The sequence below is a fragment of the Melozone crissalis genome, unplaced genomic scaffold, assembly GCF_028551555.1.
Source record: "Melozone crissalis strain CALT ecotype California unplaced genomic scaffold, PUWL_Pcris_2 ptg000081l_1, whole genome shotgun sequence".
Lineage (NCBI taxonomy): Eukaryota > Metazoa > Chordata > Aves > Passeriformes > Passerellidae > Melozone > Melozone crissalis.
Window position 1 is genome coordinate 15,411,288 of NW_026535858.1, and position 282,918 is coordinate 15,694,205.

The following is a 282,918-nucleotide window of genomic DNA, read 5'->3' on the forward strand; positions in this document are numbered from 1 at the left end:
GTCACAGCCACAACAAGGGATTCATAAAAAAAAGAAAAATAAATAGAAGTCAATTTATTGGCACGTGGTACAGCAGAAAATAACATTTGGTCTTTGAAACTTCCTGTACCTCAGGGTGTTCACTGCGGCATGCAAAAGGCTTACACCTCTTTTACTGAAGGAGGAAACAAAAAGCATTTTTTGTCCATGGCCAGGGAAGAGCAGGCCAAGAATATTTATGATTGCTTGGCTGACCCACTTTTTGTAATGCAGGTGACTGCTTGCTGCTCATAAACTTCACCTGTCTTGAAGAGAAGTTACCAGAATAGAGCTTATGAGGTTGGAGGAACTTGGGAGATGCCTGCTTGACTGGGTGAGAAAGACAGGTAGATTAACTTACAAATTAGAAATACAGGTAAAATAGCTTACATGTTAACCCTAGAGTTAACCAGGAACCTGAGTCAACAATCAGTTCTCTGTGATAGCTCAGTGGAAACTCTGAAAGGCATTAGCCCTGCAGTTACCACTGCTTGGAGATAGCAATGGCCGGGAGGGGTATTTCAGTTTAAGTGGAACTGACCCTTCAGAGGGAGCTCTGCTGCTTTGAGTGATTGCCTTTGACGTGGCAGAACACGAAACACACAATGTCTTTTTATGTGGGCCTGAGGGCCTGAAAACTTTGACAAATTTGGAGGGACTATAATACTCTTCATCTGATCAACTAACACAGATGGAAAAATCAATGAGCTTTAGAGTAACCAAGCTATTTTCTTTTTCCAAGGTAAGCAAGGATTTTCCCAGAAGTATGCTAACCCTGCTGTGGCCTTGGTAGGAATCAGGATGGATAACAGAGCTTTTAATGTCTTTTGCCTCTGCAGCTGAGCTGCACTCTCAGTGCTGCACTGTGGTGTGCACACAAAGGACACAGCTCTAGGTGAAGGCATGATGATCACACAAAAAGTGACTTGAGAATGCCAGGTGTCTTACATTTTATGGGATAGTGGACTGGTGAAAAAGCCTTTCTTACAGCCTTCCTCTGCTTTTTGCTGCTTGCAGTGCTGTCAGCAAGCCTCACTGGCTTGGAAGGAGTGGAGATGAGCTGCCAGTTGCTGTTTCTCATCTCATGGGTTTGAAGAACTGTTTCTCACTGACACTGGCCTGAACACTCATTCCTAGGGTAACCACAACAGGATTTTCCAGAGCAAAGGCCACTAAAACACTGTCTGCAGTGCTTGGGGAAAGCTACAGAATGGAAACTGGGATGGAGCCTGATACTCCATCTGTTTTAGTAACAGTGTCTTGAGCTGAGAAGGAAATGCATGCAATTAATACATTTAAATTTACTGGTATTTTTTTCTTGCTTTTAGTTCTGAGAACAACGGGCTAGTTCATGGTGAGGAGTGAACCCAAAACACTGAAGTATAGACTACAAACTTTGGTTAAATCATTTCTGTTAATCAACAGAATAATCTTTGTACATTCAATTGTGTAAGGATCAACCTTGTTCACATCTCCTTAGCATCTCTTCAGCCCACTTCCTGGATTAGCTTCTATTAATTCAGCTGTTACTCTGCTTTGAGGCACTAAATTAACTCTGAGCTCTCATATAAGAAAGAAGGAAGTAGGCAGGCTCCCCTGTGGTGTGACAGTGGGAAAGAACTGAAAAGACATGAATGTGCAAGTTCTGCTGTTTGTGAAGACAGACTCTTTTTCTTCATGTTATGTATTAAGTATTTAAGATGGTAAGTTGGCAGGTACACATTATCTTCAATGATATGGAACTGCACAGCTTGTACCATCTGGCCCTGAGACTGTCAGCACTGAAAAATCTGATTGTGACAGAGCTGCAATAGTCAGAAAACACATTTCCTTTTCCCCAGCTGACTCTCAGTAGTCTGATCTTTGCTAAATGTCAAGTGTGGGGTTTAATTCTGAGTTTCCTGGCTCTCATGTACCTTCTATTTTAACCAGCTTCAGACACGACTGCTGGTGGAGTTTTATCATGTGCTAACAACAAGAGGCTGATAAAGGGGAGCGTAGTACACACTTAGAGACTTGCCCTAAATACTACAGGCAAACTTTATCTTCTTGCTGATAACACAGTTCATAAGGAATCAAGATTTCAATGTGTAGACTATGACGGTGGCGGTGCCAGCACTGCAGGAGCTCCTCATTCTGGTGAGGGAGAGGAGGGAAATGAAGTTCAAAGATTTGGCTGCCCACCCAGTATGACAAAGAGAAACTGGTAAGCTGTGTAGGTTTGTTAATGAGTACTACAGCTTCCTTGGCAGTTCTGTTTGCTGGAGCTCCTTGCTTTTCCAGGAGCCAGTGGTGTTCCCCACTGCCAGAGCTTTTCTAGTGGCAGAGACCTGGCATGATCCAATGGGGTGAAATCACAGAGATGGCTGTTTTCTGCATGCTGTAATATTGCATGTGCTCCCAGAGCTACATAAAGCAGATCTGCTGATGTTTTGAATTCCTCAGCTCAGCTCCAGCTCTAATCCCTGCAAGGAAATGAAGGGCTGGGGTGCTGCCTTCCAGGTCACAGAATGCCCCCACAGAGGGAGGGGTAGTTCCTGGGGACAGATACAACTGGCAAGAGGTAGCCTAGCACTAGAGCAGGGCCCAGGGTCAGCTACAGCCCAGGGTGTAGCCAGGTTTGCATCTCCACTTGAGCAGTGACCCCAAACGCCCAGGCCTGGGCAGAGAGGCACTGTAAGGGCAGGCAGAGTCACTGCTGTGCCTGAAACACAGATCCAAAGGCTCTCCCTGTGGAGACCTTTCCCAGCTCAAGCCTGCAAGGAAAACAAAGCCCTCTTGGCAGCCGTGGATTTCCCCTCCTTTTAGTGACTTCCTCCTAAACACATCAGTTTGCTCTCAGTAACTCTGAAGTCCAAAGGCTCTTGGAAAAAACTCACAGGTCCTTCCCAGTCTCTGTCACAGCAGGCGTGCCAAGAGCCCAGGCAGCTCTCCCCTGGCAGCACTCGTTGCCGGCAGGTGGGCCGGCAGCTTTCCTTCCCGCCTGCCTGCCCGGACGGTGGCAGGGTGGATCCCTGACCTCCGCCCCGGCATGTCCGGCTGTGCCCTGCGCCGTGTGCTCTGTGCTGGAGGAGGATCCAGCGCTTGTCCGCGATGCTCCCTGCAGCCCTGCTAGAGACTCAGGAAATCTGTGTCGGTGCCCCGTAAATGTCCTTGTCACCACGCCTGCTGTGGCAGTGGCAGCACACACCGACCGTGCCAGGTGCCGAAGCCATGGGATGCCCCAAACTGAGCGTGGTTTGTGTCCCGCTGCCCAGCGGGGTTTGCGAAGCTTCTGCTCCGCCGCCTGCTGAAACTCCCAGTGGGAGCACATGGAGTCCTCGGTGCACATCTCCTCCGTGAGCTCCGCAGGCCTTCGGAGGAAGGCTGGCAGCTTGTGTTCCGCGTGGGAATTGTGCTGGTTTTTTCTCAGCCCAGGCTATGATATCTGCACCCTGCAGCGCCGCGCTCATCGCTGCTCAGGGCCCGGCCAGGCTGCGTCTCTGCAGGGCGGCGGTGCACAGCGACCAAGCGCTGAGCATCCGGTGTACCAGGAACGGGACAGCGCCACTGCCTGAGCCCGCCAAAACCCCTCCCGTCTGAATGCAGAGAGATAAACCCGAGGTAAACGCCTAGCGAGGAAAACCCGGCTGGGAACATTTTGAAATCCACCCGCCCCCTTCCCACCCGCAGCCCCGCGGGGGCGGGCCGGGCCTGCGCAGCCGCTCTGGGCGCCTTACGGAGGGGCCGCTGCCGCCGCTGCTCGGCTTCCTTATAGCGCTGGCCCTCCTAGCCCAGTAACGCTGAGCTCAGGGCTCTCCGGTCATACCTACCCCCAGCCGTGAGGCTTCTGCCCGCTTCCCCTCGGCCTTCGGCGGCCTCGGGGCGGGAGGGCCCTCGCTGGCCCGGCAGCAGCGTGTGGAGGGCCCGAGGCGCGGCTGTGCGAGTGCGGCCCGGCCCGGGCAGCCCTGCCGCGCTTTTGGCTTTCCCCGTGTTTCCACTCCCTCCTCCCCCGAGCTGTGGCTGCCCTCGGGCTGCTGCGGTGGCATTTCCCCTCAGGAGGTGGCGCAGCAGCCGTGGCCGGGCCGCGGGGTGCTCGGGTTTTGGCCCGCGCCATTCTCCGGGCTCGCACCATGCCCTGTGTCACTCCTGATGCGCTTCACTGCCAGGGGAGGGGGTTTTGAAATAACTCCTGAATATTGCCTGAAGGAAAAGGGAAAGAAACGAGGCCGGGAGGAAGAGAACACCCTCACCTGCTGAGCAGGGCAGCTGGTAAGGCCGGTGCTTAACGTCCTGCTGTATCCATCACATTGTGCAGCAATGCTGCCAGCCGGGCAAGCCTGTGCAGGACGGGCCTTTGGGACATTCCTGGTGTCTGTGCGGTGCCATTGGTGAGGGTGGCCCAGAAAAACATCCAGTTCCTGCCTGGAGGTATGCCTGTCCTGGTTGCTCACTGAAAATAACCCAGGTAATGGCAAAGGAAACAGGATTTGCGTCTTGTGACGCTGTGTTGGGTGGGTTTTGTGGCCCTCTTAAAACACATTTCCTGGTTGAGGTTTGACAAAACAGGCTGCTGACTTCAAGACACCCCTAGATAAACCTGTTGGGGAAATACCTGCTCTCCACAGGAGGCAGGGAAGGTTGCCAGCTATTCCTTGCTTCTCTGCTTGATGGGTTTTGAACAAACAGCCCATCTGGCAGCTTCTTGTAAAGTAAATCTTGTCTTTACTTCTAGGATGTGCCAGTCCCTTTCCTGGAGGTTTCCACTGTTGTTGAGACGTTCAAGGGCATAACTAGATGTACTCTTTCTGATTCCTAGAAGAAACTTTTCCTCTGAACCAGACCCAAGAAACAGTGGCATATGTGATGACTGGCTGTTGACATTGGCTAGCATGTGCACTTTGAAAGGTCACCCTGTCCATCTGCCAGATCAGCTGGCCCAAAACATCTGACTGACCTGTTTGTTTTGTTCCAGCAGTCTGGGGCTGACAGACCATGAAGGAAGAATAAGGGAATCCTGAAGCAGCAACAGACTGTTTGCTCCTGGACTTTGTCCAGAGGGACTGTTTGCACATCAGTGCTCTCTCTTACCAGGTATGGCACAGAGGAATTAGTGAATCTCCTTCATTTGTCTGAAGGCCCAAGGCTGAGCCTTTTGTCACAAACACCATGAGTTGTGGTCTCACCATCAGCTTTGGGGGTAGGACTGCCTTGTACCTGCCTTAGAAGGACTAGAGAGAGCTAATCCAAAGGAAAACTATTATTTTTTAATATTGCTTTGTTCTGTCTAAGCCTGATCAAAGCATGGTTGCACATGTTGTTATTAGTCCTGTTGTTGCAAGCCAAGGAAAGGGAGCAGCACAGGCAGCTGGCAGAGACTTGCAGGGCTGCTGCAGCTGCCATCAGTGACAGCCTTAAGCTGCTGTGGTGTCACACCAGCAGCTCCTGTTGCTGTAATTTGCCATTTGCCATTCTGTCCCTTGGAGGGATAGAATTCATTGGGCTTGTGGTGTGTGTTTTTGGGGGTTTTCCAGACCAGTGAAGGGTATAGGTAGTTTAGTTCTTTAAAATACCATTCTACTTTAAAATAGCACACATCATAAACAGAATATTTGAGGAAAGTTTTTCCTTCTCTGTGTTCCTTATGCACAAATCATTTATATTTTGGTGCATGAAGAGCAGTAGAGGAGAAGTTTCCTTCTGGTGGGGGAAGATGGTTGTGTATTTGTTTGTTTGTGTGTTTGTTTTGTTTTTAACCTTCCACTGCCTTTTTCCTGGAATCTTTCTATGGGTGCACAGACCTTTTCCCTCCAAGGCAAGGCAGCTGGTCTTCTCTGGTATCACAGCCATCATCTCCCCTCTCTTCATCAGTGAGTTAGCCAGCATTTTGCAAAGGTCAGAGGTGTATCTTGGATACAAGTTTACTCAGCACAGAAGCACCTAAGGAATTCTGTTACTTTTTAAAAAATCTGCCTGGAGGTATTTATTTTTCAGTACTAATGCATTCTGGGGATTTCCTTGCCCACTGTGGCTGTCACATTCCTTACTGATGATACCCCCAAAACAAGAATTTGTCTTCATTTTAAAAAAAAGAAGATAAATGTAAGCCTGCAGGGCCACAGGCCATTGCCTGACCACCAGATCTGGATCCTGTGTCTTGTCACTCTTATCCCACCAAGTTTTCCTCACTTCACTGCTCTTCTGCCCCAGACTCTCATGTGACTTTAACATTTTAGATCCCTCCTCTCCAAAGGAGTTGCCCATCCACTGTAACTCTTGGTGTGGAGCTGGGTGGCACCTGCCCTGTCTTGCTGTGTGTTCTTCCCTGTGTGCTGGTGGACTGGTTGAGGAAGCTTGATAAAAAGGTGTTGGGATGAGGGGATGCTTCAACCAAAGCTTTCCAAAGTGCTGAGCACCAATTATCTAACACAGCTGCCCTGGTGTCTCCATGCCAGGAAGTCTTTGCCATCCCTGTGAGACTGAGGCTGCCAAGTTGTAAGATGCTTTTTCTTTCTGCTACTGAACATAAGCCAGGAGGGGTTGGTTTAACCTGAGAGTTGTAGCAGCATCAGTGGAAAGGGACCTTGTAGAATGTGTTTCCTTTTAAATGGCACACAGAGGACACCCTGAGGGGAATATGCCCCATGGCTTCCTAGTTTTGGGGCCTGAGGATGTACTTCTGGGAAGCCTCTAGGAAAGCCAGATTTATCATGGTCTCCTAGTTATCCTACTTAAGGCTGAGAGCTGTTATCTATGGGGCTTGCTGTTCCTTCTTTACATCTTTAAATTTGTTTTTATTTTCTTAATTGAAGTATGATTAGACTAGAGCAGCTCCTGTCAGCTCATAAAGCAGTACAAAAATGCCAAATTATTTGTGCTGACTTCTGCTTAGGTTTTCATGCTCTACAAACCCAGCTGAGTCTCATTTCTGTCTGCAGTGGGACCATGGAAGAGAAGGAGATGTCACCCAGTCACACCTCAGAGAGCAGCATGTTGGACCTCCCCTCTGTCTGTGACCTGGCAGAGCACTTTCTGCCTCCACACAGCTCTGAGAACAGCCAGGAGCTTTATCCTTCTGGGGATGTTTTTCCCTCTCCACCCACAGGTAACAGCTTCTGCCTCTCCACATGCTCTTTCTTTAGCCAGTGCTTCAGCTGTGTGGGCAGTGTGCTGCTTGACTGACTCACTGCAGTCTCATACTGGTGCACCTGCCTGTCATAAACCACAATTTTAGCAGAGCTCCAGCTGGACACAAACAGTGGGAACTGTGGGTTGGTGGGACACAGGAGAGGAGCTCAGAGGATGCTGTCAGCTGCTAATGTTCTGCAATATTCTACATGTTTAATGTGTTCTCAGAAGGACAGCTAACATGTCCTCCAGACATCAGGAGTAAACACTGTCACAAATTACCACAGTCAGTAGGAAGAGTTTTTCAGCTTTTCCCTGTGTTTTTCATGTGCTCACCACGTGCTTAGGATATGGCCTCATCACCCCATTACTTTAATAATAATCATAACTGAGTCTTTGCTTGTGCTAATGACAATAGTGTGGTGAGGACTGCTTCAGTTCTGCTCCTCACCTGAAAAAGGACTGGCTTCTGCAGAAGTAGCATTTTAGGTCAGCCACTACTCCAGATTCTTAGAAGTAATGGTATAAATTGTTTATCTGAGAAGGTAAGGGACAGCTGGCAAGAAATGTGAGATCAAAATGTGCTGGCCCAGTGGCACTTCTTGCCGTGCATGCATGCTGGCTGGAATGAAGGTTCTAGTGATTATGTTTAATATTGGGGGGAAAATAAGTTCTGGTCAACAAATGAGTGGAGAGGATTTGTCAAGACACCAGAGTGGTTGAAATGTCACCGACAACATTTCTTGTTGCTTTTTGAATCTTTAAGTAGTGTAAAAGTAGGATTTGGCTCCTCTTCTTACTCTGAAGTGGTTTTCTATGGCCTGTTTCCAAGAAATTAGCTTGAAATTCAACAGGGGAGTTTCTTGCAGTGGGAATGGCACATGTGCCAGGCAGGTGAGCAGTGGGATCTACCAACTGACCTTTCTCAGCTGATGCTGACTGGTTGTCTGTGCAGTTGCCTTCAGCTCTAGGTGTGAGACATCCAGAGCTGTAATGGAATCTGCCAACAGCAGAGACCAAGCCTTGCTTTGGTTTTTCACACAGACCAGGAGATCACATGTCTTATCTTAATAATGATGGGAATCTTCTGCTGTTAACCTCTGCTTTAAACCACAACACGTATCACATTCCATGATCCTTGTTGCACTGGAGCAATAGCATGTCTGTTTTGAGGTTTTGCTTTGTTTTTGTGTCTAAGAGTAGTGACCAGCACTGTAAGGAATGTCCTGAGCCAGCCTTTTCCACTGTCATGGGAGAGGAGCATGGAGAAGCTGCTCTGGTAGTGAGACAGGCTGGAAGGCATTTGTCTGCTCAGGTTTCACAAGGCCTGTGTGGAAGGTATGAGGCAATCCTGGGGGCTGTGAGGCAGTTCCTGGGATGTGTTGCTCAAACACCATTTGTTGTGGTTCAGGGCAGCTGGCCCTGATTGCTGTGTTGGATGGGACTCATGGAATAACTGCATGACCACTTGGCAGCCCCAGGAGTGTCTGAGGCTTGGTGGGAGCAGCACATGTGGAAATGACGGTGCTGGGGAGGTGTTTGTGGGGCTGTGTGGAGCAGGCAGCTGAAGCTCAGCACCAGGGTATGCTGAGGCCACATCCTGGCTGTCCCCAACACCCCCTGTGCCATGTGGATTCCAGGTGTGCTGAGGAGGGCAGATGAGCCCCATGAACCCTCCTCTTCATTGCTTGTTGTGGAGACTGCTCACAACTGAAACCCCTTAGCAATAACTGTGGGAGGCTCCCTGTGCTCCTGGAGTGAAATCATCCAAGTGTCACAGGATAACCATTCATGCTATGAACACCTTGGTTCTTTTCTCCTCACAAAACATCAAACCAATATACATACCCACCTCAACTCTCTCTGTTGATGCAACTTCAGTGTTCCAGCCCGTTGAGTTTGGTCACTGTGGCAGAAGAGACAGGAAGATGGTTTTAGAAACAGTCTGTCCATGTCAGATATTCTTGGAAAAACAAGTTCTGTCAAATGTATCCTGGGAAAGGAAGCTCCCATGTTTGTTTTGTCACGAGGCATTGAGAGCTGCTGCTGTGGCGTTGTGTAAGTGGGAAGAGTGGGAGTGGCTGTGGGTTGCACCCCCACAGGATGACCAAGGGATTGGGACTTGGGCAGGATGGATGAGGATCTTCCCTGGTGATTCAAAAGCATTTCCAAAAGGCCCATAGGCCTCTGGGAATGTGGCAGCTTCCTGAGGAATGAAACAGACTGACAGGACAGGCTGTGTTTTCTGCCATCTGCCACATGAACTGGACTGAGACTGACTGAAGCACCACACCATCCATGCCTCAGGGGGTGGAAATGGTCATGGGGTATTCCTACTGCCTGAGGCACCAGGAACAGGTTTTATTAGTCTAGAGAGGCTCCATCCCTTCTAATAGCAGAAGATAGGTACTCATTAGCCAGGAATACAGGGCCTTCTGAAAGCAGGCATCCCCAGGCAAGAAAACAGTAGTCCTGTAGGAAGATTACTAAATCTCTTAAATGGTTTATAAGTAAGTGGTTTTATGATTGGTGTGGAAGTGAGGGTTCTGCTCTTGCAACAGGCATTCATACCTTTAGCTTATTGTCACAGTGAGTTCAAGTGTCTAAGTGATAATGGAAAATTAAATGGGATCAGTAAACACTTCAGTATTCTTCAACTTTTTTATCCCATACTGGAAGATAGTTTTTAAAAATGTAATTGTTGATCATTTTTTTAATCTGCATCACTCAATTGCTCAATACACCAGGAAGACCTTACCACTTCCTCTGGATTAAGAAAAGTTGCCAGCAAAAGTTGTTACTTGGCAGGCAGCACTCAAGTGTGTGTGTGGGAAAGCCTTAAATCAGGGCACTGGACCAGAGAATACCAGGGACAGTGGAAAAATACTATTTACATGGAAAAATTGCAACCTAAGGAAGTGCTAGAGAATAATCAACAGGTGTGCTCTACAAATTGGTAGAGCACAGGGTTCTGGGCTCTGCCCATGCTCTGTGGTCAGGCAGAACTGGATTTGCCAGTGCAGCCCTGGAGAAATTCTCCTAAATTTGGAAGCAGCCTTTGAGAGTTCAGCTGTGGAATCATGCCTGGGAGACTGCCTGTCTGAGGCATGGGCAAAGCTCAGTCCCATCTCCTTTCCTGGCCCTTCCTAGGGCTTGTCATCTTGGGCAGATGGGCCTCCCTGTTTGTCCTGTAGCCTCTGCCTTCATTGCTTTTTCTCTGTGATGAAAAGCAGTGTTCTAAAATGGGTGGGTGGACAGGGTCACCCAGTGGAAGAAAATGGTGTGTCACAGGAGCAGAGAAAATAAAAGAGAGGTGATGTTAGGAGAGAAAGGATAACAGAATTTCCTGTAGGCTTGAAGAGACCTGCAAATATCTAAATGCTGACTGGCTTTTTTTTAAAAAAGCAAAATTAATTAAAGAGGTGTTCAACCTTTAGTTGCCTCTCCAAAGATACTTTTGTTCCTGCAGTTTGTTTCAAGTTTGAGCCCAGGCTTACCTTTAGTTATTTTCCATGGGCTTCCCTGACCTGTGTAGTGCAAGGAGAGTCCCAGGCTGCTCCTGGCTGTGCTCACTATTCCTGGTTGATCCTTAGTGCTGGTACACAGTGGGAAGTCAGCTCAGGGAACTGGCCCAGCTTTCTGGGCAGCCATGTGAGTATTTGTGTGGATGAAGTGGGGACAGCTCCTCTTCCTGGCAGCAGCACAGCTGCAGCCAAGATCCAGTGCTCTGCAACGTGTCCTGGCATTCACAGGGGTTCCAGGGGTTCCCAGTGAATTTACATGCCCAGTTTTGTGGTGGGTTGCTGTGTCTTTTATTAGCAACTGAGGAGTGGTGCTGATGTTGGTGCATGTGTTCTGACTTGTCCCTAAATGCTCTCTACCTTAAATACTCTCTGCCATGTCCTCTGGCCCGTCAGCTGTTACTTCATCTGTTTTGCAGAAGTGGGTTTGTGTTTGCTGAAGAAGTCCAGCATGGCTTCTGCTTTTCCTGCCTGGGAATTGTTCACAAGTGTTGATGTAGAGGCTGGAAATGAAAGGAGTGTGTTTGGTCACATCAGCAGCTCTTTTAGGGCTGGCTCTTGGTGGTGCTGGGAGGTTCAGTTCAGCCCAGAACTCATTGCTTGGTATAGAAGTTACAGCTTGGCTGTCTGAGCTGCCACTGCTGCCAGAAGTTGCCAAATTTCCAAAATTAATTTTTTGTTGGGCTAAACACTTTTATATATAGTCTCTTCAAGAGGTTTGTGTAACTTCATAAATCCAAAAGGTGTGTGATGTTTTAAATCGCTTTCAGACTGAGCCAAAGCTGAGCTGGAAAGGGCTCATAAGTGAACTCCAGGTCAGATACAGAAAGTATCTGAGAGTCTCCTTTGCCTAAAAAATATCGATCACCTGAGAATGTTTTAGGTTTTGGTTTGCTTAGAAGGTGAAGGGAGGGGTGCTGTTCACAGGTGCTTTGTGATGGGAAGTTTTCATTGACTGCAGAAGTTAGCAGGCTAACCCACTTCCGTTTGAGCTGTGGTCTCAAACAGAGCTAATTATTATTAACCGTGGAACAATAGAATTTGGGGTTTTTTTAAACCAATGTGTTGGTTTGAAATTGGTTAAGCACAGTGCTTGCCTGGCTGTGATGAAGAACATAGTCCCTGTTTTGGGAATTTGTGGATTTACCGGTTTTGGTTTGTTTTCTGCTGCCCTCTAGTGCTCAATGTTACCCATTTCTGATTTCACCAGCCTGGCAGGCTTACAACTTTCGAGGGTTTTTTAAGTGATGGTTTTTAATCAAGTGCACTCTCAAGTATGACCAAAATGCTAGATTTTTCTTAGACTCAAGTCTTACCAAGAGGAAAAAGAAAAGCAAAACATTTCAACACTTTTAATTTTGTATAGATGGTGTGGGGCAGTGGACTTGAAGTTCTGCAGCTCCACTGAAGTTATGGACAGGTTCTTCAGTGGGTGACTCCATGGCTCTGGTGAGTTTGGCATCACCAACCCTCCAAGCATCTCTTTGTGGCCCACTTGTGTTGAGTACTGGATGAAAAGGCAAGGTGGAATTTATGCCAGCTGACATAAAAGGAGTACAGGGAAACTGCCCAACACACAAAAGAAAGCACTGGGAACCACTGGGTCACTGTAGGTCTTAGATCTTGTGTAAATTAATTTGTCAGGGATGTGTTACATAAAACATCCAGCCAAAAGTAAATCCTAGAACAGAAAAAGGCAGAGTTTTATTCTACACAGTCTGAGGAAGAAAACTGGTCCTTTTTGAGGAGAATTAGAGCACTATGCATACATCAGGGAAAAAACTGAGACACATTCCTTGCCTTTTGGATTTTAATGCTTCAGAGTACCTCTGTGTTCTATGAAAGTGAACAGCTTGTATTAGACCCTTAATAATTAGAAATCAACTACAGAGAAAATGCTTCAGTAACAGAGACAGGGAGTTGTACTCCTGCACTGAAGTTGTCTGGTTGGATTCTGTATTTCTCTACATGAAGGGGAGCTTGGGAGTTTGTCTCTTGGGAAGGAGAATTTGTTTTGCTTCATGTTACCCTGCTCTGGATGTGATTGGTAATAATTAATCTAATTTCCCCAAGCTGAATCTGCCACGATGGTATTCAGTGAGTGATCTCTCCCTGTCCTTATTTCAACTCAGGAATCTTTTGCTGTATTTCTTCACCTCTGTCCACTTGTGGAGGGGAGTGTGGCTTTGGGGGCATCCAGCCAGGGTCACACCACCACACCCTCAGTGACAGACAGTGGGACCTGTGAGGGGTGTAGAGCTCTGTCTGCCCTCTGGTGGGACTGGGAGCTTTTAATATCACCTTGTTCTGCCAAGCTGTCAGAGTCCCAGTGGGGCATTTCTTCCTTACCTTTATCTAAATTGTCATTCCAGCCTGGACTTTTATTTCTCTCATCACAGCTGTCAGTGTTTGTCCTTTGCTGTGACCTAATCCAATTCAGACTGCAGTAATGTCATTATGGTAATTGTTCCTAAGGTAGCTGTGAGGCAGCTTTGTACATGTTTGTGCAAATGTTGTTTTATCTTACCAGGCCAGTGCTGTTTTATCTTACCTGTGAGCATTAATCATTTAAATGAAAAAGAATTAAATCCTGTAAATAAATGTCAGGAGTTTGTACAATGGGCAAGAATGGACAAGAGTTTGTTAAATTCTTTATTAATCATTTTTCATCCTCTGAAGTGCAGATGTGGAGTCCTTTGAGATGGAAAATTATAATTGGGAACAGAAGCTGTTTAAATAAGGGTTTTACAGGAGAATAAAAAAAAATGCAGCCATCATTTGCAACCACTATAATGCCATTAAATATTATGGGAACAGTGAACAATTTCCAAGCTAGTAAAAGACAACCTGAGGAATTCTTCCTGACCAAGACACAGACTGGTATCAGGCTGGGATAGGGGTGTCTTTGGGAAGCCAGATGTCACTGGCTCTGTGAAGCTGCAAAATACAGTGCAGATGTGTCTGAAAAGCTTGGTTTCCTCCTGTATGGGTGCTTCCCTTGCCTTCCCCATTCTGCAAATACTTGCTTATCACATATGTAGTGCAAAGTTTCTCCTGTGCTTGAAGCTGCTTTTGCAGCCGTGCTCAGGCTTTTCAAAGCAATGATCTCTGTTCCTTGCCCTGGAAGTCAGCAGTGGAGGGGGGTCTATCCTGGAGCAGCTGGATGCTGGATGTTGGCACTCAGCTGAGGCTGCTGGAGGCAGCAGAGTGGTTACTGAATCCTCACCCTGTAAAACAAGGATTCACTCAGGATGGCTGTCTCCACCACATGAGCTCCTATCTGAGACACACTTGCCTGTAAATCATCTCTGGTTGGGCCCCAGAATTTCCAAGGACAGACTGTGTTAACAGGGCTGTGTGGCACTGGGTGGCCAGCATGGGAGCCATGGCACAGGACTCCATTTCAGCAAATGGATAACATTCCTTGTCAGTCCCTCAGGAGCATGACTCCAGAGTGCACTAATGGCTGTGCTTGCAGTTTCACACACTGGGTTTGCTGCTCTTCCATTTTTCTGTGCATGGCTGCAGGGGATCCACTGAGTGCTGCAAGCCAGGGGGTCTGGCTTATTGCAGGCAGGCAGATCAGAGATTCTTATTTCATGGCACAGTTATTTTAGTGCAAAGCTGTAGTGGAAATTCTTCAAGTTCCATTCTTTTCTGAAACAGATAAATGCCTTGTTTAGACTCATCTGTGCAATCTTGCTCAGGGACTGCTTTTACCACCTGCTTCTGCTCAGGTGCTGGCCTTGAGCCATTTCCTTGTCACAATCAGATCTGGAAGCCCAGGCTGATCTCGTAGAGATGCTCATCTGCTTCACTGCCCAGCTCAGCTCCCTTTAGCATCATTGTGGCTCTGTGCAGAGGTGCTGAAGTGCCAATAGAAAAGATATGGGTTGAATAAAAGTACAAGATGCAGCAAAGGGAAGGAGGAAATTAGAGTGTCAGGTTGAGGGAGAGATCAGAAATCCTGTGCAGAAGGGGTTGTGCTGTTTAATCACTAAGTTTTTGTTACCTCTGTCATTATCTTGAAGCTCAGGAACAATCCCTGATGTAACTGTGGGGCTGGAAGGGTATGGGAGGATGGAGAGCAATGACATCTCCATTGATGCACAGAATATCCTGCATGTGTGTGTGAGCTCATTACCCATCACCTTGGGTTACCATGTTAACTTCAATTCCAAGATAACCTTCCATAGATGCTTCTTACCATTGAGAAGTGACTATTGATATTTGTGTTGTGTTGGGTCCAGGTGTACATAAAGCATTTCACCAAGCAGTGTGCAGAGTGCTGGGAGAATGTCCCCTGCTTTCCTGCTGCAGTGGAGAATTTGTGTCTAAACAAGGATAATATGAACCAGATTTCAGTGTATCTATGAACAGTCAGTGCTCAGTGTTTGAAGTGTTGGAAGGCAGAGAAGTTCACGTTACTACTGTGGAAAAAAATGGTTGGTTTCCTTTAAAAAAACCCAAAAAACTAATACCTTTATGTTGTGTTTTTAGCTTTAAAACCATGCAAGAAGTTTTCGCTACAAGATTGATGGACATGAGAGTTACACAAGGGACAAGGACCAGAGAGGAGAATGAGAGGGAACTCATGGGAATGAGAATTGGTGTTCACAGAGGGAATACAAAGGGGTTGGACTGTGGCTCCTGCAGACCCTCCTGTAGAGTGTCCAGTCAGACTTGTTCTGTTTTTCTTTCTGCTTTTAGAAAAAGAAGCATCTTTTGTAGGAAACAATTTCAATGAAACTCCAAATTTTTCTTAACAGCTGGAGAAGAGAAGCTACAAAGCAAATCCTAAGGCCTGTGAGCCAGGGTAGTCATTTTTCTAACAAAGTGCTTCAATAATGCAGTAATACAGTTGTGAAACATTCTCATGTGTGCATGAATTGTTCTGTTTACTTTGGAGGGCAAGAACTTCTGTACAGCTGAAACACCTCCACAAAATTCCTTATTTTTTCCCAGGGAGAAAGGAAAGTACATGCCATGAATCCTTAGTAATTGAAATCACTGTGGAAAGCTGCAAAGGGCTGTAGCTGTTCCTGTTACCTGGACTTGTGTTCATGGCATCTTTTTGTCAATGTTAAATTTTGTGAGGGGCTCCCCAGATGTTGGCTCCTTTCCTGTAGAACAGAGTTGCTCTTTGCAGCTTGGTATTATGGTTTTATTGTAGTGCAGGTGATGCAAGGATGACCCAGGATCATTGGGTGTCAGTGCTGAGTGCTGAGCAGCCAGCAAGTGGCAAAAGATGGAATGCCTGTGCCAACATCGTTGTGTAAAACCAGCAGTGCCCTTCCCTGCTGTCTGCAGAACCTGCCTTGGTGTCTCAGCTCTGTCACTTATCTGTGGGTGGTAAAGATCTGTGAAAATGCTTCAAAAACGGCAATTTAAATAATGGGGGATGTCAGGCTGGGGCAGAAGAAAAGGGCAAATTGGCTTGGAATGCCACGTTGAGGCCAGCCTGTGCCAGCCCTCTGGGATATTCTTTGGCACACAGTGCTGTGGGGTCCCCCATTAGCATCAGTACCTGGGGAACAGAAGAACGGTGTCATTGGCCTGAAATGCAGCTGTGCTGAGGCAGAGAGCCCAGGTAAATGGGGTACAGAGCTTCCAACAAACTCTGAGCTTGGCCTGAAATGCAGCAGCTGTGTTGGGGCAGAGAGCCCAGGTAAATGGGGGTACAGAGCTTCCAACAAACTCTGAGCTTCACACATTTGTTCACATGTTCTGGGACATCTCACCTGCAGTCCAGCTGTGAGTGGTGTTTGTGGTTTAGAGGGCACTGTGATGTTCTGCTTATACACAATGCATTAATAAGAAATATCACTCCTCAAGTCTCTCTAAAACCTCTTGTTTTCTTAACTCTATTAGTAAGATTTCTACTTTTTTTTTTTTTTTTTTCTGGTCTGATTCTAAACACAGGGGTTTTGTCTGCTAATTTATCAGATTTACCTGTCCTGATACACAAAACACCCTGGTGGACCCTAATTTTGGGCACCAGTGGTCAAATATGCATGGTCTGACTTTTTCATTTTCACTGGCAAGCTTTCCTTACATTTAGCTCTCAGTTATTCAGATGTTTTTTCAGATGTAGCCTGTGACTGTGTGGTAGAAGAATCAGCTGGAGTTTATTGGACCCAAAAGGCCCTGTACTGGCAGTGGTTAAAATGCAGCAACAGAAAACAAGATACATCTGCCCTGATTGCTGTGGTCCCTTATTGCCTCTGAGTTTATTCCCAGAATTTGAAGCTTCTGTAGGAGCTGCTGTGAACTGGCAACAGAAAAAACACATTTCAGGGAATCTTCTGTGCCTAGTGGCAGGGAGGAGAACAGAAAAGTTGTACTGCTGTTGTTTAAATGAGAAGCTGTGCTCCCAGGATGCTGCTTAGTGTGGAGGGCAGGCTTGCTGCTGAAAGGATGCAGATTGCTCCTACCCAATTTTGCCATGGCAGGTTTGAGTGAGCTGAGCAGGAGGCTGTGGGCAGGATGCCTCTGTTCCATGTGCTCAGGGTGGATGCAGTGCCTGCAGTGCTGCAGGGGATGCTCCATAGCTGGGTTGAGGATGAAGGACTGAGCAGCGCTGCCTGCCATTTCCCTCTTGTGGCTGCAGGGCCTTTCTGTCTGCAGTGACGTGGCTTGGATTAATGCCAGGATTGTGGGGGTCACTGTGGTCCATTTTCCCTGGATTTGTGTGCAGTTTTTTGGTCCCTGCCTTTACATTCACATGCTGCTCTCAATGTTTCCTTTCTTCCCCTCTGTAGCATCTGGCTTGTGCCACACCACATGGATTGAGCCCAGATGAAGTGTTCCTAAAGCCTCACAGCTCAGACTCCTATCACCACTTACCTGTGGGGCATCTGGCACTGATTTTAAATTAGATCTCTGTCTTAATTCAGGCCTCATTTTTCTTCTCTTTCTCTGGTTTACTTCACTGAGCTCACTGGTGTGCAACTGATGAGGTTGCAGCATAAAAAATAGTGAGTCATACCCCCTTAGTAGCAGACTGCAAGCATAAAATACAGCACACATCATCATCCACAATATTTTTTGAAACAAAACAACAACACAGCCTAGTGATTCAGCATCAGTGTGGGTTGCAGGACATGAAGGTTTGTCCTGGAGCCCTCCTGCATCTGATTTCTTCCTTCTTTTCATGAGTTTAATAACCCCCCACCCCACTGCCCTTCCTTCTTAGATTCCATAGGAGCTGGGCCTCATATGCATGGACATCTCTGTGCCTGTGAAATCTCCTCCCAGACAGATGGAATGCTGTCAGTCTGAGCAGTGCTGCTGCTTTTCCAGCAAGCCTCCATGCTAAGGGTTTCTCTGTGAAGGGTGGCAGGCAGCTGGTTATTTATTGCTGCAATAAGCACTGGCAAGCAAATGATAATATTTTGTGCTGTGTGCTGCTTGCTGTTCCTTTCAGCCTGCCCAGGGATTTCTGGCTGTGCTCTGTGCTCACTGTGGGTACAGGTGGACGCAAGGGAGGGCTTGAGTTTTACAAGTTCACTGTGTTTTATAAATGTAGCACTGCCTGTGTCAGACAGGCTATCTTACCCCAGAAGTTATTTGGGTTTGTTTTATCTTTAGGTAAAGAAGGTAAACCCTTTGCATTCCTGCCTTCCATAAGTGCCTACAGACTGTTTTATACAGCTCTGAGTAATGAAATTATGTATGTCAGTACTAAAGGAGGTCCCAGCTTTGTGCAGGCTGCAGTGTCTGACAGGAATCGTTTTGGGGTCTTGTGTTTGTGTTATTTGTGGCTGTTGTTGTTGGGGTTTTTTTTAGTTAGTTTGTTTGTTAGGTGTTTTGGTTTCTTAATCTGCAAATAGGAGACAAAAACAACCAGAAAGACTAAGCCTGGGAAAACAGACAGGTATACTGTTATGCCTTCTAGATCAATGGAGGCTTTGGTACTCTCAGTGGTCTGTTTTTATGTGTATTTTAGTCTCAATGATGCAAACATTTTCTTTTTTCTATTTTTAAAATTAAATTTAAACCAGTAATGATCTCAGCAGGAATCTGTACGTTGGTTCTGTGTCTGTTGGATGAAAAGGAAAGGCAGTAGAATCAGAATCAGTCACTTCTTACACAGCAGGTAATTAGATTTTAAAACTCAATGCAATAGGAAATCATTGAGGCAAAGAGTTTAGCAGTGAAATAAAGGTGACTTTGCACTGATGTTGGTGATAAGAGCAAGCTCACTCAGTAGTTCTTGCTGATACAAATGTTGCTGAGCTATTGAAAACATCTGATGGTGTTTCAAGGGTTTTGTTAATCTCTGTGTAATTTCAAGTGTCAGGTCACACCCACACATTCCCACCACGAGGTTGCCACCTAGAACAGACCACAAGTGGAGGGGACATACCAGACTTGAAGCTGATCTAATCCTGCCTGGTACCTCCTTCCATTCTCCTTTTTCTAGAATATTCCTCTTCTGCAGGTGGAAAAGCTGAAAATGCTGTCATAGGTACAGCTCTTCCCTTCACTAGACTGTATCTCTTAAGAACTGTTAATTGAAAAGAAATCCTTGGACAAAATGCTCAGAATCAGGAGCAGAAGGGGATTGTTGGACTAGAGAAGCAGGTAAGGCAGAGTTGAAGGAGGGGAGAAATTTTTTGGGGGTCCACAGTGTAGGTTGTATTTGTGTATGTGTAAATTTTACAGTGATGTTTTACCTTATTAATTAATAACCCATAGATAGATAAATCAAAACTACAGTAATTTGTACAGACCTAAGGAATACTCATCCTTAATATGCTGACCCAAAGCCTAGCCCAAGTCCTTCTGTACTATTCATAATACAAACTTATTTTGAATTCAATTATTTAGGCAGTTATTGCCTATTAAGATTGCAAAGAAATGCATCATCTCTACTTCTGGTCATGGTGCAGCACAGGTGGGATCTGTTTCATGATGTCTTACCATTCAGTTGCAGTTTCTTGAAAGGATGAACATTGTGCTGAAGAGCTGAATTGAAGCAGAATCTGATTTACAGAGCTACCATCTGCAATCCCAGCTGAATTTAACATTGTTCTACATTGCTGCTTCTCTAGATGTCTAATGAGGTTATTTCTAGGTTAATTTTTCTCCTGATGCAGTCTCAATTAAAATATAAAGAAAGTAGCAGAAGTTGCAAAATAAAATAACTTGAGAAGATCCATTTTGTGCTGCACCAGTGCTTTGTGGTAGGGTGTTTGTTACAGCTGCTAATTATTATTTTGTATGAGGCACTTGCCTGATAGCATCTGTGTGTGTGTGAATCATCTGCAGAGCCTGTGACAGCATTCCAGAAGTGGAGTTAGCTCCAGTGGCTGAGACACTGAGTTTGTGCCAGTGAGTTTCATGCCTGGCTTGGATGGAATGGAAGGAAATATTAGGATTCTTAAGCCCAGAAATCTTGGAATATAAATGGAAATATATTTGCATTGTTAAGAAATCACCTATTGCTATTAGCTTTCAGCAACCTGCTGACAGTTAATGGACACAGGGATTTATTTCTGATGTCACTCTAGCTGGGATTTTTTTTATTTTGAAGAACCATTTTTTTGCAGAAGATTAAAGCAAAAATGAGATTGATAGTTGGGTGTGATATTCAGAATGAAAGCATCATGCTCCATAATTATCAACTGTGAGCTGCAAACCTCCCAGGGTGAGTTAGACCATGTGGTGGAAGAGGGTGATGGTGTGCTCTTGGCAAATGAGATTCTTCATGCACAAAACAAAATGCTGGGTTTGCCTGTGCTATTCCTACATACTGCACAAAACAGTCAAACAGTCAATCATGTAAATTCTTCAGGACTTCTCTTTTATTAACAGTACCTGGCAATGAAATATTTGTAGATGGACCTTTGATTATGGATTGACTGCTTTCTCTACAGCTGCTGAAGAGTTGGACTGAGGGGATAGAAAACCTAGTGGTATCTCTCAGGCAATAATTTGTCTTTAAAAAGTGCATGTGGCTGGTTTAAATACTTCAGTCAAACAACCTGCTTTGTTACATCCTGTGTTTGCCAAAATCTTCTCCTCCATCACAGAACAAAGCCAGTGTGCTGTTTCTAAATGCCAGTACCTAAATGTGTGTTGAAGTGTGGAAGCCTGTGCTTTCTGGGGTTATACTGATGGTTTCCCCTCTCTTGATCCTCCTCTTTGTCAAGTAAACAAACAAACCAGTTTAAGCACTTCATATGATTTCAGAAGGAAATCCTTCAGAGAGGATCTGCCAGGAGTCTCTCACCTATTGACTACAACCCCAGTTTGCCTTTCCAAAGTGGTGCTAAATGAGTGTGTAGGGATCAAACTGAGCCAGATGCTCTTGCAGCAAAGCCATGAAAATAAACACATTATTTCAGGCTGTACTATTGGAACTAGAGCCAAATTTGACCTCCTTAGAAATACTTTAATTCTATGTGCCTCAAGATCCTGCTCATCTCAGTTCCTGCGGGATCCTGGAGCAGGTATTAAGGCAAGAGTGATCCCAAAACAGTGGGGTGGTCAAATTTGAGGGAAGACAGGAGGGTTTCTTTGGTTTGGCAGCCTCAGTGAAGGCATTTACTTGAACCTTCCAAGCTGTTTGAAGCCCTGCCAGGCAATAGCTGGGCCCTCCTTTCTCCTCACCACTCAAGCAGACCTCTGTAGCTTTTCTCAGCCAGTAAGTTATTAGCTGCTGCAGCAATCTGGTTGCCTCACTTGATTATTGCATGAGAAAACAATCAGGCTTCACTGCTGTTTTGGAAGCTGTTACATCTGGTAATGTGTCTGGGGCTTTCCATTTGCAAAACACTGTTGATTGCCAATTTGAAAACAGTTATTTCTGGGACCAGTGTGTTCCTGTGGATTTTACTTGTCTTCAGGACACCACAGTATCTCTGATTGCTCTTGCTGTAGTGACAAATGAAGTGACAGAAGTGACTATGCTGATTTAACTCTTGGTTTGTCTTTTTCTATAACACTTTGCCCAAAACCATCCTTGTCCTCCCTCTGTGAGTGTTTGTGTGAGCATCTCTGGTCTCATTAACATTCATGTGAGTATTCCCAAAGCTCAGTGCAGTCTTTAAAACATGTCACTGTTCAAAATGTGCTCTGGTGCACGTTAAGTCCTGCTTAAAGGCAAAAAGCTAAGCCAAAGGCAGTGCAGTAAATCACCTGGAACACCTTAGCTATACCTTGGTACAAAGAGCTCTCTTGGGGAGAGCATGTGCATCCAAAGGAGCTGCAGTTTGTATGGCTTCATACCCTGGATAGCTCCTGAAATCCTACTGCTCAGGGCCCATCCACTTGATGTAGGGGATAAAGTTCATTCAGGGGATTCATTAGAATAAATAAAACCTGAGGCATTTTTTCTGTCTCCACATGTTATGAATAAGAAGCTTGACTAGGCCAATATTCAAGCAGCAATCAATTTATTAATTAATATGGTAAAGTATGAACAATGCACGTTGGGTACAGTGGGGGAAGTTTTCCCTCCAACTGCACACCGATAGTTGAGGGTTACAGGTATTTATAGGGGTACTCATCAGCTTTCTCAGCAGTTTCTATTCCCAATTTTTACTCATCAGCACTTTCTATTCCCAATTTTTACTCATCAGCACTTTCTATTCCCAATTTTTACGTCACAGTTCTATACACTATTGTGATTTACTTTTTCTCAGGATGTATCCCAAAAGGAGTATCCTCAGGTGGTGGTGGTCCAGTTTCTGAAAGAAGAAAGACGAATCCCATCTGGTGAAGTCCAGCTCCCCAGATGTCTGTCCACCTTTTAATTGCAAAGACTATAAATCTCATTACAGTGATGTCCAGCTTCCCTTGGTCGAAACTATTCATCCTTGAGCTGATGTTCATCTTCCTTTCTCAAGCTGTTTTTCTCTGCTTCAATAAGGCATGAGATAAGCATGTTTCCTTTATATATATTCCAAAGCTATAGTTTCAATGATACAAGCAATATTCTAAAATTATACTTCAAAAGGTTATTATTGCAGAGGTTTTTATGGACTAAATGCAAGCAAAAAGCAACATCTTTAACAGCTTAATTCCAATGCTCCTAAATCAACTAAGGTTAATTGCAAACAAAAGAAAGGTTCAAAGGCCTTTTTCCATGCTTTATTTTCCTCAGTTATTATTAGAATTCACAGCTCTGCCATTGTCAGGGTCCACACATTTCCCATTCACAACTACACACGTCGCCTGTTTGTACCTGACACGAAACACAGCTTTGCATCTCACACACAGAGCTCCAGACTCTAAATACCCTGCAGATGAGGGGTGTGGGGATGGATGCTTGAAAGAGTTGATGCCTTGCTCTAGTCAGCAGTGATCTAAGAAATTACATTGGGAAAGTTAATATGGAGATGTTGGCATCTCTTGCTGAACACTCTTTCAAGTCTGTGGGTTTAGAGTCTTTCAGATTATTGTTACCTAGATGTTCTGCTCTTGTGTTAATATTGCAGAATGAAATAGCACATTAGCTGTAAGAGAATATTTTATTAAAATACTTCTTAGCTTCTTTCCTGAAACTTTTCAAATATCCTCCCTTTCATATGTGCTCAGTAATCTGTTAATCTTTTTTCATAATATTTTTACAAAACTGGGGAGTGTTTGTGGTTTTTTTTAAAGGAAATTAAATTCTGTTTTCAGCTAGGGGCTTTTCATTAGACTCAGTCTGCAGCATGTGTCTCTAGCATCAGTATCAGCCTGGTGCTGGGCTATAATTGACTTTTTTATTCTGTCTGAGCAGAGTTCACCTCAAAACCTAAGATCTGAGGGAAAAAGTAATTTGTGCAGATGCTGTTCATAAAACAAAGACAGATTAAATCTGGAGCTGTCACAGAATTGCTCTTACAGATGCATCTGCTGCAAAATAATTACCTCTCTTGAGCCCAGTAAGTTAATCAGTGTCTCTTGTTTGTGTCTGCAGTGAAAACAATTAAAAGCTCATTTCCTGGTTTTTAGGTAAACCTACAGATTCTCTGATTTTTAGGGGTAATTAGATTTATTTTGATGTGTATCACAGTCCAAAGTGTTCCTGTTGAACAGCTAGCTGTCTGTAATACAATTTACTGTCATTTCTTTTCAGTCACTTTTTTTCCTTGTGATGGTTTTTGCTAAAGAGTTCAAAATCCTTTTGTCTCCTCTCATGTAAATTGCATTTTAAAAGCTTAGGGCTCTTTGTACAATCATGAGAAACGCCATTATTTATATTTATTTCAAGCTTTCTTTAATTTAATTTTTTTGCAAGATCAGGAAAATTTCTCTGCTATAGCTGAGAAAATAACCACTGATCACTCACAGGCAGTGAGATGTGTGCACCAGGTGCAGGTAGGTGGAGAGGGACCCCAGTGAGATGGGCAGTGAGAAAGCAGCACTGACACTGGCACCTAATGCAAGGCAGCAAATGATGCCTTTCTCCCTGCTTTGCACAGCCCCTGCTCCACCAGGACAGATCCTTTGCTGCCTGCAGATTGACTCTGCTGCCTGTAATGTCTGTTTTGTTGGCTATGAGCAGATTTAAACAACTTTGCCTTCTTTTCCTCAGGGCTTGGCAGGAGCACGAAGTGTTGAGGCAAAGTTTGGGAGGGAAAAAAGCTCCAAACCTCAAATAAACCCCAGAGTGTTTTAAACTCTGTTGGACATGGTGGTGATGGTAGACTTAAAAAAGAAGTGACAGGACCACACCCAACGATTAACCTTGCATGCCTTCTTTAGGATGGCTTCACTTTGCTCTTTGTGCTCTGCTTGAGACTTAGCACTTGTGATCTAATGCCAAAATCTGTGTCTAAAATATATCTTTGGTCTCCACCTCTGTGGGAATACCTTAATCTCTGAACTGTGTCAAAGCTGTGCTGCAGCAGACTGGTCTCTAATTTTTTTGTTATAAAGAAAGAGTGACAGTATCTGCAGAGAGGGCACTAAGCCCCTGTGCAGGCAGGCAGATATTTGTTTTATTTTAATTCTCAGTGGACCTTTATTTTATCCTGATTCAATTGCTTACTCAAGGGCACGATTTTTTTTTTTTTTTTTGTGTGCCCTTAATGCATTAAACATTTTTCCAGGTCAAGGAAGCATCAGATATATTTTCCATTGTCTTAAGAGTCACAACTAAACTTCAGTGGTGACCGTGGCCAAGGGGAAGTGGAAGAATGTGGAATTGGGAAGTGGATTTGTGTGTAGAGTGGAGGGAATAAAAAATTCCTGTGCTGTAAACATAGAGGTTTTAAAACCTCAAAGGTGAGGGATCTTCTGAATGTAAATTTTATTTTCTGACAGCTGTTTTATTACTGGGAAATGCACATAGACACCTTTTTTGTAATTCAAAAATGTTCAAGTCCAAATCACTTTTGAACATGAGCATTTTCTGGCACGGTCTTGTATTGCAGCTACACCTTCTTTAAGAGGCTCAGGTGTCTATATTCTGTGCAGAAGTGTCCTCTTGCAAAAGTGCTGAGGCTTTCAGCTGGCTTGTGAGGAAATGAAAGAGATTAAGGTAGCAGGTTGTCAAGGCAATGGAACACAGATTAACTACTTATGTCCTCACGTTGCCCACATGTGATCTAAAAAAAATTCTTTTAAGTAGCCTTTGAAGATAAATCCCAAAACTTGAGCTGAAAATGTTCACTGAAGCCTTTCTTTCAGAATTCCATTTTATTTAGAAATAAACCAGATGTATTTGCTGCAATCACAGAATCCAATCTGTTTGAATTACATACTCTTTAGGCCTTTTAAAACAAAATACTTGAGCTGATCCTGAACTTGTTGGGATTTAAAAGAAGTTAAAAGAAAATTATCCCAAGGTGTGATCTGCTAAATTATGTGGGCTGTCAAATCCCACCCAACAGTGTCAAATGTGTGACAGCAACCAGTGTCAAATATGAACAAGGAGACTTGAGCTTGTGCTGGAACACAGCTGTCAGGAGTGTCAGTGGTAAATTGCTAAACTTTCCTTTTTATTTGAAAAATGGAATCTACCTTCACTGTTAAGGATCTGTTTTATATCATAAACATATCATACTTACACAATTTTATCATTCAATAAGAATGTAAATTTTCAGGAATTCATCATGTTAGATATTTGCTTTTTCATTTGAATAGGTGAATGGCCATATTAATATGGTTAATACTATTAATTATGGTTATATTAATGTTTACCAGGAGTGCTAATCACTATCATTAATTCACTGACATTTTTAAATGTAGTTGCACCTGTGTTCTCATCCAGATGCCAGGAGAGCAATGGGAATTGCTAAATGCCCCAATTACATTGGTTGCTTCACATTAAAAAAAAGGAGCTGTGCAGTTTTGGGAGTCTGATCAATAAACTGCAAATTCTGAACTTGCTGGTGTTTCCTCATATCTGCTTTTGTAGTCTCTCTAGTCCCTACTCCGAACAATTTCTAAACAAACACGAGCATCATTCATCTCCCTGCTCTGTGAAAGTCATACAAAGACTCCCACATCACCTTGAAAAATAGTTGGAGAGTAGTTCTTTACTATTTGTAAATGATCAACATATTTATACCTGCAAATATCAGATGGGTTAAGTTCTTAAACGTTTCCTCTCTTTCCCTACCTTGCTACTTGTATGATTATTTTTGAATGAGGTGGGTATTTTCAGTTAGGCAATCTTAGGGTGTAAGGTGGATGAAAAATGTTTCATTTAATTAAGGATCAGTGGAGTTGCCCTAACTTGCTCTGGTGTATCTGTCCTTTTACTCGCCTTATTTTGCAGGAATTAATTAGTTTTTCTGTTCACAAGTATTTGGTTGCAGTAACTATCACTAACCACAGTTCGTCAGTAGTTCAAGGAGTTGCTAAAAAGCTCTAAGCAATTGTTTCCCACACAGCCCCAGGCTCTTTCCTGACGTGTGCAGCCCCCTAGGAGAGCCATCCTGGTGCTGTGTGACAATAATATGGGATGGACCATGGAAGTTTTGGTTTATTTTGTTTGCTTTGTAAACAGGATTTTGGCTTTCACTTGCCTTCATAGTTTACCGAGAGTTGTATCCACAATTAATTCAGGTGAAATGTTTGATTTGGGGCAGAACTGGGAGGTTTGGGTGCCCCCAGATCTGCTCATGGCTAAGAAGTTTTCATAAAAAGCAGGACTAACAGGCTGCAGAGCCAGGTAAAAGGATGTAAACAAGTGTGGAGTGACTGAAACCTTTTGCTGTTTCCCTTTGAGGGCCAAGCTGGGAGATGCCTGCATTGCCAAGCCTTCCTCGTGACTGGCTGAGAGGACAGAGTGAGAAGATGGGGATGGAGACTTGCATGCTCAGTGTTTTTTCTTCTTTTAGCTTCTAAAGTCATACTCCCTGTCAAGGACCTTCTGCTCTGTGCTTGAGGTTTTCTCAGTCCCTTCAGAAGCACAGAGTATCACAGCCATGGCACCACCTAGAAAAAGCTGGGTAGGAGTGTGCAGCCCTGGGGCCTGAGGAATCACTCCCAATATCCTTCTTAACTGAAATTGGAAATGGTTATAACTTTTCAGGTACTAGGTTTATTAGCCACAGACAATTCCTGCAGGAAGCTGGTTGATTAAATGGCAAAACAATTCTGTTCAAAGCCCAGTTTTGTCTCAAGCTAGTTCTGATGGAAGAGATTGTCTGTGATTCCCTAAACAGCATGTAGATAATTAAACAAAAGCCCTTGTGTGGTTCTCAAGCCTCCAGCATTTGTGAATGGTCTATAAATGTGCCTATTGCTGTAGTCCAATTTCTGTTCATTACTTGATCTTTAGTAATGCTGCAGCAAAACCAGATGGCTCAAATATTTATTTAATATATACCTTAAAAGTAGCAGGCCAAAATGTCACAGACTAGTGATGAGAAAATGTCTCCCAGGTTATTAAACTTGTATATCTTGTTTGCTTTTCATTGTAGTCTGTACAGTTTGTGTTTTGTCTCTTGAAAATTTCCTTGATGACTGTTTGATGTATCTGACACTGATTTTTTCAGTGTCAGGCTATTTAATTTATTAGCCTGTGGAAAGCTGATAGATGGAGATTGGTATCTTGCTTCCATTCTCATTTTTGAGTCTGTTTTTTGATTTTTAATCAATGTCTGGTGCACAAGGCCCCACTGGCAATGCAGAAGAAGAAAGATGTCACAGTTTGGGGCTTACAGCCCCCATGGCTGGAGAGGATGTGGGTCTGCTCTTTTCTGTGCCAAGGCACTGGAGGCTGGCACATCTCTGCACAGCCTGTTCAGTGCTCACAGCCACATCAGGCCTGCGGGGAGACTGGGAAAATGGCTTATTCTGCCTTCAGATTTCCACCAGTATATCAGTAGTTGTATTTGCCTTTGTACCTGCTATTTGCTTGTGCTTTTTGAGATAATTTGTTGGTTTTATTTTTCTATCCCTGCTTCTAAAAGAAGAGCAAGCCTTTCTATGTTTGTGTGATGTGCAGCATATTTTCAGGAGCATGACACAGACTAGAAGCATGGTTTCAAAGCCATCTTATTGCAAGTAAATTCAGGAAACCATCTCTGCAAATGTTCCTCTGTTGTTCTTTCTGAAAGATCAATCCTGACTGGAAGTAAGGACCTTTGATCTGAAGAGGTACAGAGTGCACACATTGAGCTGTTCCACTCCCATCTAGAGGGAATCAGTCCATCTGTAACCATTTCTTGCAGTATTCCCACCCTCATGCTTCTAGCCTTAGACAAAAATGAAAGATCTTGAAATTTGATAACTGCAAGGTACCCTCTTGTTCTTCTGCTGTAGAACTTGCAGTGATTCTGCTTCTGAAGAATTAAAGCTTAGATGGCAATGTTTTCCACAGAGCTAAAATATCTATGGCTTCTTTTAAATTTGGTAAGAGCATCTGTGTATTCAGCACTCCTGGAAATCAGTGCACCTGTCTGAGATCTGAACCTAATTGTAAGCTGGTACAAAGTTGAACAGATTCACACAAATGCACCTACAAGTCTATAGGTAGGAGGGGTAAAAAGTTGAGAGGAAGCTATATTTAACTGAGTTTCACCTTCCTCTGCCTTATTTCACTCAGTTTTGTACCTCTTTTCAATTTTGGAGTGTTCTCCCTTCCCCACAGCAGCTGTTTTACAATAGATCATACCCAGGCATCAACTCCACCTCAGGATTCAGGTCTCCAAGTGCAGGACTTCCCATGAAGATGAGCAATGACATTATTACAGGTCATAACTCTTTTGTTTTCAAAAGTATTTACAAGTAGTATAATTTCACCTACAAGTCAAGAGGGATGCTTGAAAAATACTTTGCTTTGCAGGATTTTCTTGGTCAAGAAACTGCATTTCTGCTTGTGATTCCCAAGTCACTGGTGTCCACACGTGTGCAGGGCTGAAATGCCTGTGAATCTCTTCAGTGTAACCTCTGTGTGTGTTTGTGGGTGTTGAGATTAATGAGTTGGACTTTCAAGTGCTGTAACAGCAAGGGAAGGCAGAGTGCACTGAACAACCCCTCACCCCATCTCCTTTTCCAAGTTCACACAATCTGTGAACAAAGCAAATATTTTGCTAAGTTTTATATAAGATGTCAGTCTTCTAGTCTGTTCTTCTTATTAAAGATCACTGCCATGGCAGGCTCTTCCCCTTGTGTTTTAGCTGTATGAGCAGCATCATTTCCTGTTTTTCCAGGCAAACTGTCATAAACATCACTCTCCAAGGAGATGCAGAAGGTAGAATTTTTGTAAACTGATGGTGGGACTTGAGCAGTTTATCTCCAGTGAGAGCTGTCTGCTTATTCTTGCCAAAGGCATTAGCTGGAGATTATTGGTGCTCTTGATTGCTGAAAATGTGTAACTGAATGAGAGACAAAATATTTCATATATAAAGAAAGGATATTGCTTTGGGTTTTCTTCTCAATGATTGCAAATAGAGCCATGCTTCCTCAATAACACTTGTAGTCTAGGGCTGTTTCCTGTCATTGCCACTGGCCATTACTGAATATTTCACAATAAGTGGCAGTTTTCCTCTTTTTATGTCAGCCCCATCCTCAAAATGGTGCTTACAGCATTCACTGTCCTGCCTGTTGGGTCCCATTCTTGCCTCTATGAAAGGGTTTGTTAAAGCCTAGAAAAATGGGATTTAATAACTCTCCCACACGTTGGTAGGTTTGGATTTTTGGTGGTGTTTTTTTTTCTTTTTTTTTGCTACTCTTGTCTATGATCACTAATTCTCATCCAGACAGATTTTCAAGTCCACTTTTAATATCAGCTCACAACTTCATCAGTTCTGAATGACCACATCAGCAAAATGTCTAAAAGTTCAGTATCTTTCCTTTGTGAGCCTTGCCAGACAGGAAGGATTTCTCCCTGCTTGTCTTTTACCTTAAGAAACCATGGAAAATGTTGTCTTCAGACCCTCTTCCTCTCTAGGATGGGTATCCTTGGATGACTCAGGGTCCCAAGGGTCTTTCTTAGTTTTTGGCTGAAGAGGTGGGCATAGAAAATCCTTTTCTGAGTTCTGGAGTTTCACTGCTCTCAGTAAAATAGTGTTCCTTAGGAAATGCTTCTTGGGTCAGAAAGCTAACAGATCAGAAAGAGCTAACTACAGAATCAGCTGGGGGAAAAAAAGAGAATTGATAATTCTAAGCTGGAAAAAATACAAATAGAAATAACTATCATTTGCTTCACCTGTGCAATGTAACTAAAGTGAGAAAGCTTCTTCAGTCACCATAGAACAAGATTTTCTCCATAAAATTTTTATAAATCTTAAGCAGTGAAAATGGGGTAGCAGGATTGTTTCTCATTTGCTTCAAGCACCATACTTTTATTCTGAAATAGGATGAGCTTAAAGACAAATACAATCTGGGGCTAAATTAGAGCCTTTCATGTATTAAAAAACCAGTACTGCAAGTCACAGATCAAAAGAAGAAAAAATCCATCATTTTACTAAAAAATCCTCCTGCTTGCAGGAAGACAGAAGTCAAATCTGATTCAAGTGGTGAGTCTTCCCTGTGGGCAGAGCAGTGCTGTGGGTGTGGTGATAAAGGACTTGACATGGATGGACAGCAGAGAAGGCAGAGGCTTGGCTTGGGGATGCTTGTGTTGGATCCTGTCAGAGCTGGAATGCCCACTGAGGTGTTTGGGTCAGGAGAGGCTGCTCCAGCACAGCATTGTCTGTGCACCTGAGCTGCACTCTGCTGTTCTCACACTCACTTCCTGACCTCTCCTAGTGCCTGGTTAGAAGCTGAGCAGTTAGCTCAAGGAGCCTTATCAGGATTTCCTCTGGGAAATTGGTGCCTGCAGTGTTACACAGACATGGTGAGTCAGGCTGAGTTCCCAAGACTTTGTGTGTAACAGGAAAGCAGCAGATAATTGCAGTTTAATAAAGCCCCTTGGTGCCCTCATCTGCTGGATAATAACTCCAATTGACAGTTCATGTTTTCAGCCATGTAAATTTTAAAAAATTATTATTTATGTTTCAAAGAAGGTTTACCCTAAATAATAGACTCTTTAACCTTAGGTCTTAAGCAGTGTTTGAGACAAATAGGAGGCTTTAGGGTTTTTTACTGGCCCGGGAATCATGTAAATTAAACCACTCTAAGTACACCTATTTGAAGAGTGCTTAAATTTGCTGTTTGTATTTTTAGAATGATTTTGAGCTCCAAGGGAAGGAGCTTCCTTGTGAAAATCAAATCTCAGGCACCCCAGTGTTATGTTGCAAAGACACCTGTGATCTTTGCAGTGACCAAGTCCCTGTGTGCTGTTGCACTTAGAGCAGCTGTTCACAGGCAGTTACATCCAAAGCCTGGATGTGAAGTTACATCCAGAGCCCATTGCTCTGAGGCCTGGCTGAGGATGTGTCATCCTCCTCAGGCTCTGGGGGCACAGCTGGAAGCGATGGTGTTTATGAGCTGCTTCTGCCCATACCTCCTGCCCTGGCCTGTGGGGTCTGGTTGCTTAGGAACAGATCTGTGAGGTGGCAGTGGTGTTTATCTCTTGGCCTTCAGCAGATAAGGAGTGTTAATTTGTAGTTCATATTGTAGCTGACTTTCCCTGTGGTTTATTAAATCCAGGGTGTTTAAGCAGTGAAAGCTTTCATTGAGCTGAGTTTCCCAGCTGTATTAAAAGCTGAGCGCAGCGGGCGTCGGATGTGAGCTCTCAGAGCAGGGCAGGGTTTAATACCACTGTGACATTTCCAAGAGTGTCTAGGGGAATGCACTGTGCCTGCATATTGCATTTCAAGAGCACTTTACTATTTGCTAGCCTTTTTATTTTTCTTGAATTTCAGATTCCTAAGGGGGTTAGACTGAAAGGGAAGAGTTTTTGTGCTTCCCTAAAATAACCGCTTACGTCTCGTTCCACGCAAATTGAATCCCCCCCCAACTTTTCACACCACAAATGTGCAGCAGAAAGAAGAAAAAAAGCAGAGAGCCTGCCTCAGTACTGGGCCATAGCCACTGCTATTCCTCTGTCACTGTCTCCCTTTTCTGCCCCAATCCCCAAATTCCTCCCATTTTCCTGCCTTTTGTCCACCTTCACTTTCTCCAAGTCTCCTGTCAGAGCAGCTGGCATTAGCAGAGCTCTTGGCCAGCACTCAGAGTCAGACACAGCCACATGTGCCACTCTTGTGGGCTGGAAGATGAAGAATATAGCTGGTTATGTCATGTGTAAAGCAGAGTCTCACAGATCCCATCTTGTGAGCTGCAGCCTACTGTAGATGACAAAGGGAGAAAGCTGGTTTGTGTGGCACCAGGGAGACAGCAAAGTAGCAAGGCTTATTATATTCTTATTTTCACTTTCAGTTCACAATTTAAATACCCACAAGGAACAAATTTACTTTGCTTTTAACAGTCTTTTTGAATGATAATGTCATCAGAAATGTCATTTTCCCTTTGCCCAAGAAGTCAACAGCTGTTTTCTGCAAGGCAGAGATATTGTAATCTCTACAATTATTCAGTACTGTACACCAAAAGGCTTTAGGATCTGTCATTTACTCAATGTGATAAGTGTTTATGCAGTATTTATACTTATTTCCTTGGTACTTGTCTTTTTGGTGCTATTCCGATTTAAATGTGGTAATAAAAATCCTATAGTGCAAATATATTTCAGCTCATGTAAAGGAATGGGATCAGCAGCTCACACATTTAACTGTTGTAATCAGAGGAAATGTTCTTAATGCAAGCAAGAGCAATAGAATTTGGTCCTCAAATGTCTAGATTTGCAATTTCTGAGTACTCAGGTGTGTGATTACTGGCAGGCTAAAGTGCTTTGTGAGATTGGGGTAGAAAGAGCTCCTGCCAAATTCTCCTAAAATTTCTTCTTTCTTCCCTGAGCAGAGAGGAATTGCACTCCCATGGTGATACATGCACTCCCACTGGAAAGGAGCCAGGTGGAAAGAAAAAAAAAGCAAAAAGATGCTTTTCTATGCATCAGGTGTCAAGTGCTCCATACCTGTAGGGAGCTCAGCTGCAGCATGGGACCTGTTCTCAGCCCCTGTGCAGATGGATGCAGCGCTGAACAGGCACAGGTTTGGGTCAGCTGGCAGCTCTGCTCTAGTCCAAGTAGGATCACCTCTCCTTGAGCTTTCCCATGCCATGTGGACATGTCTGATGGAGGGACAAGGAGGGATTTTCTAAGAGCAGGGTGAGAGCTGGAGAAACTCTCAGGGACGGCATCTGTGTTTACTTTTCTGTTGTTACTGCACTTCATGGCAACCACAGACCCTTTCCTGTGCATGATTGCAGTCACCCCAGGTAGATCCTGCCAGGCTGGTGGGATAAGAGAAATAAAGCAATCTGTGAGAGCTTCACTGTGCTTGAACAGAGTTATACAGAAACTCAAACAGCTACATTTTCTGTAAGTGCAACTAATTATTGCTGCATTGTTGCCTCAATGAAAGTGGCCCAGGTTCAAAGCAGGATTTGGTTTTGTGCTTCAGGCAGTAGGGTTATGTGCTTGTACCAGATGGAGCTTTTAAATTTTCATCAGCAGGTTTATAAACACAAGAATATCTATCCTTTTATCTGCCCCCAGCTCTTTTACTAATTAGTTGCAAATGCTGAACTTCAATTAGCATGGAGTGGAGGAACAGATGAAATAATATACATTTTTACTCATGATTATCCATCATGTGAGAATGAAATAGACATTAATAATGACTGTTTCAGTTTTTTGGGCTTTTCTATTGGTGCTTTTTTTCCCCCTTTAATACTTGGTAGTAAAAATGAGTGAAAATAGCTAAAAATAATGAGCCAGATTCTCTGATGATGAAATCCTATTGCAGGCAGAGAAGTGAGAGTTTTCAGCCTTGCTCATCTTTGCCTTGACCCCTGTAGGTGTTGGGTCAAGCCAACACAAGGGTGTGTGACAGCTGTGTTGTTAAGTTTACCATGGAAGGATTTTACAAAGGCATTTATAAAACTACATTTTCCTGCTGCTGAGAGGTGACCAGAAAGGTCTGGGCTTTGAAGCAGCACTGCTGTGTGTTATGAGAGAATCTCAGATTTTCTGAGGGATGCACGTGCATGGAGAGGCAAAGGGATTGATGAGTTGAATGCTGTCTTTGCCTTTAGCAGCACGTTTGCTGGCCTACAACCTGTGCTTGGGTGCTCTGTGTGTGCTCCAGCTGAGAAACTCTTTCTGGACCCTGCAGGCATCCTGCTGCTGTGCTTGTTGCCTGTGGTTTATAAATCATTCAGGAGATTTGCACCTTTCAACAGCAGCACCAGCTCTTTAGAGGTTATCAAGGAAGGATCTCTACCTTAACTGGTAACTTATAGGCAGGAAAAGGTTGGGGTGTATTCTCAAACATCAGTCTTGGCACACAGTTTGAGAATGTATTGGGAAATTGTCAGGAAAGCTGAGGAAAGGCAGCACTTTGTGAGGTATAGATTGGTTCTGGGAATTCTGCATCCAACTTCTCATGTCATAGAATCATAGAATGCTGAGGGGTTGGAATGGACCTTAAAAACCATATAGTCCCAACCCCTGCCATGGACAGGGACACCTCCCCCTAGGTCAGGCTGCTCAAGGCCTTATCCAGCCTGGCTTTGAACACTCCAGGGCTGGGACATCCAGCCCTGTTGGCTATCTTGCCTTAAGAAGGCTTTGCTGGAAAAGTAATCCACTAGGAGGATAGGGCCTGCTGTTGGGAAATAGAGATGCATAAATCTGAAGGAGTAACTGAAAGAAAACTGTTCTCACAATAATAATAATAATGATGAAATATGTTCTGACTAATCACACCCCAGGATATACCCCTGAGACACTTGCTGGTCACTTCTGTGGTGGGTTGTGCTTCAGCATAAGGATGTCAGCTTTGTGGGCCATACTGAGTGTGAAATAAAAAGCAGTAAATCTCTGAAGTTGGAAAAGACCTTTAAAATCATTGAGTCTAACCATAAACCTCACACTGCCAAGTCCACCACTGAACCATGTCCCCAAGTGCCACATCTGCATGTTGTTTAAACACCTCCAGAGTTGGTGACTCAGCCCCTTCCCTGGGCAGCCTGTTCCAGTGCCTGGCAACCCTTTCTGTGAAGTTATCTTTCCTAATACCCAAACTTAGATGGTAGGAGAAAGGCAAAGCAGCATTGCTGAAGTCTCCCCTGACAAGATGAAACCAACAGAATTTTGCTTTTCCCGAGTCAGGCAGGCTCTGTGTGTGTAGTGGAGGCAGCTGCTGCTCTGTCACAAAATGTGGCTGTGAGCAGGATGTAGCAAAAGGCCAGCACAGCCCAGGGGTCTGCAATTGCCACAGTCCAGTGGCACTGGAGTCCAGTTCCCTCTTGATTGAATTATCAGAGATGCAAGAGGCTTCATTTCTAAGCTAGCATGGGCTGAGGGGTTACTGAGGAAAAATGGACCCATTCTCTGCTCTGCTATGCTGATGCCAGAGCTCACTGCTAAAAGAAGGCCACCAAGCTTTTCTTTGTACTGCATTGGAAGTGACACTGCAAGGGGAGGGAAAGTTCTATTTAAAATTGCATAATCAGAGATGAAGTGCAATTGGGAAGAAAGATCAAAGATGGGAAGTAGGGACAGGAAGAAAGAGATGAGGTACAGTGTGTCTGCACAGACAGCTTAATTTCACGTTAATGAACCCCTGCTTAGGAAGGGAAGGGTGGCTCTCTGTACCAGGAGAGAAAAACAGCCTTCTGCCACCACACTGAGACTCCCTTTGAACATGGTCTCCTACCAGAATGAAGGACTGCACTCTGCTTCACATCTCACAGAATTAGAAAAGACCAAGCTATTTTCTGACTGCCTGCATCCTGCTTATGTAACTTGCAGATGACGGCTGTGCAACCTCTGGCTGAGCCCTGGAAAATTTCCTTGTCGGTGACTCAGGTGCTTGGCAAACGGTCTGGTGCAGTGGGCTTGGAGATGAGATTGCAGTCAGAGGCACTGCCTGGCTACCAGAGCCCAATTCAAGGTCTCTTTGTGGAATTTCTTCCTCCTAGAAGCTGGCTGATTGTCCTGGTCTTGTCACTGCCGAGTGTCCCTGTTGTGCTGTGTTAATTAGTGCAAGGCATCCCCCTTGATTGCTGTGAAGCAAGAGAAAACCACAGCCCGGTAATCCAGAGATGTGGGTCAGCAAGGAAGGAGGAGAAGAGCGAGGCAAGAACAAGTCCTTGGCCTTTGCATTGATTTTATCCATAAAAATTCCATCAGAGTGCAGGGAGAGCATTTAGTGCAGCGGGGCTGTAAAAGTGGGATTTCATGGGGAAGCACAGAGTCTCCCTTTGCAGTCCTCATTGTGAAACTCCATGCAGTCACCAGAACAGTGTTGGTTTGGAGGCTGTGAATCTGGCTGAAAGCTGGAGGTCAGGACTGCACATTGTGCTGGAGTAAAGTTGAGAGCTATTAAAAGTAAGGATTAGACCCAGGGACGAGGGAAAAAACTGAAACAGATGCAGAAGTGTCTCAGCTGCAAACCAGACTTCCTTGTGGGTCAGCTGTCATCTCCAGGAGCAGCAGAGCCCAATTTCCACCTCTTTGGAAGTGTAACTGAGAGGAGCCAGGAGATCTGTACCACCAAGTAGGTCCAGTCACTGCAGTGTCAAGGCTGGGACAACTGTGAGGTGCCCAGATCAGCCCATCTTACACCAACCTGTGCAGGAAGGCCCTGGGGCAGCCCAGCTGTGTTCAGAGCAGCACTTGCTTTGCTCATGCAAAGAGCCTGTGTGCCAGACTGCAGTGGGAGGGGGACAGAAAAAGACTTTGCCACAGGGATGACCTGGTGACTAATGAGTTTCATTGATCCTCTGCTTGCAGGAGAGAGCAGTCCATCATCTGCAGCTCCTGCAGCCTGTTCTGCTGAAGGCCCTCAGGAAGCAAACGTGAGCTGTTACCTAAAAGCAGGGCTGTGTGAGCCCTCTGAACCTAATGATGTGCTCTCATGGATTCATGAGCATGGTGGTGCAGAAGATCCCAGCATCAGGGACTCTCTGGATGGCTTCTACAAAATGTATTGCAGACAGCAGCCAGAGAGAGAGGACCCGACCTACGAGGCTGCCTCACGGTGTCTGTCACAGAAGATGTCAGAGCTGGAGCAAAAAGATGGGACAAAATATGTGTCACGTTGCCTGCAAATGGCACAGCTGGTCTTGAACAGAGATGGATGTAAGATCTTTCCAAACCACCCCTCTTCTGCTTGCTTCTCAAAGCCAGCTGAAGGAGAAGTCTTGTTGGAAAACAGGAGGAGGACACCCGGACTCTCAGATGATGTCTTGCAGTTCCTCTTGGAACAAACACAGGCAGAACGTAGCCCTGATGTGTCACACGAGAAGTGAGCAAGACACTGCTTTGTTTGTGTCATGGAGGCTTTGCTTTCACTCCAGAGAGAGGTGAAATTTCTTGGACAGACATTGTTCTCCAAGCACCACCTTCAGCACCAGCTGCTCCATGGAGGGGTTCACTCACACCTTGGTCTCTGAGGGCATCACTGCTTTAGGAGCACCTGTGCAACTGCCTGGGATGTGTTGACTGATGCAGTGTTTGTTGCTGGGACATCAAACATGATAATTTATACCTACCAGGCTTTTAAACTGGCCTGCATCCTTACCCCAGGGTAACAGTGGTCCAGCCCAAATTAAGCCCCTGGGTGGGCATTGCTGTCCAGTGCTGTTGGCTAGAACAGAATGTTTGAATGACCTTGGCATGGCGTGCTCCAGCCCTGCAGAGGGAAAGTTAAGATTTTGTTTGAATATTTGTCTCCACAGGGTGCCTGTTAGCTCTGTGTTTTTACCTACAGACATATAACCCCACAGTTCATTACTGCAATGCCAAGTGAGTTTTTCTGACAGAAAAAGTGTGTGTGTGCATGAGAAAGAGCAAATACAGCTCTGGGTATGCTCTCTGACAGTGCTTCTGTCCTATTTACCTCCTCACCATTACCTCCCCCAACAACCTTCAGTTCCTTTCTGTGTTTCATGGTGGTGCTAATGAGATCCCTGGGGGAAAGTTCCCTTTAAAATGAAATGGATCTCTCTGAGCCCAAAGAGGCTGATGTCAGTCAGCAATAGAGCAATGAGCCCACACAGACACTTAAGGTTTCTCTCTCAGAAGCCTCCCAGCTCGGTGGCTTCTTTGTTGCTTTACTACCTCTGCCAGGCAGATAAATGTCTTTGTGCATGTTTTCCACCCACTGGCCTGTGGACTGAAGAGCAGTTTGCTGTAGTGATGTTGTTGGCTGGCTGGGGAGGCCATTCTGCAGCGTGGGTGTGAGCAAGGAAGCACAGAGTGCCAGAGGAAGGGATGTGTTAAAGATGACAGCAGATGGGCAAGGGAGAAGGAAAGAAAGGGTGGTTGGGGTCTCAAAGGTCACCATCAGTGTGGTTGCTCCAGTACAGCCACAGGGCTCACACCAGTTTTGGTATTTGGTGTCCTGTGTTTGCCAGCCCAGCTGCAAACCTCTCACCCACTCCCTGTCCACAGTGGCCAGATCTCAGAGTGGGTGTTTGTGTTCCTGCATGTCACATTCCCTGCTGCAGTCCCACATGGGGCTGCTATTCCTGCCTTGCTGCCCCTGGCAGATTGGCACAGCTGCTGTGCTCTGCAGGTGTTTCCAGCAAAGGCAATGGAAATTTGGCTGCTGCCTTCAGTCAGAGCAGGAGGGGGCCCAGCTGGCTGCAAGTTATGGCCAAAGTCTTAGGACTGGGTTTAATTTCTCTTTGCAAATAGATTTATATTGGAAGTGCCTGGGTTTAGTTTCCTGTCCCTGAGTCATCATGGAACCAACACATTTAGCTTTGTGGTGGTCCTGCTCTGTGTGTTACTTGCTTGCTTTATGGCAGAGGTTTTGTATATGTGCTGGAGGGCACACAGAATATTGGAGCAGACCTTCAGCAGCTCCCCCAGCATTACTCAAGTTAATGGTGCTAAGGGGAAAAAAAGAGGTGGGGATGCAGCATCATTTCTGTAGCAGCAAACAAACCCACAGGTGCTTGTGTATCAAAATCCAGATGAAAGCATCCTGCTGGCAAAAACTATAGAGAATGGTAATATCAGCTAGTTTAGCCACAGATACAGCTGGAAAAAGCAAGCATGCTCCTGAGTGTGCTGTCAGTAATGACAGTAACATCATGGCCCCTCTGCCAGCTCACTCTGCTTAACCCCACAGATCTGCCACAGCCACAAGGGCACAGGTTTGACAGATGTAGGGAGATACTGCTGAGGATGTACAGGGAACAAGGAAAGTCTTCATTGTGAATCACATGTTGTTGCTTTTAATCTTTGCCAGTGTTTATGCTGTTCCACACAGTTAAATTAGCTGCTGTGCAAAACCTCTTAACTGCCATTTTAAGGGAAGTAAACTCCCATGAAGAGAGAGATGGAGAAATCAGAGGCCTGCATCTGAATCCCTTCAATTGCTGTGATTGGTTTGTTGATGAATCGGTCAGTGCTTGAAAACCATCTGGTTTCTTATTCAAACTTTAAAAAAAATAATTAAAAAAAAAAAGCCAAAGACAATCAATTTCCACAAAGAAAGCTTGCAGAAAAATAGGAAGTTCCTGCTCTTCAAGAGAGACCTGCTGCTACTGATGTTTGAGACATCCCTACTGGGTTGTGATGGAAGGGCAAAGAAGCTCAGAGTGACAAAATAGAGAAAAGGTGGCTGCTGGAAGAGCATGAAGAGAGATACTGGCAAAGGAGAGCATGCAACTGTTCAATTTTAAGGAGCAACGTAGGCAGAACAGACTGGATGCAGCTGAAAAATTTGGATTATGACTCATATCTACAAATCTTGTCTGGCATCTTGCAGAGGGCATGGTAATCTCTGTGCTGCTGAAACATGCAGTCTTTTGAGAAGTTTGCACCCCTCAGAATCAGGAATGCTGCAGCTCTGTGCACTGCTCACTTCCAGTGGGCCGTGGCTATGACTATCCATGGCTTCCTCAAGATAAAAAACCATTCTTTTTTATGGCAAGTACCAGGAGTGGTATGAAGCCCTCAGAGAAATGTCCCATGTTCTGCCCATTTCCCCCCAGCCTGTGCACTAATCTGAGAAACTGAGTTTATTCCTGGGAGGTGAAGTGCCTTCCTCTCTCCCTGGATTGCACTTGACTTAGTTTTGACGCTTGTGTGGTTTCAGCTTTCCCTCTCTCCCCAGCTTGGTGGCCTCCCCAGCACTGGAGTTCTCACCTGTGCTGGCAAAGTCAGCTGCTGGCACCTCTGTTCATCCCCCTGTGTGTGTGTGGAGGCTGCTTTAGCAAAGGCATTTGGGGGCTCACACTGCAGAACAAATCCGAGGGATTTTTTTCCTTCTGTTTGTTCAAGGCTCACAGCCAAGGAGCAGCTCTCTGAGCCTGACTTAGAGCAACCCCTGAAAACCTACACCAGCTTTCAGGGCTCTGGATATGCCAGATCCCACAAGACCCTAAGCAAAGTGTGTAAGTGAAGTAAAAGATGGGGAATCAGTCCTATATGGTAGGACAAGCAAGGACAAAACTGATCCCCCATTGCCAAGTAGGAGGAGCACAGGGCATGGTGAGGATTTGCCTTGGCCCAAGGGTTTCCCTGCTGCCCAGCCCAGATCCACATCCCAGCCAGGGTCTGTTAGAGGTGTGTGTGCTTTGGGGTGGGTGTTGGGGCACTGAGCTCTGCCCATGCCCTGCAGCCACTGGAGTGGCCCCAGCCAGGGGGGGCTCAGCCAGGACCAGCTCTGGCAGGCTGAGTTTGCCTCTACTCCCTGCCGTGAATGCCTGATCCAAGCTCTTGTGCCATCCTTGCTGGGTGCTGCTGCTGTTCAGGCATTCCCTGCCTGGGAGCTGCTCCAGGACGTTTGGTATCAATGGCCTCTCTGCTGCTCACTCCGACTGCGTTTTTATTTTCCCTCCCACTCGGCTGCTGGTGCGAGGTGCTGATTCATGCCAGCGACCTACCCAGTCCTGCAGCCCAAAGCAGCCAGGGAGAGCTGAGCTCCTGCCACAGGTGCTGCAGCAAGCCCTGAGCTGGCTCAGTGAAGTGAATGGAGCCAGGGCTGTTTACACCACGGGGGATTTTCCCCCAGGAGTTTAAGGTGCTTTGGTGTGCTGGATGTATCAGGACACATGTTGTTAAAACTGCTATAAGACAGGCAGTGTGCATCCTGTGTAAATGTGGCTATTCCATTACTGAGCATTGGTGATTTTGTGTGGGGCATGTGTTTTCCCACAACACAGAAGTTCATGTTAAAAATACCCTGTTCTGTAGGCTTTCCCTAATGACTGCTTTCCCCCACACATCGATTAGGCAACAGCATATGCCAGCATTTCTTCCTTAAAAGTAAAATCTGGCACATAGCACACAGAGCATGAAATAATAAGATGTGATTAAAGCAATAGCTGCAGCTAACCAAAGCCAGAAAACTTGTGGCTGAAAGGTCAAACCTTTTTTAAGGTTTTATGCCTTTGCCTGTTTGTTTGCAGATGCTGGGACTCGGGAGGGAAAGTCTTGTAATGAAAGAACAACTGTCATAGAAAATTTCACCCTCAGTACAAGCCAAACAAACTTTCACTTGCATTGGAAGGTAGGTTCTTGTAATGGGAAATGTCAGTCAGCCTTAGGCAGGCATCACTTTCCAGTGTTACCTGCACTGCTGTGAGGGATGAGCCAGGAATGGTGCTAAATGGGTGCTAAAATCAGCACCTCCTGGCCAGAGAAGCAGAGTGATTCTGTAATTAAGGATACTGAGGTGGGGATGCTGTGCCCTGCAACATATTTTCAGTGTGACTTCCACCAATTAGTTTTTTCTAAGTTGCCAGCAGCTTGTTTTGGATATCTGAGAGCTTCAAAGAAAGAGTGGAAGGGCAGAGGGCATTTACACCATGTCTCTAACAGCAATTCCCCTCAAAACCCTGCAATTAGAAGTTCAAACAATGATAGAGATTTTGCATCTGTGGTCCACATCCCCCTGTTTAAGAAGCAGCTCAGCACGTGTTCTGTGAGGCCAGCTTGGTTTTGGTCCTGGTTTTTGCATCTTCCCTGGGTCTGGCTGGTCCCTGGGACAGGCTGAGCACCACATGATAAAGGTGTGAGTGCAGGCAAGTGCCGAGGCTGGGTTCTGTCTCTGGGACTGTTTATTCTGCTTGTCTGGTGTTCCAGAATAGCCTGGTTGAACGTGAATTAGTAGGAAAAAAAGTCCTTCTGGCATGAGGAGACAGACTGCTGTTTTGAGGGCTGGGAGAGGCTTTCCAAAGGCAGCAGTGCATTAGGCTGAAAATGCAAGGTGTGCTGGACAAGCATCAGACTGATTCCTGTGCCCTTCCTCCTGTTCCCATTCCCATGGGGTGATTCTGCAGCTGATTTTTCCCAAAAAATATCAGGCTCAGTGTGCCTCATCTGAGTGCTGGCAAAGCCACCCACTGTGGCTTGGTCTTTCTTACATCCAGGGTAGCAGAGTCTCTTTTCCTGTTTGGATCACATTCCCACCATCAGGGTTACTAGACAAATTTACACAGATGGAGCATCTTCCTGCTATTTTCATTTCCCAAGGCTGCCTTTAAGCTTAAGCCTTTTAAGGTTTTTTGATAAGCACACAACATTTCACACAAAGGGCCTAAAAGTCTTAAAATCGGGGTATGCAAAAGGAAAAGGATATTCTAAGGGGAAAAGATGCTAGCAAAATATCCTCCTGCATTTTGTAGGTTGTGCTCTCTCTTTCCTAGGCTTTTTTTGCAATTGGGTTTTGTTCTTTGTGCCAGTGGCGATTCAGACAAAGGTGATGGAAAATTTCTTGGGGGATTCCTTTTCCTTTTGCTGTGTGAATACTGCTGTCATAAAATAGATCTCTCAACACTGTATTTTCAGTCTGCAATTATCTGCAAGGGCATAATTGGATTATTTTTTTCACTACATACATTGTTCAGTAATAAAAACTGTATTCTGAAATCATTAGTCTGTTGCAGAAATCTATGTGTTTTTATGCTACAAAATGGAAATTTGCCTCTGAAGTTTCCATGACACTATCAAGCACAGAACAGTATTGTTCTTACCAAACAGAACCCTTGCTGAGAGTCAAAGTGCTATAAATATTTAAAGAAATTAATTACTAAATAAGCCAAAGTAGTGCCCCAGTCTTTAAATATTAAATGGAACATGCACAGTTGACAAAAAGCAGGCAGAAACACTGAATGGGGCAATTTAATGGCCTAAATGTAATTATTTGCAGTGCAAAGGCAACTAATAAAGTAATTTTTGCTTAATGACAAGCAGTACTCAAAATACAAGGGCTTAAGTGTCCACATTTTGCTTGCTGAAAGAAATTTCTATCCTGTTTTTTATTCTCCTACAAAAGCCTCAAAGTTTACCAAGGAGGTTAATTAGCCAGTGTGAGTGGAAAAAGGGCAGGGGGCATTGGCAGGGGTGTTTCATGAAGGGTTTTCCTTGGGGCAGCACCTGGGTGTGCAGCTCAGCCGTGCCCAGCCTGCAGGGAGAGATGCTTCAGCAACTTCCAGCTGCTCTCTGGGCTTCAACTGCCTGAGAACTGCTGTCCTGCAGTGATGCTAATCCTCCAAAAGGCAGCCCAGAGAGATGTGGGGCAGCTTTTGGGCACTGTTATTGTCCAGGACTCCTGTCTGGTCAGGGAGTGTTGGGTGCCCTCACTTCCCCCCTGGCAGAGGAGGAGGCACTCAGGGCTGCAGAGGTTGCTTCTGTTGTCAGCAAGGCAATTTGGTGACAGCTGAGGCTGGGAGAAGGTTTAGTCATAGCCCAGTTTATAAAGCCATGAGTAATCGTGTCAGGGCTGCTTGTGCCCCTGCTCAGATCCAAAAGCTGCATCTTATCTTGATGGCCAGTTCCTCTGGAGTGGTCACTTTGGACTGGAGTCCAGCACATCATTTTTGGACAGACAATCAGGTGAGGAGTGGCAGCTCAGAAAAAAGGAAGTCTTGTGACTAAAAATGCCAATGGTGCTCACATTATTAGGCAAATTCCAACTTTCTCTTCTAGGAGGAGATGTGCCTGTTGGTTCCCATCAGTGTCATCTGTCCCATGGAGACATTTACCTGTGGAATTGCAGGAGCTCACTTGCATTTCCTGCCTGGAGCAAGCAATGCCAGCAAGTTGCTACTAGGGAAGGAGCTAGGAAGTGGCACTTTATGCTGACTGCAGTATGGAAAAATTGCCCCTAGGCTCCAGAGTTTCCTTTTCCCTTTCCCTTTCCTTTCCCTTTCCTTTCCCTTTCCTTCCCCTTTCCTTTCCTTTCCTTTCCTTTCCTTTCCTTTCCTTTCCTTTCCTTTCCTTTCCTTTCCTTTCCTTTCCTTCCCTTCCCTTCCCTTCCCTTCCCTTCCCTTCCCTTCCCTTTCCCTTTCCCTTTCCCTTTCCCTTTCCTTTCCCTTTCCTTTCCCTTTCCTCCCCTCCTTCCTTTCCTCCTATCTATCTATCTATCTATCTATCTATCTATCTATCTATCTATCTATCTATCTATCATTTTAAACTTATTTTTGTATTGCAGCACAGTCCAGTTTTCTGTCATCTGATCTAACAGAGAGGAGGCTGACTGGGGAGGAAGAGAGCTATGTGTGAGCAGTATACGGGAAAATGTTCTGTGGAAAACCTGGGATGTTGGATAAATGGTTGTGTTTATACTTGGTCTTCCCTCTCTCACCTCTGTTTTGGGCTTGGCTTTGTTTTGGGTTTGGTGGTTTCTTTTCTTTCATTCTGCAGCCTGTGAGTGTATCCAGAAGCCCTGAGGATTTCTATCAGGTAGCACAGGGCTTTTTCCAGAGGACCACAGCAGGGTCTGTGCATGTATTTTTCATACCACTCAATAGTTATGACATCCCTTGTAGGCTTCTTTTAAACCTCTTTTCAGTTAGGCCATACAATATTTGACCTCATTTCTGTGGAATAGATACATCACTGAAGAACAGGAGCTAGAAGGATCCTGCATGGAAGAGAAGAGGGTTACAAGTGAAGAAAATTTGTTTTTTTAAGAAGACTAAGAAAGACAATTCAGGAAGAGTTGGACTGAACTTTTAAGGTTCTCAAGCAAAAATACCCTGTAAATTCTTTGAATTTTTAATGAAGAAAGTCTTTTGACACTAAAGACTGGAAGTCAGTTTCTAGCAGCTTTTTCTGCACTGCCTAAGTGTATTGGCATGAATAAAACCCACAGTGTGAGGTGCTATATAAATACAGAAAACTAAAAAAAGATATTTGCCCATGCTACAGAAATCACCCATCTGTACCACACAGGGTCTCAGCTGCAGCTCAGCTTGCTGGGCTCTGGTGCCATGTGCTAAGGCCACAGGTGGTGACAGTCACTTTTATGCAAGAAGGACCCAAAAATGTGTCAGCTGTGCAGCTCCACATCCCTTATGTTACAAGGAGCATTGCATATGGCAAGGTTTCTGAAAGGATTTTGGTTCTGTTAGGGAAGTTGGATAGATGGTGGCCTTAAGGTGCAATTGTCTTTCTCCAGACCCATCCTCTCAGCACCTCCTGAATGAAAGAGATGAGTTTGTTCATGAAATGGGCTGCAGTATTTTAATGCCATGAAAACTAATTGGCATGTGAGAATGAAGATAATCCCCACTAGCACACCTAATTAGAAGAGCAGTCCTCATTTTCCTCATGCAGTCTCCTCTCAATTTAGAAGGAGCTCAGGCACAGAAATTGCTTGTCATCCTTTGAAGTTTCAGCTTCTAGCATGAGCCAAATGTGTAACTTTCTAAAGCATTTGTATTTGAGAGAATCCCACAGGATAAATAGTGTTTATTCATAGAGCAGTAGATTGTCACAACATTGCCAGGCGTGGATGTCACTGCAGTCAGAGTACTGACACATCTGAGAAAGGAGGTTGGGGTGTGCCACTCACAGTGATCAAATGAAATGTGCCTTTGCCTGCAGTAATCCTGATTTAGTGCAGTCACAGCTCTCTCCTGATCTGCAGAGAAACTCACCCCACCTGATACCTGGCTGTAAAAGTCCACGTGAAGTGACAGTGCCTTGAGAACAGAGGCTGACTTAATTAATTAACTGTGGGCAAGATGCTTGGATGCTCTGGTTTTCCAGTGCTGGCAGAAGAGTCTGTGGGATCCTGTTTTGGAATCCTACCCCGAAGACAGAGTTGGATATACTCCAACCACTTCTGTCCCTACTCCTGTCACAGGCCTCCTACAACATTTGCAAATCTTTGTCACCTCGAACCTCATCAAATCTGAAGGTGCTCCCATGCAGACCCTGATGTAACTGATGGCAAAACATGCTATTTATATGCCTGCAGAAGCAGAGAATACATAAAAGGCAAATGCTTCACTTAAAATTCTTTCTCATGAGCAGCTGAAGAGCTTGAGGCCAGGCTGAATCCTCACACTGACAGAGGAGGATGAGGGGGCCTTGGAGCCAGGGAAATTTGTCAGTCTTTTGAAACAGGCTCTTGACTTCCCAAAGCCAAGACTGGAGATTCCTAAAGAAGCAGCTGCCTGTGGAGATGGGGCTGGCATAGGCAGTACAGAACAGCATGAGGAGGGAGGTGGGAGATGTTGCTGGTGGTTTGTCTTCCATGGTGGCCAGGTGACTGCGTTGTGTTACTTTGCAGAAATGGCAAACTGAATGCAAGGTGAGCAAGGTGTCTGGCTTGGCTCCTGGTGTCTCCTCCAGGCTGTCTCCTGAAGCAGGCTTCAAATGGAGCTGGAATTCTGCTTCCTGCTGGTGAGTTGGATTGGAGCACTGTGCTTGTGTCCTGTTTTGTCTCTAAAGGCTGTGTGGCTGTAGCAGCCTGCCATTGTTAATGGACAATAGAATGGCACAGGAATGATAACAGAGGAAACTGCCAGCTTGATGTGCAGATCCATTGTCCTCCAGGAGCACTGGCAGTTAGAGGGCCATCTGCTTGGCTCTCAAACAAAAAAGAAAGCTGTAAATACACTTAAAATTAGAGATGGCCCTCTGAGGGTTAATGAAAACCAAAAGGAGTTCTGGTCTTTGCCTGGCTCTGAAGGGAACCGGGTGGAGCATTCAGATTTCCTCGTTTTAACTTGTCATTTAAGCTTTTTATTCCACTACGGACTAATTGGGACAGCAGGGGCTGTTAAAGGAAACCATGTTAAACTTGATCTCTGTATGCTTCCTCTGGCTCCCCAGAGCATCATCACAGTAAATAAGAGGTTTGCCTGTGGAGATGGATGCTGAGAGCAGTGATTTCCCTGGTAGAACTCTTGGGGAATACTGTGTGCCATTCCCTCCCCAGGTGCCATAAGCACTGGAATTGCTTCCCAGTCGGGGTCTGGGTGTGCTGGATAGGGGGTGGGGGAGGCTGTGAGAGGAGGGAGCAGTGAGGAGAGGGGAAGGGACAAAAACCGTGCAGGAGGAAAAGGCTGCAGCAGCACCTGAAGAGGCTTTGATCGGAAAAGGGTGTGGAAGCGTGGCAGTGATTCCTTGTGGAAGCTGTTTGAGGGATGGATTACCGCACCTCTCCTCCCTTCGGCATCCTCTGACGGTGGGAAAGACCTAAGGACGCTACCGCATCCTCCGAGCTGGAGAAGGAGGCAGGGAAGCCCCGCTTTCCCCTTTGGTGGGGCACGGCGGGGCGATGTAAGGGGGTCATGGAAGTGTTGGTCGGGGATCGGGCAGGGCGGCTGCGGTGCTTACCGGGGAAGGGAAAGCGAGCTGGGCTTGCCCAGCCTGTGAGAAAGTTGGAGAGGAGAGGAGAGGAGAGCGGGGGCGGCACTGCCGGGGGCTCGCAGTGACGCAGCTCCGGCGGGGCCCCCCGCCCGCTCCTCCGCCCCCGCTCCCCTTTTAAACCGCGCCGGAGCCGCCGAGCGCAGCCCAGCCCAGCCGAGCCGAGCCGTGCTGAGATGGGGCCGCCGGCGCTGCTCGCCCTCCTGGCGGCCGCCGCCCTGGCAGGTGAGCGGGAACGGGGAGAGCGCTGGGAACGGCGGGGAGCGGCGGAGGGATGGATGGACGGACGGACGGACGGGCGGGCTCGCTCCGGGGAGGCGGCGGTGGGTGCGGGACCCGCAGCCCGGGGTCGCCCCTCGGGAACGGGCGGCGGGGATGGCGCTGAGCGAGAGCTCCCCGCCTGCTCCGCCTTTATTTTTATCCCGGTCTTTGCACAAAGACTTCTCGGTGCCGCTTCGTTCCAGCGGTGCTGCTGGGCTTGTGCCAGCCGGTGCTGGATGCTGGGAGGTGATGGCAAAGTAGCGGCTCTGCGGGTTTAACTAACAGGGGTTTTAATTTTTTGCACGCGGCATTAAACACTAAAAACCCCTCGGTGAAATGAACCTTAAACACAATAGAATGAGGTGGTGGCTTGGCTCTGTAGTGTTTTATGCATACTTACATCATTGGTTGAAAGAGTCGGTGTCATTCTGGGTTGAGTATTTTTGGCTTTAGGTCTGTTAGAAGTCTCCACGCTTCTGGGACTTGCGCAGAGACTGTGAGGAAGTTGGGTGCCTTCAAGAGCCTTTATTGAAATCAAAGAGGGAGGGTGGGGTACGGAGGGGAAGAGACCCCAGCGCAGAGAAGCTCACACACTTATACCATAGATTCTATAGGGGTTTATTACCAAATGTTTTTTCCTGTTTATCAAAGGTTTATCCTGTTTATCAAAGTACCTGATCAAACAGATCAGGTTTTACATCCTTTGTGGCTGTTGTGCTTTCAAATGTTGAACTGGTTAGACATTAACTTCAAGAACTTTCTAGTACTCCTGCAAATCAATATGCCTAAATTTCAGTGATCCTGCCTAGGAAGACACTGTGACATTTTGGTGAGGAATGACACTGCACTGAGTCATCTGCGCTGATGAAACAAAGCCATGTGGGGATTTCATCAGGGACCCACCTGAAGATCTGTTCTAATCTTGGAGATGCAAGCAAAATCCTTGTGAATTTGTCCTGCATTTATCACTTCTCATGATATTCATCAACTCTCAGCACTTAGGCAAAAATCAAATAATCTGATCACAACTGCCTGGGCAGACCTGGTTCAGGAGGGTAAAGCAGAGCCGGGGCTCAGCTGTGCTCCGTGGGGCTGTGGTTTGTTTCTTGCTGTGTGTTCAGGTGCAAGGTTTCCATGCTGGCACATGCTCTGCTCTGGAGCCCTGCTGTGCTCCGTGTGCCTGCTGTGCCCCTGCAAGGCCATGGGTGGGTGTCCTGCTGCCTGAGCCCTGTCCCTGTCAGGGTGGTGGCCTCACCCCTCCTGGGCACACCTGGGGACGATGGCAGCCGTGTTGGCCAGCACCTTCGGGTGGCAGGTGGCCCCTAGGGAGCTCTTGCCAGCTGGCACTGCCAGCCCTGGGTAAAGTGGGGCACTGCTGGCTCCCCACTGCCTTCCTGGCCCAGCCCTGGCAGAGCAGCTGCCTCAGGGAGTTATTTCAGGCTCTGGCATGGATTGGAGCCTCATCCTGTTTCTCCAGACAGGTTAATATGAAGTTTGTCCAATACCATTTGGTTCTCCTGACATTGTTATGATGCTCCCTCTTTGTTCATGCTGCCTTTCACTGTTAACCAAGCTCTTGGGAGCTTTTGAATGACAGCAAAGGCAGTGGGTACAGCCTGATTTTTGTCTTCCTGTGCCACTGACAGCACTCAGGGGGTGGCCTGAGGTAGGAAAATATGTCCAGGAGTTTTTCTGCTCTGTGCTTTATCCCATCCTGGGTGTCACTCACAGGAGATGTGCTGTGGCTGCATCACTCAAAGGATAAAATCAATGCTTGCCCTGGAGCCTGTCAGGTTTTCACAGGGGCTGGAGGAGCAGAGGAGCCTCCCAAGAAGAGGCTCATACCTGTGAGTGGAGCCTGGGAGCAGCTCCTGCTGTAAGAGCAACATCCCCAACACCTGTGGGATTGAGAGATTGTCTTTTTAAGACTAACACTTGTTTTGGTGGGAGGGCTTTGTCTCCTGCCTGCAGCAGCCTGGCAGTCATTTGCATACTGGGTTAGTGAAGGAGCTGGAGCTGCCTCAGGCAGCTTGAGCCTGAGCTGGGGGAGAGGCTTGGCTCTGAGCAGCACCATCCCCTCACACACCACCTGCCACTCTGGAGGAGGCAGGCAGTGCTATTTTAGGGGAATCCCTGCTGTGCTCTCCTTGTGTGGGTTCCCTTCTCTGATGGCACTTGTATAGGCAGGGAAGGGCTGGGGGCTGGAGAAGCACATCCCTGCATGTGTGTTTGGGGGAGAGCACAGAAATATCAGAGTTATTAGTGTATGATGCTCAGCTATTACACTCTGAGTCAGTGCTCCAGAGGATGTCTGCTTCCTCTGCCAGCTCAGAGAATAAAAAGGTTGTGTTCTTTAAATAGTGCAGGGCTACGTGCTCCTGTCTTCCTTGGGACAGTGCTCCTTCTCCTGATGCTGAGAGGTAAAGCTGACCTCCTTTACCTCCATGATGTGCTGTGTGCTCATCTGTTTCAGGAGGTCTCTCACTGACCCAGCCAGAGAGAGGTCATGGTTGTATTTAGGACACTCTGACCCGTGTGAGGACTTTAGGACTGCACCTCAAGCTCTGTGTGTGTGCTGTGATTCTGCACCTTGGGAGGCCTGCACAGCCAGGATTCAACAGGCCCTGCTTGCACACACTGCTGTGGGGTGGCACAGGGGCTTAACCTCACTCCTGGAAATCTCCAGGTGCATGGGAATTGACACAGCTCATTAATAACACACAGCACATTTATAACACACAGTTCATTAATAACACACAGCAGCCAAGCTCATTAACCAGCTGGAGCCATTGCAGCAGTGATGGCAAAATCAGGCAGCACGGAGGTTTTATGGGCAGTAGCTTCTTTCCAAAAGCAAATTCCTTGGCCCAGGTACAGTAGAACTGGTGTAAGGGGGTGTGAGTTATCCCACATGTCCCCAGGGCACAGAGAGTGAGGGATGGGTTGTACTGCCTCCTTCCAGAGTGGTTTTCCACTGAGATTTGAGGGGGTTTTGCTTATTTCTTGGAATGATAATGGACCACTCAGAGAATGGAAATTTTCCTGTCTCTTCTGCCTGTCTCCATCCTTGCAGGAGCCACCTCCAAGTGAGACAACATTTCTCCAGCAGGACTGGGACAGTAGCTGCTTTAAAGTCTTAAAGAATGGTCTGCTATTGACAAGGGGTGCACCTAGAGCTTCTCCAAGAAGCCAAAAGATTCTTGGGGTGCAAACAGGCCTTGCTTGTTGGGTTTGATTTATTTTTTTTAACAGGTGCAGCTACATAAGGACCTGGTTTGAAATAAAGTTCAATTTTGGAATTTGAACATGGCTTTCTTTGGTGTTGCATTTTTTGTGGGTGGGATTATTCTTCGTGTATATTATTTTAGTGCTACAAGTGTTACCATGCCTCTTCTCTCGTGCTATGCCTCAATTTTAGGTGGCTTTTCCATCCAAATAAGGAAAGCTTTCATGTGGAATGTGCCTGGTTTAGTTGGCTGCCAACCCAAAACCCAAGCTGCCCCATCAGACCAATTTGACTGAGGACTCGTGTCAGTGATGCTTGTATTGATGAATCTCTAATAATTGGTTTTTCTTCCAGGTGCCAGCACAGTTCCAGTGGAGAAAGACCATACTGAAGAAATGGTGAGTTGCTGCTTGTCAAACCAACCCCAGAAAATACCAGTGATGTGTTCTCCATTTCTTTAAACTCTCAGGACAATGCTTCATTTTTTTTCTTAAGGGTAAATTTTTAAAAAGCAGATGGCTGGTGTGGGACTCAGAGTGCCTTTAGCTGCCAGGAGATGCCTGCCTGCACCTCGGTGTGTTTGGTGGAAATGGGAGCTGCCTCTTGTGTCAGTGTGGTACTTGTGAAGCTCTGCATTGTACAGCTGCTTGAAAAGCGATCTGAAATACTGCACAGTACATGTTATTGTACTGACAGCTTGGGGGAAAGATGAAATACCTACAGTTCCCTACTGTGTTACAGACTCACTGCTGTAGTCCTTCCTCTCCTTCTGTGGAAAGAGATCTCCCCCTGTGTGATTAAATAAATGCCATCAGCTGCTCCCAGAGCTGACACCAGACCCCCTGCACTGGTTGTTGCTGTGATCATTTAGATCAGCAAACACCTGGTAATAACCAGAAATTGTTAAAAGACAAATGGCTCTGTAAATGTTTCATTGTCTCCTCCCAGTCATCCCCACAGATTGTCAGCCTGAGGCTCTGGTACCCCCACAAACAGGAGCACTTGTTCTCACCATCAACTTCAGCACCTGAAAATCATTTTATACAGAGGACATTCTTTGGTAGTGCTTAGAATTAGAGCACATTGTGTGATTTTCCTAAATCAATCAATTTTCTCTGCTCCAGACAGCCCAGTTGAATGTTCAGTGCTAAAGACCAGGCAGGACTCAGAGCACACACAGGTGGAAAGGTGTGGAGTGTGTCCCTGACAGAGGACATGGAGGTGTTTTAGTGTATTGGCAGTCCAGACTGCCTGTGCAGCATCCTCATATGGGCAGATCCTACAGGATAATCCTCATCCTTTGAATGTGTGTTGGGCCTGTTTATTTTGTAGGGTGTGTTACCACATGTTGTTTGACTTTCCTTTGTACTGAGTAGGGTATTTAATATTTTAAAAGGTACAAAAGAAGCCCCTTAGCTCTGCAAACAAAAGGGGAGATAAAAAGACCTCTCTGTTCTCTTCCTGTTGGTACAGGGGTGAGGGGCAGAACCCAAATGTACAGGATTACTCAAAACTCATTAATAATGACAGCCTGAACTCTCATCTCCAACAGGCTTTTCTACCAGCTGGCTCAGAAGTAAAGTTTCCATTTTTGCCATGAGGATTTCTCTCCTGTTTTGTCTCCTCCAGGTGACGCGGTGCATTGTGGAGGTTCTGTCCAACGCTCTCTCTAAGCCCAATGCACCCCCCATTAATCCTGAGTGCAAAGAAATCCTGAAGAAGAGTAAGTACATCATCATCTGCACTGAGGAAAGGAGTTTGGTGCGTGGATTCTCTCTGGTGATGGAGCTGGTGAAACTGGTGCCTCCAAATTTCAGTGCCAGAATTCTGGTGTCCTTCTGTGTGTCTCTCTCAGGGAACAAACAGCCTGACCTGGGAATTCCTAGGGATTCTTGCCTGACACTTGTGGCTCCCTCCTTGAACCACCTGGAGAGTCTGAGAGGACTTGACAAACTCTTTAGGTAGCCTGAAAAGATGAAGCATAACTATTGCAAAGCATCAGATTTCTTTGATTTTTTTTTCAGTCAATTTTAAAAAAAAACTTTTAAATTTTGCTAAAAAGAATCCCTGGTGGTTTTGAGTTGCTTGAATAGATAGTTGTCTTTTTTTTGGGAATAAGCATCTGTGATGGGCCTGGTCTGGCATTCAAAGAACTGAACACAACTCCAGATCCCATTGTTTTTAATGGGAAGGAGAGCTAGCTTGACTCAGTACTAAAAATGTGATCACAAAAAAAGCCAAAGAAGGAAATTTATTCTGGAAATTCCAAAGGAACTTGTAAAATGCCTAATTAAGTGGAGTTAATTAGTTAGTTAATCCTTTTCCAGGCAAGCATACTAAATAGTGGCAAAGTAATGATTTTGAAAGCAGAATTAAGAAATCAGTTCTGTCCAAATTTCCTTGGTACTTTGAGAAGGCAGTCATGTCTTTGAAATAACACTTCAGTGGAGGGTTGGATTACTCCATGATGCTGCCTTTGTTCTTGTAGGTGATAAAAATGACAGAGAGAGAAGTGAAAACGAACAGCCTGAAGTGAGGCATCCCAAGAACCCAGCAGAGACTGAAAAACATCCTCCTGGGAGCATGGAGAAAGAACAAAGGCAGGCAGAAGAGGAATCTAAAAAGTACATGGAAGGAGGTGATGAGGAGAAACTTGCTCATGAGGAAGGTAAAAGCGAGGAGGAGGAGGCTGGACACCACACACCTGCTCAGGATGAGACACTTCACGTGGAAGAAAAGAAGCACTACCAGGAAATTGGGAGAGAGGAGGAGAGGAATTACCACAGTGAGGAGGAAAGCAAAGAGGGGAAATGTTGTGAGGATGTGGAGGCTGCTGTTGTCACCAAGAAGTCCCACTCTGAGGGCATGAGCGTGGATGAGTTCCGTGGTGGGAGTGATCAGAGCCCCAGGGGCCGCTGGCACCTGGAGGAGGGAATGCAGAGCCCTTCCAAACAAATTCGGGAGGGTGAAGAGGGAGAGGAAGGAAGGAGTGAGAAATACCACCATGAGTCTCAGGAACGTGGGTTCTCCCACCAGCAGCAGCGTGAAGAATCTGAGGAGAGCGAAGAAAGAGAGGAGGGAAAGGAGCCCTTCAAAGGCAAAGGTTATCATGGGAAGCACAGGGGGGGTGACTCCAGTGAAGAGAAGAGGGGCCATGGTGGTGAGAGGGGGGAACCAGCAGGGGGATCACACCCGGGGGAGGCCAATCTCTGGGAGCAGTGGAAGCACCGACAGAAACATGAGGAAGAGTCTGAGGAGAAGGGTGGCTCTCCTGGCAGGCGTGGGCCCGAGGGGCTGCAGCAGGAGGGGCCTGCAGAGCAGGGCAGTGAGGAGCTCAGCTGGCAGCACAGCCAGGAGAGCAGGGACGAGGAAAACAAGAGGCACCACCACAGTGAGGAGAGCAGTGAGAAGTGGCACGAGGAGAGGAGGCAGCACAGTGGATCCCACCATCCTGGGGGCAGGATGCACCTTGCTGAGGGAAGCCAGGAGGAGCTGGCCAGGTACCTCAGCCAGGAGAGGCAGCGCCATGTGGGAGGGAGAGCCCACGGAGGGAACAGGCAACAGGAGGGGGCGCAGAAGGCTCGAGAGCACAAGGGCCAGGCCAGCAGGCACTACAGCACTGAGGACAGCCTGGAGGAGGAGGAGGAGGTGGAAAAGAAGCATCACAGCAGTGACCAGGTGGAAAATGAAGAGGAGGAAAGGTTTGCAGAGAGAGAAGAGTACAGAGGCCATCTCCCTGCAGAGAAAGAGAAGAGAACCGCAGCATCCTACAGGCCGTTCTACCCACTGGTGTGGTGGAAAAGCCAGCACTTGGACAAGAGGGACAGTGCAGGGGAGCAGCTTCTGGAGGGCAGGGAGGAAGGCAGGCCTGGCCTGAGTGAGAAGAGCCTTTTCCCTGAGTACAATGACTACGAGTGGTGGTCAGAAAAGCAGATCCAGAGCGCTCTGAAGCACAGGCGCAGCAAGAAGAGGAATCCTGGCAAAGCGAACAGATACGATGTGGAAAGGCAGTACAACAAGATGGATCAACTTGCACAACTTCTGAACTACAGGAAGAAGTCAGCTGAACTCCCAGGGCTGTACAGCTCTGGAGAAGACCTGAAGAAGCGTCGGGTAGCTGGCAATGACAGAAGGAGCCTAAGCCAGAGGCCCCTGACAGAAGAGGAGGTAAGTGCACAGCAGTTTCCCTGAAAAGCTGGGGGAAACACACTCCCAAATCCATTCCCAAGGTAGCTGGGAAACTGCACAGAAAAACACAAACAAGATTAAGTCACCATTAAGGTGTGAGTAAATGTTCAGTGATTTAAAAATCTGCTTTCTTTGAACAGCGGAACTTTGAGTTTGCTGAACTACCCCAGGGCACAATTTGTGGGATAAAAGCACAGCTCCTGTCTGCTGCAAGGCAGGAAGGAAAAGATTTTGTTCCCCTTTGGGCCCTGCCTCTCCCTCGAGGCTCCACAGACTGAATAAACGTTGCAGCAGGAGCAGAGGGAAAACTGACAAGCACCACTTGTGCTGTCGGGTTGTTTAAAACACCGAGCTGCAAAGTGAGTTGGGTGTTTAGAGGGAAAGCAGCTGCCCGTGGACTTCCCAGCTGGAATTGCAGAGCAGAACCTGCACCTGTAAGTCCAGTTCCTATGTGCAGTTCACACGTAGTGAATCCTTTTTGTTGCACTTCCTGTTCTGCTCCAGCATCCAGGAAAACTGATCCTACAGCCATCAGTGAGCTCCCCTCAGGCACATCCTCCTGCTGTGTCAGTGTCTGTGCATTGCTCAAGCTGTGCTGGGAGCAGGGAGGCTGCACACTGATTTATTTAACCAGGTGTGCATTGGTGTTAACGAGTCGCCCTGGTAAAGGCTCGGTGCACAAAGCTTCTCCTGCTCCCTGTGCCTGAGGAGCTGTGCCCTCACTGCCCCTGTGCTGGCTGTGGGACCCGCAGGGACAGCAGCTGTGACATGGCAGGAGGCCACCTATGGATGGTAATGGTGAACTAAATCTACAAAGATGAGGCTGTAATTAGAGCCGGCTCTCACAATTAAAATGTTGATGCTTTCCCCAGCCCATGTTCAGTCCAAAGCAGGGAATTTCACCAATCTCCCAAGTCTTTGCTGCACTGCTGTTAACACCCGCTCTGCTCAGGGACTGGGACGGGGCAGGACAGAATCTGCCTTGGAAATGGCCTTTCCTCTCCTTTCCCTGGAACAAAACATTTCCCAGCGTTAACAACGATGTGTGAAACGCTCTGTTTTCCCAGGAGAAGCAGCTGGAAAACCTGGCCACCATGGATCTGGAGCTGCAGAACATAGCAGAGAAGATCAACAGCCTCAGGAGAGGCTGAAGGTGTCCCGTGTTCTGTGGTAAAGTCACTGCCGCTGGATTGTTGTTTGCCCCAAACCCAGGAAATTCTATTCCCTGTCCACTCTTGTGTAGTGATTTACACAGCTGAAAGTGTCTTTAATTTGCTGTTATGCTCCTGAGACCTGAATGGCATGAATTTTAGTAACATAACCTTTCATGTGGGCAGGTATTTTTAATATGCTTTTGGAGATAATTGTGTTAGTGTTCTTCAGGAATATATTTGTCTGAGTTTGCAATAATAAAAACCATTGATCTTGGACCAAACCTTCTCCTTGTTCATGTGGCTGCTGGGGTGATCTCAGTGAGCTGGTCAGGTGTGTGGATTGTGCACAGAACAGTGGTGCTCCAACACTCTTTAAAAGCTACACAGAGCCCATCTGTGCATTTTGTTTGCCCCTTTGTATGGGCATGAGAGGGAACAAGGAATCTGAAATCTCAATAGTGATTTATTTCTTGTTCCCTTCCTCATTTTCACTGCATTTTACAAGGATTATGGGACATTTGAAAACTGGGATTCAGTGTTGAGACTGTGTCAGTGTCACTACTGGTGAAATGGAGCCAGTTTGCCCTTGACCCAAATTAACTCCTCAACATTGTTTATTGCTCAGACTGCGCTATTATGCAAAAAATGACATTTTCCCATGTCATTGTTTTGTATTGTCACAGTATCTAGGATAAGCAGCTGTCTACAATGAAGAGATGGTGAAATCTACATCCTCTCCTTTTATGAGTTGTTCACATGAGGAGGAGAAGAAACAGGAAGAGAAACTTCCCAAAAAGTAGAAAAACAACACTGGGAAGTTTACAAAAAGCACAGGTAGATAAAACCTGAAGATGTAGTGTAGCTGTTCTCCCAAGGGGAACCCTAAACTGCTTCTTTCCATTAAATAGAACTCATTTTCAGCTGAGGCTGCCCTGAAAGAGCATTACTCTCCTCAAAATACTGAATTTTACAGCTTTAACAAGTCTCAGCACTTGATCCCAAAGCTCCAGGTTCTGCCCAGACACTGATGAGGGAGCTCCAGAATGGAGGCCAAGCCCTCCTGGCCCTACAAGCTCCCACTGGGGTGTAATGGGGTGCAGCCAGCAGAGTATTGTCTTCCTAAAGCCTATGCTGGACCTTTTTATTCCCAAAAAGAGGGAAAAGTAAGAGAAAACATAAATCTCTTTAGGGAAAAAGACCCTGTCGTTTAATTGAAATGGCAAATGCAAAGTTAAAAAAAATTAATTAAAAAAAAGCCCAACATCTGAAAGATCTAACAGTAGAATAAATAAATATACATACAGCAGTTTCCAAAATAGTCATATCTTAAAAACATACAGCAACTCTCAGAAAATGTCCTGGAAAGTGACAGACAATATTAATAGTGACATTGTTTAAATATTTAGTATTTTAATTTAAGAACATGCACTTTCTCCTTGTCTTTATTTCAGAAAAATGTGGAGTCATGCTGTAAGCATGGGGTCATCTCTACTATTAGATTCCTCTTTTTATTGTTCCTTTGGAAAAAAAAAAATTGTATGATTTTTCCTATTCATTCTACTTTCTTAAATCACAGAACAGAGCTGAGTTCTGTGTCCCATGTGGAGCAGATCACCATGTGCAATCCTGAGGGGAATCCTCTGCTGCCTTTCTGGGAGAATGGAAAGCTGAGCTGGATGTGTTGATTCCAGCTCAGCCTTTTAAAAAACTACCTCACATTCAGATTTGGCAACAACCAAACAGAATGTCTGCACTGAGGCTTTGTCTGCTCTTGATCTTCTCTCCCTCTTGAAGTTCCTATGAGTTCAGTGGGATGTTTGCTCCCAAGGGTTTTCCTTGACATTCAGATGATGGGAACTGCTAAGGAGCAGGTGAGTCCTCCCTCTCCTGCAGTTCTGCTGAGTCTCTGACAGATGCACGACAGGCACAGCCCTGTGCTGCCACCAGCACAGGAAGGACTTGTTATTTCATTAAACTCCTGAGATCTAAGCCATGAGTCATTCTCCAAATGTTAACAAGGAAGGTCTTGAAGTTTGCATCTTTTAGATGATGGCTCTTCCATCTTCAGTGCCTCTGAGTTACTGGAATCAGACTTGCCCTTCTCCAAGACAACAGTGATGCCAGACAGGAGGTACCCTCCCCCTCCACTCATGGTCAGCTTGGGATGGCTGCGATCTGGTAACACCTTTAAAACAAACAACAACACCACAGCACATCCAGAACACACCCCACAGGCAGCACCTGTGAAAATCCACTCTGTGTGTGCTCATCATCTTGAGTCATTTCAGCTTACAGGGTAGGATGTAATTTTTTTCCCAGCCACAACAACAAACAGCCCTTTGGGAAGTGTATTCATCTTTAAAGCAGCTGCAGAGGAGAATCCAGTTACAGAAATCCATAATAATACAGTTGCTGCCTCACTGGCTACTTCTTCATGGCATTGCCAGCAGAAAGATATATATATATATATATATATATATATATATATAATAAATATCTATAAAAATAAATTAAATTTATATTATAAAGCCAAGGTTTGAGACCCATGAAATGCCATGCTGTGCTCAGAAGTGAGGTACTCTGCAAGAAAGCACAGCTGCTGCACAAAGCAGCCTGAAGGATTCTGTGATTTCCAGTTCTGTCCCTGTCACCTTTCTGCAGGCACAGCACACCTCTGTGGAGGGACTGTCCCTCCAGCTGTTCCCCCTCCTTGCCCTGACTGACCCTGCAGGCCCCAGAGGTTTTACCTGTGTCCAGGACACTGCAGTGCTGCTCTCACTGTTGCACCTGCACACAGGACCCCTGGGCAGGCCCACCTTGTGTGGACATCTAGGAATTATTAACCCTGTCACTCTGCTACAAATATTTCAGCAAATGTTTAATGAAATGCAAGCAAGTAAAGCCTTTCCATGGGAACTGGTGACAGAGAAGCATTAAAGCTCTTCAGAACACCCAGTACTCCAGGGCAGAGCAAATGCCTGAGCTCAGACATTGTTTCAGCCAGTCCAACCTCCCCCCTATTTTCAGGGAAGGTTTTGCTCCCCAGAATTCCCTGGTTTTGGCAGCCCCCTGCTGCCATCCTTACCTGGTAGTTCCTCAGCCAGGTTTCAGACAGTTTCAGGTTGATGACTCCTCCTCTTTCTCTCAGCTTGGTGTAACATTCCAATAACGGCTTAGGAAAACCAAAGAGGAGGTTACACAGCAGAATGGCACCAAGCTTGAACTGTAACAGCTGAAGTAACATCCTGATTTACCTCTTTGTATTGGCAGTAGACAACAAAAGGCCTCGAAGGAGCAACAAATTCCAATAAAGAAAGTAACAAGGGTGTGGGATGAAACTTGCTGGCTACAATTAAGCTGCAAAAAGTTTCATGCGCGTTAGTTTTCTGCTTCTGGAACCTGCTCACCTAGTGACATTTCCTCCTACTTAGCACAGCAATCAATTACAGCTTGGAAGTGTCTCATCAGCATGTTTTCATTGCTCTGACAAGTCCCCAAATGTAAAAACAAATCATTATTTCCTACTGGTGTAATTAAAAGGCTGAAGCATTGCTCCCCAAAGTGCAGAATATTAAAAGCATTGCAGGAGCACTCACTTCAGCTGTGTCAGGCTCCACAATGATTCTTACAGTCTAAGAAATTTCATGTTCCTTGCTCTGCTCCAAGACCATTTTGCAAATACAATTTAAGTTTTATGGTTGCCAAATGTTGCTTAGAATGTAACCTCAGTCATGACTCTTTGGACTGAGTAGTCCTCATTAAAAAGAATATTTAAATAGAGAACAAATCCTTAAAAGGCATGACTAAAAACCTTTTAAAAAGAAACTATGTCCTTGACAACCTAAAGCCTTCATATTTTGTTCTCCATCCTCATTTTAACATCACACAATAACTTGGATCTACAGATGGTTGAGATTCTACCACCATCTCCAGTTTTAATCCAAAAAAGTCACTGCTGAACTGCACTGCAAGAAATGGTTGATAATTAGTTAATTAGCCATTAAGTTGTGCTTGTGCAGAAAGAAGGGGCCAATTAAACTCCTTCACAGTGTACAGAAACTACTGAGATGCCCCATCAATTCACATTTGTTCTCCAGGGGAATGTGCAGCACTGGAGCAGAGTTAAACTTGCCTGGCAAAAGGGAGATAAAAATTGAGGTTCAATTTTGTAAATAGAGCAGAGATAAGGAGGTGAGATAATTCTTTTTCAATTGTTCCCACTTTGGTTGTTTGCCAGCCATGGCCTTGCAGACCATTTATTTCCAATGCAAACCTCCAAGGAATTGTGCTCCATCATGACCCAAGCAGCCACAAAGGAAAGGCTCCTCCTGTGCCTGGGAATGCTGCACTGGCACTGCCAGGGGCTCTGCCAGACTCCAGGAAGGGAAGTGAGGGCTGACACTGGGAAAAGCAAGTGCTGCTCTTTCATATGGCACCACAGATTGCTGCCTGCAGGGAGCCTGGCCAGGCACAAGGGATGCACTGGGTGAGGGGGAACAGGAAGGGGCAGAGGGAGGGACATGGTCTAACTCCAAACATTTGGTGTGCCTATGAACAAATTTCTGCTTCCACACTGTCAGGAAAATGGCACAATCTATCTCTAGAGTCTTCTTTAAAAGAATAGCAAATACCCAATGAAAATCTTCCTTTTTCCCCTCAGTGGCCTAACATCAGACCTCAACTGTCACCAAAGGAATTGAACCAACAGATCCAGGACAAACAATGTTTTACCACACCACAGCACAGAAGGCAGAAATTTAACTGGAATGGTATTTTCTAAATTCAGTAATAAATACTGTTAAATTCAGGTGCCTAAAGCTGGTACCCACCTTTGCCTCATGAACAGCTTTGCTTTACTCTGCCAGTAAGTGCCACCTGTCTCCCCACCTCCCATGTTAAGCACCTTTTCCCCTATCCTTTCCCTCTTTCTCCCCTGCAAAAAATCCCCAAACCCTTATTTTCCCAGTCTGTTTCTAGTCCTTAATTTGAAGCATTTCTTATTCCATGCCAAGTTTTCTGTGGTGCCTGATCTCAAGGAGCAGTGCCTATAAAAGGCAGATGACTGAAAAAAGGGGATCAGCCCTCTGGACAGTGCTCTCAGGCACCATAAATGCTGTTTACCCCCATCCTGCTGGAGCCTCCCTAAAGCCAGGAATCACTCATCCCTTCAGGAATGTCATTTGTCACAGCTTTCTTGCATTACAGAGGACAAAAGGAGGATAAAAGTGATTGAAAACAAATAAAGAGACAAATACTAAACAGGCCTCCTTGAACTCAATCAACAACTGAATGTGCTATTTTACAGAGAAGGAAATGACAAGTGAAGTCAAACATTAATTTTGCCTTTGCCAGGTCACGCACAGACATTAATTACAGAGATGGTGCAGCAAACAGCAGAAACCAGAGCCAGACACTGCCACTGTTCAGGCAGCTCCATGGTCATAGGCACTGCCACACAGACCTGCAGAGCTTTTCACAAACCTCCTTGAGCTCTTCAGTGCTTCAGAGAACACAGAATTACCTGGTTCTGCATTTTATAAATTCTACCACTTAAATGTGCTACATGATGCATATCAATGAGCATGAGTTAAAACATTTCATAGTAGTAAAACCCAAAAATTATAAACAAGCATTTGAAAATAACCAGTAAATGTGCAGTAAAATTGATTCAAGCAGAACAGCTTCATTTCCAGTGAACCAATATTCTTTGGAGGAAAACAAATTAATATGTTATTAAATTAACTGAATTAATGTTACCTGGTTACCTTGAATCACTCCAGCATTTGCTAAGAGCACAGTGACAAAGTCACACCCACCAAATGCTCTTACACTAATTTGGAGTTCAATTTCTAGGAATACATTGATCGTGTTTGTTTTTAATTTATTATATTAAATCTTTGTGCTAAATTGTTCCTCAGGAATAACTGATCCTGGGTAAAATAAAGGTAAAATAAAGCTTGGAATTTTTTTTCCTTTGTAAAAAGGAAATTAGTTTCTAAAGACATCTAATTAAAAAAAACAGAACAAATTTAGTTTCACCTCAATGAAATGAAAACCTCAGGTTCTACTTTGCTAATTAGAATCCTGCTATTTTTTTGGGAGTCATTTTGAATTAGATTCTACCTGGGTTCTGGCTTTCTTTGGATAGATTTTTTGCATTTTTAATATTTGCTCATATTTAGTTGACTTTTAGATCATTTCAAGTCATTTAAATGAAAGAAAAAAATCTCAACCAGTGCCTTTTGTGCCCCCAGTTCTCTGCTCCATCCCATGGCCCCCATGGCCTGGGATGTTTCAGAGCACTCAATTGGGAACACCATTCCCAAAGTGTGACAGCTCTAAGCAGACTCACCCATCAGCATTCTTCTCTCTCAGCAAAGCTGCAGCTTCTTTCAGCTTTTTCCTTCTCTCCCACTGTTTCATTTGCTTTTCCCGAACCTTTGAACAGCAAAACAAACAGTTGGCACTTTAACTACTAATTATCTATCAAATCATTATTGCCTGGGCTGCATCATCAGTTTTTGAATCTTAATGTAAGACAAAAGACAATTTCCAGAGTTCCACTTAAACACCTGACTAAGCTGCATTTCAGCAGGGCTAGTTCAGACAGCAGAAATTTATGTCCACAGATGTTGTGAAACATGAATAGCCACAAGACATATTCTTACATTTTCTTTATTTTCTTTCTCTTTGTTCTCTTTAAACTCTACATCTTCAGCACTAATGTCCATTGTGTCTTGCTCCTCTGTTGGATTGATGTCCATGGGTGCTTCAGGGGCAGGCTCCTCCTCTGCTTCCTGCAGGGAACTCTGTTTCTCCTCACTCAGGCCATTGCTCTCCTCTTCCACCAGCGCATTCTCCTCAGGCTCTGCAGGCAGAGTCTCGGTACTGAATGCCCCAGACAGGAGACTCTGCACTTTGCTGAGAGGAAATTCATGAAGATTATCAAAAAAAGGTTTGGGGAATCCAAAACAACTGGTGGCAGCTCTAACAGGTCCCCCTCCTGGGTACATCTGAATGATGGATCCATAGCCTGTGGGAGGATAAGAATCAAAACACATTGGAAAGCCAGAATCCTTAAAAATGTAAAATTCTTTCTAAAATGCTTAAATGGAGGGTCCATTTTAAAAAAAGGAAGTAAACTGCTTCTCTTAATGAAACCATCAAATTTAACAAGCTGTGGAAATATGCCTCAAGGTAGGAAACCTCTATTGAAATGACAACAGTTACTGAAACACAGAAGGACAAGGTGACTCATGGAATATTTGTGTATTAAACATGTACTTAGGATTAGCTCAGAAGATAACATTAACTTCTTTCTTCTAATATATGAACTGTTAGCTCATAGAAGCAGTGACAAATTGCTAGAAAAAGCTAATTTAATAAATAATTAAAAGGCAAAATTGTAAAGTTTGTTACTTATTTATGGAGTTGCTTGGAAAAAACCCAAAAGTTAAATTAAAGAGCCTTATTTGGCAAAGAATTTCTTCAATATCCAGGCCCTAAAGGAAGAGCTGTGAGATGTTAAACACACAAAAAATAACTGGTTAACTAAAATTGTATCTTATTTACTTCAAGAAGTAACCCTATGGCCAAAAGCCAATCTGCAGTAGCACTGCCTGTGTGCTTCCCACAGCACATCTGTGTGCACATCATTTCCTGCCTTTCCAGGCTCCTGGAATATAACTGTCACCTCTACCTGGTGTCTTAAAATAATGAAACTGATAACTGAGTTTCAAAGACAAATCAGGAGCCAAACTTCTCCCAGAATAAGCTGAAGGAAGTGTCACATACTTTCAATACACACACTAAATCTGGTGCAGTGAACAAGAGGAACTGCAACATTTCCAGTGCTGTCAGAATTCCAGTGGCACTACTCCTGTTTTCTGCTATTCCCTTTCCTGGACTTCCAGGTGTCTGGGAAGAATCTCCATACAAGCTCTTCACAGCTTTTTCTCAACTGAATTTTTTTTAAGTACTGAAAAAAATCCAACTGATGCAAAAACTTTCCCCAGTGGAAAAACAATTTTTTCCTTGAATCCTGGAGGTGGCAAGAGCAGATTTGAAAAGCTGAGGAAGCATTTTGGAGTGCTGCTGTCAGCAGTGTCCCACAGGTGTGCATTTCCACCCCCCTGGGGTAGCTCACCCCCCATTCTCTCCATCACAGCCCCCAGCACCAGGCCTGCACACGTTTCCATGACAATCATCTTGTTGCCAGCGTGGATGTTTCCCAGAGTCAGCATCTGAGCCAGGGTGTCGTATCTGAGGTGGCTGCAAGACAAGAGGCATTGCACAAACATCAGTTTGCTTACAGACACTGCCCACCAGCCCAGGAGCCTGCCAAAAACAGTTGGATTGCAGGTAGATTTGGGAAAAGCAACAGCGACCTTCAGAGTCACCACACAGAAAATTATGATTACACATCTGATACTGAAGCACTAGAACTGGAGCCAACAAGAAATCAGCCAGGAAAAGCAAAAGCAGGATGTGCAGTAGGGTGCCCATGGCAAAGTGGGCATCTTGTGCTGTGCCAGTCAGAGAAAGTAGTTTTCCAACCTTTGTTTGTTTTTTCTCTGGCATGTCAGCTTTGTAAAGAACAAGTGGTATGGATGCATCTCCTACTCCAATAAGGAATCCCTTGTGGTTTTCACCTGATTTGCAGGAGCCAGCATCACCTGTAACCCAGGATCAAAACCCAGCACGTGCACTGAAGGGACTCAGTGAAAGCTACAGAAATTACAACTGATCTTCAACAGTAAAAAGCAGCCAAGGGCAGAGATGTTGGAAGGAGAAGGAAGAAGGTTTGAGAAGCCTTAAATAACATGTATTTAAAGATTTTAAATCCCAGCATCACAGATCTACTAGTCCTCCATTAAAAAAATGTATCAGTCCACTGTTACTGTCTGTAACAATGTATCTCTTAGGAGAGGTGGGTGAAAATCAAACAGAGCCAGATCCCTGGAGTCATGGCCCCATCTGACTCTGACTCCAATGTCACCCACAGGCTGTTAAACTCTGGAGATTTGAGGATTCTGAATCCCTGACAGGTTAAAGACAACAATTCCTGCCTGTGGTAAGTGGCTGTTATCTTGTTACTGAGCCAGAACCAAAGCAGGTAAGAGGTACCTTAGAAAATCAAAGAGCTTCTGTCTGTGTGGGCATTAGCAAGGTGGTGTTGACAGGGAAATGGTGAATTCTGGAGCTGCCTGCAGAAGAGCTCTCCTGTTTGCTGCCATATTAATTAACTGTCAGTATCACATTATCCTTCATTAAATCACAATCTTCACATTCAAGAGAAAGAGAAGAAAGGTGAGTACTGCATACTTTGGTAGAGTGCAGGTATTTAAAAAGTATTAAACTATCTTTCTGTTGTCATTTGAAAAAAGAAACCAGATGCAAACTCACTTAATTTTTCCAGGCTCCCTTGCATAGTACATGGTTGAAAGGATGCGAGTGGATGGTTTCACAATTGTAATAACTGCCTCATATCTGTAAAAAACATAGTCATGGTCTTACTTTAATCTCAGCAATTTAGGGAATTACCAAGTATTTTGCACATTTTAAAATTCACTTACTTTTTTTTCTTCTTCTTTATGTATTTATCTTGAGCAAATTCTGTTTTGTCTCTGAATGTTGTACTGTTCTCTATTAACTGTTGAACTATTTCCTTGGAAGAGACAATTCATTTTTGTTAGAGCTAGCATTTATTTCTCATTCATTTCACAGACAGCATTTTTTTTAAACAAGCACTGAAAATATTTCCTTTCAGTAGAGGCATGTATAGCATGAATTTATCCTGACACTGATGCAAAGTCACTCTCTGTTAACCAAAGTGAGGCATTACACTGGCTATGTGTAGGAATGTAATCACACAGTTTTGCATAAAAATCATAGAAATGAAAATGTTTATCCTGGAATATTCAGTAATATTTCATTTAATCCAACTCCCTCTTTGGGTGTCTCTGATTCCAGCATCTCTGAGGGTACCTTTTTTCCCTGTTCCATGCAGTTAATCACCAGACATCTCCCTCACTCCAGTATTTTTTTTTCAGTCTCACAAATTTTGGCACACTATTGTAGCAACTCCCTGCACAGTGTCCAACTCCTTAGCATTTATTACTTCCTGCAATATTCCTCCTGATTTTTTCCCTTTTCTAGCTCCCAGGTTTTCCCAGAAATCCAGTTTTGGTTTCTTGGTCTCCCTGTTCTCATCTCCCCCCTTTGCCAACCCAACTCTCCCTCATGCTTTGACATTCCAGCTGGAGGGATCATTGGGACCTCCAGCAGAACCAAACCAATCCAACAGGACTCTGCTTGCCTGGGGTTTATCTCCATGCCACCAACACAAGAACAAAAATGCTGCTGTTTTGGGTTCTGTGATCCAAGCAGTTTAACTGCTAAAATTATGGGTTCTATTAAACATGGAGGGGACAAATGAAAAAAAGGAGTATTTTCAATTTGGACACTGCAACTCCCCTTCTGCTTTAAAACCCTGCTCAAATAACAGAGGGGTGCAAATATTCCTCACTTCCTATTGTGCTTTTCAGGCCATTATTCCTTCAAACACTTAACATGTGTGATTAATGATTTCAAACAGGATCTCTCTCTTTTTTGTTTTATTCTAGGAAAAAAATAAATTCAGTGCCTGGGTTGTTTTGTAGGGGTTTTTTTTATGTTGCAGTAAAATTTACAGTGAGGAAAGAGGGAAGTGTCCTGCATCACCAAGACACACCATTCACAAACAGGAATTCAGATTTTAACAGACACAAAGGGAGGAGCTACTATTTAGCAGCTATTGCTGCTAAAGCAACTCAAAATGAATATTAGTTACAGTGCAGAAAGCAGAGTTAATAAAAGCACAGGAGATGCATGGCACAGGCTTGCTGAGGACACACAGGACAGTCACAGGGATCTTCTGCCATGGACAGTGAAAACAAAACCCATCAAAGCTGTCAGCCTGATGGGCACATTCTTCTCCAAGAGATCACACAACCAGCAGCACAACCATGGAAACAGAGGAACCATTCCAAACCCCTTGGACCCAGCAGGAAAAAGGAGAAAGCTGCTCCAAAGAGCAAGATGCAACCAGGAGCTGAACTTGAGGTAAGCATGAGCAATTTCCTGCTTTTCTTAGAAAGGGTAAAGCAAAGAGCAGAGAGGACTGTGCCTGACAGCATGTGCAGAACACAACTGGCTGCAATGCCTTAGGAACAACTTTAAATGGCTTAAAGATCCCTTACTTTATGAAAGGTGCAGGCTTAAATCCCAACCCCTTTTCTAACAGAACAGAACTGATCTCTTGGGAATACTCTGAGTTTTCCAGGTGCAGATAAGGAACCAGCATCACCCCTGTGTGGCAGGCACTGCCTGCAGGCACACTGCTGGTACATTTATTACTCAGTGTCATTTGATAAAACTTCACTGCTTGGCCATAATCTTTTCCTACACCTTTGACAGTTTAATTATTGCACAGTTTTAATACCTCTGTGATACAGAAATAGTATTTTGAACCTTATACACAAGCAAAACTAAATGGTGATTATGTGAGCTGTACTTTTTTATCTGTTATGATTTCTGATGTCTCCTCTGACAGAGTTGCCAACCTTACATAAAGTTTTCTCTGAAAACAGCTTTAGTAAAACAAAACAAAAAAAGACTTAGCCAGATGAACAAAGAAAAAGCACTGAAATCGATGCACAGATAAAAAGAATATCCTTTTTCAGAAACTAAAATATAACCATCAAGGTAGCACAGAAATGACACCAAAACCTTATTTTTACCTGTCCTTTAATACCCTTGTCCTTCAAAGCCTTTATGTCATCATGAGTCAGTTTTTGAGACTTCCCATCGTCAACTATGTTACGATTATCTGTCCCTGCTTCCTTTGTTTCTGAAGGAAAAGGATATAGATTTGTAAAGTCTACCTCCAACGAAGTGGGAGAAACACATGATTTTAGTGTCACAGAAAGCAGATTTCTCGTGGTTAAACACACATTTTTCATGGCCTTGCAAAGGACAGCCCAAGCAAGGAAATGTAATATGTGAGGTAGAACTGAATGTAAATAAAATCACCCAGACTGAGGTTCAAATCTTCTCCCACATTAAAAAGATTATTTGTTACAGGACAAGTGAAACCACTGACCAAGACAAAACCATGCACTTCTATGACAGACAGAATATAGGCAGCATGTAGTTAACAAATGATTATTAGAAAGCTTTCCCAATTCCTTTGGTATCATCAAAGAAACAAATGAATTTGAAATAGTTTTTCCAACTGCCAATCCTCTGGGATACCTGTGCTTGTCTCTTCCACCTCTTGCTTTGGCTGGAGGTTTCCACCACTGGTTACTTCAAAGGTAGTTCCATAGATATGTCCAATGGCATTATCCAGGTAGAACCACTGCTTCTCAAAAATTATTTTTCTGAAATAACAAAACAGTGAGTAATACTTAAAGCATTATTTTTAATGTATCTAAAACCCACTATACTTGAGTGTAAACTATAGCTTTATATATGACATTTTCATCTGTATCCCCAAAGAAAAGCAGGACAAGCACAAAGAATGAAATTAACCACAAAACCCACATTGAACTGAAACTGGTCAGGAAAAGAACAAAGAACTCAAACAGACCATATAGGAAGATTTTTTTTTTCTTCCAGTTCAAAAGAATTTTCAAATGACAGATAAAATCAAGCGATAGCACCTATCAGCATCATTTTATAGAAAGTCAGAAATACATTAAATCCAAGCTGGGTCATGCAGAGTAGTAGCAAAAAGATGAGCATGGTCCTGTATTTTGCAAAGCTCCTCTGAAATAACATTTGCCAATAGACTATGAAGAAAACAAGCAGCAATCCTTGAAATGTTTCATTAAAATAAATTTAATTTACCATCCCTTTCATTTTGATTGCACCAAGGCAGGTGTGCATTTTATCTTCCTTCACTAAAAACAGGAGCCACAAAGCCTTTAGCTTTCAGGCTGACCAACAAATGCTGCCTTGCTATGCCTGGAAATACCAATCTTGGCAAATCAAACAGAGCTATGTCACGCTCACGTTCAAGTCAAAACTTGCCAATATGAGCTGTAATTATGCAAATTACACTCAGCACTAATACTGAACAACATCATTTTCAAACCAGTGCCGTTCAAGCACAGCACCTTTCAATCTCCATCCTACTGAATAACTTGGCCACATTACCCAACACTGACTTACTGTCCTACACAAGTGCCAGGGGAGAGCCCGGGCTGTGCCCAGCGGTTTCAGCCCTCCCAGCCGGGCTGCAGGCTCTCTCCTGTTGTTATCGTGCTGTAGTTCATATTTCTAGAGTCCCATACTGTTACAATCACATTTCTAAAGTCCATACCTTCTAGCTGGTTTTCTACCAAGCAGCTTTTCCTCTGCTATGCAGTTCCTCATGGCTTCACAGGGGCTCCTCCAGGGCTCTCAGCCCACCCCCTTTTATCCCAGCTACCTTCATGAGCCACAGCTGCTGCCCAACTTAGGACTTCGCAGCTGCAGCTCGTTTAGAATAACTGGGACCCACTTATCCAATACATAGATTTTACAGGGACTCTCACTACACTCTCCTACTGTGCCAGCTGGCCCGGGAGAACGAAACGGGAGCGCTTTGCTGGCACTAAAGCAGCAGCAGCCAGAGCGGACCGCCGGCATCCCCCGCACAACACAGCGATGAACACGCTCGGGGCAATTACCGATCCCCGATAGCACCTCACACACACCGGCAATTACCGATCCCCGATAGCACCTCACACACACCGGCAATTACCGATCCCCAATAGCACCTCACAGACACCGAGGGCCGCGGCGGGCGCCCTGCTCGGCTCCGCTCCCACCGGCAGCGGTGTGACACCGGCACCGCCAAACCTCCGGAATCTCCTCCAAAGTCCTATCAGCAATGCGGCCAGCACATCTTCCGGGTTTAAGGGGTTTTTTTTGCCACAGGGACCGAGACAACATTAAAACCTTTCCCGCCGCCTGTCAGACGACTCTCGTGGGGCCGCAATTCCTGCCTGGCGCGGCGGGACCGGGACAGGGACAGGACCGGCACCGGGACCCCCTTCCCTCCGGCGGGGCCCGCCACAGCCACACCGAGAGCGGCGGGGGCGGAAGGCGCAAACCGCGGCCGAGGCACCGGGAGGCACGGAGCGGCATCGGGAGCCGCGGGCGCGGCGCTCACCTGCGGCGCAGCACCGACACCGCCTTGAAGACCTCGTCCCGCTTGAGCACGGCGCAGTCGCCCTCACGGATGCGCGCGCTCGGGCCGCCCTCCATGGCCGCCGCTCGCGCCGGGCCCCCGCGCAGGCGCCGGACCCTCGCGGGAGGGGCCGCGGCGGGCGCGCCTGCGCAGTGCGGCAGCGCGGGAGGCGGGAGCCGGCGCTGAGGGCAGCGAGCGCCCGCCCGGGCCCGGGGCTGTCCGAGCCTTCCCCGCGGTGCGCTAGGGGAGAAAGGGCCTGCCTGCCGCGGGGTGCCCTCTGGAAACAGCACTGGTTTCAATTAAGTGTCTCCTGGTGCAATTTGTTTCCTCAGCTCGGTTTGCTGTCGCGTCTGGCAGCGGGAGATGAGCAGGGAGCTCAGGGGCAGGGGATGCGCCCGGGGCAGAGGCTTCCAGGGATGGCGAGGAGGATGGCGAGGAGGAGGAGGAGGATGGCGAAGCAGAGCACAGAAGGGAGAGCCCAAAAGGATGCCCGAACCTGGTGAGCCAGCCCCTGTGCTTCTGCTTTCTGAAGCCATAATGCTTTTCTTCTAATGCACTGTGCCAGGCAATTACAACTGCTTGTCTCCCGTGGTCAAAAGAATCACTGAGAATAAAACTTGCAAAATTTCACTATGTATATTCTTTCAATTCACCTTATTTATTTTTTTTCTTCCCCCAGCAAAATCTCGCCTAGTCCAATCAACGATGGACCAGTTTATTCCCTATAAGGGCTGGAAGCTTTATTTCTCTGAAGGTATTTTAAAACCGATTTTTCTAGAATTTATTACACATAGCATTAGTAGAGTTACAAGTTCAAAAAAGAACAACTAAAATTTCATCTATGAAAACATAAATGCCATAAAGACTTCACTCTTGTGATATGCTGTAACCTTTGTGATCATTACTGGGATCTTGTGGAGATCTATCATCTTCTGTAGTTTTGCAGTGCAGAAAAACAATGGAAGAAAAAGTACCTGTTTATGTATTTTGTAAAGTGGAAAGAATTATTTCTGTGACTAACGTGGTGTGTTTCTAATTAGTTTACAATGACAAGTCTCCTTTTGTCCAGAAGACTCAAGCCTTTGAAAAGTTTTTCATGCAGCGCATTGAGCTTTATGACAAGGTAAAAAACAAAGCCAAAGTATCCCACTCCAACAACCTGTTGTTGTTACAAGAACATTACTGATTTTTAGTATTTTTTCCCCATCAAAAGTAACCTCCATCAGAGACCTGAAACATTTAGGACATAATTTGGGTGTTTCACTTCTAATTTGAAGTGTATTTTGTCATTTATGGTGTTTCCCAGGATGAAATAGAAAGAAAAGGAAGCATTCTCGTGGATTATAAGGAGCTGATCCAGGACAGAGAGCTGACTAAATCAATACCAAATCTGTCTGCTGAACTCAGGGACATGCCTCAGAAAATACTGCAGTGTATGGGTCTGGCAATTCATCAGGTAAACACTGATACATGGAAGCAGAACCCTGACAACAAAAAAGAACCAGTGACACTTAGAGGCCTTTATGTTATAAACCCCACATCTCTGTGGTTTTTTTTCTTAGGGCAAATTACTGTTTGTTTGAAACTCAGAGCCTTCAATCTCTCCTCTTCCTGTATGACCCACAAAATCACATTTTGAAGTTGCTTTGATCTTGGTGCATTTTTCTTATTCATCGCAGGAGCAGTTGACTAAAACTGAATGTAATTCTAACACCTGTGTCTCTCCCTGTTGGGAGTTCTGATTCCTGTGGGTGTCTGTGTCCCCTCCTGTCCCCTGCAGGTGCTCACCAAGGACCTGGAGAGGCACGCAGCGGAGCTGCAGGTGCAGGAGGGATTGCCCCTGCAGGGGGAGCCTGTCATAAACGTGCCTCTCATCCACGCCAGGTAAGAGGCGCTTCTTCTTTTCCAGGGAAAAGCTGTTTGCTTCCTGGCTAATCTTTGCCAGTGTCCATGCATGGCTTGCATGTTTAAGGGAAAACTGGGCTCTGGGAAGCTTTTTCCAGGAGAACACTCTACATTCTGCTTTTTCTCTTCACTGTGACCTCACGTCCTTGTGCAGAAAAAAGTGAAGTGAAACCTCCTTTTAAGCTGAACAAACAGCTTGAACTAGAAAAGCTTGTAAGTAGGAGAAGTGGCTTATAAGCAGAACAGTTATTCTATAAATAGAATTGTATTGATAAAAGCAGAATTATTTAAATTTCTGTTGACTGGAAAAGTTTTTAATGAAACAAGTCCTTACAACTTTTTTCTTTATCAGAAGTAATGACATCTCACACTTCAAGGGTCTGAGGGAACTGGGTGTGTTCTATTGGAGTTCAAATTACCTTTTAAAAGTATTTTCTTTTTTATTATTGTTTTTAATTCCCTGCTGGTGGTGGCAGAGCTGTAATAAAACTTTGGCCCTTCTGTGTCACAAGTCTAAATTCCAGGCTTTATCTGAAACTATGGAAAGAGACAGTTATGGATGATCTTCAAGTAATGTATTGCTAGGCCAGAGGTGTCACTGGATAAACAAACTGTACTGTTTGAGGCTGTTGAGGTCGATTCATGTGAGAATATTGAATATTCTGCTGCTTTCTAGAGCAAGAATCAAAAACTGTACTGTGGATTCACCAAAAAAATACTTCTAAGTGGTTTTTTTCTGGATTTTACCCTATTTAATTGGGAGTTGGATTTTTTTGTCTGTGTTTGGATGGGTTTGGGGGTTATTTTTGTCCTCATTTTCTGTGTGCTAATGCAGGGTGTACAACTATGAGCCCCTGACCCAGCTGAAAAACGTGAGGGCCAACTGCTACGGCAAGTACATCACCCTGCGTGGCACCGTGGTGAGGGTGAGCAACATCAAACCCCTGTGCACCAACCTGGCCTTCGTCTGTGCTGCCTGTGGGGATGTGCAGGCTGTTCCTCTCCCTGATGGCAAGTACACCCTTCCCACCAAGGTAAGCCAAAACCATGGAACTTCATGCTTTTTGGTGTGTTTTCACAAAAATCAGCACCGCAGGTGCTAAAAAAAAAAAGGAAAAAAAAAAAGTTTTTAAAGCTAGGTTAAATAACTGTCACATTGAGAATTAATTAATTGTACCTTGCAACTTTTCTTACTTCAGACCCTTGTTACTTGTAAAAAATGTATGCTGCTGGAACAGGATATGTGACAAAAAATACACAGAAATTCCCTGAAACCTGAAAAAATATTATCTCTCTTAATTTCCATTTTACCAGTTGTGTTTAAAAAGACTCACCTTGCTGTTGTTTTCTATGCTTACATTGTTTTTTTGTTTAAAACTTTGTTTTAATTTATTATTTTTATTATCTGGACTTAAGAAGTCATTAGACATAGGACAGTGCCTGGTTATTCTCAAACCAGTTCACTGAGGGGATCACACAATTCTGCTGTGTTTGCTCTAACAGCTGTGAGTCAGAGTTCAGGTGTCTGTGCTTGATGGATCCTCATAATTCTGTACATCCTAATTTGTAGCCCTAATTTAATTATCTTTTTTCCTGGAATGATGCTATGATGCTGAATTTTATTCCTTTGCGGATTTTTTTTTTTGTTGTTATTTTTGTTTAGTTTGGGGGTTTTTTGGTGGTTTGGTTTTTCTTGTTTGTTTGTTTTTGTTGGTTTGGTTTGGTTTGGTTTTGGGTTTTTTTGAATCAAATAAGACAATTTCACTGCAGGACTTTGAAAAAGGCTGGGAATGAGTCAGAATTCCTGTTGTTGCAGTGCCTTGTTCCCGAGTGCCGGGGCCGCTCCTTCACAGCTGACAGGAGCTCTCCTCTGACCACCACAGTGGACTGGCAGTCTGTCAAGTAAGCACAAAAATGTGATGTGACAGGACACTCAAAAAGTGACAGGATGGCTCCACCTGTGTTACAGTGTGTGATTTTAATAATCTTACTCTTTTGTAGCAAGCACTCTCCAACATTTGTATCACAAAGCAGTTGTTTTATCCAAGTGCTGGTATACTTTGTAACCTACCCTGTCATAGTTTCCTGGAAATTCCTTCTGTCCTTACCAAACTCTTGGAGAGATGCTCAGTTTTGCTTTTTGCTGCATTTCTCGATAATTTCTAATTGTATCTATGATTTCATGATTCCCTTTAATGAGCTGTAAGTCAGCTAGAAAAACCCTATTGGTCAGCTGTGCCACTTGACCTGAATGAGCTGGAAGTAAATTGGAGGGTTAAAAATCGTCGTTTGAAGTGACATTGATGTGAAAACTCGTGCTGCTCTTAGCAGCTCCAGAGGGCGCTGTTCATCACAGCTTCTTCGGTAAAGCCTGGCTTGGCTTCCAGGGAATCTGAGAACTCCAGGTGCAGAGCCAGAGCTGGAACTGTCACAGCCAGAGAGTCAACTGCTCTTCTTGTTGTGGTCTGAGAAATTCCTTGGGCTTTTCCAGGGTTGGAATACCTATTAAGAATTCATGGGGGCTATAATGTGTGAGCTCCTAATTTTTTATTTATATGGGTCTTTTTTATTTTATGTACTGTGTGTATTTCTACATGAACATGCTCATCAGTGATAGAAAATCTGCATTTCAACTCAGAGTTCACAGTTACTGCATTTCTGGGCTTTATGCATGGTTTATACCCATTTAGTGAAGCGTGACCTGAGGAATGCCCAGAGCTGCAGGTGCTGTGTGCTGCTGCTGCACTGGAGCTGTGTGCTGCTGCTGCTGCAGGGTGTGCAGCTGCACTGGAGCTGTGTGCTGCTGCTGTGTTGCAGGGTGTGCAGCTGCCCTGCTGTGTTGCAGGGTGTGCAGCTGCCCTGCTGTGTTGCAGGGTGCAGGAGCTCATGGAGGATGACCAGCGGGAGGCAGGACGGATCCCGCGCACCATCGAGTGTGAGCTGGTGCAGGATCTCGTGGACAGCTGTGTCCCTGGGGACATGGTCACTGTCACAGGCATAGTGAAGGTGGCAAGCACTGAGGAAGGTGAGTGCAGCATCTTTTTCCTACAGTGGGGTTTTGGTAGTGCTTACACAAGAACAACAGTCATTGCCCTTGATTGATGCCATAAGTCCATAAAGTGTAAATTTCTTTGGAAGTTACCAAACTTTTACAGTGAAGAGTTATTTTAGGACATTATTTGCTTAGCATTTTCTCTTTAGTATCTCCTTCAGACATTAGGAGAGCTGTCACACTGTTGTGAAGGAGAGTTATCTTACTTTAGTCTCCCTAGAAAAATTTTTCAACTGTTTTTTTCCTTTTCTTTCCCAAAGTGAAGAAATAGCTGTGCACTGCTCTGAAAGAATGCATTGCAGATAACTTCAAGACTGTTTTACTCTGAGACTTCAGGCTCTGCTCAGTAATCAATCTATATAGAAAATGATTAATTATTAATTGATAATTACTTAGTAATTACTGTGCTATATGTTTAATGCTTCCACACCATGCATCTTCTTTTTCCCCCAAAATATTGAGTGGAAACATTTTATATTCAACTTTGCTTTCACAACTATAATATAATAACTTAAAATCCCTGGAAAAATTTATTTATTCTGGGACAAAATTCTCTCTAGACATGTATCCTCAATTTCAGGAAAATATTTATTATGTACATAAGTGGAGGGAACTTAAAAGAACAAATTTAGCTAGAAACTTAGTTTGCATCAATTTTCCAAAGTGCAGATGTTCAGTACTTAAATATGAACATGACTGTACATGACATTTCTGAATTACTCTATGCCATTTGTAGATAATATGAGCACCTATTAATGGAAAAAATGCTCCATCATCCTTTCTCAATTTTTCTAACAGGAGCTTCTAAAAGCAAGAATGACAAGTGTATGTTCTTATTGTACATTGAGGCAAATTCTGTCAGCAACAGTAAAGGACAAAAACTGAAGAATTTCGATGATGAGACCTTTCAGAGATCGTTCATGGAGTTTTCCCTTAAAGATCTCTATGCCATCCAAGAAATTCAAGCTGAGGAAAATCTGTTCAAGCTGATTGTGAAGTAAGTTGTATCAGACCTAGACTGGGTCTAGGGTTAGACATGAATCAGTGTGACACCTTCAGAGAAATGTGACAGCTTATCCTAAAGCTGTGAAATGTCTGAGCCTCAGATCTCTGTGGTTTCTATTATATAAGAAACTGCAGTGGGCAAGGGACTTGGGAGGGAGGTATTGCAGTGGGAATGTTGGGACTTTGGGAGTGGTTTAGAGATTCAAGGATCAAGGATTGCCTGTGTTCTACTTTAACCTTAGACAGAAAGCTCTGGGTAGAAAAACAATTAGTTAATTTTGTTCCTCACCATGTAAATTCAACTTACAAGTACCGTTTTGTCCTCCAGTTTTCTACAGTAGAGGAAAGAGGTGCAAGAACTGAGCAGAGGGTGTGAAAGACCCTCAGTTCAGACTCAAAAGTACTCTTCTAGCTGGGATGGCCCTCAGGCCCTCCCACTGGAGTCAAAGAACACAAACCCAGCACTTTAAAAGGAGGGTTACAGGCGGTCACTTGATTAAGACAAGAACAGGTGCAGATAGCACTGGGAAGCTGGTTCTCCTTTGTGGGGACTCAAGTGAAAAGCTTTTCTTGTTTCAGTCATCTCTGGTTATCCAAAAATTTCAAGAAATTTCATGCTGCTGATTTCTGTTGGAAATTCAGCAACAGCTACCCAAAAAGTTTGATGTTTATTAAGGTGTTCTGTGATGAGAGAGAGGACAAGTGTTTATTTATAGCAATACATGATTTATCTTCCACTTATGTTACCCTGTGCTTTGCTTTCCAGCTCTCTTTGTCCTGCAATCTATGGCCATGAGGTAAATAATCTAAAACCTCTACTTTTAATTCCAGTTTGAAAAGTTTATGTCCCATCCAACTCCTAAAGGATTCACACAGCTTATCTGGGACAGGGGGAGGGGGCAGAGACTGTTTTTACAGGTGATGTTGTGGTGTTTGTGAGGGTCCCCAGGATGAGGTGAAAGATGAAAATTTGACTCCAAGTTCTTAGAAGGCTGATATATCATAGATAATATCATATAATATAATACTATATTATATATTATATATTATACGTTATATATTATATTATATTCTAGAATGCTATACTAAAACTATAATAAAGAAAGAGAAAAGATACATCAGAAGGCTTAACAAAAATGATTAATAAAAACCTGTGACTGACTCAGAGTCTGACACAGCTGGCTGTGATTGGCCATTAAGAAAAAACCAATTCCCATGGAACCAATCAAACATTCACCTGTTGGTAAAAAATGTCCAAGTCACATTCCAAAGCAGCAAACACAGGAGCAGCAATCAGATAATTGTTGTTTTCTTTCCTCTCTGAGGCTTCTCAGCTTCCCAGGAGAAAACCCTGGGCAAAGGGGATTTTTCAGAAAGTATCATGGTGACAGACTGTGGCTCACAGTCTGTTTTGTGCCAGGGAGTGGCAGCCTTGCACCCTTAAGTTCAGAGCTCCAGAAGGCAAGGTCATTGCAGGCAGTTCTGGGGAGCTGTCAGTGCTGGTCACCAGGATGGAATGGAATGGAATGGAATGGAATGGAATGGAATGGAATGCTTACCAGTGTTGGCCTCTACCACAACAGATTGTGAAGGCAGGGTTGGCCCTGGCCTTGTTTGGAGGATGTCAGAAGTTTGTGGATGACAAGAACAGAATCCCAGTGCGAGGGGATCCACATGTTCTGGTTGTTGGAGATCCAGGATTAGGAAAAAGTCAAATGTTGCAGGTATTGTTTCCTTTATTACTATTTTCTGTTTTCCTCTATTTCCTTGTTATCTTGACATGCAGCCATGGGAGGATAACTGTGCTGAGACCAAAGGGTTGACTGAGCCTGGCTGGAGCTGTCTTTTCATGTGGGATGCCTCAAGTACAGGAGAATATCCAGAGGGCTCTCCTGCCATTCAGGGAGCCGTTAAACACCAAAGCATGTGTCCTTGTCAGGCCCATGGGCTTTCAAGGACAGGCTTACAGGTTTGCTGTCCTGCTCTTACACAGTTCTTGTCACCAACCCTTTTCCCCAGTGAGGAGCTTCACTCCTTCCTGTCTTCATTTAGCTGGCCCATTGTGAAATGAAGTAATTCATCTTTGAACAAATGCAACTTCAGTGACCTGTGAGTCTCCTGTGAGGTTTACTTCCATTCCTTACCTTTTTTCCATGTTGCTAGCACAGATCTTTTTGGGAAAGGGACCTGATGCTGTGTTTGGGTTTTGATCTCAGGTATTTCTGCATGACTATGACAATTAGTAATAGATTTTTTTTTCCCTTAAACTGAGTGATTTTTAAATTCCATGTATTTTTCCATGGTTACTGTGAAGTCCAAGAGAGACAGAATTCACTTAGACCTTCTTTAAAAAAATCCTTCTAACATGGACCTGTTGCATTAGAATATGATTTGCACTTAGCCAAGGTGATGGATTTACATGCAAGCATCTTAACAAACAAAATTTTGAAATTATTCTTTTGTTCAATGAGGACTCTCCAGCATAGAGTAACTGATTTTTTTTTCACATTATTACTTAAAAAAATAATACCATCCAAGAATAGTTACTCCTACTGCTTTGCAAATTATGTGTCTTGGAGTTGCAAGGAGTTAGAGCTTTACTGTTGGGTCATATTCAGTGGAAAGAAACAAATTTGGGGTTACTTTGAATTGTTTCTCTAGGATGAGGCTTATGAAATTCTTCACTTTGGGGAGGGAAAAAGTATTTGTTTCTCTTCTAGGCTGTGTGTAACATCGCTCCTCGAGGTGTGTATGTTTGTGGTAATACCTCCACCAGCTCTGGCCTGACTGTTACACTCTCCAGAGATGGCACTTCTGGAGATTTTGCCTTGGAAGCTGGTGCCTTAGTGCTTGGAGATCAAGGTAATCCATGGAATGCCACAGGTTCTGTGTAACCATGTGTAAGGGGCAGGAGAGTGTGTGCTGCTGAGTCTCAGCTAAGCCAAAGTGCTCGCTTAACTGTGGACTAAAAATGTCTGTTTGAAGAGTGATACTGGGCTCCACACCATGGGAAGTCCTGAGCTTCTCCAGTGGCTTCTCTGGGGGCAGTTCCTGCTTTCCTAGAGTGTAGGGAATCTTCAGTTCTCCAGTTCATATACCAGACTTCTTACTGTGTCAAAGAGCTAGGATTTCTTTTTGTTCAGGGATCTGTCTTGATATCAGCTGCTGGACTTTTACTGGTTTTGAAAAAAGATTCACTTATGAGATATGGTGTCTATTTTAAAAAGCTTGTTTCATCATCTTAATGAATCACCAAAATGCTGCATTCACAAGTCAGGCTGAGTTCATTGTGTTTGGTTGCATTACCATGGAATGAAAACAAAGCTGGCAGAAATGGAGATTTTCCAATGTCTCCTGCAGTCCCTGGGGTTCTAAGTTGGATTTCTGATGTGTCACTAGATTGTAGGACACGCTTGTCCTTCAGTTAATGTGTTGTCTGATAAGTGTTTATCCTGTTTTAATTGCTTCCAGGCATTTGTGGAATAGATGAATTTGATAAGATGGGAAACCAGCACCAGGCTTTGTTGGAAGCCATGGAGCAGCAGAGCATCAGCCTGGCCAAGGCTGGCATTGTTTGCAGTCTGCCAGCTCGGACATCCATTGTTGCTGCAGCAAACCCCGTTGGAGGACATTATAACAAGGCCAAAACAGTGTCTGAGAACCTAAAGTGAGCCCTTTGTGAAATGCTGCTTTTGTAATTCACATTCAGGAGTAGATGCTTCTGGCAGTGCTGTAGCTCGTGTACAATTGCTTTCTAGAATTTTGGAGTGTGCACACAAACTTTAATAATCTTCAGTGGCTTTTGAGAGAGAAATTCCTGTTGTACTTTATTCCGAATGAGCAGGACAGGATCTCTTACCTGTGTTTGAAGTGGAACAGAGTTGCTGTCATTTTTCCACTACTCCCAAGTTCCTTGTGTTTCCTGCAGGATGGGGAGTGCTCTGCTGTCAAGGTTTGATCTGGTGTTCATCCTGCTGGACACGCCCAACGAGGACCACGACCACCTGCTGTCGGAGCACGTGATGGCCATGCGGGCCGGCCGGCGCGCCGCCGCCACCAGCGCCCTGGTGACACGGGCCAGCCCCCAGGAGCACTCTGTCCTCCAGGCCACCTCGGACCGACCCCTGCTCGAGAGGCTCAAGGTGAGACCTGGCCTGGGGCTGCTGCTCTAAGGCAAATTTGCTGTGTTGGGTTTCAGTAAGGAGCTACAGAAGTGGGCTGGGTGTAATCATTTGGTGTAACGTGATCTGAGATGGAGTGTTGAATCCAAGTAAAGCACTGTGGAAGCAAATCCTTGGGCTTCTGCAACACCATGGATTTGGGAAGTATAGGAGAGGAAGCATGTTTCTCATTAGACTTCGTGGCTTTGAGAACTGATATTGTCAAATGCCAGGTCTTGGGACAATTCTCCTACTGGAGGTAAACCCGTGCACTTTTTGAAACAGGATATCAGCAGTGATGGTTTTGTCTTCTGTCGCAGACATTTTTTCATAGAAATCCTTTCTTTGGGACTTGTGCATCTTCTGGGAAGCTGAGGCCCCAGAAAGAGAATGTAAACAATGATTATCAGCTGCTGTGGAATGCAATAGGATGCACCTGTGATTGGTTCATGTTCCATGTGTACAATTAAGGGCCAATCACAGGGCAAGCTCTCTGGAACACAGTGACAGAGAACTCTCTTGTTTTTAGATTCTTTTCTATTCTATTCTTAGCTTAGCAGCCTCTGCAACTTCTCTCCTTATTCTTTTTAGTATAGTCATAATGTATTATATATCATATATCAATAAATCCAGCCTTCTGATCATCAAACAAGATTCTCATCCTTCTCTCACCCCTGAGACCTCATCAGGTCACTGTAATAGTCTTCTCTGGAGCTGTGGGAATTGGGATTTTCTCTTTTTGAGAAGAGATTTAACTTTATAACAAATTCTATTTGGCACTTCCTACCATTGCAGATGAGAACCCTTGGCTGCTTTTCCTGAAATGGCCAAGTGTGTGTGTTTATGTCTGAGCATAGCGTGGGGACTTGAAGTACATTGTTCACATACACACACCAAAGCCCTTATAGTGATGACTTCACTAGATAAAGCATAAAGATGATGATTTGATATGAAAGTTTTTATTGTATATAATTCTGACAGAAATCTAAATCTTTGTAATGGTGCTAGATCTCAACGGGAGAAAACTTTGATGCCATTCCCCATCAGCTGCTGAGGAAGTACGTGGGGTACGCTCGGCAGTACGTGCACCCCAGCTTGTCTCCAGAGGCTGCACAAGTCCTCCAGGAATTCTACCTCGAGCTCAGGAAACAGAACCAAGGGGCAGACAGCAGCCCCATCACCACGAGGCAGCTGGAGTCCCTGATTCGCCTGACAGAGGTAAATGCAAGCTGGAATGCTTAAGGGATTGAGAGCAAAGAGATTATTCCTGAGGTACTACCCAAGTCCTACCATTTTTTACAGCTTACTCACCACTATGCTTTCTCTGTTTTGTTAAAAAAAAAAAAAAGTAAGAATGCATCAGATTTAGAAGGGTATTAGAATAAGATCCCAATATTACCAGGTAGATTGTGCCTGGGCTCATCTGACCCTTGCTGCTGGGCCAAAGGCGGCAACTGTGGTGTTTCACCTCAGAGACACCTTTGGCTGGCTGGATGTTGCAGCTGGGCACTGAAACAAGTCCAGGCTTGTAGAAACTCAGTTTACCTCAGGTGGGAAGGCTTCAGGCTAGGCTGAAGAGGAAAAGGAGACGGATTCTGTCGGAGGGTTGATATCCGGAGTTTTATTCCATGGTCACAGACGTCTGAATCTTGGCAACAGCTCCAACAGAATGGAGACCTCATGGTTCTGGCTCAATTTAAGCCCAGGGACAGGGGGAGGGAAGGGACAGCTGAGCACCAACCAGGTGGGAGGAGGAGGGTCTCAGGGGATGAGGGACACACAGACAGGCCAATGACCCCCAGGCCTGAATTGCATCCTTTGAACTTGACCAAGCACACGATGGCCTTGCTGGAATGTTAAACCTGATTGACAGCCCAGCAGTGGGTGAGGGGGAAAGGAGAGGGGTATTGCCCCACCTGGGAAGTTTAAAACAGGAAATTGCAACACACTGCAACAGAAGGGCTTAAGAGCTGCTGTTCCTTAACAGCTTAAGTTATAAAACTTCTTATAAAGCAAAACACCCTTGAGGAGATGGAAAGAGAGTCTATCACATTCCCCAAAAGGAGAAAAAGCAGGTGCAGGCAGGAGCAACTGCTGCCCACCTTGAACCTAGACTGCTTCTGTTTTCCCTAACACTGCCTTAACAGCACTGTCTGTGATCTGCTGCTTCACAAGGCTACACTGCTAAAAAGCAAATAAACTCCAAGCCACAGCCTAAAAGTGCAAGTATGCAGGAGCACACAGTGACACACTGACAAAAAATAGAAAAATCTTCCTCTAATCCTGTATGCTTAGGTTCTATCTCTGCTCCTAAAATTTGTGCTTGTAGCCCTTGCAGAGTGATTGTAGCCCTTTTTCACATCAGTTATGATATATCTTAAACCTTTGTGGGGTATATTTTTCTGTTTTAAGGCACGATCAAGGCTGGAATTAAGAGAGAAGTCTACCAAGGAAGATGCTGAGGATGTAATAGAGATAATGAAATACAGGTAATGGAAAACACTGCTTTAAAAATAACTAAAGCATCACAGTGTTATTCATTTGAAACTTGTTTTCTTTACATATTCAAACACAATGAAGGAATCACTTTATTAGGCTTAGAACCATGATGCTTCCTGAAGGGAGGTTGTGGACAGATGGGGGTTGGTCTCTTCCACGGGCAGCAGTGACAGAACCAGAGGACACAGTCTCAAGCTATGTCAGGGAAGGTATAGGTTGGATATTAGGAAACAGTTTTCACCAAAAGAATAATAAAGTACTGGAGTGCTCTTCCCAGGGAGGTGGTAGAATCATCATCTCTGGATGTGTTTAAAAAAAAGACTGGACATGGCACTTGGTGCTATAGTCTAGTTGAGGTGCTAGGGCATGGGTTGGACTCAATGATCTTAGAGGTCTCTCCCAACCTCATGATTCTGTGATATTACATTATTTTGTGTTTCTGTGATACTACTATTTGGATTTGTTAGCTGCTCCTTAAAAGCTGCCAGCAGCTCTAAGTCAAATGCAACTGCTTAGGCCTGTGAGTTGTGGGGTCACAGTGGTTCTGCCTGTCTGGGCACAGTAATGCACACGTGAGGCTCTGCTGAAGAGTTTTTGTCCCCTGTGAGTTCTCTCTGGTACAGGTGAACAATTAAAAGTTCAAAAGTGATTTGGATGAATGCTTAGTCTAAGTTCCCTAGAGAGTGACCTGACAGGGGATGGTTTTCTACGTGGTTTCTGAAAGTTCTCTCAAGCATCACATTTTAGGAATTAAATCAATGTATGTTTGTTTTTATGTCCCGCTGAGAGTTGGATCTCTTTTTGTAACCTGTTTGTAGCATGCTGGGCACCTACTCGGATGAGTTTGGGAAGCTGGACTTCGAGCGCTCCCAGCACGGCTCTGGGATGAGCAATCGCTCTCAGGCCAAGAGATTCGTGTCTGCCCTGAGCAGCGTGGCAGAGAGAACCTACAACAACCTCTTCGACCTGCAGCAGCTGCGCCACATCGCCGGCCAGCTGCAGCTGCGGGTGAGCGCCCCCTGCAGCAGCCACACGCTGCCAGGCCACCCTCAGTAGTGCTGCCAAAGGGGCAGCGGCAGAGGCGCCTCTGCTGCCTCTTTGCAATGGCAGAAATAACCAGTGTGCTGCTGTTGGGCTGAGCAGAGCTCATCAAGTGTCTGTGAGCTCCACTTACCCCACAGCTGTTTGCAACAGCAGCTCCTTGCACTGGTAAGGGCTGATCCCACTGATGGGCTGGCTCTGAGCAAGATCCTGGTTTGATCTGTGAAAGGCAATGATGGTTTCAGTGCTGCACTCCTTCTGCCTCCCCAGAGGACACATCTATTTTTGTTTAGACTTTTGGTGTCTGTGCTCCATTTCAGCAGTGCAATGATGTTTCTGCATCACCTCCTCTGGGTTAAATATGCCTTTAGGTTTTCATTTCATTCCTGCTCAGACAAACTGAAGTTGCACGTTGAAAGGATCATCTAGGACACATGGCCACAAATGTATTCTGCCCTGTAATTGATTTGCATTCTGTACTTGTGGGGGCTTCAGCAAACAGAACTATTGACAGCTAACTGTATATTTGCTCCACTTATTGAAGTTATTTTAACTAACTCTAATTCTCCCTTCATATATAGAATATTTTTGCCCACCCAGGGATGCCATTTCTTGCTGTTTGTTCGGGGGATCCATGGGGAGTCCCAGGGGCCCCCTAAGCTGTGTGTTGGCTGGCAGCAGCAGGCAGGCAAGGAGACTCCACACAGCTTCTGAGGGTGCTCATTAGATGAGGGTTTATTGGGGGTCCCAGCCCCAGGAGCAGCACGGTTTCTGAGGGAGAAGGGAGGGAGAGCCTAGGGAGAAAAGGGGCCAAGAGCTTCTCATCTCCCTTGCACAGCTTAACAGGGAGATTCAAAGTGGGTGCTGAATAAGACTTGGGCCAATTGGATTACAAATACATGAAACTTCAGGAGAGAATCCCAGGCTTGGAATAAACTGTACATTTTTGAGAGGTGAGACAGAGCATACCATTTAACTAAAATGTAACACCACACATCTGGGTTATTTATGCCTTTCAGGTTTTCATTCCTGCTCAGACACCCTGAAGTTGCACGTTGAAAGGATCATCTAGGACACATGGCCACAAATGTATTCTGCCCTGTAATTAATTTGCATTCTGTACTTGTGGGGGCTTCAGCAAACAGAACTATTGATAGCTAACTGTACTTTTTGCTCCATTGACTACTTATTGAAGTTAATTAAATTAACTCTAATTCTCCCTTCATATATAGAATATTTTTGCCCATTCAAAGTTTTATACCTGGAAGTCAGGGAGAGTTTTTGAAATCATACATTTCTGTGGTAGATACTTCTGTTTCAGAACTGGAATTTACACATATGTAGCTGCACCCTTTCTTCAAGTCATACAGGAGAGACTGCTGCTTCTGTGTAACACTGCAGTAAAACCAGTGTGTAACTAAAGCAGCAAACAGGGGGGCTGATGGTGTCAGACCTCTGGTAGGTGAAGAGTTTGCCAAGGAAATTCACCTATTCTTAGCCCACTTCATTTCACTGAGTTCCTTCAAATGGTTTATGTTGCTTTACATCAGGTAAGATGTCATTCTCCAATTTGGTATTTTTGTCTTTATTTTCCCAGGTATCTGATTTTGAAAGCTTTATTGGATCTCTGAATGATCAGGGTTATCTTTTGAAGAAAGGTTCAAGAGTTTATCAGCTCCAGACCATGTGAGAGGAGTCACTGTGATGGACTTCCTTGGGATGATTGTCCCCCTGCACTGCTGACCTGGAGCAGGGAGGCACACCCTGAGCTGAGCTGCACCTGCCACAGTGCTGAGGTTTGCTGGGCTGGAGATTCCCCTGCAGAAAATTAAACTGGAAAGCTGCAACAGGACAAACTGGCACGTGGTACTGCTGCCTGGCTCATCCTGCAGCTCTCTGTTCCAAATGGGACCTCACCATCCCCCAGGAGTGGGAGGTGTGTTTTATTCTGTTACAGTGCCATAAGGGACTTGACTTCTGAAAGAGATGCTGCACCCACAAATTCCAGCCCAGGAATCTTCCATGAGAGGATGGTATGAGGTGTACTTTCAGCATTGTGGTTCATTTAAAGTCTAGAAATGTTTCCAGTAGGTTCTGACAACACTGTTTGATGGCTGTTACCAAATGACACTTTACTGAAACTGACTTGATTTTCTGCTTTGAACCATGGTCTTTGAAGCCAAGGTTTTATTTGAAATCCAAGTCTGATTTAAGAAAATATCCTTATTACAATATTTAATTTGTAAAGCAGGGATTGGATTTTGACTTCCATTAAACTTCATATATGAGAAATATTATTTGTTCAAGGCTGTTTAATGGCCTTTACAGGATCTGTAACACCAACAGGTTCTGTTTGTTTCTGTGTAACTGTTCCTGACACAGAACCACGTGTGTTCAGCAGGGCTGAAGTGCTGAATGCTTCCTGACTTTGATGAAATCAGAACCATGGTCTGGTGCAATGGAACAGCAGCTGGGAGCTTTCAGTGTAAGAATTAAAAACCCACAAACACCAACACGCCCTCCCTAAAGAAAAATATACTTTAAAAAATCGGGACTGCAGCCCTGATTCTTGTTTTCCCTCTTTCATTTCTCAGGTAAGAAATGAGAGATGACAAAAAGCAGAAATACTGAAACTTAGTGCCTCACCCAGTTATTTAAGGGACATCAGGGACCAAATATACTTGAAACTGAGAACTGGTCAGCCAGATGAAATGCTTTAAGTACAAAATCATAGTTCTACATGGGAGCTCTGAAGGGGCAAAGTCCGCTCTGTCAGCTAAAGGGCAGTAGTGTTGGAGGCTGATTTTGGCTTAGTGCAGGGCTGGGACAGGAGCGCGCCCCAGGAGCCAACAAGCGACTGCACCTGGAGAAGCGAACTCCTCATTCCCTTTCCTCCTTGAGACAGCAAACGCGGGCAAGGCAGAGCCAGGAGCAAGGGCCGAGCTCCAGACACCACTCGCGCTCTCTGAGCAGTTTCTCAAGGCAAAGCCAACCTTCCCCTTCCTCCCTCAAGGGCTTTCCCAGAACGGCGCGGCCCCGCCGTGAGGGGGAGCGGGATGAGCCCGGGCAGCCGCCCACCGGGCCGCCATGGGCATCGCCGTCCGCGCCCGGGAGCCACCGGGGGAGAGCCTGAGGCGGGAAAGCACCGGGAAAGCGGTGGAAATGCACCGGGAGCGCTTTCCCGGCACCGGCCCTTCCACTCGGCCGCCTGCCGTAAAGCGCGCGGCCCGAGGAGGGGCGGGGCTGACGCAAAGCGCCGCAAAAGGTCGCGCGTCCCCGGCAGCGCTCGCGGCACACGCGCCGCGCGCGGCTGGCGCGCCGTGCTCAGTCCCGCGGCGCGGATGGCGCGAGGCCGCGCGCTCCCGCGGGTAGCGCGGCCGCGCGCGTAGGGGCCGCGGGCAGCGCCTCTCCCGCAGCGCTTCTCCCGCGCCGCTCCTGCCGCGCCATGCTGGCCGCCGCCTGGCTGGGCAGGGGCTCCTGGGGGCTCCTCCGCGGCGCGGCGCCGAGGCGGCCGGGCGGCGGAGCGAGGCCTCTGGGCGGCCGGCCCGGCTCGGCGGCGGCGGCGGGAAATGAGGCGCGGCGCGGCGGGGGCGTCTCGTGCGTGCCCGCCTGCGCGGGGCTCCCGCGGCTGCTGCGCGCGCCCGCCGCCGCCTGGCGCCTCCTGAGCGGCGGGGCCGCCCCGCCCGAGCCCCGGCGGGAGCGCGGCGCGGCGGGGCCCTACGCCGAGCTGGTACGTGGGGGACGGCGCGGACGGGCGGGGGAAGCCGGGCGGGCTAAGCCGTGTCATACCCGGCGCTCCGAGGCACAGACCCTGCCCCGGCGCTCTCCTGCCCGAGGCAAAGTTAATGTTTAGCAGGTCGAGGCCGTGCGCCTCGCCAAAGCAGCGCGCTGCTTCCCAGAACTTTGCCGGCTTTCTGGCTAGTTAAGCGGAAAAAGTATTTGTAGCGATTAAAACTCTGTTACGTGCCAAGGCGGGGTTTGAGTTCCTGCCCTGAAGTTTTTTCGTTTCTTGCTTTACAGTATGAAAACCCCTGGACCATCCCAAATATCCTGTCCATGGCGAGAATGGGTCTGGCGCCAGTTTTGGGCTATTTGATTGTTGAAGAGAATTTCAACGTTGCCCTCGGTGTGTTTGTCCTGGCTGGCGTGACAGACCTGGTATGTCGGCTTGGAAGGGCTTTGGGAGCGTTGGAACAGACTCCTGTGTAGAATGGAAACGGACAAAACAGATTTGTTTTGTTTTCTAGGATTTGTTTTTAGATTTGTTAGTTTCTAGGAATGCTTTGTATATCCTTTGTGGTGCTGCAAAGGGAATTTGCAGGCGCCTGTAGGCATTAATGCTAATGGAGGAAAGGGGAGTGACCAGCCCCGGGTGGGCATTGGCCACTCCGTGCTCGTGCACCTGCTGGTCTGTTAAATGATACAAGTATCAGCTAAGAGGTATCACATTTTATCCTAGTTAAACTCGCTGTTTTACCTGATGTCATTTACCTGATGTCATTAAATATCTCTCTAAAGCAGCGTGCAGGAGCTGTTGTGGTTCATACTCTTCTAACAGCTATTGAATTTTGGTTTTCCTAGTTGGATGGATTTATTGCACGGAACTGGGCTAATCAGAAATCAGCACTGGGAAGTGCTCTCGATCCCCTGGCAGATAAAATCCTCATCAGTGTGCTCTATGTGAGCCTAACTTGTGCAAATCTTATCCCAGGTGAGGAAATGTCAGTTGTGTGCTCTAGATAAGGTAAAGAAGGTCGGTTTGTGTGTAGCAACATTTCCTGTGTTTCTAGAAGGAAAACTGTGTATCTCTTGGAACTCTTGCTTTGTCCTTTGCTCCCATTAAGCACTTCCAAAGGGACCCCACAGTAAGCAAGTGCTGCCACATACAAAGTGGCATGTACTGCCATTTTTAGGTGCTCTTTCTTTAAAGCAATAATAGTAGTTCTATAACGTTTTTCATGGACTGGATTGTTTTAAGGCTTCAGATTAAACCCTTTCAGGAGCTCTGTTAAACATCCTCAGTAATGCACAGAACTTGTTCAAGAGAATTTGAGTGTGGTTATTTCATCTTGCTTCCAATTTCCTGCTCTTTTGGTTGTGTTTTACCTTTAATCATGGGCAGTTTTTCAGTGGCTGGTGTTGCCTTGCCTTGCAGTTCCCCTGACTTCCATGATCATCCTGCGGGATGCGGCGCTCATTGCCGCCGTCTTTTACGTGCGATACAAAACTCTTTCTCCACCGGTGAGTGCACAGCATCAAAAGTGTCTAATTGTAACAAAAGTACATACATTAATAAACTTAATTAACAGCAAAGCTGTGGCCAAGAGATTTGTCATCTTGAGGCTTGATGGTTACAAGATGTAATGGTTGTTCTTTTGCCAAATAGGTTTCAGAGCAGAGCAGTGTTTTAATAAAATATGGTTTGTAAAGATAAGTCAGAGCTACTGATAGCTTTTTTCCTGTGTGTGCTGTGTAATAATAAATCTTACAAAAGAGCAATGTAATTCTTTAGTGCTACAGTTGCCTTTTCTTTATCATGTGTACAGGTATATCAGATTGAACGTACAAGGGCTGCATTTTTTTCCCTCTTTTCTCCCCCAACAGAGAACCCTGAGTAGGTATTTTAACCCCTGTTATGCTACTGCACAATTAAAACCAACATTTATCAGCAAGGTAAGAGCAATAACTTGTTACCAAAGATAACTCCTGGGTGCTTGGAGCATTGTGTGGTTTGGAGGGTGGGGATAATTTACCACTACTGCTGAGTGCAGTTTCAAAATAGTGCCAACTATACCTAGATCCTGAAAGGTTTTCAGCTATGCTCTGTCAGAGCACGTGCTAATTGGGAGAGAGTAAGATGCTTTATTTTAAGAAGGTCTCTAAATAAATTTTCTTTATGTAAACTAATCCTTAAAACAGTAATAAAAGTGTGTGTAGGTATTCCTTGTACTCCTTCAAGTTGCTCACAGTTCCTGTTTTGCTTTTCTCAGATGAACACAGCAGTTCAGCTGATTTTGGTGGCGGCTTCTCTAGCAGCACCTGTTTTCAATTATGTGGACAGCGTATATCTGCAGACATTATGGTAACTGATATCTTACATCTTTTTTCCCCAGATAATTTAATGTGCTTCCAAGGAAACTGGTAATTGAGATTAATTTGTGTGGAACAAAAAAATTTTCTGTGCCCAGAAGATGCAATAGGCCCATATGCTTGAATTTTTACACCTGTAGTCTTAAATGACACCAGAGATAGATATTTATTGGTACTTAATAAAACTAGTTAAGATCCAGGCATATTAGCTTAGAAACAAGTCTTTGGGGTAGGCATGGGTGTACACAGGCAGAACATAAATTCAGATCAGTGGAGAAAAAAGGAGCAGGAAGAAAGGCTGCATGGATTCCTCATTTATTCGTGCCAGAAGTGTCCTTGAGCAAGCAACCTTGGGATCAGCAATAATAGCCATCCTTATTTTTGTTTTATACAGTACCTGCTATCTGGAAATCCAGGTTTCTGCAGCCTGTTTGAAAAGCACATGGAGAAATGGTGATTACTGCTAGACCTTAGGAAGGAAGGAGAGGGATGGGATAAGAATAGGCATAACGGAGCTTTCCTCCTCAAGAAGCGCTGTTCCCTCTGCTCTCACTGGAGCTCTGAACTGAAGCTGGCTGCAGCTGTTTGAGGGCAGTTATTTTTCCTGAGCTGTTTGGCAAAAGTTCAGAACAAAGAGTTCTGAAACAGCAGATGTCAGAATTACTTAGTAACTTAAAGTAGTACAAAATCCAGTGTTACTTTTCTTCTAGGGAAATAAAAAAACAACCAAACCAAAGAAACCAAAACCACCAACCCAAACCAAGAAGTGCTTAAGGAACTATGAATGAACCTTGATCTTAACAGTCTGTGGTTTTTTATCCTGGTGGTAAGACAAAATCTAGAGTTGCCTCTGGGTGTAATTTGCCCGGGTGTTCTGTGGATGCTCTCAGAAACTCCCTGGCAGTGCTCAGGGAGGAGCAGAGGGGCAGGCAGGGCTGTGGCAGTGACCTCAGGGTGGTGTCAGCCTTTCACAGAGGAGCACTGCTCATTTAGGGATACCTGTGGTCTGGGAGGGAAACAAAAGAGGCTGAAGCAGGAATTCATTCTTTAGCTTTGGGACTTGGTGAAAATGGTAAGTTCGAGTCTTGAGTGGTTTGAATGCTCCCTGCTCACACTGCCAAGGAATAGTTTCTCACATCTGTCAGTTCTCAAGCTGGTAAAAGTTATGTAGGCTGCAAATGCTGAATCTTTTGTTTTCCCTTCTCTAAAGCAAGTGCTGCTGTGGTGACAATTTGCCCTGGTATGCAGTTACAGTGAAGCACGCTGCTTACCCCTGGATGGCAGAGCCTTTGTGTATCTAATCCTCCCCATAGCCCTGAATTTCAGCTTATAAACTGTAAGCTGCATTTGTGTGGAGCATAGTTCCTGACTGTGTAGTTATAAACAGATGCTAAAAAAAAAAAAAAAGAAAAAGGAAAAAAAGAGGCACTTTTTCTATTGTCCATAGACCCCCATGACTTAGAGGAACTCTTTTCCCCAAAGGTGCATCACAGCTTTCACAACGGTGACATCTGGCTACAGCTATTACCACTATGGCAGGAAAACTGTCCAGGTGATCAAGAACAAGTGGAGTGGTCCAGGTGATCAAAGGTGAAGTGTTCCTGGAAAGGCAGGAAGGTGCTGTGCCCCCAGAGGCGGTGGTATTGCAGCTGAGTTTTGGATCAAAGCACTCTTTGTTTATCTGCTTAAACCATGGCATCACAATGAAGTGAAATTTGAACATGTACTGTGTATATATGTAGAGAGAGACTTTTTGATGTATTTTTAATTTCCTGAAAAAATGAGGTTGTTTACAAAACCAAATAAATAATTAGTAAAAACGCAGGTTACTTGCTGCTGCCATGTGCATTCTCAGTAATTTTATGCTGGTTTTGAAGTCAAGACACACACTTGGCACCAGATTTGTTTTGCCATCCTCATGCAAGGCACTGAGTACACTGGGATCTGAGAAGAAAAAGCAATCACAAGAACAAGTTTGTACCTCAGCCTGTCAGTAAACCAGCACTGCCCATTAGGACCTAATGACTCACCTCAGGCTGCAGCAGAAGGAAGCACCTCATCGAGGGACAGTGTCTTCAGAAATTCAAAGCAGAGAGAAATTTTGCTTTATGTTCCATGAGTGATACTGATAAACCATGAAGAGTTCCTACCCTGCTCCCTTTTCTTTTTAAAGATGAACAATGATGAACTGTACTCAGGGTTTTGAGAAAGGTCAGCGGTGCTGTGAGGAGCCTGTACCCAAATGGAGTTCAGTTTCTCATCCTATGTATTCATTGCTAGTGATTGAAAGAAGTTCCTGTATCTCCAGATGCTTTAAAGCTCCTAAAGATGCTGTTTAATCCCAATACCACTGGCTGAAGAGGACATTTAAAATACTGTCCAAATGAATGGAGACAGTGGAAGAAATTTTATATGTGTTTGCTGTTATTTCTTCCTGTACTTCCAGCTTCAAGATGTACTCTGTGCTCCCCCTCACGCAAGGACAACTTGTTCTTTGCCTGTTCTCTACTGAAGAAAGAGCAAGGCAGATCAAGTTGATCATAAACTCATATTTTCTCTTTGTGAACAACGTGATTTTTCTTTTATGTCATAAAAAAAGTACAACTATGAAGGGTTTCAATGACTGAAAATCAGGAGGTAAATAATACCACTGTATTATTGTTGTATTAGCAAAGAAAACTTTCTGTAGAAGAGCACACCGTCTCTTTTGTGACAGTGTGTTTATATAGATGAAGTATTTTAATGCTTTCTTTATATTGAAACTTGTATAAAATGGTGCACAGAGAAAACACTTGGTCTTTATTAGTACCTTTGTTTTCACCCCGTCTTTAATGGTTAGCCCTGCATCTTTCAGCAAAGAACAGAGGGTGGACGTTTCCTTAAACTACATGAGTAGTGGAGTATTTTCCGTGCCCAAAGCAGCTCAAAAAGCGAATATTTATTGTACCCGCCCTGCTGGCTGCTGTCAGGGTCTGGTTAATGGAACTGGAGCTGGCTCGGGGAGCATTTCTGGCCCCTCGCGGCCGCCGTACCGGGGACGCGCCCTGCCCGCGATGGCGGCGCCCGAGCCGCCGCCGCCGTCCGAGGGCTGCAGGCCGCTGAGCGCGCTGCTGGGCGGCATCGCCCAGGCCGCCTTCCACGGCACCGCCGGCATCACCGAGGAGCTGCTGCGCGCCCAGCTCTACCCCGAGGCGACGCCGGACGAGTTCCGCGCCCTGCGCGCCAAGATGGGCGGCCTGCTGCAGGTACCGGTGGCGGGGGAAAGGGGCTGCGGTGCGGGGGAAGCCGCACTCCCGCCGGTGTCCGGCATCTCCTCCTCCGGGCGGCTCGGGGTGCGGGGCTCGGAGCACTGCTCTGCCCTCTGCCCTGCCCTGCCCGCGGCGACAGCTTCGGCTCCATCCCTGAGCGGCCTGGAGCTGTGTCGGGGAGGGTTGGTTGGATCTCAGCGAAGGGTTCTGCACCCGGAGAGGGCTGGGCGCTGAACGGGCTCCCCGGGCAGCGGGCACAGCACAGCCTGGCAGGGCTCAAGGAGCGTTTGGACACTGCCCTCAGGCACGGGGTGTGGCTGCTGGGGATGGGGCTGTGCGGGGCTCCGTGGTTCCTTTATGGACCGCGTTTGGACACTGCCCTCAGGCACGGGGTGTGGCTGCTGGGGATGGGGCTGTGCGGGGCTCCGTGGTTCCTTTATGGACCGCGTTTGGACACTGCTCTCAGGCGCAGGGTGTGGCTGGGGGGAAGGGGCTGTGCGGGATCGGGAGCAGGGCTCCATGGTTCCTTTATGGACCGCGTTTGGACACTGCTCTCAGGTACGGGGTGTGGCTGCTGGGGATGGGGCTGTGCAGGCCTCCGTGGTTCCCTATGCTGGATCCCATAAAGCGCCGCTCCTTCCGCCGTCCTGTGCCTCGGCTCCCTGGGAGCCCCTCGGGAGCCGCAGCTCCTCAGGCCCGCGCTGTGCAGGGGGCGGCGGCACTCTCGGGTCTGTGCTCCCGGGAACGCGAACCTGTTCCTCTCTGAGGAGAACTGCAGCTTTCTTGTGAGGAAAACAAAAGGCACCACCAATCATGAGGCAAGCCAGTGTACTTAGTCAGCAGATTTTGCTTTTTGTGCAAGGGAAAAGGTCTTTTTCCCCATAATGGAGCCTTTTGGTCTCCGTTGGAAGCGTTGTGTAGTTCCCGAGAGCTGCATGGGCTCAGGGAGCCTCCAGGTGCTGAATCCTTGGATGGCCGCTGCCACCTTGTGGGTAAATGCACGCTTGGATTGGCCACATTTATAAACGTGGTCCGTAGTTTTAAATAGAATTGAGAGATTTGGAGTTTGATGAGGATGATGTCACTCACTTTGTGCCTTTATGAAGGTTCTGTCGTTTACTTAATGATCAGATTCATGTGGTGCCCCGAGAAGCCTGCAGTGGAATCCTAAAAACTGATTCCTTCAGGGCTCTGTAGGCTTTTTTCTAGTGGAAGTGACACCAAAGTTCTATGGATCCTTATAGAATCTGTGCTCTAGAGCATCCTAAAGGAGCCCCTTGGCCTTCTGGTCACTCTGAGGACTCTCTTTCCTTCACACCTGCCAGTTCTAGGGGGGAAGGTCGATATTGGGACTGTGCTTTGGGAGTAGGGAGGCTTAAACTGATCTTCCCCTTTTAGTATCTCCCTGACTTGAAACCTGGAGGGTTTTTGTGGCACACTGTATTTGCTGTTAGCAGCAAACTTCAAAAGTGATCCTCTGTGCTTACGACATCTTGGTGCATCTTTGGATGCCCCTCTTGTGTGCTGGTGTCTCCTCAGCACCCAAAGAAGCAAAACTTACTGCAAGATCTGCCTTTTCCCTTCCTTGTCAATTGCCATGTGAATTTCTGAGCTTATTTATTCCAGTTTTGATACTTGATTGTGAAAAATCTCTATGAATAAAATTACAAAAGCTGGGGGGAAAATGTTTTTGTTACCTTTTTATGATTTTATTTTTTCCTTCTTCATCTGGGTGGTGGAGGAAGGGGAGCAAACAGCAGGATGACAAAGTCTGGAAGCAGAGAGATTCATTGCCCCTGTGACTTAATTGGTGTTGGTGTCTTCTAGACAGTGAACATGGATCTGGGCCATAAATCACCTCTTGCTTTCACTGGATCTGAGCTTAAACAAGGTGAAGGACTTCCCAGTACCTTTCTGCATTCCACCTGTGCAAGGCATGTAGATTAATAAAAAGTCTGTCATTTTTACTGTAGCAATAAAAAATTTAAATTTTTGTCCCCCTGGATTATACAGAGAGTAGTGCTGGGTTTATGTTTATAAGAGATGTCATGATGATCTACTTCTTCCATCTGTTTCCTTTGCTGCCCATCCATCTGCTGAATGTGCATGAATCATCTGACCTCTTTCTAAAATGCCACATTTCTTTTGTAGTGAAATCGTGTTTCTTTATTAAATTGACTTTTAAAAAAATCTAATTTCTTGTGTGGAGAATCCTGGAAGGCAGGACAAAGCCCTAGGAAGGCTGGCCCTGGAGAACATATGATTTCAATGTTCTGTTAATTGTTTTTTGCCCTCTGCCTTCATCCTTCCCAGCCTCCTGTCCCTTAAGGCTGCAAAGCACTGAGAAACTGGGGGAGAGCAGCTTTTGTGAATTCTCACCCCCAGCTTTTTTGGGTTTTTCAAATTATTTCATCCTGATTAAAACACTAAATTTGTCTGCTTCTTACATAAGTTTAATTTACAGTATTAGTCCACCGGTCATTGTTCCTTTCCGTGTGGAGTAATCCCGCTGTTCTCCTTTTGGTGGCAGTAACCTCTTGCATTTATTGAACGGCATCCTTGGCTTCTGGGTTTAAAGTCTTCTCCTTTGGAACAAACTTTACATAGGCTAAATAATAATAAAAGTTTCAGCATGAGGAGTAGAACTTATATTTTATTTATAAGTTGGTTTGTTTGTTTGGGGGTTTTTTTTGACAAATACTGAGGAAGTTACCATCTATAATAAATATCCTGATATGTGAATGGTATATAGACTATATAAATAATATATTAAAATTATATAACATTATATTAATATTATTTTATTATATAATATTATATAATGCATATTATATTGTTAAATACATTTTTATAAATAACAGTAAGAGCATGATATCCAGCATATAAATGTGTTGTCCCTAAAGATTGTCACCCTCCTGCTAGGGACTGCAGCCCTTTCCCTATGAAGTTGCTGTTGTGACCTCAAGAGGGGTTTCCAAAGCATTTTTGTCCCTATTTGACAAGGAGGAGACAACTCCATCTTCATAACAGGGACCTGCCCTCTTGGGAAAAGTCAGAGCAGAAAAAACACTTAGAAGGTGGAGGATAAAGGCCTTTGCTTCTTCAGCAAGGATTTCTGCTAACAATTTCTGCTAACTGGGGGAAAATAAATAACTTCTTGCATTTTTTAATAAGGGGAAAGAGTTGCCAGTCTTCCCTCTCCTCAGATACCTTGTGATTCCTCAAATGTGTGGGCTGGGTCATGAGCTCCAGAGCACTTTGCAGTTGTCCCAGCTTCTGGAAGGCTGAGATGGAGAGCAGCTTCAGTCTGAGATAAAATAATTTTGGAAGAGCTAATAGGAGAGACTGCTTGCTTTCAGCCACTTAGATTTGCAGTTGTGCCTGCATCTACCAACTAAAAAGAAAACTTTTTAAAAATCTCATTCTTCTTGATTCAGGGAAAAGGAAAAAAGTACTTGTCCCCCTATTTTCTACCCAGAAATTGTCCCCCTATTTTCTGCCCATGTAGTGTTATACTTTTCTCTCCAGTGAATGACTGGGCTTATAATGGATAATTCTATTTGTTGTTGGGCCAAGTGAAAATGTATTTATAACTTTGCGCAGAATTTTGTGAGGGAGGGAATGTCTGTAGTGTTATAATAGGACATACATGAGAAAATCATTATTATCTGAATTAATGTTTGCCTGGAACAACTAAATAAAATCGCAGCTTTTTTTTTTTTTTTTTTTTTAATTTAGCAAAACACCACTATTATGTAGCTCACTAATATGAGCCCAGCTCAGTTGCCAGCTCACCAGTGTCTGGTGTTACAGCATACATTTTCTTGTATAAACTCTAATCCCACAGTTATTATTTCTTTTTTTTCCCTTTTTCAGCAGTGTCTTAGAAGGGTAGAAAATGTAATGTTTTCTGAAACTAGCACCTGTTGAATTGCAGTGATGAAAATGTGCATGGGCACTCTCCCAAATCACTCTCACTGCTTTTAATGTGAGTTATTTTGGCTTTTAGCTTGGTGTACGTGTGCTCACTTCAAAAGGGAACTGGCACAGCTGGCAGGGCACATAAACTGGAGGGGGAAAATGCTTGGAAACAGTGAAGTGGAGAGGAAGGCTGGGTGCAGAACGTGACAGGGCTGAAGAACATTGCCAGGAGTGATAAGATCAGTGCTCCACTGCCTGCAGCAGCAGTTTGTTCCTTAGGTATGTCACCTAAAAAGAACAGCGTGCCTGCATCATTAGGGATTTTTTCATGACTTTTTTGTGAATTCTCAAGTTGCAGAAGTTGGGATTTGTGTTGTCAGAGCCTCTCACATTTGCAGTGTTGTTTTCAGCGGTACTGTGATTCCTGAGGAGATGTGTAGGAGGTGGTGTTAATGCTGGTGGCTCTGGGATTTGGAGGTGATGCTGTTCTGCGCCATTGTTTTAAACAACAGGCTGTGAACAAGGAGCCTGTACATTACAAACCTCAGCTAACTACATCTGTAAATCCTCCAGGCAGACAGAAACAAAAGGGCTCCCACAATTACATTGTGCATTTAATGAGTGCTATTTCCTATAACTGAGACAACAAGGCTCCTTTCATCTGGGATTGTGACATGCTGATACTCTGTGACTGTGCCACCTCAGTGAAAATGGCTCACCTGAAGTTTAATGGTTTACCTGACCTTTTGCAGTGCTTTTTTTCTTCTTTCCTTTTTTTTAGCTTAGCTACGGCAAAGTGGCAGATTAAAGAAACGTCATCAGATCTGCGTCACTGGTCTGTAACAGGTGTGGTGGACTCTCTATTGCCCAAACAAGAAGCAAATCTCTCTCTCTGTCTCTCTCTCTGTCTCCTAATTACAGTGGTGATTACATCTCTGCAAGCAGAGATCTGGTTGCTGTGCCCCACTTGAGGAGGTTGGTGCTCCCTGTGTGTTTCTAGAGCAGGCAGGTCAGCGCTGGCTCTTCTCGTGTCTGATGCCTCTGTCTCGTGTCTGCACTACCTCTGAGCTTTAGAATGCCCTACTGGAACTTAGATCTGCCAATTGCCAGGTAATGGACTTCCAGAACAGCTGCTGAGGAGGTTGGACTCCCTGGTGGTGGCAGTGCTTCGTGTCCTGCTGATTGCCACTTTCCCATCCAAATATATTGTTTAGTTTGTTGCATTTGTAGGACTTCTGCAAGCATGTAGCACTTTCATAATTAATGACCTCATTTCTCAAAAAAAAAAAACCAAAAAAACCCTAAACCCTACAGGTGTGATTTCATAAGTTACACACACATGTGTGTGTGTCTGTGAGCAGGATATTCTGCGTATATAGAGGGGTCTGTGCACACAGACACTCCCATGCACAGAAAGGGAAATATATTGGTTATGCTGAAATTCATTATTCCAACCTGATCCCCACAGTGTTTCTCTTGACCTGAACAAGAGTCTACTCTGATTGAAGAACAGGGAGTCAGATCTTGCCTTTGAAGATCATTATTCCAAATTAAATGCTTTTACTATACTTAATTAGTATTCATCAAACACATGCTGTATGGAATATATTTGAAAAGGGAGAAGGACTCCCTTAGGCTTCACATGTGGTTTTGTGCCTTTATTTCAGTACCACTAAGGCTCCATTCCCTGCTCCCCAAAGTGTGTGGGAAATGATGGAGAGGGTAATGAAGCTCAGTGCCATCATCTCACTGCACTGGTGATTTTCTGGACTACTTTTGAGTTGTCTTTCCTATTTTAAATGTGGGACTCTGAAAAGGGGAGAACTTGAGTTGTCTTGTCTTCAGTTTTATGCATAAAGAAAGACTAGAAGAAAGGAAAGGCTCAGTGCTGAAATTTTATTCTTTATTAAATGCTACTCTAAAAATGGTGTCTCTTACAACTGGTGTGAAGGAAGATGAGTTCTTGCTTGCTCTAGGAGCCAGCTGATGGTGTCAAGGAAGTAAAAATACTCATTTCAACCTCCCTGCTCTCATGTGAGGCTGCCACACAGCTGAGCAGAAAACAGACCTTTCTTTCTTGCTCTCTTTCTTCAGAGAGTGTGGTTAACACATTGACTAGCACTCTGTCAGAGATGCAGGAGTGTGGTGTGCACTTGAGTGAAGTTCACAGCTAGTGCATGAAAAGGAAACTTGGATGACACAACTCAACCTTTTTACAAGCTGAACATCTGAAATTTTTAATTCCTTTTAACACTTAGCTACAATCTTGGCATGATGTAATTTAGATTTTTGATTGTGCTAGTGTGTAGCAACTGGGTGCAGTATATCCAACAACTTATTAGAAAGAAAAAAGTGAAGACAAGACTAAAAATTTTGTATGGTATGGCTAGAATCTGCTAGTATGGCTAGAATTATTGTAGTTTGAAGCTTGTACTCTGGATTTCTTCCAGTCTGGTGACCAAATATGATGGAGCCTGACTTCTTCAACATTTGGATGATATTTGTTTTTTCAATAGTTTATTTAATTAAAAAAGGAAAAGCTTTAGTGGCACAAAATACTAGGCACTGCAAATGTTACATGAAGTCCTTTTCCATTGATGTTTTAGTCCTCAAACCCAATGGGACAGAAGTTGTCAGGTGAGAACATCTGACAGCTTGAGCTGCTGAGTGCCTCCTGTGTTTCCCCAGGAGCTCTCTGGGCAGTCAGGATTAGCTGCAGCTTCCTGGAGGGCTCCAAGATCATCCCTGGGGGATGATTTATTTTATAACAAGGTGAATTGAGTCACTTTATTTAAAGGCAGGGCCTAAAATACCTCGTTTTTAATTCTATAATTATCATTATAAATGTATGCTTTTACACTGTGAATTTTAAGGAGAGGGTTCATTTATGGAGTAAGTAAGAATGAGTGGAACATTGATGGCCTGCATTGTGAAGGATCAAGGGTTCATTATTGGGAACACCAAACTGGCTTGGTTAGTTTGTGAGCTTTGGTTGGTTGGTTGGTTTTGTGTGGTTGTTTTTGTTGGGTTTGTTTTGTTTTGGCAGTTTGTTTGTTTGTTTGTTTGTTTGTTTTGAGGGGAAGGCATTTTTGGTTTGTATTCTTAACACCTGAAGCTTAAGCACAGTAGTTTTCCATATTTTTTTACCATTGGATTTACCAGTCATAAACAAGGAAACCAAATCTTCCTTTACTTATTTTAGCCACCCAACTATTTAAAAATGGGACTGTTTGAATGATGTAAGTTGGACTTGCCTTTTCCTTTGCTTACAGTGCATGAGCACCTGGTTCTGGTTGATAGCCAAGATATAACTCAGAGTATTCTATCTTTTATAAAATTGGTAGTTTTAGAATTGTACAGCAAGCCTGGGACTCCCTCCTCATTCTCAGTTCCCACTGGAGTTCAGTATCTGTTTTTCTGCTGTACTTGAGGAATGCAAATTGAATTTTTAAAGGTGACAGTGATCTTGGAATGCATTTCTTGATCCCTCTAATTCTTTGGCATATTCTGTATTTACCTCTTTACAATGCTGGTTTATATGTGATTTCATCTAAGTAAAAATAGACTGCAACAATCTCATGAAAACAAGACATAAAATATTCTATTCAGAGAAAATGTGACATAACAGCCAACTTGTCCAAACAGTTTATAGCCTTAAGTGTTTTTCTAACTATTTAAAAAATATTTTTGTCATTGTGTCATGTCATTGTGCATGTTAATACATTTCTGAAAGCATGTTTTTTCACATCTCTCTCTCTTCCCTAACAGTAAAAAGTGGCAATACAAATATAGTTTGAGCAAAATCTGTGGGTTTTTTTCCAAATAAGGTTAGATTTTTTTCTGGTTGAGATGTTTTGGGATCTTTGCCAGAAGAGTTCTACCTCAGCTTGGTGGGTAGTTTTTCCTTTCCTTTCCTTGCAGTCTCTCTGAACTGTGATGCCAGGATTATGAAATATGTTTTGAAGATACAGGCAGACACTGAAGTAGTATCTGTGTGAAAGGCAAGTAATCAACAGACATTTTTACTCCTTGTCTGACATTTACACATGGCTTTGTTGTCTCTCTTCAGACTGTCACATCAGATGTGCTGTTCTCTCAGACTCCTTTTGCCTTTTCTGGTTCAAGAGTGGTTTTTATTCTCTTCTGACAAGCTGTTTGTATAAGTACCTTTTAGTTTTACACAGTCACACATGGCAGAAATATTTTGTGTATTTGGATTAGTTGTGATCCCTTTTTTATTTTTTCATTTAGCTCAAACTTTTAACATTTTTGAAGTGCAAAAAACGCTTGTAACTCCCTTTTTCTGTCAAAGAAAAAAATGGTACATTTATGATTTACATTTGCTTGGCAAGGAAAGTGGGTTTGTTCATTTTATGATATGTCAGGAAATCTATAAAAAGTCTCATAATGAACAGAAAGCTCTAATGAAGTTGTCCAGTTCGTGTGGACAGATGGCAGGGAGTTTAGTGAATAGGAGTAGCCCCCAATTGACTAAAAGACAAAAGCCACAGGAAAAATTAATTGAATTAGTTTGATGCCAAGGGTTGCAGTGTCTTGCAGCAATTGATTGCTGAAGTTTCTAACAGCTGAGGCCTTAAAATGTGAAATCTAAAAGCAGATTTTCAGCAGCAAGCAGTTCCCACTGATGTTGTGTCTGCAAGCTCTGCCAGCTACAGCAGTGAGTGTGCAGCAAAGGACAGGGGGGGACAGGGCTGGGGGGACAGGGCTGGGCAGGACAGGATGGGGATGGACAGGGCTGGGAGGGACAGGGCTGGGCAGGACAGGACTGGGGTGGCACAGGGCTGGGCAGGGACAGGGCTGGGCAGGGACAGGGCAGGGAGGGACAGGGCTGGGAGGGACAGGGCTGGCAGGGACAGGATGGGGATGGACAGGGCTGGGCAGGGACAGGGCTGGGAGGGACAAGGCTGGGCAGGACAGGACTAGAATGGGACAGGGCTGAGGGGGACAGGGCTGGGCAGGGACAGGGCTGGCAGGACAGAATGGGGATGGACAGGGCTGGAGGGACAGGGCTGGGGTGACACAGGGCTGGGCAGGGACAGGGCTGGGGTGACACAGGGCTGGGCAGGGACAGGGCTGGAGAGGGACAGAACTGGGGAGGCACAGGGCTGGGGAAGGGTTCCTACAAGCTTGGGAAAACCTGATGGCTTGGCCAGCTCTACTGATGGATGATTGCAGCAGCCCAACCTGATAGAGACAGAGAACCACCCTCTCTGGGGTAATCCCATTAGTGTTTGATGGGATTCTCTTGGAGAGGGCTTTGGTTGATGTCTTAGCTGTTTGATCACATCATTAGCTTTTCCTCTCCCCAAATGTTAATTGTATTTAGTGCAGAGATAATTTTTGATACAGGAAATGGCAACTAGGTCTTTATGGGAAAGTGAGAGATGGTTTCTTCCAAGTTCCCTGCTTTGGCCTTTGCTCCTATCAGGTGATGTTTTCCAGCAACAGGGAGGGAGAGGAGGAATTACAGTTGGGAATCCTGTGCTGAGGAGTTTGACCTGCTGCTCCTTTCTCCTCATAAAGTCTTGGCTGTTTGCAGCCACCAGGCTGCTTCTGGTTTGGGGAACATGTTTTATGTTTCGCTGAGCTGACAGGAGGGAAAACAATTTTCCCTGCGCTGAAAGGAAGCCCTGGTGGCTGGGATCCTGAGAATGGAAGCTTCCCTCTCACCTGTCAGCTCTGTCAGCATGTAACATGAGTTGTCAAAATAGGTGCTGAAGGAGCAGCTAGCAGAGCACTGTGCTTGCTTCCTGTGAAGCAGTGTAGTCTGTAAGCTTGTCTCCTTTCCTGGCTGCTCTGTGTGCTGCTCTAAACACAGGGGTATGGCTAAGGCAGGGGTGTGTTCCCAGCCTGGGCTGGGAGTGCAGAAATCCTTCTTCTTCCAGGTAGGAAATGGAACTCCAGCTGCTGCTTAGAGTGGCAATAACAGGTAATGCACAATAGTGCTGGGAATTGGAGAGATTGGAGTCAGAATTTGCCACTAAAAGGAAGTATCTGGCAGCAGTGGAGGGATGAGACTCATAGAGCTCATGTTTTTCACTGCTAGAGCATCTCTGCTTTATGTCCAAATGCAAGCCAAGGGACAGATTAGCTGAGGTAACCATTAACTTGTAAGATGCAGACAATCAAGGTACTCTGAGTAAAGTGGAAATTTAATTCACGATACTGAGTCTGTTTCTGTGCTTGGTTCATAATAAAGCAAGTTTGTGCTGATTTCACTGACAGGATCACTGCTTGCAAAGCTCCAACAAGCTCTGCTAATGTCTGCACCATTACTGCACTCAGGGTAGGGCTGCAACTTTTTTTTTTTCCATGTCTTCAAAATGAAGAAGTGCTCCAACTTCTATTTTTAACTCCCCTAAGTGAAATGAGATTAGACATGAAGCAGTAGTCTGCAGCAGCAAGTAATTTTCCCAGAATGATTGTAGAAACCTGATAAACAGAGATCTCTTTTATTGTAAGAGAGTAGAGGGGAAGAAGAAAGGGCTGAGCACGTGGTCTCCCAAGGGAATAACAGGTCATGTCACCAGTTCCAGGACTGTCACTGTGTCTGTCTCTCTTTTCCTGCTTTTACTCCCTCTCGTGATTTTTTTTTTTTTTTTATTTACCATCTGCTATTTTCTGTCCTATCTGGATTTCTTCTGCCTTTTATTTACCTTTCTGTCTTTGGCAATAGTCCATTAAACAGCTTTCATCTGATGAGTGTTCTTGCTCCTGAATCCAACTCCTTCAGGGCTGGAGAAGAAACCATTTTAGACTGAGTAATGTAACCTCTAAAGATCTGTATGTCCTCCAAGAAAACAGCTCCCTTCTGCTGAAACCTTCAGGGAGCATGTGTGTGCACATACATTTTGAAAGAGGTTGAACCTCTCAAACTTCTCCGTAATACAGTTGCATCTTTAAGAATACTGGGAATATGACATTTCTTTCCCTCCACCCCAAGAAGCAAAATGCTTTCTAAACCACAGCAAAAAACTGAACTTGAGTGGGGAAAAAACTATTAACAAAGTCTGGGATTTTTTTTTCTTTGCTGTAATTCAGTAGAGTACAGGTCAGGTTAGACAATTTATATTTGTATCTTTAATTTCAATATGTTTATATTTTTAATCCTGCTATATCACCTTTATTGTTGCAAGTACATCTGCTATTAATAGAACTTTTGTTTTGTTCCATGTTTTATCTCCCTCCAGCCGGTCCAACCTATCTGTGCTCTCTGAGGAGCACTCGCCATTGCCTTTTTTCTTGTATAACTCTTCCTCTTCCTATTTTAAATAATACAAATGTTTTGAGAACTTACACAGGAAGGAAGGGCTGGTGCTTTTTTAATGTTTATTGCTTAAAATCCAAGCTTTTAGTATCTCCTCATAATCTGAGTCTGCAGGCATCGTTTGGATATCCATCTATGAGTGATGTTATCCGTGGGTGGGCTTGTTCTGTTTTTGTTATTAGTTTGTTTTATAAGTGCTGTAAGTGTCTCCTCTGTAGACAGAGTAGGTGCAGACTGAGTTATCCTGGTGACTCTCAGTTTTCCTTCAGCTGAAGATATTTTCTGGGGTGGGGGAGCCACCTGAGGTTTCCAGGAAGCGCGATGTGACCGCAGAACACGGCTCAGGTTGCGGCTCCTCTGGTGGCTGCCTGTTTTCATCAGCCCTTCATCCTCTTTTGTCATCAAATGCATCTTCACACCACAGTAAAATGACACCTTCTGCAAATAAATTTAGGAAGTGGTGTTTTATGGTGTTGTGGGTTCAAACAGGGCATTTCTAGCAGCTGCACAGACTCCTGGCAGGGGCAGGCTGGAGAAAAAATATTGTGGTCGCTTCACATGCTTTTAAAACTAATGCTAAGGTCTCTTTTGTGTTCAGTTATAAGCTAGATCAAAAATAGTATTTACTCCTCTGTGATTGAACTTTAAAGCAAAAAAAAAAAAATTTAACAAAGAACATAGTTTGGTGAGCTTGTATGCAAAAAAAAAGTTGGTGTTTAGGGGGTTTCTGCTTTGTGGGAGCGTGGGAATTGTGGGGGTGAAGATGGAGGAGTGAGTGAAGAAGCATGGAAGTGACCCATTGAGAGGAGTTTTTTCCTCTCATGTGCACAGTTGACAAGTCTGTGTGGAATCAAGCTTAATAAGATCAGGAACACAGGAAGGATGTAATTTTCAATTTGCCTGAAACTTGATCATCCACACACACGTTTTTCCCATCTGCAGTAGCAGTTCCATAATTTTTGTGTTGGTGTGTGTTGCGAGTTCTCCCATCCAAGAAGAAAGCTTCATGAAAATCAGAAGTCAAATTTAAAAATATTTACAAGTCTGCTGAACCTCTGTTGACCTGGTGAGTGCCTCCTTGGCAAGGAACCAAAAGGTTGGAATAAAAAAATAGTTGTTGCAGAAGACCTGTTACATACTGGAAAAAAAGTAAGCTACAGGGTTTAAATAAATGTATTTATTAACCTCTTAATGGTTCACAGGTTCAGTGGTTCTTTTCTCTTAGTAAACTGTTTTTGCTGCTTTCACTACAGCCCCATAAGAAGTAAATAAAAGTAATACTGGGACATGGTATGGAATGTAAATAAAAGAATTAGTGTGATCCCCCATGGATTTGATGAAGATTTAAGATGAGTTAAAATCTTTCTACTTTGTGGTAGAAATACTGAATGTACTAGGGTCACTTGTGATTTCTGACTTAGAAATTTCTGGGGGGTGTAGAAGCCTTTAGTTTTGGGGGGTTTTTTCCCAAAAGATGGATCACCATTTCCAAGTGCAGACAGGCTGCAGGCTGTTGTATCTAATTTTATCTTAATTCTGATTCTCAGGAGAGCTCTTGGACTGTAATAAACAGTGTTTGTGAGGCACAACCTACCAACTAGTTGCAAACCTCCGCTATCTCCAGAAACGTGGGAAAGTCTTCTGGACTTATATCCAGGGCCCATCTGTGGGAACAGCTCGTTTTTACAGGGCTGGACATCTCAGCAGCCCTTGGGAGAGTCAGGCTCCTGCATACAAAGGAAGGCCCAGAAACCACAGTGTTGGGAAGATGTTGGATTCCTCCTGTCACAAGCTGCTCTCTGCAGAGGAACACGCTGAGCTGACTCTGACTGATAGCACAGTGTCAGCAGCTCTCGTGTGCTGTTCTGAGCTGCTTCTCTTCCCTGCAGGCAGCTGCTGTTTGCCCCCAAATCCAGGAAATGTTTTCTCCCGAGGCTGATGAGTGAGAGATGCACGTTGGTGTTACCCAGAGTGGGCTCTGTGTGCTGGAGATGTTCAGCTGAGCAAGGTTCCCTGGCACATTCCTCCTGTGTGCAGCTGCTTCCACAGCTCCTGCATGCATTCCTGGCGGCTCAGAAATGGCTTGCAGGGCTCTGTTTCTCAAAGCACAGGAATGAGAGGGGCTGTGGTGCAGGAATAACCTCTTACCCCACCTCCCAAATGCCTGAGGAGGCGAGTTCAGCAGCACAGCCCATGGCACTGAGTTGTTTGTTTCCTTGAGCTTGGGACTGCTTTGTGCTGCAGGCTGGCACTTCTGGGGGTCAGCTGGAGGAAATGCCTCCACGTGCTGCTGTGCCCAGCTCTTAGAGCTCTTCTGTGATGCTTGACAAGTCATGTTTTTCTTCTGAAAATGAAATGTGTTCTTTTTTTTCCCAGTGGGTTTTACCAGTTGTTGCTTCTCACTAGTACTGCATGCTTGTCAGGCTTTATTTCTCAGAAGAGATAATGAATTTAAGTCTGTTTTCCTGTTCTGTGTACCAGGGCACATGTCTGATGGATCTAATTAGGCTAATACAAAACTCTCCAGATTACCAAATATTGTTTCATTAAGGAAATGGTATTTGAAGTCTTATTTTTATTGGTGAATTGTATTTGAAGACACAGTGGGTTTGTGTTGAAGGAGAACACAAGGAGAATTCAGTATGACTAAAACTGTTTCTTGCTGTTCAAAAGCATCTGCCCAGCCTCTGGAAAGGAAAGGATTTGTGTGCTTGTAATGACATACTGTCCATAAGCTGTGCTTTCTTGGGGGGGAAAAGAAAAATGTTTTATCAAATCACAAAATACATAATGTGAGGAATTTTTTAATATCTAATGGTGTTGTTTTACAGACTCTAGTTTTGAAATAGACATTTCTTACTTTTCTTACTTAGATATTTAAGTGAATAGTCACAGTAAAGTTAATTTACATTTGGCACTGGCATAGAACAGCTGTGATTCTGTACATTCTTAAGAGAGCTTTTCTGGTTTTTGTTAGTTGAAGATTTTTATGTTGAAATGCTAAATTACTTGTGATTACCAACAAAAACTGAAATTACCTGAGAGTATAAAGCCTCTATAACATAATTATGTGTCACTAACAGTACAGTGACTGAAGATATGGCAATTATTTTGCACTTTAAGGTCTGTCTGGGCTAAGAAATTGGCATTAATAAGATGTTTCACTCTTAGAACCAATGCTGACAGTGGTTCAGCTGTAGCAGCAGATGGATAAAACAGGTTTCAATACCTTTAAGTTCTGAGAATTTTCCAGTTAGGATGCTAAACTATGCATGTGTTGTTTATTCCAGCAGTGAAACAATCCTCACCCTGGCAGTTGGAGTTGAATAACAGCTGATAATTGTCATTGTCCTGGGGCTGATAAATGCTCATCTGAAGCTCCTGGGGTTTAATAGCATGAGAGGGAGACTTCTAATCAGATACATTTCATCTGTCTCCAGATATAAGCACAGAAGAACCACTCATATTCTAACTTAAATCAATCCTTAGAAATACCAATCAGATGTATCCTCTATAATTGGATATTCTATGTAATAAATGAGCATTGTTAAAAGTAATAGAAAGAACTGTTTGTAATGCTGTGCAGAATGTGATTTGAAATATAATTTTTTGCCAAGTTAAAATAAAACATTTCCCAAGCTTAAAAAAATTCTGAAGTGAGGCCCTTCATATAAGCAATGGAGTAGAACTACATTTGTTTGAAGAATAGATTGTGTAAATGTTCATGCAACAAGAGACCAGAAAGATCAGCAAAGACTTTAAATAGTCTTTCATTTTTGTCCACAGTGAAATGTTTCCAAGTTAAGATGAAAAAGAATACTAAAATGAGTTACTCCTCTTATGTGACTTGAAAACCATTATAGCCAGTGGGATTTGTTTAGGAATTTCAAAGAAAATATGTCTTCATTAATTAAAATCTTCATGCAGCTGTACCAAAATATAACTCTTTGTTTGTACCCACTTCCAGTTAATTTTTTTAAGGAATTTTTAAGTAGTAGTCATATTTCCAAGAAGGGAGAGATTCTAGTCTGAATGCTGGATTACAAGGCTGTGTTATTTAAGGTATGCATTATCTGATAAATACTGCATCAAAGTACAGTATGATTGCTACCTTTTGTGTTCTTGCCTGTGTGCAGTCAGTTTCTTTTATGTGTAGAGTATTAAACTGTCCCTGTTGTGTGCACCTGTGCACATGTGTATATAAGGGAGGTATAAATGATGGCTAATTATCACACATGATTCCTCTGGCTTTATGTGGGACTGTCTTGGTAGCAAACTATATTGGGGTGCTTATTATACATAAAGGTGCAGAGTTTTTAAATGTAGCTCACACCACACCTTAATTAATCAATCTCTTGATATTCTTTACCAAATAGCCAGGTTGAACTGTCCTGTATATGCTCTATTAATATTGTTTTGTGTTCCTTATGCTTAAAATTTCCAGTTTGGTCATAAGCTTCCTTGTCTGGATACACTTCAAAGTCAGATTTATATCACGTGTCAAGCACAATAAGAACTTTGTGTCTGCAGTTTTTTATCAGCTTAGAAGGGCACTGCCAGAAATCTTGCTGCATCTTGCAAAAAGGGTTGTTGTGAAGGGAGTGAGGTTAAAAAAAAATCCAGAGGATTGCAAATGTGAAATGCTCAAAGGTTATGAAGTCAAGCCTAGAAAAGGGGTGCCTGGTATCACCATGAATCTGCATTAGGTTAACATTTAACATAAATGAAGTGTTTTGCCATGACACCTTTGCTTCACTCAGTGCAGAGGACACAGTTTGTGTTCTTGGTTTCTGCACAGGAATAAAACAGAAGGCAATTTTCTGCACAGCTGAACTGGGGAGAAAGTCTGCATCTGAACTGGATCTTGCCAGGGCTTGCTGAAGGTGCTGGGGTCTGTGCTTGTTGATTCACCTGTCCTCCTCCCCCGTTCACATCAGCCAGCACAGGAGTACACGAGCAGAAGCAGTGTCACACTGCACACAAACACAGATGCAGTGATGTGAAAAATACTGAAGCAGAAAATACTCCACACTGCTGTTAGTAGACAGTGTAAGATGTGGCTGTAGGAAAGGACTGTAAGTCAGAATAGCTTTTCTTCTGGAAATAAAAAGTGCTGTTTTCACTTCCAGCATAATGAGTTAGTACAGGATAATTACCTCTTAAGTTAAATATTTCTGATATAAAGCAAGCAGTATGTACCAATATGTCAAATGCCCTATAGAAAAGCCAGAATGGTGCACTAGGCAGCTCAGAGTTTGTAATAAAATCACAGATGCTCCTGTTAAGCTGGAGCCTTAATACAGCCGGGGGTTTACTCCTAGTGTTGATTGCCATTTCTTTTCTCAATCACATAACAGATGGCAGCTGATCTATTGTGAAAGCAAGGCAAGGCAGCTCATCCCTTGTAAAAAAAACACTACAAACACCTCCATTTTTAGATCAGCACTGCCCAGTGTGCAGACAGGCAGTGTGAGGTGCACAGTGTGTGTGTGCAGCCCAAAGCCACACGATGTCACAGCCCTGGCTAAAGGAACGAGGCTGTGGTTCCTCATTGAGGAATGCAGCTGTAGCAGTACCACATCAGGGAAGATTAAACAGAGGCAAATCCAAGGACTGGCTGCACTTCACCTTGCTGTGCTCCATGTCAGCATGTGCTTGGAGGTGGTGTGCTCATTTTGGAGAAATTGCATCCATTTTGTGTGAAAATGAAGCAAAAGCATCTGCTTGAAATGACAATGAGGAAGTTTAACCACAGCTTCCTTTTTCTACCTCCCATTCTCCCTTTGTGGCCATGTATAGCAGCGGCTAGTCCCACTGAGGCAATGCAAATACAAGGCTGTGGGTTTATCAGTTTTGAAAAACTAGATGGAAAAAACTGGATATCTATATAAAAAGGGTTATTATCATTGTTTATTATTATTGTTGTTGTTGTAATTGTTACTACTACTACTACTACTACTACTACTGCTTCTGTTGCTGCACAGGGACAAGGAGTAAATGACCCCTTCCAGTCTGTTGCAAAATACAAATAAAGCCTGACAAAATCCACCAATGCTCTAAAAGAAGCTGCAGGTGCTTTGTTAAGGCTCTTTGGGCCTTATGGATAGAATAATACAGAGGAAAAAATGCAGTTGCATTTGGCATTTAGACTCTCCCTTGAAAGGCTCTTGCTGCTGCAGGCCCTGCTTTGCTGGTGCAGCACTTACCAGTTTTGTTCCTTGTTTGTGGTGTGGAGGTGGCAGATGAAGCTGTGGGTGTTGCAATGAGCTGGGCTGTCCCTTCATTGTTCCAGCCCATGAGCCCACCTTCTGTGTCCCAGCCTTCCTGTTTCCTGGCCCAGCAGGGTAGCAGTGCAGTGCCACACCTGACACAGTGTTTGTGGCACTGTCCATTTGGGAATGTCTGTGGCACAGTGAGGAAAGGGCCAGGAGACAGGGAGAAGCCTCCTTGCTACCCCATACAATGCTGAATTCCCAGAGGTGCTCCCAGCTCATTGCTGGAGCCAACCCACTCCCCTCCAGCTGCTGTGGGGCAGAATCTGGGATTAGTAGTAAACACTTGCAAACTGAGTTTTAATGAAAGGTGTCAGGTTATTTGCATAACCTGGTTTGTTTGTGCAACCATTTTAAAATCCCATATTTGTCAAACCCTAAAGATGTGTCCTTAAAGTCCTCAGTTAAGCAAGCTTTTCCCTTTTACTCCCTTTATTTTCCTACAGTCAATTGCTTCAGCAGACATGGATTTGAATCAGCTGGAAGCTTTCCTCACTGCCCAGACCAAAAAACAAGGTGGCATCACATCAGATCAGGCTGCAGTCATTGCAAAATTTTGGAAGAACCACCGGACTCAAATCCACGAGAGCCTGATCAATCAGAGCCGCTGGGATAATGTCCTGAAAAACATGAACTGGAGAGTGGACCTGAAGGCACAGTTGAGGCATGTTGATCAGATAAACACTCCTGTTGCAATAGTTGAAATGGAACTGGGGAAAAATGGACAGGTAAGCTTCCTTTTGCAAAATATATACACCTGATGTAGCTACACATCCACTGAGGTGTTTTACCTACTGCTGAATTCACTGCATCCAAATCAAGTCAGTTGATTCATCACCACTGGCCCTTTAATGGACTTGAAATTGAGGTCCATCTTTGGATACAAAAAAACATTCTGGATGGTGAATGCAATTTTTGCTTTTTTTTTTTCTATCTTCATATAAAGAAGATATGACATATACATTAACATATATATATGACATATATGTTGGCAGCTCTCTTTACATTAAGCTTGAAAAATCAGAGGATGTAGAAATCAAACTTGATCTTATAATTCTGTTTGTGTACCGTGCACTGCAAATTCAATTAGTCTTTTTTTAATTCAACACTAAAATTAGTTAAAAAGAGTAAAGCTCACAAATTACATTTTAGAACAAATGAAGGAAAAGACTCCTTTTTATTTTACATAACACCCATTCTTAAGTTACTTATTACCTGTCACATTATGCAACCTGGCCTTATCTGCCTGAAAGATATCTGTATATATATATATGGCTCTATCAGTGCTGAACATTCCTTTTTTTATCTTTATAGTCCATAGGATTGTGCTGAAGGCACAGATTCCCATCTTCACATTTGCTGTTCTTTTCTAACAGGAAATGTGTTTCAATTTGGTATCTTTTCTCTCTGTGATGTTTTAGTAAATTTCAAAACCTCATTTCTTAGCAGTAGCTACTGCAAATCATGCCATGAGCTGATTTGGGAATTTTGATGTTAATAGTTAACGTTTAGCAAGGTTCCTTGTATTTCATAGTATTGTAATAGCAAGAGTGCCTGAATTAGGAATACCTCAGTCCATACACCTGCAATATACATGTGCATAGGATGATTGAATTCCAGCTTGGCTAAGCCAAGCCAAGGATGAAGGTACATATTGTCTGAGATCCTACAGAGGCAGAAGGTATTGTTGGAGTCATTCTGTTGGTTCACTTTTCTTTGCAGTCAGTGGAAGCTGATCCTCCCTGAGCCTTCTTCACTTGTGGTTCTCTGCAGTGACCAGTACAATAATGGCTGTGCCTTCAGGTGTTTTCCTGACCTCAGAGAAGTGGAGTTTTCTGCTCAGTATTTTGAGATTGAAAACCATTGTGTTCTATTAGCAGCAAATGGAAAAAAGGTTGCTTTGAATAAAATGGTTACAAGGGAGCACATTATAATGAGTACACTGAGTACATTAGTGAGCAAATGGCAGAAAAACCTACGTTCATTAAAAAGTGCATCCTTGACTCAGAATCGCTGTTGTGTTTCACAAGGGGATTATGTAGTTAGTGACTCCTGTTTTGAAACTGTTTTTTCCCCCAGTAATGGCTTTTACAGTAACATCAAGCAATATTCCTTTCACCCTCTGCAGAGAGAGTCGGGGATGGAAGAATACACATTTCTGAGACACTGTACTGTCTCTTAGCAAAGAGCCCCACAACAAAATCAAAATGAGTTATTTTAGCAATGCCCCTTCATGCTGCAGAGGGAAATGGGTGTGCAAATGCATTTTTGGAACTGCCATCAAACACAATTTTGCCTCCTTCCCTGAGGGTACCAGTGAGCTGTGAGTTAAACTGGTCCTTACTGAAACAGCCATGGAGTAGTTAGCATTGTCACCTCTTGAGTCAATGTACATTTATTCTGAGGAGCTCTGCTTTCACATAGCCTTTGGCTGTGCATTAAATAAGTTCTCTGCTGTAAATCTTTGGGTTGAGGCACTCTGCATCAGGCTCTATACTCCTGTGATGGGATGAGGTTTGGGGTTTGGGGACCTCCTGGAAAGATCGGTCACAGAGACTCCTACTGGAGGTTGAACAGCTTGTTGTTACACACTGGATCCAGCCCACTAACTTGAAACTGTCATGTTTTATAGTCTTTATAAGTATTTTTACTTTATTGTTAGCATATCTCTTCTAAATATCAAGTTTTGTAGCACATCAAATACACACATACTGGTACCTTCCCTAAGTTTAGAAGAGAACATATTTTCTAAACAGTTGTCAGCCATAGATGAGATTTGATGAATAATGAAGATCTGGCTTTGAAGAAGAAAGCTGGCTGGTGATTCAGGAGTAAATTATTCACAACAGACTGTTTTCATTCGGACACATGATAACAGGGGAATATACAAATGCATTGATATGTAATGAATTGACATGAATATTTCATGGTTCAGCAGAAGCAAAGAAATGCTCTGTAGAAAATGTACCTTTCCAGAAGTCACTCTGATTCTTCCCAGTGCCTCAGGGCTGGGTTTAGGTCTCTGCCCAGCAGAAGAGCAGGCTGCTTGGTGGAGCATCTGCTGCTTCTACTTCAATAAATAACTTTGCTTCCTGCTTGCCTTCTCTGAAATTTAGTCAGCTCTTTCATGAGGGGAAGACTGTGTGAAACCTGATGTGATTGGGAATGGGGAATTAATTGGAAGTGACTGGTTCATAAATGCCACTAGCCTGAGTTTACTTGAATTTTGTCAAATTTTTAAATGTTTTCTGGCTGGAGAGAGATGTTTTTGGGTTTGAGAATCCATCACAACTTGCATGCATTAATTCTTGCTAGCCTTGCCATTACTGGTAAGAGAAAAAAATGAACCCTTTTTCCTAAGTGCTCTTGAAAACACTTCTGATGAGGAACATTTGAAAATACCACGCTCTGAACTTTGAAAAATTTGATTCAAGATCTGTAAATTGGAGTTTGAACTCTTCTTCAGTAAAGATTTTACAGCAACATTAAAAGTTCCCTTTATGGTGGTCTTGTAGTCTTTATAGATCCTAGCAGGTCTATATTAAGATTAAAGGCAGATGAACAGGCTAGCCATCACCTTTGAAAGCCCATTTTCTTTAACAGTATGACTAAAAATAAAATTATAAAGCAGTTGCACTTTAGCCTGCATTTGCCTTCATCTTGTGATATTCAGTGCTCATCACTGCTGGTCCATTTTTTCCATCTTTTCTTTGGCACAATGATTTTCTGCTCTTGGGTTTTTTATCTGCCTCGCTGGCTTTCTCTTAAAACATCTGTAGCTACCTGTCCCCTTCTTTATGTCCTTTTTTATCTTGTTCTCCCTCTCTGAGCATGTCTGTAAAGCTCTTTTGGCATGAAATTTCAGACATCTTTTCAGAGGGATGAAGAGTGGGCTGGAGCATCCTCCCTCTCATGCCCTTGCTGCCCCTCTGCAGCAGCCCTGCTCCACATGGTGGGAGCCACTGCTGTGCAGTGTTGGCTTACCTGCACATTTCAGTCCCAGATTTATACCTGACCTTGCCACTGACAGAAAGTTACTGCATTGGTTTTGTGCCATGGTTTGGCACAAATATTATATTTAAACTTGTTTTCTGGATTTTGTCATGTTGTTTTCCTTGTGAGATCTGCCTCTCCCCTGGGGCTGTTCTTCCTGTGGGCTGATTTGCTAATAAGTTTTACTTTCTTTATATAAAGAAAGTAAAATTATATATTTTGCATTATATATTTGGCAGTTTCATCAGTCTGAGACTGATCAGATATTACAGATCAGCTGAGAATTTGTTCTTGGCTTTTCTGCTTTGGCTTATTTACAGAATGGGTATTTCCACATACATTTCTTTTCAGTGTTTAAGTTACCAGTAATCCATGTAATATCACTTCTCTTGGGGCTTTGTTGGATCTTAAAGCATGTTTGATGATCAAAGAGTATTTTTTGCCCTGGTTTAACATGAAGCTGGGATTCTCCTGCAGGATTCTTCCTGGAAAGACCTGAGATAATCACAGAAGGATTATGGATTAAAGGGGTTTTTTCCCCAAATATTGTATCTCTCTTCTCTTTCCTTTTCTAAAAGCCTCTACCTGCCAGAGGGGTCAAACAGTTAATGATATACAGTAAGTAAATACCACAATGTGGCAAATACTAGAAGCTACATTCTAGGTAAGGAATGAGGATAGTTTCTTTAAGAGGAAGGGCAAACAGCAGCCTTTCATTCCATGTATTTTCTCTGGTCTGAAATCACCAGGGATGTGTATCTTCACAAAAACAAATGGTTTTCTTTAAAGAACAGGCAAGCATATTAACAACTTTTCAGTGAAAGTCTAATATTCAATACTTATGATTATATTTTGATTGTCACATTAAACTCTCCCCAGTGAGATAAAATACTTTCTGATGAAAGGACTTGCTAGGTGAAGTGCACCTTTGCCAGTGCAACAGCATACTTGATGCTGAAAAAGTAGGAGCTGTCAGCTGGCAGTTTACCTACTGTCTGCTGGTGGCTGGGTCCAGACCCTGGTAATTCAGAGAAAATAATACTACTACTAATAATAATTCAGGTAATAATTCTATTTGTTCATGTGTGGAAAGAGTTCATAAGGAGTATAGACAATTGTCATGTGCTGTATGTTGGAGATAAAATGCTTCCAGTATTTTGAAGGTCTGGAGCTTGATGTTTCATCAAGTTTTAGTTGCAATGATTATAAAGGTTTAATTAATGTTTTGAGGAGGAGTAAAGTAGGTCTCAAAGTAAACTTGTGGGAGATTAATTTTTTTTCTGACTTGTTAATTATGTCCATGCTACATGAATCTAGGCTGAATTTTCTATCATCTGTGCTATAAACAAATTATATTTATTTTTAGCATTCACACATGAGCACGCTTTCACGATGTAATAAAAAAATCCTAGAATTTATCTTCTATAAAACTCTATCCCTTGCTGGGAGTACACACTGAACACTGCTGAGGATGTGGTGGTGTTTTGTGCATTTTTCTGAGCCACTTTTCTCTTGGCTTTTGTCAGCTGCAGTTCTCCCCAGCCATAGCTGTCGCTGCTGCAGAGAGGTCAGACCAAGAGAACATCAGGAGTACACTCATGCCATAGGGAGGAAGGATTATGGCTGTGCCTGCTTTTGCCTCTGTGTGACTCCAGGTCAGGCTGCTTCAGAGATAGGGCTGAAAATAGCCCCAGATAATGGATCTCCAGGCTTTTTTATGTAGGAACTGTTTGAAAAGGCAGATTGCTTTTTGTAGGGTATGGTGTGGGCAAAGTGATGCGTGGGGAGATGAAAAGCAGCTCCAGGTACCCAAACCAAAATAACTCCAGCCAGGCCTGCAGAGGGGAAGGAAAAGCAACCACCAAACCATTTTTCCTTTCCAGCCATAATCTGTCTTAGTCTTTGTAGCTATTAACATCATCAGAAATGATGTTCCCATCAAAAATGGGAAAAGCATGAGCATTTATAAGCCAAATTAATCAACTTAACTCCAATGGGCTTAATATTTTTATTTTATTAAAATGATGGAATCTGGTAAGTAGAAGTCAGTTGGAAAAAAATCACCTTTGTGGCCAAGCTGAATGTAATCATTTGAGCTTTTGTTCACCTTGGAAATTTATGAGCTGGAGGGAACAGTTACATAAGGGCTGTACAGTGCAAAAGCAAATAAAAAACTGAGAGGGCAGCAGGTCACTCCACAGAGAGGAAACGAACACAGTTGACTGACTTAACTCAGTTATTTACTTAATCCTCTGCATGGCACTCTCTGTAGCCCTTTGCTTTGACAGGTCAGTTTTTGTCACCTTCTTGGAGTGGAGAGAAACTTGGGGAACAAGAAGAGAATTTTGTTATTTGTGGTTCTTGGGATGTGGAAGTGTAATAAGTATGTTAAGGAGATAAGAGCATTAAATGGAGGTATTAAATAACTGTCTGACTCAAAATGTCACTTTTCCACTGGGTATATTTGACAGTATTTTTTACCTCAGCTATATATCCTATACAAAGCAAGGATATTCTGTAATCAGTAGTGCTGACAATTTCCATGCTTGTTTATATGTGGATGTGCAAGTGCACACATACTCATATATTCCCTGTCTTTACTCTGGAACTGGATTTGCTGAAGTAATTAAGTAGAATGAGTTAACTGAGATAAAAGTATTGATTGTAGCTGAGCTCAAGAGTATTACAGGGGAAATTCTGCATTAATTGAAGGTAAGCTGTATGAAGCCAGCAGTGATGCCTGTTTACTGCCTTTCATCTGCCTAAATTCAGATTCAGTCCTGGACCCTTGAAATTTTTACCTTCTCAGGTCTTGCACATTCTGACAGAGGACTTGCAATCTGTTAAATATATAATATCAGTGATATCAACAAACATTTTGCAATCTAACATCAATCAGTTCACACAGAGCAATAAAGTGTGGGATAGCTTTGATGAAATGTCCTCCAGAACATCTCTTGCAGCCTTGAGAAACAGATTGCAACAAACCTGGGACAGGGGCAGCTGGAGTCAACAGACCTGGCTGTTGAAAATTGTCCCAGCAAAAGTGTTTCAGCACATACCTTTTCTTAGGGTTGACTCTGCAGAGTCAGAGAGCCTAAATTGCATCTCCCCCCTCTCCAGAGGAATTGTTCTGTTTGGGGCAGGGTGCAGAGCAGTTTCTGTGTGACACTTGCTCTGTTGTTGTGTAAATAATCAGAGGCAGTCCCACTGTGCAGTTCCCACCACCACGGATTTGGGGCTGTGTGGAGAGTGTCTGCAAACATGCAAATCAAAGCACTGCATTTGCACAGATTGCCAGGCTGGCACCATTTGCCTCCATGACCTTGCAGCAAAGCCAGTCTATAATTGAGGTCAAATGTAGTTGAAGGACCAAAAATTGTAATCTCCTTTAGCATCTTTTTAAAAGTTTTACATGATTCTTGAAAAGCATTTTAAAAAGGGGGAAATTTCTTTGCAGGAGAGCCTGCATATAGCAAATCAAAGCCTCTTTGCAACTTAGCTCTGGTGGTGGTGTCAATCTGTGTTCTTCAAAGGACTTGGATATCAACATAAGCAAGTAATTTGTTCTTAGGAAACTCAGGGAAAAAAGGAGTTGTTGTGAACATAAATGCCCACTGCATTGGCTAACAATGCATCTTGTTTTTACAGGCCTAGCCTGGCCAAATACATTTAAAATTGTTGTTTTGCCAGTTAGCCAGCCTTGCCTCTCTTGACACAATGCCATGTTGCTGCTGAGAAATGCTTTGGAGATCCTTTCAGGTGTGTCATGATCTCTTTTGAGATCTCTGAGCATTGGCATTCAGAGTGCAAGTAAGAGCAAACAGGTTCTTAATTTATTTTAATGAGGAAGAGCTACTGCAGGAGAAGGTATTAAAAGATACAAAGGAGAAAGCTACCACATAACTGGGGAGAAACGCTTGTAGAGCATGACAGTCTTTTTGCTGTTTAATCCTTTGTATTCTCTTTATCTTAAATATATGTGTGTATCTATGTATATATTTGTATGCTTTTCATAAAAGATGGACTCCAGTTTTTGCTGTGCAAGAATTGATGTAGCAGAAGAAACAACACAGTCCACAGTGACAAAGCAAAATCCCTTCAGTTCATGGCTAATTCTCAGTGTAATCTTTTCATGGATCAGGTATTTCCATTCTAGTTTCTGCAAACTAGGACTTTCCATCCCTCTAGAGCTTCTACTCATCCTAGTTAAAAATGAAAAAAGATAAGCATAATTTTTCTCTTTTCTCTTTTCTTTTCTTTTTTCTTTTCTTTTCTTTTCTTTTCTTTTCTTTTCTTTTCTTTTCTTTTCTTTTCTTTTCTTTTCTTTTCTTTTCTTTTCTTTTCTTTTCTTTTCTTTTCTTTTCTTTTCTTTTCTTTTCTTTTCTTCTTACCATTCTGTTTACAAAACCTCTGGCAGAGTGATTCCACAGGTGGCTGGCTGGAATCTGTTGGTGGGCAAAGCTGTCCTTGGCAGTTGGTAGCTGAGCATTAATGCTGAGGTGCTGTGAGCCCCTGCACTGAAATGCAGTCAATCAGCATGTGAAGGGCTTGGGATACTGGCCCCAGGTTTGGATAAAAGCAGGTTCTCACTCCTGCTGCAGTTGCTCTTGCTGTTACAAACCACCAGCAGTGCTGCTTAGGGACTTCCAGAGGCCAGCAGAGAATTTTGGGAGAGGCTCATGGCCCTTCCCAGGGGAGTGAATGAACACTGTAGGAAACAAAGCCTTTTTTATGCAGGTTCACTTGCCTCTATGTTAAATGGATTTGTCTGTTCCTTGGTGTGCTGGCTTCATCTTGTCAAAGTGTTGACTGAAAGACAGGCAGTAAACGGAGCTGCCACAGAAGATCACACGTGGGTTTGAGAGGGTGGTTTTGGTGTCAGGTCTTTTCCTTGCTGCCAGGTGGACTTGAAAAGTTGCTGACTTTTGCTGCAGCCTTGTGCTGCCCCAGCAGTGATGTGTTCATGGAGCTGAAAGTGGCTGAGTGAGTCCAAATGAAACTTTTTTTGTTCCCTCCCCACCCTTTTATTTTTTTTTCACCCACATTATTTTTAGTGTGGATCAATTTGTTGAAGGGACAGGTTGAGGGCAAAATTGAGCAAAAGAAATTGAGAGCTCTGTCTTGCCTTGAAAAAATGCTCATTTAAGCATACATGTTGAAAGAGCCACCATTTAAAATTCTAGCTAGTGATCTCTGGAACAGAAATGAAGCAGCTCTCCTTGAATGCTGAAGATAACTTTTCTGAAGTGCCAATTTTTCTTCCAAGAATGGAGGAGGAATAGAAAATGAGAGGAAGGGCTGTTGGATGAGTTTTGTATTGTGGAGTTCATCTGGAGAAGGGTGGGAAAGGTATCTGATATGGAGATGATCTAAAAGGGGATCTGGAGGTGGCAATCTGTGCAGATTGCAGGAATGGGGGAATCTTGATGCTTTAACAGCATTGGTAATTTTTGTTTCTAGAAAGTTTCTCAGCTACGTGGATTTGTGACAGCAGCAATGAGAAGCATGATTGAAATACTGGTCCTGTTCCTTGCCTGCTTATTTTGTCTAGAGTTAGTGGGAAATGTGGTGAGCTGAGCCACAGCTTGGCTGAGTTGCCTGAAGTGATCCTGTAAGTCTGGGAACAGCAACACTCCTACAGTCCTGACTTACTCACATCTTCAACAAATAAACTCATTTATTGTTCAGGGCTTTTTTTTTTTTTGGTTTTTTTTTTTTTTTTTATTCAGTAGTTACAAGAAGTTGGTTGGTGTTGACAGTTTCATCCTCAAAACAGCTTTCTCTGTTTCCTTGCATGCATCTGGTCCAGTTTTTTTTTTCTTTTTGCTTGTTTTGAAAATACCTTCAGAGGCACTGGGGTGAAGCATAAGTTTCCCTGCTTTTCTCTGAAAGGAGATGGTTGGGAGGAGATCACTGGCAAGTGCTTTTGGTTAAGACATCATTGTCCTATATACTACTTGAGGAAATGACTACTTTGAACATAATTCCTGGAGCAAATCCTCTTCATTTAAAAAGAGATTCTAACTTACAAAAGATACAAGACAATCCTTTGATTAAGAAACCTCTTGCAGCTGTAATTTTGCATAGACCTTGACACAAGGGGGTTTTTTCCTGTCCTCCTTTCAAATTATCAGTTGCAAAACTCTACAGAGATAATCAGACATGCAAATCTTCAATATATTTTTAGTTCAACTCACTGATGTAGATTCATTAATATGTTAATATGACAAGGAAAGCATAATTTAAATTGCATATGCCTAATTTGGTTAATAAATGCTTGAAATACAGTCCCAATTTTAGAAGTAGCCATACTTGATACCAATTTTTCAGGACTTTTTTCCCCTTCTAAATCACAAGGAGAGTAAAAAACTTCTTGTTTTATGTACAGAAATAACTTTGTAGTGGTTTTTACCCTGATGATGCATAACCAAAGGACCTTTAGGCTAGGAATCAGTGTTCCTTGTACACATTGTCACATTCCTAGTGGTTGAATTGTAATAAATTGCATCAGTGGAGACCTAGTGAGGATTGTGGTATTGTAATTTGAGTTCCCAGACTGCATTAGGTAGAGTTAGACAGGAGATAGAAGATGAAAAGAGAAAAGTTTCCTCGTGTTCAGATATGGCCAGGCTCCACCAATGCAAATCAGGTATGTGCTTGCCCTGTATTTAATTTGCAGTGGCCTAACTAAATGAGATACAAATTACTACTGGAATTAGAATTAGACAGCTTCTGAATCTTGGTTGAACATGCAAAGCTGCTATAATATCTAGATTTTTTAAAGCCCTGAAGTGGTATTTGAATGCTTACAGGCAATAAACTTTTCAGTCAATTGATTCCATTTCTGTTGAATCACCCTCAAAAATGAAGCTGTGCTTTAAGGACTATTAAAAAAAATCATTCCATTTAACCTGTAAATATGCCACAGGACTTGAGAAAATGAGTTTGATAATTGCTTTTTTTTGGAAGACTTCAGCCTGGAAGGCAGCATCTTAAAAGGGCTCAGCATTGAGAAGAGTCTCTAACGGAGCCAGTTAGAGCCAGTTACACTGGCCTGACCTCCTTGGGCTGAAGTAATGAGGTGTGACAGATCAGAAGTGCAGTGCATCATGGTCAGGACCAATAACCCCTTTCAGAAAATTACATTTCTGCTCTAAGGAGTTTTTTGAGTTGTCTGCAGCTAATTGTAAACCACCTGCTTTTACAGAAAGGGAACTCTCACGTTTCCCAGTAAATATCACCATGATGCTCTGAGACAGCTATGAAGTGCAGCTGTCTGGGAGAAAGCTCAAGTCTGATCAAATTTAATTAGACTGGAACCTGTTCCTGCCTACAAACATCTTGATTATACAAAGAGACATGCCACTTGACAGAATTGGCTTTTGTGATAGCTACTGCTGTGAGAAGGTGAAAGAGAGGTGTGGATTCACCTGCTCCTTCTTACTGAAGACTGAGCTGAGCAATGAGCTGTGTCTGCACCCTGGTGCTCCCCAGAGCTCACCAGAGAGGAGCTGGAGAAACCCAGGCTGCTTGAGGGAATGATAAATCTGTCTGCCTTGGACTATTCCCTCAAAGAGCATGGACTCCAAAGGAAAGCAAGCATTACTAGGGCAGCTCTGGGAGCCTCAGGTTTGGTGAGATGGAGTCCAGTCTGAACTGCCTGGTGATTAATGCAGCTTGACAACTCCTCTCAGATGAGTGGTATGGATAAAACCTTGTCACTTTGCTCAGCTTAGGGCAGTGGAGGCAAACTGCCTCAGCCTTCATTTTTGAGGAAGTAAAAGCAGAAAAGAAATGCAGCACCTCCCATTACACTGTGGGAAGTGTAGTTGAGTGAATGTCATTAAACTGTCAGCCAAAGTGCAGGCTGCTGGGTGAGAGACCTGTATTTGCATTAAATCAAAACTCTTGGGCTAAAAATTAATGCAAGTTATAAATGAAATTATAAAGAAAACCTCTCTAAATGTGAGTTTCTTTTTAAAAGCCATATTGAACAAGCACTGAGTTTACTGAGCAGAAGCACTTGCAGGTTTAAGCACACCAAATGCTTTGCATGACAATTAACAGCGTGGATAGGCTGTGATCCAGGAGCACTGAGATATGGCATGGGCTGGATAGGAGGTGTGACTGGGCCACTTTGTTACCCAACACTTTCCTCTGCAAGCACACCAAGTCAAGAAAAAAGACAATACCTGCAGCCGAGAGCAAGGGTTTGGAAGATGATGGAGAAATGGACCAGTTTGAGGGCCTTGGAGCTGCTCTGGGGAAGGAGGCAGTGAAGGAAAGGAAAGGAAAGGAAAGGAAAGGAAAGGAAAGGAAAGGAAAGGAAAGGAAAGGAGGGGAGAGGGGGGGAGAGGTGGGGAGAGGGGGGGAGAGGGGAAAGGGAAGGAAAAAGGAGAAAGCAAGGCTTGTTTTTCCAGGCACAGAGCTTGGAGATCAACAGGACTCGCTCACCTCTGAATCAGATTGTTCTCCAACGCTGCTGGAGGAGAACTCAGTTTGAGGGACGTGGGTGTTAGGTGGTGCTGTCACATCTCAGTGACCTTTGGCCTATCTGAAAGATTTTGGCTTGCCATGATCTTTGTGCAGAAGCTACCTGGTTAGAAAACTGTGTTCAGCAAAACTTGGTATTCTATCCTAAACCATAGGCTCTTGCTCTGAGCAGGCAAGTACTTTCTTTCAAAGAGATATTGCTGTTCTCTGGCATTGCTTTTTGGAAGAGGATTTTTGGAAGGGGCTGAGATGAGAGAGAACTGAGATGCTGTGCTCCAAGCCTGGTCCTTCCTTCTACCCCTTTTGGTGCATTTGCATGACACCGTGTAGAGCTCTCCAGGAACTCTTCTGGCTCCTAGGAGAGTTTCAGCTCCTGCCTTTCCCTGGGGCAGCAGGCAAAGCTCCTGGCCAGAGGGCTGAGGATGGCCAGAGGGCTGAGGATGGCCAGAGCTTCCATGTGCAAACAGGGAACATGAGGTTTGTGCCAGCCAGGAATTTGCGCTGACTTCAGATACATGTGCTCCGGGCCAGCCTGGCTCATCATGTCCCATCCTAGGAAGTGACAGCAGTGTCCAGCAGCCCTCCTGTGTCCTGTCAGAGGGCAGGGCTTTCTCCTGAAGACAGGGAGTTGTCACCAGGCTTCTCCCTTTGCTGCTCTCCCCATTTGGCAGCGTTCCCCGCCCGGGCGGCTCCTCCGTGCCCTCCTTTCTTCTGTGCCCTTTGCTTGGCTCTGCTTGTGTGTTTGTTTTCTCTCCCACACTGACTCTGTTTCATTCACTGCCCAGAATAATAAGAGGTTTGTTGAAAGGGTGCTGCTAAGTAATTTGTCTTCTTCATTCATTCTCTCTTTGTTTAATGTTTGTTTTCGCTGTGCTTTGAATACAAAACTCTTAATTTCATTGTAGTTTATTTCAATTGTATTTATTATTGTGGAGGCTCCCACACAACCCCTCTTACTGCTGTAAAAAACTCATAAATGAATACTTATAATAAGTTATGATGGTATTTTAATTCCCATTTCAAGGATACAATCAGAAGGTGGAGAACATAAACAAAAGGATTTCCATTAATTGTGGTGGCTGGTGTGAAAAACCCTCAACCCAAGTTCCCAGAGTGCAACCCCTTTGTGGTATTGCCAGGGTTCATCTCTGACAGTGCAGCCATGGCACTGATGGACATCTAGTCCCCAGGAGCCTCTGGCTAAATCTGGAAAAAATATGGAACATACAGTGACTTATCACCTGGAACAAATGTTGGCTTGGGCCTCCTGTATGCATACAAGAACATTTACCTGTGGGCAAAGAACTTGATTTAATGGCTTCATGCATTATAATGGCAGAACACTCAATATCTCTAAGCTACTGGAGAAAATATTAGTGGGATTTTTTTCAGCCAGAGATATGTGAAATGGAGGTATACTGGAGCAGATTGTTAATATCCTCCCCATCCAAAATCTGGGAAATGGCTTTTAGTGCTTCTCTTTCCTTTTCCCATTGTTAGAGTCTACGTCAAATGCTGCCTTTTGTCTGAAGTTGTTTCCCCAAAGACCTGTGCTCCATGCCAGTTCCAGGTATTATTCATCCTCTGTCCTTCTCTGAACATCTTCCTTTTCCCAGATTTTCAATTCTGAAGCAATAACTTTTTCTACCTAGTAAAATGTCGTAATTTGGTTATATTGCATGCACTCTAATCAATCAGATCAATCCCTCTCAGGCTTTGCTAAAGGAGAAAGCAGTCATGCAGTGGGCTCAGAGTCCAGCAGGTCCTGAGCTGGAGGTGTCACCCCTTGGCAGCAGCACAGCCTGCCTTGCTGTGTGTGAGGCCCCATTTCTCTCTTCTCTTTCTCTGCTGGTTCTGCTTTCATTTCTTCTGCCTCTCCTCTTTTCCCTCCTGTCTTTCTCTGCTGGGTTCTGCTTTCATTTCTTCTGCCTCTCCTCTTTTCCCTCCTGTCTTTCTCTGCTGGGTTCTGCTTTCATTTCTTCTGCCTCTCCTCTTTTCCTCCTGTCTTTCTCTGCTGGTTCTGCTTTCATTTCTTCTGCCTCTCCTCTTTTCCTCCTGTCTTTCTCTGCTGGTTCTGCTTTCATTTCTTCTGCTTCTCCTCTTTTCCCTTCTGTCCCTCAGGCTGCTGTTCTGCCTCTTTACTCCATCTTTTTGTTCCCTTGGCTTCATCCTCACTCCCAAACTTGGTTCCTTGTTTAGTATCAGCAGAGTTGCTGGTTTTTTCCTTTACTGGAGTTGTGCAACACAGCAAAAGACCACGAAGGGTCCCAGGTTAAAGCTGCCTATGGGCACAGGAAGGCACAGAGGTTGTCCTGGGAAAGGTTCAGGTTTGCAGGGTGTCTCCCTGTGCTGTTGCTTTACATCATCCCACTGAGCCCCAGTGCTGTTATGGAAACAGTGAGTGGTTCTTGCTCTGCAGCACAGCTGATTTTTCTGGGAAGCTGTGAACAGATTGTATTCTTACGGTTATGTGTGGTTTGGTGTTTGGTTTTTTTTAAAGCAGTGTGTGAAATCTTCACTTGGAATTTTTAGTGAAACTCCTTGTCTAAAATTCTGTGGATTTAGTGAACAGAGCTTTAAAAACAAGGGTGGAATACAGTAGAATTACTTGGCACCTGCCTCTTCTAATATGTCTGAAGTAATGAGCTTTATGTGGTACATTTGTGTAGCTAAGCTGTAAAATTTTGTTCATAATGATGATTATGCTGAGAACCAGCTTTGCTAGCTGAGGTGCATGTGAATTCAAGCAAGGCTTATTACCCTGGAGAGCTGATTAGAATTGGGCAGAGGGCAGTTGAAAGTAAGCAGCCTGTTTGCATTTAAGTGAGCTGTAGTTGCAGTGGAGATGTGCTCACCCTGTCAGTTAGAATTGTCCGTCAGTCTGGAGCAGCGGAACCTCACGCTGGTGACAGGACACGTGGCTGCAGGGTGCATGAGGACACTGCTCCTTCTTCCTGATGGCTTTTCCCCTTTGGAGCAGTGAATCATGTGGCAAACCCAGCTTCAGACAGGATGCTGTCAAGGGGTTTAATGGATTTACAGAGAGAATCGATTGTGCACGGGCTGGATGAAGTCTTCAGATGCCTCATTGAACATCAGCAAACCAAAGGGTCATTATCCCTTCCCCTGTCCCCCCCTCACCTCATCTGTCATCTGTTTGTAACCTGCACTAATCTCCCTCTTCAGACCTTTATTGTGAGTTGGCCTTGCTTGAAAATAGATTTTGAGAACTGAATATGTTCTGCATTTGCAGGGTGCCCCATGGCAGGAAGGAACAATGAATCTGACTCCATGTTCTCAGAAGGCTAATTTATTATTTTACGGTACTATATTATATTAAAGAATACTAAACTAAACTATACTAAAGAATACACAAAGGATACTTACAGAAGGCTGAAAAGATAATAATGAAAACTTGTGACTCCTTCCAGAGTCCCAACACAGCTTGGCCCTGATTGGCCAATAAGTCAAAACAATTCACATGAACCCAATGAAACAGCCACCTGTTGGTAAACAATCTCCAAACACATTCCACATGAGAGCACAACACAGGAGAAGCAAATGAGATAAGAATTTGTTTTCCTTTATCTCTGAGGCTTCTCAGCTTCCCGGGAGAAAAATCCTGGGCGAAGGGATTTTTCAGAAAATATGAATGTGACAAAGATGAATAAATGGGTCCATTGCACATGGAAATAAGTTTTTTTTTTTCTTTTCCTCTCCTCGGTGGTAAACATGCTTCACAGTATGAGCATTGTTAATGCAAATGCCAGCATCCTTTTGACACTCAACGGTATTTTTGATGAAGGCAGGGGTTGGGTCACCAAAGTGAATGGAACATGACTTTTTGTGCTGAAAATGAGAACATGGAGATCTCTTACACTTGAAATTATAAAGATGTGTTTTGTTCATGGTTCCACACTCCTCTGTACAAGCAAACCTTTATCTCTCAGGCTTGTGTTTAGTCTTTAGACTTGGCTGGTACTAATTAGAGACAAATCAGGTGAAAAACAATGAGTCAGATGTAGAGGGAAAGATGTGGGCTTTGTTCTGTCGAAGCAAAGTGCTTTACCCGTACACGCTGGATTTCTGGTTAAGCAGGAGGAGATTTTCATGTCCTGCCAGGATATCTTTTGAGTATTAAAGTAATAGCATAAGAACCTAAACCGAAAAAAAAAAAAAAAGGTTTTATGATCATGGGTATGTTACACCACTAAAGAAGTTGCATCTTACAGTTGCCACTGTAAGTTCTGTGCTGTGTTCATGGGCTAAAAATCTCACACTTTACAAAGCTAATGGCACATCTTCATGCCCCTAATAAATTCTCAGTGTATTTGGTTTCATGTGCAGCCTTCAACTTGCACAAACAGCTGGCTAAAACAAGCTGTTCTGGCTTTTTCTGCTCTTCACTTTGTCTCCTCTTCCTTCTTCCTTTTTATCTGATTTCCCCATTTGAGTCACTGCAATGTGTTAGGTACTCGTGTAGCTCACCCCCTCACAAACATACATGCCCATGGGCTTTTTTTGGAAACTTGTGTTCAAACCCACAAGGCTGCACCCCTGCCAACTTGCTGTGTGTGGGTGTGCCAGGAGTGAATTATCAATTACTGACAACGAGAGAAGGTGTCAGTAATTGAGGAGTGGAGGAGGCCCTGGAGATACCCTGAGCCTGTTTCTTCTGAGGTTCCTGCAAGGATAGAGGTCTGGTTATTTCAGTGGGTTACACTGCATGGGTGACATCAGGCTGGCAACCTGTGGGGTTTCACTCGGGCCCAGAGCTCTTCACGTCTCCATAAACACCTTGGACACAGATCTTCAGGGATACTAAGGAAGTTTGTTGGTGGAACTAAATTGGGAGGAGCTGTTGACTTCTTTCGGAGGAATTTTCTGGAATTTTTAGAAGGAATTTCTTCACAGAAGAGGTGGATAAGGCTCAGAATGGGCTGCCCAGGGAGGTGGTGGAGTCATGGTCCCTGGAGGTGTTCCAGGGAAGACTGGAGGTGGCACTTGGTGCCATGGTCTGACTGACACCATGGTGATGGGTCACAGGTTGGACTCAGTGATCCCAGAGGTCTTTCCCAACCTAATCCATTCTGCCATTCTATGGGTTAATTCCATATGTGATGCTTATGGATGGGCCTAATCCTAACCTTACAAAGATGCTTTTTTTTGCTTTTTTGTACTGTATTTTTGTGTTTTCAAAGATATTGCTTCTCCTCGAGCATTTAATTTCTAATGATTCTGATATTAAGAAAATGTTTTAAGGGGAAGAGAGGGAGAACATGCTGCTTTTACATCTCTGAATTGCTTATTAGTGTAAGCTGCATCACCCTGGAATTGTTTCAGCCCCCAGGAACTCAACATAATCATCATCATCACTTTTTTTTTTGTGCACTTGCCTCCCCTTTCTTTTTCCACCCAAGGAAATCAGAATCTAAAAGGGAGGCTTAGAGCTTGTGTTGTTTGAAAAACCTCCAGAATTCTGGCTTGCTGTCACTGTCATCATTGAACAGCATTGTATTCAGGTACCATGGTGATCTTAAACACTGTCACACTGCCTGCATGTACTTGTCAAATCATTTTTGTAAGGTGTTTTTTATTGCTTTGATTCCAAGGTGCTGAAAAAAGAGGCATATCTAATCCCCAACTACAATGTCAATGCTATTTACCTGAGAAGAAACTAATTTTTAGTGATTTGCTTAGTGCTTATCAGCACCTTGCTCCTTTGTACTGCTGTAGCTGCACAGGAGCAGCTTCTGACATGGGAATCTGCCTGTGTGAAAGTGCTGATCCCTGAAATGCAGATGGAGCTCTGCTTCTGGACATGGGCTGCAAATGGACACTGGTAAGGAACTCTCCGAAAGCAGAAATACAAAACAATATTCTCCTAAGTTCCCTGGCCTTCAACTTGTTCAGGAAGCAATTCTTATCAGTCTTGTTCTGGGCTTGAAATGATTTTCTAAACCATGGAGAATGCATTGCACACAGACCTCAAGGCCATGGCCACAGGTGGAAGAGCAGAACCAACTCAGAATTGTCTTTAGGGATCCCTTGTGGCACCAGGGCTATGTAATTTCCCTTCCCTGTGATCCCAGAACATGGCAAAGCCTCGTGTGCTTCCAGAACCATATTGGAGTCCCAGGTAGAGCAGGATCTTCCTCCTCCTTGGGGTGTGAGAGTGGTTAGTGCCATGATCCAGCTGATACTGTCCTGGGAGGGATGCTGCTGGCAAGGGTTTGTGCTGTCTCTAACCCAGTCAGGTTGGATTCCTAGTTCTTCCTAACCTGAAACATATCTTGTTTTTCAGCACTCAAAAAAAGCTTTCTTTTGAGGGGCTGTGGAGTTTGAGAAAGACAACAAACAAGTTCATGACAAACTATAAGCATGCCATAATTGTTTCTTTTTTCTCCTAATTCATGGCTCTCATAAGGATCAAGTGGCCAGAAGCACCAGAAACTAAACTTACTGGGAAACTGGGGCAGGGGCTGGAAATAAATCTTTGAGTGGGAGAGCTTTCTTCTGGGAGAACTTTTACAAATATAAATATCGAAACACAGGAAATCTGATTCTATGATATCTAAATAACTTGTGTTGTCTTGACAAAGGCTAATTTTCAGCATCTGAAGTAAAAGGGGACTTCTGCTGATTTTTGAGAGGATTATTCGTTATTAATCTCAGGATCTGAGATTCAAAATAGTTTATTTTTTATCTCCTACTTCAAAAAGAAGGCCACAGGCTCTTCCTGGGGCTGATCCCTGCAACATCTACCTGAGGTCAAGCTTCCTGGGCAAATCCCTGGGGTTTTGTGTTCATTCAGCTGGAGTCTGTCTCTAAGGCTAGCCTTGTTTTTTGTAAAGGAGTCCAGAGAGCAAGATAAGGCTGGAGGTGATGAATTACTGTTGTACTAATGGCTTGTGTTTCACTGAGGATGTAGCTGAAATGGGGCAACATCACTGCCTCAAAGAGGTGTTGTTACAGCAGGAATCATGAAAATATTGCAGGGCTTTATTTACTTCCATGAGGAATTGAATTCCAGCTTTTCTGTGTGATGCTCATCTTCCCCAGTGCAGCCTCCATACACTGGGCTGCCTGTTTCCCTGCTGCACAGGGGCTTGGGATGGTGTCAGAAAATATGAATTACAGGGAAAGGAGTGGAATTACTCAGGGTTTAGCTTGTTCTCCCTCCCTCCAGCAGCTGAAGGAGACGATTTGTTTCCCAAGTTCAGTGCCAGCACATCAGTGAAATTCCTGACAGATGCTGTTCTCCTGAGACATGGCAGAACTTCATCCTTTTCAGCTTGGCTGGACCCACAGAGTCTCCATCTGCAAGCAGGGTGGTTTTTCCCCTCTGCTATGGATCCTGATACACACCTCTGGGCTATTTCTTCAGGTTTGTTGGTAGTGGCAACAGTTCCTGGAGCTTGTATCCAAGGTGCCAGAGGTATTCTTGGAAGAGATCTTTTCCCTAGGAGGATACAAAATTAATGTGACCTGATGGGCAGTCGAAATAAAAACAGCAAAGAAAACCAAACAACCCAAAACACAGAATTCAGGCAGCTGCCTCCAAGAAGTACAGGGTGACATATGGGAAGATTTATTCCCCACCTAATTTTTGGCAGTCAGAATTGCTTCTGAATGGTGTGTGTTGAGTCTTGTCTCTGTAGGTTCCTTGTGTGGTCAGTGGAGGGAGAGGCTTCTCCAGGGAGTGGCTGGGGTGGGTTCGGAGGGCAGATCCAGCCTGACAAAAGCTGCCTTAAGCACTGCAGCTAACGGGGCTTGGGGTGAATGCTCCTCTGTGTGGTTTATTGCATCAATATTTGTAAAAAACCTGTTGGTTGCTCAGCCAGCACCTCCAAAAGCCACCTTCCAAGTTCAAGTGATGCAGCAAAGAGAAGTTTGTTTGTGGTACCCATGCTGTCCATCCTCGGTGAACATTTCTGTTCATCATCTTTTCCTGTCCTGCCCCTTGATCCCTCCAAAACCACACGCACCGATGCTTTGGGTGGCAGCCTTCTGCTGCCTCTTTTGGGAGGTCACACCATTTAATCTTTTTGTCGCCAGTGCTGAGAAGGGGTGAAAAGAAAGGGTTTGCTGTGAAAGGGATTTTTAGTGAGGTATTTGTGTCCTGTTAACTCGGTGACATTGTAACAGCTGTGCCTGTAACATTATCCTTAAGTAAAAGCTGAGAGTTTGCTGATTGTTCCCCTCCAGAGCTGGGGTGGTGTCATGTTCCCTCCTGTGTCTTTTACACTTTGACTTCTCAGTTTTTAAAACAAGAAGGAAATTCAAGGTGAGTGCAGTTTTTGGTGAGGATTGCACATATATAAAAGTTGTGATACAACTAATGGAAATTTTTTTTCTATAGATTAAAAAAGAGGGAATTTGTTTCTCTAATGCTCTAAATGAAGCAAAATCTTCATCCACCAACTGATCATCTGTTGCCCACAGAAATATTTCTGAGTGGCTCTGAGTAGTTTTCTAGACTTGCAACCAAAGATGTGAATATTTCTGCAAAAACAATTAAACCTCTTTAATTCTGCTTTCCTTTCTCTTTCTTTTGCTTGAGACTGTTTTGCCTTTGTTAGTCTTTAACAAGTGTATTTTTATATCTTAAAAATATGGAATAATTTAATATCATTAAATGGAATAAATTTAACATCATACCAATATTTTTGCAGTGAGTACCCGTTACAATATAAAAGATTCATCATAAGGTTAATAAAATTACCTAGATATTCTATCTTAAAAAACAGTAGGAAATTGTTATGTACCCAGTTACTGACTGTGTGGTCTTTGGAGCAGGAGGGACTGGATTTGATAGCATGACTGTGTAGACAGCTAAAATTAAACCCAGGTTATTTTATCTTTTCATTGGAAAATGTCAGTGTGTTCTAAAAACCAACCATTTATTCAATGTTGAAGCCTCACCTACAATGGTAACATGAATTCCTTTCTGTGTGAGCAGGAAGCAGCCAGCACTATCTATGGAGTTTTTTCACCAGGGATAAATCCACAGGAATGCCTGCTGACCTCTGTGTCTTGAACTTGTAGCTTAACTTAGCCTGCTTTCCCTGTATATCCTGTGCACTCCTTGGGTGAGGGAGTTCCGTGCCAGGGAGCAGCCCTGCTGATACTCAGAATTCTGAAACTGCCTGAAAAAATGTACCAGGAAATACACAGGTCAACAAGAGGGAAATTGTAGTCAAGGTTTTATTGGTAATATTTTTAATATTCCTTTACAAGAATATTTGTTGTAAACCAGCAACAGTTGTGTGCCTTTGCTTCTTAGGAAATTTGTAACTATTTATCTTTGAAATTACATATCAGATAGTTCATGGCTAAGGGAAAACCTCTGTATTTCATTGTGTGGCTTTCTGTGGAAGGAGCTGTCTGGCCAAATCCTGCTCTATGGCTGATACCAACTTAAAAAAACTTCCCAAATCCTCACATTTTGATGTTATCAGCTGTCTGTGTTATCATAATGTTGCATGTATTGACATGGACAAAAAAAAAGAGCAGAAGATGGTGTTGAAGTGCTGAGCTGTGGCTGTTGGGTGCAGCCTGGTGAGGATGAGCAAAGTGTTTGGCTTTGGAACAGGAGAGCTCAGCCCACAGCAGCCAGATTTTAAAGTTATGGTTTTGTTTCTGTTCTTCTCAGCATGAGGAAAACTTTGTTTTTGTAGCGTTTCTGGAGAACAAGGTTAAATTCTTTCAGGACAAGTTCATTGTACCTGACCTGGAAAGAGGAAAAAATGTCTTTTATGCTTATCTCTAAAGTGTGTTTGAAATGAAAATTAAAGAAAAACAGTAAACAATGATGGATACAGGGCTATTTCTGGCATGATATTCTGCCTTCTGTCCCCTGTGCACACAGTGTAATTTATCATAGCATTTGTGCCTGCATGAGGTGAGTTCCACACCAGGCTTAAAGCATTTATGAATTACCTCTGCAGAATGATGTTTTGCAGGGAGTGCAGGGAGGAGAAACCCTTTTGCCTGGTGTTGTGGCAGCTGAGGGTCAGAGGAGTCTCTCCTCATTCCAGCAGGAAGATGTTTCCCTACAAATTCAGCTTTCCTAGTGGCTGGCTCAGTGCCTGGTGAAAGAGTAGAGGGGGAGAGGAAGCACCACAGCATCTCCTTCATTTTCAGGGTTTCAGTTTAGCACCTTCAGGCTTTTCTCCATGAAACCATGGCTAAAGCTCAGCTTGCCTTATGCTTTATTTCTCCATGTTCATGTGGGAAGGATCAAGGCTCCTGTTGTTTTCTGGGCACTGGATTGCAGCCCTTGTTGCAGTGGCTGTGAAGTCCCATCTGCCAAGAAAGGCTGTTTGTCTGGTGGAGTGCTGCCGGCCCAGCTGGGCAGCACTTGGATTGCCTCAGCTTTGCTGCTGGGCTGGGCTGCCGTCTGATGGAGGGCATTAACTCTCGAGATGCTGATGCCTGACTGTTTACAATTGGGTCCTTGAGGAAGGTTTTGGGGCAGGCTGTGTTTTCCCAGGGACAGGGCTTGTTTTCCCAAGGCGTTGCCTGCTGTCCTATTGCTCCAGAGCTCTGGCAGCTGTCCCGGGAGCCACCCACGGCACATCCCGGTGTCAGAATGCCCTGTGGTTCCTCAGCCCCGGTCACCTGAAAAGCTTTAGGGGCATTTTGTGACCTGAAGCCAAGCTCAGGGTGTGAACTCAGCCCCTCACCCCGGTGAGCTGATGTAAACCTTCCACCCTCACCCCGTCAGGGCCCCAGGCACGTTCACCGCTGAGGGTGGAAGGTTTACATCAGCTGCTGTTCAAATAAACTTAATTGGTTTGGACTTTGTTTTTTGGACAATACACATCAATTGTGAGGCAAGGCTTTTATTGGCAGTTACATCTTTGCTTTTCCCTCATAAAGTTACTTATGCACCAGCAGTCCTTTGATTTAACACACCAGTTTATTGGGCAGACACGTACTGTGATCTCAGGTTACCCCTGTGAGATGTCCATCACCCATCCCTGAGCTGCTAAGCTTCATTTTCTAAGAGGGGATTTTAATGAATTTCTGTTTTATTCTAAATGGAGGTGCCTATTTCTTAGAATACTGTTTGTTACTTTAGTGCTATATCTTATAAAATACAGAAATAAATAATTATTACTGTTGTTCAGGAAATCTGGAATTCATTGCATATTTAGAAAAATACTCTGATATTTCATGCTTAGTTGATGACTAAGCTTTGCTTCAGAAATAAATGGTAATTCTTCAAATAATACTTGTTCTTAGAATTAGGTAAGAGTGGGTACTCTTTGTCCTAAAGGAGGGAGAAATTGATAGTGTTCAATATTTGTCCAGCTGTCTTCCCACTCCTCCCATAAGTTCTTAAACCATATGTAAATAATCACTTACAGTCCATTTTACATTGTTTTAATTTAAGCCATCTCTGCTTGCTCTGTAATTTCTCTTAGAAAAAACACCTATAACGAAAGTTTATGTGACATGTTTGGCATGAATAAACCATCAGGTTCTACTAACCTTTTAAACCTTTTTATTTAACTTTTAAAAACACTTGGGAGAAAAACAGATTATTCAAGAAAGGATGGATTAAGGAAAAGCCTCATTAAGGTCATGGTCTTTTCCTACATTCACTTTGTATTTTTCATAGTCATCTGTTACTTAAAATATCTCCAGGTTTGGGTTGTTCTGGAGTTTATTTGGAATGCCTAATGACAAGCTTCAGAGGGAATATTTGTAATCCTGTGCCTTGGGGGGAGTGTCAGCAGCTGATAATCCAGGAGCAGGAGTTCAGCATGAGCCTGGGGAGTTGCTGACTGTAATTCATCCTGCACTTTCACCTACCTGAAGAGATGAATAACCATTTTCTGTCCTTCCTTCCCCATACTGTACAGCTGAGGCTGCTGCACTCCTCTGCACTGCAGCTCTCTCAGAAGCCTGTAGGTTTGGTAGTTCTGAGGAAAATGGAGGATAAACCCACTAATTTTGTTTCTAGTTCCTTTGGCATGCCTAACGTTCAGAGGATAAGGAGGGAATGATGCCTTTTAAACTGGATCATTTGTTTTGGTCTTAAGGGCAAGAAGCTATTTTTAGAGCTTTATCTGTGGTGTGAGTTAACAGAGGTGTTTTGAAGTTCAGTCCAACAGGAATAGGGATTGTTTTACCAGCAAATGTGAACAACTTTGTTTTGTAAGTTGAAGTCAGTGTTTAGTTACTCTGTCCCCATTTTTTTGTGGATCACAGTTGTGAGAAGATTCAGGACATAGATAGTGAGTGAAGCTGCTGAAACAAATGCACCCAGGGAGCAAAATTGAAAGGGCTTTGGAGATGCATTTTGCTTTTTTTCACATGGATTGCTGAAAATAATTTTGCTTTTCATGTTGCAGAATATGGATTGTTTTACATAACTTGCTGATGAGCTCATCAGTGTTCAACAGCATAAATGAATAAACCCAACCCAGATGCAGCATCAGCCTCAATTAAAACTTCATTAGCAGATTCCATAGACCTCCATTTCCTGCATTTTTTAGGACAAACTTCTTAAGAGGTATCAATAAACAAAGTTATAAAAGGCAAATGCTGAAGCTTTCTGGTGACCCTAAGCTAATTTCTTATGTGCAGAGGGGTGAAGTCCTTGGCTGGGACCAGGAGTGGCCAGTGGGCTGCAGCCCAAGTGCTCTTCTCAGATGAAACCAGGAGATTTCTCTCCTCTCCTCTCCTCTCCTCTCCTCTCCTCTCCTCTCCTCTCCTCTCCTCTCCTCTCCTCTCCCTTCCCAGATGATACTTTAAGGATAAATGTACTACCAGCCTGTTGAAGGTTAGCACACTGAGTGCTGTATTGATTAGGGTATTAAGTGCTTTGCTCTGTCCAGCTTTAACCTGTTAGATTTTCCAAGATGTGCAAGTAAAGGCTTAAGAAAAACAAGTAATTATTGCTAATTAAAGCTCCAAACTGGAGTAACGTTCAGCAGGGCGAGGCACTTGGACATCAGCATAGGGCATCACACTCACCCTTGCTCTAGTGAGAATATTCAAGCTTTGAATTAATCAAGGATGTAATAGCAGAAGTTTGCAGTCTTGGTTTTGATTTGAATCAAAATTTGGGTTGTACTTTGGCCTTTGATGGTTGTGGAAGGAGCTCTGGTTAGAGCTCTCATTTCAGAAGACACAGTGTAAAAAACTGAAAACCAGGAGAAAAGCCTTTGTCAGGCAAGGTGCTTTCCTCTGTTCTTGATGGCTGCCTGAATGGCATCCCTTTAAAAAACCAAAAAATTGAAATACAGATGAAAAATTCCTTCGGACTCCAGGAATAATGTCTGGAGTTGCAGATGGGAGCCAGTCCCATTGCTTTAACTTCTGATGTTTCTTCTGGTCATTAATGATCAGCCCTCTCCCAGCACAGGGAGCTTCAAAGGTCTTCAAAAGACACTGACTTTTCCTTATTTTGGGTGGGAGGAGGGGTAGGTACGACTGCTTGCAGCCAGGACATCAGTTTCTAAGGTGGCAAGTCTCAAATGCAGTTTTTTTTTCTGTGAATTTGGGGATCTGAAAGATTCCTTGGTCCTAATCTTGGGTCTTTCACATCCTCTCACCTTCCTCTGAATTTTAGGACACCAAGGCTATCTTGCAGCTCTGAAAATTCATCCAAGCTTGAGTTAGGCTGTGAGCTGCCTGCTTGTATTGATCTCTTGCTCACCAATGACTTTAAAACAAGTCAATTTACTTAAAAACAAGTCCAGTTGTTGTCATCTGACAGAGGAAATTGATTTGTGTGGGAGGCAATTGATTTGTGAGCTTCTTCCCTGCTTCTTTAAAATGCTTTTTTTATTTCAAAGGAAAAAGTGTGGATTTATGGGTACTGTTATTAATGGAAGGTAAATACATCTAGAATTCATTTAAAGCTCACTTTGAAGGATAAAAAGCAAGTGTCACACGAGCATTTATGCAAACATTAAAGCATCACCAATATAAACATTCATAGGTAGCATCATCTCATCTCAAACCTTTTCAGGGTCTTTTTTCTTTCAAGAAGGAACTATAATGGTGTTTTTGGAAACTGGATTATAGACTAGACACGTTGAGCAAGATAAAATCCACATACAACCTGGTTCTCTGTAAAGCTTACGCAACAGGTTTGCAGCCTTACACAAACTGTTCCCATGCTGAATGTGATACAGCTTTGTATAACAGGAGTCTTATGTCATCTCTGCAATTTTATAGCAGAACTGGGTAATCCATGAACAGAACAGAAAGGGCATTAGAGCCTAAATGGGAGGCTAATGACTGCTGATGGATTACTGAATGTCAGGTTTTGAAGCTCTCAGCGTGGTCGCCTGCCCTGTGAACTGGAGTCTCTTTCAAATAACCAGCCCAGCTCAGGCATTAAAGGAAGAGCTTTGCAAGAACTTCCTTGCTGCAACGGGATTCACATTATTGAATTGGGCATGTTTGCTTTCTTGTGCAGACCACTCAGGTACTGCAGAACATAAAATTCTGGTAATAAACCCAGTCCTTGATTAGATATTTAAAGTGCATGGTTGTCTTACTGTTCTCCTCATAGGAGTGGGGTGCTTTGTACATTCTTCCTGACTGTGCTTTCCTAAGCACTTCAAGCCCATGACAGGTTAATTTGAACAACTTGTTGGGTTGAGGAAGAGGAAACTTCCAAGAAGCAGGTGAGAAGGATCTCAAGCAGAGCAATTAATTGTCGTGGCTCTCCTCATGCAGTCAGAAGTAGCAGCTTCCTGGTGACCCTTTCTCAGGAAGGGGAATCCAGGAGGAGCCCTCTGCTCCCCAGCCAGACATGGTGTTTTACCACAGGGAACCAAACTCCTGAAAAGTCTGATTGTGTTTCAGGCTTTTTCTGATAACAAACCTTCAAAATCATGCTAAGGTATTGAAGCATATTTCTGAGACAGATTTTCTTTAAAGGCTGCTTCAGATTTTACTTTCCCATCCTAAGTTTTGTTGCCCTTCACAGGAAGTGTCAGAGTGCTCAGTTATGTGCCTTGTCATATCTGATTGTTTGCTAAAAGGAAAGAGAAGAAAATACATGCTAATTTTGATTTCTTCAGCCAGAAGCCTTTGGTGTGTGTTGGGTAATTATGTCTGTTGTAAAGGTTGTGAAGGGCAAGAAACATCTCCCTCAGCAAGAAACATTTCTGTTTTCACTTCAAAGACTGCTGGCCTGTTGTGTCACCTGTGAAAGCATTTGTACTGATGGCAAGTTGTCTTCTCCCCAGAGTGAAACTGTACCTCCTTCCTTTACTGTGAGCTGCTGCACTTGGTATCTCCAAGGATGGACCATTCCTCCATTCTTCCACTTCTACACCATATTTTCCCCAACAACCCTTTTCCTACTATTGTTTTCTTTTTGCTACATCTGTTCCTCTTTCCCACTTCATGCAAAAGCACATTAATCATTAACATTTGTACCTGTGGCTGAAAAATGGCTTTGTCAAAGCTGCTTTTCGCTGAGCTGTAAATATTGAGCAGCATATCCACTCGTGCCTGTGGGACAGCACTTGTGTATTAGGTGCTCCAGGTTTGCATTTGTGGGGTAGTGGTGTGTTGCTGCATGCTCTGGGATGCTCAACCCATGGATAACAGGCCCAAGAAATGAACAGCAGAATTAGGGAGAGAGGGGACATGACCCAAAATGAGTGTAGCACATGCTGGTATTAAGCCCCCTCCTATTTAATACAGCCTTGGGACAGTGCCTGTAGCATGGGAGCATCTTTTTGGAGTTGTGAAACCTGAAATATTTTGCTGTAACCTTTGGCTGTGTCACACATGGCTGTCTCTAAAGCAAAAATTTTGGTTTGGGGGTTTGTTTGGGGTTTTGTTAAGGGAGAAAAACAACCAAACAACTCTGTTTTGCCCTTCATAGCTGAAAACTAAGAGGACAGTGATTAGAGCTTTTACCTACGACAAAAAAATTAGGAAAGCTGCTTTTCTGGCCATTTTATCTCATAGCAATAAATCTCATTGAGCTGAGTGCATCTGTCCATATGGATGTGGCTATTCTGAGACTAAAGAACTTTACACAGTGCCTCAGACCTAGGTGCCAGGCTCTCTTTGCTCCTGCAGTAGTTATGTTCTGGTGGGTGAATCTGTAGACATCAAATAAAACATCAAATGCCAGCCCCTCATTATTGTTAGATCAATGGGTGTTAGCTGGGGGAAAGTATGGTGATTCATTTTTTAATGAAAAGAAAATGTCTTCAAATGTTCTGTTTCTGGTCATACAGTCTCTATTCAATGTGTTGTCTTTTGAAAGTCTAAGTCCAATTCTAACCACTGTGGGTTTTGTTATTTGAACTTATTTCCAGCATCAGTATCTATCCCAGGCTATTATTTTTATATGCTTAAAACTTGTTTAAAAATAAAAAGTAGGTAGCTTGGAGTTTAATGCAGCCAGGTCAGTAAATATTAGTAATTTTTCAGCATTTCTAGCTCTCCATCCTCCCCATCCACAGCTCCTGAAAGGGATCTCTTATTTTTATTGTCCCTTACAGATGAGCTTATCTCAAGTTATTATACCCATTTTAAAGGGGTGAGGGGAAGGTCCAGACAGCTGTTACATCTTCATCCTGTTCATGAATGATCCAAAGAACAGTATCCAATTCCTGGAAGCTCTAGAGCTTCGTTTTTCATTTTGACTAATTGTTTTTTGGAAATAATGAGCAGCAGTGACTTCACAAATCACGGTCTCCTGGCACCCAGATCATTAATGACTCACTGTATCTTCAGTAGCAGTTAAAAATATGCTTTTCCACACTTTGAACAAGTCCTGGTAGTTTTGCTCACAAAGGAAGTGTAATGTGTGGTGGGAGTGAGTGGAGATGTATTTCCTTATCATTTTCTATTCATGACCATTTTGAGGCACAGAATCCAAGGCAACCAGAAACCAGCAAGAAAAGAGGGGATGCATTTGAGGTCTGGTCCAGATGAAAAATACTGTCAGGAGTGGGTTTTTTTGACATGGCCAGTGACCTTCTTGCCTCCCCCTTAATTCCTCTGCAGTGCAAGGACCACTTCATATTTTTGAGGCTCATCTGCAGTGGGAGCACTAAAATGAGTCCCCTGTTCTGGAAGATTTTGGCTTTTTTGGAGATTTCATGATGGAAATTTCCTCAGACACGTTCTTGAAGAGCAGTGCTGGGGGACAGGGGAGGGAGGGGAGTGCATTATCCACCTGGGATAACCTCTGGGAGAGGTTTCTAGCAGGGGAAATCCCTTATGGCTCCTCTCAAGTGCTTCACAGGCAGCTCCATTCTCATTCCTACTTGTTTTTTCTTGTGAGGGCAAGTGATGTAGGGCCCCTGGCTGTCTGAAGTGCAGGTGCATCCCTGAAGTTGCTGCTGGGGATTGGCCCCTGACTCTTTCCAGCCCAAGGTCTGTGACTGCACTCACCTTGGAGCTGCTCTTGGGAAGATGGTGTGATAGGAAAAACACAGAGAGGTTGAGAAACAGAAATCCAAATCTGGTGTTGTCTGTCCCTATCTTATTGTTTAAAATTCAGCCTGAAAATTGTAATAATCCCTTTGCAGTAGCACAGGATTCCGAGAGTGGATTCAGTGTTCCTTCTGGAAAGCACCTCTGGGATGTTTTTCAGCCAGGGTGTGTTGTTCTGGTTCTATAACACACCCAAAATGTGTTAGATTTCTTTGTGTGACTGCCTGGCTTTCTTTAAAAGTATAATGGAAGTTACTGTTTTGAAAGTTACTCTTTTTTTGTTGCTTTTTAAGTGCAGGGGATGCTCGTGGTGCCTCCCCTGCTTTGCTGCCACAAAACACAAAAATCCCAAACCACAACCAAACACTGCCTCTGCATTGGTTTGAAATGAGGAGTCTGTAATGTCAATTTAATGTATTTCATCAGCATTTAATTACAGTCCTTTGTCAAGTGGCTGCATACAGAAGTAGCACAAACCCATAAAATGGCAATGCTGAGTTCTCTTCAAGAACTTGTTTATTAGAGATCCAATCAAAGGAGGTCAGACATGCCAAATTCTCTCCCTGGTTATTTCAGGAGCACCATAGTACCAATACCTTTTTCATAACTCAGGCTGATATTTTAGAAATGTCTTTACATCTCTACAGCTTATTTCCAGAAATGTTAATTGGGCCTGTGGGATGAAAGGCCATTCCAAATGTGAAGCTGCTTCCCAGCACTCTTTATCTCAGCATAATCCTTTTCTCCAAGGAAATTAAGGCCCATTTTATAATATCCACTATATTACCAAGCCTACAGCAGAGCAGAGTGAATGCAGGGAACCCAGCATGCCACCTTTTTTCCTAGAACCTTAGAGCTGTTTATCAAACTTCGTTTTGAATTTCTGAGCAGGTTTGGCCCTTCTGAAAATGAAACTCCACTTCTGGCTTTCCCTCAGGCAGGGAGCAGGCAGGTCCCAGGGGTGCTGTGCCTGCACAGTGTCCTGGGCTCTGCTCTCCCTGCAGATGCCTTGGCAGGCTCTGGGAATTTAATCCCAACAGTTTTGGAGTGGATACAGACAACAGCTAGCATGACTTGAACCCAGCTTTGCTAATTAATGTATGATTTTTTTAAAAAAATCTCCAGAAGGGAGATGAAATGATGCTTTTGGAGAAGCAGTCATTTGGGTATTGTAAACACCCCTGAGCTCTGTGTGTGTTGTAGAGGCTTGAGAAGGAAGGGAAAACCAGGGGTGCAAGAGTTGGCTGGTCAGTGAAAATCCCTGCCAGGCATTCAGCAGGGGGTCAGATAAAAGCAAGCTTAAAGAATGGGAGGAAATAAACCTGAGAATTGAATTATTTATTGCTGCTGCAAAATATGTGCTAACTCCTGTCTCCTAACATTAAAGAAAGATGTAATAGGCATGGAAAGATGTAATAGGCATTAGCAGGGTCAGGAGAGACATGAAAATCCTGCAGGCAGGCAGGGAAGGCAGACAGACATTCCCTGTTCTCACTGGCATTTTTGCCTTTATATGCAGACCCCTTTTTTCCTACTAGCCCTCCAAATAATCCAAATCTTTCCACAGAGTTTCCACTGCCTCCCAGCCCTTTCACAGGGCTTAGCTTCCCAGGAGGCAGGGGTTTGAAAAGCAAGATATTTAAACCAAACCCAGCTATTTTTATCACAATGCTGTGCAGTTGTCCTGGCTTTGTTAGCACCTTTTGGTCACGAGGGCAGCAGGAAGAGCAGCCATTGGTACAAACCCCTAGGCGTGGCAGGATAAAAAAATCCTGTGCAGTGTTTTGATGCTCGAAAAGAGAAGAAGCACATGCATTTTAGAGACACAGGTCCATTCACAGATTTTACTGTAGTTCCACTTCAGGACAGCTGTCCAAAACCAGGCAAGAGCATTTGGCATTGCACATCATCCTCCCCTTGCCTGCTTCTTTAGGAGTTGTGTAATGCTCATTTTCTCCATCTCATCTCCCTGCCTGAAATCACAGCAGCATTCTGTTTTCTTTTATCTGAGAGCTGCTACGTGACTTCTTCTCCCACTCAGGAGCTGCAGAGAGCAGGCAGGGGTGGTGCTGGAGACAGGAGTCGTGTCCCTGTGCCCTCCTGGCCACGGTGTGCCAGGCCAGCATGAGACCCACCAGGTAATGTCCTTGTGCTTAGGTGGGTCTCCCAGGAGGAAACCTTTAGCCTGATCCCAGGAATGGGGAGGAGCTGAAATACATTTTATTTCTCACAGCCCTACAGCAGTGACCTTACATCTGCCAAGGGGAGCCAGTCACAAATGGGACATTTTCCTGCTCCAGGAGAAGCAGATTTACCACGAGGAGACACCTGCCCACTCTGCTGGAGGCTGGTCTCCAAACTCTGGGTGCAGGCCCAAAAAGACAGGTGGAGAGTAAAAAAATGCACAGAGAATAAAACTGCTGTTGTGGAGAATAACAAAACAAAGAGACTTCTCTGCTCCAAAGGCACAGAAAGCTAAATGAGCCTTTCACTCATCTCCATTTTCCTCAGGAGAAGTGGTTAAGGTCTTTTATTGCCTTCTTCTCCCCTCGTTCACCATGAGAAAAAGAGACAACTAATTAAGTATCTGATGTGGAAGAGCTGAAGCCTTTCTTTGCAGAGGTATCTTTGATTCTCATGTGTTTATTTTCCTATTCAGTTTTCCTATGCCGAGTGGATTGCTTATTAATTGTTAACTGACTGCTGTGCAACTCAGTTATGGAAATGATTTCTACTTCAGTACCACTTGCCCTTGATTGAGAATGGGAGGTCAACCAAAATTAGATAACTTCTCTTCAAACATTTTATCTTTCTGGAAAAAAATATAGTTCAAACATGATGCCTGTCAAGAGGACTATGAGGTTCCAACCTTAAAACAATCCTTGTGGCCAAGCTGGTTTGGGGATCAAATTGAGAATTGGTGTCCTGATTTGTCCTGATGAGACCTTTAAACAGATTAATCCAGGTGTGGGGTTGAGTGTAGGCTCTATTGCCCACATTCATTTCTAGAATGAATTGTGAAATCCCAGATTGAATAAAACAAAGTTGTAATTTTAACTGAGGCAAGGGGAGCTGTGTGGGCAGAGCAGGCAGTCCCTTGGCTGCAGTGAGATTCTGCTCAGGCAGAAATGTCCTCCCACGCTCGTCCCTTCAGGGTTGCACCTCCAGCTTCAGCTTTCACTGTGAGCCTTTGCTTTTCACCTTACACAAGAAAAGAGGCTGAAAAAAAAGAAAAAGAAAATGGAGTTGTGTATTATGCAGCAAATAATACCAAGGACATGTTCTGTGGTTTAAAAAAAAAAGGCAAAGAGAAATGCAAATCTGGAGCTTTTCCTGTATTTTCAGAAGAGAGCTGTATTCCTCTGGTGTCTCCCTGCTGGCACACAGTGCTGATATTTCTGTGCATTTGATCTGAAGGTCACTGAGGTCAGTGCAGAGATTCTCAGTACCTTCAGCAGACTTTGCACCACACTAAGCAGGAGCTGCTGTTGTGCTGATAAATCTGAGTGTGATGCCTGTCCCAGGCTGTGGAACAGCAAGAGCAGCAGTGCTGGAGGGGCTGTAAACCAGGCTGGACTCTGAACACGTGGCTGCCCCCTTTGCTGTGGGAGCTTTCCCATGCTGAATTGAAAGACAGCAGTTTGCATCTGAAAGTAATGAGGAAAAAATACCTAAAATTATTTAGACTGTTTTTTTTGTTTTAGTTTGGCTTTTTTGTCCCCTTGTAAGTTCACACACTCAAATGGCAGAAAAGAAACAAATACAGTTATTTTGGTCCCACTGAGGAGACGTGTTTGCAGTGGCCACAGAACTCTGAGTAGATCCTTTTGTCCTGGTAAGTTCTATTTTCAGATCATCAGAAAGGCTACGGATAAATGCCGTAAAAGCAGCAAAAATAAACAGCCTGTTTGGTCTGACTGCTTTGTCTTGTTAAATATTTTAAGAAGGAAAGCCCAGCTGAATGCATGCTGGACTGCAGGCATATTTTCAAGCCTTTGGTACCCTGTTTATGTATTTTTAGATGAGCAGTTCTGCCCAAATGCCAGTGACTTTTCCCCATCCATTTCAAGGTGTATTTGCCTGTAATTCCAGATGTGTGGGATCAGTGTGCCAGGAACAGAGGGATAATGTTTCTGGGAGGAGATGGGGATGCTGCTGGGGGTGTGTGTGCCTGTCTGTTGTGCCTTGTGTCTCCTTTCTCTGATGGTGAAATGCCCTGGAGCAAACGGGTGCCTGGCATTGCTGCTTGCTGTGAGCAGGGCCAGGAGAAAAGGGCTCAAACAGCTGCCCTTCAAAAATTATTTTTGAAAAATGCTATTTTGTGGACACAAAACATATTTGCTGTAGCTGGGTCATGCTGATCCCAGAGCTTAGGTGAAGAACATAGGGACTTTTTGAAATGGGGCTTTTTGAGGGCATTACCAGTTGCCATTAAGACACATAAATCAGCAGAGGGTTTGCATGGCCTTTACTCACTGTTTGCAAGACTTGCAGCAATCAGAATAAACACCTTTGTACTTTTAGTTCAGCTCTGGGTGTTGAAGCATTTCAGCAAGAGGAGCCACCTACCCCTCACGTGCTCTTGTTTCTGGCAATCCAGGTGCCACAGGGCAAATGTGCAGAGTTCAGGAAGGAGGGATTTAAACATATCTTATTCTAAAATGCTGTTTGAGAGTAATTCTAATATATTTGGTCTCTTCTCTGAGAAAATCAGTTATGGCTTGACTGATGGCTGATTGGAAAGGAAAAGCCAAGATCCTCTGGCCTTTGCCATCAACAAGAGCCAGCATTGTCTGCTCTCATGGGAAGTAAATTGTTTTGGGGTTGCAGTATCGGTGATGAAGAGAGAGACAGGGACTCAGTGTGGTGGTCAAATAATTCTAATTTATTGTGAAGTAAAAATGCTTATATAGTATTTTAGGAAGGCTAGTAATGTTTTACTACAATGGTTGAGTTAATCATCACTTAAACTTACACATTTTAAACATCTCTTGCTTGCAGAAGTCTTGATGCCATTTTCTTTTTCTGGTAAGTCAGTCTGGTTGAATCTTCTTGCAATCTTGATTTAATCCTCGAAGTTCTGTTTGCTATTGCCAAGGCATCCTGTTATCAAAGCTCTTGTGCTAACCACGTCCCAAGTCCATCATCTGTCTTGTGTCCCAATATCCCAGTGTTACAGAACTATAGAATTACTTGGGTTGGCAGAGGATGTTCATTTCTACTCAGCTTTTATATTTGAGCAGGATATTAATGGGTTCCTGAGTCATTTATGTAACACATAAACATGAGAGAGCTGTGGAGGAGCAAGAGTGATCTGCCTTGGGGCTGCTAACCAAATTATTCAGCCTGCAAGCCAGCAGTACTCTCAGCCAGAAAATGCCAGAATCCCAAGTCACAGCCTCCTAAAGGTCAGGAATTCTCTGCTCAGGTTTTTAGTGCATTCTTTAACTGTGGGATTATTTCTAAATGTAGATTACTTTAACTGTGTTGATGGTTTGGTATAAAAGTAATTTTTACCCCCCTGAATTCATTCTTGTTTTCCTGGTATTGTTTATTGCAGTAACAAAGAGGAATGTGGTTGACACTGATTTGATGAAATAAAAAGTTACATTCAAAGCACAGAAATTTCCATGTGTCCTTAGGAGTTAACCAAGTTCCTGGTCTTGGGGATACCCTGTTACAAAAACATGCCCCGGTGGCAGGGAGGGTTTGATGCTGTGATAGGGTACTTCCTGAAACATTTAAGAAAATGGTAAATAATAACATACAGTAGTTGAAACTTTGTTCTGAGAAAGTGTGGGGGGTTATGATAGAGTGATGTTTGATTTTAATTTTTTTGCCATGCTGAATGATTCCCATATTAGGTAATAGGTAAATGTAAATGTGATGAAAATCAATTCCAGATCTAAAGAATGTTCTCACTAGAAAAGGTCGATTTAGTGTAAAAACAGAAGATGCATCAGTAAGGACTCTTGTTCTTAGACTAATTTCACACTGCAATTAAGAGCTACAAGACTGAAAAAACAAAGGCTAGCCTAGTTATTGGGACATAAAACATGTATAAGGAAAGCTGTACACTGATATTTCAGCTCCATGAGCAGCCTTAAAAACACCAGCCAAACAAAACACTGCACAAGAAAACAAGGACAGCTGTCAAACAAGGTAGAAAAATGTAGAACATCAGTGAGGAAGGGCAGTTACCCTCTGAGGTCCCCTGCAGAGGACTCTGAGAGGAGAGCACCTCACCTTGCAGTGAGAGGCTCTGTCAGTGGAGAGCTGACACAGCAGGCAGGGCTTGAATAAGTGATGATGGAGCTTTCTCATCGCTGGTACCCTTGTGAGAGAGCCTGATGCCCTACCAGAAATGGAGGGTTTAAATAGTTTTTATGCAGTTTTCCATGTAATATATATAACTGTAGAAACTACATATGTATATATTCTTATATAGTTATATATAGTTTTTATTTTAAATTTAGTTTTTAATACATATTTTGTTTCAAATCTCACAGTGAACAAAGGTAATTTAATATGCTTTTTATGCTGGCTTTATGTGCTTCCGTGTACAGTTTGATGAAGCTTGCAGATAACACTGGTTTTGCTTGGTTTTGGTTTTTTTTTCCTTTTAAAATCTCTTCATGCATTTCTTAGTTAATGATTTTAGCTCTGCTTACACCTTTGTTTAAATAGCAGCTGGCTCAAGAGCCAGGCAGAGTTGCATACCGGGTCTCCAAGACAATGTCATTAGCCTAAGCAGGTTAATTGATTTATTTGGTATGCCATCACACCTACTTACCTCAGGCCAGCCAAGCAGCACAGGAAAAATGCTCCTGTTAAAGATTAAACATTCCACACTCACTGTTTTAGGGTTTGAAAGAGGTGGAGCTCAGCTGTGCTTTCAAAGATGCTGGAATTCAAATGGGAACATTTGGTGTGCTTGCTTTGACAAACCAGTGTCTGGAGGGGCACAGAGGGGTCAGAGGAGTGACTGCTTTTGCATTGTTTTTTAGAAACAGTTCAGATACAGAGAGGTTTCACTTTTCATTCCTGCAGCAGGAGTTAGATCACAACACTTTCTGTTCCCTGTCTCAATTCCATTCCTATCTCAGAACACACAAGTTCTGGCAGTGCCTTTGGCTGGGATTACCCAGCCCTGTGTTCAGTGGCCTTCAGCTATGACCTGCTTACATGGTCAGTATTTCCCAGGCCAGGCTGGATCCTTCCCCAAACTGCTTTGGGGGGAGTATGAGGGGAAAAAATACTTTTCAGGTTCTTCCTTAAATATAATTTTTTTTTCTTTTTTTTTTTTCTTTTTTTTTTAATTTTTTCATAGGAAGTGCTGTAACGCAGGGGGCAAGGGGGTTTTGAGGAAAAAAGCAAATGGTAAACAGTGGAAATAGTAAGCTCAAGGTGACTGCTAGGTTAGAAAGGTGCCTCTTGATGCCCTCATGAAAAAAGAATTGCCTTAAAAGTTTAGGATACTCTGAATACCCCAAGGTAGAGTTTTGTCCAGCAGCTCAATTCCAGGAGGATTTAGCCTAAGCTGAGCATGTTCCAGAGTGCAGGTGCAGCATTGTACAGAGTCAAACCTCCACCACTCCTCAGTGAGGGAGAGCCATGAAGGGTTTTCTGTTTTGAGAAGCCCCTGTGACTGCAGCAGGTTTTGTGGGGTACCCCGAGCCTCAGGTAGCTGGAGGTGTTGGAGGAATCAGGTGAGCAGGCTCAGCAAACAGCAAGTGATCAGGTGAGGCCACACAAAAAGTCACAGGCATGACCTTGCAAAGAGTCATCCATAGATGAGAATGAAATCTGCATTTTGTCAGCATAACCAGGTCCTTTTTTGTGCATTGTGTTGGTTCCAGCAGAACTGTGGCTTTTCTAACCTTTCCTTTCTGACCACAGCAAGCTGCCCTCAGCTCTGCAGGGTTTGCCTCCCCTGATCAGCCAAGGGTCTGAGGGACATCCCCAGGGATGGAGCAGTGTCCTCCCAGCATCTGTGTGAGCACTGGGTGAGCAGAAATCAGGGATCACTCATCCCAAACCTGGGCTGGACACCCTGCACTTGTGCTTGCACACTGTGGTGGGAGGGTTTTGGGGGGAACAGTGGGTAGGAAACCCCTGGAGTGATGAGTCTGTGCAGGGGCAGCACACAGGGCAGGGCACTCAGGGTGGGATGTGGGGAGTGCATAAGGTCAGAAACCTGAAACAGGTGTGAATCAGTGTGATTTTTTTTTTTCAACAAAAAAAGAAATTGGAAGGTTTACAGAAAGCAATGAAAGTTAATATCTCCAGTCTGAAAGCAACCGAGCCATATAGGAAGAGGCTTTCATAAAAGTATTGTCCTTTTTGTCCTTTTTTTCTTGTTAATTAATAAGAATCACGTTACTCTTGTTAGCTTTTTAATGTGAAAGGTATAAAAGCTACAGAGTATGCTACCTTCTAATTAGTTATACTGATTAAATTATGGTTTGGCTTTGTTTTTCTTCAACACTTGCTGAAAAGAGAGCTGCACCTCCAAAAGGCACAGGGAGCAGCAGGTTAAAGCTGCATCCAGAAATGCTCATTTTTCATGTAGGATATAAAATATGAGGTAGAATATTTTCAGGAGGCTGATAATGTAAAAGGAATGGCATTACATTTGCTATGCAGTATCAGGGATCTACTTTTATCCTTTGGAATTGTTCCATTTTCTGCAATCCTTAATCTGCTTAATCTATGATATTACAGGCTTGATGATACATTAAAAGTATTAAAAATCTGCAATGGAGTTAGCTTTTTTTTAAGGGGATGTAATAATAATTTGCTTAAGAGGTTCCTGGTTCATGTAATATCAAAGTAATGGAGAATTAAAAGGCTCTCACAGTTACAAATATTTGTGCTTTATTTTATACAGTATTATGGAAATGAATTGCACTTTACATTAGAGGTTTTGAAGGGCATGATTTTAGATATCTAGCAAAAATAGCTCTAAATTGAATTCAAAATAATGAACTTAGTATTGTCAGATATGTGGGAGTGTGAAATCAATGGATTGCAATTCGTTGCATTTTTTGTGGAATTATCAAGATTTTGCTGTCATTATCATATGCCCCAGCACATCTTGCAGAATATTAATGAATATAAAAATAACTTGAGAAGTTTGCAGTGGGATCACGATTGATGCAATGTGATGGAAGAATCAATGCAGCATCTCACACTTTCGTCATTCTGCATTGGTTTGGGGCAACTTTTTGTGGTTTTGTTTTCTTTTTACCACTTATCAGATGTGCCTAAGACAAGAATCTAAATGGCAAAAAATAAATTGCTCTCATAAACATGAAATATTTCCACCCAGTGGAACTACCCAGTTTAATATCCTATTACTGTGATTTTTGAAGAAGGAAATGCAAGCTAGAATCCAAGGTTTTTCTTCTTTTTGGACCATTCATGCAAGGTGGATGTTGTGTATTGTGACATTCCTGCAGCAGATGTTTGAGTGGGAGAGGGGATGGGAGAGAGCTCTGCACATGTGACAGGACAGGTCCCTCTGACCCAGGCAGCCCTGGGAATGGTGAGCACCAGGTGTCAGGGAGAGGCCACCCAGAGAAAGGTTTGGAAGCAAGTTTATAGGGCAGGGGTGAATTTATCAGGGTTTATTTTGTGCCACTGGGCAGCACAGTAACAAATTCCCACAGTAATGAGTAAGGAAATCTGCAGTGAAGGAAGGCTTCTGTGACAGAGCTTGGCAGCATCATTGCAAAAATGACTTCTGGATGTGCCTTTTCCAAGGAAAATGTGTCCTTGCACTGTTAAAAAGTGTCTAATTTCCATTTTGAATTTCTGGTTATGTTGAGATTTTGGGGGGCAGGGGGTGTGGTGTTTAATTTCTTTTCTCTTGCCTTTTTTGGTATTGGGGAGGGCATTTGGATTTTTTTTAACATCCCCTTCCCTCCCCCCACCCCGCCCCATTTTTCTTCGTTTTTCCTTTTTGTAAATCAAGATTTTCATTTGTGTGCCATGCAAGCCTGAGCAGGTACTGGCTCAGGCAAAACCTGCTGTGGTGCTGAGCCATGAGGATGGAGGCTCAGAGCTGACCATTACTGACCAGTGAACCTCATGGACCTGCTGGGATGAGTCCCAAGGACAGTGATGGAGATGTTGCCAGGGCTGGAGCTTTCCTGGTAACTCAAGCTGGGATAATTCCTTTACCTCAGCCAGGCTGAGACACTTTGGGTTGTTCAGCTTGGAGAAGACTCTGGAGAGAACTTAGAACCCCTTCCAGTACCTAAAGGAGGCTCCAAGAGAGCTGGAGAGGGACTCTGGACACAGTCATGGAGTGACAGGGCAAGGGGAACAGCTTTAAACTAAAAGAGAGTCAGTTTTGAATAAATGTTGGGAAGAAATTCTTGACTGAGGGTGGTGAGGCACAGTTTCCCCAGAGAAGTTGTGGATGCCCCATCCCTGGAAGTGTTCAAAGCTGGATTGGATGGGGCCTGGAACAACCTGGTCTAGTGGAAGGTGTCCCTGCCCAGGGATGGGCTTTAAGGTCCCTTCCAACCCAAGCCATCCTGTGATTCTGTGATTGATTTTCCTGCTGAAATACGATTACATTTATGACTTGGGATAATATTTACAGGACAGTCCCTGCAGGAGTTTTATTGGAATAGTATTTACATGGAATTAGCAAATTTGGAGGAAGTGGGAGAGTTGACACTACCAGATAAACCAGACTATTGGCAACAGCAGGTTACACCTAAGCCCCTGCAGGTGTTTTCTTTTACTCCAGAGAAGCGATCTCTTAACACTTCTTTGCAAAATTGGACAGAAAAATATCAGCAGTAGATTTATTCTGAAACAAGTAGTTTGTCTTTTGTGTTTAATTAATGCCTTGGAACCAAAATGACATTTGTTTGTGCCCGTGGGTGTTGCTGGGGGAGCTGATGTGCTGTGAATTCCCGGGCACGTTTTCTGTGTGCTGGCTCCGAGTCCCAGCTCGCTGATGCCTTGGGGACCAACTCCTTGTTTTGTGTCTTGGGGTTCAGCTCCTTGTTTTATATCTTGGGGACCAGCTCCGTGTTTTGTGTCTTGGGGACCAGCTCCTTGTTTTATGTCCTGGGGACCAACTTCTTGTTTTGTGTCTTGGGGTTCAGCTCCCTGTTTTGTGTCTTGGGGACCAGCTCCGTATTTTATGTCTTGGGGACCAGCTCCTTGTTTTATTTATCCCCCACTGGTGTTTTGGTGTTTCAGCCTATTTTGCTGGTAGTGGGAACGATCCGAGATTCATCTGTGCTAACACATCTCTGGTTTAACCCGAGCTCTGCGCTTGGGTACGAGCCAAGCCCAAAATGTCCAAAATGGCAGCACTTCTGAACTCTACTGCTTTTTGATTGGAATTCTCACTTTTCTTTTGGTTCTGTTCATAAAAAAAAAAAAAAAAAAAAAAAAAAAAAAAAAAAAAATAACAGAGGGGAGAGGCTGAAAATGAATGTGGGTTCTTAATCACAATGAAAGGTACCAGGCTGTTTTGAAGGCAAGTTTGGTGACATTACAGATTGGGGTTTTACATATGCAAGGAGAATCTTTAAATCTTTAAAATATCCTACTCTAAGGCAAAACGTGAAATAATAGAAGAGAATGAGATCTCTTCCGGAGCAGTGCGATTGCATTGCTGGCAGGCTCTGCAGAGCCCATGGCAGCGCTGCCTGCTCCGAAGGGATCGCACCCAAACCCCTCCAATCCTCCCACAGCCCCGGGAAGAGGCTCTGTGGGTGCCCAAATCCAGAGGCACTCGGCTGGCTGGCTGTGTTTGCACACAGGCACCCGGAGCTGATGCTTTCGCACCGTCTGAAGAGCTTTCCTGGTAATTCAAGCTGGGATAATTCCTTTACAAAGAACCCCTAATGATCTTACAAGCACCGCTGTCGAGTTGAGGCGGCTTCTAAGAGAGGGTCTGGCGCCTTGGCTGGTGGCTGTGAAATGCCCAGTGTTGTTGTAGGATCCTCCAGATCAAGGGGAAATGAATATGAATGCAGTGATATGCGAATTCTGAGGGGTTCCTTTCTCTTGTTCCAATGTAGTGGCTGAAACTTAGAAATACAACGTGTATCAAAGTTGCTAGAAAGCATTTTAAGTAGCTGGCCAAACTGATACAGTAGAGAACAATGGTAATTTTTTCAAGGTTTCAATTTGTGAGGGTTGGTTTTCTAAAAATACATGGGGTTTTTAAGTATAGTTACTGAGACAGAAAAAGTCGTGCTTCTTTTAGTCTCTCATATAAATATTTTTGCAGCACTCTGTTGTTGCAGCTCCTTGAAAACCCGGTTCAAGGCTGGGGCAGTTTGTGTTTCTTGGATGTTTTGTTTTGCAGCTCCTTTTTATAGCCCGGGAGTGAGAGGGGAGGAGGGGTGGGAAAGCGTGGGGGGACAAAGCCAAGGCGGCTGCAGGAAATGGGGATCCTTTCCCACACCTTCCTCTGGGCACCCAGCTCGGCTGAAACCCCGGCTCAGCCCAGGCAGCAGCAGTGCTGGGCTTCAGGACTTCTGGTCCATAACTGGTTTTGGTTTTGCTCTACTCCAGCGGGGCTGGATCATTTTTTAGCAGTAGGAAGGATCAGAAGGGATGCCTTGTTTCCTGCTGAGGATGAGCAGGGATACAATTTGTCCTGCTCCTGGAGGATGCCTTAGGGAAGGAATAAGGATTTCTGTATTTCATGGCTCCATCTTATTTTTTGTTCTGGTTTTCATGGGGGAGATAAACTAACAAAGCATTTGTATTTGTCCAGGCTTAGAGCAAATTGGGGAAGAATCCCCCAGAGGAGCTCCGGTGGGAAAAGCAGATCCAATCGGCCCCTCCCCCCAACTGGTCCGGGAGGGAAAAAATACCTCCTTGGAGAAAGGTGATAAAAAACTGTTTTTTAAACAATAAAACCAAAACAATATCAAACAATGAGACCCCTTGCCACTCTAAAAGAGATGACAAACTGAGGAAGCCCCGGGTTGTAGCTCAGCTCACTCAGTCTCTGATCAGTCCCTCCAGTGCTGGAAATGTCGAAGGCCAGGCCCGGCCCCGTGGGCGACAGGTGCAGCTGCCCGTGCTCCCCTGGGTGTTCAGTCCAGAGCAGGCTTCAAGAGGTCCAAAGAAAAGGGAATAAAACCACAGTCCAGGGAACTTCTCTGCCTCAGCTAGCTAAACTAAATAAAAGCAAAAGAGAGCTCTGTCCCGCTGTCTGTCCATCTGCAGACAGCACAGTCCGGAGCAGGAATATGTAGGTGGAGTGCAGTGCCTGAAAACAAAACTGTGTGCTTCTACTCTCCCCCCTTCACTCTCTGGAACAAGTCTTAAAGGTGCAAAACTAATTATTCAACATAAACAGAATGAGACGATTGGGGATAAAAGCATCATATAGTCAACCCAGAACAGCATTAAATAAAACTGAAGCTCAGTTCTGAGCAGCCTGATTTCCAGCCCTCTTGGGTCAGGTTTTAGGTTGGTGCACATGAGAGTGGATAACCAGACACCATCCAGCCCACATGGGAGAGGTTTAGCTGCTGTGTAGCTAAAAGAATGTTTCCTGAGTGCACTTACACTTGTACCAAGTGGCAGTGTCTTTGTGTAATCAAAGAGTTCTGTGTAATCAGTGTTTTGTTTTGATCAGCTTACATTCCTTTTGACTGACAAAACCTGAAGAGGGGAACAAAAAAAAAAAATTCCTCCTTATGCCTTAGGCCCAGGCAAAAACATCTCCTCCAGAAGTAGGTGCTCCCATCTCCTCCTGTGCACTCACATTCCCCTGTGATTAAGCCATGAAATCAGCTTTAGCAGGTCTCAAAGGTTGCATGGGCAGCCCTGGCCTGATTAAATCTGTGGATGGGCTCACATGGCTCGGGGTGCAGAGCTGTGGCTGGAGGCCTGAGGAGGCACCAGGAGCTTGGCCTTGGAGGCCATTCCATGGAGGAGCAGGTCCCTGCACGGCATGGCACTGCCACTCCTTCCCAAAGGTCAGGACAGGACCCAGCCCCTGGCTGGGGCACACGTGGAGCAATGAGAAGTCAGGTTACAGAGAGCTCTTGTCGGATGGTCTGTGAAAGGAGACTTGAAATGTGTTACAAATACTGGGATTATTTTGGGCTGGTGAGAAAAGCTGCTCCTCCTGCACGGGCTGTTGTGTGAAAGCCTGCTCTGGACTTTTCTAGTCAGGTCTGGGTAAGGTTGCTAAAACTGGGGAGATGCAGCAGGAGCTGAAGAGGCATTGGCTCTGCAGTCCCAGTTTGCAGCAGCTGCTCGGGGTAGGCTGATGCTGTCTGGGTCTGCTGTGTCCATGCAGAGTGGTTCTCTCGGCAAGGGTCTGGGTCTCCTCAAAGCCTCAGGGGTTAACTCATGGATTGCTTGAGATCTGACTTTTCCAGTGCTTCCTAATCAAGGAATGCTCTGAGACATACTCCAGGATTTTGTTCACACTTTTCTTATGCAGCCTCCTGCAAACCCATCTGCCTCAGGCAGGTCCCACCTGGATATTTATCACTGATACAAATTAGTGCTCCTAATCAGACAGGAAAATGCAAGAAAGTCCATGGACAAATGGAGTTAAGCTGTCAAATTCCTCAGCAAACTTCTGCACAGGGATCAAACATAATTGTTTTTCTCAAATATTGTTCTCTCTTCTTTTGTAGGAATCGGAGTTTCTCTGCCTGGAGTTTGATGAGGCCAAGGTGAGCCAGATGCTGAAGAAACTGTCAGAAATAGAGGAGAATATGACTTTGTTGACTCAGACTACTTAATCAAATAAAGAGATTGCAACTTACAAAAAAAATGACCCTTGGTACGTTTTCATAAATCCTATTTCAGCACATAAAATAGGGGGTGCTGGCTAAATCCAGATTATCACCCCAAGAATGGGCTACATCACACTGTGAAGCTTTCTCATCCTCTCCTCCCAACCTGTTTTCCAAGGCAGCAGCAACACTGTTCGCACAAAGCTTTGCATAATCGGGCCTTGGGGTGTAGCACAACTTTTCTCTTTATCTCCTCAGTCACTTCTGGAGTCTTCCAGATGCTGTGGGTGCTGAGCTGGATGAACAGCAAAGGTAAATTGGCTAGTTGTGGCAGAGGAGAAATGAGCAGAAGAAACAGGCAGATTAGGGGGAACTCATGCTTGTGCTTCCAAACCATGGATTTCATAGGACAAATCCACCTCTGTGAGCTGTGTCTGCTCAGAGTTGAAGCCCAGGGAAGCAGATGAAGTGCAGGGAGTTCAGGGAGCAGAGGCACAAACACACCTCTGCAGCTGCCAGGGATTCAGTGGTTCCCAAGGTTCCCAAGCTGGCTGCAGAAGCCAGGGGACAATCAGGGGAGCATCTCCTGGGCAATGGGTGGTGCTGGTGTTCCAAAAGGAACAGTCCTGCATGTGCAGAGCACCTGATCCAGCTCTTTGCTGGATGGTGCCTTCAAAGTGTGGGATCAGTGATCCTCATGGGTCCCTTCCAGCTGTGGATGATTCAAGAGGTCTCCAGGGAATGGTGACCAAAGCTGACAGAGCTCCAGGAGTGTTTGGACAATGCTCCCAGGCACGGGGTGGGATTTTGGGGTGTCTGTGCAGGGTCTGGATGATCCTCATGGGTCCCTTGCAGCTCTGGGTAGTCTGTAATTCAGGAGGTCAGGGAGGGTTTGGGCAATGCTCTGGGATTTGGGGGAAAAATTTGTGGTGACCTGTGCTGGGCCAGCAGCTGGACTTTGATCCTGATGGGCCCCTTCCTGCTCTGGATGATTCAAGAGGTCAGGGAGGTTGGACAACGCTCTCAGGTGTTGGGATTTAGGATTTTTGGGACTCAAAGATTGTTGTGGGTCCCTTCCCACCTCAAGGAGCATTTGGAGAAGCCTCTCAGGGACAGGGTGGGATTTTGGGGTGTCTGTACAGGGTCTGATCTGCTTCCCCAAAGACCATCCAGCCTCATCCCCTTCTGGCTCCTGGGCTGTAGTGGTGCAGCCCTGGCACGGAGCTACACGCTGTGTTTGAGGGGCCAGTGCTTTGTCAGAGCACAGCTGAACTTGGCTGCTCTCAGTCCTGCTTTTCATGCCTTGGTTTGACCTGAGAAAGCCTCAGATGGAACCCAAGGTTTCTTAGTGCCTACAGGTCAGCTCGAAATGTGGGTAAAGGAAAACGCCCTAAGGCAGCCTGAGGCCTTATCAGTAAAACACTTGTGTGAGTGAAGAAATCTGCCAGAGGCAGGTCAGGGGCACAGGCTCTGTACTGCCTGGATGGCTCCTGGCTGCTGCAGTGCCACATCTGTGCTGGAACACCCAGCTGCAGAGCAGCTGCTGCCCCTGCGCTGACAGAGGCTCCCAGAAGGGTTTCCAGTTCCCTGGGTTTCCCTTCAGGGCTGTGACCTTGCCAGCCTGGTCACAGCAGGAAGTGCCACCACACCAAGCTGGCTCAGCAGGAACTGAGCCTGGGCAGGCCAGCATTGGACAGAGCAGGATGGAAGGATCTCCTTGCAGCAGAGCTGCCTGGTGGTCCCTAAAAAGGTGACAATGCTGGCTCCTGGTTTGCTCTGTCGCTTGACTGGAGGGTGTGTACACACGTTTGGTTGGAGGCTATATTGCTTCTTGCCATTTTATATTTGCTTCATAAGCAACCTCCTCCTGAGCTAAAATTACATTGAGGGCTTGTACCAATATAGAGATGACAACACAAAATGTTCTCGTGCCATAGCTAAAGCTCCTCACTGCTTCTCCTTGAGAATTTATTGCTTGTGGAGTTGCCAGATTACACTTGGGCACGAAATCTCTTCAGAGCAAGGGAAGGGCACCTTTTCCCATCTGCCTGCTCAGGAGGGGAAACCTCCCTCCAGCCAATTTGTGTCCCTGCACAGGGAATTAACATTTCCTTTGCTGTGCCTGTCCCACTGCTGCCTTTTCTCTCACAGCCTCCTGGCTCTGCCCTCTCATCTCATGGGGCCCCCGGCACCTCTGTTACCCAGCTGCCTTCAGCTGATCCTTGTCAGAGGGGCTGGGCTCTAACCACAAACTGCTCCTCGTGCTGCTCCCTGAGTCTCTGGCTGCAGCACCGCTGTGAAACGAGTGCTTTGTGATTCTCTGAGCTCTCTGTTGCCTTTCTCAACTCACTTCATTCAAGTGCTTTCCCTGTTTTAGGACATATTTAAAAAAAAATCAGGGTCAGGGAAGGATCATGATCTTAAGTAGCTTGCACTGTGTCAAACATACTTATTGTTTTATTTTAACATGGTCAGAGGATAGGAAAATGTGCTATAAATGGAAATTAAAGAGAAACAAACTGGGAACAGATGTCAGGAAGTATTATTTCATGCAAAGAATAATAAATATGTGGAATGGCTAACAAGGCAAAGAGGCTGAGGCAGAAAGTCTAGGGGAAATTTAAGAAATAATTGGATACTTTCTTAGTTGAGGTCTGAAGTGGTATGTTTTTATGGGTGGATGCTTCTCTCTTTTCCTAATCTTCCCTCCCCTGGATACCTAACCATCCTCATTTCCTTCTTGGTGGATCTTTCTAAACTACTGTGCAAAACAAAAAAAAAGAAAAAAAAAAGAAAAAAGAAAAAAAAAAGCACTGAGGGTGTTGAGGACCACACTGCTCAGTCCTTGGTAGTCCCTGGGCAGCAGAATTGCTCCTCCTTCCCCAGGTTTGGTGTGGCAGGGGAGGGGACGCTGTGCTTCCCAGTGCTGTAATCCTCAGCTGCTGCTGGGACACGAGGGCAGGTTTGCTCCTTGGCAGGGCTGTGCCCTGCAGTGTTCCAGCCTGGTGGCCGCTTCTGGCTGAGCCTGGAGGGGACAGGGCCTCCAGTGCTGCTCTGCTTTGCTTCCTTGAGTGAAGGCACGAGCTCCCATGGCTTCTGTTGGGATGTCACTTGCTATCTGTGGTCCTGCTAAATATCTCTGTGCTGCTGGCACACGGCAGCTCCTGTTCAGGAGAGATTCCATAATTCCTCCCCCCAAGCCCAGATGTAAACCAGACTCATCCTGAATGCACGGCCAGGCAATTCCTGCACTGGCTGGGACCACGCGTGTCCGCTGGAATCCTGCATGGATCCAGCTGAGCCAACATCCCAGCGCAGCCCTCTTGGCCACTGGGGCTTCATCCAGTCTTGGAGACCACTGTGATTCCAGCTGCTGTGCCCATCTGCTGAGCCAGGCCAGCAGTGTGGCACCAGGGCCATCACCTCCTCCTCCTCTTCCTCCTTCCTCCAGGGAAGCGGGCAGGAGTCACTTCACAGCAAGGGAACGAGCGGCCCAGCACGGCCAGAGGGGGAAAGGGAGGCAGGGAGGGAGAAGCAGCGGGAGGAAGGGCCGAAGGAGGGAATCCCCCCTGAGGGAGGCTTTCCTGCCCGCTCCTCAAAGGCAGCCAGGGCAGGAGCAGGGACACAAGCACACAGCTCCTGCCGGGCTCCAGTGTCCCTAGGCTGAGGAAGCTGTCCCCGCTGCTCTGGGCTTGGCTGGGCCCCTGGGGCTGGGGCAGGCCGGGTTCCATCCCGCCTGTCCCACGCTGGCTGCTGAGCCGGGCCAGCCCCGGCGGCAGCGGCTCTTGGCGGCTGCCCCGCTGTGAAAAATGTGTATTTTATGGTTGGCTTTTTGCAAATACTAAAATGAATATTATATGTGTTGTGTTAGAAAGTAATGCTGTATTAATTCTCTTAAGTAGTGTGGTAGATATAGTTTTAGTTATAAAAAAAATGTTAAAATAGAAACTATGCTATGTAGGATACTTTTTTCCAAATAAAGGACTTGCACTGAGATAGCAGCCACAGGACACCTAAATCTTTCAGAGAAAAATTATTTATTGCCCTCTTATCAGAAGAAATGAACTTCTTCCTGCCTTGAAGGCACTGTTAGGATTCAGAGGAAGAAGTTGACACTGACCAGACAGAATCCTGTGTTTGAATGGAATTTATGCATCATGTATGAGGTGTATGAATATGCAACAGGTTATTGTTTTTAAGAGTTAAACCTTTGTTAGCATGTGTCCTTTTTCAGGCTCATGCTGCCCAGAAAAGGTACCCAGACGTCAGTGACTCTTTGTTTCTATTGTCTCATATTGTCCTAATCCAAATTGTCCAAATTATTATTACTCTAATTGTATTACTATTTTTAGAACCATTTTATTACTATTAAACTTTTAAAATTTTAAAAACAAGTGATTGGTGTTTTTCACAATGATATACTTATTTTATGTTGGTATTGATTTGCTTTTCAGTTATTCAGGTTGCTTAGTCTCTTTTTTTTTAATTTTTTTTTTCCTTACAGACCCTTTTGCAAGTGTAAATAATAGTGTGTATGCTCTCATTGTGTTTCACACAATGGGAAGGATTTCACAGGAGCCCATAATCTCCACATCTTACTGTGCCTGGACTTTTGAATAAACTGATTGATATTTTGAGAGATTTTCTTTTCTGTGTGTCAATTCTTTGATACCTATTGATAAAACAAATTGCTCACCATTTTTCAGAGGAAGTTTCCTGATTTAAGTATTTACTCACCATTTGTAGGTGTGCAAGTATCTGAGAAGTTTTACTCACAGTTGCCATAGATTGCTCACAGAAATATTTTCTTCTCCTTCTGGGCAGTTTCAACAGTTTATTCATTCATTCCAAATATTTATGAAGAGGTCTTCAGTGCCGGGGACAGAGGGAGCCCTTTGAATAAGGGGAATGCAGTGGTCCTGTAGCAGCAGCCACTGATGGCTTTTTAATGTGTTATGTTTCATGTGGCTTCAGATGAAAAACAGGCAAGGGCTCCTTGCCTTGAAGCTGGGCCTGTTAAAATCCTCCTCAAAAATTATTCCCAAATCCCAGGAAAGTGTGGCTGGGGGTGTCATTTAATCCAATGTAGAGGCTAGATCTGTGCTCCTGGGTCTCCCCCACTGTGCCTTGAGGGGTAAAGATGCCAGCACAGGGGGACAGGCAGCCATCACCATTAGTGCACCAAAATCTAGCTGTTCCCACCCATCCAGGTCACACTGGTCCAGCCAATCTTTGCCAAAGCTGTGGAAGAGGTCCCCTCTCCTCAAATAGCCCACACAACACCAAAGATGCCTTTTCCCAGTAGTGTGAACCCTGTGGGTGATTCCCCAGGGCCACAGAAGTCCCCGAGGACACGGTGTGTGTCACCTCCCATGGAAAGGTGGCAAGAGGGACACAGCTGCAGCCTCACCTCTGAACTGCCAGTGCCACTTGGGAAGTGTTATTTTGGGATATCACCTGAGCTGCTTGTCCAAGCACAGAATTGTGGCTGGTGCTGTGGAGCTTCCCTCCAGATGTGATGGGGCTGACCAACCCCAAGCTCAAGTCCCCAAATGCTTTGCCCTTCCTCCTTCCTTTTAGTGGTAGGAAGGCAGGTCTTGCAGTGCAAGAATTTGCAGGAAAACAGGTTTGAAGGCATGTCAGGGGTGGAGATCCCACCTGGGGGCTTTGACCCTGGGGCATTTGCAGGGTTATGGCAGCAATGGGAGGTCCCTGAAATGCAGAGCTGGCAGAGGGCATCTGTGAGCTGGAGGTACAAGAGAGATTTCCCCAAAGATGTTTTCCTGATTATTATTCTCTCTGCACACAGGTGACTTGGTACTTGCATTTTAATTGCCTTGGTGGCCAGCAGCACTGGAACTCCCCCTCTCAGCCATTAGCTCTTCTAATGGGATGGTATTGGAGAATACATAAAAACAGGTAATTGCATAAATGGCATTTTTGGATGCCAGCAAGTGCCTCAGACCCTCGAGGAGTGACATTTTACAGGAGTGGATGGGAGGAAAACAGCAATCACAGCACAAACCCGAAATCCATAGTGTTTCTGAGAGGAGCCTGGGACGCAGCATCATCTCCTGAGTTTTCTGGCCAGTTGGCAGCCCTGGCTGAGCACAGCACTGCTGGGAAACTGCATAGTGCATTTCAGTAATTAGTGGCACTTTTTCTGCCTGGCAAATCAAACCTCGCAGGGCATGAGAGTCTTCATGGCGTCTCTGCTCTTGGCAGCAAAAGGGGCAAATAAGCAAAGCCACCTCAGGAGTGGATGGGTGGCCCAGGCAGAGAGAGAGAGAGAAAGAGAGAGAGAGAGAGAGATAGAGAGAGAGAGATTATAGAGATAGAGAGATAGAGATAGAGACAGAGATAGAGATAGAGATAGAGATGATAGAGATAGAGAGAGGTGTCTGCTTGATCCCAGCCACCTGCATGTGGCTCAGGCTCTCCCTGCACTCACAGAACACAGCAGGCACCCCACCACCCTCTGAAAAACATGGTGGCCTCCTCCAGGCATCTCCCTAAAATAAACTCACTCTTGCAGAACCTCAGAACAGATCTGCATTTTTCTGTGGCTGAGGAAACAAGGTGTGTAGAGTTAAATCCCTGCTCCAAGATCCTGTGAGGCAATGGCATGCAGAAGTACAAGGTTAAAAAAATGCCTCTAGAACCAGTGGCTGGGAACTGCAAATACCTTCCAGGCAGTCCTTAGGCACATCAGGAGATGAGCAAGCAAGCAACTGGAATTTATAAACTTGCATAATTAATTATTCTTTGCAAGGAGAACAAACATTCCCATGTTCCAGCTCTCTTAGGGCCTTTGACAATTGGGCTCCTTTCTGTAAATAATGTTATGTAAGTTTATATTTCAGTTAGTGCTTGTTCTAGCCTCTTCACAGCCCAAGGATGTTTTCACTCCAGTTTATTATTTCAGCTGTGGACAGATCATTTTGCCCTGGTGCATCTATAATGGGATTTAAATTAAGATGCTTGCAAGCAGCGTAACAGTAGTGAAATAGTGTCTGGAAAACATTGGTACATACCAGGGAGAACGAAAGACAGAAATTAGCTTTACATTGCAGCACTGGGCTGGGTGTCTGCTGGGGGGCAGGACAGGATTCCTGCAGGGCTGTAGCCGGGCTGCATTGCAGGGCTGCTGGGGATGTGGTGTAATGGCCATGGATGTTTTATCCCAGAGCACGGGAGCACCTTTGAGTTATCCAACAGCCCTGTAACTGCAGCGTGCTGCAATCAGGGCTGCCTGAAATGCTCAACCCCGACGGCTTCATCTCCAGCCATTCCAAATTAGTACAGCTCCATTAACTCCAGAGGACTATTTACATGGGGGAGGCTAAATGTGTACGGGATCAGGCACAAAACCTGCAGAGACTCCGTACTTGGGGCAGTGGTTTATGATTTACAAGGCTAGATCTCATCTCTGCTGGTTTCTGAAGTTTCATTTATTTATAGTGAGCACATCCATGTCAGGGGGGTTTCTCCATCAAGCAGCATAGGGAAAATCCTTCATCTCCATCAAGCAGCACAGGGAAAACCCTTCATCTAATTCAATAATGTTGCTGATCCCAGTCCCTAATGCAGGATATATCTTCCCTCCATGTCATTCTTCAGTAACCTGTGGCTATGAGGCTAGATATTAAAACTTGATATGTGGATTATTTAATTTCCTTTTGTCCTGTTTTTTATTTCTGAATGATTATTTATTATATTATTTATTATCTGCAGATCCTACAATAACAGGAGAAAACCTTTGTGATCTCCTGCTTTGATCTGTTGTAACTCTGATGCACTGGGGGCCACATCCTGCATCCTGGATGGGCTGGGCAGTAAGGAGTGAGTGTGTCTAAGTCAGCACTGAGGCATGGCAAGCAGCCTGTGGCCTCTGGGGTGGCTTTTAGGAGCACAAATCCACCTGAAATGGTTACAGGAGAACAATGGCAGGTCTTGGGGGAAACCAGGTGAGTCAGGAGCGCCTGGCTGGCAGAAGAAGCCATCGGCAGCAGGGTGGTGCAGGACAGGGAGCTGGGAGTGAGGCCCCAGGCTGGGCTCCAGCGTGCTGGACAGGTCCCTGCACCCTGGGCTTGTAACTGCTCTCCTGACAGAGAGCCCACAGGGCTGGCACAAATCCCCTTCTGGATAGAGCCTCATGAGTGCCTTGGAGCGTGCTCCACAACAGCTCAGGTAGGTCCCACCCCAACGCTGCCAGCATATAAATGAGCCCAAGCACTCTCTCCACCCTGGTTTTGGTGACCCTTCTGCTCCTGCCACCCAGAGAAGGAGCCCTCAGCCAGGAGCAGCAGGCCCTGGTGGCACAGTGCCTCTGCCACTGGTGTGCAGCTCCCGTGGGCTGAGCAGATCTCACTGTGGGAGCAGCTGTGTCCAAGCTGAGAGCTTTGCCCAGGGCTGGGAGTGTCTTGGCAAACCTCCTGCACACGGTGTTGGCACAGCTTCCTTTGCCACCCAGAATCAGCCAGCCTGGAAGCCAGCACCCTCCCAGGGATGGTTTTAACTGGAGCTACCCAAGCTGGCACTGTGACAGTCCAAGGGAGTCTCATCCAGGAGGTGCTTGAAATCAAGATGCTTTGGAAAAATCTAAGTGACATGTGAGGACTGGCAGTTTTCCCTCATCTGGGATTTTGCTGTGCTTAAAACTGCATCTGCTAAAAAGTAAAAGCCAAGCAGAAGGGGTTTAGCTGAAGTGGGTCCAGTACAATTCTTCCTAGGTGTAAACAAAGGAGAAAAGTGACTTTGGCTCTTCACATTTGAAGAGTCTTGGCTGGAGCTTTTTCAGTTCTGTAGCTCTTCAGGTCTTGCTGCAAAATGCAGTGGGATGCCTCTGAACAGAGGTAAGGAGAAGTGCAAGGAGCTCATGTTTCCAGGAAAAAAAGATGGTTTGTATAGAGCAGGTGCCTTTTTTGTTTTTTGCAAAATAATTATTGTCCAGTTTCTGCTACAATAGAAATTGAATTTCAAGTGGATTCTTCTCCATCCTCTGGCATCCTGCCCTCTGCACTGCTGTGTCTGCCTTGTGTCTGCAAGGAAAAGGAGCCTCACATGGAGGCAAACAGCGCTAGTTACTGCAGCCTGTGTCTGAAAAGGGCAGGTACATCCTTCCAGAGCAGGGAAACTGATTTGAATCCAAGCAGCTCAGGAGTAATTATTCTTGGCCAATGTGAATCAATACCAGCACAGTGCAGCTCTGCCCACAGCTTGCAAATGGCAGCACACAGCACAACAGGGGCACCTTCCTTTCCACAGTCTCTGTCCTGTCCTGCTGTGCCTGCAAGAGCAAAGCTGCAATGCTCCAGAGGAGAAAAAGTGTTGGTCTGAAGCACATGTGACAATCTCTTTGACTTGAGTGGTTTTGCCAAAGCAGAACCTGCCAGCCACAGCTCCCCCACCTCACCAAGGGACAAAAGCAAGGGGAAGTGGAGCAGAAGGCCTCTGTAGCACCTTCTGTGCTGGCTGGCCTGTGTGGCATGGGCAGAAGGGGTGAGGAGATGACTGTGTGAGGACACCACTGAAATGTTGTGCTCATGCTGCTGGCAAGCCTTGCTGACAGCCCCTGCCTACCCTGGGAAAGGCTCTTTGCTTGTCTGAATTGCAGGCTCAAACTTATGGGTGGGAAAAACCAGGTTCATTCCTGGAGGAAAGGAGATGCTCCAGCTTGAATTGCATGTCACCTTTGCTTTTAATTTTTTTTTTTTTTTTTAACTGCTGCTGAAGTGCTTGCATGCCACAATCCTTAGTCTCAAGTCATTATTTAAATTTCAGCCTCTTATCTCCTGTTCTCATCCCCTTTGGTCACAGAAGCATGCTCTGGTTTGTCCATGTGTCCTCTAGCCTACCAATCTGTCCACAAAATCAGCCAGATCAGTATCCTGGATAGGCTTTGGTCCAGCTCAGAAAATGAATTCCAGCTGTCCTGGCCTTATGGAAGGGCTTTGACTCAGGAGAGCCAAGAGAGTGCTCACAGGTGGGGAGGAGATGTTTCAGTGTGTGCCTGCAGCATTTTCAGCACAGGGGTGGGAGCACATTTTGGAGCAAGGGCTGAGAGATGTGGGTGCACGTTCTGGGCACAGTGTGAGGGCTCTGGGACAAGCACTTCCATAACATCTGACACTGCCTGGACACGGTGTGAGGGCTCTGGGACAAGCACTTCCATAACCTGAGCCACTGCCTGGACACGGTGTGAGGGCTCTGGGACAAGCACTTCCATAACTCGGCCATTGCCCGCCATGCCAGACTCAGGGAAAGCAGCTGCCCCCGTGTTTCTGCCCAGCTGGGCGCTGGTCCCCCGCGCTGAGCTGCAGTGGGGGACGAGCCAGTTCCCAAGGGTGGCTGCAGGCAGGTACCGGGAATCCCGGCAGCAGACAGGGAAATTCCTGGGCCCGCAGCTCCGGGAGTGCTGGAATGTGGCTCCCCCGGGAATGCAGCACACGGCCCCTGGGGCGAGTGGCCCACGGCCCGTCCCCTTCTCTCAGCACCTCGGCTCCGTCCCGCCCCTCTCGCTCTTGCTTTGCTTGCAGGGACGGCGAGATAACCTTGAAGATTTTATAACCTGAATCTCATTCCTACTTCTCCTTTGCTCCTGGCAATGCACCAATTATTAATTAACAGGCAAATGTTAGAGAAAAGGCCAATGTACATAGCTCGCTTCCATTGATGTAAACGCAGCAGTCCCCAGGTCAGCTTTTATTACAGTGAACCCAAATACTGTGAATAAATAGCTTGGGGAAGAAAAAAAAAAAAAAGAAACCAACAAAACCCCCCTCAAAAACCGACAAAAATCCTCCAAACCAAAACCAAACTAAACAAGATCCCAGAAACTATTTTGAACTTGATTTAAAAAGTTGGATCTTTTAAAAGATTCTCTTTTCTGGCTGCCTGGGGCATGCTATGCTACCTATGGAAAAACTCGGGCGACAAGAATTTGTGTCACCAAGTGATGTGACACGGATGCCCTGAGACTTCCCAGTACCCAGCTCCTGGGAAATGTTTGCTGCTCTGGGCTGTACACTGCATCTCATCACTTGCATCATGATGCTGAATGAAGGTGCTGCTTTTGAATATGCAGTCAAAATGTTATTCCAGATTCAGACCAAATTAAAGCTGTGGCAGTCAAAAGGATTTGCTCTCTTTCTCAGGAGGGAAAAAACAAAAGTGCAATGATTTACTGCTGTGTCTGTCACAAAACTTGGATTTACAGACCTGAAACTTGAAAACCCTGCTTCTGCTTCCATGGAAGCAAACTGCACAACAGCTTTACCCACACATTTTCCAGGCCTCCCTTGGTTTCACCCCACACAAGCAGCCACCCAGGAGGGGTTGCAAATCTGTGCTGAGATGTGGTCCCTGCTGACCTGTAAATTGGCAGCACCAGGTGAGAACCATCCCGGGGCTTAGGACTTTGCATGGATTTGGATCCAGGGAAGGTTGAGTGGCCTGCTTGGGAGAGCAGGGCTGCAAAATGAGCCCCCACCTCACCTTCCCTGGGGTTTTTAGGGCACAGCTGCTCTGAGCACAGCAGGGCCATCCCAGCCAGGCAGTGGCTTGAAATGTGCTCTGGGCAATGCCAGCGTTGGTTCCAGGTATTTTCCTGCTTTCAGACAACTGTTGAGGCCTGGCTTCTGAGTGGATCAAGGAATACATTTGGATTAAAACACCTCCCCCCATGAAGGTCCCAAAGGCAGCCCTGTGACCAGCTCTGATTACAGAGGAGCAGGCAGGGCCTGGGTGTGGGACTGGGAGGAGGGAGAAATGCCTTTCCCCCAAAGGCAGCAGACCATTTCAGCATAGACCAGCCCTTTTAGCTTCAACGTGTTTTTCCAGGCTCCTCAGCACCCAGTGCCATGGGATACACTGCTCTAGTTGATTTTTGGATTTTTGTTTTTATTTTTTTTTTTTTTACAGTTGATCTCAAAACATATCATTATGAAATCTCCTGTGCAGTGGAGCCAAGCTCCTGGCTGCCAGACACTCAATTCTCCTCTCAAACCCTTGTGTTACTTTAATAGACAACGATGTTTGCCAATTTAGGGTAATTCCTCCCTTTGCTGTAATCTTCCCGCTCTGATGAAAAGGACAGCTTTACTCAAACGTGAAGCACATACATAAATATTTGAAGAGGGATGAAATATGCAACGTCCCTACCAATGCACTGTGAATGGGGACGTTCCTCCCAGACTCCTGAGTGAAGGTTTTAGAGCAGCTCCAAGAGACTTGCAGCAGCTTTCCTATTGGCATGCCATATTTGACACACAGAGTGTGGGGAGCTGGGGATGTGCAGTGGGTACTGATGCTGCTTCCCAAGCTGGTTGTGTTTAGGGCTGTGCACACCAGCTGCTGAATGCTGGTGAAAATGAGTGCTGTAAAATGGAAGTGAACAACCTGTGTTTTCATGGATCACAGGGACATACTTACCCCTCCCTTTGCAATGAAAACAATTTTTAAGTGGTTGTGCCAGGTGACATTGAGACAATTCCTTTGGTCGGGCCTCTCCTTATACTGGATTGAGAACGCAGGTGCTAAAAATAGGAGCAAATGGCATGTGTTCATTTTCGTCCAGGAAAGGAGGAAAAGCTGAGAGGTTCACAGTCTGTGGGAACTGTAAATCTGTCTGCTGGTTGCTATTGATCTGTCCACGATAAGATGTGCCCTCTTTGCTGCAGCAGCACACATTTCTATGTTTTATTCCACTAAGCACCCCGGGTTCTTGAGAGTTTCCTTTGGTTTGTTTCCACTGGGACGTCTGGCTAGCATTTGTAGGCTCATCAACCTAGCAAGTAAGCAAACAACAACAACAACGAAAGAGGTTACTAATGAATGAGTCATGCACGATCCAGTATCACTGCGAGGCGAATTTCCAAATTCGGAAATTCTCATGAACTTCTTTACTAAGGGAAGCCTTGACAGCCTAAAAACCCCCTTTGCTTCTCCTCCCTGGACTCTCCAGCAAAACCTTTGAAGACTTCCACGAAAAGCTGAGCCAGGTGCAAGGAACAATGTTTCTTTGAAGAAGAAACATTAAAAAGTGATGTAGCACGGCGTTTCTCAGCAGAGCTGAGGGGTTTTCCCCTTTCGCTTGAGGCCGCGCGGGAAAATCCACGAGGGGAAACCGTCCTGAGGGAATGGCCGGGGACCCGCGGCGCGCAGAGGGGACACAGCACCCGGGGCTGGCTCAGGAGCCGGTGTCATCGGGGCTGGCTCAGGAGCCGGGAGTCACCGGGGCTGGCTCAGGAGCCGGTGTCACCGGGGCCACCCTCAGGAGGAGGGTGCCCGGTGCGGGGCCGTTCCCACAGGGAGGGAGCAGCCCCTGGCCCGGCTGGAAGGCGGACAGGGCAAGGCAGCGGTGTCTGCCCCCTTCCCCTCGCTCCCCATGAACACAGACACCTTTCCTGTGGTAAATGCCTCCCAGTTCTACCGCCTGGGCTCGGAGGCGGCGGGCGAACGCCGTGTCCTGCCGGGTCGGGACCGCTCCAGTCCCGCCCGCCCGCGCGGTCCCCTCAGGGCGCGGCCGCCGCCAACCGCAGGGTCGGCCCCGGCGCGCGCGGGGACCCCCCGGCCGCTGCCCCTCCCGGCCCGCGGGTCGGCCCCTCCGCGCGCGGGGCGCGCGCCTCGCTCTCCGCCAACCCGCGGCGCCGGCGGCCGGGCGGGGGGGCGGGGCCGGCGCGCGCCGCTCAGCGCCTCGCCCCCGCCCCCTGCGGCGCGCGGCGGCGCCGGGCGGGGAGGCGGGCGGGGCGCGCGCGCGGGGCTTCGCCACAGGGCAACAAGTGAGCGGCGCTGCCCGGCCGCGCCCCCGCCCCGCCGCCGCTCCACCGCCCCCGCCGCCGCCGCCGCCGCCTCCTCTTCCTCGCCGCGGCCCCGGCTCCGCTCCGCCCGCCGCAGCCGCGCACCTCAGGCGCGGCCGGCCCTGAGGACGCAGCGGCGGTGTGCGCGCCGTCCCGCGGGGACGGGGGACGAGCCCTTCCGCCGCCGCCTCGGCGCCGCCCCGGCATCGCCCTCAGGTGCGGAGCCCCCGCCTGCTGCGGGGGCCGGCGGAGCGGGGCGGCGGCGCGGAGCCGCCAGGGCCGTGGTGGGGCGGCAGGCCGGGGCCGGGCGGTGGGAGCCCGCGGCGAGGGCAGCCCGCGGCCGGACAAAGCATGGTGGATGCGAAGGCGGCGGCAGCAAGAACCCCGGCGGAGCCCCGCGGCAGCCTGGCAAGGTACGGGCGGGGGGCTGGGCCGCCGCCCCCGCCAGCGCTGCCCCCGCGGGCCGGCGGGGATCGGCGCTGCCGGAGCGGCTGAGGAGGGACGGAGGGCGAAAAACCCCCGGTGTTTAACTTAATTTTTTCCTCCCGGGCTCGTCGTGCGGTAGTGAGGTTTTCCTTGCCCGTCGCCTCTCGGTTGTTTGCGTAGCGACCGCTGTGAGCTGGCGGAGCGGGGGCGAACGGCCGGAGGTGTGAATCGGCGGGGGTTTTGGGCCGGGTTTTCCCCTTTCCCCGGCTGGGAGGGGACGGGCGGCGGCAGGGTGGGGTCACAGCACATGGGCGCGGAGTCTCTGCCCGGCAGCGCGGGCAGCCGGCACATGTTGCAGCCCGAGCGGCGGGAGAGAGGCGCAGTCTGCTGGGCAGGGATGAAACTCAGGCCAGCTCAGCCCACCGTATGTTTGTCCTCGCTTTTTAAATTTTTTCTTGAGGTTTTATTTTAGTTTGTTCGTGTAACCGTGGGGAGGCGGCGTTGGGGCTGCCGGAGCCGTGCGGTTTTTCCGGAGCGAGCCCGAGCCGTGGGGCTGCGGCAGTGCCGGGGCTGCTGCAGTCGCTCCCGGCGGGAGGGGAGGGACAGAGCGGCGGTGGCGGAGCGGGGACACTCGCGGCGCTCCTGGGGTCACCTCGCAGCCCGCTGCCACCCAGCGGGTTAATGATCAACATCCGCCTCGGCATCCTAGAGCATGCAGTGCTGAGGAAGCGGCGCTAAACTATGGGCTTTGGTGCACCTGAAAGGGGAGAAAGCGGTGTTTTTGCTGGAGCTCGCCTCCTGAATATATGTGCTCCTTCTCGAGGTGATGCTTTTTCCGTCAAACTTCCTGACGCATCCTGTGCCCCGTCAGGAGGGGACTTCAGGTTACTTGCAGGGATTGTGGCTAAACTGCAGCTCGCGACTCATTCGTCATCCTGCAAAAATTTGTGGTGAAAGTTACTTGAGTAACCCTTTAATCCGCCTTCCCAAAATGCTCGGTGCTATTGGGGTTGATTATTAAATACTCATGGTTAGTTTTAACTATGCAAAATAAGAGCTTACGTGGTTTGGTTGTTGTTTTTCTTTTTCCTTGTGGGGTTTTCTACCTCCCCCCCTCCTTTTTTTTATTTTTAATTTTAATATCTTTTGGACAAAAAGACTCATTTTGGGCACAGAAGAAGTTTAGTCTAGCCGTGGAAAGATGCATGCACCAAATTACATGCTGGACATGGCATCTGCGAGTTATTGAGGAAACATGATTATAGCGTTGTCCTTTGAGGGAATTTCTGGTAAATTATTGTTCACCGTCTTACAGAGAGAGACAGCCCGGAATCCAGCTCCCTTCCCAAGCTGCTCGAAGCCGTTTCGTGTTCTTCTTGCAGTTCCGCTTTGGCGGCAGGCTCGGGTGCTGTCACCGAGGGTGGGGCTGCGGCGGCCGGTGGCACTCGGGTGAGTGGCACGCTCGGGGCTCGGTTCGGATGGGAGCCCACAGCACAGGCTGCCCTGCCGCCCGGGAACCAGCCGTGGTGCCTGAGAAACCACCCGAGGAGCTCAATGAGCACTGAGCTGTTACGAAATGCGTGGAGGAAACGGAACAGAGAATCAGCTTTTCTCATTCGGCAGATCTAATTTGTAATGGTTTGGTTGTTGGTTTTTTTTTTTCCTTCTCGGGGCTGTAAACAACTCGAGAAGATAGGTATCTTTATAAATACAACACTGCTGTGGAGGTGGATTAAAATACAGAATCTCTGTCTTGTACCTAAAAATGTAAAATTGTCAGACAGAGTCAAAAGTATTTTGGCTTAAAAGAAACCCTGGTTTTGCTGCTTGCTTTGAACGTGTGACTTTCTACAGGAGATGTTGTGCAGTACCGAGCTGTATGGCTGTAGGGAACCTATGGAGAGAGCATAAAAAAATAGAATGTATTTAAAGTAATTCTGTCACCTTGTCACCTGTAAAGGGGGTTTGCTTGGATTTGTGCTCATTTCTTTTCCCCACGATGAGGAAAATGCAGCAAGGTAGCATTGCTGAAGGGACTTGTTTTGAAGGTCATGCTTTAGATGGCTGGGAGTGCTAGCTGGCTGCCTGATGCCCTGTTTCATAATAGGTAAAGCTCACTAATCTCCCCAGAGCTTGTTCCTAACCAACACGCTGTCACTGGTAGTCAAAAAAATTATTATTATTGCCTGGAAGCTGATCCTGAATTTTTAAAAATACTTCTGAGTAATGAAGATGCTGCTGAGGAGATTGGTGGAGCAGTGGTGTTTGCTCAGAGAAAAAGCAGCGTTGGATGAGAAATGAGAGTGGATAAAGTGTGTGTTGTATTCTGTGCTGGCAAATCTGGGCAATTGTCTGTATGAATAAGTCACAGAGTATATAGATGAGGGTAAAAACAGGATTTGAGTCGTCATCTTCTTGCCAGCTTGGCAAAGATTCCTTGGAGAACCAAGGCTTTCGGAGGAGTGCTGCTCCATGGCGACTTGTGAGTGCCGAGACTCTGAGGAATTGTCATTTTACTGCCACCTGGCGCAGCTACATTCACAGTGGATCCGGCTTTGTTTTTCCTGTGATTTTTCCTGTTGGCTGTGTAATTCCACTTGAAAGAGGGAAGAATGGGAGTGACAAAAGGCTGTGTCAGTGCTGCTCGTGTTTGCAACATAGGATGTGATCCTGACTCCTGCCGCAGCCAATATTGTCATTGTCACAGCAGCCAGGAAGCAGGGCTGGCTTCTCATCAATGGGTGCACTTGACCAACACCTGGATGGTCGTATTGCTCCAAATTAACCAGGGGACAGGAAATAATTGAGCAATATCAATTCCAATCCTCAACCAAGCTCTTTGGTACCTTGTTCTTTCTCCGCAGATCACTGAATTTTTGACAAATGTGTCAGATGGTCTTGCAAAATCTTGACTTCAGGCGGGTTGTGAAACTTCTCAGAGCTGGTTACTTGGTGGACTTTTCCTGTGTGCTGTCAGACTTGTGCCTTGTGCTGCCAAGTGACTAAAGCAGCTCTGCTGGAAATGCACCGGGCTGACATTCCAGATCTTTATCTTTTACTGGATTTGGTTACACTTCCTGCAGTATCAAAACCATAAATTGCTTCTTTTTGAAGAATTTGCAGTCGGCATAGTAGAGGCTGGGAGGTTTCTTGTAGGTAGAGCTTAAAGTGTGTAATTCTCCAACTTGCCAAGAATAGGCCAAAGGCAGGGTGGATGGAAGATATTGGCAAGAGTGAACTTTTTCTGTAAAACGCACAGAACATAGAAAAGCCACATATTTCATCAAAATAATAACTTCTTGTTTTCATGTTCATGTTTCTTGAAGGCCTTCTCACAGGTTGTTGGTTTGGGATTCTTTCCTTAGTATATCTCTTTATTACATTTTCTACTACTCTATAGTAGAAATGCAGCAGTAATTTTGAAGCAAATAGGATGAATTTACTTTTTAAATTCAAACTTAAAAGTTTTGTTTTTTCAGGTATATGCAATATTAGTCCCTAATACATTTTTAACCAGAATGTTAACAGTTAATTTAGGAAGAAGGTTGGGTCATTGGGTGCATGTGCAGTCATGGGATTAGTGTTTGATGTTTCTGGTGTGTCATGGACTGTGTTCATGTGAGTGCTTATTATGGAATCATAGTTGGAGCAGGGATCCCCACAGGGATCATTGGAGTCCTGCACGGGACAGTGCTTCGTGTGGTTTGGAGAAGAATGTGTGCCTGTGAGTGCGGCTCACAAGAATTCCTAATGTGTTATCCCTGTTCTGCCATGTCCTGACCCCACAGAGATATATTTAGATGTTTTTATCAGTTCGCTGTTGTATCCCTTTATGTAAGCAAGCACCCTTCGTGTGCTTAAAAAACAGCAAAAAAAGAAAGAAAATATGATGGTGAAATACAGGCTCTTCCTGTCGTTTTAGCATAGAGTGAAGAAGTCACTGACCAAAAGTTGTGGAATAAATGTCAGACCTGTCCAGTCACATTTTGCTTTTCACAGGAAGCACCGACGGTACGTGGGACTGGATCCTGCTCTTTGCCTGCATCTTCCTCCTCATTTCCTTGAGCCTTTTAGGATTTCACAAGTGCCTAAGTATAAACCTCCCCCAGTTTCCAGCTCGTGTAAAACCCAGTGAAAGACTGGATCATTAAACTGTCTTGTGACGAACTGTGCAGAAGAATGATTGAATTGGAGCCTCGTGAGAGGCAATTAGCATTTAAGTAAGGAAAAGAATCCCCGTGTGTGATGGGTGCGGTGCTGAGAGTTTTCATGGGAGGATTGATGAAGCAGTTTCCATCAGCAGTTGGTTAAGAAAGCTTTGTTGTTTGGGAGAAATACAGCAGTAAGAATTGAAAAGCATTTAATTTGGAGACAGTTTTGTTCCTCTTTGTAAATAACTTCTGAAATTTAGCAGCTGCTTCATCTTAAGCACACTCAGAAGAGTTAGTCTTGAGAGTGAATTGACCAAATCCCTTCAACTGTAAGCCAGCTATCTGGATCAAATGAACAAGAAACCTTGACTTGTGGCTGGGAATGACTAATTCCCCCATCAAAGGGTAATTCCCCGAGGCTCAGTGAGCGGCAGACGACCTGCGTATGGCTATGGGATTTACAGGAGAGTTCACGGTGTGCTTGAAGGTTTGTGTGCCCCCCGAGGTGTGCGTGCTGTGTGCAGGACCCCCGGAGCATCCTGCTGGACCCCGGGAGCATGCATCTGTATGCCGGGGCACTTCAGGGCTGGAGCAGCGTCTGTGCTCCCAGCCGTGTGCTGGTGTAGCTGTTCGTGCAGCTGGGTGGTGAACTGAATTGAGGAAATAAGTGAGTTGAGAAATAACCTCTTCTGTTTGCTCGTCTTCAGGGTTATACGTAGTGTAACACAGTGAGCCACGCAAATATGGGAATTCATGGCCTGGGAAAGGGTGGAATCCTTTTAACTGAGTTTAAGGAGAGCTGCTGCTGAATGCCCGACTGAATCCTGAATATAGTGCTGGTTTATCTCACTTGAGCAATTATATTTTTCAGTCTGGTATTTGAAAGTTAGACACTGCTAATGGGAAGCTGTCTTTGGGATGGAAATTGTTGTTGCAAACTTACTGTTGATCTGCTTTTGAATAAAAACAATTCAAACCCGTGCAGAGCAGCCCTAAGTTGATTCTCAAACCACTCTCAAGCTTTGTGGATACTCACTTTGGTGTGCAGGTACCAGGTACAGAAGGTGCTACTCGGATGTAGAAGTTTCTAATCGGGTTAGATGCTTATCTGCTGTTAACAAAACCGGAGTTAGCTGCCTAGCCGGCTTAAAGATCCTTTACAAAATCCTCCTGATACTTATGAGCATCTTTAGCTGCCTAAAGCTGCCAGAGAAATTGTTCCCTTTTCCATAAACTTGGTAGGCTGGAACAAGATCTGTATCTTAGGTGTTACAGCTTTGAAGGAAGACAATGAACTTCTCTGATTACAACTCCACTGATTTTTCTGAACTTTAAATGAATTATTCAGAAAGATGAAGAACTTTTCCTGTAAATGTTAATTACACCTGAAACCAAACCCACTTGAAGGCAAAAGTATTTTTCACGTATTTGCATTTTAAAATAGTAGGTTTTGCATTCTTCAATGCGTGTTTAGCTCCACACAGTACTGTAGGTTCAGAGGCAGATCCCAAAATTCTGAGATGAATATTTTCAGTATGAATTTGGTTTGGATTTACTTCTGAGTAACCACATAGCACTGGCAGGGAATATGGCTGGGAATTTTACCCTCCCAGTTGTGTATCCCATCACACAAAGGCAGCAGTTTGGGGAAGTCAAATGGAAACCCAGCATTTATTTTTAACCCAAAGGGACGGTGGCAACCAGGGGTAGGGGTTGACTTCATCAGCTGTTCCAAGTTACACTGTTCCTGTTTTTGAAACAGTTTTTAGTAGCGTATTTTGTGTCTACGGTGGGCAGGAGACAGAGCAGAGGTAGGATTTTGATGGCCTGAGGTATGGTGCTTGAAGGATAGTTTTGTTAGTTGACTAAATAATGATTGCTCTCTGTGCAGACATAAAGGTGGTTGGAATATGGTTAAGGCAGGATTAATTACTGGTTTTAAGATAAAACTGGAAGAGATCAGGAGCAGATGAGTTGTCTCGTTTGTGGAAATTATGGTTATCTGCATTTTGTGTAGGTTTTCCTAAATCATTAGTTGTATTTCAAATACAGCACAAAAGTAAGAAATAAAAGAGTTGTCTGTCCTGCAGACTTCTCTCATTAATGCCTGCTGAAAGCATCAGTCAGGTTTGCACTGTGTTATATCCATTCTTTCTCACCAGAACTAGCACTGATCCAAGCACGGGGTGTCTGCCAGGAAGGTGCTTCCTTATCCACTTCCTTGGCTTTCTAGTAATTATGGGCTGATAAGGTGCAGCTGAAAGGAACCCCATGGCAAACAGCAGGTGTGGGTGGGTCACGCTGGGCCAGTCACTGCCCCTGACCTGGGTACAGAAGGTTCCAGAGAAATTTGGGCCCGGGGAGCACTCTGTAGTGGAATGGGTGAACCAGGCTCTCTGTGCTCTGGGGCAGCAGTGCTGGTTGTGTCGGGCCCTGCCCGAGGGAGCTCTGGATGAAGGTGGGAAGCAGCAGCAGTGTGCTGGTCCATGAAAGCTGAGGCTGGTGACAATGGGAATATGGCTGGATGAAGTTGGGAAGCAGCAGCAGTGTGCTGGTCCATGAAAGCTGAGGCAGGTGGGAATATGGCTGGATGAAGGTGGGAAGCAGCAGCAGTGTCCTGGTCCATGAAAGCTGAGGCTGGTGACAGTGGGAATATGGCTGGATGAAGGTGGGAAGCAGCAGCAGTGTGCTGTACATGAAAGCTGAGGCTGGTGACAGCTGGGCTCTGCTGTGGCCTGGCCTGTGCCAGCCTTCCCCGTTCTCCTGCCCCATTCCTGGTGTTTGTGCAGCACATCAGCGGGTGATGGGAGCTGGCTGAACCCTAATTGCTGCTTTGTTGTCAGCTCTTTATCGTCCTCCAGCTAGCTGAAATGATTCACCACAATCAAATCAGTGCAAAGGTAAATGGGACTATGCAGCTTATGTATGCAGGGGAAGGAATAAATTACAGGAATGAGTCAGCTATGACTGAAACTGTTTTAAACTGCTATGGAACTGTGCTCCCCAACTTCTAATTGATGTGATGAATGACAATTAATTTTGTTCCAAGAAATATTTCTCTGCTGACACTTGGTTAAACCCCTTCTCTTGATTCTTTATAATTTACTGTTCGTTCAAGCTGATGCCTGTCAAGTGAAAACTAAAATTCTTCTTAAAGCAGAAGCTGGCAGCTCTGGGTTGTTCATAACAAATTTACAATGTCGTCATTCTCAAGCTTGAACTGACCTTAGAATGACACAGGAATTTTCTGCATTAACCAATTGGGAAAACAAGTCATATCTGCTACCACAGGCCCTCAACTACTGGCATATTAAACTTTAATATTCATTTTTATAATGAGTTGAGATGTTACTTGGTTGTCAGTGTGAAATCTGAATTACTGGAAAAAAAAACAACTCAAGACCAACAACCCAAACTATTTTTACTGTTAAACAAAGAAACCAAACCTTTTTCATCGCAAGTCTTTTGTTAGTTAGGGTTTGGGTTTTTTTTATGAGCAGTTAGGAACACCTTCATAGCTGTCTAATGTGGCTGCAGGCATGCCAGTGCAGAATGGTGATGTTAGCATGATGCACTAATTTATTGAGACACTGCCATTGTTTAAATTGACTTATGGAGGTGTGGTGTACATGTGCAGCTACATTGCTTGTTCATCCCTGTGGAAAACCATGACCAAACTCAAGTAGTCTGTACCAGTAGAAAACTGGAATATCCATTAAACCCAGGATTAAGTTTACAGAATATTTTTCATAAGGCCTTTTTTTGCATATGCCTTGATCATTTATAGAAACACAAGTATTCAAATATGCAACTGAACATTCTTTAAGCCAATCCAAGGATTTGATTTTAACAGGTTAAAAGGAAATATTTAGATCTAACTTGCAGTGAATTCAGCAGGTGCATCATATTTAAATATTTTCTCAATCAAACTCCGAGCTTTTGTGAGGCATACCTGCAAATAACTTAAAATACAGGCAGGGTTGGGATAATCCGATGATTTACTGGTAGCTTACTTATTTAAAAATGACTGAAAAAATAGATTATATTGGTTGATGGTTTGGGGATTTCAGCAGTTTGGTTTGGGGTTGGAAGAGTTCAGTTAGAGACAGTGGTGAGCCAATGGTATCTCTTCCTTCTCTAAGTGTTCTGTCAAGCAGGAATTTCATGGAGGGTGATTTTAAAGAAGTTAAAAGTAAGTTTTTACTGTTGAATGACTTTGTAAAGATAACTTGATGCAAAGATGACCCTGCAGACTCTGTGGGTGTTGTTGCAGTATTTCTAAGCACCAATATAAAGCCAACAAAGCTTCTGTTTCATAGATGTTATTTTAAATAGCACACCTTAAAAGGCAATGTTCTGGTAGCTTCTCTTTTCTGCTGAAGGAACTAGGGGTAGGGGAAGACCTGAAATTAGTCCAGATGGTGTCAGGAAACAGTAAAACTTACTGTGAAGGTTCTGGAATTCTTTCCTCAGAACGTAGCATTCAGCAGTAAATGAAAGAACTCTTTAGTCTTTTAACAGCACAGTTGAAAGCTGACATCAGTAGTGTGGGGCACAAATCAAGTAGGTATTAGAGAGAGGGAGTTTGGGGTTCTTATGAAGCTTTCACAAACTTGAATACAGCTGGGATTTCCCCACCGGTTTGTAGCAGCTTTTGGCGAGTTAACTGCTGGAGTTTCACTGGAATGTGACTGCTCTGAGCAATGTGAGTTATCTGATCGCTTAGAGAAGCAAGACTGGGACAACAAAACCCTGCTGGTGCAGGTGGTGGCAGTGTGAGAGATGTCAGGGCAGTGCTCCCAGAGCCACAGATGGCTGCAGGGCTGTGTGCCCTGCTCCTGCAGCAGCTGCCCTCAGCCAGCACCTGGCAGGCTGGTGGGATGGTGCTCTCACCTAAGGAAGGCTGACTGGCTCGGGGAGCCGGTGCAGGAATGTGGTCACTCGTGGCTGGGGCTGGAGAGGAGCCCTGCTGGAACATGTTCCCTCTGCTCCGTTGTGGCTGTGACTTGGGTGAGCTCAGAGCCTGCAAGTGCAGTCTTGCCTTGAGAGCCGTCCCTTGTGTGGGGTACTCCATGACTTCACAGTCTTTGTGCAGAATGGCTTACACCTCGTACCAAAATCCACTGATCTATAACTCCAAAAAAAAATAAAAAATCTCCACTTAATTTTTAAAGAGCTAAATTAAAGTACTAAATTATTTCTTTTTGTTGCTGTTACTGTCGTATCAAAAATGACCAGCTAGGAGGGGAAGGGCTAACTGATGAAAGTTCATTGTGTAGCTTGTATGGCAAATGTATATAGAGAAAATAATGTCATACATTTAAAATTAATAATTAGTGCTTTCTGAGAGTTCCTCACTTGTGTGGTAATAGAATAGTGAGTCATTACAAGTTCTTGGTGTGGGGAAAAGTTGAGGAACCAGGATAATTCACAGAAGTTGAAAATAGAGAGCGATTCAAAAAAATGATTGGACAAAGTCAGACTAGGTTCAATTACATAAGTAAACATTGCTCAAATGCAAGTCTGGCCCTCTAAAACCTTATTACAGAAAACCAGAGGAGCACTACTAGAGAAATGCCTCACTACCATTGGTTCTCTTGCATGTGTATGTGGGGGTGTTGGTTTTTTTGGTGTTGCTTCTGAGGGGTTTTTAAACAAGAATGTGCTGAAGATAACTAGTGGGAGACAGAACGTGAAGTTACTTTGGCCTTTATTCAAACTCCTTTTAGTTCTTTATGCCTTGGGCTGTGTTTTAGGAAAGTATATGCATATCCTTCCCTAATCTTGCTATATTTACTTGGATCTTTAAATTCCATGCCCGAGTTTCACTGGTGTCCTTTGGTATTAAAATACTGGAAGATTAGAATTTCTCCCAAAGCTAAATATGCTTAAAGATGTCTCAAAGCAGGTATATGCAAATAATTAAAAGTAATGTTAAGGCAAACATCAGCTGCTCTGAATTTCAGTGCAGTTGCTCGTGCTCTGAGTGCGTGTTGCTATTGTGGTTACTTTGCTGCAGCTGGAACATTGTTTCAGGCTCTTGGTTTGAGAACGCAGAAAACATTGACTGTTTCCAGTGGTAACCTTCTGATTCTGCAGAAGGGCAACACGGATATCTGTTCAACATTCTCCTGTTCTTAAGGTTTTCTTAACTGCTGTCCTATGAAAGGGAATCTGTGTAATTCTGAGGGGGAAAAGAGCTTTGATGGTGTGCAGTTAGAAAATAAACAGCGTTCAAGTTCTTTACAGCTGGAAATAGCACGGGCTCGTTACAGCCCGGGGCTCTCAACATCATCTCACTCCAAAACTGCTCTTGCTCAGTCCAGAAATCTCTTGACTCACTGAACAGAGCTGAGCTCTTAGACAACTGATTCATCTCACAGGAGGTTTAGAAGGACTCCATATGGCTTGTGGTGTGTTAAGTAGCTAAACCAGTTCATTTCAGAAGCAGCAGTGTCACTACCTCACGTGCTGTTGCTGGCACTGTCAGAAGTGGTGCTGCAGGTGCAGCTGCTGCAGGGGATATCAGGCCCTAAATTGAAGTTATATGGGAACATCCAAGTCTGCCCAGTTACAGTCTCTGCAAAGAGAGAAGGGTGGTGATGTCTGATGGATACCTGAATTGCAGCTTGGCTTTGCCAGATTCCTGCTGGTTTAGTCCTGGACCAGTAGGGTGGTAGGTGTGATACCTGCAGGACATAGGGATTATCTAATCTTTTGTCAGCCCCAGTAAGTAAATGGGCTTGTAATGCTTGGGTTTGGCAGGCAGATAATGTAGATGTGGTACTCAGCCCACTTAGAAAATACAGCCTAACTCCTGCCCTCAGAAAGGTATTTACAGTGAAAGGCCATGGCTTCTGTCAGACTCCGAGGAGGTGGAAAAGTTGGGTGTTTTACCTTGGGCTTTTACATCAGATGATTAGATTGGTTCAGCTGCTTGTGGATCCACAGGCTGGAACAGGGTAGAGGGTGTGAGTATTTGCTTGTGGTGGTGATACATTTACTGTGCTTTGTGAGATGGAACCACTGTCACCATGTACTGTGCTGTGTGAGATGGAGCCACTGTCACCTCACCAGACTTGTACCTTTTCTACTGAAAAGCTCCACCAAGCCCAACAGTAAATGGAGATTTTTCTGCCCAGGATCCCTGTCTCATTTGCTGTAGGGGATTGCAGTCATAGTCGACTGAAGGATTTTCAAATAAATTCTTTGCAAATGGTGTTTCATTGTGTCAGAAGACTCTCAGGTCAAGTATCCAGATGCCTTAGAGGTGTTGAATACTCTCATCTTGGTAAGCTGGTGGCTGTGACAGCTGAGCTGTGTGGTGCTGCATGTCCTGGAGAATCAAGCTTTGACTGAGCTCTTGTTTGTTGGCTGTTCCTAGGAGGAAGCAGTCACCCTGCTGTCTCTGGGGTCCCAGGATCATAGGTCAGGTACCCCCTCATTTGTTGCTTAGTGGGAAATGCTGTTGAGGACAGGGCAGAGAAGCCCTGATGTTCATGCTGAGCTCTGTGGAACAGCACAAAACAGCTCCTTCTCCAGTATTTTTGTGTCTTGTGAAAGATAAATTTAGAAAACCAGTTTATTTATCTGGTTTTAGTGGCAGCTAAAGAGGAGGATAAAGTTTCTTTGAAGTCTATGTGACCAAACCCAGTGCTTTGTGAACAGTTCAGCTGTTTATCTTAAATGATGGCACTGACCACGAGTATGGTTTTGTCTTTGAGGTATAGAGGAAAACTACTTTAAAATTAGAACAGAAACTTCATAGCTGACTGAGAGTAGAATATGAAATAAAGTAGATCTGGCCTGAGCCTATACACAGATAAATATATAGATGGTACTTGAGGAAGCACAGGCGTTTTTCTGAGAGACTGTGTTTTCTAGGATTTGGATTTGGATTTCAGTTCCAGAAAAACACCCACACACCCCCTTTTGGATTTAATAATGGTTATGGGTAAATTAGAGAAAAAAAGATTACTGATTACTTACTTGCTGCTTTCTTCCTAAATTTTTATAAGTTTAGTGTTTAACTTGTTGAGGAGTAAAACAAAGTTAGACTGATGAAACCACAGGAGACCAAGGGTCAGTGTAGTTCAGGTGTCTGGGGATGGCTGGAAAAAGGAAAACAGCAGCAAGTACAAGGTGTACTTCTCAGTCTGCCTCCCTGTCTGCTGCTGCTCTGTGACCTCAGGGCCTGAGGCACTGCTCGCAGCTGGGCTTCCAGCAGTCAGTGCAAATTCTTTATTGCATTAGGTTTTTCTGATCTTCCAATAATCATTTATATTCCTGGCACATGAAAGTGTCTTTGGCAGTGGTTTCTGTATGTGACTTCAGCATAGTCTTTGTAACCTTCTTACTCATTCTGAATTATTTGTGGAGCTTGTACACTGCTGTACCCCAGGGCTAGTAAACAATTTGGTAGGCACTGCTCTAGAGGAACAGACTGGCGCTCCTTGTACTGTGTGCCTTGTACCTGCATTCTGTCAGCTGTGGAAGAAAGAGGGATTGATCCATTTTCTTCCCCAGTATAAACTGAAAGTGGATCACGGAACTTTTCATATGACAGATGTACACATACTGTTCCAAGTCTTGCATATATGGGAGACCTCACCTTTTTTATTTCTTTTCAGGTTTTTTTCCTTTCTAGTAATAATTACACTTCTGCTTTCATTTACTGTTTGAATTCCTTTTTTCCAGTTGGAAGGGGAAAAATATTCCAAGTTCTTGTTCTCTTCTGTCTGAATATCAGCAATGCAGCTGGCAAGTTTTGTCAGCCTTTCTTCCAAGGAGCAGCCAAATGAAATTGTCAGAAACTGATTGTGTGCTTTAAAACTTTGCTCTGCCCCTTAGGTAGTTGGAAGGTGTGAGAGTGCAAGTATAAAAGCTTGAAACCTAATTTAAAAATAACTGACCTTATCATATAGCAATTTATTCTATACCCTTCAGCTCACCTTACTAGCAAAAAAAAAAAAAAGTTTCTCAGTCTGCCAAGCTGAGGGCTCAGATTCTAATTATTATACAGTCAAATGTTTAAAGGGGATCTAAATGAGAAGCAGAAACTGCTGGCTAATTTAGACTCACCATGAAAAGCTGTGTAACTTTCCTAAGCTGCAAATGGAAACTTCACATTTGTACCAGCTTGGTGATGAAACCCCAAACCATATGTGTGTGTATTAGAGACAGATCAGCCTTTGCTTCTTCGGGGGTGTAGGTAACCTTGGTTTTTAGGCTACTAACTTGCATTTGGAAATAGTTTGCATTTTTAATGAGATCAAGAACTTGCTGTGAAGAAAGCTAAAAATCTTTTTTTGCATTTATTTCTAGATATGAGAAATGAGTGTTGGACGCAGAAGATTAAAGCTGCTGGGAATTCTGATGATGGTAAACATTTGTATTTATGTGATTGTGGAAGTCTCGAGGAGCGGCAGCCAAGACAAGAATGCAAAAGGCCGTGTTGTTATACCACGCAGCAAATTCTGGAGGAAATACACTCCTCACAAAGCTTATTGGAACAAACAGCAACAGAAGCTTGAGCTGCTCTACAACCCTATTCTGTCCTTGCTTTCCAATATGACTGTGGAAGAGAACTTGGTTTCTAACCTGAGTGTCCTCAATTCCTGCGACCCTGACCCCTTGGTGCACTCAGAGGTTAGTGACTTTGCAAACTTGCCAGACAGATTCAAAGACTTCCTCCTCTATCTGAGGTGTAGAAATTACTCATTGCTAATGGATCAGCCAAACAAGTGTGAACAGAAACCTTTCCTGCTGCTGGCTATTAAGTCACTTATACCCCATTTTGATAGAAGACAAGCAATTAGGGAATCCTGGGGCAAGGAAATAGAATCAGGGGATGTGATAGTCAGAAGGGTCTTCTTACTAGGGCAGACCCCACCAGAGGATCATTTTCCTGACCTTTCACACATGATTAAATTTGAGAGTGACACCCACCATGACATTCTCCTCTGGAACTACAGAGACACTTTCTTCAATCTGACTCTGAAAGAGGTGCTGTTTCTGAAGTGGGTCAGCAGTAGCTGCGCAAATGTCCAGTTTATTTTTAAGGGTGATGATGATGTTTTTGTGAATACCAATCAGATCCTGGATTACTTGAAGAGCTTAACAAAGGAAAAAGCCAAAGACTTATTTATAGGTGATGTGATCAAAGATGCTGGACCTCACAGAGAGAAAAAGTTGAAGTACTACATCCCAGAGAGCGTTTATGAAGGTTCGTACCCGCCGTACGCAGGAGGCGGCGGCTTCCTGTACTCTGGGGATCTGGCACTGAGACTGAATAATGCATCTGAGCAGGTACTCCTCTACCCCATCGATGATGTTTATACTGGAATGTGCCTTCAGAAGCTTGGGCTTGCTCCGGAGAAACACAAAGGCTTCAAAACATTTGATATCGAAGAGAAATACAGAAATAACATCTGTTCCTACACAAACTTAATGTTAGTGCATAGTAGAAAACCTCAAGAAATGATTAAGATTTGGACACGCTTGCAAGACCCACATTTACGTTGTTAATGTGCATAAGTGTCTTAAGTCCGAAAAACTTGGCAAGTTTGGATCACTGAAGCTCTGTTTAATAGTTGAATTTTTGCTGTAAACTTTTCCCTGTACTTCTGAAATGAGAGTAATACTAAAATTTGAAGGGATGCCTTGAAGACTTGGTCCTGACTTTTCCACTGGTGGGCCTGGTGGTCGTTATGTTTCAATATTGGTCTTAATTTTAAAAAAGACTTGGAGGCTATAACTAGCTGTCAGTGACTGGTTAGCTGTACTGGAAACAGGGATTGCCTACCACAATGCATCTTTCATCAATTGTGATGGTGGAAAATAATTTTCCCTTGAGTGGTGTTTGTGTGTGAAAACCACTGTAAATTGAAAATACTCAAATTGGGGGAATGCAGTTTTACTTTTAGATGTGTGACGGTTACAAGACTTCAAATTTTGGTTTTTTTAAATTTTATTTACAGCTTTCAGTTCTTTTGCACCCTGGAACAGTATTTTTTTTCCTTCGCTTATGATCCTTTGTGCAAAGTGTATGTGTGTCTGAAGGATTTACCCTTTTATTAGATGAAGCTTTTTTTTTTACAAAAACCCCATAATTCTGCTTGAAATGCCCCCAAGAGCTAAATGTGTAAGGAAAAAGATGAGGCTTTTTCAGGGCTGGGCAGGTAGGGCTGCCCTGCCTCAAGCCTACATACTGAAGCTGACTTGTTGCTCATGTTATCTGTGTGGAAAGCTACTCTGGTCAATCCTTGTTTTCTGTTTGGGCACTAAATGTGATCAGGTAGCTTGATTTGCTGGAAATGACTGAAATTGCACATTGCTTCTCGAGAGCGTGGCTCGGGTCTCCTGTAAAGCGACGGTGAATCCAGAATTGTGCACATCCCAAGGGTTTCGAACTCCAAACCAAACTGAAGTTTGCATGAAGCCTCATGTAGAGTTCCATGTGTCCTCGAAACTCAGATCTTCTCTATTTCCACATCTTGCTTAGGAGAATTACTCTAAATAGTGGTCGCTTTCTTTGTATATGTAGAAGTGCCTGTCTATTTATTGTTCAGATTGAAGACCAAAACATTTTCTTAAATATATTTTGTGTAACATTTTATTTGTATAGTGTTGTCACTCGGATATTTAAATAGAGCATGATATTTTAAATCTGAGATGTGTAACGTGGTAAATAAAGCTAATTGTTATTTTTGAACTTGAAAAATAAAATGTGATTTAAATATTTCTGGTAATGCTTCATGTTGACTTGTAGAGGAGTTGCACTCTACATTTCAAGAGTTCAGAAACAGAAGGTTTCATTTGACTGATTTCTCTAAGCTTGTTGTAGCAGACTATCAAGAAAATGTCACAGCTGTACCAATATTTATTAGGTGCTGGAATAGGTGGACAACTCTGGTGAAAGCAAGGGTGACATTAAGTGCCTTGGGACAAACAGTAAGTACAGAAATAATTGCCTGTACAATACCATTGCTGGTGCAATTGAAAGGAGTCAAGGAGTGGATTGAATAGCTGGCACTTAAATTTTTGATTGAAACAACTTGGCAGGAACAGCTCTTTTTTGCTTTTTCACCTGCTTTCTTTTTCCTTTGTTTACCTGGAAAAAATGGGGTGCTTTATTTGTCCAGGGAGAGGGGTGAGGTGTTCTGGTCTTCCACCTCTTTGTTCTGTAGATGCTCATGTTGACCCCAGCATGGATAAACGACAGGCTGTGCTCTGGTGTTGTGCTTGAGGTTTGACCCTTGTGCTTTGTCATTCCTCATGGGAAGTGACACCTTTCTGAAAGAGCTGCAGGTTTTACATGAATGACTTCCTACCCTGTTTCTTTAAATATTCATGATTTGGGCCAAGTGAGAGAAAATAAGTTATGCTGATGGTGAGAGATGCAAGGGTAGTGTTAAGTCTTGGTGTGGGGGAAGGAGGAAGGGGGAGAGAGAAAAGGTGAGGCAGAGATGAAGAGGAGAGTGCTAGGGGAGAGTGGAGGGGAAAGTGGCAGAGACAAGTGAGCACTGAATAAAACTGCTGAGGTCTGTGGGAGGATCAAACACAAACAGGAGGATTGCAGCAGAAAGAGGGATAGGGAAAGAGCCCAGGAATTAAATCGTGTGAGTAAGATAGGGTGGAGTGCACATGGGATGTTAAGTGAAACAGGTGTGATTGGTGGAGTGCCAGCATTAATTATTTAATTTATACCTTTCCTGGCAACCATGAGGTAAAAACCAGGTCTCTTGCGTGGGACATGCCTGATAATAAGGAAAAACAGGCTGAGTGGCACCTGGGGAGGAGAAATGCTGTGAGAAAGCATTTCCCAAATTTCCCCACCCTCAGAAGGGACAGGAGAAAGGGCAGAGGACAAGGCTGAGCAGGTGGTGCTGGGGGAGAAATCTGACAGACCACTTTTGTTTACTCCAAGTGTGGGGGAGCACTGGTGGCTGTGCCTGCTCCACTCCCACGGAGAAAGAGTTGTCTTGGCAAATAATTGGGAGTGTGTGGAGTGAGTGAAGAGTAAGGGGAATAAATAACAGAGATAAAGGAACAGAATGCATCCAAAAGCACGATGGGAATGGGATCTGGACACAGCTGGGACACAGAAGGTGAAAAGTCTTTATGTGCAACAACCTGTAACTGCTGTGTTCTACTGTATCTTTCTTAAATGCTGTTAAATACTTAAATTTCAGTTGTATTTTTTAATTAAAGGGAAGGTGTCTACTAAGATGAAGGCATGAGAAAATTTTACTACAATAGAAAGAATGGAATTTGGAAACTGAAATAAGATGTGTTTGGTTGAGACAGCTGAATGTGGATGGAGTCTTTGTTCTTCCCTGAATGCAGCAGGGAAAATGAAGTGCTGCTATGATTAAATAATGCTGCATCAGGGTGAGCCATTAGAATCCATTAGCTTGTTTGTATAAAGGCTCAGGCCTTTGCTTCAAAATCCAGTTGGGAGGAGAAAACACAGGATAAGGAAGGTAAATGAGCTATAATTAATGCACAAATTATAAGGTTTATCTTCCAGAGGATGGAGTCCCTGTTTTCTGCCAGCTGGTTCCTTGGCCTGACTGCATTTTACACTTGGATCCCTTCCTCCCCTACCAGTTTTGTTATGCAGGCTTGAGTGAAATGTAGCACTTGACAGAGCTGGTGATAAGAGAATTCCTGGCAGTCCTTTTCTTTTCAATGTTGGGAGCACAGAAAGCCAAACTTCCAAAAGGGTTTTGGCTGGAAAGTACAAGAAAGAGGCCCATGAGAATTCACTGGAAGGTTTGCATTGGGTATGCAAGTCAGCAAGGCTCCTCTTGCAGGTAATGCTGAATGTGGGGCTTTGTGATGCAGCAGTGAGCAATCCAGCCCTTATCTGGTGCTGCTGCTCTCATCTAGCCCACAGTCAGCATTCACCCCCTGAAATTCGGCCTCCTTTCCCTTCTGCCTTGCTGCACCTCATATGTGTAAGATTTCCACTCCAGTTGCGTTTGCTTGAGGGCACCAATCCAAATGAGTTCATGTCTGCGCTGAACTATTTCCTCCTCAGAATAGTCATGAAACCAACTTAGCAAGCAAATGGGGCAGGGAGAGGATCCCTTTGCTTAATGGATCCCTTTCATCGACAGAAAGCATGGAGGTGCTTCTGAATGGAGCAAGGGCTGTCAGTCAGCCCCAGCACAAAACACTCTTCAAATTCTCTCCTTTCTCTTCCTCTAACTTTTTAAAGCTGTTGCCCCCCTCCTTGCTGGATGAAGGTGAGACCAGGAGTGGGAGTGAGAATTAAAGTAAACTGCAGTTCTGGAAGCAAATTTTCAAAATGTCAGGAGTGATGAAATACTGAGCAGGTCAGTTTTTCTGTTGTGCTCAGACCAGGTATTTGATTGCTAATCACAATTTATATTTGTATTGGCTCAGCCTGCCCTAAGTAGTGTTTAAACAGCTCTGGCTGGATTCTGCTGAGGGGTGGCTGAGCAGCACCTTGTGGGCTTTGCAGGCCAGCCTTTTCAAAAGATAAAGAGTCCATTTCCATTTGTCAATGAAAACATTTGTTCCCTGTCTAATAACACCTGGCTCAACCAGGTGAGCTGGGCTTAAGTTGGTCAGTAATCATCTCAGGCTCTGTTAATGTCTGTGTAGGTATGGAACCTGTGACCTCAATTTTTGCTCAGTTTTCTGTATTTTCATGTTATTGCAGTTATATATATATTTTTTTTTTTTTAAGTTGCCTTCAAGCCTAAAGACTTCAGACATGAGCTATGTGCTTCAGATGAGTGCACAGTGAGTTTCCTGTCAGATAAATCAAGATAAATTTGACAATTTCAAATTTTATATGGAGACAATTCAAATCAGCCTCCTAATTTCTAAGCTCCTTGATTTACCTCTGTGTGTTCAACCTGTGTCATTTGCAGTCTTTCCTGCCAAGCTCTCCATCTAAATGAATCCATCTTTCCTGCCTTGTCATATGTTTTTGTTCCCTCTGTCCCCTCATCTCTCTCGCCTCTTGATGGACACTGTGCTTGCCTCTCCAGTAAACATCAAGGTTTGCTGAGAAAGTTACAAAAAATTTACAAAATCACTTCTATCAGAGCCTGATTTCAAACTGTTTCAAACAGGGGAGCAAATGGAGGGAAAATGCTGAGCTGCCAAACAAGCTGAGAACTTTCTGATTTTGGAGGTGGCTTTTCTACTGCCCCTGCCATTGCAATTTCTTTAAACAAAACTGCTCTGGACAGATTTGGAGAGAGTTTCTACAGGGATTAGAAATAATCCCCAGACATCTCCTGTTATATTTCTAAGACCAGAGATGCAGTTTAGGATTTGCTGTTGCTGTATTTTTGTGTCCTTTTCCCCTCTTCCTCCATCCCTCTGGGTAAATTTTGGCTGAATTCTGCAAAGATGATTCATTTGTTTTTCCTCACTTGTCTCAAATGTGTCATGTTTTTTTCCTCACTACTCCTATCACTGATACTCCCCCTCTTCCAGAAAAGTCAATGTCTCATGACAGCCCAAATTTTCCCTTTTTCTGGGGACATTACATCCCCACTGTGCTGGCAGATCAGCCAGGATGCCTGTGTGTGCTGAGCATTTGAAAGCCCTGCTGAAAGGAAGTCACAAGATTTAAGAACACAGACCTTTCATTTGCACAATAAATTTGAGTTGTGACTTCAGAAAACATCATCCTTCAAGCCACTTCTCTGTCTTCTTACCTGTAGGATCATTCTGGTTCTTAATATTTTGTGCTCTTGCTTTCCTGGAATCCTGTAACATTAGATTGTGGTAGAGCTGGAAATAGTTGTGTATTTAGGTTCAGTCTACAGAACTGCTTGGCCAGGTGGGGAGGCTCTCACCTGTCTTTGGCAGATCAGACCTGAAAGCTCACCTGTGAGCCTCCTATTAAAGCAAAACTTTAATTCAAACTGAGATTTGAATTATTCTTCAGCAATATTGAAGAAAGCAGAAGCATGTTTATGTCCCTAGAGACTCCTTGTGCTTTTCTTCTCTTCCAAAATTTGCATAACTGTTTGCATTTCCTATCGTCCCATATTCAAACACATACAAATTCTTTTTGAGAAACAAATGATGGGGGGAGAGCAGTGGGTGGGAAGAAATCCCCACTACAGATGTTACAAAATCTTGCCAGGGTAGGAAATACTATCCTGAGATTAACTAAAAAAATGAACCCTCACTTTGGTGGATATCTTATTTAGTCACAGTGGGAAGTGGGAGAAATTTTTTAAAGTTAAAAATCTAAAGGAAATTGTCTCATTTTCCTTTCCTTTCAATCTTTCTCATATGTTAGGAAACAGACTTCTGCTTCAGATGTAGCAGCTTTTGGCTGCTGCCCAAGCACCTAAAAGTTTCATCATCTTGTTACTTGTTGACCACTTTGTTTATGAGAACATAAATGCCACAGAGGCCAAGTGAATTGCTTTCCTTAGGCCTGTCCTGCATGATTTTGGTACAGTGCCAGCAGTGATGATGCTTAGCAGCAGATAATGAGGAGCATCACCCCTGTGAAGAAAGCTGAAACATGAGCCATGCTTTGTGATACTTGGAAAATGGATGGCTTTCAAGAGAGGTGAGCTTTGTTTGTGCCTTTCACTTTTCAGAGAGGCTCCTTGTTGGAGCTGGTCTGGGAATTTGTTCTTAGAGCTGTCATCTCTTCTCCATGAAAATACAACCTGGATTGTTCTAATGTGTGCTCAAGGAAGAGCTGGACCTACCCAGGGCTCCATCGGCCCCTCAGAGGAAGAACAAAACACTCCTGGTAGCTCATGAGAGCCTTTAATCATTAGAAGCTGCTCTAGACCACAGTGGTTGGTGAAAAGCAGCATTGTCTGCCAGAAATTTGTCTTTTTTGGGTTTTTTTTTACCTTCACTGGCAAAGAGCTCTAGAAAAAACCCTGTGCAGTATGAACATGAGCTTCCAGTGCTCCAAGAATGAGAATGTCAGTCAGCTGCCTCCTCCCTGGATACAGTTTGAGTGAACACTGGGAATACTTTCAGTAGATTTTTGGTCCATCCCAGGGGGTGTTACTGGTACAGCCATCAGTGATACAACTTAAACCTGATGCCCTGGTGGTCTTTTAGTAAAAAAGTATGACAGCAAAAACTGGAGATTTATAGTCAGTGGTTATATATGCATTGAACAGGGTTTTTATTTCCTCCATGAAGGGTATCTTCATGTGATACATGTCAGCAGTTCTTATTCAATGCTGATTATCCATTTATTCTTCTCCAGCTTTCTCATTTTTAATTCCTGTGCTTTCTTCCCCACTGGACAGCAAGACGATCCATTTTAACTATAAATGGAACAATATTAAATATGAAAAAATTGGGTTCAGAGCTGCCAGAAAGTGAATGCCACAGTAGGGGCATTATGGAGGGGTTGTCTTTGGACCTCTACTTGAAGCATCTCAAAACTTTTCAAGAGTATTCACGTTTGATCTAAGTTTGGAACAGACATCCTTCAATTTGCTACACTGAAATAGCATTTGCTTATGCCATAATTTGTTACATTTCCCAGCTCTCCTCTGTGTGGCCTGAGCCATCCTGTGTGATGGAGCTGCAGCTGCCTGCTGGAAAGTGAAGTGAAATATCTGCCTGTGTCTTGGGAGGAGGGACTGGCACAGACCCAATGCACTGAATCTCAGAGGATGCCTAGTCCTTATTCCACTTCCAGGCACTTCCAGCACATGTGAGGGTCCTTTCCTGCTTGCCTGTGCTTTTTCCATACTCTGAGTGTGTTTTAGGAGAGAACGTGGACCTCCTGCTCCGTGTGGGTGGTTAAGAGCCCACATCTTTCCTAGATTTATTTTTGCTTGTTCCCAGTTAGTCCATTCTGGATTTTCCCTCCTTGAGGATGTTTGTTGTATGTAGCTGGTGTTTAATGCTGGAGATACCTGAATCATTCTATCAGGGTAATTGATACTGACCTAATTACACAGATGAGTTTTGCACTGGAATTTTTAATGGCATGTAATAATAATGAGAGTCCTTCATTCCCCGTGTCTATGATTCAGCCCTTTGCTTCATGTGACTCCAAAGAACAAGGGCATTGGATGGAGCTATTTCCCTCTTTATTTTGTGTTGGGTAGCTCTCTGTGCCTCCTGCCTGGAGAAGCAAGGGGAGTTGCTGCAGTTCAGCCTCTCCATGGAGAAAGCTGTGCTTGAATCCAGTGACATTCTGTTGTCCCTCATCGAAACAGGACGTGGAAGTGCTCAGATCTCTGCAGGAGATTGCCAAGGTCAGATGAGGATAGGGACACTCTCAGCACAGCCCTGCTCAGGAAACCCTTAAGCCACATTTGCTGAGTGGGAAGCCTGCTCGAGGAGATCCATCTTTGTATTCTATCCTGCTGACATCCATCCTGTGAGGAGGCTCCTGCACAACCCAGGAGAGTCACTCCCCAACTTCCTGACAGGTGAATGTGCAGGGCAGTGTCCCAGGGCAGTGCAGCAGGCAGGAGAAGCCCAGGTGATGCAGTCACCACCTCTCCCAGTTTCACCAGGCTGGAGAAGCTGTTCCAGGGCTGTGGGATTCCAGACCCAGCTGTGCCCTTCCCCTGGCAATCCAGCCCAGCAGGAATGGTCAGGGCAGGAATGGTGCCAGGCCCAGCCTCACGAGGAGCAGCTGAAGGGGTAAATTATGCCATTCACCTGCCTGTACCTGGCACACAGAAATATTTTAGAGGCTTTTTCCCCCCTCTGTCTGTATCTTGTTCGTGATTTCAAGTGAAGCACAGTGGCTTTGAAAAACCCATGGATGGTTTATTTCCAGATGCATGTTTACACCTTGCATGTCTCTGGGGGCCCAAACAGACTCCAGATCACCCGTGTGGGTGTAGTTCCGTGAGAGTGAGCAGATAAACATGGTGCTCCAGAGCTGATGTTATTGTTCCTATCCCCAGAAGGGAGATCTGTGAAAGGAAAGGGCACAAATTGCAGAAGAAAACAACCAGCCTTTCATTTAGTCACCTGGCATCTGCTTGAATAACCTGGTGCTGCTTTAACATTACATTAAACATCCCTCCCACCTACTTCTTTTTAAATTCCTCTCGAGTTTCTTTCCCTTTTCTTCTGGTCTGTTCTGAATATCCCAGGATCTGGAATTTGTCTTTTACAGTGATATATAGCTCGGCATGATGCCAGCCTCAGCTCCAGGGGATTCTTGTTCATGTTAAGATCTGAAAATCTTTATAAACATACACTTGGAGGAAAAATAGTTTGGTACTCAAGAAGCAGGATAAAGAGTTAGAGGACCTCCAAGTGCTCTTAGCAGCTGTGTCATATCTTACTGGGCTGACACAGAGTAAATGCACAGCCCATCCATATTTTCACTATGCACACAGTTTGGGTTTGCTCACCCCAGAAGGACAGAGGTGAACTGCAGAAGGTGCAGAAGGAGACACAGGGACCCACACGTAGCAGCTTCAGTCTGTGCAAGGTGTGAGCCCTGGATTTGGGAAGGAATGGCTCAGGAAAGGCCTGAGAGAGGGCTACAGAATCAAGAGTTAGCCTGGAAAAGCAAATGAGAGTCTTCAACGGGAGTGAGCCAGGAGCACGGGAAAAACTTGTGGGCTTTTTCACACACAGCAGGCACTGGATTTTCCTGATACCAAACTAAACCTCCCCTGACTCAGCTTCATACCATTTCCTTGAGTCCTGTTGATAAATAACATAGAGAACATAAATTTTCAGCTCCCCTGAAGTTGCTGGGCAGAACCTAAAGACTAACTAGCAGACAAGATGAAAGGATGTAAAGGCATGCGCTCAGGATGATAAATGTAGCTGGAAATGTATGTGTGGAGAAACTAAAAATGAGGTCTGAAGTGGGTTTTTGGCAAATTATGTAACGAGAAGCAACACCGCATGCCCAAAAATATGTTGAAGGAAAGGCCACGTGTAATATTGAAAGATTCAGCGAGCACAACCACCAGAGGCCCCTCTAGATGACCCTCCAGCACCATAAAAGGCCTTCCAGTAGGAGACTGATTCATGCAAATTAGTTCTAGGAAAAGTGATGTTTGTGTATAAGCTAGGAGGCACATTGTAATGAATAATGAATATGTATGATTATGATGGAATAAAAACTCTGCTGCAAAGTCTCACCACACACCTCAGACTGAAGGAGACATCCTCCTGTGTGTCCTGTGCTGATAAAGGATGGTAGCTTTCTAATGCTTCAAACTGTGTTGGAAAGTTTATTTTCTGGTGGATTTTGGGATCACTGTCACTGCCCTTGAGAGTGCTGCCCCAGTGAGGATGCTGAAAAACCCCTCCAGGGTTTCCCCTCAGTCCCCTCTTGTCCAGCCTGGTCAGACGAAGAGGCCTCAGCTGCTCCTCACACGCTTCTCCTGCAGACCCTTCACCATCCTGGTGTCCCCCGGGTTCCACTCACTGCATGCCACAGACAGGCTGTCCCTTGGATCAGTGCCTGCTCGGGGGGGGAAAGCTGAGCTGGCTTTCTCTGTGGTCATTCAGCACAAACCAGCCAGAGCCTGGGGAGGCCAGCAAGGGCCTGGCAGAGGAACCAGCCTGGGAGAGCAAGGGGAGGTTGGAATTGGAGAGCTTTGTGTGATATAAATTCTGTCTTTTGCTAGAGGGTTTCACAGAGTGGCTGGGAGCAGGGGAGGGTATTAAAGCTGTTTGAGGTACCCTGACTTCTCTGTGCTGAGGTTTTTTTGGCTATCTCTAAACCCTCCTGCTCTAAGCAATGATGCTGCTCTGTCAGTAGAGCTTAGATTTGAGACTGCAACTCTTCTTCTATATAAAATTCCTATCTTCTGATTTTACTCTATTAGGACAAAGTGCTGCATAGACAATCCTATTTACAGGCATGAGACAGCTGCTTTTCATTAGGATCATTTGCCACGAGCCCAGCTGCCAAATTACTCCTGCGTTTACAGAATGCCTGTCTCAGCCCTGTGCTCCATGGCCAGCAGGCTGCCAGGGCAGGGCTGGCACCAGGTGAGCCACTGCCATCCAAACCAGGGCTGGAGACCTCAAAGCCAAGCACAAATCAGCCCAGCTGGGCACAAATGCCCCAACCAGGAGGGTTTTTGATGAGGGCTGGTGGCTAAGAGCCTCACCAGGGGATATTAAGGTCCCGTTCCACTGCAGGCTGACCTATTTGCTGAAAATCCCCATAAATGTGTTTCTAGATGAACTGAGCCCTGCAGAATTGTCCATGGCACGAGATCCTCCCTGGCTCAGCGTGGGTGGCACTCCCCTGTGGTGACCATTTTACAAATCCCCTTTCCAAGCACACCTCTTACTGCCTTTTTAAAATTTTGATGTTGATTTTCAGAGCCATGAAGGGCTGCAATATTTGCTCAGTCTATTTATTTTTAACCAACAATTATCCTGGCCTGCTCCAGGTGGGATTTTGCTTTCTGGCTGGGGAGCTGCTGTGGCTGCTGGCAGCTGTTCAGCCAATGCACTCTGTTGCTCAGCTGGGTTCTTGCTCCTTCCCAGCCCAGCCAGCCAGGACAGAGGGGAAGTGTCACACACGGACACGGGGCCAGCTTTTTGGCCTGACTGCTGTTTTCAACATCTGGATTCCTTCATGCGCAGTCATTAACAGGAGTAAAAGAGAGTTCAGGCTGCAGGGGGAGGAAATTCCCCTTTGACAGCTCATTCAGTCTGTGGTTTGGGGATGTTCACGTTTGTGGCACGGTCACTGGAGCGCCCTGCTGGAGGAGCTGGCTGTGTTTCTGATTATCTCTCCAAGAGCTGGTGCTGAGGGTGATGGCAGCTGCCAGCATGGCCCAGCCATCCTCCCTGCAGGCACTCACAGAGCAGCTGGGATTCAGACCTTCCAGGCTGAGCTCATCTCTGCCTTGAATCAGGCAGGGCTTTGCCTCTGGCTTGGTTGTACAGCCCCAGTATGTCACAGACATCTTTTCATTAAAATCCTTTCATTAGGATTTCTCCTGCTGAAGCTGAGAAGTTTCAGCAACAAAGTGTAAACGATGGTTATCTGCTGCTGTGGAATGCAACAGGTGGATCCATGATTGGTCTCCTGTGGATGTTTGGATTTACTGACCACTTATGGCAGAGCTGTTCTCACTTTCTGCCAGGACACAGACCTTTGTTATTCATTCTTTTCTATTCTTAGCTTAGCTAGCCTTCTGAGAACGTTTCCTTCTATTCCTTTTAGTATAGTTATAATGTAGTATATATATCATAAAATAATAAAGCAAGCCTTCTGAACATAGAATCAACATTCTTGCCTCTCTCTTCATCCTGAAACCCCTTGTGATCACTGTCACACCAGTACAACAGAATGTTTCTGAGCACCCATTCCCCAAGGGGTTTCCACCTGGCTTTTGCCTGGAGCTGGAGACACCCCAGCTCAGGTCTGGGTGGTTTTAAAGGCTGTGCACAATATTTGGGAGCCATTTGCTCCCTGCACAGAGCAGGAAGGAGAATCCTTCTCTTTTATTGCCTTTGCTACTGTAGTCCCCCAGCAGCTTCGTGGTATGGCTTTACAGAGCAGTGCATCCTGCAGCCTTCCAGAGCTGGGATCTGTCCTCATTTTCATTATTTGTTTGTTGGATTTTCAACATTTGCCTTCACTTCTGCTCTGTGTGAGAGTCTTTAGCAAGAGCAGGAAGTGGCAGCTCTGTACCAGGAATACATTGTCATGCTCCAGAACCACGTGTAAATAACAGCACTGGAGGAAAAACTGGTGCCATGTTCTCACTTTGAACTTCAACACTGTTTCTTAAACCACTTCCTGACAGCAGTATCATCCTGAAAGCACCAGTTCCTTTGGGTTCTTTTTTTCCCTTTTCACACCCCAGCAATCCCTGCTGCCTTCCTTCAGCACCTCCCAGTTTGGTGGCTGCCCAGTGAAGGCAGCAGCAGCACGTTGGAATTGAAACCTCTTCCTGAGCAGATAGTCCAAGGCTACGGCAGCTCCTGGAGCCTGTGGTGAACCTGCTCACTGTGGGAGGCCAAAGGATGGGCAGGGGGGGTTTATCAGCCTAGATAAGGAAAGTTGAGTGCCCCTGGTCTGGCTCAGTGCCTGCGTGTGGAGCAGTGAACATCCTGGGCAGAGCTCACCACCAGGGACAGCCCCAGCCTGGGGCACGCTCCTGGCCAAGGTTTGGGATCCCAGGCAAATCCAAGCAATGGGATGCCACCCCCGCCTGCCCACAGTGTGTGTGACAGCCCTGGCTGAGGGGAGTGGGGGGGGGTTACCCCAGGGAGCTCCTCTGGCCAGGGCTGTGCAGATCCACCCTGGCCTTTGGGAAAATCCCTCCTCTGGGGCCTTTGGCACCTTTGCCATGGCACCAGGCCGGCTCCAGGCCTGCTGGGTCAGTCCCTCTGCACACCCAGCCGTGCTGGGAACAGGGATAACCCGGGCCAAAGAGCAGCTCGCACTGGGCCTGTGACAGTGTCAGGACAGGATCCGTGCCACCCCTTGGCACCTCACTCCTGAGCAGGCAGGCAGTAAATCCCATCAATCTGGCCACAGCCAGCTATTTTATCTATTTTTTTTGCTTTTTCCCCCCAGATCTTTAAAAAATTTATTTATTTTTAAACAGGATCCCCCTGCCTCTCCCGCAGCTGTGCAGTGAGGAACCAGCACGGAGGGGAACAGCAAAGAAGCGTCGCGGCCGCCGCCCCCTCACGGCAGCGGTGGGCGGGGATGGCCCCGGTGACAAAGCGGTGACAAACCGCGCTCCTCGCACCCGGGCTCGCCGTGACGCTGACAGTGCGGGCGGTGCCGGCGCGTCCCTTTCCTGTGCACCGCAGGCCGGGCGGATTTGGGACAGAGGGGTGGAACAGAACCATTTTTTGGTCAGGCTGGGAAAGTCCCCAAGGCGCTCCGGAGCTTTTCCCGGGCAGTGCCAGCGCAGGGACACCGGGCTGGGTCTGTCCCGTCCCTGGAGCCAGGACAGCACCGAGCCAGGCGGGAAATTTGGGGTTTGTTGTCAGTTCCTGAAATGTGGTCGCCACAGAAGGAATGGTCGGTGAAATAGATAGGGCAGGAGATCTTTCTCCTCTAAGTGCCTTTATTAAAAATCAGCTCGGGTGGGGAGAACCGACGGATCGCACTCATGCCGCCGCTGCTCCCGGGAATAGCACGGAGGAGGAGGAAAAGCGCAGCTTTGTCCGCTGGTTTGTGGGCAATGCTGGGGCTTCCATCCTCACGAAAGCATCAGAAGATTCCCATTTTTTTGGTTTGACATTCGAGGTCCTCTGTCCAGCCGACACCTTTTAGGTTAGGGTGAGGGGTAAAAAGGGTCTCAGCGGACACTGGATTCTGTTCCTCACGTCTAGACATCACTTCGATCCCTCAATTCCGCGTTGGCTCGCTGTTTTTAGGGGTTTTTGCTAGGTTTGGTGAGGGGTTTCTTCGTTTGCATGCCCGCCCCGATGTCCCCTCCTCTTCACTGTCCCGAGTGCCATCCTCCAGGAAGCAGCAGGATGTTACTCCAAAAAAAAGGGGGAATTCTCAACCATCAACAACAGGTTGTTAACGAAAAACTATTAACAACAGGTGATCACAACAGCAAACAGAACTCCATCCTGGCAGCAATTGGCCGAACCTGTGAACCCTGCAACCTTTTAAAAAAATGGGCAACTCTTCTACTCATAACCAGTCATGAAAGAAATGGCAGATTTGTCTTTGCAAACAAGCTGTGTGTCTGCTGGTAGATAAAACTATCTCTGGAAGATAAAAGAAACAATGGGAAGGATTCAATTGATTGATGAATGGAAAAAGATATTTGCTTTTAAAAATAAACTTTAGGGTTGCTGATAAATGGAAATAGGCATTGAGAGATGAAAGAAACAATGGGGAAGAAAAACCCTCTAAATTCTGTAAGAATTAAAAATTAAAAAGGAGGGTTATACATTAGAGGGAAATCTTTGGTATCGGGTGTATCAGGAAGTCTGTACCTCTCAAGTACCTCAGCCAATGGGGAAAGAGAGAAGGGAAATGCCACTGGGAAATTGGGATAAAAGGGAGGCTGCGTCCTCCAAAAATTCAAGAGATTCCAGGGGAATGCCCCATGGCCTCTCCCTTTATTTGAATAAAGCCACAAGAACTCCTCTGTCTCCTTTTTGGACATAAACCTCTGGTGTTTGTAAATTAATTTCCCTAACAGTCAGACTGTTAGAATGGATTAGAATTTTTGAGTTTGTTTTGGTTTTGGCTCTCCCTCGGTGCCGCTGCTTTTCGAGGGGAAACAGCTGCGTGCAGATGTGCCCGAGAGAGGAGGGACCCACCCGAGCAGGGCGAGCGCCTGGGCAGGAGGCGGCACCTCCGGATGGGGATTGGGATGGAAAACTCCTCCGGCAGCATTGCCACCACCCCGGGCCATCCTGAGCAAGTCCCGGCGGTGCCGATGGCAGCCGAAAACAGCAATTAGCAGCAGAATAACAACCCTGCTGCTCCCGAGAGGCTCAATCAGCCCTCGCTCGCACAAGGCAGCGAGGATAATGCCACCCTCACCCTGGCTGCATTGCTCTCACTCCGACTGCCTCCCTCACTCTCACCCAGGCTCCATCACTCTCACCCTGGCTGCATCCCTCCCGTTTTCAGTCCTCACCAGCAGAGCTCCGCTGCAGGGGCACGGCAAAAGGAGGGATGCTGGAGCTCCGGCCGGGTGCCCACTGGTCCTGAGGTGATTTTCCACCTGTGCTGGCAAACACAGCCCCGTGGGGTTTTTGTGCCCAGCCAGCGTGTGAGTGAAGATGTGAGTCACGATCTCACAGCCTGTGAGGTTGCTTTGGTCTCCCTGTTTTGGACAGCCATTATTGATTATTTTTAGCTGTAGAAGGGGGAAGGGAGGAATGAGCTGGGACACGGCTCCCCGCCGCTATTTCAGAGGATTTGTTAGTTTTGCAGCTGACTGTTGAGAGATTAATAGACAAACCCCAAGCACTTGGGTATTGTGTGCTCTTTATTTTTAATATAAATCAGTTTTGCAGTGCTTTGCAGGACACAAAGCTGCCTGCAGCCTGGCTCTCCTCCCAGCAGCAGCAGTGGCCCAGCTGGGTGGGAGGGCCGGTGGCTGGGGCATTCCTGCTGCAGGGTTTGTGTTCTGGATTTTCCTCCTGCTGCAGGAGGTGGCAGCTGTTCCAGGAATGGGATGAGCCTACCCTGCCCGACTGAATGCCAGCCCTCCCATATCCCCTGGAGCGGGTCCTCCCAGGCCAGCCCTGGCTTTGGAATCTCCTGGTGTTGGAGAGATGGCCTCAGCCCTCCTGCCTGCCACTGTCCCTCTGGCCTGGGGCAGAAGGGCCACGTCCACCCCTGCCAGGACAGAGCACAGGGCCCACATCCCTGCCTGGAGTGACAGATGCTCTGTGCCTCTCATCACAAGCCACTTCACCAAACCCATCACTGTGAGCTTCATCTTCTTTTTTGGGTGCAAGCAGCTTTTCTTGGTGGCAGGAGTGGCTGCTCTGAGTCCTTATGTTGATGGACCAATAAAAGTCACCCTGCAAGGAAAAAAAGAAAAAGAAGGGGATGTTTTTCCTGCCTTGCTATTGAGCCAAAGTGGCACAGAAAGTTGTCAGGGAGATGGTCTCTCTGGCAGCAGCATTCTCCTGATGAAATTTCCTCTGCTCTGTGGGATAATCCCATGGGGAAAAGAATTCCTGTCAACAACTGAACATGTCCTTGTGGGCTAAACAAGATATTACAGCTTGGGTGTTGAACTTGGACTTCTTGGTGGGTTTTATTTTATTTTGTTTGAGCAATACTGGTTTTCAGCTAGATTTCTCCCAGCTGCCCTAGGAGCTGACTGTGGGTGTTGCTGCAATCAGTTTTGCTTCTCTGAGGAGCAGGAGCATCCTTCAAGGTGAGGTGGGAGGTACAACCAGCAGCTCTTGTTTGTGGATGTACCAGTGGGTCTAACTTCTCTCACTGAGGTTAAATAATAGTGCCTGAGGATGCCCAAGTTGGGATAAAGAAGAAATAGGTGCCTTGAAAGCCTAGGGAAAAATCACTACCAATATTTTTGCAAATCTTGCAGGTGTACAATCTGTGCTATAAGTCTATAAAAATCCCACAAATCCCACAGTTTAATCTATACATCAGTTATATTAACAGTATTGCAATCCACCATCAACACAGGTGAAAAACCATGATGAAGTGGAGCATGATGGCATCACTCATGTAAAACATCCCTGAGCACAGAGCAGAGGATTTGCAGCTGAATCCAGGAAGAGCAACTGGTGATCAAGGAGAGCCAGCTCCCTGTTTGAGGAAAACATCAGCTCCTGAGAAACCCTTTACCTTTGATTGTAGCTGAGAGTGCAATTGCCCCTTCAGCCCCAACAGAGCTAAAATCAATCTGGCTGAGGAGTGACACAAAGAAACGGGAATTTAATGAGTGACACAAAGAAATGGGACTTAAACTGATGCTTATCTCTGGTCACTGAATACAGGGATCTTGTTCTACATAGTGTACATATAAATAATAGAGCAGCCCCTGCAAGCAGAGCCCTCCCAGCTCACCTGGAGGGATGGAGCTGGTGAGATGAGCACCCTGCATCTGTCCCTGGAATTTCACTGGGCACATTGCTAAGCTCTAAAGAATAACACAGCTTTTGAAACCTATTAAAAAAGTCTACCAGGGATGTTACCATTTTTCCTAAAAATTAGTCTTGTCTTTGAGAAAAAAAAAAGTTTGTTTTGCAAACAGCTTTTAGCTGTCACCCTTTGTTTTGGACAGTAGTTATTTCTATTTAGTGGGGTGATGAGCAAAATCTTAATTTCTCATCCTACTTTGGCTCTTCCATCTTGCTTTTGCTGCAGGAGAGAATTATGAATGTTAGCCCAGTGTGGTTTTCACTTTCTCTTTATTCAGCAATGCAATCACTAGAGGGAGGCAGATGGTAAATTTATCTATCCTAAGCTCTCAGACATTCTGTGGTGCCTTATAAATGACAGCAGAGCAGTTGTCAGTAGCAGCTCCTGGTAGATCATGCTGCCTGGGGGGGAAACTTGAACACTTGCTGAAATCAGCTTAATTTTGTTGACTGTCCATGCTGGCAGCCCCAAGGCAGCTGTGCCCTCCTCAGCAGCTGTGGAGCTGCTCGGCTCCTGGAGGTCATGGTCATGGTCAGCTCATCCTGGGGTGATTCAATCCCCTCCTGAGAAATCAGGGGGGCAGGAGCTGGTGGAAAGGCTGTGACATTCCATTTGGGGATTTCGGCCCCATGGGGCAGAATTTGTGCAGCTTGGCCCAGGCCAGTGTGGATGTGCCCACGAGATCTCCAGAAATGCTCTCAGGCCAGGTGACCCCAAAATAAGTAAAGATCAGCAACTTCTGAACATGAAGATTTAGTCAAAAGGGCCAAACATCCTAATGGGTAATTTATGTTTTTATGGGGATTGGCTGAAAATCAAGACTTGCTACCAAACAAACAAACCAACCACATTAAGATTCCTCACTCAAATACTTACATATCAGCACATAAAAAATAAACTTGGCCTTATGATTTATTTCACCATCTCTACCACCTGCTAAGCCTAAATTAAGCAAATGCTCCTCATCTCTTCAGGAACCAGAAGATGCCTTAGGGACCTCCCTGCTTTGCAGCAGGGTTCCCTCCCAGGGTTTAGGTCCTGGTAGCACAACACTGTTCAGTGTTCAGAGGGGCAAACCTCACCTACATGGAGTTTACACCACTTGGGCACACAGGAGTCTATGGCCCAGGGATGTTGTCTACTTCAACTTTATTAAAGCCTTTGATACCATTTCCCAGAGCATTCCCTTGAAGGAGCTGGCTGCTCCTGCTGTGGACAGGTGTAGTCTCTTGGGTAAAAAACTGCATGGCCAGGCCCCAAACGAGGGGTGGGGTCACCATGGAATGTCCTGAGTTGGAAGGGACTTACAAGGATCATCAAAGTCCATCTCCTGCCCTGCACAGAGCAGCCCCAAGAATTCCACCAAGTGCCTGTGGGTGTTGGCCAAGCACTTAAACTCCATCAGCTCAGTGCTGTGACCACAACCCTGGAGAGCCTGTTCAGCACCCAACCATCCCCTGGGTGAAGAACCTTTTCCTGATCTCCAGCCTAAACTTCCCCTGACACAGCTTCAGAGCCATTCCCTCAGGTCCTGTCACTGGTCACAGAGAAGAGATCAGTGCCTGCCCCTCCTCTGCCCCTCCTGAGGGAGCTGTAACTGCAGTGAGGTCTCCCCCCAGTCTCCTTCTCTCCAGGCTGGACAGACCAAGTGATCTCAGACACTCCTCAGCTTTCTCTCCAGACCCTTCACCATCCTTGTGCCCTCCCTTGGACACTCTCTAACACCTTCATGTCTTTTTTACATCATGGCACCCAAAGCTGCCCCCAGCACTCGAGGTGAGGCTGCCCCAGTGCAGAGCAGAGCAGGACAATCCCCTCCCTTGCCTGGCTGGGGATGCTGTCCCTGATGTCCCCCAGGACACAGGTCACCCTCCTGGCTGCCAGGGCACTGCTGGCTCATGTTCACCTTGCCATGGACCAGGATCCCCAGGTCCCTTTCCATGGCACTGCTCTCCAGCCTCCCATTCCCCAGGCTGTACATCCAGGGCTGCCCCATCCCAGGTGCAGAATCCAGCACTTGCCCTTGTTAAACTTCACATGGTTGGTGATTTCCCAGTCCTCTCATTTGCTGAGGTCTCTCTGCAGCATCTCCCTGACTTGGAGGGAGCCAACAGCTCCTCTCCCTTGTGTATTGTCTGTGAACTGGCTCAGTGCCCCCCCAGTCCTGTGTCCAGGCCATTTATGGAGATGTTGAGGAGCACAGGGCCAAGGATGGAGCCCTGCAGAGCCCCAGTAGTGACAGGTCCCCAGTCTGGTGTCCCCATTCACTGTAACCCTTTGTGCCCCAGCTGTGAGCTCACCCATCCCAGGACATCCCAGGATGTGTTTATCCAGCTGAGGGATGAACATTTTGTCCAGAAGGATCCCATGACAGACAGTATCAGAAGCTTTACTGGAATCCAAAAGCACAACAACAACTGGCTTCCTTTGATCAGCTGGGTGGGTTACCCTGCCATAAAAGGAAATCAGGTTTGATAAAAGCAGCACTCTCCTGTCATGAAGTTGTGCTGGCTGGGACTGAGGAGTGCTTTGTCCTTCAGGTGCTTTTCAATACCTCCCAGAATAATCTTCTCCATAATTTACCAGTCACTGAAGTGAATGTGACAGGCCTGAAGTTTCTAGGGTCATCTTTCTTGTCCTTCTTGACAATGTTTGCCAGCTTCTGGTTAGCTGTGGCCTCTCCAGATTCCCAAGCCAATTCACAAATCATGGAGACAGGCCTCGCAATGACATCAGCCAGCTCCTGGAGTGTCCTCAGATGGATCCCAGCAGGCCCCACAGCCTCATGGGGGTGCAGCTGGAGCACTGGAATGGTCCTCAGGGCTCAGTTCAGGGCACTGGGAGCCCCTTACCCCATCAGTGGTGTTGGAGACAGAGACAAAGAAAGCATTAAACAGCTTTGCTTTATGGCCCTGTTTGTGAGGTGACCATCCTCATCCTGTAACAGGCTGATGTTATTTCTGCACTGTTTTTTTTATATTAATGTACTTTAAAACCCTGTTTTTATGGTCTCCCACAGCTCTGGGCAGCTTCAGCTCCAGCTGAGCTTTGGCCATATGAATTTTCTCCCTGCAGTGGTGAACAGCACCTGTGTATTCCTTCCATGTCACCTGACCTTGCTTCCTTTTTTGCCATATTTCCAGAAGAAGATCCCTGCTCAGCCAAGCCAGCTTTTTATCTTGTCTGCTTGACTCCTGACATTTGGGGAATTCCCTGTTCCTGTGCCCTTAGAAGGTGATGCTTAAAAAGTGACCAGCCCTGATGGACACCAGTGCCTGTAAAAACATTTTCCCAGGGAACCTTCCCCTGAGCAGCCAGAAGTCATGTCCAGGGTTGAAGTTTTGCTGGCACTTTTCCTCACTGTCAACAGAGATTTTTAAACTTGATGGTTTTGTGATCACTGTGGCCAAGACAGCCACCAGTACCCCTTTCCCTCATGGACCCCTCTCTGTGAGCAAGCAGCAAAGCAAGGAGGGCATCTCAGTCAGCTCTCTTAGTACCTGTACCAGGAAATCATCACCCAGGTGTTGTAGGAACCTTCTGAACCTGCTTGTGCCAGCTGTGTAGTGTTCCCAGCCAACATCTGGCAAGTGTAGTCCCCCATAAGGACAAAGGCTCCACACCTGGAAATAAAGATGGTAATTATTTCTTTGAAAGTAGAAATTGGGAAAAACTTGATTGATGCTTCTTGTCTTCTAGAGCTGGTGTCTCCTTGGTTATTGGCCTATGTGCCTATAAGAAGCTGCCACATCCAGTCCTGTGGATGTGGTGCTCAGGGGCATGGCTCCATGTTGGGCCAGGCAGTGTCTGGTTAATGGTTGGACTCCATCCTCTTAGAGTGATTTTCCAAGATTCTCTCTTTCTGTGGCAAGTGGGAAAGGGGTTTTGCAGCAGGACAGCAGGAGGGGGCCTGGGATCACTGTGAATGTGTGTAGTTATGGACAGGTGGCTGTGGAGGGGAAGGTTTGTCCTGCTGCAAGAGTTACAGGAACTCACTGGTCTTTTGGTCATTGGGACTACAGTGGGGTGGATAGAAAATCTTAAAAACTGTGAGCTGGGATGCAGTTGCTTGCTCCAACACAACTGAAAACCCAGGCAGCTGGGACAGTCTGATGAACTGCTTGATTTGACCCCCAAAAAACTCGTGGGGGTGTTTGTCCCTGAACATCCATCATCCTGTCAGGCTGTGATGAGCTGGAAGGAAAAAAAAAAAAGATTTTTTATTTTGCTAAATGACGATTGACACTTTAAAAGCAACATTGTCAAAGCTGCATGTCAAACAGCCTAATTGCCTAATCTGTGTGGCTCCTAATGACAAGCTAGACTCTTACAGCTGAAAGAGTTTGAAGCATCCTAATAATTTATACACCATCACCTGGGCTATTTGCTTTCCACACTCCAGTAAATGTAGATGAGGAGAGGAGCTGCTTGTGTTTGGAGGCAATTTCACCTGCTTCACTCAGTCCTGTCTCAGGATGGTGCAGCCCTGGGGGAAATCACAGCCTTCAGCAGAAGCTGGATAAAATGTTGTGATGAAAACACTCACTTTTACATTAGGACTCTTTTTTCCCCCACTCTAGTAGTTGAATATTTTTTTTTGTTTTATAAGACAACAAGCAGCTTGGGCTCTGTGTCACATAGGGGTATCAGCACCACTTTAATTTCAGGTTAGAGCATTATAAATGGAAAGATGTTTTTTACCCAAATACCCAGCACAGAAACAACACTTGGACAGCAAGCTGAAAGGACAAATCTGTCCCTAACAAGCTCTAGCTGGCCTCATTTCATTGATTAGCTAATTGCTAATAGCTAATTGCTTGCACTGGTGAAGCAGGGCCCTATATGAGTGAGTGGGCTGCCAGGCCAGGCCCTTTGCTGCAGGGATGTGTTTTGGAGAGGGTCTGGGAAAGGCGGTGACCACACATTTACTCTGCCTGAGGGTTTATTTTGGGGAGAGACAGGGAGGTTTTTTTTGTATGTTTTGTTGGTTTTTTTGTTTGTTTGGGGGTTTTGTTTGTCTTATTTAATGTTGTGCCCCTGGTAAACCCTTGCCATGAAGCCTTTACCCTCCCTGTTTATTCTGGCCCTGCTCTTGATGCCTTGGATGCTGGGGCCAGCCCCATGGCAAGGTCCTGGGGTGATGCTGGGGCCCTGCTGTGATGCTGCAGCTGCTGCAGGGGTGAGTGAGGGGCAGGGGGATTGGTTCCCTGTGGGAAACTCCCCTCTTGTCTGTGCTGTCCTGCCTGCTTGCAAATCCTTCTCTCTTCTGCATGGCCCTGAGAGATTAAAGCCTGACTGGCTTTGCCTGCTGTGTTTTGGGGCTGGTTTTTGTATTGGTTCTGGTCCAACAGCACAAGTCAGGCAGTGCTTCTGGATGTAGGGAGGGGAGAGGGTTTATAATCACATGGAGTGACCTTGGGACTCAGTCCAGGTGCAGGCAAAACCCCAACCCACCAGGCTGGATTTGGTTCTCCCTTCCCACTGGGCTGGTGCTGCCACTTCTCTGAGCAGTATTATAAACATTGGGAATTGGTATTTGGGCCTGCAATTGGACTCTTTTCTTTGTTTATAGGCAAGGGGATCTTCTCAGGAACATTGGGAGGTTAAACCAGGTAAGAATTAGTTCTCAGATCAGCCTCTGTTTTTTTATTTGCTTGCTTGTGTTTCTTTTCTTTTTTTTTTTTTGTTTGGGTTCTTTGTTTGTTGTTTTTGTTGTTGTTGTTTTTGGTGAATTTTTGTTGTTGTTTTTGGGGTTTATGTTTGTATATTTTGGGTTTTGTTTTGTTTCAGTTTTTTCTTTTTTTTTTTTTTTCCTGTTCCCTCAGAACTTGTTGGCTACTTTAAACCACCAATAACTAGTGTGGAAAATCAGAGTAACAATCTGGCTGCAGGGTGGTGTGGAGAGGGAGTGGGATGTGGTTGATCAGTACTCAGTGCTGGGGTAGGGAAAAACCAGTGCTGGTGTGGGAGATAACCTGTGCCACTGTCCTGTGGCTGCCAAGTCCCTGCCACAGAGCAGGTCCTGCAGGCAGGAGCAAAGCTCTGCTGCAATTAAAACAAGTGGCAAAAGTCCAACCCACACTTCAACCCTGCTCCTCTAGGGTAAATCTGTCCTGAACTTGCCACCCTTCTGGCTTTGAGAAAGTGGTTTTGGAAAACACTGCTTTTCCCTGCCTAAGGAAAGCTGCTTTCCACTTTGAATGCTGTGGGGAGATACCAATGTTGGGGTGATATTAATGTTGGGGCTCTAATGCCTTCTGGCTTGGCTGAGCCCTTTAAACCAAAGAGATTGGAGATGCCTTCAGGAGAGCTTTGTCTCCCAGCTCTGCAGGTGTATGAGCAACAAACCCAGCCCTCAGGCTGAACCCAAATGTAGCAGAGCTCTCTTTGCTTTCTGAACTCTCCCAGCTGAGACAGCTCCCTGAGCCTTTAGCCCTGCTCCATAAACAGCCTGACCCTGCAGAGGAGAAGCCTCCCTGGCACCCTCTGTGTGGCTGTCCTGGGGCCTCTGTGCTCCTGCATGGCCATGGGGGGCTCAAAGCATGGGTGTGCCCTGCTCTGGGACTGTGGGGGCACAGCCATGGAGCAGGAGGTGGTGGCAGCCAGGGCTTCTCCAGCTTTCCCAGGGCTTTGTCCCATGGTTTCCCACTCATGACTGTCCATGTTGGCAGGCAAATGTGAACAGGAGGTACTAAAATGGGGAGGAGAGGGATCCTGAAGATAATTTCTGGAAATAAAGATGGTAATTTCTTTGAAAGTGGAAATGGGGAAAAACTTGGTTGCTGCTTCTTGTCTTCCAGAGCTGGCATCTCCTTGGTTATTGGCTTATGTGCCTATAAGAAGCTGCCACAGAGTGCTGAAGGACAAATATGGGGAGTTTTCTCCTCCAGCATTCCATGCTGATTTCCCTGTAAGCTTTTGGTGCAACTGGACAATCTGGGCAGGCTCCAGGAAGCACATCATCATTTATATCCAAGGATTTATCACGAAGGATGCTTGCAACAAAAATGAGGACAAAATTCTGTTTGAAGGAGTCTCCTCCCTGGTGGAAAACAGTGTTGTTTATGCCTGCTGGAAAAAGGAGATGCATGTTTTTGCCACCTTTGCTCAGGCTGTCCACGTTGTGCTGCTGAAGAGGTACTTGCCAAACCAGAGAGATGCAAGATTTAAAGGGAAGTACTACATCTTCCAAGACCAGCAGGGTGCCTCTTCCTCCAAAGATGGTGCAATTTCTGGAACTTCTGCTCCAAAACTGCCAAAGAAAGGTGGTGGTTTTCAGTCTGGCTGGGTTGAAAACCTTAGGGGTGCACTGGGCTTTGCGGCCACACGTGGCACCAGCACTGTGCTGAGCAGCGAGCAGACACAGGGAAGAGGGATGGACACCATGGCTGTGGGAAGGCCTACAGAGCTTCTCCCCCGTGAATGTGCAAGGACACAGGCTCTGCAAACAAAAGCTCCTTCTGGGCTGGGGTCTGAGCTGCTGGAGGCTCCAGGCATAGGAGCACCTGAGGGAATAATCCCCACTGCAGCTCAGGACATCTGGGGGCAGAATCCCTCTGTGAGTGAGGGCAGTGCTGTGAGTTCTGCTCCTGTGCACAGTGTGCCTTTGGAAACTCCTGTGCTTGGTGCCTTCCAGGGAGCAGAACCTTTCTGGCAGCCAGCAGGGGCGAGTCTGGAGAGCAGCCAGCCTGTCCTGAGCCCTAACCTGAGGCCAGAAGGTCTGGACCACCTGCAGCTTACCATTAAACCAACAGGCATGGGTCACCTGGCCCTGGCTGCACACTCTGAGCCCCTGTCCCCTGGCACAGGACAAAGCCAGCAGGGCACAGGTTCCAGCAGGGACAGCCAGCTCAGCACAGCCAGCCCGGAGAAGGATGGAAGCCCTGCCCTGCTGAGTGTCCCAGCTGATGGCCTCACCAAGGGCCTGGTGCCCAGCCTGAGGAGCCCCTCTGATGTGGTCACCAGGGATCACTTGCAGTCCCTTCCTGAGAGAAGCCAAAGCAGTTTTGGGCGTTTGTCCATGCCTAAACCTGAGCTAGGCACAGCTGGTCTCCAGCATACCAAGCTCATGGATACTTTCCCACTGGGAAGTTTTGGGGGAGCTGTCAGGAGGAGAACAGCACTGCATCCCACAGCACCAGGGCACGCTGTACCTGCTTTGGCAACAGGGCTGGAGCATCCTCTGACACCTGTGCCTGCCCTGGGGACAGAAACCATCCCTGTGCCGGTGACCTCCTCCACAGTGCCTGTCCCTGCAGGCTTTGGCTCTCTGGATTTAGCTCCTGAAGCACCTCTTCCTCCACAAGTGCAGTCTCTGTCCACGGTGGTCTCTCCACCAGCTGCTCTGGCGTGGGACACCATCAGTCTCAGGCAAAGGGACATCTCCCCAGCCAGCCCAGGAGGACAGGAGATGGTCTCCCCTTCACCACCTTGCCATCCATCAGCAGCCTCTGAACTGGACACAGATGGGTCCTCCAGATGCCTTGGCCCTGGGAAGCAAAAGCAGAAGTTGGTGCTGGGACAGGGAAGTGAAACCACAGCCTCTGTGGGCCTGATGGCCAGGAGTTCCTCCTCAGTCTCTGTCACTGTCCCAGGGCCTGCTGTGAGGCTTGCTCAGCCTGAGGGCCATGTCACCAGAGGCTCTGGGCTGACACCAGCTTCCCTGTCAGACACCAGAGAGGTCCCTAAGGTGCCTGTGCAGCATCAGGACAGTGCTGCCAGTGACAAACCAGCTTCTGTCTCCAGATCCAGGGGGTCTGAAATGCAGGGAGCCACAGAAACTGTGCAAGTGGGTGCAGGGCAGAGGACAGCTGCCTCCTTCAGCACCACTCCTGCACACCCTGATCTGCCTGCAGCTCCGTGGGGAGAAGCACTGCCTAGAGACCAAAAGCCTTGGGAGCCCTCTGGGGTACCCAGGAACACCCAGATGGCAAAAGGACAGCAAGGGAAACATGCTGGTAGGTGTCCCAGCACTTTGTGTCTTGGCACAAGTCATCTTTACAAATCAAAGTACTTGGTGAGGCAAGGACAAGGCTGTGCCTTTCACCTGCAGTCTCCACCTGGCAATCCTAGCCTGTTGTTTGAGGAGAACTGAACTCTCTGAGACCCTGGCAGGACACTAGGTGCCCTCCAAAGCTGCTCCTCAGCAGGACAGGGGAGGGAAAATATGATTAAAGCCTTGTGAGGTGAGATAAGGGCAGGGAGAGATCCCTGACAGCCTACCATCATGGGCAAAACAGACTTGGGGAAACTGGTTTCATTTCTTACCAATCAAATTAGGGTAGGATAATGAGAAATCAACCTAAATCTTAAAACCATCTTCCCCCCCTACCCGTCCCATCTTCCCAGGCTCACTCCTGGCTTCTCTATCTCCTCCCCTGCCTCTGGAAGGGCAGGGGAATGGGACCTGCAGTCATTTCATCACACCTTGCCTCAGCCACTCCTTTCTTCTCAGGGGAGGACTCCTCACTGGCCTGCCCAGTGCTGGCTCCATCCTGGAGCTGGCCGGCACTGGCTCTGCTTCCTGCAGCCTTTCACAGAGGCTTAGCTCCAGCTGAAGTGTGGTTATGTGGCTCCAGGGGCTGAAACCACAGAAATCTTGTAGCAGGAGAGGGTCTGAAATGCTGCCTCTCCCGTGGAAGTTTGCAGGCTCCCAAAAGTCTGATATATAATATAAAATGTAATATGTGATATAATCTGTGAATACAATAGCCTTTGATAGAATGTTTCTGTTCTGTGTTGCAGATGTGTCAGAGCTGGGCCCTCCCTGGGTAACTGAGTACTTTCCCATCAGGAGCTGCCACCGCGTCCTCCGGGATGGCTCTGGCCTGTTCCACCTCCCGCTGCACATGGACATTAAAGCCAACATCTGGTGCAACTGGACCATCTGGGCAGGGCCCCAGAAGCACATTGTCATTTATGTCCAAGGGTTCCAGGGGAGCCATGGCTGTGGCAACAACCAGGACAGGATCATCTTCCAGGGGGTCTCGTCAAGCGTGGAAACCAAAGTGGTGTTTGCCTGCCACAACCAAGGCACTCTGGTCTTTGCTGCACAAGCCACCGAGGTGCAGGTGTTGTTTCTGTCAGGGAGTGGTTCCAGAAGCCATGAATACAGGTATTTTAGAGGACAGTACTATGTATTCAGAGACTCTGAAACTGTGGTCTCTTCAGATGATACCATAGCAGCCCACCAGGAGCCTGCCCAGGGGACCTCTAAAAATGAGAGCTGGAGGACAGTGGAGACCAAAGGTTTGCTGTCCATGCTCACAGCTCCTCCAGGCCCACCAGCTGCACCTGCTGGTGGCAGGATCCAGCCTGGTGTTGTGAGCCCAGAAGAGGTGGGCCAACATTCTCCTGATCTCATGGAAGATGGCCAGTCTGCTGTTAACCAGAGTGAGCGTGGGCAGGATGAAACCAGGCTGGAAAGGAACCTTGAGGACAGAGGCAGCAAGGGCAGAGAAGCTGAAGGTGACATGTTGATGGAGCTAGCTCCAGCTGGGCAGGACACTGGGGGCAAAGCTGAGCCACCTGCCTTGGAGCTGTCCCCTGGAACAGCTCTGGTCACTGTGGTCCCATGTCACCCAGCTGGCTCCCCTTGCTCAGAGACGCCCAGCAGCAGTGTAGGTGTCTCTGACACATCACCTACCCTGGCTCAGGCCAGTGGCAGCCCCTCAGAAGTGGCAGCTGCTGCACATCACACACAGACACCAGAGCTGGCAGAGCTACCACTGAGCACCAGCACAAAACCACCTCTCTACCCCTCTCCTGGTGTGACTGCTGCTGAGGTGGTGCCTCTGGGAGGAAGGACTGAAGAAATCTTAGGTAAGGTGATTTTTTTGGTTATTAGTGGCTGAACTGACGCCTGACAATGTGCAATATCCACCTCCAGTGATGCAGCGCTCTCTTAAGAGGTTTTATTTGCAGACATGGCTGTTACCTTCAGCTGGGCCATATGGTACCACTCTTGACTCCTGTATGCAGGGAGGGAGGGACTTGAGAAGACACAGGATTTTCAGTTCTAACATGGGCATCTAGGGGATTATGCTACTCATCATAGAGACAGGCTGGTAACTAATCCAAGTGTTTTGAGTCATCCATGGAGGAGCCAGCCTCCAGCTGTGACTTCACCCCCAAAGCAGACTCGGAGTGCTCGTCTTGGTTTTAAACAGCTCTGTCTTGCACTGATTCCTCTGTAACGTGTCACAGTGCTCCCAGGCATGTTCACTAAGTTTGAGCTCCAGAAGCTGGAGAAAGGTTAGAAAAATCCTTTGTGTCTTAAGAAAGTTTAGGAGTTGATGGTAGATCACTTACACAGGAAATATTTAGCTACTGATATGTTTTAATTTCTGCCTGAAAGCAGAAGATGTGTTCAATTGGCATTTCCTCACCTCCAAACTGTTCTACCTCCACTGTTGTAGATTTTACTCAGATTTTTTGGGTTTGCTGGCATGTAATGCCCAAGCTGTTTTGTTCCACAAAGATCCAAGGCAGCTCTGGTGGTTTTACCAGGAATAAGAGTTTGTCTGCTTCCAGAAATGGAAATGAGGTTTATTGAGGTAATGTCTTTCTAAAGAGAGCTTTCCACTGTAGAGGAGAAGAGATTGTTGTCTTCAGAGCCTGACATTTAATTTCAGAATGAAGAACAGAGGCAGGACCTGGCACATGGCACTCTTTTTGCAAAGTGACACAGACCTAGCATACTTTCCCTCCCCCTTACTGCTACATCAGTGATAGCAGCGTGATGCTTTCCCTTGCTTTGGCAGATCTGATATCATCTGTGGGGAACGACACAGGACTGCAGTCCCAGCACCATCCTGGAGGTGAGCCATGCAGAGTTTTTAAGTGCCTTAAAACAGTGCCCTGAGCCCAGGGAGCTGCCTGAGGCTGTGCTGGACACCACCTGCTCATTACATTTAGAAAGCAGTGGGTGTTGTTTCTGAGTAGTAACTACTCTGAAGATGCTATTTTTTTTAAGATGTCACTGCAATCCCACAGTTGTGCTTTGGCCACTTTGTGTCTCCCCTGGAGAAATCTGAGTTTAGGTGCCAACCCTGACATATATGCTGGCTTGTTTGAGTCCAAGCAATTCTTGTTGGCTATTTAAATAAGGTTTTGCTAAGATGAATGAGGGTGAATGAACTGAAATTCCTCCAGTGTGTTCCAATGGATGTGCCATGACTACCAGGATCAGAAATGTGCAGAAATCCTGCTCCTCAGGCCAGGGAGAGAAGGAAAACCCTCTTAAGGGAGAGCAACTAAACAATATAAATGCAGGGTTTGCATGGCCCAGCAAGCCACAGAAACAGCTTGCACAAAGGAGTCAATATAGAAGGATCCTCAGCTCTGAACAGGGAGAAATATTGATGAACAAATAGGTTTTAAACAGCCAAGTGGCAAATCTGTGCCAGTCTGGATTCCAAGAGAAACTGGCTTTTAGACTCCATCAGTAACTATGACAATCCCTTTGGGAAACAGAAGGGCTAAAGGCATGTGAATGTGATTGGATATGTATTGGATATGTTGCTTTGTGTCAGTTTTTCACTGAAAGATCAATTCCAGTGTTCATCAACAAGCATTAACTAAGGTTTGTGTTCACCTGTTATGCCACTTGTCCTACCTGATGCAGAGCCCCTGGAAATACCCTGTGGCACTGACCTGCACAGGCATGGTGCTGCTCTGGTGTTGATGTTTAAGGACTAACTCATTTAGGGAACCTGTTTGTATTATGTGCATTTGAACATGCCAGGATCTTATGTCTTCTGGCAGATGTGCTGTTTGAAGTCACTGCTGAAATCAAACCCAAGGACTGGATTCCTCACGGTGGAAGTGAGGTCCAAAAGGGTCTCTTTGAATCTCTGAAGGATCATGTAAGTGTGGGCATGGGGAGGTGGAGAAGAGCATATGGGATGTCCCAAATCTTCGTGTAGAAGAGAGCATTTTGTGCTTTTGTGTTTGGGGGAGATGACCTGGAGCTAAGCAAATGGGAGCAACTGGTATTGTTCTGAAGAAAGGGCTCAGAGCAGTGGGCTATGGGACATCTCTGCATCCCAGGGGGTTTGTGAAGGGGGGAGAGCAAGATGGGGCGCTACAGCGAGAAAAGAAGCTGTTTGCTGTCATGCTCCTCCTGGCTGAACATCAAATCACCACTGGTCACTCTGTTCCTTTGTAGATCCAGAAGAACCTGAAGCTTTCTGCCAATAGAGTCAGTGAAATAAAACTAAAGGATGTCAAAAGGTAGGGTTAATGCTGTGCTGGTGGCTTGGCAGGGGGCTGCTATAACCTGTAGTATTTCTTAGATTAGCAGTGTCTTGGCTTCTCACTCTCCTTCCCCAGGAAGAGACATGTGTCTGTTCTTCTTCCTTGATCTGTAACTTGTCCTGAAGGTAGAAAAAAAAAGTTTTCTTAGAGGAAAGATGGTGAAAATTGGTGTTTAGCATTATCTGGGGCCTATATAGGTATAAAATGGATTTAAAGTTTGGAGGAAAATGAGGATAATCTCACCTGCCACAGTACCTGCTGGAGAAAGCTGGGAGCTGTCAGCAGAGGCTGATCTGGGACAGCAGATTGCTACTACAATTCACTTTACACAAATATCTGGTCATCTCAGCCTAGCTCCCAATGAGGAGCCACTCCTGGGCTTTCCCTTTTCCCATGGTCCAAGTGCAAAGCTGCCTCTTGGCACAGATCATCCTTGCAAGAGCCTGCAGTACCACGATCCCATGCCAGGGGTGGAAGGAATCCCATGCCAAGGGTGGAAGGCCTAAATGGGCTGTCAGAGCTGGGCCTGCAGTGATGTTTTTTTTCCTCCTGCCTTACCCTGGGCTCTCCCCTGCCCACAGGAAAAGTGATGCCAACCTGCTGCTCACCTTCTGGCTGCACCTGGAGCCAGAGGACAGGAATGTGTCTCTGCTCCTGCACTCCCACCTGGAGGAGCTGCTTGGCACCTCGGTGGGTGTGGAGAAGCTGCAGCTTGTTTCACTCTTTGTCGAAGGTGGGTGCTTCACTTTATTTTTTTTTCCCCTGGGATAAACCCTTTAATGCCAAGCCTGACTTGACTTGGGGCATCTATTCCCCACGACAGATGTGAACGAGTGCCAGGCTGGGCTCGGCCTCTGCGGGGAGGAGGCGGAGTGCTTCAATGGCGTGGGCACCTACCTGTGCCGCTGCAAGCAGGGCTACGAGGACCATTCTCCCACCAAGTCGGGCACGCTCTGCATCCGAGCTCCCCGGGCAGGTAGGGGATGGAACTGCGGCTCTGCTCCCTCCCCGGGCTGCTGCTGTCCTGCCCTGAGTGGGGAGAGCCGCTGGAGGGAGTGAGCACACCAGGGCAAGGGGCTCTCTCCTAGCCAGGGGTCCTGCCCCTCTGCTGGTGTGTGCTGTGAGTGGTGGCTCTTGGTGTCCCTGCCAGGTGTGGAATGCCTTTGCAAGGGCTGGGGATAGAACCTCTCCATGAGCCTTAGGCTCCCTTCCCCCAGCCTGCTGCTTTTCTGCATCAGGGCTGCAACCTGGCACATGTCAGCCCTTAAGTTATAAGCAAAGTGTGGTCAGGGGTGATTTCTGAGCTAGCTATGCTGTAACTGATTAGATCAGCAAACCTGGTGGCTCCTGGGAGTGCCCTTAGATCTCCTGTCGCCCTGTGTAGATCTTGGTGAGAAGGGCAGTGATGTTCCTGGTGTTTACTCCAGCTTTGACACAAGGCTCAGCAGATGGCATGTGGTGCTTGACTATAATCAGAGGTGGCTAATCCAATCCAATTGCAGAGTGATGGAGCCTCACAGGCTGGAAAACAGCAATATTCTGTAATATGTGCTCCAAACACTGCAGCTGCTTTACCAAAACTACTTCAACACTACTGCAGTGGCTTAAACCTTAAAGTGAGCTCATAGCCAAATATAATTTCTCACCCATCCTACCAACTCCAAGTTAATTAACAATTTGAGTAGTCTAAGGCTGTACAGATCAGCTGGTTAATGTTATATTCTGACACAGGTAACTTTATCACTCCATCTTTATCTGTTGGGTCATGGGGAGAGTCTCTCCAGGCCTGGATGGGAACAGCAGCAGACCTTTTATTCTCCATGTAGCTGCACGTGCTTTGGCAATGGCTTTGCTCTGTCAGGGTTCTTCTGGGGTAGCACCATCCTTGTGCTGCTCTGGGCTCTTGGTCTATATATGTCCCTGGGATGGAGGTTTGGGAGATGTGCTCCGGCCTGGAGGCAGGTTGAGGGTCCCTGGAGGGGGGCAGGGGCCATGCTGAACTTCCCAGAGGAGATGTGGGGTACTTTGTGAGCCATGCTGAACTTCCCAGAGGAGATGTGGGGCACTTTGTGGGCACTGGGATGAGCCCATGGCTTTTCTCTTGCAGGGATCAGCACCTTCCTCCGCCACGCTGATATGCTGGGGTAGCACCATCCTTGTGCTGCTCTGGGCTCTTGGTCTATATATGTCCCTGGGATGGAGGTTTGGGAGATGTGCTCCGGCCTGGAGGCAGGTTGAGGGTCCCTGGAGGGGGGCAGGGGCCATGCTGAACTTCCCAGAGGAGATGTGGGGTACTTTGTGAGCCATGCTGAACTTCCCAGAGGAGATGTGGGGCACTTTGTGGGCACTGGGATGAGCCCATGGCTTTTCTCTTGCAGGGATCAGCACCTTCCTCCGCCACGCTGATATGCTGGTGGGGGCAGCCCTGGTGGCCGGCCTGGTGCTGCTGGTGGCCTTTGGGGGCCTCTGTGTCACGGCCCTGTGTGGACAGGCCCCTGGGAGGAGCCCAAGGCCCGAGGAGCCAGCGGTGAGGGCTGTGGAGGAACCAGCCATGGAGCTGCACAACCTGGGGCAGTGCCTGCAGCTCGACCCCTTGCAGCTGAAGCTGCGGGCCAGGGCCCCCGAGTGGCTCTGGAATGTCCGTGTCCCCCCTGGCCAGGCGGGACAGGGACAGCAATTCCCAGAGCAGCCTCCCCTACTCTGAGGGGGCCGGGCCTCCGTGAGCTGTGCAGGCACTCCTGCATTTCCCCAGGTTTCTGCCACAACCCCTGGCTGTACCAACCCTTCTGCTGTGTTTTATGGACCATGAATATCCCACAACAGTGTTTCTCATATTGTAATTTAATATTTTTAATGCTTGCTCAGCTTGGGGAACAAAATGTTTGCTTCACGCTGCTGTATGTCTGATTTACTCTACTCGAGATCTGCACAGGAAAATTAAAATCTTTATTTTCTTTTAAAGAAAAAAGGGAGTAAGACGTTTTGGTGCTTAATATGAAATTAAACATTATTCTGCATCCTGCTCAGTGCTGCCTGCTTTCTCCTGCCCCCCAGGCAGAGCTCTGTGGGGAGCCCTGGCATGGCCTGAGGATCTGTGGGGCATTTCTTCCAGCCTGGCTGAGAAACACCTCCAGAACTTGACTTAATTTTGGTGAGAAACCTGCTCAGCTTATGGCAGGTGGGCCCCACTCACTGAGTGACGGGAACAGCATTTTTGGTGCTTGCAGCATTTTTGGATGCTGGCTGCAAAAACCCCCAGCACCACCTCGTCCTGGCCGGCTGTAAAGCACAGCTGCCTTCCCAGCGTGTCCTGCAGCTGGAGCCTGGTAACTCCTCTGTTTGCCTTTTTTAAGGGGGTTTCAATGGGCATTCCCCCTTTCCCCGGGAAGAAGCGGCATGGAGCGTGGCAGATGTCCCACTGGAGGGAGCTCTCTGCCTCCGAAAGCCCAGGAAGGCAGGAAGGCCCGCCCGGGCTGGGCACGGCCGGGCTGCGGGTCCCTGCCTCAGGCAGCTCGGTCACCGCTCGGGGATGGTGTCCCGGCGTCTGTCGGGCAGCTTCGTGCCCTGGAGGTGTGCGCTGAAGGGAGCGGGATTGCACAGGGATATGCCCAGCTCAGGGTTTGCTCCTCACCGTCAGCTTAGAAGAGGCTGCGAATGGCCCTGCTGTGTTTGTCTGCAGGTGAGGATGCTGGCGAAGGAGTCAAAAGGGGTCCTGGGGTGTTTCTCTAGGATGACTCGCTTCCATACTCCTCCCCCACCCCCAAAACAAACAAACAAACAAAAAAAGAAACAAAAAACCAAACTAAAACAAAAACCAAACGAACAAAAAAACCCCCAAAAACAAAACAAACAAAAAACCCCTCAAAAGGACCCCTGAAACCACCAAACCACCAAAAAATCCCAACCAAAAACAAAACAAAAAACCACACCCCCCCACCACACCCCTCCCCAAAAAATACCAACTAAAACCAACCACCAACAACAAAAAGAAAATAAAAAAAGAAAAAAGCAAGTTGCACTTCCTTTATCTCAGCTGTTGAATTGCTGAAGAAGCAGCATTTGCAGTGTGGAGGGGGATGGATTTGCCAAAGCATTGATTCAGCACAGATTGGGGCACTGTAAATGGCAGTGTTGTCAGAGCCAGGTGAGGGCACGGTGTTTGCACTGAGGTGATAAAGGAACAAACACTCTCTGTGTCCCTCTGGCCAGGCGTGGCTGTGCTGCTCTCCCAGGCTCATCCCAATCAGCTGCCACTGACAGGGCTCTCGGCCTGCAGGGACAGGCGAGGCAGAGCTGGTGCCTCCCTGCACACACCCCCAAAAGCAGCTCACTTCAGCATCGATGCCATCCAGTTTTGGGGAGTGAAACAGAGAAAAATGCATCTCCTGAAGACACCCTGATCATTGTTTCCTTTGACATATGTGGAGCAATCACCTCTTACCAACCATTTTCTATGCATGGTTTTCAAAGTATTTTGTAAATAGCAGAGAATTAAATGCAAACATCCCCCTAGGAGGCAGGTAAGTGGGTGTAATTTTCCATTGTAAAGAGAAGGAAACCATTAATGTGTTTGCACAGAGTGTGCTTGTTTCCTCACTGAGATCAAAGACAAGCAGCAGGGGCTAAAATAATACAGTCATTACCTTGGCCTTGGATTTGGTCAGTCACCATCTTCCCTTTTCCCTTCTTGGATCCACAAAGGGGGCTTGGGGGCTCTTCAGGTTGCTAACTCTTGTCTCTCCCAGTCAGGTAAGGTTTGGATCCCAAAGCCAAGCAACTAATAAGAAAATGGATGCTTCTGTTTTCTTCCCAGCATTTCCAGGAGCAAGGTGAGCCTCACACTGTGCTCCCCTGTTGGAAGCCAGCTCCTTTAATGCAGCTGTAGTCTGCTCTGTAACCCAAGCATGAGGATCACCCATGGATGATCCTCCCATTGTTTCACCTTTCCCTGCAGCTTTCATCCAGACAGAATGTCCTGCTGCTGCTCATGCACAGGGCACAGAGGGATGTGCCTGGGCAGGGCTTTCTGCAGCCAAACCCAGGGCAGCAGCAGGTCCACCTGGGCTCTGGGTGCCTGCTGGAGGTGGTGATGGTGTGCTGCCCCCTCCTTTCCTGGTGTGCAGTGACAGCAGCTGCCCCTCAGGGCTGTACCAGGGAGAAATGTCAGGCTTTTACTGGGAGCACCTAAGGTATGTGTGTGATCTGTGTGTGAAACAGCAGGACAGAGCCAGGGACCAAGCCCATTGTGAGCAGTAGTTAGCAGGGGTTCTCCCTGTTATAAAAATCCACTATTTCAGTCCCAAATAGTGTTGCTTTTTATTTTCCAGTATGTCTAAAGAAACTGTTTTGCCTCATGAACTCTAGGCTGGGTTTAAGAACAGCCGATCCTTCCTTTCCTGCTCTCCCAGCTGAACTGAGAGGGGCTGACATCCCAGAATCCCAGGATGGGTCAGGCTGGCAGGGACCACTGTGGGTCATCTGCTCCAACCTCCCTGCTCCAGCAGGGCCATCCCAGAGCACAGGGCACAGGATGGTGCCCAGGTGGTTCTTGGCTATCCCCAGTGAGGGAGACTCCACAGCCTCTGGGCAATCTGTCCCAGTGCTCGGGCACTGCACAGGGAAGCTCTTCCTCATGTTCAGGTGGAACTTCCTGAGCCTCAGTTCCTGCCCCATTGTCCCACTGCCTCTGGACAGAGCCTGGTCCATGCTCTGGCCCCTCCCTGCAGGCACTGGCAGACATGGATGAGGTTCCTCTCAGTGTCTCTTCTCCAGCTGAGCAGGCCCAGCTCCCCCAGCCTCTCCTCAGAGCTGAGGTGCTCCAGTCCCTTCCCCATCTCTGTCCCCTCTGCTGGACCCTCTCCAGGAGCTCCAGGTCTCTCTTGTCCCGAGGATGCCAGAACTGGAGCCAGCATTCCAGACTGGCCTCCCCAGGGCTGAGCAGAGGGGCAGGATCACCTCCCTGCCCTGCTGGCACTGCAGCTCCTGGTGCAGCCCAGGGTCCCCTTGGCCTCTTGTGCCCAGGGCAGGGCTGGCCCATGGACAGCTCCTTGTCCAGCAGCACCCCCAGGTCCCTCTGTGCAGAGCTGCTGCCCAGCAGGGCACCCCAGCCTGTGCTGGTGCCTGGGGCTGTTCCTGCCCAGCTGCAGGACCCTGCCCTTGCCCTGTTCAGTTCCAGGAGGTTCTTCCCTGCCCATCTCTCCAGGCTGCCCAGGTCCCTCTGAGGGGCTCAGAGCCCTCTGGGGTATCAGCCACTGCTCCCAGCTTCCTGCACCAGTCGACTTGCTGAGCAGGCACTCTGTCTCAAACTCCCTTCCCTCTGCTGCAGGTCAGGGCACTGGCATCTGCTCTTCTCTCACAGCTGCTGTGGATTGAATTAATAGACAATAAAACAAGACAAATCTGCTGGATCTGTAAATCTGAATTTGCTCAGAGATTGACTGGAAGCTCTGCTGCTTCTGACGTGCAAAATGAATTTGTCACTTGCTGTGCAGTGCTCTGCTTGCTCACAGCCCTTGGCCATATGAAATGACATACTCTGGTGATTTATGGGCCACCACAAATGATTTTTTCCTTTTTAGTAGGAACTGTTCTCTCTTGCATTATTGCTCTGTGACTGAGCTGTGTGCAGAGGTTTCAGAGGGTCCAGGATTTACTTGGAGACTGGGACATACCCTAGGAACTGCAGGTGAAGAACAGTATTTGTACATCAGCCAATTTTTGTTTTTTTTTTTTTTTTTTAGAAAACATTTACTAAGCCTGGTTGAACATGTTCTTCCCAAATCCTTCAAGTTCATCTGGCTGCATCTGGCCCCAGAGCACTTGGACATGAACCATCAAGCTAAGGCAGAAGACATGGAGGCAGTTCCTTGTGGGAGACCCCTCATTCTATTTGCACCTACTTCATCAGAAAAGCCAAGAGAAATGGGAGACGTCTCATTCAGCCTGTGGTGGCTGTGGCTGGTACCTTAACCTGAGTAGTGAAAGCAACAAATAATGTGTGGTGAGAATCACTGTGAAGGGAAATGTTGGGCATAAATTGGGTTTTGTTTCCTACAACAAGCAGAGAGCTGGGAAAGGGATGTGGGTGCTCACAGCCCACTGGGACACCACTGGTGTGTCTTTGCTGCCCATCACTCTCTGCCACTTGGGGCATTGCTGAGGTCATTGTCATGCTGAGGGAGACCTCCAGAGGCTCTGATGTCCTTGTGTGAAGTGGTGCATGTAGGAGGACACTAGAGTGAAAATGTGGGAGTGTGGCTTCATGCTGAATGGTTTGAATGGCACTGAGCTGTAATATGACCACAAGCCAGGGACAATCACCCCTAGAGAAGGTGGGTTTTGTCTTATCAGCTCAAGTGCAGAAAACTGTAGCAGTATTTTGTTGACTGGCTGAGTGATACTCCCTCAAGTAAGTGACTGTGATTAAGTGAAGATATAGCTGCAACAGCTTCAAATTAGTGAGGCAGAGTAGAGAAATGAGGAATAGAGCTGTCACTTCTAGCCTGGTCTAAAAGCCTGTGGTCCATCCCAGAGCAGGCAGCTGCAGCTCCCTGCCTGCCCTGTGGATATCACCTGAGAGTTTGAGTTCTCTGCTGGAGCTGCTGCCACACACACAGTGATCACCTGCAGATGTCTGTGCCTGCAAGCAGGGTCTCTGCAGAGATGGAGCCTTCTGGGGAGTGAGGAGCACTCTCTGAATAGTCATATTTCCTGGAAGGAGGCAGCACAGACTGTGAATTGGGTCTGTTCCCAGAGCATCTTAACTCACAAGTGATTAGCTGTTAATTATTATGCAATAAATTACTTAATAAATGAGTATTCTTCACAGCACCTATTGTGCCACATGGCATCAGCTGAACTGTGTGAAATACATGTAATTACTGTCGCAGAAATGTAATTATAGCTCTCCCCACCCTCAAATTCTTGTGTGTCCATCAGCCATGGCATGGGCACTTAGACCAGGGCTCTGTGCAGACAGTGCCACCGTGCACCACCAGACACCTTTTCCCCTCTTCCAAGGCTGCTTTCAGTTTTCCAATGAATGTCAGGATTCAGTGTACAGGAGGCAAAAAAATCTGTCCTCAGTTGTGCATTAACTGTGTCTCAGTCTCAGTGTCAGGCTTAAAAGCAGCCTGAAGGCAACATTAAGCTCTCATAGTTAGCCTTGAAAGAGAATATTTAAAAAAAATCCTACTACACATGCTGAACTCATCTCAGTTTTGTTTATAAGTGTTTTTGCTTTATAAGGCTTTAACAGTTAAAACCCCAAGGAAGGGTGCATTCTCCTGCTGGAGTACTTCAGTCCAAAATGTTTTTGCAGTGACCTAACTTTGTTTGTGGCCCTGAAGAGGGAGAGGTGGAGTCTCTTAACTGAGATCATCAAAATATTTGTGCTGGTATGTGCATTTTAGATCTGCCCTTGAAATGATTCAACTTAGCCAAGCCTTAATTTGTTTTGGGCATTTGAACTTTAAATTTTCCCCCTAGTTCTTGTTTGTGTGACTTATGCCAGTTAGCTGTGGGGGTCTGTATTTGTGGATTTGGTGTTTATTGTGGATTTGGGTGTTTTCAGCTGCTTTTTGGGAAATGCAGTGGTCTGGCTTTGCTCAGACGTGGAAGGAGAAATAGGGATGGAGAAAAATATCTGCACGTGACTGAATAAGTGCAACAGTTTGAACTTAATCAGCCAAAATGGCTCTCTTAAGGGTGGGTTGCACATGTGAAAGATATATTGCAGTAAAGATGTGCTTGATTATACCAATAAATGTGGGATAGCAGGAAGCTATCATGGAAAATAAGCACTAGATATTACAATGGGGATTTCTCACATTGCTAGCAAGGGGAAAAGCTGCCCTGCCCCTCTGCTGGCTGAAAACACCAAAGAAGATATTTCCAATTGCTTTTTTCCCCTGAAAAGGATCCAGGCAACAGCATCCATGTGCATGCTGCTGTCAGCAAAGCTGGTGCCTCCATTTTTCTTAGTTTGCAGCTCCCACTGCTGCAGCAGCAGGCAAACCAAACTGTGAGCACTCCCTGAACACAGCCCCCAGAAAAGCATTATTTACATGTCTAACCCATCAAAGGCACACAGAAGGGAGAGCAGGAACGAGCTGCATGTCAGAAAGCTAAAGAGTGATAATGATGCACAGCAAATGGGTGGGAAATAACAGGGCTGTCACTGCAAGGCTGCTGGAGCACTGAGCCAGCCAGGGTGCCTGTTCTGCATACAAACAGCACCGGGGTTTCTGCAGGGCTGACTCACACGTGCCTGGAAAAGTGCCTGGTCCCCAGAACGTGTGGGAAGGTCTGTGCTCTGGATGTCCTTCATGTAGGAGGGAGATCTGATGGCACAGGATGGGCAGAGCCATGTCACCTATGGAGCACGCAGGACTGGATGGGGGCTGTCAGCTTTGGGGGAGAAGGGTCCTCAGCCTTCAGGCCCAGGACAAGGTCTGTTCATAGCTGATTTCAGCAGTGCTAAAACTGATGCCTTGTGAAGGCTGACCTAGAACAGAGCTAAAGAATAAAGTAGGGATTTATGAAAAGCTCTCAATTGATCCACCTTGGGCAGCACAACCCAAAATGGTGACAAAGTGGACCGGCGGTCACAGGGTCTCATACTTTTATAAGTTCTAGTCCATTAGCATATTGAAGTTAATTGTCCAATTACAGCTTTACCCCATGAAGTCCCATCTTTCTTGTATTTCTCTCTTCATTCCACCGTTGTTTATGCTCTTGGGCCTGAGATCTGGATCAGCTGTCCTTGGGTCCCCAGCTAGAGAAGGAATTGCTTTTTCTCCCTACTCTGTGAAGAGAGCTTACCATCCGCTAATATGAAACTTACATACAAAAGCAGAACATAATCTGAAAAATATAAAAGCTAAAACCAGAGGCATGACTTAAAGCACTGCAAAACTCCTCTGAACATCCTGACCTGCCCTCCCCCCAAAGTTGAAGAAGAGTAAGAAATTATTATTATTTTATTCTCCAAGCCCAGATGGTTTGTTCAGCAGGGAAATGGACAGAGATCCTAACTGAAGAAGTGGGGGTCAGTCCCTGTTACCTAGCAGGTAACAAGTGCTAGGACAAGAGGAAACAGCCTCAAGTTATGCCAGAGGAGGCTGAGATTGGATATTAGGGTGAATCTCTTCACCAAAAGGGAGGCCAGGCAGTGGGACAGGCTGCCCAGGACAGTGGTGGTGTCATTGTCCCAGGGAGTGTTCAAAAACTGTGCAGATGTAGTGCCCAGGGTCTTCAGAATCTCAGAGGTCTTTTCCAGTCTTCTCCTGTGATTTTGTCACTCTCTAATTGAAAGCTGTACTGAGAAATGCAAACACAGGCAAATGTGTCCCACCCTACTCACCCTGCTGGGTTGCTTTGTTGCAGGTGATGTTTAGAAACAAATTACTCTTTCAGTGCATCCTAAAAAAAACCCTCAGAGAATTTTCCTTGTTTGGGTTTTTATTCTCTTTATCCAATCTCTGTTATCACTGCAATATTTCATGCTTCTGCACAAAAAAATAAAAAAGTCCTATTCAAGAACAAAGAAACCCACAGCTTTTCTTCATTTCAGTCTTTTGTGTCCAAAGGGCTGTCCTTAACTCAATAACTGAGTTTTTATTGTGTCACATTTCACTGTCCCTGACTGCAGCCAGCCTGGCTAATCCTTTTGCTGCTGCCTTATCAGTATTTCGCCCCAAAAAAAGACATTGTCCTTTTTGTCCTTTTATTATTACCTTGACACCTGCTCCTGAGTGCCTGGCTGGGTTTGAGAACTTAAAATTATTTTTTAATGCAGTTTTATTTTGGAAAAAGGAGCAGCTTCAAATTATTTTCCCAACCCATGTTTTTATACATGCTTTGCTAACCATGATAGATCATTTGGAAATGGAAAAAAAAAAGAAAAAGAAAAAAGAAAAAAGAGTGAGATTTAGGTTCCTCCAGGATTTTGAAAATGAAGGTGTTCAAAGACTTGCTGTTCACCTACTCCCAGCTGCAATATAAAAGGAAGATTTGTTGCATTTCTGGTTGCAGTAAGAATTTGCTTCGAATTGAGGTGTTTTAAAAGCAAAAAACCAAAATCAAATACAGAGCCCTCTAGCTATATTTTAATTGTTGACTATTACATTGATGTTCTGCAGAAGATACTCAAGTATCTTGCTCTCGCAAGCTTTAATCTTGTGATAAATTTTGTATTTCTGTGCAAAAGACCAAACAAAGAGAGGAGAGATTCCCATGCTAAAATCCTTTCTGTAATTGAAACAGGAGCTCAAACACTGACTCACTGACTGGCAGGAATCTCTCTGGATTGGCACAGGCAGTGGCTGCATGGGCTGGGGGGCTCTGCTCAAAGCTCCAGCAGTACAAGTGATTATCAAGAGGTATCTCTGATATCCTTCTCACCTTCATGAATTCAGCTGATTGTTTTCAATACATGGAGAGTGTGGTAACTAAAGATGCTCAGGCATTTTTCCCTGATTATTTTACTTGAGCCTCCCAGTGTTAATATAGAAGGGTCTTTTCTATCCTTAAAGAACAACAGTGCCTTATTTCACAGACTGCAGGAACTCCTGCCCTAATACTGGATGTTCAAGGCAGCTCTCAAGGAAGTCATGAATACTTCCCAAATTCACCAGGGGAGCCACAGGCCTTGGCTGTTCTTGCAGCTACCTGCCAGATCTGTTCATCTCTGTCTACAGTTCCTGTGTTCTGCCCATGTCTCTTGGCCAGTAAATGCTTCCCAGGGACTATATTGCTTTCAAACCTTGGACCATCTGAAGAAGAAAAAGTGGTTTTTTTCCCCATAAGAAACTGCAAAAGTTGCATGTATTTAATGAATGTGGAACTGAGTGCTCTAGGCTGCTGCTTAGCTGGGGGAATAACATTTCTGCTGACTCCCTGAAGATTTCAAGCTGGTAAATTTTCACATTTATTTTCTTTTAATAAATTCTCTCCCTCATGTACCCAGGGGCAACTTTGGTGGCACCAATCATCAACATACACATTTTCTGTCTGTGTTACACTTCTTGAACCTATTTATTCCATTATAGTTTAAATTCTTCTTGCTCTTATCAGCTGACCTTTACATACAGCTTTGCCTGCCTCCTTTAGCAAACTCTATTATCCTTGCTTTATTTGAAGCACTCAACAAGGTTATTTTTAATTGTTGCTATTGTTGCTTTGTTCTAAAGAAACAAAATTTGTTTTTCAAAATAAATGATATCTGCAGCCTTTCCCAGCTATTGGCCACCTTATCAGACTATGTAATGATGCCAATTCTGCTTCATCAACTCTTTAAAGATTCACAGTAAGTCCAGTCCAGTTTATAAGAGACAAAGGCAAGAGTGAAATGTATGATCTCATTCCTCTGGGTGCAATTCTTTCAGCAAATGTAAAGAGTGAGCTGTTGATATGGAAAGGTTAATGCTGTACCCTCTTTTTTATCAATTGTCTGTTTTCGATCAAATCTATGCCTTATCTTATGTCTACTTTATCAGATCTGCTTAAGTAAGGTACACATTTGAAGCCTCTTCTAAATTTAATTTCTCCTTCATGAAAGTCCTGCAACTATTAAAAAAAGAGAAATCCTTTTACAAAGTCTATTTTAGACAAGGGACACAGGCCAAGTCCAGGTATTAGCCATTTGCCAACTATGCCCTTGATCACAAAATACTCCTCTCATCTTCAAATTGATCAGTAACCTAAAATAGAGCATTTTAAGATAATGCACCCATTCCTAATTTCTTTTATTCAGTTAAAGGAAATACATTGGTACAAATTTCCCTTAAAATTGGCTGTTGGCCTTTCCTGACAGTAAACTTCATGAAATAAAATAACTGATTTCTGTTCCCAGGCTCTAGCCACTCAAAGATCTTGATTGTGAAGGGAGAGCTGCTGGTAGCAATCAAGAGCACCAAAAAATACTTTTTGGGGTGTTCTTGGCACAAACTGCAGCATGGCAGATAGCCACTGTTGTACAGCTTGTGTTCAGAACTGTCTGGATGCTGCTCAGTGAACTCCCTTGTGTTTCCAGTGGTTTTGGGTTCCTTCCTTTCATTTTGGTTTTCATCTATTCTCTAGAGGTGAGGAAAATCACCAACCTCCCTAGCTGCCCAAATACTTGCTCTGCTGAATCTTAAATTCTCATGTTCTACTTGTGTATTTTTTTCTGCTTGCTTGATGCCTCACCAGCTCCCGTGAAATTTGGAAACTGAAGGGAAGTTTCATTGTGAAATTAAAACTGATAATTATGAAATTAAAAATAGACCAGCAGATCTGTTAGGAAGCCTGAGCAGAGTGTAGGTAGGGATCTTGTGTTTATCAAATATGTTGCTGAAGATTTACCTCACAGGCTGGTTTTTACCTTTGCCATTTCCAGACAACTCTACTTCTAACAGTGCTTTTCTTAATTCTATTTCCCCCTCCTCCTCCCCATCCCCAAAGAGCTGTGTGTCCTTGTGTCTTTGGCTCCAGACAGTTGTCTTGCATGGCAATCTGATCTTCCAAATGCATAATTTCTTTATTATTAAAATCAGGGATTTTGAGTTATACCTCATGGCCTTAGCCTGGAGGCCAGTTCCTTGTTGCCAGCATTGGTGTATGGTTGACTTTTTCAGCTTCATGTTGTATTTCATGTACTTAGTGTTAAAAACCTTCCTTCAGCCCTGTTTTTAGCATTCTCCTGCAGTGTGACTGTGGTTGACATTAAAAATATGCCCAATGTTCCCCTTGCATCAGTAAAGAATGTTTTGACAAGGATTTTCTAATGCTGGAAAAGTATTTTTGAAATGCTGTAACTTCTCCTTAAACCTCAGTGTGTCCCTCTCAGGCTCTGATTACAGGGCTCTAAATGTTTTATATTAACTGTTAAAAGAGACTCTTAGAGAAATCCTCTCTTTCTGTGCAAAACTCCAAGGTGGTAGTTTGCTTTAAAACAAAGGGGTATGTGCTTTGATAACACAAGCTTTATAATAATGAAATGAAGACGCAAACTTAGTCTAATTCCTTGTCCCATTCATTCATGGATTGAAAGGAAAATTAACCATTTTGGTAAAAACAAAAGCTAATGCCTTTTTCTTACTTGGGGTTCTGTAAGATTTAAATATTCAATAGCTTTAAGCATAATGTGCCTTTTTCATGTTGGACTCATCTTCCTTCCAACCCTTTGAGCAGTTTGCATGCTTGTGCCAGCTTTCAAAACTGACAACTCCTGCCCTGCTCAAAGGTCTCAAAGGATTCTGGTGAAAAATTTATTTTAACGTTTGATCTCCATAACTCCTTGACAGAAAAAAATGAACTTTCAGCCGTTACCAAAACTGCAGAAGATAGCCTAAAATTTAATACACATAACAGGAATGAGAGAACCTTGGTATTTGCCCTGGCTTGGGAAAAACAGGTTCTGCCTTTCAGTGACATAAAGCTACTTTCTTAATGACTATAATTTTGTTACTGTTCTGTCTGGGAAAATTGCACCACTCTGACTTGATAGTTAGAACTGTAGCTAAGCCAAAGGAGATGAGCATAAGAGTTTTGTGGAATGAATACCTTTGAAATTACATGCTTAGTATAGCAGTGAGGAATTTCTAAGAGCTGGAATTACCTGGAAGACCATCTCTGAAAGTGCAGTCTTTGTTCACTAACTTCTTTTTGAGCCTCAAGATCTCTTGGGGCTTTTGTTTCCAGTTTGGTTTTGGGTTGGGTTTTTTTCCTAACTGAGGTATCAGGCATGAAATTTGTGCAACATACCTGGAAAACAGACAAAATTGGTACCAACATGTTACATGACTTGTGAGGGTTCCTCAGGGTGAGAGAGATAGACAAAAATCTTGTTTCATGATCAGAAGACTGGATTTATTAATTTATGATATATAATACATTATGACTATACTAATAGGAATAGAGAGAAAAGTTCAGAAGCTGCTAAGCTAAGAACTGAATAGGAATCTCAAACAAGAGAGCTCTCTGTGAATCTGTCCCAGAGAGTTTTGTCCTGTGATTGGCCCTTAATTGTAAACATCGAACATGGGCCAATCACAGGTGCACCTGCTACATTCCACAGCAGCCGATAATAATTGTTTACATTTTTCTTCTGGGGCCTCAGCTTCCCAGAAGAGGAAAACTCCTAAAAGAAAGGATTTTTATGAAAGAATGTCTGTGACACCAACACAAAAAAGTGTAGAAAAGATTTATTGTAAACAAAAGAATTTTGTGCAAACAGTGAGGATAAAGGCTTCTGGTTTTTTTAAAATGCCACAACTTTGTAAAACCCTCTAAATCTACTCAGTCCACAAACAGTCCACTCAGGTCAGTTATGCAATTGGCTTTGATTTTCCTTGCAGAAAGGAGCTCCATCCTCTGAGGTTTAATGTTGGCTCTGGAGCGAGATCTATTTTTTTGATACCTCTGAGGCAAGAAGGCAAAGAATGACCCAGCAGAACGGAAACAGAACTGTGGGTGCACTGGGCTGGGCTTTGGTACCCCCTGAGGCCCTGGGGGCCCTACCAGCCCCGGGAGCTGCTCGGGGTGCGATCTCCGGCCCTACCGGCCCCGGGAGCTGCTCGGGGTGCGATCTCTGGCCCTACCAGCCCCGGGAGCTGCTCGGGATGCGATCTCCGGCCCTACCAGCCCCGGGAGCCGCCCAGGCTGCTCAGGCCGGGCGCGGGGCGCTGCTCCTCCAGGCGGTGGAACTCGGTGAGGCGGAAGCGGGTGGCCAGAGTGTTCACCATCCTCCTGAGGGCGAAAAACGCCGCCACCACTTGGAAGCAGAGGAAGGCGGCGAAGATGATGTGGACGGCACGCTCCAGAGAGTGGATTTTCAGCCCTTCATTAAATAGCAAGAAGAGAATTATAGGCAACTGCGGGAGGAGAGTCAGGAGCCAAAACCCAGCCAGCTCAGGGACCTACAACAGGGAGACATCACCTATTAAAAACCTGACAGCTGGGATGAAAAAATCCAAAATCTTGTAAAGAAAACACATTTATTTTTAATTTTCCAAAAGCCAGCACATAATGCAGAAAGGCAAAGTGGGGTGGCTTCCTATTTCCATATCCTGTGTTTTTAAGCATACTTGTATTTTCTGACAAAATAATTTTAGGGAGTGAGAGAGTTCTCTTCTGAGGGAAAACTACTTGAAATTCACAAAATTAAGTGGAAGCCAATGCCAAGGGAATAGAAGATGCAGAGTGCAACTGAAGAGAAATAACCATGTCTTCAACTTAAATCTCTCAAATAAAATGCCTGCCAGTTAATGCTCAACTCCCAAAAGCAAAAATTCTTGCAGAAATTAGTGTGTCCATCTGGTAACTTACTTTCTCCAAGAGATTGCCTACATATCCCAGGTAGAGTCGAATGAGCTCTGTCAGAGAGACCAGGATCATGATGGTGACCAGGATGAACTTGTAATAATCTGATAAGGCTGGATACTGCAGGGGAAGAAGAAAGTAGAAGTTTCTGCCGTGGTGTCTGTGATTAAATGAAAATACTCTGTGCTACTCTCAGTCAACAGTATTGGCATTCAAACACTCCTGAACCTTCAGTTTCCATGAATTCCCAAAACAATGTAAAAACCTCTAACTCCACTGAGCTGTATCCCACACCAGGATGTGTTTGATGTAACACAGATTTACAAACCAACACTTTCCTTCCTTCTCACCTTCATGTAGAGGATGGCAACTGTGATGAGCCACCAGAATGGGAAGAAATAAACATTGAAATAGAGGGACATCTGCAGTGGCAAACTGGAAAGGATTTCACAATCTGTACAGAGAGAAAGAAGATTTTATCACTCCAGCTGTAAATATCACAGAAGGATACTGCTCCATCTTAGCTTCACGCAGGGCAGGAATTTGACTCTTCCCACTCAAATAAAATGTTAAGAAAAATATTTTTGTTTATCCAGAGGAAATCTTCACACCCTATCTTCACATCATATCCTATTCCATTTCCTGGAATCCAACACACCTTTTGGCTCCTGGGATAGAGCATTTTTATAATTCAGTCATGTAATCAAGCTGAGTGTCCAACTGTTGATTACCTGGTGGGTCTTAGCTTACTCCACCATCTCTGACTAAGGCTTAAGAGAGCTGCTAGAGAGCAGACTTGCATGGCCCACTCTCCATTTTCAACCTTTTATTTAAACAGACACTTGGAAGATAATTTGTCTGATTCCTGAGAGATAACAGTTTCAAATATGTGTCAAACTAAAGTTCATCCTTTCAGGCCAGTACAGGACAAGCTGTATCACATAACTCAATGTAGAGAAAGGCAAGTCTCCAACTCCCAACATGTGGGCAGTAAATTCTGTACTTATGACTTTATAACAGACCTACAAGGTCAGACTTAAGGAAAAAAATTACTTAAAAACAAAGAAGCCAAGATGATGACAATTCAAATTTCAATTGTCATCACAATGTTTAGGTATGTTAAAGCTTTCCTAGACATGGCATTGCTATTTATAAATTCTGTGCAAGTTCTAAAACTGTGTTTGGATGAATGTTTAAGCAACATAATCCAATTCTAATTAATTTTTCTATCCCTAAATTAAATTACTGCTTATTTGCTGGGATTGCTAAAATTAATGCAAAAGCCAGACAGTATTGCAATGGCTGTTGCTACAGCAACTCCCCGAGATATATATGTGTAAAACGGAATTTTCGAAATCCCGATGTCCAATAATTTGCAATTGGATATTAACACAGGAGTATTCCATACACAGCAAGCCAAAGAAAAAAAGACTAGAGATAGAAGATACTGGTGAAATGTTTGATAAACGAAATGAAGAACTCGTAAGCGTTAGCAGTGTTACTACACAAAGGAAGCGGGAACTCCTCTCTTGAAACAAGAACCTCTTGTTGATTAATTCGATCGGCTTAGAACGGATTTATGGGGTGAAATCACGGCAGCCTCTCTGTGCAGGCTGCACTGTGAGCACTGCCATGGCTACTCTCGCGGTAGAGGTTTGAACAGGGCGCGGGTTGTGCCGCAGCCACGGCTCTCCCCGCCAGGCCGGGTGCACACAGAGAGAGGCGCCGGCCCCAGCAGCTCCTGCGGGCGCTGCCTCCGGCGGGTCCCGGCGGGCCCGGCCCGGCTCCGCAGCAGAGCCCCGGGCCCGGTGCTGCCCGCCCGGCCGGCCCGAGGCCGCGCTGTACCTGCGCGGTAGCCCGGGAAGCCCGGGGGGGCGCGGGGGCCGTCGCCGAGCGCGGTGCGGTGGCTGTCGCTGAACACGGAGCTGCTGAAGGACACCAGCCGCCGCCGCAGCGGCTCGGGCAGCGTCGGGGGCCCCTCCGGCCGCGCCATCGCGCCCAGGCCGCGGCGGAGCCGCGCAGGCGCCGTGGGGCCCGCAGGGCTGAGGGGCCGGGACGAGGCTGGGGCGATGCCGGCGCTGGGGCGGGAGCGATGCCGGGGTTGGGGAGGGAACGATGCCGGCGCTGGGGCGGGAGCGATGCCGGGGTTGGGCCAGGAGCTATGCCGGGCTTGGGGCGGGGGGAGCGGAGCCCCCGCCGCAGGGACGGACCCCCCGAGCCCCCCGGGGCGCGGCTGTGGCGGGACGGAGCTGCGGCCGTGCCCTGGCCCTGGGAGCTGCCGGGGCCAGCGGCTCCCCTCAGTTCCCGCATCGCTTCGCTTCGTTTCGCACCAGTCCGAGGGGATTTTTTTTTCTTCCACTCTGTGGTTTTCTGAGAGGGTAACGGGAATGCTGGCCCGAGAAAAGGTGCTGTAGAAGCGCTCTCCTCCCATCTAGATGAACCCGGGAGAATGATGGCCCTGGATGAGAGTCAGAGAGGGAATGGGGATTGGAAGAATGGTGTGAACATTCTGTGTTGCCACTTAAAATTACTCATTTTACCAGAGATGCAGGTGTAACTGAGCCAGGAAATACCTTTTCCTCAAGGAAATCTCTGTGTGCTACTCTGAAGTTAAAAGCTGTGGTTTTACCAAGACAGCTGAAGCCCAGTCAGCTTTGTCCCTTACTGGGGGTTTCATGGAATCACAATAAATTAATAATATAAACCCGATTTCTTGTGCTTCTTTTACTTGGAAAATACAGGCCCTCTAGAAATGAGGTAATTTGCTCTCCTGGTTTTTCAATAACTTTAGGGCCTGATTTTTTCCTTCAAGAAAAAAAAAAGAATGCCGTTCTTAAGTGTGCAGGAAGTTATTTTCTGCACAACCAAAATGAAAGAGTAGCTTGTGCCTTTTACTATGAGAGATTTTCTGCACCTAATATGACATAGAATTACAGGATGGTTTGGGTGGGAAGGGAACTTAAAGATCACAATGTTCCAAGCCCCCTGCCATGGGCAGGGACACCTTCACTGGGCAGGGCATGCCAGCTCTCCTCTCCTGCTCCCCCACCCCAAATCATGTTCAGCTTCTTCCTGGGGTGATCATGCTCCAGTATGACTTTCCAAACTCAATTATCTCCGACTAAATAATTTAAAGCCTAGTTCAAATTGAATTTCATTTTATCCCACTGGGAGGACTACAGAGAAAGATGGCTAAACAAGGAGGAGTTCTGACAAATCCATTTGGCTTTTGAGCTGGTGAATGGTGTGGTATTGACAATAAATACTTTTCTAAGGACTTCTCCAAACATGGGTATGCCAGCAGGAATCTGCATTAAAAAACAACTGAAATGATAGAAGAGTTTAAGAATCACTTTTATATTTGAGGAAACTTTATGAAATCCAGAATTAATGTTCAAATTGGTTTCTGAACTTTAAAAAGTGCAGTCTGTATCAGTTATCTTGCCAATTGCCAGTAGGTGCTGGAAATTATTTCCTTTCAGGCTCAACAACTGTAGTGGTGACTTTTGCACTGTTTAGCCAGTATGTTCATAAAGTTCTCTGCTATAGAAAGGGACAAGGTGAGGAATCTCAATGAGATTGCCAGACATTTTGTTCTACTGTTGTTACCTTGGTTCTGACCTGATTAACCACTCTATAAGTTATGGAGACTCTCATCCCATACTCTCAACTACTTGGACACAAGAAACAGGCTTATATGAATCAAAATATGGCAGAGTTTTGATTAAGTCAGATATTCATGGAAGTCTCAAGGTTTTTTCCATGGTATAAGTTGGTGGCATGTAAAAGTTCAGCCTTTAATGATTTTCCTTTTGATTACTTTTTCTGAATGGATGATGGAAGAAATGTTCCTGAACATTCCTGAACAATGTTATTGTGCCTTTTCCTGATGCCAGTGGCTTTGAGTGAGGACCCTGATCATCCTAATGCTGCTTATGTTTTATGTTCCCCAGTTCTGAAAACCTTCAAGCATGCAGCCAGGTGTCCTGCCAGCAGCTCTGCAGCAGCCAGGGGTGTTTTTTTTCAGAATTGGGCTCTGCCCTTGTAAAAACTGAAGCAATCCAGTTTAGCAGCCAGGGAAGTGGGTAAAGGAAAGGCTGATGGCATGCAGACACCACAAGAAATGTATGGATTTGCCATGCAGGCTCAGCTTCCAGACTCAAGGTGTGACTGTGATATTTGGCAGCCTTCCATTTTCAACAGATGGCCCAGCATTCTGCATGCCCCCACAAAATAAAGTTGTGCACAATTTGTTTAATATTTTTGTCTGTGCACACACTTCAAATATTCCCTGAAGAGAAACTCTTTGTTTTTACTAATTCTGTTTGATTTTTGTTAGTCTACAGCCTCCTATTTTAAAATTTTTATCTCTCAGCAATTTAATGATCAGAATTCTTTTGATTTTCTGTAGGGAGGGATGAAGAGCATCCTTTCAAGTGGAGGAAAACCTTAAAACTTGAAGGATCAGAATACCTGGGGCATCTCCATTGACACATCAGAGCGTTCTGTAACAGAAGGGCAAGAATCTGTGCCATAAGGAGTGGGAGAAGGAAAAACACTGAACTGTTACGTGGCTGATGTAACAGAGACCATGACCATCTGCATAAATAGTGTCACATTTCCAGCTTTTCTGACAAAACTCTGTCTGGCCTTTTCCTTTCTTCATGAAGAGGCATTCCCCGACTGAACCTCTGCCTAACATCCACAAATGGGTGTTTATGTAGAAATAAGCAGATTTCCAGTTCTTTGTGCTTCAAAATAAGATATTGAAATGTGAGGCTGGAAGAAATAGGCTCACAGTGGCACAGCATTTAAAATTACTGCTTTATTTCTCTCCACACGTGCTAGCTATAAAAAAAAACAAAAGTCTCTGAAAAATCTGCCTGAAAGCTTTGAATCAGAGCAATATTGGATCTTTGTGTATCCACAGCAGTCCAGCTGACTTGGTAGACACTGGCCTGGCTCCCAGACCAAAGCTCCTGGGGCTCTCTGGCAACAACACAGAGCCATAAACACCAGATGCAATATATCTATTGAAATGAAATATCAGCAGTTTTGCACAATTGGTATTTCAGCAATGCAGGGTTCATTTAACCAGTTCCAGTGGTTTACCTTTGCACCTGAATCACAATTTCTGCATTTCTGAAGGTGTTGTTGTGGAATCTCACAAAAGCTGTTTTCCCTGGTGTGCCTTTGCTGCTGTCCCCTGATGTGTGTGAGCAACAGAAATTACTGTCCTCCTTGCTTGCTTCCTAATACCTGCCTGGTATTTTAGCAGAAATGGTGGAAAAGATGTGAGAAATACTGCTGAGCCAAGGCAGAGTGCAGCCTTGCTTCCTCCTCGTGTCCTAAGAATGAAGTGGCAGATTGGGAGTTTTAACAAATCACAGATGCCACGAAGACTCTAATGTGTGTGATTGAAAGGATCATGTTATGAGCTGTGCCAGTGTCTGCCAGAGTAATTTCACAGCTGTGCTTCTGCCTCGTGAACCCCAGGACAGTGGTTTTTTTTTCTCTGTGTCACTTGTGCAGGTTTTAATTTCACACCTATGGGGTATTTGTGTCTGGTAAACAATTATTGCTGCTGCTGAGACTTAGCCCAGGCCCTTGTGTCAAGTATTATCAAAAACATATCACTGCAGGGATTCCATGCATTAAATATATATTGGCTATTTTAGTTTTAAGCATAAAGACAGCAGGAAAATAAAAAGGAGAAAAACGAAAAGAAGAAGAAAGGACTATTATTTGCTCCTGCAGATTGAGTTCCTTCTTGCTGTAATTGGCTTTCAGTTAGAGCCACTCCCTACTTTTGTTTTATTTATTTTGCTGATTGGTAGTTTTGTCAAGCATGCTGGGAGAGTCTGAAAGCTGGCATGGCTATTAAACAAGTTTTACTGTTTGTGTTGCAAAAGTGTTCAAGATTTTCATGGTACATGAGAAGGTTACTGAGAGTGGATGGATTTTGAGCCAGGCTCTCACTAAAGATCCTTGATGGGGCTTCAGCCTTGGTCTCATCTTTGCATAGGCACGCAAGCTGATCTTTCATGCAGTAATTTAAACTGCCCGAGTATTATTTGTACAATCCAAACTAGTTAGAGAGGCTTCACCTCTCCTAGTGTGTTCCTTCAGAGGGCAGGAGCAATGTCTGAATGTCTCTGTCCTTCTCTTCTGATTACCAGCAGAGTCTCGTTGTTTTCCTAAATCAAGGTGCACAAAAGGTTTAAAATTTGATTCTTTATAGGGATGTAAGCTCTCCCAGATGTTGCCTTGTGGGTCTGAGTTCCTCCAGACGGTCAGGCTGTTTGTGTTCCCTGGGTACCACAGCAGATGCTTCACCTGCAGCCTGTGCAACTCTTGCAAAAAGGCTTCCTGGGACGTGGGCCCTGGCAGTTCCAGTGCTTTCTGTCTGTATTGCAGAATCCAAAGATGGCTCAATATTTAAAAATTTACCTCCAATCTGTATCAGCTGTGCAAAGGCAGGATTGATTTTGCTGTTGCACACTGCTGCCAGGTCCCTGTAACAGTTGCTTTGTATCCTCTGCAATTAGCTCAAGCCTGAATCCTGAGTGAGTGATGGAGGATAACACTTGTAATTTGATCATTTAAGGGAAAAAAAAAAAGCCACAAGGCAGAGAGGACTGTTGTTTAGTTAACAAACTGCTCTCAGTGTTAAGGCTTTTTTTTTTTTTAAAGTCTTAATTTTTCTATTTGGACAGTTACATAAATGCCTAATTTCCACAGTGTGAGTATGCCACAGCTTCTGTGGAATTTAAGTGGGAGTGGCAGCAGCACTCTAAATTGAGGTTAGATATTTGAATTCTTTGATATACATTTGGATGTCTAAATTTGGATTTCTAAGCAATAATAATCTCTCTTTCTGGTTTGAAGCTTTGCTGAATGCAAAGGTAAGTATGAATGTGAGGTGCTGTGTTCTCAGGTCAGCACCATCATGTTTCCTTCGTTCCTTTTGCCCAGGCCAGCTCCATCCTTTTGAGAGTGAGAAGTTGTGAGAATGAGTGGGAATCCCACAAGTCTCACTGCCTGAGAACAGCAGAGTTCTGGTTCCTTCACCTTCCAACAACGTGGATTATGCTTTTGGGGATGTTAGTTCAACACCACTGCAACCTACAGCATCACTCTGTTGCAATGTGGGTTTGGCTCCCTACTTCCTTTTATTCCATAGTCTGTTGGCATTGGGCTCTTTGCTGTGTTTCCAGACAAAACAAACTTGGCTCAAGTTCTCATCAAGTAGTAAGAAGAAAGAGTGTAGTGACTCTCAGAGGCTCCAAAGAGCGCTTAATTCTTTTTTTATTAAATTTTCAATTGTTGAAAGCAGGGCCTTGTTATTTGTGGGTACATGCTGGCTACTTGTGCCATTAGACCTTAGTCTCAGCTGTTATAGCTACTGTCATAGTACAAATGATAATTTTGAACTTCTCAGCCTACTGTCTTTGAAATGTAAAATTTCTGTATTTCTTCTGTAGATGGAGCTCCCCATGGAACCAGAATCTTAAGTGGTGCTTAAGACTGGAGAAAGTCTAGAGGAATTCTTGCTATAACAATATTGCTTAAAATCAAGGAATTCCTTTCCTGCATGCTCAATTGTTCCCATTCATAGTGGAGGACAGGACTTAATGATGATATCCAGCTTGCAGGCTTGTCCTCTTTCTCCCTGAAATGCTTTATTACAGAACTCAATTAAGAGCAAATTTCCCTTCAAACTCTGTCTCACAAGGTCATGTCTGCCTTTATGAAATATTGAATCTGCATCTGCAGGATTTATTACAACAGTATTTTAAAACACGTGATGCTGGTGCGGCAGCTCTAATTAGAAATGCCCTGAGCTCACTGTGCAGGCCAAGTGTTGTTTCCAAACTGCAGCATCCCCATCAAGAGGCAAGTTTATACATGTTGGAAGGACAGACAGAGATGCCTGTGGGAAAAAATGGAGTCTGCTGAGAAGTGCTGCTATGCTGTGATTTCCTACTCCTTTAATTTGAATTAGGTCAGTTTGAGCCAGGCTTTTGCCTTGCTAGTATTACTGACTTGCAGCAGTTTGGTGGAGAGAGAAGACCTGGGCTGAAACCTTCAGCTTTGTGTTACAGTGTGACCAATTGTGTGCTTTGCCACCGTGGCCAGGAAGAAGTAATTAAAATGGAATGTGGGCTGATGCTGGATGTTTATCACAGTAAGGCTCCCCTTGTGAGGAAGTCCAGCCGGCAGCCACAGGAAAAGATCCAGGAGATGAACACACCAGAAGAGTTCTGTTGTACACTACAAACTGCCCACTGCTGTACCAGGCAGCCTGTGCTGATCACACCCAAAGAACATCTCCTTTCCTTGAATATGAAACATGGCAACCCACTGTAGGAGGGCTCAGGATTGACACTGCTGTCCTGCAGGGATAATGAGGAATTTACCAAAGCAGAGCAACAGATGCCTTGAGAGATGTGAGTATGATTAACTCCATAAATACGTATTATGAAATCACGGGCAGTGTTCTAACTGTAATGAATTTCCCCTGAGGGAAAATGTGCCTGAGTAAAGAAATCAGAAAGAACTTGATGCCAAATGCAGAATGGAAGGGAATTACTATAAGGCTGGAGTCTATCCACATTTTTCTCTCAGTAGTCTTTTCCTTTGAAGACTCAGATGAGGAGTTATTTCTCTTCATTTTATTATCCTCTAATCTCCAAAATCTGTATCACTTTCCTAACACACACTGGATGTATCATGTGCATACATAGCATTCCCTGGGAGCCTTGTTACTGCTTTATAGTCACTGCAGGTGAATTTGTTTATAAAAAGGCAAGCACCTACTTGAGACAGCATAAGTCAGTATTTGCTCCTGTGCTGAAAGTACATTTCTGAGTGTTATAATGTAAAGGAGATGATGGGTTTTTTTCTACAAAATTGTGAGACCAAATAACCCTGGAGGTGAATTCAAGCAGTCCTCATAAAGACTGTTTATTATAAAGTCTCACTTGTCAGACATGGAGGGCTTTTAACATCACATCTGGGTTAGCTGCTTGAGTTTGCAAATTAGCCTTAAAGCTGCTGGTACTTCCATGGTGTTCAGACTTGCCTCAAGAAATCCTTGTGTAAAACCCACTGAAAAAATTCCCTAGACAGTCCCTGCTTGTCCGTGTCCTGGCAGAAGGTGATGAGTTATTCCTGCATCCCGAGGACCCTTGCTTGCAGGAGCATCTGTTGGCAGCAGACATGGCACAGAGGAGCTCATGAATTCCCCCAGTGTGAAATCAGGTTAGGGGAGCACAAAGCTGTGTTAAAACTGCCTTGTGCCAGGAGTGGGCTCTGGTGGCCTCAGAGCCTGGACTGACAGCACTTTATTCCAGCCAATATGTCCCAAAATCTCATTCTGGGAAAGAGTGGAGTCAGTCAGCTCAAAAAACCTGTCCTTCTGTTATGTCCATTCTGATCTCCATGTTTCTTTAATATTCCACAGTGAACTTCACTTGTAAATATCTTAGAGCAGGTTTGGTTTTGTTTTTTCTGTTTTTGTTTTTTCTGTTTCTGTTTTTTCTTTCAGAGAAGAGAGAAGAACCAATGCCCAGTTAAACCAAGGGTCAGAATGCCAGGTTATCTGTGAGAGAAGGCTCATCAGTGACCGTTTTCAGTGCAATGGGTAAAAAGCTGTAATTCCTTGGGGCTGGCTTGGTTCTGCTAAGAGCAGACAACCAGTGTAGCCCTATCTCCAGTCCTGTGTGCAGTCAGGGTCCTGACAGCACTGGGCACTCTGCTGAAGTGGATTAAATACATGGTTTGGGGGGTTTGGGTAAGGAAGAGCTCTCTCTAACCTCACAAGTGAAACAAGCTGTATAACTTCACTGAGTCTTTCTGCAGTGAGCTTTACAAGGCCTGATGGAATGAGAGCTGGTTTCTTGGCCAGTCTTGATTTGACTGGGTTCAGCATGTGCCTAAGAGTGCTGAGTCTAGGCTGAAAAATAACTTCTCATGTGGGAATGCTGCAGAAAGGATAATGATCACAAGTCTGGTGATAGCAAAGGCTTCATTCAGCCTGCTCCCTTTGAGCCTCAGCTCATATTGCTTTGACATTAATAGGATGTTGAGGTGTAGACTTTAGCTGAATTTTTATCAGATTTCTTTAACTTGGGTTTTGTCCCTTTTTGCCTCTGTGTCTTCCTACTCTCAAAAACTTCAGAGAAATTGTAATTTTAAAATCCTTTTCCAACTACCCCTGAATTTTCAGTCATGAATTTCATCAGATTTAAATGCTATTTGATTTGTAAATGTTGGCTGATATTTGGGCTGATTAATTTCACATATTCATTTCTGGAAGCTGCAATATTCCATTTCACAGACAAATACTGCCCTAGCATATGGAAAATGGCAAATGATCCAGCTGCTTTGGGGCTCCCAAGTAGGGATGCATTGAAAAGATCTGGATTTTCTGCATGTTTCTGCCATCTGAAATGTCTCTGCAGCTGTTCAATTGATAGAAATACAAATTCTCAGATAGTTTGTACAGTTGAGAGTTTGTGGCATTCTAGGATATCTCAAAGTCAAGACTGATACATCCATATCTAATGTCTGTAAGATATCTATGTAAATTTTCCCAGATGTCTCTCAGAAAGTGCCTTAACACATCTCTGTCATACTCAAGCCAAATTAGGAGCAATTGTTTGTTCTGATCTAAAATTCTGATCCTGCTGAGAGCAAGAGAAGTTTGGCTGGTGGGAGCCAGGTATTTGGCTGGCTTCTTTCAATTGTTATCTGCAACTTGCTTCTCATTTTGCTTTTTGAATGTATCACTGAGCTTCCTCAGTAAGAGGTTGTAATTTGTACAGCTGGAGGCTGAATGAGCCTTTGATCACCAGCTGTGGTTACTATTTCTGACTATTCTTCATCACTTCAGACACTAATAGCCAATGTGCCCCGTGGATCCACAGGGTGCTCACTCTTGCTGGGGCAATATAATTTAGTGGTTAGTGTTCAGTCCTGTGTCTTCCACACACAGGATTGCTTTGTGATTGGCATTTTGTGTGGTAAAGAGGGGATGAATTGGAAACTTCATCCTGAAATAGAAGTGCATACACAGCCTAGGTGGCTTTTCAACTTGGCCCAATAAAACAGAGTTTATTTCTTCTCTGGTAATTTTAGAAGATATTACTCAAAAATATTGTTTGTTTCAGACAGCTCTGCAACTCTTCCCTCTTATCACCCTAGGAACTGCATATAGGTGGAGGCTTTTTGATTTGTGCAGGTGAATATTTCATTGCCAGAGTTCAAAGACTCTTCAGAATGCTCTGGCCCGTACCAAAACTGGATTCCTCCACTAAAAATTCAGAGCAACTACACTGACTTAAAAGAAAAAAATTGCAACTGCAGTTGGCCTGAGGGGTTTTCATTTCAAGCTCCATGACTTTTCTCAGATGTTTTTCTTAGGTTGGGCATTTTAGAATTGTTTAGGCTCATCCCACAGTGATCTTGGCCTTCTTGGGTCCCTCTGCAGTAACAGCTGTGTGAAGATGAATTCCATATTCTTGTCAGGAGCTCTGTTACTTTGTTGGCCAGTGCATTTAGAGAGATGCTGTCAGTCTGGCTGATTCAATTCCACAGGACATCTTGATTTTTTCCAGTGCTGCTCTTGTTACTTTATTCCTGCATGTCAGGTGGTGTCTCAGCATAGGCAGTGACCTACATAATAGCTAGTTTTCTTCTCCCTTTTTCTAACCCCAATCTTACTTCAGTGTGAATACTCATTGCAAAGACATTGCTTGGCATGGTTGTAACCTCCCTATTTGATTGCTTCCTCTGCTTGCTGGGTCCATCAGAGACCTACTGTTTCTCTAGACATCTCCCTTTTGATATGTTTCAGGCTCTTTTTTTATTATTTCTTCTGGCAATTTATTGTCCTGGATTTTTTCTTTATTATATGTTTCTCATTTTTCCTGTCAAAGCCCATTCCATCTGTTAAAGACATGAACTGGATTTACAGTGCCTGAAATATTGTTTAGGCCCTAGAACTCACCCTCTGCCACACCATTAGAAATTATTGCTACTTTTCTGTGTCTTTACTTTAGAGAACCCATTGAACTCAGGCAGACATGTGGCACCTTTCTAGCAGGAGAATAATTATTTAATCCCTGTGTAGAGGAGCAGAGAGCAAAATCCTAAATCCATTCAGATCAGTTGGGCTTTTCCTGAGCTCCAGCTGAGTCGTGGCTTAATGATCAGGTTTGTGCTCTGTAGTCAGCCCTGCAGCAAGAGGAGAGAGGAAGCACAAGGCAGGATTTTCACTCCCATGTTCTGGCAGTGTGCTACAGAAAGAGGTGAGGGATTTGAAGGACAAAGTTTTCTTCTGGTTCTGGCACCAGCCTCCTGAAAGATACTTTAAAATTCATGTTCTCACATTTTGGCTGTGAGAGAAATGGCAGATTTATCTTTACAAACGAGCTGTGGGTCTGCTGGTAGATAAAACTAGCACTGGGAGATAAAAGAAACAATGGGAAGGATTCCACTGATTGATGAATGGAAAAAGATATGCTTTTGCAAATAAACTTTAGGTTTGCTGATAAATTAAATTGGACATTGAAAGATGAAAGAAACAAAAAGAAAGAAAATATGAAAGAAACAAATCCCCTAAATTCCATAAGAATTAAAAATTAAAGGGAGGGTTATACATTAGAGGGAAATCTTTGGTATCAGGCGTATCAGGGCGTCTGTACCTCTCAAGTACCTCAGCCAGTGGGGAAAGAGAGAAGGGAAATGCCACTGGGAAATTGGGATAAAAGGGAGGCTGCATCCTCCAAAAATTCAAGAGACCCCAGGGGAATGCCCCAAGGCCTCTCCCTTTATTTGAATAAAGTGAAAAGACTACTCTGTCTCCTTTTTGGACATAAACCTCTGATGTTTGTGAATTAATTTTCCTAGCAGCTGTAAAATAAGAAGGTTTCTCAGCAGCACAGCACAGTTTGAATGAAGTTGTGCTGGTGTGTTGTAGTTGTATCTGAGGTTCTGGAGATGAATGTCTGGATGGGACTTGCTAAGCCCACAAAGCAACAGATCAGAATAAGCTGGGTGTTTTTTTCATGTGCTCAAGTGTGTTTCTAGAGGGAGCCCTAATTTGTTCCCTGTGAATTGTGATGATGTGTCCCACTGAAGTGTCTCTGGTTTGATGGCAAGCCTGGCTTGTTCTCCCAGCAGAGAAGTTTGCTGAAATAGGGTGGGTTAAAAAGGCTTTCCCCTGTTGCTGTCCCTTGCTGAAGAGCAGCTGGAACAGTGAAAACTGTGGAGAGCACTTGTTCAAAGAAGCAGCGTTGGGAGCTGAAGATAAGAGCATTTATCTCCATGTCAGCCCTACTCAGTGTCTTCACTGGACTCCCAACACAGCAGTAAGAAGAGCTTAGGCTGGAGATGCTGGAATGCAGGAGTCCAGGGGGGTGTTTATCCCCCCAAAACATGGCACGCATCAAATCAATTACACAGTGCCAGTGTATTCCCCTGTCACTAGCCAGTGCTGTGAGCTTGGAGAAAATATGTTCTCCTGGGCACCAGAGGAGTCTCCTCCCTTTGGATGCTGATTGAATTTGAAATGTATATTAGGGGAGAGAGAGAGAAAAAGAGGGAGAGGCGATGGAATCCCACGTGTTCTGCAGCAAATTGCCACATCGATCTTGTCACTTGGCAGACACAGTTGGACCTGAGGCTGTGAGTCTGTGGGATGTGCTGTATTTCTGTCATGAATTGTCAGCCTCAGAGAAGCTTAGGAGAAAGAGAGACACGGTATCAGAGTAGAAAACCATTAACAAAGGGACCAGCAAGCTGTTTAACAGCAAGTCAGAGCAGCTGCAGTTTTGGATTGTGCTTGCCTCCAACAGCTACACATTTGCTTTGTCCTCGTCTCCTCCCCCGTGAAGCAGAGATGGGGAGAGGTGAGGCATTAGGGAAGGACTGGGGTTTCCATGGAGGCTGCTGTTCCTCATGGCTGATGGCACCTGCAGGCCCCAGAGGAGCCCTCAGCCTGCCCTGTGCCTGCCCTTGTCCCTGCAGCTGTGTCTGGGACAGCTCCTCCATGCAGGATTTCCCTCTGGGCTTCACCCCAAAACGACAGCCTGTGTTACACATCACTGATGGCCACTTTGGGAGCTGACAGGATCACACTTAGCATCTGCAGGGACCTAATCCTGGAATCAGAAACTTGCCTGAAATAGGTCTGTCCATCAGGAAAGTGGCTTAAAATCCTGGCTTTGCTTAGATCACTGGAGGCACGGCAGGTGGAGCCGCAGCCAGGCAGCAGGAGCAGCATCCACCAGGAGGTGCAGTCCAACCCCAGCAAAGCTGAACGCTGCCAAACCCATCCGGATGAACAGCAGACCTTGGGCATCCCTCTGCCCGAAGGCTTGTACCCTGGGGAATGATGTCAGTGCCTTGGGATGCCCGAGTTTCTCCCAGGCAGAACCAAAACACTAGGGAGCGCCATGGATTTGCAGATTTTGGCTTGGGAAGTGCAGTCTGAGGCTGTGAGTGCTCCCTGAGGAGGAGGATGAAGAGGGAGCTGTGCTCGGGATCCAGCTCGGGAACACTTGGGTATGGAGAGGGGGCTTCCCTTTGGATTCGGGAGCTGCAGGTGCAGACGAGGATGAAATGTCTCGGGAGGTGCCCATGAGGAGCTTCACAGGAGGATTGACTTTGGTTTTGAGCTCACACTTCCCAGTCCTCATGAAGAAAACTTTAAATTTCCGAGTCATTCAATATGACGGCGTTCACAGGGGTCTTAGGATGAGGGAAGAGACGAGGATCTGACTCTGTGATTCAGAAGGCTTGATTTATTATTTTATTATATATATTACATTTAAACTATACTAAAAGAACAGAAGAAAGGATTTCATCAGAAGGCTAGCTAAGAATAGAATAAGAAGGAATGATAACAGAGGCTCTGTCTTGGACTCTGTCTGAGCCAGCTGGGCTGTGATTGGCCATTAATTAGAAACATCTAATGTAGACTAATCAAAGATCTACCTGCTGCATTCCACAGCAGCAGACAATCATTGTTTACATTTTGTTCCTGAGGCCTCTTAGCTTCTCAGGAGGAAAAATCCTATGTCTGCAACACTTCAATACACAAACAATGTTTAATATTTCAGTATGTTTGAATGGTCGAGTCATTTTTTTAAAAGCAGGCTGGACCAGATTGTTCTGCTGTCTCTTATTTCCACCCATCCAGAAGTCACAGACTCCACATGGGCTTCACATGGGCTCTACCTCTCCTTCCCTGTGGGAGGGTGAGGAGCTCATGAGCATTTTAGCAGTGCCCCTGCTGTTCCAGCATGCTCTGTCCTGGATCTTCTCCCTTCATCCAAGGCCACCTGAAGCTCCCCTCTACCCTGCCTTGGGGAAGCTCTCTGCATGGAATCATGCTTCTCTTAATCACTGATCATGTGATGCTGATGACTAAACTTTCATTATAATGAGCTGTCCTTTTTTTAACTCCCCTGCAGAAAAGGAGGCTTTGCTGAAACCTCACGTCTTTCAGAAGATGCCCATATCCATGTATTCAGAAGTGCTTTTTCACATAAAAAATTAGGAGTTTTTTTAAAAGGGAGGTGATTTGTAAATATGTTGGGATTTTAAGTTCACTATTTTTCTCCTCCTTTTTTGGTACTACTTAATCTAGGAGGCTAAATGAAGTCTTGCCATTATTTTTCCTCTCTTGTATTTTTTATTGTCTTGTGGGATGTTTTATTATCTTGACATTTCTGAAAATATTTCCTGTTGTGAGAGCTCGAAAGTAATAAAAGTGAAAGAAAATGGTAGAAAAGGAAAAAGATGGTAGTGAAAATATGCTTAGGAGGAAATGTTTCTATTGAAGTTGCTAGGAGGAGGAAAAAGATGAGGGAACACATTTTTTTCCTCCCCTCATCAAAATTCTTAATGATGTAGATGTTTAGAAGTTTAATTGAGGAAAAAAAATCAGATTTTGGCAGGTCTGAATGGATACAATTTGTCCTGTCCTGCTTTGACCTTCCTCGGCTCTCCCTGGTGTTACTGCCGGCCCTTTCTGCCCTTGGGCTGTGTCAGGAGCACCTGGGAACAGCAGATAAGGAGGAACCTTGGGGCAGAACATCGTGGAAACAGTGCTGGAAGCATCTGTGTGCTTGGGGAACCCCATGGATACAAAGAGCTTCTGTCCTGGGGGAAAACATCCAAGGGGAGCCTTTCCCTCCTCTCCTCTCCTCTCCTCTCCTCTCCTCTCCTCTCCTCTCCTCTCCTCTCCTCTCCTCCATCCTGCACAGATCCAGACTGGAATTTCCAAGCATGATGATGTGTCTGGCAGCAGGCAGAGGATTACTGGCTGCAGAAATAAGTTTTCAGGAAGTGTCTTTTTGAGATATTATCTTTTTTTGTTTGGACAATGTTGGAGCTGTGCAAGTCCCTGAAGAAAACAACCCTGGACACCCAGCTCTTGAAATGAAGAAAAATGAACACTAAGTTAGAAAAATGGGGCAAAACACCCAGAAATACATTAGAGTTCAGTGGAGGTGTTGGAAGTAGATAATAGGAAGGATCTGGAAGGTTTTGTGGTGGGAATATTGCCAAGCTGCAAATATGCTATAAATGTCTTGGGGACTGAGGCACACAGGATATAAACCCTCTGAAAAAGAACAGATTTCATGGCTCTGCTGCTCCGAGAACAATGTGTTTACTGGGAATGTTGGATTAAAACTGAATTTCTCCATCAACAACTGTCATCAGTGTGCGCTGTGTTGTAAGTGGACAGGGGACTTCTGCCTGCATTAAATTAAGGAATGCAGTGTTAGGAATAGTTTCCTTCCTTGGGATGGCGTCAGTCCAAGCCTCAAGGTAATTTATGTTTCAGGTAGGCATGCTGTAGTTTAACAAGGCTAAATATGGACAAATGGAAGCCTGATGTGGGAGCAGCTGCACTGGAAGCAACAGCAGAATTTATGGAGAATAGCTGAATATCCTTCATATTGTAGGAACAAGCATAAGCAGTTGTTTTTATTTTAAATTGGATTTTGGGACAAAGCACAGCTGGTACAAAGCTTTAGCATGAATTCAAATGCTGCTGGTTATGAGTGCAGTAACTGATTATTTACAAGTCCTAGGTTTTTCTTTGCTGTTTAATTCTCTGACAGCCACAGACCTACGTAGCAAGTTGCAAGCATAAGGTTTTTAGGGAAAATCAGCTGCTTGTTCTTACAGTGTTTGGCAAGGCAGGAGAACTTAGTCACAACTTGCTGGAGGTAATCTTGCATCTTCTTTGGCAAAGAACGGGTGGGAAGAAAGAGACAGAGAGGGTGTCAGTATCTTTCTGGTCAGTGTAAAAATAGCAAGTTGGAAAAAAGTCAGACAGATGATTTAACCATTTTTCATCTCTCTGCTTAGAGAACCAGGGAAAAGTGTGTTTGACAAATGAGTTATCAGGTCAGCCCCTCAGCAAAAGAAAACCTTTCTGAGCAAGAAAGGAACTATCCTTTCCCAGTTACTTTGTAGTTCCTACTTTAGTCTTTCGTGAATAATGGTCATTTGGGGACTTCTTTAAGTGTGGTTTTGTTTTTGTTTTTGTTTTTTTTCCCTTACAAAGAAGAAAGAAGTCAGCATATAGAGACATTAATTGGTTGTGCCCTCCTTGCTGCAGGAGTGCTGGTGGAAAAAGAAACCCAGCGATCCTCCTTAGTGCTCATGGGCTTCATAACACTTGGCACCAGGCAGCAGGCAGGATGAAAGGGTGTCTCTTGACAGCCAGCCTGTACTGGCAGCCTTTACTGCAGGCAACAAATTAATCCACTCGACTGTGTTCTGCATAATTGTTGATACTGCCTTAATTGGTGCCATACGTTTCCCCGTGCCGACACGTCCATCACGTTAGTGTCCAGGGACTGCTGTTCCCTGGCAGCCCAGGAGCAGCACAGCCTGCTCTGTCCCAGCTGAACCCCCACCTGAAAGGCCTCAGTGAGGAATTGGGTGTTATGGCAAGGGGAAAATGAAGGGCCATGTTGGGGCATGACTCAAAATTCATGGGAATAAGGAGTGGGACTCCTGATTTCAGTAGTGTTTGGAGATGAGCCAGCTCTTCCTGGGCTCTCTAAAGGCAATCCATTTCAGCTGAAGTCAAATCTGAGGGCAAAGGAGCTTATTCTCCTGCTCCCAGGAAATCCCTGGCAGGGGCAGGAAAATGTTTTCCAAGCTGTGGGGCATCCAGGTCAAGGCAGCTGCAGAGCTAATTGACCCCAGAGCAATGGCTTTGTGGGTTGGGATTATCATTCCAAATTTCATCCATTAATAAAGTGGCAGCCGAGGCAGAGCCTGGAGTGCAAGTGCAGCCCTCTGTCTCTCCTCCCTGTGCTGTGCTGTGCTGACAGGGCTGGAAGCTGCTGGGAGGGCAGGCAGGGAGCTGGATGGAGCCCAGGCTGAGGTGAGCATGCAGGGCCATGGGTGGGGAGCTCCTGAGAGGGAGCAGCATCCCAGGAGCAGCAGGCAGGGGCATGGATGAACCCTCCCTCCCTCCCTCCCTGCCGAGGCAGGGTACAGGCTCTGGCTGGTGTTACCTCTGAAGGGACAGCCTCAGAAAATCCCAAACTGGGCCCTGAAATGGCTCTTGTGGCCATCTCTGTGGTCAGTTGCACAGCTCCTAAAGAAGAAGCACCTCCATTCCTCTGCATCACTGAAGAGTTCCATGCTCACAGCCATTGGGGGTTGGAAGCAGCCAGAATCCTTATGATGGGTTCTGTGCTCCAAGTGCTGGGACCATGAACTGTGTGCCAGGCACCAGCCAGCAGACAGTGAGGAGGATCAAATGTTGGAAAACATTTTATTCAGTAGGTGACACCCCTGCTGAGCTCTGAATGATCTGGTTTGGGGGAAATGGCACACAGTTTGGGATGTAAACTCTACTGTAGAGTAAATGTACAGGGAGGGCAAATGGTGTTTGCCCAGGTGACCCTGCCTCAGACACCTCTGGGTGCCACTTTGTGAATGAAATCGTTCCCTGTAACACTGCCTGTGCACAAACACACAGACACAGACACACACACTCTTTCCTTCTCTCTTCTCCAAAGCTTAATTGATGTGAACTTCACTTATTTTCATCATTTCCTGTGCCATCATTTCTTGTTCAAGCTGTTGGCTGGTTTTAGGCAAAAATGTGTATGTAGAGATGAGAGAAAGAAAGTTTTTTCCCTATCGTTTTGTAAAGCCATCAAGGTGTATTTAGGCTATGGCCAGTGCATGGTTTAAAAGCTCATTTAAGAAAGCAGTAAAACACTGGGAAACACCTGTTTTGCAAAGGTTGTAAATTCTAATGTTGACATTTGGGTGTGGAGCAGAGAGAAGCAGGAGGAGAATAAATGCCAAAATAAATGTGTTACCATAATTTTCAGAGGAATAAGGTTGCATGGGTTTTTTCAAGTGTAGCTAGAAAATATAATTCTGCTGAGCCATAATGTTTTATTTAGAAGTCTTCACATTCTCAAAACCATGTTTTTTGCACATGGAATGCAGTAGCAGTATTGGCAATCAAAATGCCAAAATAAATGTTATTTTTTTTTAAAGCTGTGAACTCCCTCACCCTTTGTGGTTTCCAGGAACTGGTATTGGGAAAATAAAATATAAAATAAAATAAATAAAACAAAAGAATAAAATAAAATAAAATAAAATAAAATAAAATAAAATAAAATACTGCTTCAGAAGGTTCATGTGAGAGACGGATAAAATGTCTGAACTAAAGGAAAACCTTTAAGAAGAAGGAAAAAAAAGCTAAATGAGCCCTCCAAGCTATTTCTGGAGTCTCTTTGTACACCTTTGGTGAGCCAAAGTACATCTGCAGCACTGAGAATGCCCTGTCTGATGCAATTTCAAGTTTGGAATCACAGCTTCCACCCAAAATCCCGTCCAGCCTCAGAACTCAGAGGATGTGGGCACCAGTTGGATGAGTTTCTTCTTCCCTGAGGAGCCTTCCATCAGTGCAGGGAGAGGTGCAGCTGAGAGATGCAGCTTTTCCAGGAAGCAGAGGGAGGAGGCGTTGGCTCCATGCACAGAGGGATCACAATCCCTGGGCTGTCCTAATGGCAGCAGCAGCCCAGGAGGTGTTTGAGGCCTCTCCCAGGGGCAGAGCAGGCTCAGCACCTTGTCTGTGCCCCCTGGAGCAGGGCAGGGTTGGGCCACTGCTGCTGCTGCTGCTGCTTGGGGATTGCCCTGATGGAATCTGGTACAAAGCAGCTCAAACCAGGGATCCTCCTTGGGATCCTGGAGTTGCTGCTAGCAGGTGTTTTTTCTGCAGGGGAAAAAAACCTTTTACATTCCTTCAGCCTGCTAGGAAATCACCTCAGCTAAGCTGTCTGGAGAGATCAAACATTTCCCCACGCTTCCACTGTAGCAAGAAGTCCTTAAAGAATCCTGAAGTGTGTTTTGTCAGCACTTGAAGTCGGGATTACATCATCTTGTAATATATGTCTGTAAAATCAAGGCACAGCAGCCTTCCCTTTCAGAACATGTGCTGCTGTGAAGAGACTTGAACACTGCAGCTGCTGCTCAGAGTACAGTACTGCCCCCTTCCCCTGCTGCTTTAATTGCCTGCAGTAGCCTTTTCTAGCACAAGAAGTTTATATTATCTTTTCCAATTGGAACTTTATTAATGTTGAGTAAGGAGCTGGACTTTAGATACTTTGTCTAGTATAGTTATTTGAGCACTTGGAATTTAGGGACCTACAATGATAACAAACTGGACTGCCTAATGCTTCAACATTACATGTTATTTTTGATGAGAATTCTACTTTAGAATATATTTCTACGATACAATCATCAGGTGCTGTTTTCCCATATGATTCAGTTTAATCAAGATGCCATTGTTTACTCCTTCTGTGTTTCTAGTAGTATGTTTTGGAATTTTTGGGGGAAGAAAAGGTCACAAATAGAATTGGCTCAAATGCTGTATTGGCTTTAGGTTGCTTTTGCTTTTGACCAAGTCTAAACATTTCTTATCCTCCAAAAATGTCACTTCTGGAAGTGGGGATGCTTTGCTGGGGCTCATGCCAGCTCAGGCAGGAATCACCATTCCTTTTTTTTTCTGTTCCCACTTCTCAGAGGCTGCAGTGCCGGGTGCTGGAGCTGCCAGCGAGCTGAGAGCCTTCACTCCCCAGTCAGCTCCCACCCTGCCCTCCATAAACACCTCCAGCCACTCCAGCCTTGCTCAGCTCCTCGGGGGAACCATTTCAGCCCAAACCAGAACCCCTGTAAATCACAAATTAAAAGTGTTTTACAAGCCTGTGCACCAGGTGGGGAAGGTGCACACAGGGCACATTGTTCTCTTGTGGCTGTAACTGAGGCCACAAAGGGCAAGAGAAGGTCCCAAAGGAGGAGCCCCCAGCTGGGCACCAACAGGACCCTGAGCCTGGCAGCTTGCTGGGGATGGCTGCAGCTGCATTCAGCTCTTGGAAGCCTTCCTGCATTCAGAGGCATGGGAGCACTCAGGAGGCAGCAAATACTGAGATCCCTGCTGGGCGAGCAGAGGCTGCCCCGGGCAGGGCAGCAGGGTGGGAGCAGGGCAGCAGGCAGCAGGGCACCTGCATGGTCACAGGGGCTGGCTCCCAGCTTTGAAGGATGGGGCTGTTTGTCAGGGAGCAATGAATCACTGCGAGACCCAGAGGCAAAGGGAAAATGTCCTGAGGATCTGCTCCAGTGGCGTTTGTGGTGCTGAGAAAGCAGCTGGGCTGCTGTCACCCTGTGGCCAGAGACCCTGCGCTCTGCAATTTAAATCAAGCTGTCATGGACCTCAAGATTTTTCTGCTTTCATCCTGGCCCACCTAAATTCTGTCTACTTGATTTTTTTCTTTCAAGGATGCAGGCAAGACCAAGGGAGAAATAGCCTCACATTTAACATAATTGTAGTATGTATATTTGAGTGAATAGTTTGCAATTGGAGTTTGAAGTAGTTTTAATGTTTAGCTGTGAAAATGGCTTTAATATTTTAGATGGGCTTTAATCCATCCTCCTAAGTCTTTCCTTTTTCCCCCGGGTTAAACTTGAACTTTGTAGGCACTGATGATATGAAAAGATATAATTAAATAAATGTACCTAAAGAAATTAAGTGCATTAGGATCCTGCCAAGCTTTGTGCAGGGCTCACCTCTCCCACCTCTTATTTGGTGTTGTATCTGGGCTCTCTTCCAAAGCTTTGCATGCCTGGTGTGGCTTTCTTGGCCTCACTGGAGCTGCATCCCAGTGTGCAGTGCCTCTGGATGTTCCATGGGGGTGGGATGGGTGATTCCCCATGCCAGAGGCCGGCCCAGCTGTGGTGGGAACACCTCAGAAGACAAGGGGGTGCAGCACAAAGCTGTGATTGAGTTCCAACTTTCAGAGCTGATGTGAAAATCACATTTAAAACCAGAGCAGGGTGAGGCAGCTCTGGGCTGCCCTGGATGTTTTATCAGCAGCTGGTGCTGCTGCCTGCCTGTGATCCTGCTGCTGGGGAGGTGCAAGACCTTGCTGTGCTGACAGCGAGCAGTGACTCCTCTGCCACCTTGGCAGCTCCCAGCTGGGGCTGCACTGCCCAGGGGAAGGGTCTTTGTTAGGAGTGGTGCTGGGAGAGGGGTAACCTGCAGCTCCTGGAAACTCTCAGTGGTCACAGCCTCAGCTCAGGACTTTTATTGGCTTTATTCCACTAAAGGTGTTTTTTTGGTTGTTGCTGCCCATTGTCCTTGCCCTGCTCACCTCCAGAGGAGCCCAGCTCTGTGACCAGCACAACTGTGCAGCAGTACAGAGAGAGCAAATGGGCACTTGGCCCATTCCTCAGAAGCAAGAGGAGATGAGTGAAGAGCTCTGTACTCTGTCTGTGAGGAGAGTGAGGTCATGGTGATGTGATGGTGCTTTGTGTTGGGGAGTTCATTATTAATTGTGTTATCTCGACTTTCAGGCTGTCTTTGTGAGGAACCAAATGCCCACCCTTAGCAATGCAAAGCACTCCATCCCTGGGTTACAGAATGCCTCTGGGTTCTGGCTTTCATTACATTTGTTCTGCTCTGTGTGTGCACAGCATTCCTTTCCCATTAACACAAGCTTTAAAGCAAGCCAGGCCATAAAAATATTTACATTTTCCTATAGCATTTGGTCTGTACACAGTCAAACAAGCATGGCACTGACTAAGAACTTGTGGGATTTGGATTCAGTGGGAATGTGGCATCCTAAACTGCAACAGGCTGGCTTGCCTTGCTCCCATCCCTGCCCTGAGGAGACAGTCTCACACAGAAATGTCTCTGGGGCCATCAAACTCCTTTACAGGTGCCAGAAAGAGGCTCTGTGTTGTGCCTATCTAGACATAATTCCAAGCAGCAGACTGTTAACATTATTTTACTCATAGGAAAAGCTCTTCTCTGTTTTAAAGAACGATCTGGTGTTTGTTCAAGATGTGTTTGATGCATCTGAAACCCCACACATAGCAAGGAGACTACAGTAGGTGCCCTCAGCACTGCTTAAAGCTTTTAGTTGAGGTGTCTTGTCACAGACATGTTTTATGAAAAATCCTTTCCTTAGGATTTTTTCTCCTGAGAAGCTGAGAGGCCTCAGGAACAAAATGCAAACAATGATTATCTGCTGCTGTGGAATGCAACACGTGGATCTGTGATTGGTCTCATGTGGTTGTTTCTAATTAATGGCCAATCACAGTCCAGCTGTCCGGACTGTCTCAGTCAGTCACAAGCCTTTGTTATCATTCTTCTTTTTCTATTCTTAGCCAGCCTTCAGATGAAATCCTTTCTTCTATTCTTTTAGTATAGTTTTAATATAATATATATCATGAAATAATAAATCAAGCCTTCTGAAACATGGAGTCAACATTCTCATCTCTTCCCTCATCCTGGGACCCCTGTGAACACCGTCACAGTGTCTTCTCTCCTGAGTCACTGTTGATCCCTCACCTCCTCCCCTGATGCTGCTGACACCAGCTCTGTGACTGATGGTGCAGGATCTGGGTTTGGGGCTTATCTTGCAGAGCAAAGGTTGGTTCCATGTTCCTTGTTCCCTGCTCTTTGTACCCCTGTGCGTGGCAGCTGGGGAAGGAGCTGGAGGGGACTTTTGACAGGGGTGATAGGAGAGAATGGCTTTGGACTGGCAGAGGGCAGGGTTAGGTCAGATATTAGGGAGAAATGCCTTACTCAGAGGGCAGTGAGGCACTGGAACAGCTTGCCCAGAGAAGCTGTGGATGCCCCATCCCTGGAGCTGTTCAAGGCCAGATGGAATGGGGCTCTGAGCAACCTGGCTGAGTGGGAGCTGTCCCTGCCTTGGGAAGGGTTGGAACTGGGTGAGCTTTAATGTCCCTTCAACCCAAACCATTCTGTGGCTCTGTGGTTCAGTGAGCTCAGTGGGACCAGCCAGGCTGGGGCAAGGACAGGGCCCAGGACAGAGCCCAGGACAGACAGGGGCTCCAGCCCCCAGCACGGGGAGTGCTTGGTGATGGAGGGGCTTGCTGGACCTTCCTGGATCCAGGTGTCCCAGCTCCACTGAAAATCAGTGGGATTCTGACTCTAAACACTCTGTCACATCTCCCATGCTGTTACAAGTGAGCCTTAAAGTACAGAGACTTTCCAGCATGCTTGGCCACCTTGCTCCTGCTCAATGAAGGGCAGCAGCTTTGGCATGTTTGAAAATCCCACCAAACATTTAGTGCAACCCTCCTCAGCCAAACCCCTCATTCAGGCTGCCTTTCCTTTTGGCTGTACTGGAATAGTCCTGGAGATGGAGGGAACAGAAATGCAGGAATCAGGCTTCTTGACTTTTCCCTTTTCCACATGTTAAGGCTGTTAGCTGTCTTCCTCTGTTATGAGAAAAAAAAATCTTGGACTGAATTTATATCAATTTATGTATTTATATGTATATACATATGTATGTATGTATATTGTTGGGGTTAGGCACAGTACACTCTGTGATGTAACCACTAAAAGTCAAGAAACAGTTTCTGTAAGAGCCACAATGTATTTCCATATGTAGTGGGTGGATGTATGAATATGATTTTATGTATCCTTTCACATATAAATGTCTGCACAAATACAAAAATACGGCTCTGTATCTATCATTCCATGGCTCTCATCTGTCATTTCTCTATGGACTGTCTGTATGATCTGTCTGTCTATCTGTCTATCTATCTATCTATCTATCTATCTATCTATCTTAGTTTAGCCTTATATTCATCTTGGAGATATCACAGCAAAGTATTTGTGGTTTTTACAGCAATATTTCTTTTTGCTTTGACACATGAATCATCTTTGCAGGGTGATGCTCTGAGGAGTGCACTGAAGAGCTGTGAAGAGCTGGGAGGTGGCAGACACAGGGGTGGCACACCTGAACTGCTCCTGCCTTCCCTGGAACATCCCCCTGAAGCCAACATTTATGGTAAATACTCCCTGCTGATGGCATTATTGCAGGAAACACTAAATGGATCTGATGTTGAATACTTACAGCCTTACCTTTCCTGATAACTCTATGTTAATGTAACATTAATTATTCCTGACTTACAATGCTGTTGAATGTTGATAAAGGCTGAATTGCTACTTGAAATGCTGATCCTTGTGGCAGGCACTAAAATGTGCTTTCCCAGTCTTAGGGGGGAAAAAAGGGAATACATTACTGCTCTGATTACAGCACTTCAGAGGGAACGTATTCCAGTCACATCTCATGGAGCGCTCACCTGAATCCCTCTTGCCTTCAGTAGCCAGTGCCTTTGCACAGGACATAAAAGGAATATACATTCCCCTTTTCTTTATTTAAAATTTTATAGCAGTTGCTGCTGTGGGTTTAGTTCAGTGTGTGTGAACAGATCCCTGCAGGAAGGATGCTGTGTGTCCATGGAGCAGTGGGCACTGCCTTCACCTGACCAGCTGGCACATGGGAGTAAAACTTGTGGAGCAAGCAGAGACCAATTCCCACTGGAATCATCCTCCCTGCGATTTTGAATCTGAGGTTTTTTGCCTCCAAACTCTGTCAATCTGCCCCTTCTGCCCCCACTATTTATCTCTGGCGTAACAGTGCCATTTTCATGGTATAAAGAACATGGGAAGTGTAGCAAAGTTGAGGACTGACAGGACTGGGAAACCGCAGGGATCAATTTCCAATGAGCCCATCAGCTATGTTCAGCTCTTGTGCTCCAAAATCCTCTCCTCCCCAGTGCTGTAGGAGGAAATAACCTCCATCCCTCCCCAAAGTCCCCACCTGTGTGGCAGGGGAAGGGCTGAGGCAGGGAGGAGAAATGCTCATAAAGTGGGATTTTGAGGAACCTTCTTCCACTGTCCTGAACAAGCAACTACTTGTGGCCTTCCCTGTAGGAAAAAAAGTTCCATCTCTCAGAGGGTGTTTGAGGTTGCTGTTTGTTTGTTTATTTAAAAAGAAAGCATCTGGCATTTGTGTGCAAACATTAATGAGTCATTAAAAATAGACTCAGCACTGCACTTGTGAGGCTGGGATCTTCCAGCTAGAGGAGAAGAGATGAGAGGGAGCTGGCACACCCTGAAGGGCTGCTTTCCAAGGATCAGGAGGGGACACAAATTTAATTTTTACCTCCCTCCTTTTCCCACCTCATCACGACTCCTGGGGGCACTTCCAGCCTTCTAAAACCCCTTGGTGAGCTCTTTAAAAGCAGAGCTAAAATGGGATTCTTGGAGGCTGCTGTGCCCTCTGTGGAGAGCCCAGCACTGGGCTGTGGGTCTCTCCAAGGAAAGCAGTTTATTTCTGGCACTGCCCAGGCCACAAATAGACCTGCTGGTGGGGAGGGACAAGTGTGGGTTGCTCTGGCTCTGTCCTTTCTGCAGTGTCAGCTGCAGCTGGAACCACTCGAGTCCAGTAAAATTCAGAGATATATGAGAGAAGTGAGGCCCTAAGAAGACTCAGCCGTGTTCTCAGAGGTTCCTCAGCAGCACAGCAGGCCAGAGAGCCCTGGCTGGAGCAATATTTGATTCCAGCAACGTTCCAGCAGATGGGGATCCATTGCAATGCTGGGGCTGTAGGAACTTCTGGAGTTTCTTTACAGGAGGAAATTTCCCAGTATAAATAAAACATTTAAATCTCCAGCAGTGTAACACTCAGAGAATTCCAGTTTGGGGAGAAATAAACCTTTCTGCTTTAGATTTATCTCTGGGAAGGAGCTGTAAGCTGAATCTCCCAACAGGAGAAGGTACCCTTGTGCAGGTTACACTTCCACCATCTGTTCTGTCACTGGCAGCAGGATGATGCTGTGCTGATGTGCCAACTATTTTCCTTCTGTAAAGCCTACACATTCCTAGATTATTGGAAAGAAGCTACTGCATCATATACAAGTACTTGGTTTTGTTTCCTGCTTGGTTTTGTCTGTTTCTGCTTCTCAGGCCTTTGCTATAGAGAGGAAACCAACTGAAGTAACTCCAGCACCTGGGATATGTTTGAGAAATGGAGAGATCTGTGCAATCCAAGCACCTGCTGAAACTTCCCCCATGCACCCAGACATGCTCTCTTGTGTTCCCCCGCTCTGTCATAGTGAACTCATTCACCTTCTGAATTGCTTTTCATAGGTGGCTGCTGAATCATGCACAGAAACTCTTATGGAAGGGAGAGCAAAGGCTGCCTCAGGCAGTGCTCAGCACTGAGGGGTGCTCAGATGCACTGTCCTGGCTGCTGCTGCTGCAGAGAAGGCTCAGGGCATGCAGGTCCAACACCCATGTCAGTGGAAGTAGTTTGCATTTGAGGAAAAGCTATAATTTAAAAAAAAATATTTGAGATAGGTGTAGCTTAATTCCTCTTGCCTTTGGAAGCAGCTGTGCCTCTGTGTGTGCAAGTTTTACTCTGTCACACTCCAGAGGCTCTTTGTGCTGCACCAGCATCCATAAACCCTCAGAGCTTCCATGTGGGGATGAACCCTCGATGTCCCTGCATCGCCTGGGGCTGTCACAGCTGGGCCCAGGCTCTTGGGATGTAGAAGTGATTTCAGTCTGTCAGGGCTCTTTTACAGAAGTGATGCAGCTGCTTTGTCTGCTGAGGTGGAGCCTGGATGGCTCCCAGAGATTGCTCTGCTGTTTGGTCACCATCCCATGGGCCTTGCAAGGAAGGTCACTTAATTTTGAGCAGATTCTTCCTACTCCTGAGTACTGCATGCTCTAGAGTGCTGTGTGGATGGAAGGTTAGAGGTGAACCACATAAAAGTAGACATGAAGGAGAGAGTAGGCCCCTTTCATGGTTAAATTAATTGGAAACCAGGATGCCCAAACAGGGACAATGCTGCAGGGAAGGGTTTCGGTGATTCTTTCTTTTAGGGCTGCTCGTGAGGTTAAAAAGGACCCCTGCTTACACAAGAGAGAGCAGATATCCAGGGCTAGAAATGTGAGTGGTGAGGAAGGAGGGGAAGACAGGTGAAGTGGCTGCTGAAGGAATCACAAAACATCGAGGAGTGTCTGCAGAGGGGCTGAGCCTCTGTAGCCAGGCTAGTGCAATAATTAATCCTTTGTGATCCTGACAGATGCCTGCAGAGAAGCAGAAACAAAAGATCGTGGTCTGACAGTGATTAATGCATCATTAGTTGTCAGATTAAGACTTTTGGAAGTGGGTAGATAAGCCCTAGGCCAGGTTGTTGATTGTGTTTGGAAAGCTGCAGAGGCTGACAGTGCGGGGGGAGCTGGGCTCCAGCAGTCCCTTACCACGGGCACTGACTGTGCTTTCTCTGAAACCAAGCTGTTAACAGGACAGGAGGAGAAATGGTAAATTGGTCATGGTAAATGAGAAATGCCTGTGCAATCCATCAAAAAATGCTCTGCCTCGAGCGTGGGTTATACTGAAAAAGTGACCAAAGCCAGAGTCGACCCCAGCCTGTGTTACCCTGGCACCTTTGCAGGGCAGGGAAGGGGCTGAAATTCATTGCTGTCACCCAGGACGGCATCCCTGTGAAGGAGGGAAATGCAGCTCCTGCTGTGTGTGCTCAGGGCTGGGAGGCTGCAGGGGCTGCGGGGGAGCTCCTGGTGCCCCACGGGATGGACGGCAGAGAGGATGGGAATGCTTGGGACAGCACAGGCATGTCCCCAGGGAGAGCACAGAGGTGTCCCCAGGGACAGCAGAGGGGTGTTCCAGGGACAGCACAGGGATGCTCCCAGGGACAGCACAGGGATGCTCCCACAGCATAGAAGGTGTCCCCAGGGATAGCACAGGGATGTTCCCAAGGACATCACAGAGATTCTCCCAGGGACAGCACAGGGATGTTCCCAAGGACAGCACAGGGATGTCCCCAGGGACAGCACAGGGATGTTCCCAAGGACAGCACAGGGACGTCCCCAGGGACAGCACAGGGATGTTCCTAAGGACAGCACAGGGGTGCTCCCAAGGACAGCACAGGGGTGTTCCCAGGGCACAGGGATGCTCCCAGAGACAGCACAGGGATGTTCCAGGGACAGCACAGGGATGTTCTCAAGGACAGCACAGGGATGTTCCCAAGGACAGCACAGGGGTGTCTCCAGGGACAGCCCAGCCTCTGGTGTTGCTGCAGCAAAAGCTCTGCCTGGGGCACTGTGCTGCTCCTGCTGCAGCTCCCTGGGTCCTGCTAGGGATGGGCACAGCCCTGCCAGCCCTGCTGCCAGAGCACAGCAACACACCTGAGAGCTGCAGTGGAGATGTTTGGATGGGAGCAGCTCTGATCACACCTGGGAGCAGCTTCACAGCCATCCAGTGACTCAAAGCAGGAGGCAGTGGGCAAGTTCAGGCACCTCCAGGGCTAGGCAGCAGCAGAGTGGGAATATGGAGCTCCCAGATTGCAGTTTCCAACCAGGGCGCCCAAATTCTGCCAAAATCTTTCCTAAGGTGCTTATGGTACTCGCCTATGTTTTATTGTAACAGCAGCAGCCTTTGATCTCCGTGGTTCATCTCTCCTGCTGTAAGTTGGAGTTACTTCTGCTGAACCCTGGTTTGCAAAGGGAGCTGCTTGTTCCTGTGTGAATGCTCCTGCAGACAATCACAATATTTAATGTACAGCATCGCTCTGTGGCTCTGCCTAATTCTCACACCAGTTTCCAAGCTTCTCAATGTGTAGATTTTTGTCAGTTTTTGGAAGAGGGATTTGCTGAGGAGCAAATCTCCTCAAAAGGGCTGGAGAGGGGGTGGCTGTAAGCCCTGCTTAGCCTTGGTTAGTTTGGCAGGAGCAGGGCAGAGGCTGAGCACATCCCTTCACCTGCCCAGCACTGCAGAGGACCAGCACTGAAGTGTTCATTATAGTCACACATGGCTGTCCTGTGTTTGCCCATTTTCCTCTGGGTGTCTGAATGGAAGTGCTTTAATCCTTTCAGTTCTTCCTGCAAATAGCTGTTGACACCCTGTGTCTGTCCCACGGGGGTGATGAGTGTCACACTCTGATCCTGCCATTCCCTGTGCACCAGGGGCTCTCTGGAGCCTTTCCCAGCCTCAGCTCCCAGGTTCAGTCCTAAAGTGTTTTATTTTGTTTTATTTTGTTTCCTCTTGTTTCCCCATTGTCATTCACGGTGAGGAGAGCTGCCTCATTTCTTCTCCAGAGTAACACAAAGCAAAAGAGCCTTCCTGGATTTCTGCACCTTCCCACATCCCCCCAGGCAGGGCTCATTGTCTGTAGGGGCATCCAGCCTGCAGCACCGAGGAGCTGCTCCAAACCTTCCAGGAGTGATCTCCCTTCCCTGAGGATGTGGAGCCGTGTGCTTGGGCTGATGTCAGCTGGTGCAGCTCCACTGATGTCAGTCCAGCTTATACAAACCAAAAATGTGGCTTGAAGTCAGTGAATCACTCTGCTGGAATGCAGCCAGCTCCAGAGCACACCTGTCCCATGGGATTGCTGAGAAGTGAAAGTTGCTTCCACCCTTTTGGACTGGTAACAAACAAGTCCCAAATCTGCTGTGGAAGAAAGGCTGCAGGGCCATGTGTGAGTCCCTCTGCCCTCTGAAAAATGTCACTGGTTCTGGAGAGGGATAGAGATGGTCCCATTATTTATACAGCTCCATAAATGAACTCACACATCCATCTGTTGTCTTTATATTTTTTCTTTTTTTGAAATATTCTGATTTCTTGGGGGGAGCTCAACTTGCTGGTGCCAAGAGGCTTCTTGCAGTTAGGGGTGGGGCTGCAAGAGCACAGGCTCCAAAAGGGGTAAAGAGATGGAGCAAGACAGGGGCAGACTACCAGGCACTGTGACCCTGGGGCTCCCCTGGGGTTGCCCATGTGTGAAATCACAGGATTTTTGCAAGGTAAAGGCATCAGCAGCCGTGCTGACGGAGCAGGAGTGAGCACTGCCAGCCCTACAAAGCGGAGTCCTGGATTGAGCTGCTGGGCTGGCAAAGTGGAGTTTATTAACTCCAGATTTTTGCAGTGAGGCTGGCATGCCAACAATAGGGCCTGAACACAAAGGATCCCTTGCAGATATAAATCAGGGGAAGGCATCTCCAGGGGCTGCTGCCAGCCTGAGTCACACAGCCCAGTGCCAAGGGCCAGCAGCTGGGTGGCAGCGGGCCCAGGCTCAGTCACAGCTCCCAGCTCAGGGGACAGCCCTGGTGAGCAAACCCACCGAGGATGGGCTGGGCTGGCTGCACAGGGGTCCCAACAGAGGGCTTGTCCCTCACTGATGGACACAGGCAGCTTGGGGGCAGCTGGTCAGTGTCCAGGGAAGAGGAGGAGGTGAGTTGTAGGTCCTGTGGGGGCTCAGGTGAGGAGAGGCTTTAGGGAACAGCTAAAGGATTTGCTCCTGATGAAGGAAGTGGGGCAACGGCTATGACTGTCCCAACTTCATAACCCTCCACCTGCTTTGAGGTGTTTGAAACATCTTCATTGTGGCAGGACCAGATGGAAAGGCTGGAAAGGTTATCTCCTGCTGTGCTTGATACAGCTCCTCAGCTGGAAATAAGCATCCCTGGAGCTGAGCCAGTACAGAACACATGTGTGGGCACCCTTTGTGTGTGCTGGCACAGCATCAGCCTTCCTGAGGGAAGGATGGGAGCCTGAGCCTCCCCTCCTGTGCCTGCAGTGGACTCACACTCACCCAGCTGGCAGAACTGGCAGCCTAAAACCCTCGCGGTCCTGCTGGGATAGGGACCCTTCCCTTTGTACAACATCCTTAAGGAAGGTTTAGTACAGGTTTGGGGACATCAGGAACAGCTGCCAGGATGGGGAAAACAGCAAACAACCCTCTTGTTGTGCTCCTCCTGGGCATTGTAATGTCTCTCACCCCTTGGCTCCCCTTCAAATGCTGGGGGAACTCACTGACAAGTGAAAGGTTTCTGGTGGGTAAATTAGTAATTGTTCCTTTTTTGTTGGATTGGTTTGGGGGTTTTGTTTGTTTGTTTGATTACAGGGCAAAGACCATATTTGGGGCCTGATGCTAGGTCAGAATTGGAACTGGAACTTTAAATACAAAGCCCCAAAAGTCCCTGTAGGCTGGTCTCTCAGCCTTGTACTCAGGTCTAAGACACTGAACAATTTTCTTGCTGATGCTGAGCACACTGGGGAATGTGTTTTGCTGCTCAAATCTGTCCCGAACTCACTACTTTTCATGTCCTTTTAAATAACTGATCATCTTGAACCTTCCCATTTTGCTTGGAGTATAAACTTTTCATGGGTATCCTCTCCCGTTTGCACCCACCCTGCAGATCCTGATGCTCATCTTTGATTGGGACCTTGTTGGTATTTCTGAAGAGTAAACAGAGTTATCATCTGTATCCAGAATTAAAATTCAGGTGAGAACAGCTTGTGTGGGTGCAAGGATGAGCATTGCAGAGACAGGCAGAATAAAGTTCAGTTATTTTTCTTTCCTTTTTGTGCTGCAGGACAAACCTTCCCCAAAAATGGAGGCTTTGCCACATGTTTTCTATAACCAGCCAAATAAAATATTATGTTTGTTAGCATTCTGGGTCACAGAAATAACTCAGGCTCTGGGCTTAGCATTTTTTCTTCCTCACAGTGGCTTCTGCTGAATGATAATCTTAAAAACCATGCATGTGGGGGATCAGATTCTGACCCCCATTGCATCTGCTTTTCTCTGCTGCAAAAACTGCCCAGCAAGAACAAAGTGAGCTGAGTTGTTGCTACAAGTATTGGAAACTTTTCTGCACTGGAACAAGGGAAAATCAAGATGGAGTGGGCTGGAGTTATTCATAGAGCTCGCTGTGTTGAGTAACCCAGTAGTTGTCTTTGAAGACTCTGAGTATCTTGGTTTATACAGCTTCTATTTTCATTGTTTAAAATTGATATTTTGTTTTAACAATAATTCGGTCTTGGCCAGTTTATTTATAAAAACAGTCTGCATTGAGTTTATCCATAACTATCCACCTCTGGAATTCCAATTTTGCCTATTCTCCATTTTCTCACAACTTGACAGTAGCCTGAGCTTTCCTAAGAGGGATGGATCAATGGATCATGGAACAGAGAACAAGGAGAAAGTTTCCATTTTCATTGCAATACAATATCAAAAAGCATCAATTTTTGTGGGGGGAGGATTTTGGTTTTGTTTTCCATTGAAACTTTTTCTTTGCTTGTGTTTTTCTGTTCTTAAACCAGAGAGAGGATTTCAGAGGCTCCGTTTGCACATTTATCCTTAGGAATGATAATGCCGGGATCCTGCTGAATGCTGCAGGACAGCTGCTCCAAACTGCACTGCATTTCCCTGATCATTAGTCCCTCAATCCTTCCAAAGTCCTTCTCTTTCCACCCCCACTGGGGCTGCAAACCTGGCCGGCAGTGTAGGCATCAGGGATACCCACTGCTAGAGGAAAATCCCAGGAAAGAGGGTAAAAGCACAGGCACTTGCTACCTGCACCTTCAGCCAGGACTTTGCTGCTAGTAATGGAATTGTATTTGTTTTAAATCTCTCTTTTCTCTCAGGTTCCCACAAGGATGCATGCTGTTCCCTAACGGTTCTATGAATGCTGCTGAATACCCCCAAAGCCCCACTGAGGAGGGTCCCTGCTGATGTGTGGGGCCATGGCTTCACCTCCTGTGCTCCTGAGCACTTTCTGCTGCTGGCTTTGCTCCTCTACCTGCTGTTTATAGTAAGCACCCGTCACAGTAAGCTCATTAATCACCCCAAGCCATGCTTCCCTGATTCCATTTATAGCTCTTCTCTCTCTCTATTCCTCTTCACAGCCCCCATCTCAGTCACCACTCGATTCTGGGACTCTGGGCTTTGCCTTTATTTAAGCTTGGAATGGATAAAGCACGAAAAAAGAGGGAAATTTGGAAAGGCAGACTAATATCACAACAAAGTGTATGTAGGATATATTTAGTGTTAGACTACTTAGCTTAAAGTGTATTGGCAGAGACTGGCAGCAAAGCTATTGCATTAAGTGAAACAGAGACCATTTACCCTCAGAGGTTAACAGGCACAGGACAGACAAACAGGAGCCCTGTTACCCTCCTGGGATTCCTTGTGTCCTGCCAGCAGCCCAGATTGCTTTACTGCCCTTAGCACTGGTCACTCCAGGGCTGACCTTGGCCACCAGCCTGGCTGGGAGTCCCATGGGCTGCCTGCAGGAGGAGGGGAAGGGTCATGAAATGTAAAACTCTGCAGAGGGATTCGGGTGCCCAAACATGCAGAGAGGCTCTTCTCTTCTCTTTTCTCTTCTCTTCTCTTCTCTTCTCTTCTCTTCTCTTCTCTTCTCTTCTCTTCTCTTCTCTTCTCTTCTCTCTTCTCTTCTCTTCTCTTCTCTTCTCTTCTCTTCTCTTCTCTTCTCTTCTCTTCTCTTCTCCTCTCCTCTCCTCTCCTCTCCTCTCCTCTCCTCTCCTCTCCTCTCTTGCTGCAGTTATGAGTGCCCAATAACTGGTTTTCTTTCCTGCTCACAGAGGTTGACCCAGAGGCATTTCCATCACTCAGGATTGTCCCAGCTTTGGCCAGCAGCAGGTCAGTTTGGCCCTGTTGGATGTGGAGAAGCTTCCAGCAGCTTCCTGCAGAAGCCACCCCTGCAGGCCCCCACGCTCTCAGCACCTTGCCATGCAAACCAAACACACTTAAGGTCTCTGGGAGACTGGAGGGAGAGAGGAGGAAAATTCCCATTTCAGGGACTGAGTCAGAAGAGCCTGACCCACTTGGAGGCCTTGGGAAACCTCATGGGGCACCTCTCTTCGTGTCCAGGTTTCTAAACACCTTGGCAAACATGCTCCAAAGTAGTTCTGACTTCTGCTGAGCAGTTTCTGCCTGCCCAGGGCTGGGAGCAGAGTCCCAGCAGAATCTCCTGGCTGCGTGAAGCTGCTGCCTGGCACTGCAGTGTGAGGGTTGTGCACACCCCAGGGATGGAGAAGGACTCCTCCAGCAGCATGCTCCTGGCTGACATGGGTTTGCTTGCAATAGGTCTGTCAGCAGCAGCTGGAGAGAGCTCTGGTCCTGGAAAACAAAGTGTCAGCTGCCTGGGCTGGGCTGGATTCTTCAGTGCTTTGTCTGAGCCCAGTGTGCAGCAGTGTTGCTGTGGGATGAGCTGTGACCCCACAGTGTTGCTGTGGGGCTGTGGGATGAGCTGTGACCCCACAGTGCTGCAGAGTTGCTGTGGGGTGAGCTGTGACCCCACAGTGTTGCTGTGGGGCTGTGGGATGAGCTGTGACCCCACAGTGCTGCAGAGTTGCTGTGGGGTGAGCTGTGACCCCAATGTGCTGCTGTGGGATGAGCTGTGACCCCAATGTGCAGCAGCGTTGCTGTGGGGTGAGCTGTGACCCCAATGTGCTGCTGTGGGGTGAGCTGTGACCCCACAGTGCTGCACTCCTGCTGCTCTGGAGCATGGACCTGCCTGTCCAGGCCCAGGAGGGGCTGCCAGACATGGACTGGCTTGCAGGGCTGGTCAAAAGCTGCACAGATCTGCAAACCTCTTGTATTTATATAATTCTGTCAGTCTCTTTCCACATCTGAATTTTAAACATCCGTTATAAGGCAGTGCTGCTTTAGTGGTGAGCCAAGTTTCTCCTCTAAAGAGCCAAGTTTCTCCTCTAAAACACATGTTCCCTAAAGCCTTCATCCTTTATTGCCTTTTTTCTGATTTATTGCCCTTGCCTTACCACATGTGTGAAGCACAGTGGAGGAAAAACTACCAGACCCAATAAAGCAGTCCTCTCTTCCCTCTTCCCAGCCCACGTGCATCAGGATTAACACCCTGAATAATTTACATCAGGTGATTCAACAGTGAACTAACTTCTCTCTAATTTCTTACCTGCCTTCAAGCTGATAAAGAGGATGTTGATAATGTGAGAATTATGGTAAACCCAGAAAGAGCTACTGTGGAGAACTGAATAAATGGGGTAGACACAAACTCTAGAGAATGGTGGTGACATTAAAAAAGAAAAATTGTTGACTTCTCTTTCTAAATAGGCATTTTGTGGATGTAAATTTTTACGTGACTCTTATCAATAGACTCAAATGGCCTAATTTGTCAAAAACTCTCTCCCACAAAATAAAGGCCACTTTTTGGCATCCCAGGGGAAGCATCAAGCATCCAAGGCATTCAATTGTTAGTGGAAAAAAAAAAAAAAAGTTGTGAAGCTTGCATGGCTCTATGAGATAGAAAAGTCCTGTTGAAGTTTTTGTTTGGATGCTCTTGATGGGAAGCTTGTTGTCATATTCAGGTCTGGTAACTGTATAAGTTAACAAAGGAGAGCATTCAAAAGCCTACTCAGAGGCATATTTGTCTTCTTTTCATATCTTCTTATTATTTTCAATTTTTTTCCTCCTTTCTAAATGGAAACCAACTTTCCTAGCAGAATGTTTTACAGAATCTGCTTCCCTGAAACCAAAATGAGGCAACAGCTGTGCTTGCAGCAAGTTGCAACACCTCCTTGCTGGATGGAGGCACAACTTGTCCCAAGTGGTGCTGGCAGCAAAACCCCAGAGAAGGAACCTGCCTGGCTGCCTGGGGGTGCTCATGAGCTGGAGACACAATTTCACTTGGTTTCTTTGAAGAAAGAGCTCTACTCCACCCAAGGTCAATGAACTGAAGCTTCGGTAATCCTAGATGAAATCCTAATATGAAATTATCAGACTGCTGCTTTGATGAAATCAGAGCACAAGTATTGTAAAATATGCATCACTGAGCATCTTTAAAATCATAATGCAATGGTTTTAGACTGCTTTCAGGTCCAACTGAGCCATGCTTAAATAGTGTACTTGGTACCAAAGTCCAGCAAATTATTTGTATTCACATGTCTTGTGTGGTTCTTGGAAGCTTTCTGAATGTGCAAACTCTGTTTTGTTTAGGGGGAAAAGGCAAACCACACTTGCCTGCCTGAAAACTGCTTGTGAGAAGGTCTTTCTCAGAAAGACTTGAGAGCCTTGGGCCTTTTTTTGTTTTCTTAGAAAACAGGAAATGAATTTCAGTTCTGCAGTTGATTTCTTAAGTGACTTGCTTTCTACAATCACTTCTGGGTTCTGGAATGCTGCAGAAATTATCTGAGGGCATTTTCAACACTTCAAAATTAAAATCAAATTTCTTGAAATTGTGCCAGCATTTTAATGAAAATTATTTTCTTTAAACAAACACTTGAGGACTTTCAATATTTTCTTAATCACAAGAGTATTCTTAACCTAAACACCTTTTCTTTGTGGTTTTTCAAGGACCCTGTCTGCAGTGCTACAACCAGATGTGTCTTAGGATGCAATCAAATTCAAGATCTGCTCAGCTGAAAACTAGATGAGTGAGGAACACTCATTTTTCACACAGCACAAGGCTGTAAGTAGGTGTGACTGCAAGCACCATCTCTGCCTCTGTGCCCATGGAAATGTCTGGGCAGAAATGCCAGCAGGGCTTTTGCTGCAGGGAAAAGGCACAGAGAGAGCACTGGGGCCTGTGCAGCTCCCAAGTTCCCCCCAGTCCATCCACAAATGTTTTTAACAAGTGCTGTCACCCCTTTGCTGAGAGGGACACGTGCAAGCAAAAGTGACCACGCAGCACATGGCATCCCAAGGCTTCCATGTGTTTCTCCAATATATTATATTTTCTGATATTCACTGGGAGATTGACCAAATTAGAGCAGGCTGCCTACAAGATAAATTCCCTAAAAAATGCTGCAACATCCCTAACTTTCCTGAGCTTTTCAAGCATCAAGAGGTGCACTCTTTAAAGAGCTGGTAGCAAGGGAAACAGTCTAAGTCCTTAAGATGTCCCCACATGCAACCATTAAAGTTACAACAATTTGACCAAGAGATGCTACAAAAAAAACCAAAAGCTACATAAAACCCTTTCAGTCCTATGGACATGGCAGTCCTTCAGACCATGACTCCAGGATATTCTTCTTTGACACATACTGCCATATATTCTGAAGATAAATGCTGTTTCCTCAGTTTGCTTCTGGCTGGCCCAGAACTGCAGAGAAGTCAGTGCACACAGGGCCTCCCAGAGGCTTATGCTGGCTGGGAAAAAGATGTGGAATGTGTCCAAATCAGAAGAGCCTGGAAGGAGTTTGTGATGGTCTGTTATTTCACTATTAGCTGGGAGATGTGAAATTTCCTTTTCCGGATGAGCACATTTCGTGTTTTGCGTAAGAAAGCAATTGCTTCTTGTAAGACTTAGCATTTCTGCTAATTTAATGAGCTATCCATACAAATGGGCTGCATTAGTCATTGGAAAGACCTTTTTCACGTTCCCCAAGCATGTTTTAGACCTCCTGATAAAGCCAGTAGCATGCTGGACTTTCACAAGCAGAAAGACCTCCCAAAGTATGCAAGTTATTCCTGGCATGTTGTATTCTCAACATGTCAAGGAAACATGGATTATTTTTACACAAACAGGCAAATCAAAATGGCTCCTTAGCAAGCTCCCATGAACATTCTTGGACACTGAGAAGGAAAAGAATAAAGAAAAGTAAGAAAAACAATTGCTTCTGAATTAGGTTTCTTAGATGGATGTGTTGTCACACATTCAGAAGTTCATTTGCACCAGTCTGGACCTGTGATGAATGGTGGAGGGAATGAAGGATAAAACAGAAAGAACAAACAAGGACCATTAATTAATCTGGATATTTTATACTTGAGTGGATTTTTTTTTCCATACTGTGAATTTATCTTCAAATGTAGACTGTGATGAACTGCAAACACTTATGAAAGTTCTTTAATAGTTATTGATTAGGAGGTTATGTGAAGGTGTTGAGAGGGAAAGGATCTCTGGAGCTGAGCAGGCCAGTGTGGGAAGGACACACCAACATCTTGCTGCAAACCACAAAGCAGCAGAGCAGCAAACCCCTGGAGTGTCCTCAGCTCCCCTGACTCTGCAGCACACAAACTCAGCCTTAGGTCTCACAAACACTGGAGGAGCTGTTTTGAAACTCCCTGTGAAGGATTACAAATGCTGACTGCAGTTTCCAGACAAAGACAATAAGATATCACAGCTCTGGCCCCAGCTCCGTGTTTTGTGTCTGAGCTTGTGTTACCATGTAGGGTCCCTGTGCATTAAATTGCCCCAGCCAAAACCCAGTTCTGACACCCACAAAATAATCCTGTGATTTACCACAATCCTGTGATTATGGTAAGACAATATAAAGTACTGCCTGACCTCAGCATTTTCCCCATTTCAGTGTAACAAACTATTTTTCCACACAGCGAAGGGATTTTTAACAAAAAAGAGGTGTAAGGCATGCATAAATAGTGACACTTAATGTGCAAGTTCCTTCTGTAGGTAGTGTGTTTACTGGTTCCCTGCTCATGTTCAAATTCAGGAACAGCTCTTGCTGCTTGGGCTTGCTGTAGACTCAGCCAGCTGCCTTGAGCTTCATCTTGGCCCAACCACTGTCACTAGTGCAATGGTACCAATAACTATCAATGATTATACCTTCACTCAGTGGGAGGGTGGTTTTATTGCAAGTGCTTTATCCCAGGAAAACCAAAAAAGGGGAAGAGGGGACTTTTGTGCAGCCAAAAGCTGCAGCAGCTGGGTGCTGTTGGGTTTGGTGCTGGGCAGGGCAGGGACTCAATGGTCCCTGTGGGTCCCTTCCAGCTCTGCTCATCCTGGGACCTGGCAGTGGCTCCTCACCACAGGGACACTGCTGCTGTGCGAGGTGCATTCTGTCTGCAGGAAATCAAAGTTCACACTGCCTTCTCTGTTTTCCTTTTATTTTTCTAACCTTGCACCTCAAATTTGCCCTCTCTCCTCTGACAGGCCCCAAGAGGAAGTGTTGAATGTGGTGCCAGCACAACAGCAGTGAGAGAAAATAAGACAAGTACCCCCAAGATGTAATAAATACTACTGGTATTTCCTATTGTTCATCTGAACCTCCACTCCTGAGAACTTGAGTTAAATCCTAAATTTTCCTTTTATTTTTAGGCAGCATATCCAGCAAGTTAAAAAAACAGCGTCACAAGGAGGTCCTAAGATGGGGCTTGCTCCAGTTTTCCTGCTGAGCATGTGTTTAGGAATCGCTGCTAAAAAAAAGTCAGAGAGGATGGTAGTTGCTGTGCTGTCACATGGCCTGATACAGCACAGAATCTGATTAGCATTCTTGAAGGGAAATTATCCAGTGCTGCAACTCACAATTTATAATTGGTTGCATATTAATAGCTAAAAAAGGCAATAAAATCCACTGTGTGTTTAAAAAAAAAAAAAAAGTAAGTAGGAGTATTACAAGCTGAGCAGTGAAAATCTGGGAGACTTCTTGGCTAGAGCAGGGCTGTGTGCAGCGCTGTTTCTCCTGTATTAATTACAAGATATTTTAAATCGTCTCCTTCCTTCAAGGAAGGATTTTGTTCAGCGTTTTTGTTAATTTTAATCTTGCTAACGTGATACTCTCTCGGAGCCTCTCCCTTGTGTCATAACAGTGAGACATGCTGCCTCTTTTGTCCCTGCCCTTTGGGAAACGCAGTTACTGCTGCTTGCTGTCTAACCCTGCTGTCCTGACTGTCAGTACACCTCTCCTGAAAGGGAAAGAAACTAAAACTCAACAGCAGAATTGTTCTTCCCCCCACCCCCTGAGTTCACTTTTATTTGCAGTATTTAAGCTAGACTGTGTGAGTGCCTCGAGAAAATCGGGGGTTTAAAATGTATGGTGCTGTATTAGAGTGGAAAGCTTGTTATTCAGCACACTAATTATTTCTGAGTCACTGTATTTATGAAATGTCATGTAATAACACCACCATGAGAAATAAATAGTGCAAAAGCAGACACTTTATGATTTTGACATTTTAGTGTATAAACATACTCCCCAGTGTCTCTGGGGGCTACTGGGAATCAGATAATGTTTTTATGACATCTAAAAAAATGACATTGAATTTCGTAATCTGTAACACTCCATATATATTGTTAGCGTTGAGCGTTTTATTACAACCTCAGTGGTTTATATTGCAAGTGTCAGCTGAAAAGGGAAAATGTACAAAGGTGGGGCTGTGGAACTGGAGGGAAACAGGAAGGTAAAGCCTTGCACTGCACACCTCAAAGCCCATGGACCAGCTGTAAAGGCAGATCCCAGGCCATGCTGGGACACCAGAATCCCCCTGCAGCTTTTTTCATTTCAGCATGGATTACAAAGCCTGTGCTAAAGGAGGCTTCCTGCTCACCCTTATCACTAGAGGGTAAGTAAGTCTGGGGTTTTGGTGTTACAGGGGTTGTGGGTCATTTACTCGAATGATGGGAGCAGTGTCTTTTGACATAAGTTATCCAGCACCTTTTGGGAAAGGGGCAAGGGATCAGGAAGCAGTTCAGCTTCAGAAAAACTCAAATTGTCACTGAAAATGAAAATGAGAAATGAAAATGGGAGGAAGTCATCACTGCTGGTGGACAATGGGGTCAGCCCTCCCCTTTCTGACTCAGTGCAGGACAGCAACCCCTTGTCAGAGCTGCCAGCCTGCTCCACACATACATGGATACAGAACAGGCCCCTGAAACCGTGGGGGATCTGGCTGGGCCCAGCTTCCTCTGGAACCCTCTGATTCCTTCCCCCACAGGGAAACCCCTAGAGCCCTCCCTTGGAGAGACTTACCACAGAGTTCCCCCCAGAAAGGTTTTCCTCACGGACTTCTGCTGAACAGGGATTCATCCCAGCTCCTTTCCCTACATGTCCCCACTTCCCCTGTTTCTTCATTGGTTCTGGTACCCCTGGTGGCTGCCCCTTCTTCCCTGAGAGCCGATGCCCTTGGAACTGCCCTGTGCCCTCCCTGCTCAGCCTTGTGCAGAGCACACGGTCAGCCTTCGGTCTGTGGCTGCCCTTGGGCGTGCTCCAATAAACCTCGCTGGAACTGACCACATGAAAGGCCCTTCAGCCTCTCTTCACTGAGCTTGCTGTGGTGAGGGTGGTGTGTATGGACTTCACTGCCTTCCTGAATGCTTACCCAAGTGGCTTTTTCACAGGAGATGTTTATTGGGAAATAGGTAGCAGTGGCCACCATCTAACCCTCCCTGCTGCTACAGCTTCCTCTGAATTTTCAGCATTGGCAGACTGAGGTGACACATCCCCCCATTGGATGGGTCCTCAGCATTAAAAAATCCTTGCCATTAAAAAATTACAAGGAGTGTGGAGTGTGATTTACCATACATTTTGCTCTAAGTGGTGAAATGGTTTACCCTTTCCACATTAGGACAGACTGCTTATTCTTAGAAAATTCAGCCCCCTGAGCTGGTAGACAGGGACAGGGAGCAGAAAAGATCCCCTGTGATCTAGGAGAAGGTAGGTGGTGACCTGCTGTGCCACGTAGATGCTCACAAGTCATTGGGCAGAATGGGATTCACCTGAAGGTGTAGGGGGATACAGTATGGGTAAATGAAGGTGGTATAGAATGTAATCTTATCCCCTAAAGAGTTGCAGCTGAACCAATTACTAAAGATTAGGAGCAGGCCTGATCTTAACAGGCCACAACTGTAGCCAATAAGAAGAGTGTTATAAAAGAGTGGATTGGTGGGATCTGGAGTCACTTGGCTACTGTGAGGATACGGAAGAGTCAGTGCTTAGAGGAGATACCTACAAGAAACATCAAGAAGGTATGAAACTCTAGCAATATGGAACCCTTGCAATGTAATGACAACATGGGGGTACTGATGGGGGCTGCTGGAAGGGCTCCCCAAGGTGCTCCCCATCATTCACCATCAGTCCTGGCTGACCCCAAGGCACTCCCCATCATTCACAATCAGTCCTGGCTGACCACAGAGTTTCCAGATGATGGAGGTTGGTCAGTGTGACACCCATCCATCCACAGGAAGGGTTGAAAGGAGGATCTGGGGAACTCCAGACCTGTCAGCCTGACCTCAGTGCCTGGGAAGGCAATGGAGCAGATTGTGATCACAGGGCACACACAGGACAGCCAGGGGATCAAGGACAGCCAGGATGGGTTTAGGAAAGGCAGGACCTGCCTGACCAGCCTGATGTCCTTTCATGTGCCTTGCTGAACACAGTAACCAATGAGTGGAGGTGGCACTCAGTGCTGGGGTCTGGCTGACAAAGTGGTGATTGGTCAAAGGCTGAACTTGATGATCTTGGAGGTCTTTTCCAATCTCAATGATTCTACGAGTCTATGATGTTATGTTGTACTTCTTTTCTGACTTTTCTATAAATACAAGCAGCTATTAAGAATGTCTCTCACTATTATGTCCAAGGATAAGTGTTTGAGATACATGAGAGATACTCAGGGAATTGGTAAACCTTCAGTAGAAAAAAATGTCCTGAGATCAAATTTCCTGATTCAGTAGTGAAGTTGTCATATCATATAAAATGTAATGTGATTGTCCATAGCCCTAATAAAATCTTGACTTTTCCACCAAGCTTTCATCTATAAAAATCAAATTTATCTGGCATTTGTCAGCATTTTGAAAGGGATAGGGATTTTTTGAAATAGATACGATAGTAATCCTTTATGATACGTTAATATAGGAGAACAATAATTTGCTGCGTTTTCTTCACACAGAAACAATCAGCTTGGAAATGTGCATAGTAATTGTCTTTGTCCTTCATTGTCACAGGCCATTAGCTAATGAATTTGAGTTGTACTTGGCTCTTGCTCCAATAAGAAAACTACATTAGAGATCTTGCAGCCTTGGTATTATATAAAACCTTTCAGTGGGTTTTATTTTAGTCTCAGTGAGGTGATGCTGCCATGGGCTGAGGAATGCATCTCAATTTTGTGGTGAGCAGTGAGGTCAGTGTGGCCTGATGTAGTGGGTCAAGCAAGCTGAAGGGCATCTACAGTTATTGAAGGTGCCAGGTGCCAGACCCTCTTTGTTTGGTTCTTTATACTTTAGCCAAACTTTTCATGCCTGCTTTTGTGACAGCTTCTGGTTCATCTTTTGGCTGGGATAATTTGCTCAACTCATTCCAGCAGTACCAAGATTCATGCTAGGGAAAATAAGTATTTTGGACAATGCTTTAAATAAACAACAGGCTCATGTTAAGTTGATCAGTTTTACTGCTTATACAGTTTGCCCTCTCAGCCAAGAGGCTCGCAAAAGAAAACCCTGTGATGGAAGAAGTGATCTTTGCTGGCCTGAGCAAACAGGAGCTGCTGCACTGGACACTGGGATGTGCAGGCCAGCAGAGGGGTGCAGTGGGATGGCTCTTTGGGATGCCAGCTGCTGCAGCCTCCTAAGGGGCACTCCTGCTGCCCAGCCACAGTGAGACACAGCAGTCTTTGTCCCCTAGTGACTCTGTCCTTGTCCCCAGCTGTGACACAGCTGGGAAGTGACACCCCATTCCTGCTGCCTCATGTGTCACTGCTTACTCGCAGGAAAGAAACAACCCATGAGTTCAGTTGGGTTGCTGCCACCTTTGGGCTGCCAGAATGCTGTGCAGAACAGCAGGAGCAAAAGGCAAAATCCATACCACTGTCATTTGTGTTTGGCGTCTTATAAGTGTCAGAAAAAAAGGACCTGAAACTTCTGGACATTGCTTTGTATCTGAGCTTTTAGCTCATGGATGTCTTGGAAGGAGAATGGATGGTTGAGTGTGTGGTACACCTCTGCTAGAGACATCTGAGTAAAGCATTGTTCTACAGCATCATTCTGCTGTTCAGGGATTATTTCCTCTGCACACCACAGCAGTCAAGGGCTGGCTGTGGCAAAACATGGTCAAGTTTTCTGTGTCCTGCAGAGAGAGATGGCCCCATGCAGCTGGCAGTGCTGGGTACTTCACCTGCAAAGTCATGTGAGAAATGGGTTGGGATTGCCACTCCTGTTAACAGGCACCCCATTTGCTCCCTTACCTCTTTTCATCTCCAAGCCCAGACTCTGGGCTTTCCATGGCCTGCAGCCCTGCATTTGGCTGTCCCATCTTGACTCCTCGGGCAGATGTTTTGATGGACAGTACAGGAGATGTTCTGAATGCTATGCCCCAATCCATGGTGTAAAATGAGGATTGCTGATGGCAGAAGCAGTGGCTGGAGAGCTTTGGTGCTCTGAGGTGTGCAGGGGGCAGAAGCCAGGTAGCAGCAATCACCCATTTTCCTAAACTGGCAGCACTTACAGCCCTACTGACAGAGGTTGACTCACACCAGAAGTAAATTCAATATGCATGAAAGGACTCTTGTTCTTCCTCAGTGGAGAGCATAAAGACATACTGTCAGACAAATTAATCTCTCTCTGATAATTTTCTTTTCAACATCATTGAACTGTCATTTCTCCTGGGCTTTGCCAGAATGTTTGATATATCCGTTGTTTTCCAAAACAGAGATTCTGCTAGTTTGGCAGATACAGGAATTTCTGCCAGGGAGAGAGATGCTGAGATGCCTCTACCAGCCTTGTGCTGTTGTTGTGCAGGTCCTTTGCTGAGCTCTGGAGCTCTAGTTAGGGATGAGAGGAAGGTATCTTGGTGATTGATTAGGCTGCATCTCTTAGTGCAGCAATGGAATTATTCCCAGCACTTGATTTGGGCTGGGAGCACATTTGCTGGGGTTTTGGGATTCTACTTTTTTTTACTGGAGAGAAATCCATTTACACCTCCAGATCTGTAACTTCAAAACTAGTGATTCAAGGTTGCCCCAGGCACAAGTGTGTCACCTATTTCCACTTAGGAAGTAGCCCCAAATAGAGATTTCCTTTTTTTTCAATTGTCCCTCTATATGGCTGATGGAGCAGTCACTCCTTCTATGCATGTGTGAAGTGTCAGTAAGATTCTTAAAACTAGTCGGGGAAAAAAAGAATTTCCCATTCCAGAACTGTGGATGAAAGCTATCTACACTGACCAACCTCCTCCTTCAGACTGAGACTCACTGAGGACTCTGCCATAGGGATACATGGTCCTTAAGATTGCATATCCTCCATATCCTCTTGCAGAGGAGTTTAACAGAAATAACAGAAATAAAATTCCAAAGTGGGGGAAACAGGAGGAGCCCAAACATGACCGTGATCTGACAAAATAAATCCTATGTCCCATTTGCTCTTTTATTTTTGGAAGATGACTGTCCCCATGTTTTCTGACAGTGTGACTTTTATGTAAACAGTCTAAAAAGTATAGAGAGAGAGAGTAGTGATAACTCAGTTATTGCAACACCATTTAAATCCCTGTGGGTTAATCTGGGCAAAATGAAGAACAGTTTCTGAGTCTGGAATTATCTAACTTGGCTGTGATTATCTAGTTTAATTTCCAGATTAACGAGAGATATTTATCTCAACTGGGTGGCTGCTGAGGTATTAAAAAAAATAGGAGCTGGAAACTTTGGGGTAATTTTTACAACACAGTTAATTGCTTGTCCTCTCAAAGCTGAGTCTCTCCACACCATTTCACGCCTGCCCAACACCATGACTGCAAACTCTTGTCCACTTGAATGTCTTGCATATATGAGCAGGTCCTTGGAGTTCATTTCCATGAGCTGTAACTGTGATAACTGTACCTCTTCTCCAGGCTGAAGGCCACACCACACACACATATTTCCACCCTGTGCTTTGAGATACTTTTCCTCAAGCACCAATGTCCCATTGTGTGATGTTTGGGATTCTGGCTGTACAAGCTGTTAGCTACAAATTTTCCCCCTTAGTCTGGTAGGATCACCTTTTTGTGTAACAGATTATTTTATCACATCTGTAAGGTAATTGCTTCTCCACTGGCTTCCAAGAAAGCCTCAGATTTGATCTATGATGGCCTGTGCATTCCTAAGGCCTGTACTCCAAGGAAATGTACCCCTGATGCTGATGAACTGCATAGATGACTGATGCTGTAGATCTAAAGTTAATTAGGCATTCTCTTGAAAGGCGACATATATTTAGGCAAAGAGGAGGTTCCTGAGTAATCTTTAGAGACAGCTGTGTTATATTATATTATTTCTCTGGTAGTTACAGAAATTCAGATAAAAGACTTTATATTTTTCCAGCTTATTATTCTGATTGCATGTCCAGCCATTGATTTTTGGATAAACAGGTTCACAGCAGAAAAAAAAACCACATAGGGCTGTACATCCTTCACTCCTTGACCTTCCCACCACTGAATCTGCAGTTTCCTTAGTGCTACCATAAAGCATCTACAGCAGGTTAATCAGAGATTTGTCATAGCCAGGATCATGTAAAATGGGCATGGGAGCCAGGAAACAAGTCTGCCTTTGAACTTGCTCCATCTCTTATTTTCTCCCATAGCTCTTAGAAAGAGCTCCACCTGGCTTCACCTTCCTGTCAGGGAGTTGTAGAGAGGGATAAGGTCCCTCCTGAACCTCCTTTTCTCCAGGGTGAGCCACCCCAGCTCCCTCAGCTGCTCCTCCTCAGAACTGTGCTCCAGACTCTTCCTTGGTTTCACTGCTCTTCTCCAGACACTCTCCAGCACCTCAATGTCTTTTTTGTCCTGGGGGGCTCAAACTGAACACAGAATTCGAGGTGCGGCCTCACCAGAGCCCAGTACAGGGGATGATCACTGCTCTGGTCCTGCTGGCCACATTATGTGCTGTTTATTCTAAAAAGAGAGGGAGGAAGGCATTCTTTGCCTCATTAGTGCTGCAGGATGTCGTATACAAGCATAATTATACTCTGCAAAAAGGCCAGGGAGACCACACAGGAAGGGTATTGAAGAACTGGAAAGGGTACAGGAGACACTGAGCACGACAAAAAATTGAAAGTTGCTATTTATGGACAAAATACTGGCTGCTTCTTTTGTTTTTTCGATTTTTTTTTTTTTTGAGAAGAGAGAAGCAAGGGCTTCTAAAAAGTGTAAGCAATTTAATGGGTATCAAAAGGCGATGGCAAAACTCAGACCATTGCAAGCTGACTGACAGGTGAGTTGATAATAAATTTGGAGAAAACATCACTAATCCAGAGTGTTCTGATCTGGAAAATACTTTTTGTAGCATGGGGTCTCCACCATCAGTGCCCTATCTTTTCTCTTGCTTCGGCAGGCTGAATTGCATTGTCACTTCTGCATTTCAGGAATGTGACTCCTGTCCTTGACCTCCTCTGCAGATAAATACAAGGTGCCCTTCACTGCTGAGTGGTTTGGGAAGAATGTCAGCCACACAAGAGAGGGGAGATAGAGGAAACACAGGTGAGGATGTTTTTCATCTGCTCTTTTTCTGAACCATCCTTTGCCTACAAGACTTTGGGCAGTGGGGTTAAGGGGAGCAGGCCAGGGGGTACCTGGTGCCTCTGGGGTGGCACAGTGAAGCTGGGCACAGGAGAGCAAAGGGCTGTGACATGAGACTGTCACTCGGGGAGCTGGCATTTTGGGTACCCCTCTGGCACAGACTCTGGAGGGGAGGCACAACAGGGTCTCACCAGGAACAAGTGCAGGCTCCAGCCACAGCAAGGAGTGGGAGAACAAACAGTGCATAAGAAATTTGGGCTGGTGAGTTACCCCAGCCCCTGGCCCTGCAAATTGCTTTTGGCAGCAGGGCTCTCCAAGGGGGCAGGCTTGGGATTAGGAGGGTCCAGACAGTGGGTGCCTGTACACAGCTCCACTGGGGCCTGGCCTGGGCTGGGAATGCTGCACGGGTGAGCAGGTCCATAGGCAAGAGCCAGGCTGGGCTGCCTGCCTCAGCCTGGGCAAGAGCAGCAACAAAACACAAACCCACCAGAGTGCATCCCAAAATCTACTGCTTTGGCTGGCAAGGCAAGAACAAATTGGGGGTGTTTCTGTGCCTTAAACACAGCTTAAGGGAGCATTGCTGAAATACTCTGCTTTTGGTCTAGGCTGTGACAGGAGCTGGGCTGTCTGGTTCTGCAATGTGGGAAATGCCTTTTCCCAGCTGCCAGTCTCAAAGTGAAGCTTTCTGAGCACAAATAAAATGGGATATTGCACACACAAAACCCTTTCAACTGTCACTGATATTTAGCAGAGGAAATATCCAAAACATTATTCCCTCCAATACAGAATGACTGCTGGGTCTTGCCAGACCATGTGAAATGACATCTGAGTGGAATTGTATCAGCAACAAACAAGAAACAAATGAAGAAGGGAGGGATTAAAAAATTCCTTTTTTTTCCCCCTACGTATACTATGATTTGTTGTGTGTGTATGTATATATATATGTGTGTGTGTATACACACACATGGATTTTTAACTACTGTTGGGATGTGAAGAAGCAAAAAAGAGCAGACAATGTAATGTTACTTGTTACAGAAGGGAATGTTAAAGTGTCAAGCACAGTTAGGGACACGTTGGGGAGCAGGAGGGTGGTACTTTACACGTATTACTGAGGTCAGCACAAATTCTCTACTACTTTCATTAATAGGGGATCAAAGGTTTGATGAGATCTAGAAATACAAGGAGGTTAAAATGTGGCAGGTGTGGGTAGCCCCATGTACACAGACCTTTGCCTCAGAAAGTGGAATGTTCTTGCAAATCTGACATAATCCAATTCCTTGATTTCCTCAGTGACATTTCTGCAGGCTCATGCACAGAAGGACAGGGAAATTGAGATTTATGACAGCTATTCCTAGCAAAGGTCGTTTCTTGATTGGTGAACAACCTGTCCTTAGTCATGCTGATGACGAGGCGTTGAGGGATAAGGGAGAGGCTGGAGAGCTTTAAAGCTTGACAGGGAATATCAGAAATAGAGCATAGATCATCTCTCTGCTTGGGCCACGAGACTTGAATTCTTCCACCATCAGTCAAAGCCAGGGAACAGGAGGCAAAATCCTGAAAAAAATATACACAGGGATTTCTGTGGAGATTGTGAGGGAGTCGGAGTGTCAGGATAGCAAGGGGAAAAGAGGAGGCACAGAGCATGAGTTTTTGAATAGTAACCGTGTCCTTGGTGAAACCAGCTGCTGATAAAGAACAGGGTCAGCTTATGTGGGGTTTCCCTAGGCAGCCCCACCAAGCTCCCAGCTGGAGCAGCTCTCAGCATCCTGTCCCATGCCACTCCCAGGACAACACAGATGATACACAAACAACACAAATACACCTCCTCAGGTGTCCTTCCATAGGCAAGGAAGGTGGCAGGTGTGATGGACATATGGTTTAAATAGATTGTGTCATACATGTTAAATAATAAAACAGAAAACCTCCAAACCTCCCTATTCATCACATGACTCTTCTTCCTGCTTGCAGAAGAGATTTGACACTGGACATGAATTGCCTTTCTTTTTTTTTTTTTTTTTTTTTTTTTTTTTTTTTTTTTTTTTTTGTAATCAGAAGGACCCCTCTGGGAGTCACACAAGAGTTGTTCACTCAGCTGCTGACCCTAAAAGAGAGCATTGGGTACCTTGGTGTAACCATCTTTGTTCTCAAGCTCATAATATTGGATTAAGTAAAAATGCCACAATTTCCCCAAAGCTTGGCTCAGATCCTGAGCTGAGCATTGGCTGAGCTGGGTCATTGTCACAAACCAGGCTTGTGGCCAGCAGGACCAGGCAAGAGAAGCCAACACGGGGGCTCCTTGCTGACCCATCCGAGTGCTCTGACCCAAGGAGGAGCTTTGGGGCTCTTCATCCATGTCCTTGCTAATCCCTTTTTGCCGTTCATTGGTTCCTCTGGGCTCTGAGCTGCCAGCAGAAGTCACAAGAGCTTTTGAGTGGGTCTGGTGCAAGACTCAGTCCAGTAACCTGAGAATGCTGTGGTGGCCTCTGGCTTCCCATCTGCAGCTGAAGATCTCGCCCTTCCTCCCACAGAAATTCCTCTCACCCTTTGAAATCTCCTAAGGCTTTCTCCAAAATCACAAGAACTGAGGATGGCTGCTCTAACAAACTGTAAAATAGATAACTGGTGGGATAATTTCCTGTGTTGTATTTCTCCCCACACAACAAAGGCAAAAGCAGCCTTATGCTGTGTACCTCCCAGCCTGGTGTAACTTGAACCCAAAAGCTATGAAGGAAATGGAAAATGTTAATAAATAATGATGTTTGAAACACAAGTCACTGAACAAACCATCAGACCTCCTGTGTTTATTCCACTGGACAGAAAATGTCTATCTCAGTTGGAGGAAAGTAAGATCTTGGTCACAGGTATGTCTTAGGAATTAGCCTGGGTGCTGCAGGTTATTCAGGAGATAAATCAGAGAAGCTCACAGGTTTACTTTTGGTAATATACTCAGAATAAAGACAACTTCTGAAAGAAAATCAGCACAACTGATTACTTGATATTTCTCTGGTATGAAGCACCAAGGCTCTCCTCAGGGCCCTGGAATTTTAAATTGCCTTGCTTGATCCACTTCACAGCTGCCAGCTTTCCATCTGGTATTTTCCAAGTCAGAACCAAGTATTTGTGTGCTCCATACTGCATGTTCTCAGTGTGACGTGCTCTGGAAATCCTGGC

The 282,918-nt window shown here is 45.4% G+C and overlaps 8 protein-coding genes across 11 annotated transcripts; 6 read left to right on the forward strand and 2 right to left on the reverse strand.

Annotated features, from left to right (window-relative positions):
* Positions 1-4,136: 4,136 nt before the first annotated feature.
* SHLD1 (shieldin complex subunit 1) lies at positions 4,137-37,551 on the forward strand. Of its 2 annotated transcripts, none has more exons than XM_054290443.1 (4): positions 4,137-4,269; positions 4,973-5,091; positions 6,936-7,102; positions 36,838-37,551. In XM_054290443.1, the coding sequence occupies exons 3-4, from the start codon at positions 6,943-6,945 to the stop codon at positions 37,353-37,355; spliced, it is 678 nt and encodes a 225-aa protein (XP_054146418.1). In that variant the 5' UTR covers positions 4,137-4,269; positions 4,973-5,091; positions 6,936-6,942; the 3' UTR covers positions 37,356-37,551. The 2 variants fall into 2 exon arrangements, with proteins under 2 accessions (XP_054146418.1, XP_054146420.1); XM_054290445.1 differs by having other exon boundaries at positions 4,976-5,091.
* Positions 37,552-47,823: 10,272 nt separating this feature from the next.
* On the forward strand, positions 47,824-56,777 carry CHGB (chromogranin B). The gene is made up of 5 exons (XM_054290442.1): positions 47,824-47,892; positions 51,509-51,552; positions 52,784-52,877; positions 53,643-55,321; positions 56,410-56,777. Exons 1-5 carry the CDS (start codon positions 47,844-47,846, stop codon positions 56,491-56,493), a joined length of 1,950 nt encoding a protein of 649 aa, XP_054146417.1. The 5' UTR covers positions 47,824-47,843; the 3' UTR covers positions 56,494-56,777.
* Positions 56,778-57,457: 680 nt separating this feature from the next.
* TRMT6 (tRNA methyltransferase 6 non-catalytic subunit) lies at positions 57,458-70,809 on the reverse strand. The gene is made up of 11 exons (XM_054290441.1): positions 70,697-70,809; positions 68,791-68,918; positions 68,277-68,386; positions 66,072-66,163; positions 65,902-65,985; positions 64,643-64,767; positions 63,165-63,529; positions 62,849-62,934; positions 59,751-59,853; positions 59,582-59,668; positions 57,458-58,681 (listed from the first exon to the last, which is right to left on the reverse strand). Exons 1-11 carry the CDS (start codon positions 70,789-70,791, stop codon positions 58,508-58,510), a joined length of 1,449 nt encoding a protein of 482 aa, XP_054146416.1. The 5' UTR covers positions 70,792-70,809; the 3' UTR covers positions 57,458-58,507.
* Positions 70,810-70,968: 159 nt separating this feature from the next.
* MCM8 (minichromosome maintenance 8 homologous recombination repair factor) lies at positions 70,969-86,635 on the forward strand. The gene is made up of 18 exons (XM_054290317.1): positions 70,969-71,213; positions 71,394-71,468; positions 71,755-71,837; positions 72,021-72,170; positions 72,495-72,598; positions 73,455-73,653; positions 74,436-74,521; positions 75,493-75,644; positions 76,470-76,668; positions 77,443-77,473; positions 78,260-78,400; positions 79,397-79,538; positions 80,148-80,343; positions 80,605-80,818; positions 81,845-82,054; positions 83,249-83,325; positions 84,154-84,343; positions 85,974-86,635. The coding sequence occupies exons 1-18, from the start codon at positions 71,078-71,080 to the stop codon at positions 86,064-86,066; spliced, it is 2,478 nt and encodes an 825-aa protein (XP_054146292.1). The 5' UTR covers positions 70,969-71,077; the 3' UTR covers positions 86,067-86,635.
* A 1,186-nt stretch (positions 86,636-87,821) lies between these two features.
* Positions 87,822-93,255, forward strand: CRLS1 (cardiolipin synthase 1). The gene is made up of 7 exons (XM_054290314.1): positions 87,822-88,106; positions 88,397-88,534; positions 88,958-89,087; positions 89,532-89,617; positions 89,981-90,049; positions 90,367-90,458; positions 91,949-93,255. Exons 1-7 carry the CDS (start codon positions 87,822-87,824, stop codon positions 92,058-92,060), a joined length of 912 nt encoding a protein of 303 aa, XP_054146289.1. The 3' UTR covers positions 92,061-93,255.
* Positions 93,256-93,519: 264 nt separating this feature from the next.
* Positions 93,520-160,504, forward strand: COMMD1 (copper metabolism domain containing 1). The gene is made up of 4 exons (XM_054290346.1): positions 93,520-93,711; positions 111,642-111,923; positions 155,766-155,914; positions 160,372-160,504. The coding sequence occupies exons 1-3, from the start codon at positions 93,520-93,522 to the stop codon at positions 155,871-155,873; spliced, it is 582 nt and encodes a 193-aa protein (XP_054146321.1). The 3' UTR covers positions 155,874-155,914; positions 160,372-160,504.
* Positions 160,505-169,861: 9,357 nt separating this feature from the next.
* B3GNT2 (UDP-GlcNAc:betaGal beta-1,3-N-acetylglucosaminyltransferase 2) lies at positions 169,862-185,986 on the forward strand. 3 transcript variants are annotated; one of them, XM_054290323.1, is made up of 2 exons: positions 169,862-169,882; positions 183,568-185,986. In XM_054290323.1, exon 2 carries the CDS (start codon positions 183,577-183,579, stop codon positions 184,768-184,770), a length of 1,194 nt encoding a protein of 397 aa, XP_054146298.1. In that variant the 5' UTR covers positions 169,862-169,882; positions 183,568-183,576; the 3' UTR covers positions 184,771-185,986. The 3 variants fall into 3 exon arrangements, with proteins under 3 accessions (XP_054146298.1, XP_054146296.1, XP_054146297.1); XM_054290321.1 differs by lacking the exon at positions 169,862-169,882 and adding an exon at positions 169,954-170,079; XM_054290322.1 differs by lacking the exon at positions 169,862-169,882 and adding an exon at positions 170,427-170,516.
* Positions 185,987-230,246: 44,260 nt separating this feature from the next.
* On the reverse strand, positions 230,247-233,351 carry TMEM17 (transmembrane protein 17). Its single transcript, XM_054290439.1, has 4 exons — positions 233,204-233,351; positions 231,709-231,812; positions 231,365-231,478; positions 230,247-230,955 (listed from the first exon to the last, which is right to left on the reverse strand). Exons 1-4 carry the CDS (start codon positions 233,349-233,351, stop codon positions 230,674-230,676), a joined length of 648 nt encoding a protein of 215 aa, XP_054146414.1. The 3' UTR covers positions 230,247-230,673.
* Positions 233,352-282,918: the final 49,567 nt, after the last annotated feature.

Excerpts from the sequence above, each read along its gene's own strand:
- SHLD1 (XM_054290443.1), top strand. The coding sequence starts at position 6,943 with ATGGAAGAGAAGGAGATGTCACCCAGTCACACCTCAGAGAGCAGCATG. Across the intron at positions 7,103-36,837 it reads TTTTCCCTCTCCACCCACAG|GAGAGAGCAGTCCATCATCT; the intron begins GTAACAGCTTCT and ends CTCTGCTTGCAG.
- CHGB (XM_054290442.1), top strand. The coding sequence starts at position 47,844 with ATGGGGCCGCCGGCGCTGCTCGCCCTCCTGGCGGCCGCCGCCCTGGCA. Across the intron at positions 47,893-51,508 it reads GGCGGCCGCCGCCCTGGCAG|GTGCCAGCACAGTTCCAGTG; the intron begins GTGAGCGGGAAC and ends TTTTTCTTCCAG. Across the intron at positions 51,553-52,783 it reads AAGACCATACTGAAGAAATG|GTGACGCGGTGCATTGTGGA; the intron begins GTGAGTTGCTGC and ends TGTCTCCTCCAG.
- TRMT6 (XM_054290441.1), bottom strand. The coding sequence starts at position 70,791 with ATGGAGGGCGGCCCGAGCGCGCGCATCCGTGAGGGCGACTGCGCCGTG. Across the intron at positions 64,768-65,901 it reads AGGGAGCCTGGAAAAATTAA|CCACCTCAGATACGACACCC; the intron begins GTGAGTTTGCAT and ends CTTGTCTTGCAG. Across the intron at positions 58,682-59,581 it reads CCTGGCTGAGGAACTACCAG|GTGTTACCAGATCGCAGCCA; the intron begins GTAAGGATGGCA and ends TTTGTTTTAAAG.
- MCM8 (XM_054290317.1), top strand. The coding sequence starts at position 71,078 with ATGAGCAGGGAGCTCAGGGGCAGGGGATGCGCCCGGGGCAGAGGCTTC. Across the intron at positions 78,401-79,396 it reads GAAAAAGTCAAATGTTGCAG|GCTGTGTGTAACATCGCTCC; the intron begins GTATTGTTTCCT and ends TTTCTCTTCTAG. Across the intron at positions 80,344-80,604 it reads ACAGTGTCTGAGAACCTAAA|GATGGGGAGTGCTCTGCTGT; the intron begins GTGAGCCCTTTG and ends TGTTTCCTGCAG.
- CRLS1 (XM_054290314.1), top strand. The coding sequence starts at position 87,822 with ATGCTGGCCGCCGCCTGGCTGGGCAGGGGCTCCTGGGGGCTCCTCCGC. Across the intron at positions 88,535-88,957 it reads TGGCTGGCGTGACAGACCTG|TTGGATGGATTTATTGCACG; the intron begins GTATGTCGGCTT and ends TGGTTTTCCTAG. Across the intron at positions 90,459-91,948 it reads GTATATCTGCAGACATTATG|GTGCATCACAGCTTTCACAA; the intron begins GTAACTGATATC and ends TTTTCCCCAAAG.
- COMMD1 (XM_054290346.1), top strand. The coding sequence starts at position 93,520 with ATGGCGGCGCCCGAGCCGCCGCCGCCGTCCGAGGGCTGCAGGCCGCTG. Across the intron at positions 93,712-111,641 it reads AGATGGGCGGCCTGCTGCAG|TCAATTGCTTCAGCAGACAT; the intron begins GTACCGGTGGCG and ends ATTTTCCTACAG. Across the intron at positions 111,924-155,765 it reads AACTGGGGAAAAATGGACAG|GAATCGGAGTTTCTCTGCCT; the intron begins GTAAGCTTCCTT and ends CTTCTTTTGTAG.
- B3GNT2 (XM_054290323.1), top strand. The coding sequence starts at position 183,577 with ATGAGTGTTGGACGCAGAAGATTAAAGCTGCTGGGAATTCTGATGATG.
- TMEM17 (XM_054290439.1), bottom strand. The coding sequence starts at position 233,351 with ATGGCGCGGCCGGAGGGGCCCCCGACGCTGCCCGAGCCGCTGCGGCGG. Across the intron at positions 231,813-233,203 it reads CTTCCCGGGCTACCGCGCAG|ATTGTGAAATCCTTTCCAGT; the intron begins GTACAGCGCGGC and ends CTCTCTGTACAG. Across the intron at positions 230,956-231,364 it reads TAGGCAATCTCTTGGAGAAA|GTCCCTGAGCTGGCTGGGTT; the intron begins GTAAGTTACCAG and ends TCCCTGTTGTAG.